Source organism: Rattus norvegicus, chromosome 1 (genome assembly GCF_036323735.1).
Source record: "Rattus norvegicus strain BN/NHsdMcwi chromosome 1, GRCr8, whole genome shotgun sequence".
NCBI classification, from domain to species: Eukaryota; Metazoa; Chordata; class Mammalia; order Rodentia; family Muridae; genus Rattus; species Rattus norvegicus.
In genome coordinates this window covers 128,818,196-129,098,898 of record NC_086019.1, presented here as the reverse complement: position 1 = coordinate 129,098,898, position 280,703 = coordinate 128,818,196, and the positions used below count along the sequence as shown (strand labels likewise).

Genomic DNA, 280,703 nt, shown 5'->3' with positions numbered 1-280,703 from the left:
GCACGCGGTTCCTCCGGAGCCATACACCTAGTTTTGTTTTGTTTTGTTTTGTTTTGTTTTGTTTTGTTTTGTTTTGTTTTGTTTTGTTTTGAAATAGGATTGATCTCTCACTGTATTAGGGGTCTCCAGATAGGCTAGGCTCGCTGAATGGATTTTTAAGTTGATACCAGTTTCCCTTACATTTGCTTGCTCTTAACTTTTATACATTTTGTTAAAAACAAAAGCACTTCAACTGGGGTGCCTACACGACAAATGTTTGTAAATACCAATTTTATTTCCTGGTCACCAATGTATTAGGACCTGAGAGGTTCTTTAAGAAAGAGCTTAATAGAACCCAGATGCTAGCTGAAACTGAAGATTACCTTGAACTACAGATCCTCTTGCTCATGGAGCTGAAGTGGCCTGAATTCCAGGCTTATGTGGTACCACCCCTGTTTTAAAGGGTGCCAGGGGTGAACCACTGGATCTCTGATATACTAAGCCAGTACTCTATGAACTACGGTCCCAGAGCCTGAGAAGTTCTCGTTTAATCAATTGAAAAGACAGGATACCGTGTTTGGGGGCCTACTCTTGTATCTCATTTCCATGATTAATAAATCAAACAACTGAAGTATTCCAGGTTAAGCAAGCCGTGGAGCTGTGTGAGGCACAATTCCTCCCTGCCGCTGAATGGCGGTTACTCCTGTTGATTCTTTAGATAGTACCACTGTCTTTGACACTTGTGATTTATTTAAAAAATAGTTCATCAACCCCCTCCCCTGACTCCCTCTGTAAGAGATGGTCCACATCTAAGAATAAAATATTCCTTGTGCAGTGAAAACCAGATTCCAGTAGTGGTCTCTGGGAAATACAGGACACCTAGCCATGAATCACAGGCTGGGAAACCATAGAGAAAGGTTCCAGTAAGACCATAACCACAAACCCAAGACATCCCCCGAGCCCCCAAATTCAGCAGCTGCCCCATAATTCACGCTCATTTACATAAAGCACAAACCTGGCAGGACACAGATGTTCAACTTTGTGACATAGTCAATGCCTTCAGTATCTTCCAGCCTGCTTCAGATGCGTCTATATTTCCTAACCTTAAGTCGAATGAAAAGGCAGGAGTGTGTGCTGGGAATAGGCTGAGAATGTTGAACATCTTGTTCCTAGTCTCCCGCTTCCTAGAAGTCCCTCAGTTACCAAGTCAACAATCCATGAATAGAGAAGCTTTGAGCTAGAGCTGCTCCTGGGAGAGTGAAAAGTGTGGCATTTACTTAGTGCGCGTTTGTACGTGCTCGTGCTCATGCTGATACACATGTGGTGGTCAGAAGACAACTTTCAGGAGTTGGTTCCCTCTTCCCACTTAAGTCATCAGGCTTGGCGGCATCTTGCTAACCCCTTCATGTAGATGTTTGATAACACACATCCCACCTGAACTGGATGCGTGTTCAGCCCGGAATGGGATGTGCGTTCTACACTGAGTCAGTGCTACTTGGCCAAACCCAGAGTCTTAGGATCTGACAGTCCCTTGGTTTCTATATGGGTGTTTCTGCAGCAGCACCCAAAGGGCTCTGTGGTAGCAGTCTAGGCTGGTGTTTCAAAATTTATTCAGAGGTGGCAGATCACCTACCCTTCTGCTCACATGAGTGCGAGTCTTTATGACATGATTAAGACTCATCTCTGCCTACGTTCCATGTTCTTACAAATTGCAGCTTTGTTCGCTCACACGGTACATTTGATTGCCTCTTTATAACAGGTATAACATCTTGTATGATTTGCTGAAATTTCTTGGAAACCTTTGGTAAATACCTCAATTGTTTGTTGGCAGCACGCCTCAAATAACTGTCAAGAGTTCCCTAAACAAGCTTCTTTAAACACAGCAACTGGCCTCAAGCCCCAAACAGAGGTCCCTGGGAAAAGGAGTCATCTTTTTTAATAAAAAAAAAAGTTTTTTAAAGTTTCAGACACGCTTCTTTTGTTCTTTCAGCAGGTTCTTTCCGCCGCTTGCAGAGAACAACTGTAATGGCCGTTCTAATATCACCACTGAACCCCGGTTAGTCCAGCAGGACTTTGCTTCATTACCAACCCTTCTATTAAACTCACAAGAAAGATCCTCATTGCCTCAGTCGTTCTTCTAACCAGGAGTGACAGCACACACTTGAACTCCTAGCTGAGGCAGGGGGACTGCTGTCAGTTTTAGGCCTGGGAAAGTTGGTGAGATCCTGTTTCAAACGTAAATAAGGAAAGGGAAGGGAAGGGAAGGGAAGGGAAGGGAAGGGAAGGGAAGGGTTGGGTTTCAGGTATAGCTCAGTGTTTGCCTATTACACACACGGCCTTGGGTTCAATTCCCAATACTGCCCAATTTTTTTCTCAATGTTTCTCAGTATTTCCCTCTATTTGGAGCATTTCCAGTCTGAGGCAGGAAACGACAATCGATTATCGATTATGTTACAGCTGCCCGACAGTAGCGGATCCAACATTTGTTGTCTAGAATGTTCTTAGTGCTGCATTAACCAGGGTTCTCTAAAGGACGAGAATGGATAGACTCTGTATGTTAGAAGGGGGTTTATCAGGGTTGCCTACGGGCTGTAATCCAGCCAGTCCAACAAAGGCTGCCTCCCAGTGGAAGGTCCAGGAATCTGGTAATTGTTCCTTCCATGAAACTGGGTGTCTCAGCTACTGTACGGTCTCTGCTGGAGTCTCAAAGAAGAAGGCTCTAATATCAGGAAAGGAATGCTTAGCAGCAGGGTAAGTGAACTTCATATAAAGAGTGAGGGCCAGCAGCAAGACTTCTCTCGGTTTATGTGGGCTGCTGCCAGAAGGTGCGGTCCAGATTTAGCATGGGTCTTCCCACCCCAAAGTGTCCAATCAAGAAAAGTCTCCCACAGGTGTTCCCCAATTCTTGGTTCTGTTGGTTCCAGATTTAGTCAAGTTGACAACCAAGATCAGCCATCACAGGCGCCTCAGGCATCTTGGTCCACTTACAAGCTCTATATACAATTTTTGTGAGGCATGGTGAGTGATTCCCATACAAGTATGCGTGCACATGCACACATGTATCTCAGAGACAGGGAGCTGAAAGACACAGCACAGCACTGTCAGACAGCTGGATGAAATAGAATAGCCAGATGAGACAGAATAACCAGTGAATGGCGATGCCTTCACGACAAGGTTTGCTCGCGTCAAGGGTTTGATCCTCCTTTAGCAAACACCTATGACTAAACATTGGTTAAATGCCATTCATCTTTAAAGCAAGGCCAGAGTTTCCACAACTGGACAGTTTGATCAATGGTTCCAGCCACAGGAGGACACCCCTCCCTTCTACCTCCCACCCCCCAGTGCTTGTCAGCTAGCTGGTGAGTCCCGCCAGCTTGGCAAGCTGACCCAGAGCATGGTCAGCTGAAGGTTCAGGTCCCAGTGGTCCACTGAGCCACTTTGGAAGAGTAGCTCAAACTCCCTTTGTCTTAGTGGCAGTCTGAGGAGCTGCAGAAGACAGCTTAAGCTACTAATAGAGGCAGAAGACATTTGGATCTACAAACATCTAGAGTATAATTTTGAAGATAAGAAAAGCGTTTACAGTGTAACCTTTGCTGCTAAATGATCCACCCACGTTACACACCCTGTTAACGGTGCCGGCTCATCTGGCCTTAGCACTTACCCCACAGGTGCTGACTGTTGTCAGCCAAGAAATGAAGGCCTTTCTGAGAAGTGTCAGGAAGAGGGCAAGACACACTTTGCTGGGGGAAAGCAAATCATATAACTCGTTTCAAGGCCGAGTTTTTCATTGTCAATAACAGAACTTACTAGTTACTTATATTGCCTGTGCTGTGAGTGCATGCGTGCGTGCCTTCAAGGGAGCGCATGTGCAGGCTTGAATCTAGAGTCCTAAAGTTGATGTTGGGTGTTTTCTTTTGGTTACTCTCCACTTTATTTATTGAGGCAGAGTTTCTCGACAGAAGCAGAGTTCTCAAATACAGCTAGTCCGAGCCAGCTTGCCACAAGGATCCTCTTTCTTTGTCTTTTCTGGGAACACAGGCAGCTGCCACGTCTGCTTGGTTTTCATGTGGTTTTGAGGGATCCTAACTGGGCCTCCCACCAGCATGGCAAGAACTTTATCTACTAGCCCACCTCCTCGGCTTCTGTGTTAGCTTCTGATCAAGCAAGCTCACTTCTAAGACTTCTCCCTCATCCACCCCAGTACAAAGTGCCTCTTAGATGGGTTATTCCTGGCTCCTTGGTGTGTAAGGGAACCCGGATGTCCGTTTATTAGACTGTGAGTGGAAGAGAGTTGCTGCTCTATTTGTGGGACTGTGTTCTGATATCCCATTGTAAGTTGGGAAGGCTGTGGGATACACCTAAGGTACTAAAATACCCCAGTGTAGCTACAGGGCCCATGGAAAGCTCATCGTCTCCCCCAAGGAATTATATGACTGATGGTGGGGGTGCAGTCCAGCATCAGGAGAGAGGACTGGATCGCAGATCACCAGCCTAGGAAAAGAACAAAACTCAAAGTGCAGTTTCTACTGAATGCATTTTACTTTTGCCCTATTCTAGAGGGGGGAAAAAGCTAGAAGCCACACTTTCCTTTTTTCCCCAATAATGTTTTATTTATTCACTTTATATCCTCATCATCACAGCCTTTCTCCCTCCTCTCCTCTCATTCCCACAATTACAAATCTCCCCCCCACACCCCATTAACCCCTCTCTTCTCCAGAGAAGGGAAAGCTCCACTTGGGTACCACCCCACCCTGGGACATCCAGTCCCAGGTGGACTAGGCACATCCCCTCCCACTGAAGCCCAACCAGGCAGTCCAGGTAGGGGAAGGGTATCCAATAGCAGACAATGGAGTCAGAGATAGCCCCGCCTCCATTCCAATTGTTAGGGGACCCACGGGAAGACCAAGTTGCACATCTGCTATAAGTGGGTAGTGGGTCTAGGTCCAACCTCCACATGCTCTTTGGTTGGTGGTTCAGTCTCTGTGAGCCCCCGTGGACCCAGGTTAGTTGCCTCTGTATGTCTTCCTGTGGTGTCCTTGACCCCTCTGGCTTGCTCACCAAAACTCAAGTTTTCTTAAATTGGGACCATCTGTGTCCTACAATTGTAAGGCAGAGAGAAGGGCTCTCTCTCCACTCGGAGTTGGAAAGAATCCGACATGATGGGGCACACACAGCAGTAACAGAAAGCATTTCCTTCGTGTCTTTATTACAAAATGCAAAAGATAAAAGGGAAGACCCCGGGGAGCCGGGGAAGCGAGTGGTCTGAAAAGCGAGTGAATTCCCAGGAGCTGCTTTTCATCTTGGTCTGACTTTTAATTATGTGAGGATTTCACAACCACAAAACGATACTCTACATACATCAGCAAATTTAATGCTTTCAAATATTGACAGTGTAGCTCGTTAAGACAATGGCTTCCGCCCCACAATTTATTCAATTCTCTATCTTTCTTGAGTGGAAACTGAGGCCCAGAGAAATGACATCATTGAGGGCCAGCACCAGCCACAGCCAGAGAGCTTAGGCTAGAAGCAGGAACTGCCAAAACACTCTTTTGCATGTCTGGTTTCTCGCCTCTCAACACTCCACTAAAGTTGAAACTGCAAACAGTAAATCGCACTTTGCTTTGTAGTTTCCTTCTACAAAGGAAGTTCTCCCAGTAGGAAAATACTACTGAGAATCTTCCTAAGTCATTAAAGGGCATACACAGGGCGGGAATCCCTAATCGGGAAAATCTCAATCCCAAATGTCCCAAAATCTGCAGCTCTTTAATTGCTGACAGATGCCGTAAGTGAAAAACTCCACAGCACGATGTTTTGTCTTGTTCAGAAATTATTTAAAATAGTGCCTAGAATTGCTTTCGGACTAAGTAAATGAAGTGTATATGAAGTATAAGTGAATTTAGTCTCACATCAAATATTTCTCGTTATACACATGCGAAAGTTCAACGACAACCACAACAAAACCATCCTGAAATCAGCATTCCTTGCCTGTGAGCATTCAGAATTCCTCTCCACTCGGTTCACACTCAGCACCTCCCTTCACTTTGTTCTTGGGATGTACATAGTACTAAAGATTTATCTTTTTACACAGGTAGAAGAAAAAGGCTTCCAAAATGTTTTTAGCTAGTACAAGGTTCATTAAAAAGAAAAGAAAAGGTTATGGGCCCAACAACGAGGGAACTTGGAGCAATAGCGCCCCCTTCTGTTATATTTAGTCCATGATAGGATTGACAGGATTTTTTTTTTTTTTTTTTTTTTTTTTTTAAATAACTGTCTATGGAATTCCACCATGTGGGTTTTGGGGATTGAACTCAGGATGTTCAGCTTTCACAGCAAGAACGTCAACCCACTGAGCCATCTGGTTCACCCAGGATTTCCTTAATCTTCAGTCTCAAAGAGAAAGATGAGCTGGGCATAGTGGGAGACAGACGAGGAGAATCTCTGAGTTCAAGGCCAATCTGATCAACGTATTGGATTCAAGGACAGCACGGATCACACAGAGAGACCCTGTGTCAAGAGAGAGACAGAGAGACAGAGACAGAGGCAGAGAGCAATGGTCACATGTTTCGTGGTCCGTTTTAGTCTGTTTCTAATTATTACCTAATCCAGTATTTAAGGTGGTGGTCTGGTTCTGGATTTGTGATGAAACTGTAAACGGAGAGAAATTTAACCTTAAAAAGCTGTAAGCCAGAATCTACCCTCAGCATCCTGAATTGAGAATTTTAGGAAGGCGGAGTTGACTTCTGCAAGTTTAGCAATTATTCCAACTGACCCTGATGCCCAGATTGATATGGGGCCATGGCCGACCTCTTTGATGAGCCTCACATCCCCCCATCCCACCCCGAGATGAATGCAAAATATCAGCCAATGCAAGTATCACATATGGGTGTAGATGCTACAGGGAAGCCTGTGTTCCTGGGAAGCACAGTGGAGAGGGTATCGGGAGTCTCCTGCAGTAGAATCTCAAAGCTCGGGCATTCACGGCTGCAGACACTGGGGAGGTTATAAATATGCCGTACTGCACGCAGGATCTCCATCGTGCACAGCCACGATGCAAACGATCATGAGAGTGCTTCCCCCAAGCCTGAGAAGTCCACGTCTCATGAAGTTTGGGTAGCAATGGAGTCATTTCATGTGCAGTCGGAGGGAAGGATGGAGCTTAGGGCAGAAGGGTGGTTTATGCCGCCAGTATTTCATCAGTAACCCCAGCAGCAATGTGAAGACATCTACGTCCCTGCTGGGTGTTGCAGCTTGGATCTGAAATGTCCTGCAAAGGTCCTTGTGTTCAAAGCTTGCCCATGAGTTCCTAGTGCTATTGAGACATGGTGGAACCTTTATGAGGTGGGATCTACTCTGTGAGTCCAGTCTTAGAGGCATGCCCTGGAGGGAAGTTGGGGCCAGGACTCTTTCTGTTTCTAATTTCCGGGCTGCCATGGGGTGAGTAGTTTCCTTTGCTGTGGGCTCCTGACACAATATGCTATGCTTCCATAGGCCCAAAGGCAATGGAGTCAAATGGCCTGGAAGGAAAAATCTCAAAAAGTAACATGTCTTCATTAGTATAAGCTGGATGTGGCCATGGTATAGAGTCCTGATTCTCCACGGCCGCTGCTGATGCTTCAACCTGTTCCATTAATGTTGAACTGTTCAAATGGGTCCAGTGCAGTGGTGTATAACTGTATTCCCAAGAGTTCTTCTGAACTAGTGTAAATTTGTTTTCTTCTAATTTTTCTGGATTGTGGGAGGGGTGTGGCATCTACATGTGGGTATGCTTGCCCATACACATGCGTGTGGGGGTCAGAAGTCAATGTACCCTCCTCAATCACTCTTCACCTCATATTTCCTGACCGAGTCCGTCAATGGACCTAGAGCTCCTGTTTCAGCTAAACTGACTGCCTAGCCCTGGAGCTACAGATATGTGCCACCATGCCCACTCTTACATGAGTACTGGTGGTCAAGACTCAGGGCCTCATGCCCGTGCAGCAAGCACATTACACACTGAGCCATCCCCTCTATTCCTTTGTGATATTTTTTCAGTCAGTGGGAGATGAGAGAGAGAGAGAGAGAGAGAGAGAGAGAGAGAGAGAGAGAGAGAGAGGACAAGAAGACAAGAGAAGAGAAGACAAGAGCAGAGAAGGAGAGGGAAGGGGAGGGGCAGGGGGAGAGGGAGGGAGAACTTGGAGTCTGTGAGATGGGTCAGTGAGTAAAGGAGCTGGCTACCAAATGGCCTGAGTTCTGCCCCAGGCCTGCATGGTGGAAGGAGAGAACTGATTCCCCCAAGTTGTCCTCTGGCCTACACACACACACACACACACACACACACACACACCCCACCCCACACACACACACACACACAGAGGGAGAGAGAGAGAGGACACTTCTATTCTTTGGCAGTTTTACATCGTGCACCTGACTGTTGGGGTCCAGGAGTTGCCCCAGAAACCACACAAACACCAATCTCAGTTAGACAAGGATAGTTTGATGAGCATTTGTCTCACGACTGACTGACCAGGGCCATAGGACAGACTCAGGAGCTGGCTGCAACCACAGCCAATATCCTGCAGTGCTTTTAAGCCTGGGAATCCACAAACATCTGTTTCACCAATCAGGGTTTAGGGATAGGGGACTCCCTTAGGTACACGCCTTTGTTGCACATTTATCCTGTTCCCATTGGTGGGGATATTCAACTGTAGTGGGGGACACGCCTTGCCTAACATTCATGCCTTAACTCACCAACCAGGATGTCAGTTACCCAGGTACCTGTCTCTGCCAAGCAGAATGTCCGTTCCCAGGAAGATCTTGGGAACTTAAACTTTACCCAGCTCCTACTCAAAATGGAGTTTTCTTATACTGGTGCAGGCTTATAAAGGCAAGAAACCACAAAAGCTCAAACATAGGTGCAGGAAGTGCTGCTGGGTGGTTGGTTCGGGTCCAAGCTCATAGTGGCTAACTATACAAAGCAGTTCTAGCTGACTTCTATGGTGATTGGTTTCCAAGAACTGCAAAGCACAGAACTTAGCAGAAAGTGCAATCAACTGGATCGTGAGAAAGCTTCTTAGGAACAGCGCATGAGAAAGTTTCCTTATAACACTATTAACAGCACAAGATGGCAGGCTAGACAGGCAACAGTTATCCAGGCCTTAACATTTTACCTGGGCCTTAAGACTGAGCAAAGTCCCTCCCAGATCTTCCATATCCACCTCCCCTTGCAACCTCCTCACCACCACCACCCCTCACACAGAAGAAATAAAAAATTAAAAATAAAGGAAACGAAATAAAAAATAGCATAAATTATTATGTGTTGTCTGTATGCTCACTGGAGTGTGGTCAAATTCTTGGTGGCCTGCCCCTTATATAGAACTGAGTCCCTGTCCTCCTCCCAACACCTCTGTGGGGTTGGGGTTGGGGTATCACAGAAGCCTTCCATGGCCCTCCTTGTCAACGGTGCACCTGCAGTCATTGATATAACAGCAAAGGCGGCCTCTTTGTTCTTCACATCAGTAGGAGGCCCTCAGAGGTTACTTGAACTATGGTCATCACCGTGGCCTTAGGTTTTCTGTCTCACCCCCATCCCCCACCTCTGCGACAGCACAGCCTGTAGACATCCATGTGACTTCAGGCAGCAGCATATACCATGGTCATCTGCACGGCCTTCGGTGATAACACAGATCATGGACATCAACACAGACCTCTGCAGGGCAGAGCTAGGCCAGTGTCTGGAGTCCTGGCTCACTCAGCTACAGGGCTCTTCTGCCTCTCGAGCGCCCTCACCTGCCCCGGGCTGGCTGCCTCTTCTGCCTCACGCCTTTGTTACTTTTTAATATTAGAAACGAACATTCATACCACTGTGATGTGTATTTAATCCTTTCTGGTTTTGTTTTTCTGAGACAGGGTTTCCCAGTGTGGCCCTGGCTGTCCTGGGACTTTATATAGACAGAACTGATCCCGAACTCAGAGATCTGTCTGCTTCTGCCTCCTGAGTGCTGGAATTAAAGGCATGTGCCACCACAGCTGGGCTAAAATGTTTTATTTAAAAGATGTGGCTTCAGGGGCAGAGTGCTTGCCTAGAATGCCTGAGGCCCTAGGTTTAATCTCCAGTACTACATCTTTTACATATGTATGTATGTGCGCATATATATGTATGTATGTGTGTGTGTATATATATACATATATATATATGTATATATGTATGACTGTATTAGTTACTTTTCTATTGCTTTGGTGAAACATAATGACCAGATGCATCTTATAGAAGGAAGCCTTTATTAGGGATTATGGTTCCAGAGCAATAAGGGTAGATCATGGCTGGGGTCAGGGGGTCAGGGGGTCAGGGTAGCAGGTTGGAACAGGTAGCATGAGAGCTGGATTCACAGGCTGAGAGAGCTCACAATTCAACGGCAAGATAGCTGAGAGTGTGCTGGAAATGGCACGAGATTGGATACGTCAGTGTCCACCAGCAGTGGCACCTCCTCCAACAAAGCCACACCTCCCAAAGCTCCCCAGACAGGGCCACCACCTGGGGACCAAGTGTTCTGAGCTGTGTGGCAGCTTATCGTGTGAACCACCACAGCGCCTCTGACGCCATTCCACAATCAGTTCAAACAGTGAACTTATTCATCAGCCCATACATTTTCTTCCACAACCTCCTATTAGGGGCGTAGGGAAGAGACTTGCACAGTGGCCCAGCCAGGCCTTGCACTTCTGACAAACTTCTGTCTCGGGCTCAGTTTTCAGAGCCATGGGATCACAGGTGTGAACAAACCACATCTCATGTTGGCGTTTTAACATTTTGCTTCATAGCTCAGGTTAGCCCGGAGATCACTATCTTCCTACTCAACTCTTGTTTCCCTTTATAATCACCCCTCTTTCTGCCCGCCTCTCTCGGGCAAGCTGATGTGTGCTCCATCTCCGTAGCTCAGTGGGCCTGCACCGGGTTTTATATGAATGGAATCATGAGTATTTCTTCTGCCTGTCTTCTTTCATAAATGTTTTGAAGTCTGTCATGCTGTTGGCATGGGTTTCATTCATTCCATTTTATTGCTAAGTGACATTTTACGCTATGAATGACCAAGTCTGTCCACTCACCTGTTCTTGAATGTCTGTGTTGATGTCGTTAGGCTGTGACTGGTACAGCTGCTGTGACCATTGGTGTCATGCGCCTGCTTCTCCAGGGACCTGTGCTTCCCTCCATGCCCCTTAGTTAATACCTGAGTACACTGGCTAGGTAGTGTTGGGTGGTATAGTAGAAATAAATTCATTTTTTCAAAGATTTTTTTTTTTTAGCCAGGTGTGGTGGCATACACCTTTAGTCCCAGCGCTCAAGAGACAGGCAGATGAATCTCTGAGTCCAAGCTTGGTCTACAGTTTCAGTTCTAAAACAGCCAGGACTACACAGAGAAACCCTGCCTTGGAAAAAAAGTTTTTAGTTCTTGTGTATATGTATCTTCCATATGTGCAAGGGTGCCTGAGGTCTGAAGAGGGTGCTGGATCCTCAGAGCTGGAGTTAATAACCTGCTGAACCTAGCCTTTGAGATGAGCAGCAAGCTGGGGTGATGACAAACTGTTCTTTTTTTCTCGTTTTACCCTCCAGTGTGGTACTGTGGATGGACCCCAGGGCCTTGCACATGTCAGCCAAGTGCTCCATCATGGAACCCACAGCCATCCTCCATTTTCTGTTTCCAGCAGAGAGAGATGCATGAGTGTTCCGGTTCATGTGTCCTCGTTGACACTTGAAAAAGCAATCTTAATTTCAGTGGTATCTCACTATGGTTTTGTTTTTGTTTTGTGTGTGTGTGTGTGTGTGTGTGTGTGTGTGTGTTTGCACGTGCACGCCTGTGTAAGGAGAACCTCAGGCCCCCTGAAGCTAAAGTTACAGATATGAGCTGTGTGGTGTGGGCACTGAGAACCTGTGGTTCTGTGTTCTGTCTCCCCACTGGCGGTGTCTGGATGTCACTGTGTGGGACAGGGAGTCCACAGTACACATCTCCCCCTTCTGGGCATACAACGTCACTGTACACCAGACAGAGGAGGATGAAGCCTCTGGGACAGGGGTTCCATGGGCCTCTGGTTTGGCCAGGAAAGATAGGAGTGTTGCAGCTCTGAGAGGGGAAATAGAGAGAGGTGGGCAGCTGTCGAGAGGCAGGTAGCCGGGGTCCAGGGCCCTGTAGCGGCTGTGGCAACAATGTCAGCAGCCAGGGCTCTGGTAAGAGCCTAGCTGGGCAGGTGGGTCCAAGATCCAACTGAGAGCTTGGGCTGGAGAGCCTTCTCTAAGTGTTACAGCTCAGTAGAGACAGCCACTCTCAGACGCTCCTTGGTGAAATAACTTGTGTGCTTTATCCCTTGTGGACAGGAATTATATGAAGCTCGGGAGTGGGTTTAGGGGCAGTGACTCCTGAAGTTAAAATGCTGGTAATGAAAAAAAAAAATGCTGGTAATGCTCTATTTGCATGAGGAGGAGCTCCAGGTGCCGTGTTACATGACTGACTTCTGGTGCTCACCTCAGTTAGGGGTTGTGGCCACATGTTGCAGAGCAGGCACAGAGGTAGGGAGGGGGCAGCTCCACTCCTACTCTCTCAGACCTCTGAGATGCCCAGGGTTTGAGCATGCCCCACCTCACCAGTTCTTTTGCCAATCTGGTGGCCAGTCCCACATGCCCTACGAGAACCAAACTCCGGTTCTTTGGGAGAAGATCACACGCTTTTCACCACAGAGCCATTTCTATTTCCAACCCACTCCCAATGTGGTTTTTAATTTGCTGCCTCCTGACTTCTGATGCTGTGGATCTGGAAAGCACACTTCTAAGGAGTAGAGAAATAGCAATATCCTCAGAAGCAGTCAGAGGGTCCCTTGGTAAAGGTCTGTGAATGTAGACATAGGTAGACGGGCCACAGGGATCACCCGACTGCAGGGTCACGGCAACCAAAGGGATTGCAGAGGCTGTGGGGTCAACTTGCTGCTTCTGATAGCTGTTACGAGTATACAGAGTATACAGAGAAAGAGAGAAGCCGCAGATGGTTGTGTAGAACACAAGGGAAACCAGAGAGCCCTGTTGGTACCCCATCCTAAGCCTAGTTACATGAAGAGCTGCGAAGAACTCTGACCCTGGGTCTCAGCACTCATCAGTACACACACCAGGAGCAACACCGCGAACCATGATGCTTACCCCCCATGCCTCACTTCACAGCTCCTCATTGAGAAGTACATGGCTGTGATGAGTAGCCATAGATATTCCTTGAGCATGGGGCAAGATCCAATCTGCATACATGGGCAAGCAGTGGGCACGATTAGGAGAGTGGCGTCTCCAAAGCAGGCAGGAGACAGGATGACTGTGGAGGCTTATGGAAAGAGTTCAGGTTCACTGTTTTGGGAAGAAGGTCCAGGAGTGGTGATCGAATCTGCTGGGTTAGAGTAGCCCATAGTCTACACCCTCAGGTGCTGGCCCAAGTGGACTATGTGGATGAGCTCCCTCAGCTCCCATAGGTCGGCCTCCTGGAGCAGAAGCAGGTAAAGAATGGATATAGAGAGGTTTGTCTCTTGTCCTCAACATTAGCCTTCATATTAGCACTGTCCAGGGGAAAGTCCCATGCAACTTTTATGCCTCCTGAGCCTTCAGACTCCATCCTTTGCAACATGGGAGGGAAATGCTCACAGTGAAACTGTCTTAGTGGCTATTATAACAAATCACCAGAAAGGAATCGACTTACAACCACAGAAAAGTAGGTGTTCTCTTGATTCTGGAGGTGGTTAGGTCCCAAATGAAGGTGCTGGGAGTACCGTGCTCCCTTGAAGCTTCTAGAGAAGGATCCTACCTTGCCCTTTCTGTTCCTGGTCAGCCCAGATGTTTGTAGCTGTATCACCCCCATGGTCACATGGCCACCTTGAACTTGATTACAACTACTAATACCCTATTTCCAAATAAGGCCACATCCATAGGTACTAGGAGTTAGAACTTCGTTTTCTTAAAAGCCTAAAAGGCAAAGGTTAACCGATTTAGCAGATATTAACACATCCACAGGGGCTCCGCTTGTTCTCAATTAGGATCAGCCAATGGAAGGCATTAGAGGTGGTAGAAGGGAGGAGTGAGGTCAGAACACACTGGATCTTTTTCCCTGGGTCCCTGCCAATTGACTGTATGGCTCTCTCCTCAGATCCCTTCCACAGACACTAGCAACTGTCTGGTTGGTTACTTGAAGGTATTGACAGCTCTCTAGTCTATAAAGTAGGCCACTGCCTGATATTGTCCTGTGCCCAAACCGTGACTTCTCGCTTGCACAGTGCTTTTGCTGAATCTCAACCAGTCTGTACATCTTGTTCTCTGCAGGCATCAATTGTGGTTGTTTTTAGCGTCTGTGAGCTGGGATGTATTAATGGGTTGGTCAGAGTGGGGCTCTGCACAGTTGCTACTCAACTGTCCATTGTAAATCGTGAGCCTTAGGTGTAAGGTGGGCTAGCCTTGGCACAGACTGGGGCAGATTTCACACTGAAAACTGTGGGTCTATGTGAGGTGTTGTAGTAATTATTTAACCTCAAATTAGGGTTTCTATGCCACCTTCATTTACCAGATTATTCAGTTCCCAGACAAAAGACACATGACTTTAATCTTTATGATAAGCCTTAATCAGCACTAGAGCTGGGTAGCCATTAAGATCTATTCCCCTATCAGTAATTCCGAATTAAAACATGCTATGTTTCACCTGGGCTGCTCTTAACTGTAATTGGCCAGCACTCATGACCATGTATTAATAACTCACTTACCTCATGGCAACCTTCTCCTCTCCTTCTCCTCCTCCTCTCCTCCTCTTCCTCTCCTCCTCCTCCGACCCCCAAACCTGGGAACCCTGGGAACCTTGGAACCCAAGAACTCTCTCTTTCTTCTGCTCAGCTTTTAGCGGTATACATCTCTGTTTACCAGTCAGGGGTAACTTGGGGGTCAAGGTTACATAGAATCACTTGAGTAACATCCCTGGGGGCAAACAGGCCTTGGGGCCAGTATTTAACACTACAAGCAAAAGACCAAACCTCAACTGTGAGGTCACCTAATAAGACCTGGCCAGAGTTAAGCTAATTCTAAATGGCAACTTTATAATTCCTCCCTGCATTATAACCTTGTTGTGTGACTTTATATTGGTCTCCTAGCTTTCGCATTCTGAACTGCCTAAGTCAATGGGATTTGTAGCAAAATGTGAAGATTTGAAAATGTGGGCCAATGAGATTGATAGCTTAGTGAGTAACCCACAAAAGACTGGATGCGGAGGCTTGCACCCACACTCCCAAATGAAAGCAGAGGTGGAGATGGGAGAATCTAATGGAAACTCATGGGCCAGCTAGAATGGGGTACACATAGTGGCAGAAACAAGGGAGACCCTGCTTCAACAGATGGAAGGAGAATTCAGTTGTACTCTTCTATACATGCACCTGATGGTAACAATTAAAATATAAAAAAATGCAAACAAAGCAAAAAAACCATCAAACTTTACACCCTGATCCTGGACTTGAGTTGCCACATGAACAAGCCCAGGCTACCCTGCTTCAGACTGAGAGGCATAAGAGCCAGTCACCAGTTGCCTAGCTGACAGCCATGAGAGATGCCATGGGGCCCAGCTAGCTTCTAGATGAGCCATGAGTGCCAGCAATCAAGATTGGAGGAGTCAAGCTCCACAGCCCCTGGGGATAAGAGCTCATTTCACTCAGTGGCTCATGACGCAGAAATGTGAATGCTAATGGGCACATCTTCCAAATCAGGCTGCTCGACAAGCCCACTGCGTTTGCACTCCATTTCATCCCTTCCGGCCCTCCGTTCCAGGGTCTGCAGGAAGTTCCGATGCTGCCAAGGAAGGTATGAAATGACCTTTTTTGGTTTCAAGTAACCAAACCTCACCAAAATAAGGAGGGGCTGTGTTCACACTTGCAGAAATTTACTTATGGTCTAAGGCTACCAAAAAAGGTAGCTATGGGCCAGTGAGTTTCCCAAGTATCACAAGGGCCACTCCCGTGTGGACCCCAAGGAGGATGCAGCTACTGAGGAATCGGCCTGCAACTGCTACACGCTGGAGCCTTCTCTTCATCTGTGAATGTCTCTGCTCCCTCCAAATTATTGCTTATTTTTACATGTTTATTTATGTGCTGGTGGCAGGGGAGGCACGCATGTAGAGTCTGAGTACAGCTTGCAGGAGTCAGTATGTGGGCATTCGAGAAAAAAGGATGATGTCCAGAGGCCTGGCCTCTACCCGCTCACCTGCCTGGTGGCCTGGGTGCAGCGGAAGCCAGTACAATGTGCAGGTTACGGTGGAGAGTTGGGAACGAAAGAGAAGGGGACCTAGTTGAGCACTGTGAAAAGGGGCAGACCTGGAGACTCAGGGGTGGAGAGGAACAGCCTGTGGAGAACTGTCTACCCTGCCCCCTGAGGCCATGGTGAAGTCCTGGCCAGTGCTGTGGCTAAGGGCCATGTCTTGGTTCATGACCATGTGATAGTGTGGGGCCTGTGTCACTGTGGCCCAAATTACCACCAAAGGCCAGGTGAAGTCTAGGATGCCACCTGGGACCCTGTTTGTCCAAGGACTGTGTAGAACTGTCCCCGTCCCTCAGCAGCCGCTCAGGCGAGCCCTGCACAAAGCCTGGGGGGCACAGTAGAGCCTGCCCTGAGGACATGAGGGAGGAGGGCTGGCCCAGCCTCCTGCCTGCTGTGGCATTGGGTGAGTTAGCCAGAGCCATGCTCCAGAGCTCACCCTGGTAGTGTGGGTGCATAAGAGCTGGTGGGCTAACCAAAGGACTTTTAGTTGGCCCGCACCAACATCTACTCCATCTATGAACTGCTTGAGCAAGTGAAGGGACTGGTCTTGCAGGATCTCCATGATACAAGGGTAACAAGATATTCCTAGTGTGGGTACCAAGAATCCCCAGTGAGGATCCTGCATTGATGGTACAGCAGAAGCCAGAGAGAGGCCTTGAATCAGACCAATGACTCATTGCAAGGAACAGCTGCAGGTAAAGAAGTGTGGACAAAAGGGTGTACAGTGAGACACACTGTGACACACTACGGTTTCCAGATGAGACTTTTCACTTGTTTGTATGTCCTTTTGCAGGGGAGGTTGCAAGGGCAGAGGGAAAACATGAAGGGATGGGGAGATGAGTGGGACTGCGGTGGATAATATGAAATTTACAAAGAATAAAAAGTTAAAAAGGAAAAAAATACTGCCCAGAGAGAAGCTTTGAGCACCCTGGTGACTGGAAGGCAGGAAGGTGAGAAAAAGCAGCATCTGAGCAGCCGCCTTTCCGTAGTTTCTGCATGTGGTCAAGGCAGAACACAGCCTGGGCTTCAAAAAGGCTTTATGACTGGCTCAGTCTTTCCTTCCACGTGAGCCTTGGGTTCTGACCTTTGTCCTCCTGCTCTCGGTTGTCTTTCTAGAGCAGGTAGACCTTTAGTGACCCCAGGCCACCCACCTGAAGTGCTACTGGCCTCAATCTGTCCCACACAATTTCCACCTTAGTTGTTTCTTTAGCTGGACTAAGCCACCCACACGTTGATTAGCTAAGGCTTTGGGGAAGGAACCCAAGTAATAGATGACTCTGACTAACGCTGAGTGAGTTACTTAACCCCTCCGCTTCCGTTCCTAAAACCAAACCTCCTGCTTCAAGGCAGGTATTAGCTGGGTTTGCAGTGAGGGCTTTTCTAAACTGTTGAACAGGCGGCATCTCAATGCGAGCCCATTAACTATCAACAGGTAACCTTGCTACTCTCCATCAGTTCTGCATGACACCTCCACCAAAACCCACCGGAACCCTAACTGTACAGGAAGACCACTCTGAGTTCTCCTGTTTCTCCTCCTTAGCACACTCAGTCCCTGTCGCCTCTAAGCCTTAATGAGCTATTTGCTTCTGATTGCAGTGCTATGTCATCCATCCCAACTCTTCCTCAAGTCCTCCCCCAAGACCTTGAGCCTCCATTCTGCCCTGCCTGTCCTTGAACCCCAAACCCCCACCCAGCCTCCTGAGTACTCGACTCCAGGAAAGCACAGCTGTGCGGGACTCCCCGCTTAAGCCCTATACACACTGCTTTCTCTTTCAGGTCAGACAGACGAGCACACACCATTGTGCCTCTGTAGACTTGTAAGTTCCGAGCCAAGTGTACTATTGTTTAATTCTTTTTACTTTCCATGACTAATTCTACAGCAGAAGTGTCCAACACCCACCATGTAAGCCAAATCGAGCACGAGTTAAGAATGGTTTTGCCATTTAAAACAATCCTTAACTGATAAAAACGTCAAAGATGGGAAAGCTGGGCATGGTGATGTGAGGCTCAGCACTTAGGTGGCAGAGGCTGGTGCATTTCTTAGTTCAAGGCCAGCCTGGTCTACAAAGTAAACTCCAGGACAGCACATAGAGAACAGGCAAACACATCAAACGGTGACATATACACACATACATCACCAACAGAGTCTTGTAGCAGTCCCCAGCTGGCCCTCTCAAGGACATAACTAATGAGCCACAATGCATAAAGAGGCCCTGGCAGTTCAAGCAGACTTTGCTGTTGGCTTTGTGTGGCAAGATGGGGCTTTGCTACACAGGCCAGACTGGCTCTCCCCTGGAGTGTGAAGTATTTACAGGCAAACTCCTACAGGCCTACCTGCTTTCTTGGAAACATGTTTTAGCAGTTTATTTCGATGTGCTTATGTTTCCTTCAGCAAGATCTCACCAAATAGCTCTAGTGAGTCTAGAACTCACCCTGTAGTCAGGACAGCCTCGAATGTGCAGGCATCCTCAGGCCCTAGCATCCAGAGTGTGGGGAGATAGGCAGGCACCACCACAGCCTGCTGTGCTGTGGCTCTATCCTACTGTGTAGCAGTTGAACCCCAAAGAGTCTGTGAACTTTTCACCAACCATCTGCCAGTAGCCGTGAGAAATAAGTAATTGGAGACTGTGACTGATAAAAAGCTGTTTACTGTCTGACAAAGTCAAGCTCACAAAGAAATTTCCTTGAGTTTAATAAAGATGCTAAAAATGTTACTTTTTAAGTAGTTAACTTTTTTTTTTTTACAAAGTTCTGTACATAAAATAAATATACAGAAGCAAACCCCATCAACTGTGTACATCAGTAATCCTCACTGGTGGGCTCACCATTTATAAGGAAGACATCATTCAACGCATCCTGTCACAGAGACCACCCTGTCTGTCATCAAGGACTTCTGCCCCAAAGGGCCATCACTGGGCCTCCTCGATGAAGTCTGAGAAACAGCAAGAAGCCTCCAACCTACTGACTAGCAAGTGGCCACAAAACCAATAGCTGTCTCGTCTAGAGTGTGGCCTAGTGGCAATGTCTATGACCAAAGCCCTTAAAATATGAGGTGTTCAGAACAGAAATCAGCCCTACCTCTCCTTGGCCAGTCACTGTGAAAGTGTGCGTAAGGCAATTGAGTTGAGGGTTAAGGGTTCACCTTGCTAATGTCAAAGCGACACTAACAAGAGTCTTAGCTTCATCCACCAGATGATGGGCCCCTGCGTCCAGGTCTCCAGGAGCAGGTTCCACCCCCTTCACCTGTCAGAGGGTTATAACCTGGAAATGAAAAGGAAACAGAACCACTTCAATGGCTGGAAATCTGGGAACATCCTATATTAAAACTGTAACCACAAATCTAGCATGTAAATTGCAAATTATAGATTCCCTCCTCACGGCCATTTCTAAGGGACTTTAGCTATTACATAAAAATAAGGTGGGTGAGGACAGTAGTGCAGCCTTCAATCCAAGTACTTGGGAGGCACGGAAAACATCAGTAGGAAATTACTCAAGATAGCTCTAAGATCCAATTATATAAAGACTCGAGTCACCCTATATCAAAAGATGTATACGTTCAAATAAAGGCTACTGACGCTGCAGAAAACTTCTGGATGTGGGTCTCACACCTGTAGGCCCACTCAGGAGGTTGAGGATAGACCATCTTGGCTGGATAAGGTCAGCCTTAACTACACAACGATTTCCAAAACAAACTGGGCTAGGTTTGAGACCTTGTCTCAAAAACAAAACATTTGAGAGGGTGTGATGGTCCAGGCCAATAGTTGAGCACTGGGAGGTGGAGGCAAGAGGAGCAGCAGGTCAAGGTCACCTTGGCTACATATGGAGCTGGAGGACAGAACAGGCCGAAGACCTTGTCTCAAAACCAAGTCAGCAACAGAAACCATACCCGACAACCAGGATGGAACTTTCTACTTCTGGGAGTCAGAACTGGGTCACCTACATCCCTTTTCCATCTCTCCCTCCCACATCAGCTCCTCAGCCAACCAAGATGGATAACTGGGTCTTTGCCAAACAGCCCCGTCTCCAGAGCCAGCCAGCCCTTCTGTGAGCTGGTTCTTTCCTCGCTCACTGTGAAACCTTGCCTTGAGCCTTAGTTTCCTCCTCTGCAAAGCCAGGCTATGTGGGTTGGCCCTAGCTCAGGGCTGCTGGACAGCACAGGGGCCATGCACGAACTTTACATGTCTGGTGTTTCCTTTTCCACAATGTCCACTGTGTATTCAGTATCTGAGAACTTTCAAGTTCCCGCCCTTCCTTCTGCAGTGTCCCTGAGCTCTGCAGGGCAGTAGGGGAGATTCCTAACACGCCAGGTTCTGCTGCCTCAAACTCAGCTCGAACCACAAAAGACTGCTGATTCCTCCTTGTGTGTATTCCATCTTCCTGAGAGATGTGAAATCCCTCAGGGACAAACAGAAGACGCGCTGCTATGGTGTCACCTGGGGAGTCCAGTCAGACACACAGAAAAAAGCTGAGTCAACGTCTGTCCACGCCCTGAGAAAGTTACACTCGCAGGAAGAGGGCAGCACCACCAGGAAGACAGCGTCTCCCCCATCATCCTAGCTGCTTAGGCACTCCGCAGCTGCTTCCCTCATACTGAGAGTCCTACACTTGGGACTCAAGTGACTTTAGAGACAGAATCTCAGTGTAGCCTAGGGTGGCCTCCACTTGAGCAATCCCTCTGCTTCAGCTTCCCAAGTGCTAGGATTCATGCATACATCACATGCTCTCTCTCAGCTGGAGAATCTTACTTTTAAAGGGAAATATAGAGCTGGGAGGATGGCTGCTCAGTGGGTAAAAGGACTTGAGCAAGCACAAGGACCTGAGTGGAAATCCCAGCACCCACGTGTAGAGTCAGGCACAGAAACACACACTCTTGCAACCCCAGTACTGTAGGGCTAGAAACAGGACTGCTGTGGCTTTCCAGATGCCACACTAGCTCCAGCATGAGGGAGACCCCGCCTCAAGGGAATACTGTGGAAACTGGTGGAACAAGAGACATTGTAATGTCCTTCTCTGGCCTCTGTGTAGAAGCATGGGCACGCACAGTGCACACACACCACACACACAGAGCACAGATAAAAAGACAATATGTTTTGTAAGTGTTGAAAATCCTAGATGTTTCTTTCACATTGCTAAGTTCTTACCACCTCCCCGTAAAGGCTTTTTGTCAGATTTTCCTTTGGGGATGACCGATGAAGTAGAAGGTCCAGGACCATCTTCTTCCTGTTTGAACAAACATAGGCTTAAGAGTCAATAAATTCTACTTGGGGCTACAATATGCTATGTTCTGGGTTCAGTTTGCAAAGCCACAAAACCACTCCAAACGCCAGTACTCTACATGACTAAGTATTGCCTCCTCCGGTTACCTGAGGCCTTCCTGAGTTTCTTTTGTAACTTCTGCCTTCTTGCATGCTGTCCCACATTTCAATCTTCTGTCTCCTTTTCTCTTCTTCAAGCTAAGAAAGAACCACACACAATGAGCCAGGCAGTGATAGTGTGCATCTTTGATCCTAGCACTTGGAGGCAGAGGCAGGAGGATCTCTGAGTTTGAGGCCAGCCTGGTCTACAGAGTGAGTTCCAGAGAGGACAACCAGGGCTGTTACACAAAGAAATCCTGTCTCAAAACACAGACGCGCGCGCGCGCACACACACACACACACACACACACACACACACACACACACACACACACACACACACACACAGGAGAGAGAGAGAGAGAGAGAGAGAGAGAGAGAGAGAGAGAGAGAAAGAGAGAACGATATACAAGAAAGCACACATAGGATGCATCCACAAGCTCCTATTATTCTCAAAAAAGTGCTCATTTTAAGAAATCTTAATTCAAACATCTTCCAAAGCAAGTCTTCACTTCCATCTCTTAAACAGCAAGCACACTGCTGCAGAAAGCTGGGCACTGTGGTATGCACCTGCAATCCTGGCCCTCGGGAAGATGAGAGATGACTAAGTTCAATGCCACCCTGGCCTACACAGTGAGACCCAGTCTCAAAAATGACCTGGAATGAGTGGGTGTGGCTGGGTTTTATCACCTGAGTGGCACCTGGCTGTGCCTCAGGCACTGGATCATAGGACAACAGATTTCTAAGTGCACTGGAAAGTTAAGCAGTGTGGAAACCTAAGGGGAGATGAATCCCAACAGAAAACCTACACTCCCTAATGAGCGCCCAAGAAAAACACATGGTCTTTGCTCTGCTCCCTGTCCCATGGACCGTAGGCCTTTTTGCAAGCAACCAAGTGTCTCAGTGGACATGGACGGCAGTGGTTTGCCTGATCCCATTTCCAGCGCCGTCCATTCTGCACTATTAAACTGTGATAGATAAGGACATGTGACAAGATTCCTTAAAAGCATATATTCTGCAGATCTCCCATAGCATGTACATCTCTTGCTAAATCTGCCCTTCAAGCTTCCATTGCTTATAAAAACAGAAAGTTAAGAAAAATAGCAAATACCTCTTAACATAATGGTTGCTTTCTATCGCTAGCTACATCAAGAAGCCGGGTGGTAGTGGTGGCAGTAGCAGCCCACACCTTTAATCCCAGCACTTGGGAGACAGAGACAGGTGATCTCTGTGGGTTTGAGGATAGCCTGGTCAACAGAGTGAGTTCTAAGACTGCCAGAACTATACAGAGAAACCCAGTCTTGAAAGAAACCAATCAACCAAACAAACAATAAAAAATACCCCAAAACAAGCAAGAAAAAGAATGTACGGTATAACTGAGTCGGGCCTGGTGATACACGCCTGTGATCCCAGAATCCCCAGCTCTAGGGAAGCACAGGCAAACTTCTAGGCTAGCCAGGGCTACATGAGACCATGCCTCAAAAAACAAAAACAAAAACAACAAACAAAACAACAACAAAACAACCAAAACATATCCAATCCATCTTAACAAAACCAAAATCAGAGGGAAGAGGGGTGTGCAGGATGGCTCAGCAGGCAGATTGCTTGCTGAATAAGCCGGATGACCTGTGTGAGCCCCAGAACTCATGGTAGAAGGAAAGAATGGCCCTGTAAGCTGTCCTCTGACCCCCCATAGCGTACCATGGCATACATGTGACTGCACTCACACAAACTTAATAAATAAATAAACATCCCAAGTAGATGTACAGCAGATAAATTCTAGCATTACCTATGAGAACTCTAAGCTAACTATGAGCCAGGCAGATAGGATAAACGTTAAAAAAAATGCACATACTATTTCCATTTCTATGGAGAGGGACTCACACAATATGCTCATAAAATATTAGATAAAATAGATCTGTGAAAATACCTAAAATAATTAGTATTACATGGGCTATTGAGGCAGCAGGTAAGAAGCAGGGACAGTGGAGACTTACTCCACAGAACGGACTTCTATACCACATGTTTCTAATTATGAACTTTAACATCAGTAGCAAACACTTCAGGCCGGTGACTGAGAGTTTGGACAATGAACTTCCACTGAAGGCTGCTACTGGAAGAAGCGTTAGGAGGGAGGGTGTATGCTTGGCTTGTGTCTTGTTATGTCCTTTCCTTCTGAGTCCCAGCCAAGCTAGGCAGACCAGATCCAAAGAGATGACCAGGCAAAAATAAGAGAAGCTGCAACCTACAGCAGAAAGGCACATGTCCTTGGACACCTCAGTAACGCAACTAAGACTATAATAAAAGGACTAAATCCTCTGGTGCCTCAAAGCTGACAGAGGGTTCTTTCTGTGGGGATGAGACAGGCTCTGGAAACTTCTGGACTGAAACTAGAAGGCAGTCATTTCAGTGAGAGATCAGCTCAATGCTGGTGTCAAGTGTGAGCTGAATGAAATGTCACCAGACTCTTGCACTTGAATGTTTGGTCTCCAGCTGGCGGCAGGCAAGGTTTGGGAACGTCGTGGAACCTTTGGGAAGGGCAGCCTTGCTGGAGAAAGCATGTGGATTTTGAGGACTTATAGCCCGGCTCTATTTCCTATCCTCTCTGCTGCTTGTATGAGGATGAAGAGCATCAGTCTGCTTCCTGCTGCCATGACAGACTGCATCCTCCCCCGGGACTGTACACCAAAATAAACCCTGTCTCCCCAGCTGCTTTTGCCATTCCATCATAGCAACAGAAAAGAGCCACCACCTGATACAACAGTCTCCTCCCATGAGAAACCTGGCTGACCTGGCAGTTCTTATTCCTTCACCTCCACCAGCACAGTCTCCATCCAGGCCCTACGCTACCCTTTCTTGGGTCTTCTGAAACCCGCTGCAGTGTGCTCGACCACCCTAAACCAGGTAATATGCGATACGAAACTGCAAACAAAACTCAATACGAAGCCTGTAATGCCAGCACTCAGCATCACAAGGTGTCCAGGCACGGGGGAGACAGGCTGGCATCTACCCTGGCTCCAGTGCCCTGTGACCCGGGCACACAGTTTTGTTGAACAAGGCTGTTATAAGAAAACACCTGAAGGCAAGACAAACAAGAGATACACTTTTCTTCAAGCGTTTCTCTCTTGACAATTCAAAACTGCACAAAGCAAGCATGCTGGCCAACAGTAAACTAAATGAAATAATTCCTGATATCCACCCAAGACAAGTACTCACTCGCTCCCATACACACACCACCCTCATGTGCCATGTGAATTTCACTGTCATAATGTATTCACACAGCTGTTCCTAACTGCATATTTTTCTCTGTATCACCAATGTAAACACAGTAGACTCTAAAATGCATCTTGAATTTAATGAGACACGACCCTGCTCTGAGCTTGCAAGTAATATCAAGGGCAAAAGTGTGGATCAGCAGTAGAGACCTTGCTTAGCATGCTCAAGGTCCTGAAAAAACAAAGACAAGACCCAACAAATTTATTAAGTCAACCCAGCTCATACCTGTCTTAGTTTTTCCTTATGTTTTTCAACTTGGGCATTCAGATCTTCCTGCATTCTCAAACGAGCAGCTGCTAAAGCCTCTTGTCGCTTAACAACAACATCAGGCTCTAAAATAGAGAAACAGTTAGGTATGAGTTCGTATGAAATAGCCTATATAGAGAGCTTCAAATGTCAGGAAAACACAACAAAGTAGCCCGTTTTTACTCATAGCAGAGCACTGAGCTCTCTGATGGCCGCCATGGTGAGATTCCACTGTACAAATGGTCATCTCATTGACACCTGATCTTTAGGTTGACCAGCATTCCACAGCAAAGCAGAAGGCTTTGTATCTTTATCTATTTATCCATCCCTGATTAGCCCAGGTCTACGAGAAGAGGTGCAAGATTCTTGTTCCTACAAAGCAAAGTCCTTTCAACCAGAATTAAGACTCTGAATGTCCCAGTTTAACTTACTTTTGGTTGAGACAAGGTCCTGTATAACTTCGACTGACCTCAAACTCACTATGTATCCCAGAATGTCCTTGAACTCCTGATCCTCCTGCATCTACCTCCCAGTGGGGGGCTATGAAAGCCTGCCACCATACCCAGTTTTATTTGGTACTGGAGATCAAATGCTATGTCTTGTGTTTGCTAGTTAAGCACTCTACAAACCGAGTCACAGTCCCAGCTTACTTTTAAAAAAATAATTAAAAAACAAAACAAAACAACAAAAACAACAACAACAACAACAACAAAAACAAAAACAAAAAAAAAACCAGGGCCTCATATGTAGCTCTGGCTGACCTGGAACTCTCTATGCAGACTGGGCTGACCCCAAATCCATACAGCTCTGTCTTCCTCGGCCCCCTGTATTAAAGGTGTGCCCCACACCCAGACCTAGTTAACTTTTCTACCTAGTTGTAAATCAAGGCTTTCCACCCCAGTCTCAGTAGTATAGAGTCAGATGAACGGTGCTCTGTATTTAAGCCCCATGCAACATAAAACAATATTTCTTTAGGACACACTCACAGGAGTGTAGCTTCTAAACAGAATGGCTGCCCTTTGAGATTTCTTTAAACCACCAAATGATAAGTGGAAATCAGGTCCGATGAGGTTGGTGAAAAATCAAAATGAAATGCATGTAAACCTAACACTGGAGTGTGTGTATGGGGGAGGCCGCACAGCTATTGGAATATGGAAGGAAGGAAGGAAGGAAGGAAGGAAGGAAGGAAGGAAGGAAGGAAGGGAGGAGGGAGGAGGGAGGGAGGAAGGGAGGGAAGAAAGGAGGAAGGAAGGAAAACACAAGAGCCACTAAATGGCACAGCCATATCCAATGAGAGCAGTTAAAAGTCATAAAGCCAATGCAACTGTTTGACAAATATCTAGCAAGGCTGAGTGATACAATGGCTGTCATGTGGCTTTCCACTTCTGGTCTTCATCTCCATGTGTTGTAATGCTGGGGGGCTTTTAATATTTGGACAGCTTGGGGATATGGATTGATGGGAAATTTATCAATCTTTTATGCTTTCCCCCAGGGGTACAGCTTCTAAGCTTTCCCAGAAAGTCCTGAGCACGCCACCCCTCCCACTCTTAGGGAGATGTCCTTATCTGACCCTACCTGAGGGTCTTCCTTATGCCTGGAGGTTGTGTCTCAAATAAAAATAACAGAAACTTCCTTGTGAGGCTCCGGCTCCAAGGTACTCTTGGGTCACCTGCCCCTGTATTTACTCAGGAACAGGATGATTAGAACAAGGTAAACTTAGGAAGATAAACAAGATTCAGTGGGCTAGAGAAGTTGGCAGATCAGGTTATAAGGCTCTTCTTCCTATCCACTTAGGCGGATACGTGGCCCATAAGACTGGGGGGCATATATAGTATACCCCACCCCCCACCCCAGAAAAAGATACAACAGCAAAGTTAAATTGGCTGGAGTTATCTCTGCCCTACACAGGGTCTTACACTGATGGACAAGGAATGAGGTATTCCGACCTCCCTTAGAAAAGTTAGCTTGTGCAGGGCCACTGTGGTGTCCTGGGACCAAGGAACAAAAGCATACCAAGATTAGACATATAAACGAATTCCACAAATATAAAAACATTGTATTATGTCCAAAATTGAATACTAACTGTAGCAGCTTTGACCTGAAGATTTTCCTTGGGCCTAATGACAGTTAGCACTCTGACCACCAAAAGTTGATAATAAACTGCTCAGGGCATGACAATTTGCCCAGGCTGGTTTGGAGATTTTTCGGTCTTGTCTAGTGCCCTGGAAACCACAAGAGCTTCCAGCCTGAGAACGAGCTGTCATGCTCTGGCAAAGTGTGCCTCTAGATTCTTAAAGAATGGGTTATGAGGTTGATGAGGGAAAATGATTGAGGGAAACGATAACTCTGTTCTGTCACAGTTTATTGATGAAGACTAAACTTATGACCATGAGGAAGTTAAAATACATGTTGGGGACAAAAATATAATCTATGTTTTTGGAACAACACGAAATCAATCCCTCCCTACTGAGTTCTATATAAATAAAGAAGCACCCCACTTCCAGTCAGTCAGGCTGCAAGATTCCGAGGATTCCGGTGCCTGAATCCCTCCTCCCTTACCACTCCTGATTTCATCCACCGGACCTGGCCATCTCCAAGAACTGGCTCCCAGCAGCTAAACATGATGTGCATCCATCGGGGAATCTTTGCATCTCAATAAAATCTTTCAAAACTCAAACTTGAAGGCATATTTTGGCACCACCCACTAAGTAAACGACAGGCGCCTTCTTTTCTATCACATGATACTAACCCAGAACAGCCTCAGCTTGGTCCAGCTGCCTCTGCCTTAAAGCCCTCAGTCGCAGGGAGAGCTTCTGGATGACAATGTAGAGAAGGACGCAGCTGAAGAGGATGTACCAGCCATAGCTGGCCAGCAGGGAGCCCACTGAAAAAAGAAACCAGTTTCAGAAACGGAAAATAGCACTTTTTCCCCCTTCATTAATACTCTACAAAAATAATCGTAGCTCCTTCCTTCAGAACCATCACGATCTAGCTGAGGAAATGGACTCCTAAAGTAGTGAATCGCTGGGTACAGAAACTTCTCAACTACAAGGGGACTAGGGAGTAGCCCAGAGGGTGCAGAGCACAGCTGCTAGGTCCTGAAGAACTAAGGGGGGTCGTGTCTATCTGATTCAGGAAAGGAAAGGCCATCCAGACTCCATGAGTTTAACTTTGTTAAGGCGTGAGACAGCAGTGTGTTGGGGCCAGGCAGAACGAAAGGCCGGGCGGAGGACTCCACTGCAAAAGGAAGATGTTAAAAGGACTCCAGTGAACCAAGCCCGTGAGCGCCGGCCCAACTAGGGCGACTTCGAGAAAGCTGAGCTCGGGCCCAGCCAGCAGGCCCGGTCAGCCCACGGCATTAACGCCAAGCTTCCTGGAGGCCGACCCACCGAGCATGGCGGCGCCCGCCACCTCTCACCTGTGACGTGCAGGAATCGCAGGCTCTCGGTCTCCAGCGCCGGCCTCGCGGACAGAGGTTCCTCCCCGCGATCCATGGCTGCGGCCGCCAACGACTAGCCCTTCACTCGGTTCTGCGCTTCCGGTTCTGCCCTATGTACACGTGGCGCCCCCGGCCGTGGCAGTACTGACCTATCGCCGCTCGACCTTCCTCGACGATCGACCAATCACAGAGGGGGTGTGACCAGAGGGTGGGGCTGGACGACGCCCAGGCGGAAGCGCGTTTGACTTGGGGGAGGAGTTTGCAGCATTTTTTTTTTCTTTACAGACCTTGTACTTGATACTGATTGGACACTGAGGCCTATGCGATTTGAAGCCTCCAGGAGATGTGATTTCGTCTCACCCTTGTCTCAAGGCCACGGAGGGGTTTGCAGCATAGACCCTCTCCAATCGTGTGTAAAGCGATCTACTTAAGGGAAGGAATTAATGTAGTAATGACTCCAACATGTTTAGAATCATGTGTCACATTACCACAGTTTTTGTAATGGTTCCCTGCAACATATTAGGGACACAATAAAGAAGATTGCTGCGATTTGAAATGGAACTGATGGAATCAAATTTCCAAGGTGAGGTCAATCAATGGGATTAAGAAAGGTGAGTACTTTATTTGTGGTGTTTAACGGTGGGACCTTTGGGAAACTATTATATGAGGTCAATGTGGAGTTCCCCAGGGAAAAGGAGACCAGATTTATATGCACCCCACCACGACACAACACAGCCAAAGGATATGATGGAATCTATATGGTGCTGCACCAAGCTTTTGAATCTCCAAAACGGAAATAAAACTCACTGTGTCATAAAAATTAGTCTGTCAAGAATCCTGTTACAGTAATACGTTTCTGAAGGACAGATGTTCATGGGACATGGGAGAGAAAAGCCTGGAACCACTTTACATTATCAACCACCTTGAAAATGGACTACTTTGATGACTGGATATTATGTTAAGGATATGAAGATAAGACATGAATTTGCTGAATTTTTAAAATTTTATGTTCTCACTGGTTTCCTCCTAGTGGTAAAAAATGATCATTCTGTTTAAAATTTTTGGGTATTGATGACTTCGACCCCACCTCTGAGCCACATCTCTGTTTGAATCTTCTCTTTGCTTAAGGTGATTTCTTTCTTTCTTTGGCTTTATCATACAAATGCAAGTGAAACATCTGGTAACCAGGGAGGAGGCTGCTCATTTTCCTGTTTATCCAGTCCCTTAACATCTGTAATCATGATGATGAAATAAGCAGTAACATTTAGTTTCATTAGAAGACAAGGTGGAGGGGAAATGTGGGGCAGTGGTGGCACATGCCTTCAAATTGGTCTCTGAGGCCAGCGTGATGCAGAGCTCAGGACAGTGAGGGCTACACAGAAAAACCTTGCCTTAAAAACCAACCAAGCTGGGAGGTGCTGGCTCATGCCTTTAATCCCAGAACACTGGTTAAGAGGGCTTAGTTTCATTAAAAGAGGAGGTGCTGGCTCATGCTTTTAATCCTAGCACTCAGGAGGCAGAGGTTGGTGGATCTCTGAGTTAGAGGCCAGGCCTGTCTACAGAGTGAGTTCCAGGACAGCCAAGGCTACACAGAGAAACCCTGTCTCAAAAAACCAAAACCAATAAAAAGGGAGGTGAGGGGATATGACCAAAGTGCATGGTACACAGATATGACAGTGTCATAATGAAATCATTATTTTACACAGTGAATGACCATAAAAAGCGATCTTTTCCATTTGGGACCTTGCCATCTAAAATGGAAACTAGCAGCAATTCAGAAAGATAACACATTAAAATATAGCAAGTAGGCGTAGGAATGTATCTCAATTGGCCAGGTGGTTCCTTGCCTAGCCTATACAAAATCTCAGGTGTAAAGCCCCTCACTGCATAACTGAGTATGTGGCAAATGCTTCTAACCCCAGCATTTGTGAGGTGGTGCTTAAAGAGCATCAGGAATTCAGGGTCTCATCTTTGGTGTCAATAGGAAGGCCACAGCCTGCCTCAAAAAACAAAATGGTGGGAGACAAAGGCAGGTGAAGCTCTGTAGTTAACCCTTCTCAAAAACAACAAAGCCAAATGTAGACACACACACACACACACACACACACACACACACACACACACACACACCCCACACTTTGTTTACAAATCCATTGTACATACGTACATACTTAGGTATACACAGTATAACATTCAACTAAAATGTAAGGTTTTTGAATTGAGTGCATGGATTTTGGGCTTTTATTTCAGTTCTACAATACTGCACCTACTTCTCGGGTGTGATCCCTTTGTCCCTTTCATCAAGTGGTAGCTGTCTACCCACACTTACTGCAGCACTTGAACAGCTCAGGTGTTACTTAGAAAACTAGGGCAAAGGTGAATAGTAACCACAACTCCCACCACTGACTACATAGACTCAATGCCTAACTCTGTCACTTACAATCACATCCTATGTGGGTCCTTCTTATAGCCATACCCTTTGGGTTAGAATTTTCCCATCCGTTGTACCCAGCCAGGTAAATTGCTTTGGTTAATGTCGAGTTAAAGCATAAGACTTATCAGTTTTGAGTATAGTTTAATTGCCCAAGGAGAGTCAGGCATAGAAAGCCTACTTTAGTCACAGATGTCACGAGATTGCACAAGACTAGGCTCCTAAACATCCTACCACCAGTGGGAGAGGAGCTAATTGGGGCCTACCCTAACCCCTAAGACCTACTAGTTGACGGAGGTGCAAGAAACATTTTCTTCAGTGGTGTAGCCATTAGTAAGGTGCCCAAGTTCCCATAAACAACCCTAATTCATTAAATCAGACACAAAAAGGGCACAGCTAATTGGAAAGAGGGAGACCATCTGAAGAACAAAGGAGGCTAGCAGGTGTGTGTGTGTGTGTGTGTGTGTGTGTGTGTGTACAATTAAAACGCATCATGTACATGAGTGGACATGTCATAAAACCCATTCTTATCCATAATTAACATGGGGTAATAAAAGCATTAAAAATAAAGAGCAGAGTCAAAACAGATGAAAACAGATGGTGTGGCCAAACCTGCTGGCAAACTCCCAGAATTGCTGTTTTCCAAGACAAAAAGCAACTACACAGATGAAGGGTGTGGGGAGCTCAAGGGCTCAGAGGAGGCAATAAAACGACAGACCTGCTCAAGTGATAAGGGCCTGCCACTTTCCAGGAATGCACCACACCCTCAGTGCCCACAGGGGCCAGAAGAGGGTGCTAGATTCCCTGAAACTTACAGAAGGTTGTGATCTGCCGTGCTGGTTCGAGAACCAAACTCAGGTCATCCTCTTGGAGACGTCCTCTGAACACTGAGCCATCTTTCCAGCTCCAACACCTGTGTGTGCACTTATATGTATGTGGACACATGTATGGAGAGAGTATTTCTATGGTGTGGATTCCAGGGATCAAGCTTCAGCTAGTCAGTTTTGTTATATTCATTAACTTAATTAGGTCAAGTCTCAAAACTAGGGCATTTACATTTTACAAACGCTAGAGAAAAAAACATCCAAGATCAGGCGTGGTGACACCCCTGTAATCTCAGCTGTTGGGATGCAGAGGCAGGATTAGGAGGTCCAGGCCAGTTTTAGCATGTGGCTAGCTCAAAGCCAGCCTGGGCTACATGAGACATCATCTCAAATCAGCATCTTCATGCAGCTCCATGGACTCATTCCTACAAGTGTTGCATGACTATCAGTTGATACAAATTTCTGCTGCTAACACGACCATTATTAGCCTGAATGAAATTCATGCCCTACAAAACAATTCAAGGAAAATGTTAGGCTCCAGGTAAAACATGGATTGAAGGTTCAAATGATTGAACCTCGTCAATTACTTAGGTCCTGGAACACAGAAGAAAGGAAGCCTCACTTGCCGCTGCCAGCTTTGCAAAGTCCGTGACACTGGGACAGTGGCATACGTGACACAATGGTGTCCTGTTTTTCTCACCTACCCCAAATACTAAACCATCTAGTGCCAACATGGTTTCAGTCCAGACTGATTCAGGGCATGCCCAGGCCAGGGTTTCAAAGTCAAGCTACTTTTAGTAAAAACTGTTCGATTAGAAAGTCATCACTAGCTTGTCATACCTGAGATTGTTGACCAAGATGTAACCTCATCCAGTAAAAGGACTCATACATGAAGCAATGGAAAACAGGAATCTGTTTTGGTGATGGGGGTCTTGTAGTCTTAGGTTTAGGCTTAGCCACACCGCTAGCCAAAAGAAGCAAGTACATGAATCTGCCTTGTCAGCAACAGGGGCTGTGCACTAATAGAAGGGCTGTGGGAGCAGAACCAGCAGCCTCACTGGAGATGCTGAAAACCAGACTCCAATCCAGCATGGGAGAGAACTGAATTTAAGCCTGGGGCTCAGCAGAAGCCACTGCTCCTCCATTCCTCCCTTCTTCTCAACCAGACTCTTGAGAGCCACAATTCCTGTGTCTTAGGCATCTGGTATTCGCCTCTACAAGAACAGTAAGTTACCAGCAATCGCAAAAAAGCATCCAGAGACTACCTGACACGCTTGTCACATTCAAAACCATCTAAGGAGTTTGAAAACTGTAACCAGGGGCTGGGAGGATGGCTTAGTGAGTAAGAGTGTTTGTATGCAGGCTTAAGTACCTGAGTCCAAATTCCTATAGCCCAGGTAAAAAACTGGGTCTGTGTACCCACACACCTACAGCCCAGTACTGTGGAGCAGAGATAAGAAGAGTGCTGGGATTCGCCTGCTGGCTGCAAGAGAGGCTCAGTGGGAGGCACTATTCTCAAGGCAACAAGGCAGAGCAGGGAAACTGAGGCACTGGTATTTAATAACAAAATCTTTCCTAGATAAGGAATACAGTAAGAAGCCCAGATGCCAAGGAAAATGTGCTTTAACCTGCCCCACGGAGAAACCATGACCTCTGTGCCTCTGTCCCACAGGCTGGAAGATTATTTTTGCTCATGCTATAGCACCAACAAGCAAATGTCTCATTTCCTATTTAAAAATTTTCAAATCATTTTAAATTGATTTGTGAGATGCTCATGTATGTTGATTAAAAAGGTCACAGAATGCCTATGTGTTTAGTCCTGAAGGCTTCCTGCCTTTACCTTCAGGAAGAATCTAATATTTCAGGAGCAGGAGTAATGTCTATTCTGGAATACCAGCTCTCCAATTTCTCACTTAACCACCGCATACCTCACGGCAAACACAGGGCACACAGTTTGGCAGCACAGTAGGTTGCCTTTATTTACCATTTGTAGAAAATTGGCATTGCCATTTCAAGGTTTCTATTAAAAAATTATCAGCAGTAGTTCTGATCATTCAGCAAAGCTGCAGATTCCACGTTGCTGACACAAGCAAGGCTGTTACTCAATGCTCAAATGCAAGACATCCCACGAGCTTATCAGAGCACCTGCCAGAGCTCAGGACCCATTTGTGACTGTGCCGTCTTCCATCTCCTCTTCACCCTCATCACTCGGCCCTAAGAAAGAACCACGGAACACGTTACGTCCATTCTGTATTACCTACTCACTCTCATGCCACACACACTGATTAAAAAAATGAACATACATGAGCATGTGCATACGTACACACACACACACACACACACACACACACACACACACACACACACACACACACGACTGTCAACTGTGTTCCACAATTTGTGGCAGATTTCTACAGATTTCTGAGTTTGAAATCCAGCTTGGTAAATTCTAGAACAGCCAGGGCTATGTAGAGAGATCCTGTCTCTAACCACACACACACATGCACACGCGCGCACACACACCAAAAAGTTTTGCCATATTCAAATGTTTGGGGAAACTACTGGCAAGTCTGCCTATTATTTGGAAGCAAACAGCAGTTTTCCAGATGGATACACGTTACCACGCGTTGTTTGGCTATACCAGCAGTTTCTTACAGACAGCTCACAAAGTGAAGTTGAATTTTTCTTGGAATCCTTCCCATTCTCACCTCCAGCCCATTACTCTACCTTGCACTCTGAGTGCACCTTGTACCCACAGCAAGCACCTGAACACTTGTACGTCTTTCAAATGCTGACTTTCATGATTCATTAGCAGCCCCACTGACGTCCCCAGAAATGTTTGTAACATTAGACCCACAGACCTACATTTTCTTTAACTGTCTTTCTAGTAACGGTGAAGCCTGTGTGTCAGGGAAGTGCTCTACCAGATTTACATCCCCAGCCCAAGTTTTCCAAATTTTAATTTTTGCTTCAAATCTTCAGTTTTATCATTGGTCAGTGCTAGGGACTGAACTCAGGGACTTAAACATGGTTTTATTACTGAGCTCTATCTTCAGTACCACAGAAAAATCACTTTTATTTCTTCATGGAGGACCATGACAGAATGGTATATATTTAATGGGAGTGGAAGTAAGGAAGAAGAGAGCAAGTAGCATCCCTTGGCCTTGCTGAGGCACCAGCAGTTTTTAACCACTGAAGATGCTACTAAATGGAAAAAGCGAACATCTTGGAGTTACTACATAAATAATTTTACCTTGCCTGTCCCCAGGGGCCTAGAGACCACACAGTACCACAGTTCTTTTTTTTTTTTCCCGGAGCTGAGGACTGAACCCAGGGCCTTGTGCTTGCTAGGCAAGAGCTCTACCACTGAGCTAAATCCCCAACCCCTTCCACAGTTCTTAAAAATATCTCATACACTCTCCCTGAGGAGCGACTGACAATTGAAAGCTGCTGAAGTAGAAGAGCCATTTTCTTCAGCAGGGTACCCACTGTAACTTGCCCTTGCTCCAGCAAGCACCCTTACCTCATACTCATGCAAGCAATCTGACTAAATCTGACTAGGGTCACAAAAACTAAAAAGAACCAAAACAGCTCAAAGATAATGATCCTTGGGAAGCTGTCATGGTAGTCGTTCCAGGGATACTCATACTCAAATTTGTACTGTGTTTACTGTACTTGAATAGTGCATCTCTAGTGCTTGACATGCGGACACAAATTGGACATTTGAACAACAGACTTGTTAACACCTAGCAAACACAGCAGTCTTCCCGAAAACCTTTAATGACAGTACCTATCTGAAACTTAAAGATGAAGATATTTACCTTTAATGATGAAACTTGCCCAAGGACAGTACTGGTCAGGCTCTTCATAAGGCCTGTGCTGACCCACTAAACTACCATTTACAGCAACACCTTGCTTCCAGAGATTATGGTCTAAACTTTTCACCACTGGAGAGTTTGTTATTCTGTGAAGATGAACCTGACACTTACACACACCTAAATGGTAGAGGCTATTAACCCACCTGGTGAAGGCAATTGTTTTCCTAAACTATGCACATAGACAACATGTCACTGCTCTCAATAACACAGAGAACTGAATGCATCTGTACATATCTAAGCACAGAAAAAACACAGTAGAATACCAGGTGGAGGAATTCTGAAGCTGTTGCCCTGTGGAATCATTACTGTATATGCAGCGCGTCAGTCCACCAACATGTCCTTTATACAGCATGTGTCTCAGAAGTTCAGTCACCTCTAGAACCTAGTTCCGTCCATATGAAATGTTTTACTACAACTTGTAAAGACCCCATACATATCCCAGTGGCTTAAATTTCTTTATTGACCCTCCCTGCCTCCTGCCTTTGTTCTTCTTTTTCCTTTTCTTTCCCTTTTTTTGATAAAGGGTCTTGTATAGCCCAAGCTGGTCTCAAACTTGTTTTGTAGCCACAAATGACCTTCAACTTCTTACCCTCTTGGCTTAACCTCCCAAATACAGGGATTATGGGCCTAATCATCACGATAGTCAGCTAGTATTGTGTAATCACTCTAGTGTGACGTTTTGCAAGTTCAGACAGAAGAGTTTCCTCACCTGATCTGCGCTCTCTGCCAGGAATCTGGCCAGACTGCAGCAAGCCCTTCAGCCTCTCAACTTCAGCCAGTGTTGACGCGTTTGCTATGGCATTCTAGAAAACACAGGAAAGGGGAGATGGTGATGACCAGTACCCGGAAAGCACCACCGAAGGCCCAAGCACTTTCCCATAGAACATCAACCACACAGTTCTGGGTCAGGGAAGGATTTCACTGGCACATTACAAATCAACCTAGAAAACAGGCTGTCAATTTTCATATTTAGGAGGAGATTCAGGCTCTTGTAAAAGAGAAGTGATCATTTCATATGCCCTTAAAAAGCTAAGTCTGTCTGGAATCCTGTTACTGGAGACTTTAGGATTTTCTACCTACATTCCAACCAGGATTGTCAGCCAGCAAATCTTGGAAAGCAAAGAAACTAAGGCAATCTCCAAGACTGCACACCCAGGTACTTAACTGCTCAAAGAAGTAAATGGATCCTGGGAAAAGGAGAAGAATACAGATGCCTTCAACTACTTTATCTATTTACTTCAAATCAAAGTCTGATCAAAGAGTAGCTTTAAGGCAGTTTTTTCCTGAACTAGAATACCAGTGTCCTTAGGACTATGGGAAGATGGGCTCTACAAGGCTCAGTACTAGGACACCACTGTCAGCCCCAACCTGGCTCTCTCCAGTCACACAACCTGAATACATCCTCACCTTGATTGCTTCCACATCCCCTGCAGATGGCCCACCTTTCTTTTTGTCAGTTGGCAAACCAGCACCTGGATTAAAACTGGGGAGGAGAATATAATTGTTATATTCTGACTGTGCAAGCTGCTTCTCTTACTTTCAAAAGCTTTTGAAAGTAATTCAACCAGTGTAGTATCTTATCTTTGTTAACAAACTGATACAAGAACTCTCTCCTTCAGAAACACCACCCAATCCATCTTCCTAGAGAAAGCATGATGTTTAACATCAAATTTAAGACCGTAAACCGAAATATATGCTCTGCTAACCGGGTAGAAATTTCCCGTGATGTGCAGACCATGAATGGTCAGTCACCATCGTTCAAAGGTAACGCCACGCTAACCGCACTTTGGATTAATTTTGCAGGAGGCCACTGTCAGACAGTGTTTCTGAAGGGGAGGAGAGTTAGGTTGGATATCCGTATCTTACGTTTTGCTTCTCCTGGCAATATCCTTTGCAAGCTGTGCACCCCGTTTGCCCTTGAACATTTTCTCTGCTTCCTGACGCTCCTACAGCAACACCACACACAGAGTTAATGGAAATAGGAATACCACATGCATTTAGATGCATTCCTCAGAAAACATGGAAGAGAATTCTCTGAAGTATTCTGGGTTGGTAAAAACACCAAAAGCCAACTTTAAATTAGACGACACATTGGCCAACATTCTTGGGCAAAGTTCTCAAAAAGCCTCCCCTCCCCCCAGTTTCAAAGAGTGGTCCCAGAGAAGAATTAGCACGTCAACATGGAAATGCCATTCTAACAGGCAGGGCTGCTCACAGCTGGATTACAGTATGCTCCCCATTGGAAATCCATCTAAGCAGACAATTCACTGTGTAGTTCAACTACAAAGTTTGGCCAACTTTGGAATGACCAACAAAGCCCTACCACAAACTGCTAAGAATAAAACAAAACCACCCCACAAAAACAGTAACAAACAACCCTGACTAAATGTTTTCTTTCCCACAGGTTAAGTTTCAAAGTAACAACAAAATTTACTTATTAATAAGCAAGTTTTAAAAAACCTGGCAATGAAAGCAAAGGCCAACTCTGTGATGCCTCACAGCAGTGAGCAATACTCACTTTTAGTTTCACTTTCTGAAAGTCCAGTACTCTGACTTGTGGAACCTTATAAATCACATAGAGTCGATAATGCTTCTTATTGGTCACAGGGTTTCTTAGGATGCTGTAAGAAAAGGGACAGTTCCAATCTCACTCACCACAGCTGATGTAAGGCGGAGTCAGCTGGAGGTGCAATGACTATAAACCAAGAGCCAGCGTGCGCTCTTCCCACTTCACTGTCAGGAGTAACACACGCCATCCAGGAGGGAGCTTTTTATTACCAAGCTAGAGGTGTTATTTCAGGACTATAGTCATATCATCACAAGTAATTTCCATACCTTAGATATGTCAGTGATTTGAGAGATGCCAATGGGTCCAGATCACCCTATAAAATAAGAGTCATAGTAAGGACCGGGCTGACAGGCACACCACTACCCTGAGAGTTTGATATGGCAAGTATCTCTGAAGCAAGTATCTACACTATTTTATTTTTTATTGCTCTGGCACCTAGTCCATTATTAATACAACACAACTGCTTAAATATTTTCTACCTAATAAACTGATAAATATACTCCAGCTTCCTTAAACTTTGGTAGTAACAACATCTGCTTCAACAGAAGACAAAAAGATTTGATTTTCTAAAGCAATCTCAACATGGCTACTAAGCAGTGATTCAAAAATGGAACCAATGCTAATACCAGTGACTTACTTGGAGCAAGCTATTTTCACAGGAACCTCAAGCCAAGATCTTGGTCTAATGTGGGGTTTTGATGTTTGAGACAGAACCTCATATAGCCTGGGGGGTCTTGAACTTGTTGTGCAGCCTAGGATGGTCTTCAATCCTGATCCTCCCAAATGCTGGAATTATGTGTATATACCGCCACACCCGGTGCAGAATGTCTTTTCTTGTTAGTGTATCCCAAGTGGCCACGATATCTGTTATCCTAGATCACCTCTGCCCCCATCTCTTCAAACATCTTCAAAGACAAGGTGAATAGTATAGTTCAAAAAATTATGAATGCCAATCATGGTGGCGCATGTCTTTATCCCAGCCCTCGGGAGGCAGAGACAGACAAATGTCAATGAGTTTGAGGCCAGCCTATTTATTCTATGTAGTGAGTTCAGGCCATCCAGGGATATTCTCAGCTTTTCCCAATTGTCCTGGAAACCACTGATGAAACAAAAATAGCAACACTAAAAACCCACCTTCAAAAGCTACAACTGAACTAGACAAGGTATTTCCTGGACATCTCAGAGTAGGAATAGTTAAGGATACCAGCTACAGGACTGGCAAAGCGTTTATGAAGGCAGGAAGGCATGTAATAAACCAGAGAATTCCATCATAACCAACAGATGTTCAGTCTGAGAAGTTACCAAGGATCTGTATGTTCCAATAGTGAGTACAGGGAGATCTGGATAGATTGTGTGATGCGGCTATAGCAAATGTGGATCCTCGTGCTTCTGGTCTCTTCTCCCATTTGGGACAAAGTTTTGCTATATATATTGTGATGGTTTGTATATGCTCAGCCCAAGAGGCACTATTAGAAGGTGTGGCCCTGTTGGAGTGTGTGTGTCACTGTGGGTGTGGGCTATAAGACCCTCACCCCAGTTTCCTGGAAGACAGTAGTATTCTGCTAGCAGCCTTCAGATGAAGATGCAAAGTTCTTAGCACCTCTGCACCAGGCCTGCCTGGGCACTGCCATGCTCCTGCCTTGATGATAATGGACTGAACCTCTGAACCTGTAAGCCAGCCCCAGTTAAATGTTGTCCTTATGAGAGTTGCCTTGAACATAGTGTCTGTTCACAGCAGTAAAACCTTAACTAAAACATATATATAGTCCTGGGTGGTCGAACTGTGTTCCTTCCAGGACAAATTCCTACACTAAATAAAAACTTGGGATAGACCTAAATTAAGTAATTCACCCCTGCACAGATGAAAGCAGGATACTCACTTCTACCGCATACACACCAAAACTGGAAGGACACAGAAGTCAGTGTGGCCTTGAAAATGGATGTGTACCTTTGTGAAATGGTTCATAATTTTAAAAAGCAATGACAGAGAGCTGAATTTTCAGAAAGCAAACAAGCCATCTTTACACAATCAGAGGGAATGCTAGAGCTTGAAAACTGGCTTACTACCATAAAAATACAAAAGGAATGAAAACGAATCACACACACACACACACACACACACACACACACACACACACACACACACACAGAGTATAGAACACAATGATAGCATGATGTCCAGTTAAGAAAAAGAATACTGTTGCTCAGTAGTGGGGGAGGGGAGCTTTCCTAGTATCTGAAAGATCCTAGATATAATTTTTGATTCTGTAATATACCACCCAGAGGCACTGAAAGACTCACTACCCCACAGCTATGTGATGGTGGAGCACTGGCTTCATAGCTGGGTGTCCTGGCTCATACCTGCAATCCCAGCAATTGGGAGGCTAAGTCAGGAAGACTATATTAAGTTAAAGCCAGCATAGGCTACATATGGAGTTGGAGGTCAACCTGGGTGACACAGTAAAGGGACTACCTCAAACACAGTGCAGGCTAATGGTTGATCGTGAACTGCCTACCAGACTTGATGGTAAGAGCCTATTGGTGAAGGCACCACACAGTTCTGTCACCGGATATGAGAAATCAAGTGGGTACTGAGCAGGAGGCTTCTCAGTGGGCTAGCTTTCATAGTACTAGAGGTGCTATGCAGGCTGCTGGGGGACGTCATCAGCAGTCTCACCCAGTTGTGAGTGCCGTTAGCTCAGTAACCACCATGTGGCAAGACATACCCATGAGTACAGTGGCGGCACAAACATTACTGTATAAACAACCATTTTCTGATTTAAGATCCAGTTCCACAGGAAGAAAATGCATGCCTCATACAATAAATCTGGCTAAGAACCCATGATTGGGGAACTCATTAGGCCTAGGGGTGAACTGTTACTATTTGGTAAGGGGACACAGCATCACACAACTCTATGTATTTATCCCCATAGATTAGTAGTACAGCTCTTGGACTACTATGGAGTGACAGAAAGAGACAGTGCACATATTATACATACAATTAAAACAACAGAATGGATGACAGAGAGAAAGTTTCCTTAAAAGACAAACTGTGATAGGCCAGTAACGCCACTTAATATAGGCAATGCAGTTAAAAACAAACTTAACAGTAGATTTAAAAACCTTACCACTGGTGCTTAGTGATGGCTTAGTAGTTAAGAATACTTCTTGTTCTTTTAAAGAGCTGCCGAGGTTTGTCTCCCAATACCCATGTGGTGACTTACAGGCATTTATAGCTCCTGATGCTCTTTGAGCTGCATTGGTGCAGGCATACATAGTACACATACATATATGCAGGCCATACACTCATACACATAAAATAAATCTAAAACTTGGGGCTAGAAAGATGGCTCAGCGGTTAAGAGCACTGCTGTTCTTTCTGAGGACTAGGGTTCAATTCCCAGCACCCACATGCCAGCTTACAATTGTCTGGGATCTGACATCCTCACACAGACCCTGCAGACAAAACACCAATGCACGTAAGATGAAATTAAGTAAGTTATTTTTAAAAAAAATTCTAAAAATTAAAAAAGAATCCTATCTACAGTTTTTATAATTTAACTCATATAAATATATATACATGTATATGTATATATGCACATTTATGTGTGTGTATATATATATATATATATATATATATATATATATATATATATATGAATGAGTTAGTTAGACTGGCTGACCAGAAAGCCCCAAGGATCTAGCTCTGCTTCCCCAGTGCTTGAATTGCACTATGCCCAACTTGCTTGCTTGTTTGTTTATAAAACATGGGTCCTATGGTTAGGTGGTAAGCACTTTAAATTATGTCATGATACTCAGGCAATTTTAGAAGTAGCTATGTTAATATAGAAAGACAGATAAAATGAAATTGAACTCCTAATCCAAAATATCAATGCATTATGATATAAAGGCCACTAAGAAAGTTAACACCTTCATTTGTTGGGGATTGGTTCTAATGCTTTGATTTAATTGGAAATCTACGTGTCTAAACACTGAAGGTTCTTGCCCACAATTGGTTTTTTTTTTTTTTCTTTTTTCTTTTTTTCGGAGCTGGGGACCGAACCCATGGCCTTGCGCTTGCTAGGCAAGCGCTCTACCACTGAGCTAAATCCCCAACCCCCACAATTGGTTTTTGATCGATCAATAAAGATGCCAGGAGCCACTGGCTGGGCAAAGGGAGAAGGGGCAGGACCCTTAGATTTGCACAGGCTAGGACACAGGAGAGAGGGGAAGAGAGGAGAATCACCAGGTTTTGAAGGGAGATGGATCAGATTTAGAGCTGCAGAAGGAAAATCATCCAAAATGTAGGTGAGAAGGAATGCAGCCCTGGAAGGGCTACCCAGAAGTGTCGTGGGCAGCTAAGACTAGGGGGCCACCCAGAAGGAACAGAGCAGCAGAGATAAATCATAGATTTAGAGGGCGCGGAGTCAGGATCACTGGAAGGACATCTAGGACAGTTGGGCGGATGATTCCGGTGCCCAGGCTTTGCGCTGGCTGAGGAATTAGCACACATGCCTCTTCCATCTGCAGACCAAAGGGATCCTGGGTGGCTGGAAGCTCGGCCTGCCCGGAGCCAAAGAGAAGTAGCAAACTCACTGCTCCAATTCCCTTTTAGACGAAGTCTGAAATCTGGCGTGTACTTTATAGTTTTGCCCAACTCACTTATGAGCTGAGATTAGAGTACCACACCGAACATTGCCACTCTGCAAAACATGAGAGTCTGTTTATCCATTGAAGGGGAAGGAGGGTTTCAACAGAACATCAGAAGCACTAATGATAGTGAGTGACAAACTAGATTGCACCTAATGGGAACTCTCCTACCAAGACACCCAGCAGAATCAAACTCAAAAGGCAGACCAGAGAGGGCAAAGAGATCAGGGACTTATAATCCAGATGCTTTGCCAATTCCTAGCACAAAAAACCAGCCAAACCAACACAACCAAAAACAAACAAACAAAGGCTTAAATAGTAAAATAATCAGGGAAAAACTCAAAGAGGAAATAGATAATTTCCTGAAGGAGAAAAGAACCCTTAACCTTGTCCTTTTACTAGTTTTCTCCATTCAACTTACCAGTTCCACTAGACTGTTGTTGGTGAGAATGAGTTCTGTCAGGCAGGGAAGAGCCTGATCGAGACCCTCACCTATACGGCTAAAAGAAAAAGAGAGGCTCTCAGTGAAAATAAAATTAAACACGCTAACACTTCAGTATTAACACTTCAATGTTAGAATGCTCTTCTCCCACATCCCATCTCAGGGAGAGTATCAGAGGGAGCCTGGCCTGAGGCACAGGGTCAGTGACAGGGATGGGATGACCCAAGGACCCCATGCCTCCTCAGCTTCTTTCCGCTGCCAAGCGGTCTAGTACAACCCAAGGGAAGGTGAGATTCTGGGGCAGAAAATAACTACCTAGCTAATTTACAGTTTCTTGTTCAGAAAACTCAAAACCCAGTAATTTTGCATGTAGAGAGCTGGTATAAGACATTTATCAGAGGAGAATGTTTAATCATGAAAATAGCTCTCCTTAAAAACACTACTCAGTGCATTTATGGGTATGGGTGTATGTCTTAGATTGCATATCTACCAACTCTGTGCTTGGCTCCTGTGGAAGCCAGAAAAGGGCCTTGAACTCTCTGGAACTAGTTTCAAGCTGCCATGCTGGTCTGGGAAAAGCAGCAGCCAGTACTCTTACCTAAGAGTCCTATCTCCAGCCCCTGGGTTCTTTTCTTAATGAAAGTTTGCCAGCAGGGTGGTGGTAGCACATGCCTTTAATCCTAGCACTTAGGAGGCGAAGGGAGGCAGATCTCTGAGTTTGAGGCCAGCCTGGTCTACAGAGTGAATAACAGCCAAAGCTCATAGAGAAACCCTGGCTCAAACAAATATGATCTTAATTTCACAGAATTATAGAAACCAACTACAAAACCAAAAACCAGCAGAATGGATGACGTATAGGGACTCAGTGAAAAGTAATTTTATTTCATAAAAAGATTTTTTTTGTGACAGGGTCTCGCTATGTAGCCCTGGCTGGAATTTGCTGTTGACAAGGCTGTCCTTGAACTCAGAGATTAGTTTGCCTTAGACTCCAGAGTGTTAGGATTAAAGGCAGACACTATTGCACATGACCTCTATAAATCGTTTTATTATGATGCTGTTGATGATGGCTCTGAATCTGAAATGTTGATATAGCACAGTGTTCCAAATTCAAAGTTTAGTATCAGTTACAAATATTAAAGATTTCTGAAGAGTGGCAAGTAAGGTCAGACCAACACCCAATCTCTTAGGCAAAGAGCTCTATTCATTTCTCCCTTTAAGAAGAGACATGGAAAGGCTGGTGCGGTGGCTCAGCAACTCAGACCTCTGGCTGATCTTCCAGAGGACCCAGACTATTCCTAACACCTGGAGCAACTCAGGACTATCTGTAAACCCAGCTCCAGAGAAGCCGATGCCCTCCTCTGACCTCCAAAAACACTAGGAGGGTGTGTGATACCTGCAGGCAAAACACTAATATACATTGGAAACCAAACCAAACCGAACGGTATCTTTGGGGTTCATTATAACACTTACTTAAGGGAAGAAAGTATTCTCACTAGCAGACACTCACCAAATTCTGTTGTTGTTCACTAATAATGTTTTCAGTCTTCTCAACAACGGAAAGCCATCCAGTTTCCTGATCTCATTGTCAGAAAAATCAATAGCATCAAACTGGTCTAAGGTGGCACCCAGATTTTCAATAACAGGAATTTTATATCCTGTAGAGGGAAAAAATACAACAAATATTAATATAAATGAAAAGTCCTGAAAGTAGTAGGAGTATTGGACAGTAATTTGGCTCAAAGCTTTCATTCAGGAAGTTAACCTGGCACTGGGGCCATGCCAAGCACTGAACAAAAATAAGATAAACAACGAACGAGTTACGGAGTCCCTAGTGCTACGAAGCTTGTAGTCCTGAAGTAAACTTGAAGAGGCTAAAGGCAAGAGAAGAACAGATGGGCATGCTTACTAGTATTGGTGCCCATGGTTTATTAAGAACGTCTATGAGGTGGTCCCACTGTTTTAAGTCCTTAGCGTCATTAGTCTCCATGACAGAATTAACACTTTAAACTGCTACTGTTGGTGCCCAAGCCTTGTTCAGGCGCTGGTGACCAGTATTCTCAATCCTCCACATAACTCATCAGTGTAGCTTCATGGTGTCCTGACTCACCCTCCTCCCCACCGGCTCCAATTCAGAGCCAAAAACGGTTTACATATATCCACAAATTACAACGAGCAGAGCATTCCCTTCATTGTCTAACGGCCATCATCATTGAGCTAGGTACTGCAGAAAGAAATGACGTACACAACCCAGTTGTGAAGGAGTGCAATAAGAAGTATGGTGCCAGATTAAGCACTCTCAAGATTGCATGGATTTCTGAAATACAGCACTGATCAAACTGTGCCAAGACAGTGAAAGGATCCAGATGCTCCTGAACTGGACTTTTTCTCTGAGAAAGTTAATTTCAACAAACAAACAAACAAACAAACAAACAAATAAACACAAAAAAAGCACTAGGATTTCCCATAGGCAGTAAAAAAAAACCTGTCGCAAATGTCGGTGCATAGTGCCCCGTGACTGTGGTTGCCTCGGGTCACAGCGTTATAACCTTAACCCTGTTCAAAGCCATCTCCTGAACAGTTAACGATTGCATTCTCAATTCTATTTTAAAAACCAAGTGCTATTACTGTCAAAACCGAACAGGTGGGTCTCACCGCCCCACACATGGAAGTACCATTAAGCCTTGGTCGAACAGCTGGAAAACACCTTTATAAAGTGAATTATCAGGGGCTGCGAATTCGGCTCAGCAACGCAAGTGCTTGCCTAACAGACATAAAACCCTGGGCTCATCCGAAGCACCATATAAATGTGCACACATTTAAACCCAACATCCACAAAATGGAGTCAAGAGGGTCCGAAGTTCGAGATAATCCTTAACTATATAACGGTTTGAAGTCAGCTCGGAATACACGAGACTCTGTCTCAAAAACTAATGAACAAGACCAAACGTGACTTATTGGGGCAATTATGGTAACTTTGGTACATATTCAACCTACCCTCGCGTGCCATATTAACGCATTTGCTAAAAACCAGTCGGCCGCCGTTCTGTACGTAGCATTTTCTATTTTCCTAGTCCTCAAACAGTTAAGGCTGCTCAGCACGCGAGGCAAAGCCTAATGAGTAAGGACCGGAGAAGGAATCGAGGCGCCGCGTTTGCTAGCAGGTAACAGTCCCAAAGGTCCCTGCGGGACCATCGATTGGAGATACCCCAGGCCCAGGTGGAGGTGGAGGCCCGCGAGCCAGGCTCCGGCCTCCGCGCACGCGGCGGGGCCGGCTTCTCGCGGCCGCGCGTCGGGGCCGGAACACAGCCCGCGCTCCGTCTAACTCACCGCGGAGGTCCAGCTCACGGTCCCGCACAGCATTGGTGTACTGTGCCGCCTGCTCGATCAGCTCCGCCGTCAGCTTCACCATTCTGTCGCCGCCCGCGTACCCTCACCTCAGACACCGGCCTGTGCCTCCCGCCAGTGCCGTGTCCCAGGGTGCACCGCGCCTCGCCGCCAGACAGCATCAATCAGAGCCCCGCGCAGCTCGACCGCCAGGCTAAAGCAATCGAAGACGTAGCCGAGTGTCTTTGCTTCTGGGTTCTGTGCTTGAGCGTGCCTGGGAGTGTGGGGAGCCCAGATTCCAGGTTTTTGTATCCAAAAGATAAGAACACGCGAGAGATACTCTATCTCACGTCAGTGCACCTCAAGGGAGGGGTAGTTGGGACTCCGCTCCCTTCTCCAGCCAACAAGGGGCGGAGACTGTGAAGTCTCCAGGGAGCCAAATTCTTAAACATTGGATTTGGGCCTCCGCACAAAAGGTGCAGGACCAGTAAGTAGACTAGATTGCCTTAAAACAGAACACATCTGACCTGGTGAGGGTGGACTTGTGGCCTATAGATATTTACGTATTCATACCAAAGGGCTGATCAGATGGCTTAGAGGTTAAGAGCACTTGCTGTTTTTATAACACACTTGAGTTGGCATTCCAGTACCCATTTGGTCACCTGACAACTGCCTTTAACTCCAGCCTTAGGGGATTCGCCATCCATTTCTAGCCTCCTCAGACCCCTGCAATAGCAAACACACACACACACACACACACACACACACACACACACACACACACACACACAAGCGCACACACACACATACATACATACAAACAAACATACAAATAAAATCATGAAGTCTAGGCATGGTTGAGAATGTCTTTAATTCCAGCAGTTTGGAGACAAAAGGAGGTGAATTTCAGAGATTGAGGCCATCCTGGTCTACAGAGCCAATTCCAGGACAACCAGGGATACACAGAGAAACCCTGTCTCAGGCAAACAACAACAACAAAAAGTTCATATGACGTGCAGGAGAATACACACATCAGAAATTGACCTTTGATGAGTGCCCCAGTGATCACAACATATCTGCAGAGCCTTGGCCTCTGCCCCCAAAGCCTTAATTTCACAAAACTGTGTGCTTATTTTTTTTATCATAGCTTATTAATTAATGTCCATGCTTGCCTGTGTATGTGTGGAGGGGAGGCTTCGGACTAAAATTCCCTGGAGCTGGCCATTGTGATCCTCTGGAAATGTGTGTTAGAATTTGAATCTGGTCCTCTGCAAGAGCTGAAAACACTCTTAAAAACACTGTAAAACTCATTTGTATAACTCTGTGGTTTTGTCCACGTGAGGACAGATACCCACAATGGTCAGAGGTGCCAGATACTCTGAAATTAGAGTTACAAGTGGTTGCTGGGATCTGAACTTGGGTCCTCTGAAAGAGTTTGTTGTTACAACAACAAGAGCTGTACGTGCTCTCTTACTTGCTGAGTCACGGAATGACTGACTGACCTGAGGGTAAACTTGAACAGCTCGCTCTCCTGTCTCCACCTCCATGTGCTAGGGTTATTGGAGTGAGTTTATGTAGCGGTAACTTTCAGCCCTGGGCCATCAACTCCAACTGAGGCTACACCTTCACCAATGACCCTCCCTGGCCTCTCACAATGCCCAGTCTCAGCTGCTTTTCATAACCAGTACCACCTGGGTAATTCTCACACGTTACCAAGTCCAGCTGCATCGTAAGGTGCAGCTTTGGCATCTCTGGAATACACTTGCCAGAAGATTTCACCTCAGTGATGCTGGTCTCTTCTTAATCACTGCTAATTTCTTACCTCCAGCTAACTAACCACTATCAATCGGACCAACCAGTGGTTCCTTCTATTCTTGACTTTAAATTTTTTTTTTTTTCGGAGCTGGGGACCGAACCCAGGGCCTTGTGCTTGCTAGGCAAGCACTCTACCACTGAGCTAAATCCCCAACCCCTATTCTTGACTTTAAAGCCAGAGCCACATGGCCAAAGCTACCAAGTTCTGCTTCTTACTGGAGCTAGAACATGGCCCCCTTCTTCTATTACATTATCGCCAACTTTCTGTTTTTCAACCCCACTGGCTAATGCTTGAATGCTGGGATTAAATGTGTGTCTCACCATGCCTGGGCCCAAGCTCTTCGTGGTGACTATGTCTCAAGATCCAGATCAAAAGCTCGTGTCATCCCATGTCAGTTTGACATACAATCCTATCTCCTTGTATCCAAATGACAGCAATAACCAGGTCATATAAGTATCTGATGTTCAACTGCAAATGTATAAACAGTAAGTTTAGCTGGGTGGGCTCTTGCCCTGAGGTCACCACTACCCTAATCTGTTGATCTTGAGCACAGGACTTAGTTCAGTTGTACCATCTGGTGCCCCTTTAATACTTGAGCTGTATATTATTATATTTTTATAACAACAATATATTTTGTGTTTTTCCTTCCTAAGCTTGCTACACTTGATTAAAACTTCTCTTCATGAGAGTAAACCAGAGGACAAAGTCTATGCTGGGCTTTTCTGAGACTTCTTTTACCTTAGCCTCTTTACTCTTTACCTTGGCCTCAGGTAGTCTCTTCAGACAATGGCAAAAAGCAGCAACATTCTTCACCAAAACATCAGAAGAACAATCTCCAGTGTTCAAATCACCCTCAGCACCAATGTCTTCCACATTTCTACTAGGATGACACATTAAGCCCCACTTAAAGTATCCCACTGTTTCCAAAATCCCCAAATCCATATTCCTCCAAACAAAATCATGGTCAGGCCTATCACAGCAATACCCAAGTCCATGGTACCAACTTCTGACTTAGTTATGGTTTCCATTGCTATGAACAGACACCATGAGCATAGTGACTCTTATAAAAGACAACTTTAATTGGGGCTGGCTTACAGGTTCAGCAGTTCAGTCCATTATCCTCACAGCAAGAAGCATGGCAGTGTCCAGGCAGATGTGGAGCTGGAGAAACTGTAAGTTCTACATCTTGTTCAAAGAGGGTCTTGAAGCCCATCCCCACAGTGACACACTTCCTCCAACAAGGCCACACCTCCTGATAGTGCCACTCCCTGGGCCAAGCATATTCAAGCCAATGTCTTCCACATTTCTACTAGGATGACACATTAAGCCCCACTTAAAGCATCCCACGGTTTCCAAAGTACCACACTACTTACCCAACACTGATATTGAGAGACCAGATCTTGGGTTTAGACTCCATCTTATAGAACCTGACCTAAGGTTGAACTCGAGTTAACAAACAAGCCAGCATCTAGCATCAGTTCCCAGGTTACTCCCAAATAAGACCAGTTTCCAGGTTACTCTCTCCAACAAGCCTGCCCCTGGCACTTTCTAACAGCTACCAATCAGGAGGAAAACAGAAATCAGGTTTATGGTTTGGCTCCCAGCACCAGCCAATTATGTTAAAGGACAACAAAATTCCATAATGGCTCCCCAGTCAGATTTGTGCCAAGCTAGAAAACCCCTCAGTTGCTTAGCATTTCCTATAAAAGCTTGTCCCGCTGAAAGCTCAGGGCCTCACCTTCCCACTCTGCTATGCCACAGGTGCCAGCGTGGCCCAAGCTTGAGCTTGTAATAAAGACCCTAGTGTGACTGCACTGGGATCGACTCTTTGGTGGTCTTTTGGGGTTCACGAAATGGGCACAACAATATAACTTTGGTTTTTGCCTTTGTGAATTCTGTACTCCTGAGCTTCCACACCAAGAAGCATGAGCTCACTCTTGGTTGCCAGGTAATAAAAGGACTCAGATACTCCTAATTGGCTCAGTTAGTGTGGTTGTCAATAACTATCTTATGTGAACCATTTCACCCATACCCAGTTTATCAGTACGCGTGCGCGCGCGTGTGTGTGTGTGTGTGTGTGTGTGTGTGTGTGTGTGTGTGTGTGGTGTAGTAAATGCTGTGGGCATCTGGAAGACAGAGGAAGAAGTAGGTGTCTCTCATTGAACCTAGAGGTAGGCTGGCAGCGAGCAAATCGCTCAGCGATTCTCCGGTGCCAGTGTCTGTTTTATCTGCCATCACTGGGGCTGTAGGCCCATACAACACCTGGCTTTTTATGTGGGTCTTAGAGACTTGAATTCAGGTCCTCATGCTTGTACACCAAGCACTCTTAACTGCTGACCCATTTCCTAGCCCTTGGTTTTTGGTGTTGATATATCATGATGTATGCTTTTTGCCTGAGGAAATCGTTTCACGGTGGGAAGGTTTACTTTGGTCTACGGTTAGGATATACACCATCATGGTGGTTAATATGTAGGAAGTCACGGCTGTAGGCATTTGATGCAGGTGTTGCACTGTATTTACAGTCTGGATGCAGAGAGAAATGAATGCTGTATCCGGCTTACTTTTTCCTTTTTCCTTTGCCCTGGATGTTAGCTCTTAGTATTGTATTTGCTTTTATTCAAGGTGGATTCATTTTTCAGTTAAACTTATCTCGAAATGCCCTCCGAGACAAAACTAAAGGAGGTCTCACTAATGCACTGTTTCTGGAATCGATATAGGAAGGAAGTGACCAAAACATACTTTCCCCCCAATTGTGGTGGTTTGAATAGATATGGTCCCCATAGACTCGGGTGTTTGAATGCTTGCTCCATATGGAGAGGCACCATTAGGAAGTGTGCCCTGGTGGGGCCCTGGCTGAAGAGGCTTCAGAAGAAATTTAGTATGTGGCCCAGAGACTGTTGTGACATTTTGGTAAAGAATGTGGCTGCTTTTTTGCCCTTAACTGAAAAATCTGCCTGAGGCTAAAGTGAAGAGTTTTTGATTAATTCTGTTGGCAGAAGGAATCTCAAAACAGCCTTGTAACAACTGTCTTGTGTGGTTATTAATGTGCACTTTAATACAAAACTATAATGAAAAAGGAGCAGGCTGAGCAAGGAAAAATAAAAAGTGTTCAATCTGAGGAGAAAGGGACACGTAGAAATGGAATGAGGCTAAGTCCTGTGATCAAGGAGATGAACAGATTAAAGAAAAGTCTGATGTTAAATGGATTAAAGGGAGTGGTGATGCAGGGCAAGACCCATGCAGCTAAGCTTCCAACCCGTGAAAAGGAATTAAAGGAAAGGGAAATAAAGCTTAGGGCCAAATGTGGGGTCTCACAACTTTGATTTCAGCACTCAGAAAGCAGAGGCTGGTGGATCTCTGAGTTTGAGGCCAGCCTGGTCTACAGAGTGAGTTTGCGGACTGCCAACCTTAAGCAGTGAAGGGAACCATCAAAAATAGAAACCTGGTGAAGATGTAATTGAACAAGGGGAAATGTTCTAGCCCCAGCAAGCAGCAGGCAAATGGTGGCACTATCAGGAGGTGTGGCCTTGTTGGAGGAGGTGTGTCACTGTAGGGCCAGGCTTTAAGATCTCCTATGCTCAAGCTATGCCCACTGTGGCACACAGTCTCCTTTCACTCCCTTCGAATCAAGATGCAGAACTCTCAGCTCCTTCTCCAGCACCGTGTCTGCCTGAACACTGCCATGCTTCCTGCCATGATGATAACGAACTAAACCTGTAGAACTATAAGCCAGCCCCAATTAAATGTTTTCCTTTATAAGAATTGCTGTGGTCATAGCAATGAAACCCTAAGACACCATCTGAAATACCGTTAACACCACATTCAAAGGCCATTCTTCTCTTATAGCTCTCCAAAGACACTCTTGTCAAAACCAAGTGTCCAAGCTCGTGAAGGTCTGCTTTGGACTAGCCGTTCTATTCTGTGGGCTTACTTGCATAATATCAGACTGTTTTTAATAATACATGCCTTATAAAAGAACGTTCAAGCTTCGCTTTTCCTCAACACTTTGGTTATTCTTGTTCTTTACGCTTTTTAATATAAATCTTAGCTAAATCTTATATCTAAAAAGATTCTTTGGAGATAAAATAGGAAGGGGAATGGGGGTGGATGGGTGGGGATGGGAGTCGGGCATAGGGAGAGCCAGGGAGAGAGGGCTGGGAGAGTGAAGGAAATGCAGGGGTGAGTGGGGTGGGGTGGAGCATTCTAGGGTGTGCCAGAGATGTGGGATGGGGAAGGCTCTAGGGAGTTTATGAGACTGACTCTAGCTGAGACTCTTAGTTGGTGAGGGATATGGAGCCTAAAGTGGCCACCTCTGGCAGCCAGCCAGAACTTCCAGTGGAGGGATAAGGACACCAAGCCTACCACAAAGTCGTCCACCCAAAATTTGTCCTGTCTACAAGAAATTCAGGGACCAAAATGGAGCAGAGACTGAGGGAATGGCCAACCAATAACTGGCCCAACTTGAGGCCCACCCCATGGGCAAGCACTAATTCCTGACACTATTAATGATTCTCTGTTATGCTTATAGACAGGAACCTAGCATAACTGTCCTCTGAGAGGCTCCACTCAGCAGCTGACCAAACATTAGACAGAGTCCAGAGAATCTTCTGGAAGAATTGGGGGAAGGATTGAGGGATACAAAGGGGATAGGGACTCCATAGAAGACCAATAGAGTCAACTAACCTGGACTCTTGGGGTCTCCCAGAGACTGAACCAAAGAGCATACATGGGCTGGACCTAGCCCCTCCCCAACATTATGTAGCAGATGTGCAGCTTGGTCTTCATGTGGGTCTGCCAACAATTGGAGCAAGGGCTGTCCTGGACTCTGTTGCTGACGGTGGTTCCTGTTTCCCTAACTAGGCTGTCTTGTTTGGCCTCAGGGAGAGAGGAAGGGCATAGTCCTGAGGTGACTTGATATGCCAGGTGGGGTTGGTACCCGGGAGGCAGAGAGGTGGTTCCTCTTCTCAGAGCAGAAGGGGAATGGGGAATGGGAGGAGGGGCTATGTGAAGGGAGGGATTGGGAGAAGGGGGACTGTGATCAGGATATAAGAATAAATAAATTAATTAATAGAAAAAAAAGAAATGCCTTCTAAAATGTTTGAGGGAATCATGGACATTATTTCAAAACATTACTCTCACATTGTTCAGGAAAATATTTTTTGTGTCATATGACTTTTCTATAATTTTGCTTTGTGATTGTTTAAAAATTACACAAAACAAATAACGCTACCCCCCCCATATCCCAAACAACCGTCGACATAATTCCAACTTTCTTTACTTCCAGAATTAACCACTAGGTGGAGTCCTTGGACAAGAGAGCTGGTCTTTAAGAGGTGGAAAGACCTTAAATAGGGGTGTGTGTGTGTGTGTGTGTGTGTGTGTGTGTGTGTGTGTGTGTGTGTGTGTGTGTGTGTGTGTGTGTGTTGGGGATATGGGGGGTGGGGAAGAGGGATCTGAGAGGAGGTGAGGGACAGGAGAGAATATGAAAATATACTGTATGGAATTCTCAAAAAGTAAATTTAAGAAAGATGCAGCAGTATTTCTCTTCTTTAAAAAGGGGAACTGTGGGGTTGGGGATTTAGCTCAGTGGTAGAGCGCTTGCCTAGCAAGCGCAAGGCCCTGGGTTCGGTCCCCAGTTCCGAAAAAAAGGAAAAAAAGAAAAAAGAAAAAAAAAGGGGGGGAACTGTGGAAGAGCAGGACATTGGACACAGAGTTATGTATGCTGTTAGAACTTGATTTGGTTTTGCTTTGCTTGTGACTGTGCCCTGGTTCTTTCTTTTCAAATAAGAAAGTATTTAATTTATTTTTGATTTTATAGGAGCCCACAGTTGAGAGTATTGAACTTTTACAATAGCTTGGGAAGCTTTATAGAGACTTTGGATTTTTAAAGAGACTGAACTTTTTAAAAAAAAGATTTATTTCTTTATTTTATGTATGTGAGTACACTGTAGCTGTCTTCAGACACAGCAAAAGAGGGCATCAGATCCCATTACAGATGGGTGTGAGCCACCATGTGGTTGCTGGGGATTGAACTCAGGACCTCTGGAAGAGCAGTCAGTGCTCTTAACTGCTGAGTCATCTCTCCAGCCCTGAGACTAAACTCTTAAAAGTGTTCAAGTTTGGAAAGACTGTGGGACTTTTAAAGTTTGCAGTGTGTTTTATACTATAATATTATGAAGTCTTGGAGATAACAAGAAAGGAAGTGTTATGAGTACTTAGCTATTGAGATGTTTGTGTGTCAAGTTGATAAGGAATCAGTTGTGCCGGCTAGTTTTGACACAAGCTAGAGTCATCTGAGAGGAGGGAACTTCAACTGAGGAAATTCTCCCATAAGATCTGGGTGTAGCTAAGTCTGTTGCATTTTCTCAATTAATGATTGATATAGAAGGGCCCAGTCCATTGTGGGTGGGGGCACCTCTGGGCTGATGGCCCTGTGTTCTATAAAAATTCAGGTTGATTAAGCAAAGAGCAAGTCAGTTGTCTTAGTCAGGGTTTCTATTCCTACACAAACATCATGACCAAGAAACAAGTTGGGGAGGAAAGGGTTTATTCAGCTTACACCTCCACATTGCTGGTTCACCACCTAAGGAAGTCAGGACTGGAACTCAACAGTTCAGGAAGCGGGAGCTGATGCAGAGACCATGGAGGGATGTTACTCACTGGCTTGCTTTCCCTGGCTTGCTCAGCTTGCTCTCTTAAAGAACCCAAGACTACCAGCCCAGGGATGGCACCACCCACAATTGGCTGGGTTCTCTCCCCTTGATCACTAGTTGAGAAAATGCCTTATGGCTGGGTCTCATGGCGGCATTTCCTTAACTGAGACTCCTTTCTCTATGATAACTTCAGCTTGTGTCAAGTTGATATAAGAAACCAGCCAGTATACCATAAATAGCAATTCTCTAGGGCCTCTGAATCAGATTCTGCTGGAGATTCATACCCCAATTGAGTTCTTGTCATGACTTCCTTAGATGATAAACAGTGATGTGTAAGTATAGGCAAAATATTTCCCAAGTTGGGTGGTCATGGTGTCTCATCTCAGTTTTCTCCTCCTAACTAAAACAGAAATTGCTACCAGGAGCAGGGTGTCTTACTCTAGCAAACAAATGGGTGACATCAAACCATAAGTGGATTTTGATATCCTTATGACTTATCAAACATTTTTCTTTTTAAGTATATTTAGTGTTGCTAAGCTTTCTCAGTCTGAGCACACTGACATAGGCTGATAGTTCTTGGTTCAAGCCTTTGTGCACACTGTAGGAAGCTTAGTAGCATCCCTGTCTTTTACCTGATAGATGGGAATGACACCCTCCAGCTATCAAAATCTTTGCAGACACTGCTGAAGATCTTCTGAAAAAGCAAACAGATCTGGTCGAGAACTTTTGGTAATAAAACATTCTTGACTCTTGTCACTTTTGTTCTTATAGGAATAGGAATTCCTATAATAATAGGCTTCATAGGAATACTAAGAGATGTCTAGTTACCCTTAGTGTAGATAGTCTATAAGGTGGTTTAAATGAGGATGACCTCTATAGGCTCAGATGTTTGAATGCATGGTCCCTGGTTAATAGAACTTTTTGGAAGGATTAGGAAGCATGGCTTTATTGAAGGAGGTATGTCACAGGTGTGGACTTTGAGGTTTCAAAAGCCCATGCCTTCTGTCCCTATATATATATATATCAAGACAGAAGCTCTTAACTGCTGCTCAAGCACCATGATGGATGCTTCCTACCATGATGATAATAGACTAACCCTCTGAAACTGTAAGCAAGATCCCAGTTAAATGCTTTATACTATAACTTGCCTTGGCCATGGTGTCTCTTCAAAGCAATAAAACAGTAACTAAGGCAGAAGTTGGTATCAGGAGTGGGGTATTGCTATGACAGGCCTGACTATGCTTTTATTTGGAGGAATGCGGAAGACTTTGGGACTTTGGACTAGAAAATTGTTGAACACTAAATGAGACTTAATGGGTCATCACAGTAGGACCACAGAAGACAGTCATGCTGAGAGCAATGTGGACTGTGGAGACTTAGCTCAAGAGGTTTCAAAAGGAAATATTAGAGACTATACTTGTGATATTTTGGCTTTCTGCCCTTATTGAGAAAAAAGATCTGCCAGAGGATACATTGAAGTGTTTTGCAATAATGTTAGAAAAGGAGATTTCAAGACAGTGGAATTCTGAGTTTGTCACATGGTTACCAGTAATTACTCTGATGCAGATTTATAATGAAAAAGAGCAAGTGGGGGCCACAAGAAATACAAAATATACAGATTGAGGAAGAAAAAATATAGTACCAAGGAAATATAATGTTGGAGCCAAGTCTTTTGCTTAAGGAGATGAGAAGTTTAAGAAAGGCTTAAGGAGAATGGAGTTCAGGGAGTGGTAACCACACCCAGGACGCTTCCAACTCATGGAAAGCAAAGCTTATTCAACAAAGAAAAGCTTCAATAAAGAAAAGCTTCAACAAATCAAAGCCTATGCAAATATAAGTCATGGAGAAAGCTAGTTTTCAGACCAGGCTGGCAAGCAGGATTTGGTAGTATCAGTCATGGTTCTGGATTTATAGTCAGGAAGGATACAGGAGTAAAGGGGTACGGAGTCTTCTTTCCTTAGGAAAAGCTGCTTCTTTTATAACTTCCCTCACAGCAATAGAACCATAGCTGAGACAACCATGATCCCATTATTTAAAATAAAATCCATAAACATCCCTGCCTAATAGTGTTTGACATCTGAGTGTGAGCATCTGTGAACAGGTACTGGATGTGGTCAGCCCTTTCCTATGGGCAGTGATAATAGTGCCAGTGACTAAAGGAACTGGGGCCTCATGATGCTAAGCAGGTGTTCTACCACTGAGCTAAACCTAGTCAATCCTTCTTTTTAAAGGTGCCATTTAGAACATTGTCAATAGGTCAACTCCTAGCCCCTGGCTAGCCCCTGGATGAGCCTGGACACTGCAATGTGGGCAGGGGCTTGGAAGGCTGCTGGTTTGCCTCTCTCTCTCTGTCTCTGTCTCTGTCTCTTATCCTCTCCTTGTCTATCTGTCTGTCTGCTCTTATCTGTCTGTCTCTCCATCTGTCTCTCATTGTCTGTCTGTCTCTCCTGGGGATTAAACACTCAAGCATTGCAAGTGAGGTCAGCATTCTTCCACTAAAAGCATATCCCAAGCTGGCTTTCTTTTTTCCCTTCCTTTCTTCCCTTCCTCCTCCTCTCTGATGCGGTGGATTTTTTGGTTTTTTTGTTTTTTGTTTTTTTTTTTGTGCCCAGGCTGGCTTCAAATTTGAGATTCTCCTGTCTACACCCCAGTAGTAGTGGGATTATAGTATCTGCTACCATGACTCAGCTCTCCGTACATCTGGACTCTGCACTTTTAGTAAACAATGAGTTGGCATTTTTAAATATTTATTTATTTATTTAATGTATATAAGTACATTGTAGTTGTATTCAGATACACAAGAAGAGGGCATGTGATCACTCTATAGATGGTTGTGAGCCACCATGTGATTGCTGGGAAGTGAACTCAGGACCTCTGGGAAAATAGTCAGTGTTCCTAACCGCTGAGCCATCTCTCCAGCTCAGAGCTGACATTTTTTAGTGCTTGGGTTCTAGGGGCTGACAGCATACTCCCTGGTTTTCATTCAGAGGTAGTTTTGATATAGATATGGGGAAAGGATTCATATTAGCGTTATGGACCTCCACTTGGCTTACTCAGACCTCCCTTTTAACAATGCACATGCCAGAGTAGGACCCTTACCCACACGTACTATGTTCCATATCCCCCTGACTATACAGTGCACCTAGTGACCTATGATCCCCACCTATGCTGGGCTGCATGCACGCCCCTCTCTGATCTGTGAAATAAGTTCTTCTTCTCATGAACGATTACCAAAGTTATATAAATCCTTTTCAAACCATATTCCAGTTTGTATAGAAGCTTGAACTGGTTTGGGGTTCATGCACAATAAGGCAGACTGAGACAATAAGGAACTTTCAGAGAGAAAGTTCCCCTACTGCCACTTTTTGCCTGTATGCATGTGTGTATGCATGTGATTAAAACCAGGCCATTATGGGAAAGAACGCATGCAGTGAGCCTATGTAATACAGCCTTGTCAATCAAAACAGAGTTGCCTCCCAGTATACCTGCTTAGCAAACAAACTCCTCTTGGGTTCCATAAAAGGAAGACCCCAAAATAACTTGGGCCCTTAAGTACTGTCTCCACTTCTGTAGCCTTTTGTGAGTGTTGACATTGTCTGACCTATTCTATTGCTTTGGTTTGGGTAAGGTTTTTCTTTTTTTTTCGGAGCTGGGGACCGAACCCAGGGCCTTGCCCTTCCTAAGCAAGCGCTCTACCACTGAGCTAAATCCCCAACCCTGGGTAAGGTTTTAATACTTCAATTCATATTTCAATTTTTTGAAAAGGCCAAGAACTTGGAAACATCCAGCCCGACCCTGACCACCTGTAACAAGTTCACGGAGGAGGTGATATCCTTAAGGATATTTCTCCACTCCAGATACAGAATTCCAGACATACCCACTTACCCCTTCACAGTCTCACTCCGACAACCCTGCCTTGTCTATGTTTGTGGTAGCCTGCTATGGGCGGTCTGCCCTCTTAAGAGCTATACATTACTCCCTTCCGGTCGCAGAGCCTCCAATGGCTATGCTGTTGTACAAGCAGTTCTTGTGGCCATCACTGTGAAAAACAGGCTCAGCGGACTCCTGTCCCAGGGAAGCAGAACCAAGAAACAGCCAGGAAATTAGTTTGGGGGCTTGACTAACACCAGCCACACTTGGGAGATAGATGGTGGTGGTCTTTTCATTTGTCCTAACATGAGACTAGCAGGTCATAGGAAAGAACACGACTTTAATGAAAAAGGGGGCCAGGTGATGGTGCTCTCATAGGGTTGCCAGACTCCGGTGCACTCAGCCCCAAAATTCTGAACCAGCTTTGGATTTCTGAAGCATTGCCCATTCCCTGCTTCCTCAGTTTTAGCTGGTGTCCTTTCTGTATGTGCAATTAAAGGATTCTACAGGCACTCTTAGGGCCTCACAGGCTACGGTGAAAATGCCGAGGCAGGTAGCCCATGAGTGCAGTTTTTCAGTAACTGTGGAAGAGGCAGGTCACACAGTTAAATGGCACTAGCCAGATATAGGTGAATAACCTCAGCGTCGCCTTTACCTTACTTAGCGTTGATGGCACAAAGAGGGCTTAAGTTTTACAACTGTGTGTTGTGTGTATGTATGTGTATGAGGGTTTGTGTAGCACACCGAACGTGTGGAGGTCAGTAGACAGCCTGTGGGAATTGATTCTTTCCTTCCACCATGAGGGTTCTGGGGATCAAACTCAGGGACTCAGGCTAGGAGGCCAAGTGCTGGCCCCCATAAAAGTCTCTGACAAATGATATCCTGGAGTGTAATCCTTGGCTTCCCTCTTTATACCATTATGCCAACATTTGCTACAGCCTTCCGTGGGATATTGTGGTGGTTAACACTGTACACTTTGTAGAATCTAGGATCACCTAAGAGACAGGTCTCTAGGTGTGTTTATGAGGGATTGTCTAAACTAAGTTAACTGAGGTGGAAAGACGTCACTCCGGGGGTTGGAGTCTCAGACTGTGTATGAATATAAAGTGAGCTAGTGTAAGGGAGCATTGTTTTCCTGACTGTGGATACGGCACGACCGGCTGCTTCAGGATTCTGTCACCATGGCCCCCCCATCACAGTGGACTAGTCTTTGGAACTGGGAGCTAGAATAAGCCTCCATCCCTTAAACTGCTGTTTAAACATTCATTTTATTCTATGTGTGTATTTTGCCTGAACTTATGCATGTGCATCACATGTGTGCCTGGTGCCCACAGAGGTATTGGATTTCTTGGAACTGCAGCTGTATACAGCTCTGAGCTGCCAAGTGGATACGAGAAATTGAACCTGGGCCCGCTGCAAGATCAACAAGGGTTTTTTTTTTTTATTGTTTTGTTTTTTGGGGGGCGGACAGGGTTTTTCCGTGTAGCCCTGGCTGTCCTGGAACTCACTTTGTATGTCAGGCTGTCCTTGAACTCACAGAGATCCACCTGCCTCTGCCTCCCAAGTGCTGGGATTGAAGGGGTGCACCAGGTGTTCTTAACCAACCCCTGAGCATCTCTCTAGCACCTTACATTGCTTCTTTGTCAGATATTTTGTTACAGCAGTGAGAAAAGCAACGGATGCAGACATCAGACAGATCAAGAACCCACAAAGTGATCTCTCCATTTCACCCACGGGCCAGCACCTAAAGTTTTATCTTGGAAAGAAATACAGTCTCCTTTGCAATGGGATGTTAACTCTTTTATTAACTCAGGGTTAACATTAGATTTGCTTCACTGATTTCTTATTTGAAGTTGTGGATTCAACAGACAACAGCTGAGTCCTTGCCACTTACAGGTGACAAGACAAAACACATTATATTCAGAGAGGAGAGCAGGACCATATGGAGAGAGACGAGGTTGGAAAAATTTAAGGCAAATGTTATTCCCACGTTAAAGGGAACTGGACCAAGCAGATCTGCGCATTTCAATGAAAATATATGAAATATTTGTCAAAATAATTAACATCGGTAAAAATTAGAACACGTAGCTTATAAAATGCCCACACAGGCTTGGCAGAAAAATCAATCCAGCTCTATCAACGTAGGCTTGTACTATACTGGGCCAGAGCAGTGTCCACCCGAGAACAGAGTCCTGAGTGTGGAGGCCAAATGCACTTGAGAAGCAGTTGTGTGCCATGGAGGGCTGGCGATTAGTGATTTGGGGCTGGCTTTGCATAAGGAGGAACTGCTTGGCCATTAGAGGTCTTTCGGCTAGCCTTAAGTAGCTCCTTTGGACCCTCCTCCACAGGCTCTGTATCTGTAGATGACTGGTGGCTCAGGCCCAGGAGGCCCCTGGGACACAGGTTGAACAGTCACTTGGACAGCTCAGCTCACTCAGAGGAGAATGCTGAGGAGAGGATGAGTAGACCTACTTCAGTCTGGTGCCGGACCTTCCAGTCAGGGGGCTGTAGTTTCGGAAGGAGCTGTGTAGACATAGGTTCTATCCCCAGTGGTCATACATCTTATGCCCTGAAACCTATTTTATTTACAGTCTCATCAAACCATCCCTCAGGCTGTTTGGTGGCCAGTGATGCATGGGGAGGAAGCGAGGCCCTTCATTATAGGTGAGGACAGCATGGGGTCCTGCCAGCCAACTCGGTGAGATCTGTCACGGTCACACGAATGTGTGGGAGGAGGACTTGATGGGATGCCAGGCATCTCTCTTTTTCTGCTTTGGTCTTGAAGTTTCAGTAAACTAGGGTCCCAGAAGCCACTCCCAAGCTGCAGGCATGAGTCTCATAATTCACTCTGTTCCTATTTCGAGTCCAGCTTTAGACTGCAGCCAGCAAGCAGAGTTCAGGGGGATTTTTGCCGATTTAGCCTTATCCTTAAGGGCCACCTCCACCTAGTTCAGGTGCTCAGAGATGCTGCAGTGGGACCCAGCTCTGGGGGGGGGAGGGCACAGCTGTCAGACTCAGGGCCACCCCAAGGAATGGGCTATGGCTGGCCATCTGTAGGAAGGTAGCTGGGCAAAAGGGCAGACAGGAGGACCCTGCCCTCTGTGGCAGCTGGCGCCCGCCCTACCCAGCCAGGAGGCAGGTGCGGCAACAAAACTGGATGAAGAGCTTCCGTTCACAGAGCCGGTTGGACTTTACCATCTCGCAGAAGGTCTCATCGGCTGGCCACGGAAAAGGGAGAGGAGGCATCAGAGTTTTGTTAAGACTCAACGGTTCTCCATTTGCCAGGCACGGATGGTGTACCAGGCAGGACATCAGTGACTCTCTTGTGAGCCATTTCAATGCAGAGTCCGGGGAGGCCCAGGTGGCACTGGGGTATGGGACTTCTGCTGAGTTTAAGTGACAAGGGGGAGGGAATTCCTGAAAGGGCTTTGGGACGTGAGATGGGAGGGTCTGCCTCAGGATCACTGTTATTCATGTGAGCCTGTTTCTGAGGGCACTGTGCTGGTGGCTGGTCAGGAAGAGGAAGGGGGTGCAGCCAGAGGCACAGGGCTGGAGCAGGAAGGAAAGTAGGCTTCAGGAATACAGGCTGGGGACATTCCCACGGGGAGGTGGCAGGAGAAGATGGGCAGGCGGGACTCAGTGATGGGGAGGGCAGTGAGGCTGGTACCCTTGCCTCTACACTGTCACTTAGGAGCAGGCTGTCAGATGGCAGCCTCACTTTCTAGGGCTGGTATGTAACCTGAGCAGGGACTTCCTAAACAGGAAGCCTCCTGGGCTTTGAAAGGACAGGATTTTCCAAATCCAAAAGGCAAACAGGTCACCTGGTAGTCTTTAGGCCATCTACAGGATGCTGTGTGGGTACTCTGCCAGGGCGGGGCCATGCCAGCTCTTTGAGCAGGGGTTAGCTATCCACCCTTGGACACATGGGGCGGGCTCCCCTCTCCTGCATATCAGGACATGGTGCCCAGCATTGGCTCTATGCAGCTCCTTCCTGCTTGCTCAGCATGAGTCCCCTGCCAAGACAACCCACTCCTGTATAAGGTCTCCAGGACATAGGCCTCTGTGGACCCTCTCCTGCCTGGCATCCCCACTGTCTGATTTCTTCTGAGTTTCTTTTTTTTTTTAATTTTTTTTTATTTTAATAACTTATCCTCCCCACCACCCACCACCTATCTGCAGAGCCAGGGCCCTCCTAGCATAGATAAAGAAGCACCTTGTAGACAGCTGGGGCTCAACTCTGTCCTCCTAGTTCCGAGGATTTGGTCTTTCAGGTCTCTCTGTGCTGACTTTTTTATGGGGAAATTATACTCAAGCTGCCTGCAGCTCATGTCAGGAGAGTGGGAACAGTATACAAATGAAGCTACTTTTAAGTCATGTGGCCAAAGAGATGGTCAGTCATGTCAGAAGTAAGTGCCCCTACTCTCTGGGCAGCCACGCCTCCGGCCTCTCCTCTTTCCACTGCCTCCTGGACAGCCCTGAGGTCACCCTGTAGTACTCACCGTTACTGCACGTGTGGTTGGTGATGCAGGAGGTCCCCAGCTGCGTGAAGCCAGCTTTACATCTGCTGCAGTTCCTGCTGGAGCCCTCGCAGCTCAGGCAGTTTTCATCACATCTGTGGGAAGACAGCAGCTCCTCCTGAGCCTTGGGGAAGAGGCCCCACTACACGGGGTTCCCAGCCCAGAACCTCCCAGCATGCACCCCCAAAGTCTCAGGAGTAATCGTGACCCTCAGGACACCCTGACATGCATGCACTTAGTGTTGGAACACCGCTCTTGTCTGACCTCTCTGTTGTCACGGGAAGGAAGAGGCTGTCGGAGTCAGTGGGCAGGAACATTCTCAGGAGGTGAGGCCAGGCCTTGCTCTCTGAGACTCAGTATGGCCCACCTGGACCCTCTAGTAGACACTGATGGCTGTAGGCTTGGGCTAGAGGACACAAACTGCCTAGGACCATGACAAACCTGTTTCTGGAGCTGACCCTAAAACTTCTGCTACCTCCCAGGCTAGCAGGCTTGACATTGGCTAGACCTGTGGGGAAGGGGTGGGCCCATCTCTATTCCTGATTCCACAGACAGTCCTGGCCCAGCCTGACTCCATGGCTCCCGCTAATGCAGAGTGCTATGACCTCAGGTTGCAAAGGTGGATGGCACTTGAAGTCCACACTCAGCATTCTCACGGGAACATAGGTTCATTTTCTCCTGGTCTGTGGGTGCTCTGTGCTGCAGCGGGAAAGCAAAGTAGCTCTAATAGGCAGGCTCCTGCGAGCCTGAATTATATGTCATATGGCTCTTGACAGAAACAGCTTGGCGTGACTCTGTGATTCTCAGAGTGTGTACTCTAGCTGCTTCTGATGCCATGTCCAGCTCCAGGTGACCAGGACTCCACAGCGGCTCCTGTTTGCTTCCAACTCCCCCACTCCCACTACTCTCAGTTAAGTATAACAGGCCCTGGCGGGAGGGGAACAAGTCCAGCTCAGCCACGCTTTGGCCTGCCCTAGGGGTGACATGTTTAAGAAAGATGCCTAGAGTTACCTGTTCGAAACCTTCGGTGACGAAATGCTCCTGGGGGGTTTAATCCAAGTTATAAGAAGCCCCAAGGCAGCATCTCCTCAGCCTGGGTGAGGTGAGTTTTTATTCCAAATGCAATGGAAGATGATGAACTAGCTAGAGTTCAGAGCCCTGGTTTCAGATCAGTGTGAAAGCTGACTTCCAGTGCAATTTTGGGAAGTCCCTGGGGTCTGTTTCTGGCCACACTGTCTGGGTTCTCATGACACAGGTTCCCTGGAGAGCTTACTGCCCTCTTTCATGGAAATGCATGCAAAGCCAGGCATTTCAAAGAATGTTAGTTGTCTGGAAGGCTCAGGGCCCCAGAGACTCGCAGGCACTGGCCGAGCCTTGCTTCAATCGCGAAGAGTTACGGTATGGAGTAGACTGCAGTGAGAACCCAGCCAGGCCCAGCTCAGTCTTCCCAGACTGCTCACTGAGCTCAGCACGATGGAGGGAGGGTGCTTCTGTTTTCTATTTCTGCAGCACAAACTGCCAATAAAATGTCACATCTGAGCAAGTCTGAGTTCAGCAGCCAGAAGGCCAGGCAGGCTCAGCTGGGGTATTCACACAGGTCTCAGGAGGCCCAGGTATGGTGCTGGCCACCCTGAGTGCTCATTCGGAGTTTTGTGGTGAAGAAGAACTGAGCAAAATGCTTTCCTGAGAAAGAGGTGATATCTCTCGTACCCACTCCCCAGATGCCCCATCTCCTGCTTTTGACTCTATTGGCACAGTACTATATGCTGGCAGTGGTCTCAAGAACAGGGTCTTTCAGGGTGCCAATTGGTTCCTCTGTAGTACCTAAGTCACTTTAAAACACCATGGCAACTTTACCCTGCCAAATTCTGGAGGTAGAGCTGTGCCCACCACAGACCTCTCTCTGTACCACAGCAGGAGACACAGCTATCAAGAAATAGTGGGACACAGACCTCCTGCTCCAAGGAGTCCAATTCAGTCTGGGTACAAACTAGGCAAGAAGCACACCCTGAGGACTTCTGTACCTACTGAGGAGTCGGGAGAATGCTGAGGGCTGGGGGAGACTATCCTCGGAGCAAGAATCCCAGAGTTGTTCTGACTTTCTGCCAAGAGGTCCTTGCTTGGGAGTAAAGGTCCCCTTACTGAGTCTTGCGTGTGGCTGGCAGTTCTGAGATACTGTCACGGACTTCAGGTTCAGGCTTCACCTTCTACATGTCTTCTTTGTATTCAGGTTAGCAACGGACAAGCTTGTGCTGTTATGGCTTCCACATCTAGCCCTCAAACAGTGATGTGTTCCCTATGGCTTCCCTGGTTCTTCTGCAGGGGAAGTATGATATCAGGTAGCATTCTGGGGCTTGCTGACTGAGTTGCAAAAGACATGCAGAACCACCATCCAGACTCTCCTCCCTTAGGGAAAGCTTCATATTTATAAAGGCTCTTTGGGGCCAGAGGCTCTGGTGTGGAATTGTGTGAATTTCTGCCACTTCCTCACTTGGGGGTGCCCTGCAAGGCTCCTGGGGGGTGCTTTCTCAGGATCTGGTATATCAGCTCCAAGCTGAGGCTGAACTCCCCTCCAGGGCATTTCCTCAGAAAGAAACTAGTACCTAGGAACTTCTGTCCAAGGGAGTATTTGTGGCTGGCTTCCCTCCTGTCTCCTCGAAGCTGGGAGACCATGGCCTCTGGATGCCACAGTCAGAATCCCTGGGAGTTTGGGGCACTTGACAAATGAAAGTGATTATCATCATTAAATTCCATGCTGTCCCTGTGCTGTCGTCCTTGGTTTAATTATCAGTAAACCAGCTGGCTTGTGAAATGAAAGGTTTACTGCAGACAGCTGTGCCTGCCATCCTGCGTGCAGGACTCAGCATGGCAGGAGGAGGTGGGGGTGAGCCCCCTGTTTCGAATCGACATGGCAGGGTGCTGACCCTTGTTCAGACATAACCCCCACGCACCCCCACCTACTGGCCCTTCTTTTCCCACTATAAAGACTGGTTCTCATCAGCTCACTGTGTACAGGTGACAATGTACCATAATTCTCAAAATAGCCCAGGGGGACAGTCCCCACTGTGGACTTTGCCACTGGGAGTGGGATCTGGGTATGGTTACCCACCCCTGTCCTGACACAAGTTTCTCAGAGTAGCTTTGCTTTTGAGTCTTTTGCAGATAGCATCCCCTATTTCCACTTCTCTCAAAGACCATGCCTCCACTGCATCAGCACCACGTGTCACCTCATACAATAGGCTGCCTTCCCTGTGCCTGGCCTGATTATGATGTCCTGACCTTGGTACAAGGCACAGCCAGCCAAGCACGGAAGAAAGCCTGTCTGCTCCATGAACAGCTCGTGTCCCACAGTACAAAAGCACACCTGTGAGTCCAGTGGCACTTGCCAAGTGTGTGAGCTCATAGGAGGAATAAGAAGAGAGCAAGACGGTTAAAACACATGTGTGCTGTCTATGCCAGGACTGGCTTTGCAATGAGGACATGACCAGGGTGGTTTTATTTCATCTAAGATACGTAACTTACTGCTGACTCCCATAAGTGTGGTTTCCTGGACCACCTACAATGTGAAAGCATCCACACCATGACTTGAATGCCAGGGCCCTGTACCATCTGCTGCTGGGGTGGGAGGGCTGTGTGACAGCACCTTGTTCATTCTGCTTCCTGTCCTAGCCCACTGCTACCCAGGGCCTGCATATGGTAAGTGCTTCACAAATAATTAGGCATTAGGAGAGGCTTGAAGGCTGCCAGCTGGCTTGTGACTTTGGCAATCACCAACTATCGGCATCCCTTCCTCAGTGAATGGTTTCCTGTCTGCCCTCTGCACCTACAGCAGTGGGTAAAGAAGCATGTCAATCCCCTAGACTCCAGGGGCACTGCCACCACACCTGGTCCTCTAGCTGCTCTTTCTGCAGTGCCCAGATGACCACTACTCTGCATCAGTCTGGGCCACAGCCCAGAAGACCATACCTTCGACACACTTTGTGGGGTAAGCCAGGCATCTCCTCCGGGTAGAAGCCCTCACCACAGGCCGGCACACATTTCCAGTCTTGGAAGTGGAAGCTTTTTGCACAGTGAATACATTCTTCTCTGCTGGGCCCTAACAGATACAGGAAAAGAAGCAGATGTCAAGGACATGTCTGGTGTTCTAGAATGTCTGTGGGAATCCTCAGATGTCCCCAGGCTGCCCACATAGCTTTCTAGGAGCCCAATGAGGGCTGCCTATGTGACTTCTGGGGGTAGTTCACCCTCTGCACTTCACAGATGGGAACATCAGAGGCCTAAGTTTAGCCCAGAGGGGAGCACTGCTAGGGCCCTGGTGACTGACTTCAACTGCATGTATTTGCTTTCCATAAGCTTTAGGTAGAATCACTACAGTAGCCACTCAATGGCTTCAGTGGCCAGACTGAGTTCTGCTGGGAGGGTAGAACACAGACAATTGAATCACATTGATATGATGGTGTCTGAAGTTCACTGGGTTAAACTGGGCATTGTAACCTTGCTGGTCTGACTGAAAATGGCCCCTATAGACTCACAGAGGGATGGTATTATTGGAGGTATGGCTTTGTCGTAGGAGATGTGGCCACAGTGGAGGAGGTATGTCCCCGAGGGGCAGGCCTAGAAGCTCACTGTTTTTCCTGCTGCTTGCAGATACAGATGTAGAACTCTCAGCTACCAGTCCAGCACTATGCCTACCTGCATGCGACCATGCTTCCTACCATGATGGACTAAACCTCTGAACTGTAAGCCAGCCCCAGTTAAATGTTTTTCTTTATAAGAATTGCTATGGTCATGGTGGCTCTTCACAACAAAAGAAACCCTAACTGAGACAGTAGCCAAGCTATTTCCGCATGGTTCTCACTTTTTCATGTGCATGAAGGCCATGTGTAGCTGTGTGCACTTACGTGTGTGTGTGTGGTGTGTGTGTGTGTGTGTGTGTGTGTGTGATCATGGCTGTCTAGGAACTCACTCTGCAGACCAAGTTCTGGCCTTGAACGCAGAGATGCACCAGCCTCTGCCTCCCAAGTGCGGGGATCAAAGGTGTGCTCCACACCGCCTGGCTTTGAGGCACTGGGTTAGTCCTCAGCACCAGAAAATAAGAAGAAATCAGAAAACATGTTGGTTGCAGGATCAGCTGAGGAGATGCGGAAACTCTGGAGGAGAATGAGGGCCATGGTCACAGACATGTTGAGCACACGTGAATATTCCTAGTGCCACTAATCTATACACCTGAAAATGGCCGTGCTAGGACGGCAGGCACAGTGAGGGTGTGAACAATGGCATCAAAACGGTCCCAGAGCGGAAGTTCTCCTAATGTGCTTGCGTGCATTTAGAACCACCTAGGAGACACACCTCTGGCTTGTCTATGAAGATGTTTCCAGTGAAGTCTGACTGCCCTCAGTGTGGGCGGCAGCACCCCATGGGCTGGGGTGCTGGACTGAATGTTGAGCACCAGCATGCACCCCTCTTCCTAGCTAGGCATGTAGTGTGGCCAGCTGGTACATACCCTTGCTACTATCTTCCTCCTCTATCACAACAGAGGACACCCTCAACCCATGAGCTAACACAAACCTGTCCTTAAGTTGCCAACCATTCTGTAGCAAGAATAGGACAACCACAGTACCTAGTCATGTTTCCTAATAGCTAGAAGGGAAGACCTTGACGGTCTTCCCGACACATAGAAATGATAATATTTGGGGAGATGGAAACACTCATGACCTTGACTTCGTCATCACACATTGAATACAGGCACTGAATGAGAACATGGAACCTCAAAAATATGTACTGGATTTTTTTGAATGGTTAAGATTGCAAATTTTATGTTATATGTATCATTACAACAAAAAATACTGGCGAGCACGCTTTCTACTTCTCTTACTTCTACTACTATTAATGGATGTCATACTCAAAACCTCCCAAGGATTCCATTCTGCCTCTATAGTCGCCAAGCATTTGGACCCCCCACAGTGCTGACAATAACAACACAGTGGGCTATGCTTATGCTAACACACCATGCTAGGTACCAATAAAAATGTTTCTTGCTGTGCTTTCCCAGGCACAAGTCAGGGTCAACCCTCCCAAGGGCCGAGGGAACTGCTCCTCGACCTGGTGGAGATATATATCTCCATTGGCTGCCACTTGGCCTGGGTGCGTATTTGCCCTGGGTGACCCTCTCCCATGGGTCAATCTATCTACACTGAGTCAAAGATCACAACCTCAATGCCAGGATGCTCTGGGCATCTGCACTGGAGGTAGTTGGGAGAGTCTCAGTCTCATAAAGTTCAGTGTACTTGGGTCATGGTAGCTAGGCCGCCATGCTGAACCAAAGATGTCACCAGGCACAGGTCCCTCAAGGGAGATAACACCTGACATGGAGCAAGGGACTCCGGATGACTCTGAGTGGGGAAGAGAAGGCTCTGGCTCCCATCACCATCGGGTTATGTGTGTTCTAGACAGGTTAAAACGAGCTTCAGGGGGAGACGTGGAAAATTCCTCTCCTCCAAGAGCTTTGGAACTGCCTGATATTGAAATGAATGCTTCAAGTGATGGAGGAAACACAGGACTGAGATAAGAAGACTTACAAGTGACTTAATACCATTGGCTGCTAGACAGTCAGTCTGTGGGCTCTGAGAGAGATAAGTGAATTGCATTATTGAAATCAAAAGAGTTAAAGGACCACAGGCCTGAATGCTATGGATTCAAGTGACTCTGACATTTAAGCAGGCAGCACTTAAACAACCTGGGTTAAACCAAGACTAAAAACAAAAAATAAAAACACAGCAAGGGCAACTCACCAGGAAAAGCCGGCAGCTACTCATGGAAAGCCTCTTGCTAAGGTTAAGCCTGGACCCTTCTGGGGTTGTCCAAGGACGAGGCATGCATGTCTCCACAGGGGACCTAGGGTCAGCACCAGCCATGGCTTGTAGATGCTGGGATCTCCAGCATGTCTACTTGGGTAGCACAGCTGATGGCTTCCCGAGGCCCCTATGGGACCATGCAGAGGACAACGGTACCTGCCTCCTGGCATTTCTAATAAATGGTTTTGTGGCAAATAAGATTTAGCTGAGACCTAATTCTTATATTGTCACTGCAGCAAAAACTCCATCTAAGGCAAGTGTCTTAGAAGGCAACAAAGTGCTGGGGGCGGGAAGAAAATGGAGGAGACTGCTTCACCTGGAACATATCTGAGCACATAACTCACGATGCATGCGGATGGCTGCAAAATGAAACCCAATAAAACGAATGAAATCCCCGCTACAACTCCGCACAAAATCTGGGCCCGGAGACATCTGCGCTATAATCTCGGTGGGGAACGATAATGCATGTAAAATTGTTTATGGCGGTCTCTCCCTCTTTGAATAAAACGTTCAGAGTAAGCAGAGATGGTTACAGAGAACTGAAATTCTGCTTCTTCATGGCGCCCAGCTCTGTCCTCACACCTCTCTGAGGCCTCTCGATCTTTACTGTGCTGCATTTTGGTTGATTCTGCAGCCTGAGTGGAGTTTTAAGGCAGGCCAGCTTACGGACTGCTGAACCTCCTCTATCTCTTGTCTAAAAGCAACTGTGGCTTTTGCTACAAAAGCTTTCGAAACCCAGGCATGGCTGTGGGTTTAAATCTGGGGAAGCTAGGGCCGTTTGCTCAGAGTGGGTCTCTGCAGCGGTGCTCTTGTTTTCAATTTAAACAAACTGTTGGTATCTGGTACATCACCAACTGTACCAGCTCAAACATCCTAAAGTGCATAGTTGGGTGGTGTTACGGAATTCACACCAGTGGGCAGCCATTACTACCCTGTCTCTGGAACATTTTTCACTCCCCCTAACTTGCACTCCTGTGCTCATTAAACAGCAGCTCCTCACTCTCCCTCTCCAGCCCTGGGAGGCTAGGAAGACCTTTGTGGTTTTTATAGTCTATTTCCCCCACAGGTCCTACACGGGAGGCAAACGCTCTAACCCCAAGTTACACGTTAAGCCCCTTGCCTTTGAATTTTACTCTGTAATAAATCCAGGAACCCACAAATGTCCAATGAGAGCAACGCCTTGGCAGCTTACCCACGCAGGTCCGGCAGGTGTGATGGCATTCCCCACATCTGATGAGCTCAGAATCGAAGTAGGTACCTGGTTCACAGTCCGGAATGCAGCTGCCCCGTGCGAGGCTGGTGAAAAGAAAAGTAGGCCGGTTTCCATGTCTGTCCTGAAATTCTAATTAAATTAGGATCTGTCCTCAAACGCTTTTCACGGGAGGAAATGAAAGCCATCGGAGCACGGCGCTTTGTGTCACCGAAGGGTCCCAGCTAATGAAGGCTGGCAAAACCATCCTGAAGCCGGCTGGAGTTCTGAAGCCTCTGGCAGGCTGCTGCAAGGGGTCAGAGCTGGAAGCTTTGTCCTACTGTACAATGGATTATCTCCTGAGCTTTGTCTGAAACCTGAATCAGAAATCCCCCTCTCCCCTGGAGACCTGGGGTGTTGAGTGGTTGCCACTGTGGCAAGCTAGTTCTAGCATACTGCTTTGAGTCCACAGAGGATCTACGTGTGTGTGTGTGTGTGTGTGTGTGTGTGTGTGTGTGTGTGTGTCGGGGGTGGTTAATAGCCACAAGGTTGACCTTTTAGTCCTGGACCTGACCTGGGTTTTTCCTTACTTAAGACTCTCCTGTTTTGGGGTTGGGGATTTAGCTCAGCGGTAGAGCACTTGCCTAGCAAGCGCAAGGCCCTGGGTTCGGTCCCCAGCTCCGAAAAAAAAGAACAAAAAAAAAAAAAAAAAAAAAAAGACTCTCCTGTTTTACATGAGCTTGAAGCAAAAGCCTCTCCTGGCATCTGGCAGCCTGCTACATCTGGCTTCTGCCTTCCTTTCTTGCCCCATCAGTGCCTATATACCTGACCTTCAGCTAGGGAGTCCGGCAAGGTATCATGGACACAAACCACCAATGTAGGACCTGGCTCCACCATTTCCCAGCTACCCCAGGCAAGCCATTAAAGGGCCAGCGAAGCCCATTTCCTCCTAGGAATTGGTTCCTATAGCTTAAAACTGCTTGGAAGACTCACTAAGCTAATACGCAGAACCGTTTGGTGTCTGGCACACAGCAGTGTAAATGAATGTCACCAACTATGATGTCTTTGGTTCCTGGGATTGTACTGTGTGTGATGCCCAATTTTAAATGGGTTTGCCGATAAACAGATTGAGCGAGGGCTCTGGAGTGCACCTGTCGGCTCCAGCGCGTCCCGCTGTGATGTGATTTATAATTAGAAATATATATTTAGTCTCCATCCTGGCACACAGCTCCAAGGCTCTCTAGAATCAATAGCGATAAGTGTCATTTTGCATGCTAATGAGATAACTGATTGCTGGGGCTCTTCCGTGGCTTCACGGTGGGGGGAACTGGTTGCCAGGTAGACGGATCATTGATCGGAGAGCAGGAGTTTCCAGCCTCAGCAACCTCAGAGTAGGTGAAAGAGACAGAAGGCGCAACTGATCACCAATGGCCAATAACGTTAACATTAACTCAGGCCTCCATAATGGAGTCTCCATGGCAACTCCAAGAGAAATGATTTGGAGTTCCCAAGTTGGTAAACAAGAACATATACATAACTCAGGAGGCTGAGGAAAGGGTACTGCCATGAGTTCAAGGACCACTTTGAACACAAAGAACACATCCATCCAGCAGCTGGGAGGGTGTTGGACCCAGCTCCATAGGAATGGGACGTCCTATGCTCTTGACCCTGCCAGTGTTGCTGTCTGTGTGATACTGCTTCATCCGCCTCCTTTTAGACACCTGTGTAATACATGGCTAAAGTAAGGGAAACGTCACCCTGTTCTGGGAGCAGGTGTAGTAGCAAAGCAGTCAGACCCAAGAAGAGGCTGAGGGAACTCCAACAGCCAGCTGGAGGCCAGGATGCTTCACTCTGGGGTCTGGGACTAGCCTCAGAAGCAGGACCAGCATTGGGGGGGGGGGGACGGACCAGCATTGAGAACCGAGTTCTCAACTTGTGGGATATGGGGCCACGTGTTAGGTTAGGGGTGAGAATTAAGTTAGAGTTATGGAATATCCAGTGGCTATTGCCCACCTGTCCATATTTTGATGATCAGAATGTAAGTGTAAATGTGCTGTGCTACATGCGGAGTAGGAGACCCCCCAGCCCCATGTTTTGCACCTCCATCCAGTGGGGTGAGGCCCACAGCGTTTCGAGCTCCTCTCCACAGATGGCAGATGCTTGCCTGGGATTCTCATTCACTGTGATGCCAGGGCCATCATGCAGGACAGTTAAATCATGTCTGTAATAACTTCCCTGTGGACCCCTCCAGTGTTTATCCCCCTGAAGAGATGGATGGCCAGGAGGCAGAGGCCGGGCTGTTCTCTCACAGCTGTGACGTGACAGCAATGATTTGAAGTCACAGCCGAAGAGGATATTGGGCCATAAAAGAAAGTTTTCTGTGGATTACAGGCTGGCATGAAAGCTCATGACTACCGCCATCACACCTGCAGGGTGACTGCTGCCCAGAGGCTCTGTACCTGACCTTGCTATTCCCAAGGACATAGAAATAGGTATCTTAGACTCCTTGGCACCTTTCCTCTGGGAAACAGTTTTCAGGGAGTTGGATCCACAGTCTTCCATCTTTTACACCTTCAGCTAGCAGCCCAGGGTTTGAGGGTTCATAGCAGGACACACCAGTGCTAGAGGGGCCCAGGATATTAAAGCTGGCCCCTCTCAGCCCCTAGCCACGGCCTCTAATAAAATGTCTCTCCTTTCTCTCAGCTGTGTTCCCTTTGGGGGAATATCTTCCTGGAGCGGTGGATTCTGGATCCTTTGCTTCTAATCTTGGTCTGTCTAGCTAACAGGTTTAAAAGAGCAGCAAGTAAGATGTGTCACTTTGGAAGGTCTTGCTTTCCCTTTCTGTCCTCCGAACTCTGATCTGAAGGGCAGGATGGAGGCAATGTCACCAAGGCAGTCACATGGAGCCCTCTGGGGCATTCGCTGATCTCCCCTGGATGAAAACTGTAACACCAACGACTACTTCATAAGTTGCTGTAAAGGTTAAACAGGGCAACATTGGTGGGAAGACTTGCTGTAAGAGCAGATGCCCTGTAAGGTCTAGTCCATTGTTGACGCTCTCTGTGTACTCATCCACCATTCCTCATTACAGAGCTTCCCCTTGGAGGTGAGGAGAGGATGAGCTACGTGAGTGGGTTATGGCCTCGAAGTGCCTCGCGGTGCACCTGCTGCCCCCTGTCTGGGCCACAGCATCCCCTCACCTGGGCATCTGCTGGAAACACAGGCGTTCAGGCTGCACTTAGCCTCCCTATCTTTTGGACAGAAAGCCCTGAGGTTCTTAAGCCCTGATGACTCTTCTTTCTTTCTTCCCATGGAGACCATGGTGCCAGTCCCCCTGCATGGGCATGCCTACACTTCCTTTTTTTAATTTTAATTTTATTTTTTTTAAATGCCTACATTTTCTTAACATATGCCTCCTAAACATTTGGATAGCAACTGGTAACATGCATTTGATGTCACTAAATGCAATTTGGCTGCAGTAAATGATTCAAACAAAAGAATTCAAAATTGTTTGAAGATCACTCCTTAACCTAGCCAAGCTGTTTCATTTTTGTTTGGTTTTGTTTGTTTTCGTTTTTCTTTCTTTCTTTTTTTTTAAATGCCAAGCTTTACAGGGCCGAGATCTGTGGAGCAGGGAGGACCAAGAAACTATGGGACATCCTCAGGGAGGCTGAGTTGACTCTCTGGATGAAGGAAGAAGCTGAGGTGGTGAGAGGGAATGGAGACAGGAGGATGGCCAGGAGGGGAACTGGAGTAGAGGGTTTTACTATTGCTGAGGAAAGACCCCTGTGCTTCCTAGAGGCCCCTCTGACCTCCCAACAGCAAACTATCGTTCTCTCATGTGTTCAACTTTGACTTTAACCAATTTTCCCAGCCTGGCCTGGAATGTGGAGGTTCTGGCCATCCTTCAATCTCTCTTTCTCAGCAGTCCCCTGACTTGACAGCCAGGGCTCTCTGGGCTCCATGCCTTTGACATGTTAGCTTTCAAGAAAAGAAGCAAACTCTCAGGAAAAAAAAGACAGCGTGGATCCTGCCCTATTGTCCGTCCATCCGCCCCTTCCCCTGTCCGTCTCCCCCCCCCCGTTTCAGGGTGGGCTCACCTGAATCCCTCCTTGCACACAGTGCACTTCTCAGGTTCATCCACACACTTCTGACAGCTCGGGTGGCACCTGAGGCAGAGTCTCTGACCTGGAGAAAGGCAGGAAGACAGCAACAGAGGATGACACAGAGGGGGCTCAGTGTGGATAATAAGCCCCCAGCATACTTGGCGGCCTTGGTAATGACAGCTGTCCCCAGCACCCTAACGACCACGGACCTGGGTGTTAGACCCCCAAGTTTTATCTGGAGTAACTCAATGCAGCCAAAGGATGAGAGGTGACTCCTTTCTACAGGAGACACTCTGGCTCTGGTTATGGCCATAGGAACCGGAGCCAATCCCTGAGTATACTTGGACCAGGTGCAGATCTTTATGAACCTTTGAGGAGCTCCGGAGGACATTGGCTCCTCTCCCAGGGAGGCAGGGCTCTCCCCGTCCTCCTCAGCAGCTTCTGGGGTACCCCCAGTCCCACCTGTGTCTCCATGCTTTATTATCAAGTTCATTTGTATTGGTGGCTCATCAAACCCCAGCTGGTGTCATCGCTGCACGCCAGGCCCGAGAGCAAAGGGGCCTGGCTTTTACCTCTGCACAGCCTCCTTGGAGCCCATGGGTGGCATCACATGCACTCTGCTGAGGCTCAGCAAGGACAGTGGCGAAGAATGGCTGACCTGGCCAGGCCAGGTGAGGAGCCTGCAAGGGCAGCTGGAAATGAACCCTGACAGGCGTCCTCAAAGCCTGGGAACTGTTCCTATGTGACTTGCCATTTCCCCTCTAAAGGGAGTCTTTTCTTGATGGCTTGATATGTCCTGGCTCCTTCTCCTTCTCCCCAGGGCTAACAGCCATGGTGTGACAGGCGCTAGGCTGGATCAGTGCGGGGGTTAAAATGGGAGGACTAAAGTCAGAGTGATACCTGTAGAGTTCCTCAAGTCCTCCGCTCACTTGAGAGCTGTCCATCACCCGTTAACTTAGCACAAACCTTCTCTTTCACCCCTTGCAGAATGAGACCAGTCAATAAGACACGTGCTGGAGTTCTTGCCCACCCAGCCCACACAGGTGGGACAGCAGGGTAGCTGGTTTCCTTGCTCTGACTTTGAGTCCCACCTCTGTCATTACTAGTTAGGGGCCTCTTATCCCATTTCAATTTCAAGATAAGGAAAGCAGTGTCCACCTCTTAGGGGTATGGTCACTACTATAAAGAGCCACCAGAGGCTACCAAGGTCTTCCACCCGTTAGCAGGGTCCTCTGTAGTTTTCAGAGGACTGCATCTAAATCCAAAGGTGAGCTCGGTAGCTCTTCTTGGAGTTTCACCCTCCCAGTTATGGAAGCCTGCACTGAAACCCATAGTGCCATCTTTCCTGGGGGAGAAATGACAAGACTGGGCAGCAGGGTGTCGTCTTCTGATGGTTCAAGTGAGGCGGAGCTGTGGATGAACTCCTTTTCCTGCACTCTGTCCTCAGTAGAGAATGAATTCCAGTGTGTGAGACTGATCTCAACCGTGCTTTCGCCATTGTGCAGCAGGCACATCCTTGCCCCCTGGCCTGGTGCAAGGTCCCATAAAAGACCACATAGGACAAGAAGCCAAGGATCTAGAAACCCTCCCTAAGTAGGGGAGCATGGTCCAGAAGGGGAGCCAACTCATCTATGCTTGTGTCTGTGGACAGCCCACTTACTTTCATCAGCATAAAGTCCGGCAGGACACAGGGTCACACATGTGTTCGTTTCCTGGTGGTGATAGAACCCACGGCGACAAGACAGGCACTGTGTTGGGCTCCTGCCCGTGCATGTCTCACATCCCTTATGGCATCGACGGCAGCGTCTTGCTGCTGTGTCCCCAAAGTAGCCCAAGGGGCACTCGCTCACACACTTCCTGTGGGGACAAGGGCAGGTGAGGATTTCTGTTTCAGTCCAACCCTATGCCCACCCTTACATGGACTGAGGCTTCAAAGCTAGGTGGGTAAAATGTCCAGGACACGGACCCAGGGGGAAGGTTAAACCATAAATAAGTTCCCCTATGTTTGCTGACTGCAGCTGGGGGTGGGGTGGGGTCCTAGGTACAAACAGGCAGGTCTGAAGAACAGGGGTCCAATCCCAGGAGCTGGGTCTGGCAGACTACAACTGTAATCCCAGCACTTGGCTGAGGCAGGCAGAGTCTGAGGTCAAAGTCAGTTTGGGCTACATAGGGAGACCTCGTCTAAACAAAACCACCAAATAAAGCAGGGATCCTCTCCATTCTAAGGAACTGTTTAGTTCTCTACAGGTACTATGACTTTGGTACTGACTTGGAATCTCTCTCTGTCTCTGTCTCTGTCTCTGTCTCTGTCTGTCTGTTTCTTTCCTTTTGATTTTGAGTCAGGGTTTCTCTGTGTAGCCCTGGCTGTCCTGGAACTCACTCCGCTGGCCTAGAACTCAGAGACCCACCCGTCTCTGCCTCCTGAGTGCTGGGATTAAAGGAGTGCACCATTATCTCCCAGGCTAGACTTGGAATTTCTGACTGGGTCAAATCCTACTTTGGTGCTTGCATAGAATAAGTTTGATGGTCAGTGAATGAAGCTATAAATGACTGCCCTTGTTCAGAGACAGGGGGTGTCCCAGGTCTGGGATGAGGACTCCAGATACAGCAATAACTGCATCTTACATTTACTGTGTATAGCACACCCCTGCCTGGCCTGCCTGGCCCTCATGGACATGCTTCAGCAGTGCTGAGGTATCTGCCACCCAGACCTTTAGTGTGTACAGCACTGTCTTGCTGTCACCTGGGCCTTCCATTCCAGGCACATGCAGCACGTGGCAGATGCTCAGGAAGGTCTGTGCATTGTAAAAACACAAAAGAAAAAAAAAGGGAAGCTTCAAGCCTATTAGAGAGTGGTATAAGGGTCTGAGGTTTGCATACTCCTCACTGAAGAGACGGTCTGAGCAGGGACAATTGGCCATAGGCTGGGTGTCTGTGGAGGTTTGAAAATGCTTGTCCAGTGGGAAGTGAGGCACTTAGGAGTGTGGCCTTGTTGGAGAAAGTATGTCACCATGGGGGTAGGTTTTGAGACCTTCCTCTTGACTGCCCGAAGAAGAGGCAGTGTCTCCTGGTTGCCTTTAGATCAAGATGTACAACTCTCAGGTCCTTCTCCAGCACCACGACTACCGGCACGCTGCCATGTTTCCTGCCGTGGTGCTAATGGACTGAACCTCTGAACCTGTAAACCAGCCCCAATTAAATGTTGTCCTTTATAAGAGTTGCCTTGGTCACGGTGTCTGTTCACAGCAGTAAAACCCTGACTTAGACAGTGTCCCAGGTCAGGTCTGTAGGAGCCCTCCTTCAGGGAATAGCAAGTTTCAGACTTTTTAGGGAGCTGCCAGGGAATCCCACAGCCAGCTGCAGCCTAAGACTCACCCTGCTGGTCCTACAGGGTTCCTGAATCTCACGTGCCCACAATCCTCCGCGAGCAGGCCTGTGTACTCAGTATGATCTACTACGGATGCAGAATGATTTCTAAGCATGGCCAGCAGAGTGTTCAACTTCTCACCGTTTCATAATGGACTTGTATTACTTGTGTGATTAAAAACAAGATACTAAACTTTTTTTTTTTAAATGCAAAGCTGTTAACCTTGATTGGCTCTCTCTTCGAGGGTTATGCAGCCCACCGTGGCCGCTTTAGTGCTTCAGCATGGGGCTCTAGGGTATGCAGACGGCTCCAGTCACTCGTTACCTGTTTGTCTTGGAGTTTCCCAGGCTGAAGTGGACGCAGTTCAAGCACTGGTCTGCACTGGGACCATCGCAGCCTTTATCACCACACTCTGGATGGCACACACCTTAAAGACACAAGCACTTCTTTTCATCCAGAGAGGCTTTCTCCATCCAATCCAGCCCCATGGGTCCCTTTGTCACTTTACCACACCCCCAGGTCTGGGCAACTTCCTTCAAGAGTGGTGCCCTGTACGGACCGCTACATCTGAGACCTATTTACAGGATGTGGTCCCCAGATGGGGCTTGAGTCTAGCCATCCTGACCCTCTAGGGAGGAAAGGCATGAGAGCGAGTGATATTTAGTCATTGGTAGTAGTGAGAGTTGAAGGGCAGTGAGGAGATGGGAACTGAGGTCTCAGTATGAGGCATTTCAGCCACCATGATGGGACCAGTCGCCTTGTTATATGCACTGTGAAAAACAAAGCAGCACGGTTGGTGTTTGGATTGTGACAGCCCAGCATGGATTATGCCAGAAGAGGGTGGAGGAGGAGTCTATTTCCACACCTGCCCAGGTTACACAGAAGGTAAGGGGACAGGGACAGTTGGGAACATGGCACTGGGTGGTGCTCATGGTGACTATGGGCTGAGGGCCCCTCCACCCCCACCCTACACTCACTTCCTTCACTCTAGCTGTCAGTATAAGTTACTATGTCTTCCCTCAAGTCTCCTCAGATGACTTCAAGTCTAACTGTGGTTTCCATGTTGTCGGGAAACCCGTCTAGAAGTGCAGGGAGCTCCACAAATTTCAGAAAGCTGTCACCTTCACGTTCTAGGTCCTTGCCCAGGGCCCTGCAGGGATGAGTCTCCTTAGCTGCCGCAGATTCTGCTTCTCAGTGCTGGAGCCAGCCTGAGGTGACTGCCTATGCTACTGTTTGATGTGCACACAGAGGGAAAGCATCCCTGGAGGTGGGAGGGGATGCAGGGAGGGGCTGGAGGAGGCACTGGAAAGGCTTCTGAGAGGTTAGAAGGCAAAAGCCTTCTGCTAAGCTTGTGTTGGCAGAAGATGGGGATGGAGTGCAGAAGCGAAGTGGGGTTGACTGATTTCGTGTAGAATGTAAATACAAAAGCCCCCATTCTCCCAGACCACAGTGGGCTTTCCTCATTCCCCGGCCCTGTCTGGAGGCCCTCGCTGCCCTCCCTAAGGTTCATCTTTGTTGACACCTCCCAGTTTGCATTGTGGATCTCCACTTGCCTTGGTTCCCACTGTGAATGACCCCCCCTGCAGAGCTGTCATCTCCCCCCCTCCCCCGGGATGTTCTAGATGGCCTTTCCAAGTGGCTGCTGGCCTGTTCTGTGCTCCAGGTGGACATGCTTTTCACTTCCACAGCTCAGCACCTGAGCCGCGTCCTAACCCTGTCTTCCAAGGCTGGTGATTACTTTGGAGCTTCTTGTTGGCCTCACCCCAGAGTCAGCTCTGGGGAAATGTCAACTCCTCATTCCATCGGACTACTGCTTGGCCACCTTCCTTCTCACACACACACAAGGCATGGCAGCATTCTCCGTGGCCCCGTGCTTTCTCTGTACAACCCAGAAGGCAGTAGGTAAAAGTGCAACCAGAATGGTGGAAAGGAAGACACTTTAAAGAGCTGTGTCTCTCAGTCTGACAGTGAGACCATTGAAATGACAGACTCCAGAGAAATAAGACATCCCCTGGAATCTCATGCTGGGAAGGAGAAAAAAATCACCTAAAGGGGGAGCTTGTCACCACAGAGTGGTTTATAACTTATCAGACCACCTTAGGGTATAGGACTGAAACCCAGACAATGATGGGACAATGGTGTGTGGAATCACAAGCTGTCCCAGGACTGCTTAGATGCGTCCCCGATCTACACTTTAATCTCACTTCAGGACCGTGAACATGGTCAACTGTGGGGTCAGAGGATGATCTCCCTGCCCCATTTTCTAATGCAGCCACATTGAATAAATCTCCCTTTCCTAATTTTTAATAATCATTTGATTGGTTTAACTGGCTTCTTAAGGACAAGTGGCCAAACTCGGCTTTTTAGAGTACAGACGATGTCCCCTGAGTTCAGTAACAATTACCTCCACCTTAGAAAGATGAAGCATGTTGTGGAGACAGGAACACAAGCCCCATTTCCTCACAGACAGAGTGGGGTCAAACAGAATGGAGTCTAGCTTGTTCCCTGCAAGTACCTAGGATGTGTCTGTGTGGAGCAGGTGTGAGGTGAATCTCTGCCTACAATGTGGCAGAGATGTGGCAGTATGGATGAAGGAGAGGAGGGGCAAGGGCAGATGTCTTTACCATCTGTAGGCAAATGTCCTAGCAAGTCCTTAAACAGACATGGCCTTCAGCATCCCTGGACTGGGCCTTCCCCAGCATTGGTCCACAGGATGCTGATATCACTTGTCATCTCTGCCTGTCCCTGCCTCTCAGGCCTTCCCACGGTGGGAAGTTTTGGCTGAGTCCACATGAGAGCTGGGGCAGCAGAACTCTGATACAGCATCAAGGACACGGGCAGCAGCCAGCCCTCAGTTGGAGAGGCTGGGATATGACGTTGTCCAGCCAAGGGCAGCTATCAAATTTGTAAACCAACCAATCAGCCAGCATGTGTCTTTCTGGGTGGCTTTAAAAGCCAAATATCAAACTTCATCTCACTCATGAAACTCGTTGAATCAGATCCACCTGGTTAGCCAGCTACCTCGCCCCAACCACCCCTTTTCTCCCAGGAATGCTGGTGTCCAGCTGTAACCCATTCTCTCAGAGAGCATCTGTTTTTGTCACCATCTGTAATTATGTCTGCTTTGCATCTCTCCTCAATTAGCTGAAAGTGACTCCGAGGCCTGGCTTCCGGAGTCAGTGTGCTGTGCAGCACATGGAGCTCCCAGCAAAAGGAGTGTTTGAGTGTTCTGAACAGCTAGGCTAATGGCAGATCACAACCCCATGGGGTTAACCAACACAGGCTAATTTGAAAAGCCAATTTCCTGTCCTTTGTGGGGCAAGTCCAGGGTTGGAAAAAGAAAAAAAAAAAAAGAAAAAAAGAAAGAAACCAAATCAATGAATCAGGAAAGCAACTTGGTGTCCTACCTCTCTCCTCCCCATCCCTTCTATCTCTCTCTCTCTCTCCTCCTGTCTTTCCAAGACTAGGGATTGAGCCTGTGGCTGCACAAACGCCATGTAAGTGCTTTACCACTGAGCAATACTGCCCACACGTACTTTTTTGAGAGAGAAACTCTGCAAGTTGACCAGGCTGGCTTGAACTCACTCTGCAGCCCTGGTAAGCCATGAACTCTCCTCAGATGAGTCCCCACCCCAAGTTCCTGGGATTGTAGGCATGCGCCGTGAGGTCCACTCATTTTCCCTTGCTCAATGGTTCTTTCCCCAAGCCAGGCTCCCCTTCACGCCAATAAGTTTGGTCACATGCTTGTAAGAACCCCACCCTATATCCTGCCTTCATCCTTTCTGAGCTCAGGTCTACTAGCTGCCTAGGTACACCCTAACTGGGGGAGTCTTATTTTACCTGCTATGGGAGTAGATTTCAGAGGCTGAGCCTGGTCTCTCAGGTGGGGCCAGCCCAGGATCTGCTCTTCAGTGGAGTATCCTGATATGTTCTGGTGGTGGTTGTGGAGGTCTGTCTCTCCTGCCACCACCAGATGGCTCGGTCACTATAGGCTGGCCCTCGCTCTGAGCGATTCACTTCTACTACCCGCTTCCTCATAGCTTCCCTGAGCTTCATCCTTCATCTTGCCTGCTGAGGTTGCTACACCCAGGCTTTCTGGTTCCCGGTCCACTTGTCCGCTGGTCCTCTACCCTACTGGCTGATGTCATTGCTCATACGCCCTTTCCCCCAGACCCCAGTGGGCTGGAATCTGGTCCTCAGTGGGATGGTGCTAAGGCTGTGGAACCCCTAGGGTGATGACTAGCTTTGTCTAATCCCGGGCTTGGGGGATGCTTAGGAGAGAAGCTCCTTACACCTGTGTGTGTGTGTCTGTAAGGATGCTTCCAGAGAGGGCTGGAACAATGACGCCTCTGACCTAGTCAAGGTTCAGCCACTGATGGATTCAAAATGCTGGCAGATTTGGGGAGGTAGTGGAACCGTGGAAGGTGGGGCCTCCCTGGGGCACTGTCTGTCTTCTCTTTCCTGTTTGCCATCAGTGTGTATCTCCACCCTGCCCACCTTCTCCATCTTGTTTCACTATTAAGCAAACATGGACTGGAGCCTCTGAAACCATGAGCCAAAATAAACTGTTCCTTCTTTTAACTATTTCCTCTTAGGTGCTTGTCCCCAAGATGAAAACCCAAGGGGCGCACAGTGCAAGGTAGTTAGAGCACTTTGAATGTTGCCCTCGGAAGGGGTTAATGCTAACGTAACACTGAGTTAGTTCCAGCAAGGGCAGGTTCTATAGAATGACCTTGCCACCCACTTGGCCCTTATACATTATCCATGGTTTTCCTGAATCTCTACTCTCTTGTGAAGCAGCCAAAAGTATGTCCTCGGAGATAAAGACAGGTAGGCTGCATTTCTAGTCCCCTGATTTTTGAGTTAAAGAAATCCTTTTTTTGTATAAGCACTCAGCTTTGCGGATTTTGTTATAGCAATAGAAAACGGGCTGCTGCAGTGCTGAGTACCCTCTGTGGAAGCCACATTTTCCTGTGGTGGGCAATCTTGTCAGCTGCTACTTGGGGTCCTTGTTATTTACAAATATTCCCTTCTGTGTCCTCTTTCACTTCCTCTATTTCTTGTCCCAGGGAGTGTTGGCCTCTCCTGTCTGTCTCTCGTCTCCTCCTGCTGGTTCCTGGGACCACTGCTCCATTGGACTCTCTCCGTCTTTCTTCATATGGCAATGGCTCTCTCATCCATAAGGTCCAGGTGAAGCCAATGACAGCCATGGCATCATTGCCGTGATGCACCACAAATGTGCAGTTTATCAATGACTAGCTTTCCCTGTTCTGAAAGCCACAGCCTGTGCCCCCTTACCCTTTCTTGGGACTCTAAAGAAGCTCGATGTTCGTCACTCCACCTGCTTGGCCATTCATGCCATGACACCCTCTGTCACTCTGCCTGCCTCTGTGACTGGGCTGCCCTTCCAGTCTCCCCCTCCCAGTCTCTCCTTCCAGTCTACTTCAGGGAGCTTTCCCAAGAGCCAGAAACACATCTTATTCCCACAGAAACCTCTCCCTTCATCCAGGTCGTGCTGGGTAGGGACCATGTGCTCTGAGAGCAAAACAGCGTAAGGGTGAGAAGCCAGTGTGCATGGCTGGAGTCAGTAGCAGGTTTTGAGGAGGGAAAATTAGCTCTTTATTAATAATTACTGAATCTCACCATGGTTTATAAATCACAAGGGAAAACAGCAGATTAGCCCATACATAATTCAATGTTTCGTTTTAAAGGAGTGGCAGAAAAAATTTAAAATGGAATCGACCCGGGTTAACGCTTGATTTGTATTGGTAGAAGTTATCCATCTAGTTATCCATATTCTGAGATATCACCCATCATTTGTCAAGTAGCTAGGACATTTAGCTAAGAAAAAATATGCCCAACCAGAAACAACCAGTACCATACAATTGCTGTGGGATGACCCAGAGGAAAATGAGCTTCTTTAAGCTCAAGTAACATCTGTGCTTTGTCCAGAGACTGGCGGTGTCCAAAGACATCTTTGGGTTACTGTGGCTTCTAGCCACCTTTCGAATGAGCCAGTGATCTAGAGACAGAGGCCATCATGCCAATGGGATAGCTGTAGAGGCCACTGCACCATGGGTCTTTACACGCGGTGAGCATTTGAAGACGTTTTTGCATAGCATTCGTCTATATTGATTCACCTCTTGACAATCTCTCCTGGGTACCAGGAGAGTGGCCCTAGAGAGTGGTCACTTCTCAATCACCAGCTCCATTTTTGGAAACAAGTTCCTGGACCCCAGGCTTCCCTCTCATTTCTGGTTGCTCAAAGTGGATGGACTTGAGAAGTCCAAATATTGGGTCTTGTGATGAGGGACTTTGAAGAAAGGGGGCAACCCTGGAGCTAAGCTAATTAACCCAGGGCAAGCCCCAGTTCTGGTTGGGCATACTGGAAGGAGCTCGGTGGCCTAGCCTGAAGGGTCAGAGAGTACTTACTGGTTTGAAGTATACTTACTGGTCTGTAAAGTGTTAGGAGAGCCTTGGATGGAAGGAGCTGTGTGAGTGCAAATTACTGTCATTATTACAACTTCCAGGCAAGGTAAGACTTACAACCAAAACCCCACCTTTGGCCTGCAAGGGCCCCATCTTTGAGAGCTACAGTGAAAAGTTTAGTTGGGAGGGTACCCATCTCCTCTCCTTCAGGTTTATTACCTGTGTACTCTTCCTCTTCTTCTGGAGTCTCTGCCTGCGGTGGTGGTCCCTCAGCCTTGAGAGGCTCCTGTTCCGGGACTGAAAGCTCCAGCATCCGTGAGCGAGACTGGTGGGAGCTGAAGGTGCGGTATGGGTGCTCTGCAGTGCCATATAAAATGAGGCTCCATTCTTTCAACTTTCCTGGAAGGCACCAAAACCATCGTTATCCCCCAAAGCTCGGGATGTGTTTGCAGATACTGAGCGTGTGCGGCAGCGTCCGTCACTCATTAAGGGAATCAGATGCTGCCTTACTTCAACCCCTATAGCCGGCTCTCTGACGTTACATCATTTCCCCCCACCCGATGACCCAGTGTGACGGCTTCTCTTGGTTGTCAACTTGACTACACCTGGAATGAACTAAAATCCACATGGCTGGGTACACCTGTGAGGGGTCTTTTCTAGACTAAATCATTTTAAATGTTCCTACCACTTCCAACTCACTTTTTATCTCAATCTTTTGAGGTAATAAAATACACCTTTAATCCAGATCTTTTGAGTTGGGAAGATCTACCTTTAATCCGGGCCATACTTTCTGCTGGTGGCCTGTATAAAAGACATGAAGGAAGGAAGCTTTCTCTCCCTGCCTGCATCACTGGCATTAGAGCCTACTACCTTGGGATTCTGGTGTATACTAAAGATCATCGGAGACATCTAGCCTTGTGGACTGAATAACTAACTACTGGATTTTTGGTCCTTCCATTGGTAGACAGCCATTGTTGAACGAGGTGAACCACAGCCTGTAAACTGTAAACCACATTTTTAATTAATCCTGTGTATGTGATATAAATAAATAGATTGGATATGTTTATTCCATATATACACACTAATTCTATAAGTTCTGTTCCTCTAAAGAACCATGACTAATACAGACTTTGGTTCCAGAAGTGGTTCTAAAGCAACAGAAGGATAAGGATGAATTTAGGTATCTGGAATGGGTTTTCAAATTTGCCAATATCTACAGCTACTGAGGCCTCTTGATATAATAATAATGATGATGATGATGATGATGATGATGATGATGATAATGATGATGATGTTAACCTTTTCTAAGTGTGCCCAGCCACATGAGTTTTAGTTCATTCCAGATATTCTAGATGTAGTCAAGGTGACAACCAAGAATAGCCACCAGAAGTCCAGTCCTTGTCAACTTTATACAATCACATCTCTTTATATCATGATTAATTTCCAAATGAAAACAATAACCATGTCATAATTACACCTAACATGATATAACAATCCCTCGTATAACCACAAATGCATTAAAAATTGGAAGAGGTGGCAATGTCCCTGGAGGGAGATTCGTAGAGTATCTCAGACTTAAATATGATAACCACTGATATTCTCTAAATTGATAATATATTAAATGATAAATTGAGGAAAGAAAACACAAATATCTGTTCAAATACATCTTCACAAAATATGGCAAACACTCATATCGGCTATATTTCTTGGTTCTGCAATGGCCACGTGGTCTTAGTTTGTATGCACTGGTAGCTTCCTCCATTACCTGTTCTGTATTTCCTCCACCCTTGATAAGCACCTCAGCAGGCCTTGTGCTTTTCCTAGAGACGTGTCCCGCACCTTCATTCCTGAAGGTTCTGTGCCCTTTGGCATCCTATCTTTGTTAGGTTGGTGTAGTTTCCCATTGACTTTAGCCAAAGGACATGGTAGCACCAAGAGATGCCCTAAAGCAGTGGTTCTCAACCTGTGGGTTAAGATCCCAACCTTTTCTTAGGGATGGCTTAAGACCCCTGGAAAACACAGGCATCCACATCATGAGTTACAGCAGTATTAAAATTATAGTAACCAAGTAGCAAAGAAAATAACTTTATGGTTGGGGTCACTACAACAAGAGGGACTGTATTAAAGGGTTTCAGCATTAGGAAGGTTGAGAACCACTGCAAAGGATCTCAGGCACCCCAGACATAATCTTCCTTTCTTCTAATGTGGAGAGGCAATCCAGTTTCCTCTTAGTAACTGGAATCAATCACTCCTCCTAACACTGTTACTCCTTTATTAGTGGCCAGAGGGATGTCTAAGTTTCCCTTACAATGGAATGTTTGCTGTTTCTCCCGGCAGGAGCACTCCCCACTCTGTAACCCAAACTTCTAGACCAGCAGAACTGAAGGCAGAAGGATCAGGAAGGAAAATTTTCCTAGTGAGTCACTATGGGTGATAATGAGTGAGTGGGACCATTTCCTTTCTATACCTTGATTCCTGGACCTGCGGGTCCTGGCTATGGGGAGAAACTGTACTGTGTGTATATTGGACACTGATTCAAAACATGTACATAACTGATGCTGTAACTGTGTCATAGTAAGGCAAGTGGATTCCAGGATCATGGGCTCATTGCTGCACTTCTCTAGCTATGAAGTTCATTCCTTGGTCAGAAGTAATACTGTGTGGAATACCATGAGGGTAAATAAGGCATTCTGTAAGTCCATAATCATGGTTTTGGCAGAAGTAATACATGCAGGAAAGGCGAAGCCATAACCAGAATGAGTATCTATTCCAGCAAGAACAAAGTGTTATCCTTTTCCCAGAGAAAACGGCCCAATGTAGTCAACTCGCTACCATCCTAGGGAATGGTGCCATGTCTGGGGCTCACTGTTGGGTCTCTGCTGTTGGCAGATCTGGCACTCAGCAGCAGCTGTAGCCAGTTCAGCCTTGGTGAGTGGCTGCCCATGTTATCAAGATCATACATACCCCCATCTCTGTCACCGCTTTGATCATAGGTCCACAGAGCAATGACAGGGATGGCGTAAGAAAAAGGCCAACTGTCCACAGAATGGAGGCCGACTGTCCACAGAATGGGTCATCTATCTACTTGATTACTGGACTCCTTCGCTTTAGTCACCTTTTGGTGAGCATTTATATGGGACACAAGTATCTCTTCACATCCTTTGCCCATCTGGAGAGATCCATCTACATACTTCTTCCCCAGATGTCTTTCTCACCAGTCTTCTAATCATGATTGTTTCAAGTCCCTGACCATTCACTTGATTGATTTGCTCTAACTCATGAAATCAGTGAACAATCTCATATCAGGTTATGTCCCTTCCAAACAAAATGTATGGCCATGCATACTGCCGAATGTTCTGCCCATTGTGAAGATTTCCCATTGCTTATGTCCAGAAAGGCATTGTAATGATGCAGCTATCCACCTCCGGGTGCTGCCTGCATCTTGTGCAGAACCATCAGCAAACTAGGCCCTAGTCTTCTCTTCCTAAGTGAACTGATCAGAGAGAACACCCCATGAGGCTATAGGTTCATGCTTGGCAGCGGATGGCATTGTAATGGAGTAGAAACTATTGGTATTCGGGAATCTTTATGCAACTTGCTTGTGCCCTCCAGACATACTCAGGGCCCATCACATATATACCATTTCCATTTGATAATGGGTTGCTGCCGTGCCCACTCTACTTAAACTTGGTGGGTCCAATAACACCCAGCTCATGATAGGCAGCTCAGGTCACATGGTAACTTGGTAGTCCATTATCAAGCATTCAGTTTCCACCAAGGCCCAATAGCAAGCCAAGACCTGTCTCTCAAATGGAGAATAGTAGTCTGCAGATGATGATAGACCTTTGCTCCAAAATCCCAAAGGGCTTTCTCTGCTGTGATCCACCTATAAGGGCATGGGAAGGCTCCAAACAGCATCTCTATCTGCCACTGATACCTCAAGCATCATGGAGTCTGCTGGATCACAGGGTCCAAGTGGTAGAGCAGCCTGCACAGTAGCCTGGACTTGATGAAGAGCCTTCTTCTATAACAGGCCCCATAAAAAGCTAGCAGCTCTCTGAGTCACTTGTTATATCGTCTGGAGTGATGTACCAAAGCCATGTGCTATCTCTAGAATCCAAATAGGTCAACTGAATGTTATGCTTCTTTCTTGTTGGGAGGGGCAGGGTGCAGTAACTTATCCTTCACCTTAGAAGGAATTTCTCTGCATGCCCCACACCACTGGACTCCTTAGAATCTCACTAAGGTAGAAAGCCCCTGAATTGAGGTTGGATTTATTTTCCATCTACTGTATGTAGTGCATGTGTGCTATCAAGGAGTCCGAAATGGGTGCCACTTCCATCTCACTTGGTCCATCTAGTATAAAGTCATCAGTATAGTGAACCAAAGTGATACTGTGTGGAAGAGACAATCAGGATCCCGCTGAACTAAGTTATGATGCAGGGCTGGGGAGTTAATGTGTCCTTGAGTTACTGTAACGGTATACTGCTGGCCTTGAAAACAGAAATCAGACTGCTTCTGGAAGCCTTTCTGGACAAGCACCAAGAAAAAGGGCATTTGCTAGATCAATAGCTGTGTACAATGAACCAGGAGACGGGCTCGTCTGCTCAGGTAAGGACACCACAGCTGGTACAGCAGCTGCTACTGCAGACACGACTGGGTTGAGGCTTTGATAACTGTCACTCTCCATGACCCACCTGCCTTCTGCACTGGCCAGTCAGGAGAGCTGAAGGGAGATGTGGTGGAACCCACACCCCTGCATCTTTCCAGTTCCTGATGGTGGCAGTAATTTCTGCAGTTCCTCCAGGGATGTGATACTGTTTTGACTCACTATTTTCCCTGGCAGAGGCAATCTAAAGGCTTCCATTTGGTCTTCCCAACCATAACAGCCCTCACTCCACAGGTCAGGGAACCATTGTGAGAATTCTGCCAATTTCTAAGAATGTCCATCCCAATTATACATTCTGGAGCTAGGGGATTTGGGGGACTCACTGGACCTACTATGAATCAGACGTCAGCCAAAACTCCATAAGCCCCTACTTTAATCGGAGGGCCCCAGTGTTTCTTGGGATTTCCCAGACGCAGTGTTAATTCAGAACCAGTATCCAATAGACCCCAGAAAGTCTGATTGTTTCCTTTCTTCTCATATGCCATTGTAAAAGGCCTTAGGTCCCTTTGGGGAAGCACTGGAGAAAAGCTAACAGTGAAACTCTTGGGTATCTTATCAAGGTCCATAGGGGAAACTGGCTATTCCTTTATTCAAGGTGTTCTAGGTCTGTAAACCAGCTCAAGTCTGGACATTGGTTCACAGGCCAAGATTCCCCTTTGCCAAGATCCAATGCCGCCTTTTTCATCTGAGAATTTTTCCACTTATACAGATCTAACAAAAATTCAATAGGCTTACCTGTTTCATTCCTGGAAATGCTATGATTGATTAGCCAGTACCATCGGCCCATACGAATCATGCCATCATAAAAATCCCTTTGCCTGTGCTGACCATTATGGGTCAGGCCATCACGGACATCGCTGTGTGTGTGCTGCTCGTTGCGATAACTACCATCACCTTGCCTTGCATTTCACTCACTCAACTGAGCAGCAGCGTCTCAGCCCCTGAGGCCTGGCACAAGGAAAAGGTCAAGAAGAAAGCTCTTCAAATGTGCTGGTGCCCCTTTGCAGCTCATAGGATTAGTAAAGGGCATGTCCTCTGGCTTTCCTATTGTGGAGGATTCGGTTTTACACGTGTACCCACGCTAGCACTGCAACTTTCCTCAGCCTTGAAATCCCTTCATCAACACTAAGCCAAGGGATTGTCAACATTTCCACCTTTTGACGAATGCTTCAGCTAACCATTCAAGCAAATGTTTGACACCATTTTAATTGACCTTCCATATTCGACCTAGAATCTCCACTCAGTGGGTCCATATCAAAAAAACTCAGACTGATCCAGGGTTTTGTTCCTTCCACCATTATCCCATACCCTTAAAATTCATTCCCACACATCCTCAGACTTCTGCTTGAATGAATTAGCAAACTTATTAAGCTCTTTAGTAGTGTAGAGTATTTCCTTATGAAATACACTTTCTACCTCCCCTCTAGGAGCCTGCTGAGCCTTGAGTCTGGTTGTAGGTCTCGAGGCAACAATTGGTGGAGACTGAGGGACATCGATAATGTCTTATCTGGCGTCTCTGTCAGGGAAAGTCATTGTTGGTTTAGCAGATGATGAAGGACTGATTCCCTTAGTCAAAAGTGGAACAGGTAATATTTCAGGGCTGAAGTGGGAGTCTATGTTCTCCTGAGAGTGGAGAGAACACTTCTTCAGGTGAGATAAGCCCTTTGGAATCTCATGGTTCAAAGTTCTCAGCTTTTCCTGGGTCTTTCCATCCATCTCCATCCCAAGTTACATGGTTCCACCCTTTACCAATCAATGTACCCTTCCTTACTTTAACAAAGAAACCCTCCTAGGCTGGGACTTGAATCTTTGCTATAATTTAGCCAACCTTATAAATGAGGGCCTTGATTTAATTTTCTATCACTTGAGCTCTGCGGAGAGAAGAGTCTCTTCCAGAGAACACTTAGAAACCTTAAGATGGTGGCTGTCTGGAGCTAGTGCATTTTATCACTGAATTCATTACTGCCCTTCACCATGTTCTGAGATGCTAGAAGCTAATTTTTATCAGGGAGCTCATTCTTTTCCTTTTCCAGTTGATCCAGAGGGGCAACCAGTCAGCAGCAACAGTTTCCTTACTTTTCCACATTGTCAAAAGTTTGATATACCAAGTCACCAAATCTGCTAACTCTCACAGTTGGTGATTCCAGCATATACTGAAGACCAGCTGGGACATCCAGTCTTGAGGACTGAACAACTACTAGATTCTTAGACCTTCTGTTGGTAGAAAGCCATTGTTGGACTAGCTGAACCACCAACTTGTAAGCTATTCCACTAAATCCCCTTTCTCTGTATCTGTAGATTTACCCTGTCAGTTCTGTTCCTCTGGAGACCCCTGACTGACTAATACACCAGGTAAGCCTATAGCCTGGGCCACATCTCCTTCCTAAAAGTGAGGGTACCTCTCTCCCTGAGCTTCCTGTATTCCCTGAGCCTGTTTTGGGGAGGCTGGCTGATTTGGACTGATTTGGCTCCCTGCCCCCCTTTCACCACAGCTGTCTTTAAAGATGCTCTGCTCTCACAAACTGGCAATAGCTAGCTATTCAAGCCTCTGGGGCAGACTTAGGTATCAGACGTAGCAAGGAGCCTTGTCTGTTGGCTTCCCATGGGACACTAGGTTGCGCTCAAGGGCCATTCTATTTGGATCCTCTGCTCTAAAGCATAAAGGATCTGGTCTCAGGCTTGTTAGTCTATAGCCAGCCCAGTTGATGGTATGGAAATAGGAGGTGAGAGAGGTCCTGGGGACAAACCCAAATGCCCACTGAAGCTGGGGCATGGAAACTATGCTTGAAAAACAGGAAGGTAAGTGGCAAGATTGGGCTCCGCCAGAGGGGCATGAAACAGGTACGGGGAAGCCAGAGTAGGACGGCAGGGCACCCTGGGGGTGGTGGGGATCCTGCTCTACCTTCCTCCTCCAAGTAGAAACAGCGGCCATGTGTCGAAGTATGCTAAGTGTGACAAGAAGCAGTGTGCTTAACCCGAGATTCCCAGGTATCTCCTGTGGGTGTGCACATGCATGTGTAATGCTGGGCGTGGCTCTTGGGGCCTTACCTGCACTAAGCAAGCGCTCTAGCATTGAGTCATCACCACGCCATCAGGTGGCTCCTGATATCATGAAAACATGCCCAAAGCCAAGTAACAGACGTCAGTGGGCTGGTTCACCCTTTCAGGGCTTCTTTCCCGAACAGCAGCCCTAGGAACCCTGTTTGTTTAGGTGGAGTAGTGCTGTGCTCATCCTCTGGGGTGAGTTTGACTGTCACCCTCGCCACCCCCCACCCATTCCTGATATCTCTTTGCTACAAAGACAGGCACCCGTCTCTAGAAAACTCTTCAGAGGTTGCTTTGCAATGGGGGCAGCTCAGCCAGGACAACTTTAGCTTTTGCTCCAATCTCTCAGGCTCAATAAATCTCCACACGGAGGACTCATGTCCATCAATGTGCCACACGCCCCTGTGACTACCTGGCTTCTAGCAGAACAGTAGACAGAGTGATAGCCAGGGTGGGTCTACAACTTGCCATGCCATGGTGTGGGAATCTGTTACACGGGCGACTCATTTGTGACTATGTTTTTTTGTTTCGGCTAGTCCTAAGGTTACAGCCCCCAAATTGCCTGCTATCCTTTAAATGTGTCCCCTCCAAAGTTCAAATGTTGTAAACATAATCCTCTAATTCATAATAGTAACATTTGGGGGTGCACTTGGAGAAATCACTAGGAGTAGATTATCTAATAAGGACCAGACCCTGTTAGGAGATGTGTAAGGAGAAGTGATCAAGAGCAGAGCCAGCACACTAGCTCTGACAGACACTAGCTGACTCACCGTGGGATACCCTCCTCCACATTTTGATGCAGCAAAATGGTTTCACCAGATGCTGGTAACATGTTCTTGGATTTCCTAGATTCTAGAACCATGAGCCAAGTAAACCTCTAATCACTGTAAATGACTAAGCCTTGAGTATTTTGTTGTAGCCACAGAAGACAGAATTAGGCCTTGCCCCGTGTCAGACCCTGCAGTACCGGTGGCTGGCCTGACCTGGGCAGCATTAGAGGAGGTGTACAGGCAGCGTCCCTGCACTTGAAGGAGAAGGTTTCCTACTGTGTGGACTTCTAAAAGGTCTGGCTCCTTTTGACACATGGTGGCTGAGACCCTTCACACGTTCCACAGGTACACACTTAACTGTGACACTGTCTCACACAGCTGCCAAATGTGGCAATGACTCTATCCATCCCAAACTCCTTAGGATCAAATTAAAGCTATATTTCAAACCGCAAAGCAGTCTGGGCTCTTTAACTACTGCGTGGTGAACGGTGATTACAGAGGGACCGTGGTTACTGAAGGACGGAGCCCAAGGGCTCAGTAATCTATAATTTAGCCAAGAGTTATTTCAGTCCTATAGGATGTCTCCAAAAAACACCCACAAAGCCAACTCTCCAAAATTAGAGTCTTATTTTAGGAAACAGTTTCGGGAGGACAAACAAAAGAAGCTGTTCTATCCCCAGGATCAATAGTGGAGGAAACAGAAAAGCCCTCCCAGGCACCACCCTGCTGGAGGGGGGGAGAAGGGAGGCTGCCACTCAGGGGTGGAAGGAAGACTTCAATTTTAATACAGGCCCTTGGATTGATTTTCTTAAAACCATACACACCGACCATATTTCCTGCCACTCTCCTACCGTGCCCCTGCCACGCCTCTGCCCTGTTTGTGTGTGAGGCAGGGTCTCTCCCTGAACTCAGAGCTCACTGACTTGGCCAGACCGACTGGCTGGCAAGCTCTAGGCACCTGCCCGCCACTGCTGTTTCAGATGCACTTGCAGCACATGGCTTTTAGGTGGGCGCTGGGGATCCTAACTCAAGCCTTTGTGCTTACACAGCAAGAATTTTTCTAACCAAGTCATCTCTTCAGCACCTCCCATGTATTTTATCGTAATTCAAGCACACGCATGAACACATATACTGACCCACTTCCATTATTAACACCCACTGCAGCGCCCCCGCTGTGCCCTTCTATTTCCATGGCTATACACCATGGGGTCATTCCCTTGCCGCCTGCAGAGGGAATGTTATTTACTTACATGGTGCCCCCATGGGTGGGCACTTAGGTTGCTTCCCAACTGGTAAGACTGCACATACACAGTGCTGTGACCTTGCAACCTATGATGGAACCTGCATCCTAAGGAGGGAAGCAGAGAGGCAGACGCAGTGTGCATCCTAGCTCTGCTTTCTACAAGCTAGGTAACATTCAGGAGAGGGGCTGCACCTCTGTTCTTTAGCTTCTGCGCCTGCAGGAGTGAAATCAATTTTACATACCAGAATACCAGCCGGTATAGGGGAACTGCCACCAAGGTACTTGATAAGTAAAATCTGACGCAATGTCTTCTTTTTCCTTTTCTTTCTTTTTTCTTTTTGAGACAGGGTTTCTCTGTATAACAGCCCTGGTTGTCCTGGAACTCACTCTGTAGCCCAGGCTGTCCTTGAACTCACAGAGATCTGTCTGCCTCTCAAGTGCCGGGATTAAAGGTGTTCACCGCCACACCTGACTGAATATGTCATTTTGGATTTTGTTTTAAGGTAGGGTCTCAGAGGCTCCTTTTATCTGGGACTTCTGCCTGCTGGGATTACAGGTACAGGCTACCATGCTCAGCTCCCCTCCTAAGTGTACTTGCAGGCTACATTCTTGGAAGCACATCACCTCACAGCCTGAGACTGTCAGTGTAAGAACCCTAAGAGGTTAACCTTGCATTATGCTACTGCGAGAAGCTGCATAGCTTTGCAAGGGATTAAGAGCCAAACACTTTTCCGATTTGGTAAAAAATTGCAAGCACTTTATAGGCTCACAAATTTACTCAAAACAAATTTGCTCAAAACAAATGGTGGGTCTTCAAAGATGCGTCAAAGCACACGGTGCAAGTCGCATCGGCAGGGAGCCAAGGGAAACAAGGAGTGCTTTGCTCACATCTGCTCTGTAGTTTTGCTCCTTAAATCTGCAAGATATTTATGAGCGCCTCTGAGGGCCCAGGCAATCTGCTACGAAATCGTGGAGCTGGGAAGTAGGAACACGGAAAATAAGTTTTCAGGAAGTAGGACCACAGGAACCAGCGTGTGCTCCCAACAGTATGGCATGAGCTTTGCAACCTGTCCTAAGGTTACCTGTCACTCCGAATGTGTTTCTCCCCCTTTTCTTATACTCTGATGCTATTTCAGTTTCCTGCCATCATAAGACATGAATACAACTGTTCCAGGGGTTGGATAGATGGATGGTCCACTGGCTAAGAGTGCTTGCTGCTCTCAGGGAGGAGTCACGCTGGCTTCCTAGCTCTGTGTCCTGTGGCTCATACCTGCCCGCATCCAGGGGAGCTGACGCCTTCTTCTGGCCTCCACAGCGCCTGTGCTCAGTGCACAAGTCTACACATAATACACATAACACAAAACAAGTCTTAAAATGCACACTATTCCATAACACGGCAAAGAGTACAGGGCTTAAAACACGAAAGGAGGGGTTGGGGATTTAGCTCAGTGGTAGAGCGCTTGCCTAGCAAGCGCAAGGCCCTGGGTTCGGTCCCCAGCTCCGAAAAAAAAAAAAAAAAAAAAAAAGAAAAAAAAAACACGAAAGGAATTTGAAGATGACTCCTTTTTAAAAAGTTATTTTCCGCTACTTATAGAAGACGGCTTATTAAATATTGAAGTACATAAAAGGGAAAATAAAAGTCATCTGTAACCACTCTGGCATGGGCTTCTCGGGTTACTTTCTACGCATGTGTGTTTCCACACACGGCTATTTCTATGCGGTGTGTCATCTCCTTCCCATTTAGTGCTACATGATATTTACTGCATTCAGGGGTTATTTATTTACTAGGTCATTCTTTGCAGGAAATGTGCTGTTCTTACATCAGCTTCGGTACCTGGTAAGTGTGCCAAAGTGTGTCAAACAATTGATGTTCGACATGTTCTCAGGATTAATAAATTAATAGCTAAAAACTTAAAAACATCAGGGTTTTTCTTTTTCTAAGGAAAATATTTCACTACATGAATAACCATTTCTCTCTCTCTCTCTCTCTCTCTCTCTCTCTCTGTATGTGTGTGTGTGTGTGTGTGTGTGTGTGTGTGTGTGTGAGAGAGAGAGAGAGAGAGAGAGAGAGAGAGAGAGAGAGAGAGAGAGGAGAGAGGGGTAGGCCGCAAGAGTTCATCACTGGGTGCTGTTTCTCAAGGGCTATCAACCTTGGTTTTTTTTTTTTGAGACAAGCTCTCACTGGCCTGGAGTTTGCCAAACAGGCTAAGCACTAGTGAGCCCCAGGGGTTCCCCTTTTTCCTTTCTCTCTGTTCTAGTGTTACAGGCCTGCATTACTCTGCTTGGCTTTTTATGTGGTCACTAAGGATCAAACACAGGTCCTTGTGCTTACATAGCAAGCACTTTATTGACTGAATTATCTTCCCGGCCCTGTAACCACTTCTTAACCAACCCCTTAGTATGGATTATATTTCTCCCACTCCCCGCCCGTCTCTTAAAGTAAGCACACTTGCTAGAACTATCACTTGCTACTGGATAGGCAACTTTCTCTCAGTGGGTTTCCTCAAGCAGAACTCACATACTGAGATGTTAATTAAAGCTTTCACTATACAATGTCAGAAGCCACCCATGCCACGCTGGATCCCAAAGCAGCCAGGCGAGTGAACAGTCACCTGGGAAATCCAGTTCCTGAAATAATCAAGCCCTGCACATGTCCCTTCTCCAGTCCCCTGTCACTGAGTCAGTCAGGCCAGACACTGGGGATTCAGCAAGCACATCAGGCAGAAAGACCCCACCCACTGCACCCCTCCCTATGTGTGAGGATGCAACTCCCCATCCATTGCACACACACACACCCCAATGTGTGAGGATGCAACTCCCTGGGGCCTTCACATTTGCCATTCCCTAGAGGCCATGCTCTGACAGGGAAGGTGAAGATGAAAAAGGATCAAGGAAGAGAAGGCTGACACACCCAGGGCCACTCCACATCAGTCAGAGCCCACACCCAATAGAACGGCTGTTACAGGCAGTTGGTTTAGGGTTTGACCCTGCTTTGAGCAAAGCATTTAACCAGAAGGGATGAGTCCTCAGGGTGTCCAGCAAGCCTGTTCAAGTCCACGGTGACAAAGACTGAACTGGGACTACGCAGCTGTTCCCAGAACGGGTCTCAAGGGATTCCCATGTTGTGTGCTTTGACTGTTTTGACGTCAGATTCATGACATCACAGAAGACAGTCCAATCCACCTGCTTACACCCTGCTTGGGGCTGGCACTGGCAGTAGGCGGTCTCCTACTGCCACAGTGGGTGACTATAATTGCCAGAGGCCAAGGATAATCCCCGGATAATGCCAGTGGAGGCTGCCAGTCAACTGCTTCATCTCTATCCATTATCTTCCCAATGCACTTCCCCTGGGTGAGTTACATTCCCAACAAGCAACTATTCCTACTTTTAAAGAAGAATCACTATTAAGAGAGGACTTGGGTTGGATTTCTGAAGCAAACCTTAAAGATCCCCGAGCCAGGAATTTATTACAAGACAACATGGGGCATGGAGAGAGGAGGTTCTGTTGGATTACATCTATGAGCTAAGAGCTTGAATTCCTCGCCTTTCTTGCCTATACGAGAAGTTATTAACAATTAGGACTCCATTAAAGCTCCCACACTCTCAGACTTAACATGCAGAAAGAAATACTTTAGTTGGAATACAATAAAAGAGGAAAGGGCTAGAAAATCAAGTATGCAAGTTCCAGTTTAATGCTTCAACAAACAGTTTTTTAACTCTGGGGTCCAGAGAACCAATTACAAAGTTTAAGCACAAAGATTTGGGTAAAAAGAATGAAAAGGCTATTCACATCTATTTATAATACATACATCTGAAGTGTGTGTGTGGGGGGGGGTAGGAGAATCATGAGTTTGAGGCCAGTCTGGGCTACACATTAGTCAGTCTGTGGTGGCGTGTGCTGTTAATTCCAGCACGTGGCAGGCAGAGGCAGGTACACCTCTGAGTTTGAGGCCAATCTGGCCTATAGAAGTTCCAGGACAGCCAGGACTACACAATACCCTGTCTCAAAAAAGGCAAAACAAAACCCAAAACAACCAAACGAAAACAGCCAAAACCCCTCAAGAACTGGAGGAGAAAGGTCACTTTTATGATGTGTGAATTACAATTCAAAAAGTCTGTTGTCCAAAAATACGGTGTATATATTATATACACGCAGTTGCGCTCGCTCTCTCTCTCTCTCTCTCTCTCTCTCTATATATATATATATATATATGAAATATATCTAGTTTAAAATGCACTTTAAATCCTCATTAAGGCAAAAAAGGAGGAAGGAAGGCAAGGGGCACCACGAAATGCTGGGAGGAGGGCACATATGGCAACACATGTGTGTACACATGCAGAGAGGTAGGAGAGGGAGAGGGAGAGGGAGAGAGCGCTCAACCAACAGACAGACTTACCCTGGACTTTGTAGTCATTAAATCCCTGAACAATGCTATTTCAAATGCCAGAAGGACCGAAAAATTCTAGACTCTAATTATTTGGGTAAGGCATCGTAGGTATATGGCCTGAAAGCCCCAGTGGATGCTGGGAACTGTAGATAGCCCTGTTCTGTGGAGGCACAGCTCTCCCTGTCCCCCAGTGGATGCTGGGAACTGCAGATAGCCCTGTTCCGTGGAGACACAGCTCCCCCTGTGCATTCATGCTCATGTTGGATGCCGTCACCATCTGAACTCAGCTTGTGCTGTGGCTGTAACTTCCAGGAGTAAAAGCTTTCCTTTTTCACAGTTTTATGGCTGGAAAAGCCATTCTTACTGTAGAAGACAGCCACGTTCGCATACCTTTTCTTGTGCAGGTGAAGAACCTTCACCTTCACACCTAGAGGAAGCACTGGATGGCTCCATTTTGGCGCACGTGAATCTCCAGCCTCACTCTGCTTATGCTTTGGGGCCTCTATTAACTAGGTAAAAGTTCACTGAACACGGACACAGTATTCAATTAGTGAGACTGTTAACTCGATAGCCTAAACCAGCTACTATGTGAGGGAGTGTAGGCAGTGTGAATTCAGAGGGCAAAGGGAAGACTCCCAGCTTCACCTGGATGGAGCAGAACTGGAGTCATCGCCCTGCTCAGAGCAGCATACGCTTGAAAGCATAGGAACTGCAAGTTTCTGGAATTCTTCCTTAAATATTTCCAGAGCAGGATTGATTAGGTATAACTGAACGCAATATAGTTTGAATGAAGAATGTTCCCCATAAGCTTGTGCATTTGAACACCTGATCTCCAGCCGGTGGTGTTGTTTGGCCTAGTTACGGAACCTTGCTGGTGATCAAATGGCACTGGGGGCAGGCTTTGGGGACGTACAGCCTAGCCTCACTTGCTGATTTTGCATTGCTTCCCATGTGCAGATGTGGCGGAATCTGTCAGCTTCCTGCATATGCCACTGCACTTTCCTTGCCAGACTTTTCTCACCAGGATGGACTGTGTCCCTCTGGAACTGTAAGCCAAGATAAAGCCTTTCTCCCTTAAATTGCTGTTGTCACAGTATTTTACCACAGCAGTAGAAATGAATATACGAAGGAAAATAAAATGGTTGCTTCGGAGACCGCTGTACGTGCTGGGTAACAAGTGTTACACCCGGGTACACCAGCACGCTTGGTGCTTTTCTTAGTGACCCTGTCAAGTTTAACAGTGAGTGCCAGCTGTTAAGTAGTTAATTAAGTCATTAACTCTGTGATGGTGCCATGGAACCCAGAGCCTCACACATGAAGTGCCCTGCCTCTCAGTGTTCACCCAGCGTTCCTTTTATTTCCTGAGGTGTGGGGTTGACATGGTGCTCTAGGTAAGCTGGCAGTACTGGTACCTTTCTGTCCTCACTTCCCAGTTCTGGGATGACCGGGCATGTGTCATTGCATCCCATGGCAAAGCTATCTGGAACAGAGTAGATTAATAGTTTGAAAAGCCAGATGATGCTCTGAGGTTTATAGCACAGAACAGCTCCTTCTTTGTTCCCGCCTCCCTCTTGATCACATTGATCACAACATACAGCTTCCGTTAATACTCCGGATGGCCTTTCCTGGCATTTACCCCAGATTCCAAATGTCCTGCACTGCTCCCCTTCCTTGACTTTAAATATTGCCCGCCTGCTTGCCCGATGCCTTCCTGCCTAGGATGTGGGAACCCAGTTCTCTCACAGGATCCTGCACAGACTCAGCCCCCCGCCCCAACACTTCCCTTCCTGTCCTAAAATAAGTCCTTTAGTCAATATTCAGCATTTCTTCTATACCCTCATCCCATTTTCTGAGGGTAATACCTCTAATTTATTGTCTGATTTAGTTACTGATTTTTTTTTCCCTTTTAAAAACAAAACCTCACTATGTTGCTCTGGCTAGTCTTGGACTTATGGGATGAAATGGTCCTCCTGCCATAGCCCCCTGAACAGCTGGGACCACAGGGGTATGCTGCCACACTCAGCTGGGCTCTAGCTTGGATTTTTTTTATTTCCTCCTCATATTTAGGTTTTAAAGGCATTTATCTTCCGGTGTTCATATAAAAACCGCAGCAGCTGGCTCCTGTTTCACTGCCGCTGTCGCCATTTTCGTAGCTCTCTAAAGTTTCCACTCGCTGCCTGAGTTGCCCTTTTCCCTTGCCAAGTTTAGTCTCTGCTAGAGCTGGTGTCTGCTCTAATATTGGATAGCTCCCTCAAATGCCTGGCGGGTTCCCGGGCATCCTCTCATATTTACTAGGGAAGCAATAAAAAGCTGATTGGTGTTCTCCTGTGTCTCTGGAATATGGAAATGTGCCTTTTATCTGTTTACTCACTTCGCATACAGCAGACTCTCGGGCTTGTATAATGTGGGCAGGGAAGTGTGTGAGCATACGAGTTGGCTCAGGCATAAGTAACATTCACATGACAAACGCAAGCACTTTCCGCCAAAAACAATGGAGGTCAAATGAAGATGTACTATCCTCAAAGTGCCGAGATTAAACAAAACGCTTTGCCAAGCCAGATCCTATATCTAATCCAAAGTGGGTTATAATAAAGGAACTTACAAAGGTATTTATCAAGCAAAGCTGAGAAAATTTACTGCCAGCCAACCGGCATGTCAAGCAATGGCGAAGGAACACACCTGTGATTCTGGCGCTCGGGAGGCCGAGGTGGGAGGAGAGTGAGTGACGGGCCAGTCATTGTCTACATTAGAGAGCTGCCTTTGGAAAGGTAAAGGGAATTCTTCAAGGGGAGAGAAAAAACGGCACCAGGTGATTTTGGATTTCCCCCACCCCATCCCACCCCCCCAAAAAAAGAAAGAAAAAAGCAGGGAATGGCAGGTGTGTGGTAAACACTGAAGAACTGGGGTTTCCCTCTCTTGGCTTCTCTCTCTCCCTCTTTCTCTCTTTCTGTGGGCAACTGTCTCTGTCTGGTGTCCTCTTCTGTTGCTCTCCGATGTGGCAAGACTAGCCAGCCAGTGTGCCTCACAGGGATCCCCCCATCTCCCCTCCCCCAAGGGCTATGGCATGTGTCACTGTGTTAGCCATTTTTCTTTTGAAGCATGAATGTTGGGAGATCTGAACTGAGGTCCCGTGCTTGGCAGGCATTTCACTGGCTGAGAGATCTCCCTAGTGCTTCTTATTTCTTTAAGGCATCTTAAAGAAAAAAACGAGACAAAAAAACAAACAAACAAAAAACCCCCAAACATTCCTGTCTCCAATACACCACTGAAAGAAGGAGTCTGTAACACACACAGAGGTACAGGGCCCCCCTCCCCCACACAGCGGAGGGAAGCTAGGATAGAAACTAGGCCTTTGCATTAGCCGTGAGCACAGCATTTTATGTCAGTCCTAACTGAACCGGAAAACATTTGCTGCATTTGCGATCCTATGGCAACGGCTCAGAGTACGGCTAAGAAGCCAACGCTGGAAATAAAACCACTTAAAAAGTATTTGAATAATCCAAAATACGGCAAGAAAAGCAGACCAGAATACGTCTCTTTAAAAATGCAATTGGATTTTGTCTATTGATACTGACTTGGATTTCTTTTATTATTTTAAAAACCCCGGCTCTGCATTCTCAGAGTGGCTTGTTGGAGTCTGCTGCCGAGGTTATGCTGGCTTTACTGAACTCCCTGGACCCGGCTCCTCTTCGCTACTGTCTGGAAGAGTTTGTGGACTGCTGCCACTATTTTTCACTTACATGTTCAGTAGAATTTGCCAGAGACTCCACCTGGCCTTGAGTTTTCTTCCAAATTACAAAACGACTAATTTCATTAATAGAACAATTTTGAAACTGAACCTAAGAACTTGCTTCACACTGGCTTCTGTGAAGCACACTGCCTTCTCACACATCAACAAGACAGGTGTTCAAACCTCCTATCAGCCTCATGAACTGTTTTATCTCCTAGCTGTATTTAGTCACTCAACAATCTCTGCCATTGTATGGAAGCTCGCTCTTCCTCCTTACAGTTTTAAAACTCTCGTTGTATGCATCTTTAAAGCTATGTTATGACTTGCATAGGAAGCGTAATTTCCTCACTGAACCGGATCCCCTGCTAGCAGTGGCACAATGCTGACACGATTGCTGGTCTAAATGCTAGTGTACCCGTATCGTCTTTGCTTCATCATTCGCCTGGTTTATCTTTCCCATCCACTTTATTTTTCATATTTTGGCTTTCTAATGTTTCCGATAACTTCCCTGTAGAGAGCTGCGACGTGCCGTGCCTCAAAGTTGGCGCTGGTTTCCACCTCCCACCCTCCCAACGGTGAGCGCTCCTTGCAGTAAACAAGTCCTTATTTGGCTATGTCTGCCTGTGACAGCCTATCTACATGACCCACGTGGCTTGCTAGGACTGGCCAGCGCTAGCTATTTAAGTGTGGTGCAGGGCGTTCCCAGAAGAGAGAGAGAGAGAGAGGACACAGGAGAGAGAGCCAGAAGAGAAGAGTCAGAAGAAAGAGAGAGAGAGAGAGAGAGAGAGAGAGAGAGAGAGAGAGAGAGAGAGTGTCAGAGGAGAGAGAGTCAGAAGAGAGAGAGGTCAGAAGATTGTATCAAGGTTCCTGAGTAAAACTGCTTGAAGAAGATCTCCTGTGGTTGTGTCTTCCTTGCTGGTCGAGGTTGGGTGCGGCACTTCCCGGTACATGGTTATACTGGTTCTAGCAGGAAGCAGACAGAACAGTTATCCTAGCCGAATGAATCCAAGGAGGCTTTAATGAAGAGACTATTCCATGAACAGAGTCCATGGACATTAGGGGGAGGATGTTGGTCCCTGGCGGGGGGGGGGTGACCTTCTACCTTGAGGGATGCTACTTCTTATAAGGAATGAGCAGCTCCCCCTTTCCTCTACTTACCTCCTAAGGTCCCATATCTCTCTGCTCTCCCCTCCACACTAATTCAATCAGGCTGCCTCTGAATAGGTCCACATCCCAAAGCAGAGTAGAGAGTGTGTGTACACTGTGCATAAATAAAACATCCCTGGCACAAAAGCAGATACGTTTTAAAAATCCAGTGTGATAGGCTGCATCTTAAATAATTAGTTCATTCAGCTTTGTTGAAATTATTGTTGCTGTTGGACACCCCGCCCCACTTTGAGGCCGGGGATAGAAGGCTAGGCCAGCCGGGTCCCTGTGAGCACACACACACCCACATCCACCTGCTGCTTGAGCTTTAGCACCTCACTTTCTAGGCTCTGTCCTGCACTCCGTGTTTCTCTTCCTTTCCTTTGGTTCCTCCGAGGTCCCAGTGTTGGCAGGTCACCTAGGATCTCCTCCCACAGGGGCATCACAGATCAGCAAAAGCCCTAAAGGAAAAACCCGCTTGGCCTCTCCGGGCCTGCCTTTGGATACCAGCTTGCTCTTCAACGGATACTTTAAAAAATTATGTTCCGTGGCAGGGAGGTCTCCAGGCTTTTGGCCTTCTGTGGTTTAGAAATGGAAGAAAATCTACACCACATATTAATGCTTTAATCGTTTGTTTTCAGGACATCTGTGAGCAGTATAGGGGAAGAATGCACAGCTAACTTATAATAAAAATATAAACAAATTAAAAAAATCATAAAGATGGGAATTTAAAACTAAACTAATTGCAAAGCCTCTATAGGAGACATTTGGGGGCCTCTTTAAAGGTTTATGTATTTTTACATATTTTTATGCCTGAATGCATGTAGTATGTAGGCTCCCCATGTGCACGTCTGGTGCCTGTGGTGGTCAGAGCTTCAGATCCCCTGGAACTCAAGTTACTTGAGGTTGTGAGCTGCCACATGGGTGCTGCAAACCGGAACCAAGCAGTCAGCTCTCATAACCAAGGGTCTCTCCAGCCAAGATGAGTTTTGAGAAAAGGATAGGCAAATGCATAAAAATCACTGGATATGCAAGTAACAGGAACGAATGCCGAGTTCCGTGTGTGACGTGGCCAGTCTCCTGTTCAATGTTAAGGAGAGCGAAGACTGGATGGAAATAGTTATTTTTGAACATGCCATGTTTCTCAAAATAAATTGTATTACTTCTGTTTAAACACTAAAAGCACCCATCAATTCTAGGGAGGGTTTGGTGTTGACACACTGACCAGTCAGAGATCTAAGTGAGCTTCACGCCTAACGGCGGCTGGACAGAGAGCCAAGAAAGTGACTCTGGGAAACTTCTCCTTTTTCTGAAGATCTCCTTTTCTTTCCTTTTTTAGAGGTTTGTTTCCTTTTTAATTACGTGTTTGTGTGGGTCTGCCTGTGTGGTCATGTGCGTGTGAGCATGGCAGTCCTCAGAAGCCAGGAAGGGGCGGGAGATCTGGAACAGGAATTATAGGTGGTTGTGGGTTCTGGGAGTTGATTGAACTCAGGTCTTCTGGAGGACCAGCAAGAGCTCTTAACCACTCAGCCACCACCTCCCCAGGCCCCAATTCCTTTGTTCCAGAATTAGGAGAGTTTGAGGAGAACACTACCTTACTGGTCCCTGGAAAAGTAGAAGCAGGTTGAAGTGGTTGGTTTTAGGATAGTGGTAAAAAAAAAAGCGGATCATGACAACAGTCTGGGGACTGGTTGGAAACGGTCCTAAGTTCTTCAGTTCTGTTTCCAAGGAAGTGAGAGAGATGATTGACAGTCAACTCTGCAGACACGAGTTTGGCGGAAAAGTTTAAAGCCAGCACAAAGGATGTGTGCATTCGGTCTGTCTTCCTCCTAGCGAAGAGAATCAGATCGATGCAGCCATCGGCCACAGACTGCAAAATTCCAAGTCTTGTTTTGGAAATGAGGATCAGCCCCAAATAGATGTCAATAAAACAGAGGCCAATAAAACCAGCCACGAAACAAGAGCAGTTAGGGAAAAGAGACAAGCACGAGTGAGCCGTGAAGGGGAAATCAAGAACCACGGAAGTTTTTAGGAAGATGGAGGAGAGAAGGGCCCTGGGAGGCTCGTTCTTTTCCCGTTAACTGATTACTGAACATTCTGCTGAGCGTGCACGCTGAAAGCAGGGTTGATTAAAACCACAGGAGCGTCTGATTTAAATAAGGCTCACACACGCTCACACACCCGCCATACAGTCACTCAATGATTACTTATTAACCATGCTCTCGGCGCTGAGCTGGAAGGGAAGAGACGGGAGCCGATTTAGCCCGGGAGGCCATTGGCGCAATCACACTGGATCAGGTCTACACACGGTGACTTTGAGATCTCTCCCTGTGGACCATTTCATAGGCCACGGAAGCTCTGACCTAGTCTGCCAAGATGGCTCCGGTGTAAAGTGAAGCTTGTGGGCTGCAGCTGTCGTCTTGGATGGCATAACCCCAAGGCAGTCTATGGTGGGGAGCATGGGAGCTGGGAGCCAGTGTGAAGTGTTGAGGTCAAAGCTAAACAAAGTACACAGGAGGGGGCTTGGCCGAGGGGAAGACGTTAAAGGTGGTCTCACCGGACTAACAAGCCTTAGACTGTTGGTAGGGACGGGCTGTGTCCTCACCTAGCATTGCATAACCTTTCTGGGTGGCGTCATCTGCTGCACCAGAGAGCTGCACCCTAGGGAGGGCAATTGCCAAGTCTTTCCTGGAAGGGCAGAGAAAAGCCAGAGCCACAGGTTGGCTGGCTTTGATTTGACCTTCTGGAGCAACCATAGCTCACCAAACTGACAGCCATCGTGCCAAAGCCCAGTCTGCACCTCAGGGGAGCCTCAGAGAAAGGAACCAAGCTGTAGGTGAGCGCTTGGGGGGCAACAGGACCTGGCGGCTCTGGGAAAGTGAATCAGAAGGTCAGTGTGACCTTAATGGAGTAAACGCCATCAGTACTTGCACTCTGAGGTATGAGTTCTGAGCTATCATGCCTGCAGGAGCCTCACGCACTAGACTCCCTTTAGCCTTCCACTCCAGTAAGCAGGACACCTCTTTGAGACTAACTGCTGAGCCATGTAGAAAAGTGGTGTAGGCTTACTATCAAGTGGTGTCTCAGGGGCTGGGGGGATGGCTCACTGAATGGAGGGCTTGCTGCATAACACAAAAGAACAGGTGCGGCAGTGCGCATCTGCCATCCCAGCACTGGGGAGCCTAGGGGCATGCTGGCCAGCCAGTCTAGTCAAACCAGTAAATTCCAGGTTCAGTGAGACCTTGCCTCAAAAAATAAGGTGGGAATTGATTGAAGAAGATACCAGGCATAGACTGCTGGCCTTCAAACCCTCGAACAGAGGCGTACTGCTACCTGCCCCCTATGCAAGTGCACATACACGTACACAGAGAATTACTTTACAGGGTCCTGGGTTCAAACGCCACTATTGTGCCAAAACTAACTAAATAAAACTTTGCTTTTTTTTTTAAATCTCTCTCTCTCTCTCTCTCTCTCTCTCTCTCTCTCTCTCTCTTTCTCTCTCTGTATTTTATTCCCAAGACAGTGCCCAGTACAGTGCTTTGCACATAGTAGGTGCTCAATAAATGTTGTTGACTGGAAAAAAAAACGTTGGAAAGCTTTTCTAAACCTACATGCAATGAGCACTTGGGAGGTCAGAGGGCAATCCTGAGGAGTTGGTTCTCTCTGTCAGTTCTATGTTCCTTCTGAGAATCAGTCTTGGTTGGCCAGGCTTGTGTGGTAACCACCTTTACTTGCTAAGTTGGTCCTCTGTTTCTCCGATTTATAACTTTTGTCTGTTTATTATTAGTGGTTTCTTTGTTTTGTTTTGTTTTGTTTTGAGACAGGGTCTCTTTTTTACCCAGCCCTGGCTGTCTTGGAACTCACTCTGTAGACCAGGTTGGCCTTGAACTTAGAGAGATCCACCTGCCTCTGAGTCCCGAGTGCTGGGAACGAAGGCATGTGTCAATACTATGCCCAGTTAAGGTTTGTTTTTATTATTTTTAATTATATGTATGTTGAGTATGTTGGGGAGAGGGTGTTTGCACCTGTTTATAGAGGCCAGAAGCAGTTGAAGCCATCCAATGCAGGTACTGGGTGAAGGGCTCTGGGACAGGCCCAAGCACGGCAAACATTATGCCAGCAAGTTTTGCCCTCTACCCACTTCCCTTTCCCTTGCTAAATGGTTAGATTATGTTCCTAAAGCTAGACCCAAGGTCTATACCCTATAGGCTGCAAACTCATTCCTGAGACTAAATACCACAGTCCAGCAACCAAAATTCAAATTTGGCTACACTAACAGGTCTAATCAGGACTTGACAACTTACCCTAGCATAGACTTTTCCTTTTCTCCTCAAAAAAACCATTCCTGCAGAGGCACCTACTGTCTGTCCCTGTGCAATCTAGAGGTGTACCCATGCCCCCACTTGTAATAAATCTCCTTTGTACTGAGAACCTGCTGTCTGGGTGTGTTTTGGATGACTTGCGGGGCAGGTGCTTACCCTGGGGACAACCTAAGCTCTTAACACCGAGCCGTTCTTCAGCTTTAATTTTAAAACTTAAAAAGGAAAAAAGGAAAAAAAATTCAGATTATCACAGGCACTATGCACAGAGACAGATTACTTTTCAAGTTCCTCACAGAGGACTTCACCTAAGGCCTGCCTGCGTTCGAAAGCCCATGCAGGCCCCAGGAAATCACAGATAATTATTCCTCCCAGAAGTATGCAGAAGCTGGGACAGACAGAGGGTCCATGACTAGGCCAGCAAGTGGCTAGTTGGAATCCAGACTGAGTCTGCACACAAACACAACCTGGAGGACAGGTTGCTCTGCAGCAAGCCCAGTGCCCGTCCTGAGCAGTGGGGCCGGCCGGGCGGCTGACTCCACCCTTGTGCTTTTCTCAGGAGGCTGGGTGTGCAGGGGTCAGCCTGCCTGGCTTAGCTATGCTTCTAGAACTCACTGTGAACATTTTGACAAAAGCATTCCTGTTCGCACTGGGCCTTTCTGATGCTGTCCCGGTCTTAACTTTTCACGTGGGAAGGAGGGAACCAAAGATGGGATTCCTCTCTTCGGAACCATGCAGGTAGAGTCAGGTGTGCCAGGCTGAGCTCCAAAGAAAGCCAAGATGTGTGGGAACTGCTCTAATGTTCCGACCCTGGGGAACGCAGCCAAGCGCACAGGAAGGCACCAGAAGCTGGGTCCCAGCTGATTGCCTGCTCACAGCAGTTCTGAAGCTAAGCTGTTGATTAGCACATTGCTGCTTGCTTTGATTAGAAATCAAGGCAAAAACAGAAACAAAAACTGTCGCTTGTGGAGGAAAAAAAAAAAAAGAAAAGAAAGGGGTGTGTGTGTGTGTGTGTGTGTGTGTGTGTGTGTGTGCGTGCGCGCGCGCGTGCATACGTACCTGTTGGGTTTTGAGAGATTTTCTGTGGGGTCAGTTATCTGGAATACAGTTTGCCTTCAGAGTGGCATCCTGGATTCTACCTCTAAACTCCTGACTTTTTCAGAAACATAGCCTGTTTAGTCTTTCTCCCGGGCATGGGGGCAGGTGTCATCTAGAAGATACCTCTGGGCTTTTTTATAGTCTAGGCAAATGGGACCGTTCCTAAAGTTTGTGCTAAAACCCACTGTAGTTGGTATGTGGGAAGAGGGGAGAAAGAGGACCTTGGTTTCCACAGCAACCAGTTTAGGTTGCACTCAAAACTTGATCCCTCAAAGTGGTGCTCAACGCATGTTAACAAGGAAGCTATGGCTCTTTGCACACCCTCTCCATCTGGTGCAGAGAGTCACATCCATCCTGCCATCCCTAGAACTCTTCAAGGACCTCCTGTGTTGTAATTTATATTTTCCAGTGATTAATAAAAAGCTAAATGTCTTTCATTCCTTAGCTATTTGTATTTTTCTTTGTAAATTAATTTCAGACTTTTCTTTTTTTTTAAATTCATGTAAAGGTGTATGTGTTCACATGTACACACATGAGCGTGTGTACTTGTCTGCATGTGCAACATGTGCATGCAGAGCCTGTAGAAGCCAGAAGAGCACAGGAACTGCTCTTAACCACTGAGCATCTCTCCAGCCCTCAGGCTCTTTTTATACCCTTCTACTTAAGTGTTCTGTGTATACTTAGTGATTTCTAAACACTCTTTATATGTAAAAGTAAAAAAATTACCAAGTTCCATTTGTAATCAACTAAACACTGTACTCTGAGATATCAGAGATAAAGAAAATACCAACCTCTGCATTAGATGCTTGTTTGTTTGGTTTGTTTTTTTTTGAGACAAGATTTCTCTTTGTAGCCCTGGCTATCCTAGAACCCACTCTACAGACCAGGCTGGCCTTGAACACAGAGATCCACCTGCTTCTGCCTTTCGAGTGCTGGAACAAAAGGCTGTGTACTGTAGATGTCTTTATGCTGTATCAATTTTTGTCTTTGACTTTTTGGCATATTGGGAATTCAAAGGGTGGTTAATTAGTAAGATTTAGCCAGGTAAGTTGTTTGATTTACATAATAGACAATTAAACCCATGGCAAATAGCCCTGTGAGTTGGCCTTGAGGAGAGGTAAGCCAATAGACTGAGAGCTCCTGGTTGTGTATACAGTCCTAGGAAGAGGACTAAGAGGTTAAGGTGCAAAATGACAGGGCTCTCTATATTCAGAAAATGAGGGCTTGAGTGGCAGGTCCAGAGTGGCGACAAGATCTGAGTCTAAGTCACATGCTTAACAGGGCAGGGGCAGAGCATTGAGAAGGTCTGAGGCTGGGTTGTATACTGAACACTTTTCCCATACAGGATATTTACCCTCAAAGAGAAACAGTCTTGTACCTAATTCTTTTTTTTTTTTAAAGATTTATTTATTTATTATATATAAGTACACTGTAGCTGTCTTCAGATACACCAGAAGAGGGCATCAGATCTCTTTACAGATGGTTGTGAGCCACCATGTGGTTGCTGGGAATTGAACTCATGACCTCTGAAAGAGCAGTCGGGTGCTCTTAACCGCTGAGCCATCTCTCCAGCCCGTACCTAATTCTTTATATGCATCACCTTGTTGGGTATCAAAACACGGCCTTCATTTAAAATTAACACGAGGCTGGAGAGATGGTTAAGAGCACTTGTTGCTCTCACAGAGGACCTAGGTTCAGTTTCTAGCACCCACATAGTGTATCGTGGCAATCTGTAAGTTCAGTTCTAGGCAACTTGATGCCCTCCTCTGACTTCCTTGATTTACCAGGCATGCATATATATATGCACAGACAATATACACATGTAAAGCACTCATACACATAAAATAAAATAAGTAATAAATACTTTTTTAAAAAATTAAGATCTGTAGAATTCAGTCATGATGCCACCTGGGCTTGGGTTATTTTTGCTAGGAAACTTTTTATTATTGCTTCCATTTTTAGGTGGTGTGGGGGTGCATTCCTTTAATCCCAGTACTTGGAAGGCAGAGGTAAAATGATCCTTGAGTTTGAAGCTAGCATGGTTTACATAGTGAGTTCTTGCACAGATTCTTCTGAGCAGCCAGTGGAACTTTCTCTATAACACACCATGCTTCAGGACATAAAATTGCTTCAACAAATAAAAGAAAATGGAAAAGATTTCTTATACTCTATGGTACCACGATGAACCAAATTATAACCACAGTAAGATAACTTCTGGAACATAAAATCATGAAGAATGAATAATACACCATTGAAAGATGGATGGGCCATCAAAGAAAGTGTAAGAGAACGAGAAAAATCCCTTATAGTCAAAAGAAAAGGAAGACACAACCACACCAGAACCCGAGGCACACAATGAAAACAGCTTGAAAAGGGAAGCCTGCGGCTAAGAAGGCCTCCATTAAAAAATCCAGAGAGAGTTCAAAAAATAACAATAACTTAATGATGCACCTCGGGTTCGAGTAGAACAAGAACCAGCCCAACCCTAAGTCAGTAGATGGAAAGAGATAATCAATGTCAAGATAGATGGTAATGGAAATTTAAAAAAAAAAAAAAGGAGAAGAATGAAACAAAGAGTTTGTTCTTGGAAAAGATAACTAAGATTGACAGATTCTTAGCTAAATGATGCCAAAGAGAAGGAAGACCCAAATTAACACTAGTGACGAGAAGGCAGATGCTGCAACAGAAATGCAGACAGAGACAATCATTAGGGCACACTTTGCAAACACACATTCCATTAAACCAGAAGGCATATGTCTCAGTTAGGGTTTTACAGCTGTGAAGAGACATCATGACCAAGGCAACTCTTAAAAGGACAACATTTAATTAGGGCTGGCTTACAGTTTCAGAGGTTCAGTCCATTATCATCATGGGGGGAAGGATGGCAGCACTTAGGCAGGCATGGCTCTAAAGGAGCTGAGAGTTCAACATCTTGTTCCAAAGCCAGCCAGGAGAAGACTGGCTCTTCAGGAAGCTTGGAGGAGGGTCTCAAAGCCCACCCCACAGTGACACAATTCCTCCAACGAGTCCACACCTACTCCAACAAGGCCCACCTCCTAATAGTGCCACTCCCTGGGACAAGCATATTCAAACCACCGCAGGCTAAGAGAAATGGATGAATTTCTAAACACAACCAGTCTACAAAATTACTCCATGAGAAAACCTTTAGAGAGAACCATGACAAGTAAAGAAAGAATGAAAGACTCCCAGTTGAAAAATCCCAAACCCAGATGGAGTCCCACTGGATTCTACAGCTCCTTGAAGAAGAGCTAAAAGCAAGCTTCATACACTATTCCAAGTAGACAGGGAGGGTCACTACTACTAAAGTGTCCTTACAAAGCCAGAATCACACCAAGACCTGAACCCAGGTAAAAAAAACAATGATGGAAAAATTATAATCTAACATTTCTGAAAAAATATATGTAAAATATTCAGTAAAATAGCTGCAAGCACAACTCAACAGACATAAAACAATTACTCACTGTGATCCAATTGGCTTCATCCCATGTAGGCAAGGAGAGTTCAACATACAGAAACCAATTAATGCAACCAACAAACGGACTTAAAGACAGAAGTTACAGCAGCGGCAGATATAGAAAAGGCCTTAGAAGAGACTGCACTCTGTGCACATCCAGGCGCCAGAGGAAAACACCAAACGCCATCTGGAACCCTGGTGCACGGAGGCTCCCGGAAAGAGCGGCGCAGATCTTCCCGGTTGCTGCCACAGCGGAGAGGACTTAGGCAGTACCCCACGAGCAAACTTGAGCCTTGGAACCGCAGGTAGGACCAACTTTTCCCCTGCAAGAAACCTGCCTGGTGAACTCAAGACACAGGCCCACAGGAACAGCTGAAGACCTGTAGAGAGGAAAAACTACACGCCCGAAAGCAGAACACTCTGTCCCCATAACTGGCTGAAAGAAAACAGGAAAACAGGTCTACAGCACTCCTGACACACAGGTTATAGGACAGTCTAGCCACTGTCAGAAATAGCAGAACAAAGTAACACTAGAGATAATCTGATGGCGAGAGGCAAGCACAGGAACCCAAGCAACAGAAACCAAGACTACATGGCATCATCGGAGCCCAATTCTCCCACCAAAGCAAACACGGAATATCCAAACACACCAGAAAAGCAAGACCTAGTTTCAAAATCATATTTGATCATGATGCTGGAGGACTTCAAGAAAGACATAAAGAACTCCCTTAGAGAACAAGTAGAAGCCTACAGAGAGGAATCGCAAAAATCCCTGAAAGAATTCCAGGAAAACACAATCAAACAGTTGAAGGAATTAAAAATGGAAATAGAAGCAATCAAGAAAGAACACATGGAAACAACCCTGGACATAGAAAATCAAAAGAAAAGACAAGGAGCTGTAGATACAAGCTTCACCAACAGAATTCAAGAGATGGAAGAGAGAATCTCAGGAGCAGAAGATTCCATAGAAATCATTGATTCAACTGTCAAAGATAATGTAAAGCGGAAAAAGCTACTGGTCCAAAACATACAGGAAATCCAGGACTCAATGAGAAGATCAAACCTAAGGATAATAGGTATAGAAGAGAGTGAAGACTCCCAAAGGACCAGTAAATATCTTCAACAAAATCATAGAAGAAAACTTCCCTAACCTAAAAAAAGAGATACCCATAGGCATACAAGAAGCCTACAGAACTCCAAAAAGATTGGACCAGAAAAGAAACACCTCCCGTCACATAATTGTCAAAACACCAAACGCACAAAATAAAGAAAGAATATTAAAAGCAGTAAGGGAAAAAGGTCAAGTAACATATAAAGGCAGACCTATCAGAATCACACCAGACTTTTCGCCAGAAACTATGAAGGCCAGAAGATCCTGGACAGATGTCATACAGACCCTAAGAGAACACAAATGCCAGCCCAGGTTACTGTATCCTGCAAAACTCTCAATTAACATAGATGGAGAAACCAAGATATTCCATGACAAAACCAAATTTACACAATATCTTTCTACAAGTCCAACACTACAAAGGATAATAAAGGGTAAAGCCCAACATAAGGAGGCAAGCTATACCCTAGAAGCAAGAAACTAATCATCTTGGCAACAAAACAAAGAGAATGAAAGCACACAAACATAACCTCACTTCCAAATATGAATATAACGGGAAGCAATAATCACTATTCCTTAATATCTCTCAATATCAATGGCCTCAACTCCCCAATAAAAAGACATAGATTAACAAACTGGATACGCAACGAGGACCCTGCATTCTGCTGCCTACAGGAAACACACCTCAGAGACAAAGACAGACATTACCTCAGAGTGAAAGGCTGGAAAACAATTTTCCAAGCAAATGGTCAGAAGAAGCAAGCTGGAGTAGCCATTCTAATATCAAATAAAATCAATTTTCAACTAAAAGTCATCAAAAAAGATAAGGAAGGACACTTCATATTCATCAAAGGAAAAATCCACCAAGATGAACTCTCAATCCTAAATATCTATGCCCCAAATACAAGGGCACCTACATATGTAAAAGAAACCTTACTAAAGCTCAAAACACACATTGCACCTCACACAATAATAGTGGGAAATTTCAACACCCCACTCTCATCAATGGACAGATCATGGAAACAGAAATTAAACAGAGATGTAGACAGACTAAGAGAAGTCATGAGCCAAATGGACTTAACGGATATTTATAGAACATTCTATCCTAAAGCAAAAGGATATACCTTCTTCTCAGCTCCTCATGGTACTTTCTCCAAAATTGACCATATAATTGGTCAAAAAACGGGCCTCAACAGGTACAGAAAGATAGAAATAATCCCATGCGTGCTATCGGACCACCACGGCCTAAAACTGGTCTTCAATAACAATAAGGGAAGAATGCCCACATATACGTGGAAATTGACCAATGCTCTACTCAATGATAACCTGGTCAAGGAAGAAATAAAGAAAGAAATTAAAAACTTTTTAGAATTTAATGAAAATGAAGGTACAACATACCCAAACTTATGGGACACAATGAAAGCTGTGCTAAGAGGAAAACTCATAGCGCTGAGTGCCTGCAGAAAGAAACAGGAAAGAGCATATGTCAGCAGCTTGACAGCACACCTAAAAGCTCTAGAACAAAAAGAAGCAAATACACCCAGGAGGAGTAGAAGGCAGGAAATAATCAAACTCAGAGCTGAAATCAACCAAGTAGAAACAAAAAGGACCATAGAAAGAATCAACAGAACCAAAAGTTGGTTCTTTGAGAAAATCAACAAGATAGATAAACCCTTAGCCAGACTAACGAGAGGACACAGAGAGTGCGTCCAAATTAACAAAATCAGAAATGAAAAGGGAGACATAACTACAGATTCAGAGGAAATTCAAAAAATCATCAGATCTTACTATAAAAACCTATATTCAACAAAACTTGAAAATCTTCAGGAAATGGACAATTTCCTAGACAGATACCAGGTATCGAAGTTAAATCAGGAACAGATAAACCAGTTAAACAACCCCATAACTCCTAAGGAAATAGAAGCAGTCATTAAAGGTCTCCCAACCAAAAAGAGCCCAGGTCCAGACGGGTTTAGTGCAGAATTCTATCAAACCTTCATAGAAGACCTTATACCAATATTATCCAAACTATTCCACAAAATTGAAACAGATGGAGCCCTACCGAATTCCTTCTATGAAGCCACAATTACTCTTATACCTAAACCACACAAAGACCCAACAAAGAAAGAGAACTTCAGACCAATTTCCCTTATGAATATCGACGCAAAAATACTCAATAAAATTCTGGCAAACCGAATTCAAGAGCACATCAAAACAATCATCCACCATGATCAAGTAGGCTTCATCCCAGGCATGCAGGGATGGTTTAATATAAGGAAAACCATCAACGTGATCCATCATATAAACAAACTGAAAGAACAGAACCACATGATCATTTCATTAGAGGCTGAGAAAGCATTTGACAAAATTCAACACCCCTTCATGATAAAAGTCCTGGAAAGAATAGGTATTCAAGGCCCATACCTAAACATAGTAAAAGCCATATACAGCAAACCAGTTGCTAACATTAAACTAAATGGAGAGAAACTTGAAGCAATCCCACTAAAATCAGGGACTAGACAAGGCTGCCCACTCTCTCCCTACTTATTCAATATAGTTCTTGAAGTTCTAGCCAGAGCAATCAGACAACAAAAGGAGATCAAGGGGATACAGATCGGAAAAGAAGAGGTCAAAATATCACTATTTGCAGACGACATGATAGTATATTTAAGTGATCCCAAAAGTTCCACCAGAGAACTACTAAAGCTGATAAACAACTTCAGCAAAGTGGCTGGGTATAAAATTAACTCAAATAAATCAGTTGCCTTCCTCTATACAAAAGAGAAACAAGCCGAGAAAGAAATTAGGGAAACGACACCCTTCATAATAGACCCAAATAATATAAAGTACCTCGGTGTGACTTTAACCAAGCAAGTAAAAGATCTGTACAATAAGAACTTCAAGACACTGAGGAAAGAAATTGAAGAAGACCTCAGAAGATGGAAAGATCTCCCATGCTCATGGATTGGCAGGATTAATATAGTAAAAATGGCCATTTTACCAAAAGCAATCTACAGATTCAATGCAATCCCCATCAAAATACCAATCCAATTCTTCAAAGAGTTAGACAGAACAATTTGCAAATTCATCTGGAATAACAAAAAACCCAGGATAGCTAAAGCTATCCTCAACAATAAGAGGACTTCAGGGGGAATCACTATCCCTGAACTCAAGCAGTATTACAGAGCAATAGTGATAAAAACTGCATGGTATTGGTACAGAGACAGACAGACAGACCAATGGAATAGAATTGAAGACCCAGAAATGAACCCACACACCTATGGTCACTTGATTTTTGACAAAGGAGCCAAAACCATCCAATGGAAAAAAGATAGCATTTTCAGCAAATGGTGCTGGTTCAACTGGAGGGCAACATGTAGAAGAATGCAGATCGATCCATGCTTATCACCCTGTACAAAGCTTAAGTCCAAGTGGATCAAGGACCTCCACATCAAACCAGACACACTCAAACTAATAGAAGAAAAACTAGGGAAGCATCTGGAACACATGGGCACTGGAAAACATTTCCTGAACAAAACACCAATGGCTTATGCTCTAAGATCAAGAATCGACAAATGGGATCTCATAAAACTGCAAAGCTTCTGTAAGGCAAAGGACACGGTGGTTAGGACAAAACGGCAACCAACAGATTGGGAAAAGATCTTTACCAATCCTACAACAGATAGAGGCCTTATATCCAAAATATACAAAGAACTCAAGAAGTTAGACCGCAGGGAAACAAATAACCCTATTAAAAAATGGGGTTCAGAGCTAAACAAAGAATTCACAGCTGAGGAATGCCGAATGGCTGAGAAACACCTAAAGAAATGTTCAACATCTTTAGTCATAAGGGAAATGCAAATCAAAACAACCCTGAGATTTCACCTCACACCAGTGAGAATGGCTAAGATCAAAAACTCAGGTGACAGCAGATGCTGGCGAGGATGTGGAGAAAGAGGAACACTCCTCCATTGTTGGTGGGATTGCAGACTGGTAAAACCATTCTGGAAATCAGTCTGGAGGTTCCTCAGAAAATTGGACATTGAACTGCCTGAGGATCCAGCCATACCTCTCTTGGGCATATACCCAAAAGATGCCTCAACATATAAAAGAGACACGTGCTCCACTATGTTCATCGCAGCCTTATTTATAATAGCCAGAAACTGGAAAGAACCCAGATGCCCTTCAACAGAGGAATGGATACAGAAAATGTGGTACATCTACACAATGGAATATTACTCAGCTATCAAAAACAACGAGTTTATGAAATTCGTAGGCAAATGGTTGGAACTGGAAAATATCATCCTGAGTGAGCTAACCCAATCACAGAAAGACATACATGGTATGCACTCATTGATAAGTGGCCATTAGCCCAAATGCTTGAATTACCCTAGATCCCTAGAACAAACGAAACTCAAGACGGATGATCAAAATGTGAATGCTTCACTCCTTCTTTAAATGAGGAAAAAGAATACCCTTGGCAGGGAAGGGAGAGGCAAAGATTAAAACAGAGACTGAAGGAACACTCATTCAGAGCCTGCCCCACAGGTGGCCCATACATATACAGCCACCCAATTAGACAAGATGGATGAAGCAAAGAAGTGCAGACCGACAGGAGCCGGATGTAGATCGCTCCTGAGAGACACAGCCAGAATACAGCAAATACAGAGGCGAATGCCAGCAGCAAACCACTGAACTGAGAATAAGTCCCCCGTTGAAGGAATCAGAGAAAGAACTGGAAGAGCTTGAAGGTGCTCGAGACCCCAAAAGTACAACAATGTCAAGCAACCAGAGCTTCCAGGGACTAAGCCACTACCTAAAGACTATACATGGACTGACCCTGGACTCTGTCCCCATAGGTAGCAATGAATATCCTAGTAAGAGCACCAGTGGAAGGGGAAGCCCTGGGTCCTGCTAAGACTGAACCCCCAGTGAACTAGACTATGCGGGGAGGGTGGCAATGGGGGGAGGTTTGGGAGGGGAACACCCACAAGGAAGGGGAGGGGGGAGGGTGATGTTTGTCCGGAAACCGGGAAAGGGAATAACACTTGAAATGTATATAAGAAATACTCAAGTTAATAAAAAAAAATAAAATAAAATAAAAAAAAAAAAAAGAAAAGGCCTTGTACTGAGTTTCATGTCCTTTCATGATAAAAAGCAAACCTCTGAAGAAACTGGTAATGTGGCAACACATCTAAACATAGTAACAGTGACACACAACACGGCTGTAGACAGCACTATGCTAAATGGGGAAAAATTCAGAGCCCTTCCGGTAAAGTCGGGAATAAGACAAGGTGGTGTGTGTATGCGTGAGTGTATGTGTGTGTGTATGTGTGTGTGTGTGTGTGTGTGTGTGTGTGTGTGTGAGTGTGTGCATGTATGTGTGCATGTGTATGTGAGTGTGAGCATGTATGCATGTATGTGTGCATGAGTGTGTGTGTGTGTGTGTGAGTGTGTGTCCACTCTCCATTCTCACTCAATATAGTTCTTGAAGTCTTATCTGAAGCAATATGAAGATAAGAAAATAATACGAATAGGAAAAGGTCAAAGTGTCATTCTTTGCAGATGATATGCTCCTGTACATAAGAACCTTACAGATTCCACCAGAATGCTCTTAAAATTGATGGACAAGTTCATCTGGGGAGCAGCATAGAGTCAATACGTAAAAACCTAAGTCCTCGTCTATGCCAGCAACGAACACATTAAAAAGGAACCATAAAATACCATTCAGAATAGCCTAGCAATAATTGGAAAAGACCCAACCAAGGGAAGTGAAGGACTTCTAAAATGAAACAAATTTATTAAGTGTTAAATTTTTATACATGACAATTATATTTAAACCATCTCCCCTCAAACTTCTCACACGACCCATCCCCCTCAAATTGTTGATCTCTTCTTTATTTTTGTTAGACACCACACACACACATGCACACACACACACAGACACACACCCACACACACCCATGCACACTTCATGAGTCATGAAGAGTGAAGGAGACACTAGAAGATAAACCCCATACTCATGAATTGACAGAATAGTGTGAAAACAACTATATTATCAAAAGCAATTTATAGACTCAATACAATCCTCATCAAAATTTTAATGCTGTTCTTTTACATAAATAGAAAACACCTTAAAATTAATGTGGAAGAACAAAGACCCCAAACAGCGAAAACCTTCCTGAGCAAAAAGAACAAAGGTGTTGCACCACCACACCCAATTTCAAGTACTCACAGGAGCTCTAAGAAGAGAGCCAGCATGGTGGAGTAGAAGCAGAAACGCAGACCAACGGACTGAAGCTGGGGACCCATATCAAAGATGGCCTCTTCTGGTGATGCTGAGACAACTGGATAGCCACACGTATAGGAATAAAACTAGATCCCTCTTACCCTAAATAAAAATCAGTCATGGTGGAGGGGAGGCCTTAAACTGGAAACTCCACAGCCATTGGCAGGAAACAGGGAAGCCAGGTCACAACAGAAGCAGAAGCAAACACTTTTCTGAAAAGGACTCAAGTGGCTCAGAAAACCAAGAACTGACAAATGGGACTGTGTAAACATTCAAGTCTGCACAGTGGTGGAGTAATTGATTGCTCTATGGAAATTCTCAAAGAAACACGATGTGGGGAGGAAATGTTCAACAGGCACCCACACCCCAAACCATGGCCACTGCAACCGCCTGTACTGTGTGAAGTCCGCATTGACCTTCCTGCTTTCCCATGCTATGCCCCCTGGTATATAGTTTTAAAAAATCTAAGACACAGAAACATTCCACTTATGAATATTTTGGATATTCACACCAGCAACAAAAATATTCATTATTCATTTTGGTGGCTGTGGGGACTAAACCTAGTGCCTAGGGCTTCATACACTAGGCAAATGTCCTGTCACAGAGACGTATTCCAAGTTTGTTTTTTTGTTTTTTTTTAACTGACAGGATGGCTGTGAATTTGCCCTGTAGTAATTATAGGCCCATACATCTATGACTTTAAGGCCCTCTGATTCTACACGGATTTTAATAATGAGATCAAATGTCCCAGTGCCAAGTGAAAAACACACACATATGAATTATAGCCTAATAATGCTGTTGAGTACATGAAAAATAGCATTGTGTGTGTGTGTGTGTGTGTGTGTGTGTGTGTGTGTGTGTGTGTTGAAGGTCTATTGGAAACAGGGAAGAAGAGAGAAAAGAGAAATCTTAGGTAGAAAAAGTGAATGCCAACATTCAACATTCAAGGGAAAAACAGGAATTTTTTTTTAAAGCTTCCTGTCTATTTGTTACCATGTGAGTACCAAGCCTTCAGCTAAGAGAGTCATGGAGTGAGATGCATGGGCCTGGCTTCATTTGTTCCTCCTAAATGCTGATCCTCATAGCTCCCAGGGCAAGGCAAATACTAGGAGACTCGCAATACAGTGGGAGTTTTGCACAGACAGAACCACACCCCTGCCAGGCACTAAGCTGGGGCGTTTGTACTGGAGAGAGTGTGGAAGCAAAGAATGAGGGTGCATGCATGTCCCTGCCCTGTACCTATCCCTGGAATGTGGGAGGCTTGTATTCAAGGTGTATGCCAAAGACGTGGGAGACACACCAAGCCAAGACTACCCTAGGTCTTATTGAAGCCAAGCCTAGCATCTGGGTAGGAAGATTCACATTTCACGTGTACAGGGAGCCCTTGAGCCCCAGTTATATGGAGGTGCAGGCCCCTTTCTTAGGGTGTGAATGGGATATGCATCTGGGGAGGCAGCTCAGCTTGGTATAGGCTGATGCAGGGCTCTACCTTGTGACCTAGGTGTGACCTCCACTTGGGGCTTTAAGGTGAGAAGGCTGAAAAAGGACTACACTTCCTTCTAGTGGCAGCCTGGGCCACCACCTCTTGCATAGCCCCAGCTTACGAGAGAGGCCCAGTGTTTAGGCTGGAGAGCTAGCCACAGGTGTTTGTGTCCTGGAGGGTGAAACATCCTCTCAGAGAACTGAAGCCTCCCTACACTTGGTGCCTGGCCTTCACTTGCGACCATTCTGGATAGGAACAGTTGAAAATGAAGCCAGATGCTCTGAGAGACGTCTATGCATGAGGAGAAGCTCACCCCTGCTCTGGCTTGCAGCTCTGTGTCTCTGGGCTCACAGGCTCTGTATGGAAGCAAGGCCTCTTCTTACAGAAGCCCTGCCCTCAGGGGTGTGGTCCTAGAGTCCTAACCAAAGCTGTGGTGGACTGGAGAGAGACTGGAGTGTGAACTTACATCGTGAGACAGCCTCCTGCAGGACAGCCTTCCTGGGAGAGGCAACGCCCCTTCCTGGTTTTAGGAACTGAAGTGGAAGCGGATGGCTCATCTCCACTGGCGTTTAGAATCTAGTTTTAAAGCTAGTTACATAAGCCGAGTAAGTTCACTATAACAGAAAGTACTCCACCTAGATCGACGCAGATGACTTAATTACTTAATAAACCCCAGTTCTTAGCTGAGATTTCTCAAGTACTTCTACCCAGCATGTCATTAAACCTGATCTCTTTTCCCCCCACTCACATTTCCTTCTCTCCCTGTCTCCCTCCCTCCCTTCTTTCCTTCCCTCTTCATTAGGAGACTTCATTGCAGAGACTCACACACAGGAGGCACCTTGCCCTCAGAAGTCTCTCAGGATCCCTTGTGAAGAGCTGAGTGCTTCCTTCCTGGGTTTGCTGAATCATGCCCTGAAGCCGGCAGCTGGGGGAGACCTCAGCTCACAAGCCACACCACCCATCTTCCATTTGGGACTAATTCACACCACACACAAATACCGCCAACAGGGCATCAGACCCTGACAATGTCAATGGGCTTCGACCCTCCTGGGCTCTAAATCCTAGAGCCATATTATCACCTTCTCAGACTGTGCTCATAGCAGACACCATCAAAGCGACCTGAACTTTCCAGTGCTGAAAATCCTGCGTTACACAGCACACCAGATGTAAGAAGGCACCTCTCTCTGTGTCCCTACTATGCGTCATCCATGCACCCTAAGTAGCATCCTAACATACACAGTGCTGGAGTACAGCAATGGGGCACATCATGTGCATGCAAGCCGTAGAATGGGCCCTCCCTCGTTCCCTCAGCCACTACTCACTGCATGTTCTGCTAAATTCCAGGGCTCCCCTCCGACTCTGGGTGGCCCTTGGGGCCTTACATGTGGTATTGCTCAAAAATGAACCCTTCCTGATTAGCCTGCTCCTCAGAGGCAGGGATGGTGTGTCAGGGTCCCTGAACATCTGTGAGGCAGCTGTCAAGTGCGGGAACTGCCTTAGTCAATCATGGGATGACGACTAAATAACAGAACACACAGAACGTCCTCATTTGGCAGCGGAAGGGGACTTATCCTAGATGGATTTCAGATGTGTCTGGCACCCATGCCAGCCAAGGAGAGGTTCACCTTGCTTCTATCAGAGTCCCTCTGTCCCAGGCTTTTGCCTGACCCACCATGCACCCCGGAAGGCTATAGCACTCAGTTCAGAGGGCCTCCCTTGAGCAGGTGAGTGCAGCAAGGCCAATGGGACTTCAGGGAGGCTCAGCTACCATTGCAATCCATTATTGGTTTTGTCCTGTGGAGAGATGAGGAGACACTAGACTAGAGGCTGACTAGAGCTGGATGGAGGGCTGGCTGGTGACAGGACCTACTGAGTGACTCAAGAAAGCCCAGAAGGAAGTGCTTGCAGGCCTCCCTTGCCAGCACTTGTCTTCTCCAGCAAAGACCACACTGAGCAGCTGGAAAACCTGTGCAGAGCAAAACCCAAACCAGAAGCTGCTACAGGGGCATTCAGGTGCTCTGTGACAACGGATGCGTTACCACCTGCCACGTTCTAGCAAATCACAGGACAGTGCTAGAAGCACTCATGAGCTTTTACTCTGCTCCCATGCAATCTACGTGCAAAGGCCTGGAAGCTAGCCATGCCTAAGCTTTGAGACCAGCTCACTTCAAGACAGAACTTGGGGCCATCCTGGGGACTGTTTATGCCAACAAATCCCATGTTCTCCGTAGCTTGCAGGGCATCTGGCCACATTGTGATTGTGGACAGCTTTAACTGTCTGTACTGATTAAACTGCCAGCATCTATGGTGTACCCAGCCCAGGGGACAGGGGCACAGCAGGGTTCAGCCTGCAGGCAGCATTGACAGGGAAGTGTTGGTTGATGGCATGTGACTGCTACCTGTGTTGTGTACCTGTGCCATCAGAACACTGAAGCCTACAGCACACTAGTGCCCACTCAGCACAGTACCCACTTCCAAAGTATGTTAATGCTTGTTGTGTAAACCCTAGAGAGCTGACATGCTTTACAGGGAATGTGCAACCTCCAGCATGCCCTGCCCTGCCCTGCCCTGCAGGTCTGCATCTCTACCTGGACTTATGGGTGTCTACAACTTGACCCACCCCAAAGGAGCCCTTGACCTCTGAAACACCTGTTCCTCTACCCGGTTCCAGCTTTAGGAACTGACAATACCACTCCTTTTCAAAGCAGGACAAAACCAATAATCATCACTCCACTTTCCCCTCTGATCGGCAAATCCCTCACCTGTCCAAATCAGATTGCTTTGCTAACCTCCAGGGCTACTGCTGGGTCTGAGTTACTGTCACCTCCTATGGCAGTGACCTCCTAACTGAACTCCCTTTTCTTGTTTCTCTCCTAGTCCCTTTTCAGTTTATTCAAACTGAGCTGACAGCCTATTAATATAGAGGTTCAGATCTGAGCTCTTTTGATTTAAAACAACTGTGGCTTCCCACTGAGGTCAGTACCGGCCTATATAGCAGTTCAGACTTGCTCTATGTCCATTCTGCAGCTTTACACCCTCTCTGTTGTATGCTGTATGGGGCTGGGGATGCCCTGGCAAATGCCCCAGGGCCTTTGCATTTGACAACACCTTTGCCTGTCATGTCTTTTCCCTAAGACTGTTTACGCAGCTCACTCCCTCATCTTCTTCAACTACTCAAACATCTCTTTCACGAGGCTTTCCATAGCTACCCTGCCCTGCCTTGATTCTTATGCATTGCTGGTGGTGTGTGAAGTGGGTTCAGTCAGAGTGAACAGTTTGGCTAGCCCTTGACATATTCAATTCAGTTACCTATGACTTATCAACTCTACTCCCTGGTTTCTAATGAAGAGAAGTAAAAATACACATTCATATAAAAACCTGTCCCCAAGTGCTCCTACAAGCAATTCACAATGGCCAAAGTCATCTCCCTCATCCATTTGTCTCCTCTGAACTCTCTACTCTAATGGACAGCAGCCTCCTGCGTGGAGATCCTGCTCAATGGCTGGGCGCCCTCAGGAAATGAGCTCAGGTCTGCTCTGACCACCATTCTCTCCCAGTGTCTGTGTACTGCGTGTGTAGGAAAGAGGTTGTGCTCTCAGAGGGAGCATGGTTCTCCAGACAACCTGACGGAGTTTGCTCAGTAATGTCTGAGGGTTTTTTTTTCCCTCACCCATTCAAATCGGCCTGCAGTTTGTTTCCCACACTGGTCAGTTTTCCTTCGCTCTGGCTTTCTTCTAGTAAACTGAAAGGCCGGTGTCCACTTTTGAAATTTGATTATCTGTATATTATATAAAGGCATTTCATTTTGTACGTGTCTGTCAGTGCTAAAAAAAAAATATCAAATGTGGTCTCTTGGCTGGTGTGTGTAAGAATCTGAGTGGACTTTTAGTCCTCCTGATTTTTGTCCTCAACCTGCTTTCCTGGGAGCACTGGACAGGACCATGATGAGAGCTCTGCAGGAGGCTATGTCTGAGCTGCAGCTATAGGCAGCTCTGAGTGGATCAAGCATCCCCTGAGCCTGTGGTGGGCTGGACCAATCAAGTCAGGGGATAGCAAAGAGGTCAGAGGAAACAGAAAGGGCAGAGAAGGGCTGCAGGCTGGGAGTTCGGGTATTGCTCTGAGAGCTGTTGAAGGCCAAGAGACGGGAGTCAGCAGGAGTGTGATCTGCAAGGTCTCCATCACTTCTGTGTAAGTGGCTGTGCCGCGACTACACGCAGGGGAAGGTCCAAGGGAGGCGAGCGTGCACGAGCTGGGTGGGAAGGGGTTACGCGGATGCTTGTAGATCTGTGGTTCTCAACCTTCCTGATGCTGGGGCCCTTTAATGCAGTTCCTCGTGCTGTATTATTTCTGTTCCTACTTCATAACTGTAATGTTGCTACTGTTATGGATTGAACTATAAATATCTGTGTTGTCTGATGGTCTTAGACAACTCCTGTAAAAGGGCAGGTAGTTCAGGCCCCCATTAAAGGGGCTGTGATCCACAGGTTGAGAATTACTGCTTTGATAGCAGATGAGAGAGGATAGAAAAAAAAACAAAGGTGAATTCTGGGGCTTGGGCAGAATAAGCGTGCTGATAGAGAAGTTGCTGATGCTCTGGGGGATACAAGAAGCAGCTGCTTAGGAGTTTTGTCTGAGATGCTTGGAGCACAGGGCCCAATTACTCCAGATGCTACTGCAGAGCCCGGGATTCGGAGGGGCTGGGGGAGTCGGGCTTGGGCAGCTGGAACGGAGCTGAGAGGCACTAGATGAAGTCCCTGGGCAGAATTGACCATCGGGGAACTTGGTAGCGTGCTGGAGGATGTGAAGGAGAGGGAGCATCGAGAGAGACTCACAGGAGTTGCCCCTGAGCCTCTGAGGTAGGGCTTCACAGCAGCCTTCCAGAAGACATGAGCCTAGCCCTGCTCTTAGCATCCTGTTTATATTGATGGACGTCACCGTATAACAACCTCGTGGACATCATCATCATCCTATTTCCTTTTTCTTTCTTATATGTGTGTGGTATGTATACACGGTTACAAGTGGGGATATGTCTGTGTTCAAAGGCCGGAGATTAATGGTGGGTGTCTTCCAGGATCACTATATTTTCGGCTAGGGCCTCTCACTGAACCCAGAGCTCACCAAGTCAGCCAGGATGGCTGGCCAGCAAGCCTCACAGGCCTTCCTGTTAAGTCTCCCCAACAATGGGATCATGGATGTGTGTCACAGTGCTTGGCTTTGATGTGGGTGCTAGGGTTCCGCATGCTTCTCCTCAGTCTCTGTCACCCCACTTTCTAAAGGAGGAAACTGAAGCCCAGGGAGGCTAGTGCTTTGCCCAAGGATTCTAACCACTGAACCATGTGATCACTACAGAGGGTGGGTGACCTCGTGGCTGAGGATGGCTGTGCAGTTCTTATGTCAACCTGACACAAACCTAGACATATCGGGGAAACCTCAGTTAAGAAAATGCCTCTCACTTTGCCTGTAGGTAGGTCTGTAGTGCATTTCCTTGATTGACATAGATCTGGGAGGAAACAGCTCGCTGTGGGCGAGGCCATCCCTGGGCAGGTGGTTCTGTGTTATATAAGAAAGCAGGGTGGGTGAGCCATGGAGAACAGCCAGTGAGCAGGGCTCCTCCACAGACGGCTCTGCATTAGCTCCTGCCTTCAGCTCCTGGCCTTACTTCCCTCAGTGACGGAGTGTGATCTGAAACTCTAAGATGAAATAAGCCCTTTCCCTCTCATGCTTTTGATTACGGGTTTTTATCACAGCGATAGAAACTTAACTAAGACAGTGGGCGCCCTGTTACAGAAGCCCAGACTCGTTTTGAAAATGAGGACAGAGCCAGAAACATTAACTTAGGAGACAGTGCCACAGGGGCCAGCAAAGGCCTTCTTATCTGCCCCAGATCACTGCCATGACACAGAGCAGTGACTGTGGCCCAGCGAGGTGAAGAGAGATGCCATCGGCCTCCATGTGCTTCTGCTTATAGCGCCAGCCTCACAGGCGAGTGGCTGGTACAGGGCCGGGAACTGAGGTACCCAGAGTGATGTATGCTTGACCAGGTGGCTGGCATGGAAAAGCCACCTCAGGTTTTAATGCTACGTCCATAAACATTGGGGGTTATAAAAGAAACAATTTAAGAGCCTCTGCTATGAAAATGGGAAAATCATTAAAATTTTATGCTTTCATATTTTTAGAATTTATCAATATTTTCTTATAATAGTTAAAGTCAGGAGGTGAATTTGAGAGAATTCTTATAGATGACTTGTTCATTTAAAGCAAGCCTTTTGTATAAAACAAACCACTGTCCCCACTCTCATAAAATAACAATACAACACCCTAGAAAATCTACTCTCTAAGAACTGGAAGTGAATTGAGGCAAGAGGGCACTAGACATTCATAAGCCGACTGAGGTAAGGTGTGGTTATTTGAATAAGCTTGGCCCAAGGGAAGTGGCACTATTAGGTGGTATGGCCTTGTTGGAGGAAGTATATCATGGTGTAGGTGGCCTTTAAGAACTCTTAGTGCTCCAGCTCCACCCAGTGTAGAGTTCAGTCTCCTCCTGGCTGCCTTCAGATAAAGGTGCAGCACTCTCGGCTCCTCTAGCACCTTGTTTGCCTGCCCACCACAGCCATGCTTCCCACCATCATGATGATGGACTGAACCTCTGAGACTGTAAGCCAGTCCCAATTAAATGTTTGCCTTTATAAGAATTACCTTGGCCGGGGGAGTCTCTTCACAGCCATGAAACCAAAACTAAGACAGAAGGTATGTTTCTTCATAGGAAGAAGACAGCAGTGTACCTTAACAACAGTGAAAGCAAACCTCAGGGGAGGAGGAGCTGTTCCACACGGCACTAAGAAGGACCCCAGCCTAGTCTCTGAATCTGGGGAAGTTTACTGGCCTCTGTGGGTAACTACGAGATGTGATGATTACCCTAGCTTCCTTTCTTGGCCTAACTCCATTGCCTAGATCAATATCTGGTCCATAGTAGTTACTCAATAAATATTTGTCAGATAAATTATTTACTAGAGGGAGTTACAGAAAGGTATAAAAATAATCAGAGATATAAACCATCCAAAACAAATATTAAGAAAAAAATTCTAGGGGCCAGAAGGAAAGCCCAGTAATTAAAAGCACTTGCTGCTTTTTCAAAGATACTCAGCTCTTAGCATCCATGCCAGGTGCTTACAGAGGCCTGCAACTCCTGATCCAGAGGATCTGACACCCTCTTCTGGCCTCGGTGGGTACCTCAGTACACATGGCAAAAAACTCACATTAGACATAAATTCATATGCACATATGCATAAATAGGAGTAAATCTTAACAAAGAAAAGAAAGAAAGAGAGAGAGGAAGAAAGAAAGAGAGAAAGGAAGGAAGATAGACAGACAGACAAGGTCTGGAGAGAGAGAGAATACGGTGGTTCGGATCACTAGCTGCTCGTCCAGAGGACCTAGGTTCAATCCCTATCACCCACACAGTGGCTTACGACCATCTGTAACTGCAGTTTCAGGGACTCTGATGCCTTCTTTTGGCCTCTACAGCCACCAAGCATGCAAGTGTGGCACACGCTAAACACCCATAGATGTAAAGTAAAACTTTAAATTTAAATAAGAAAATCGACAGAACAAAATATTAGTAAGTAATAAGTGTTGGCAAGGCAGAAGCACAAGGCCAGCATACTGAAAACCGAATGCAAAGCCTTGCTGAGCAGAGAAATAAAGCCAACAAAACGGAACGTAGCCATGTCGATGGGCTAGGAGAGTTACTGTTCAGATGGCCATATGCCTCCAAATGATTTAACTGCTCTGAGAGTTAAAAAAGAAAGAACTTCACAGGGTCACCCTGAAAGCCACATAAATTTACAAGAAATTCAAAATAGCCAAAATTTTAAAAATTAACAAAGTTGGAAGATGGGATTTATAAAGCCGTGCCATACAACAGAATTGAGAGCCCAGAACTAAATCCTTGTACCTGTCACCAGTGGGTTCTGACAGCAGTGCCTGGGTCACGTGATGGAGAAAGAATATTGCCTTCAATAAATGGTACTTGGAAAAAGAAATAGCCTTTGTGCAGAAGAATGAATTTGGCTCCTCTTCTCAAGACATATATTAGTATATTAGTTATAGCTTATTGCTATGATAAGACGCCCTGACCAAGGCAGCTTATAAAGGAAAACATTTAAATATGGGGGGGTGTTACAGTTTCAGAAGGTTAGACCATCATGGTGGGGAGTATGACAGCAGGCAGGCAGGCAGGCATGATGCTGGAACAGCCACAGAGAGCTTACATCCTGATTCACAGGCATAAAGCAGAGTGAAAGTTAGCTGAGAATGGTATGGGCTTTTGAAACCTCGAGGCCCCCGCCCCATGACACACCTTCTTACAACAAGGTCACACCTCAGAATCCTTTTCAAATAGTTCCACCAGCCAGGGCCCAGGTATTTAAACACATGAACTTACAGGGGGCATTCTCAATCAAACTGCCACAATTAGCTAAAATGATTCCAGTATCTAAATTAAAGAGAACATAGGAACACATTTCTGTGACACTGTGCCTTAGGGCTTTATGGCTGTGAAGAGACGCCATGACCAAGGCAACTCTTATGAAGGAGAACATTTAACCGGGACTGGCTTAGAGTTTCAGAGGTTTGGTCCGTTATTGTCATGGCAGGAAGCATGGTGGTATGAAGGTAAGCATGGTTCTGGAGAGGTCGCTGAGAGTTCTACATCTTGATCCACAGGCAGCAGAAGGAGACTGTGTACCACAGTGGGCATTGCTTGAGCACGTGAGACCTCAAAGCCTACTATCAAAGTGACACAGTTGTCCAGCAAGGCCACACCTACTCTAAACAAGGGCACACCTACTAATAATGCCCCTCCCTAAGGATCTAAGGGGACCAATCACATTCAAACCGCCATGCACTATGCTAGAGTACTGGTTTCAACTTGATAAGGAGAGTTATCCAGGAAGAGCGAGCCTCAGTGGAGTAATAGCCTCCCATGAGACTGGCCTGTGGGTATCATGTGGAGAGTTTTCTTGACTGTTAATTGATATGAGTGGGCCCAGCCCTGTACAGACTGTCCTGTCCTTGGTGGGCCCATGGCCCTGAGCTGTATAAGAAAGGTAACTGAGGAAGCCATCAGGAACAAGCCAGTAAGCAGCCCTCCTCCATGGCTTCTCTTTTCGTTCCTGCCTCTTCCTGCCTTGAGTTCTGCCCAGGCCTCCCTCGATGATGGGCTCTGTAAGCCAAATAAACCCTTTCTTTCTCTAAGCTGCGTTTGATCATACATGGTGTTTACCACAGCAACGGAAAGCAAGCTAGGAGAGTTAGTCATTTAAAAAAAAATGATACCAAAAACCCTCACAAAAAAAAAAACCAAAACCCCAGAGAAACAAGATAACTGGGCCTCATCACAAAGTTCTGTGTACTCACCTGAGCACAACCCACAGGAAGAGAAAACTATTTTCAAATCATGTATGCGATAAAAACTCTTACAAAAGCAAGGAAACCAATTTAAATAAAAAGGCAAGTACTCCAACAAACATCTCCCCGAAGGATATACACAAAGTAACAAGAAGAACATGAAAAGCTATTTAACTCCCTTAGTCATCGGGGAATCGCAAATCCAAACCACAGATACCACGATATACCCACGGGATGCATTTTAGCGCAAAGAAAAGTGAATAACAAGTGCTAGGGGGGACGCCCCACACCCCTGACACTGGCAAACGCAGAGCTGTGCAAAGGGTCTGAGCCAGCAATTCCAGTCCGAGGTATAAAACTTGGAGAAATGAAACCCATGCCCATGTACACTGGTGTTCTCGAAAGCCTAACTCAGACAGGAACAACTGTGGAAATAATTTGTGTTTCCGTCAGCCAATGACTGAGTAGCATGCTTGTCCAGTGGAGTATTATTTGGTCAAGAAAGCAGTGTCCTCTGATGTGTACTATGCCATACTCTGACCTTGAAAATAACGCTGAATGAAAGAACCCCCATAGCATGCCTGTATTTACAGAAAATGCCCAGAATATAAAAATGCAGGAACGGGAGGTAAACTGGTGGAAGGCAGGGGGTGGAGTGGAGGACGGGATGGCAGCATTTGCCTCCAAAGGACTGAGGTGTTCTGGAGATAGATAGGATGGCTGTACGCCATCATGAATATACAAAAGTTTGTGACCTTGAAAGGGTTTATGGTGGTGAATTTTATCCCCACAAGACAAAGACTGACCAGCAGCATTGCCTCTTAACAAAGCATTGACACAAAAAGGTTGTGAGATGCCGAGGGCCACTGACCTTGTTTCTCTGGGTTGCGGACCTGCGATGGTATATCCTGGACTTCCAGGGTCCATTCACCTTCAGCCTTTTCTCCCCAGCAGTGGACAGTCATGAACTCCCAGTTCGTGAACCCCTCATTGGAAAAATCCAGCAATCTGCAATTGGAAATGCTGGGTTAGAAAGCGAAGGCCCAGCCTGGGGAGCCAGGCCAGGGGTGGGGCGGAGCACCTCAAAGAGGACTCTGACCTACCCACCGGGGTACAGGTCGGTTCTCTCCTTCTACCATTCGGGCCCCAAGGAGTTCGGGCAGGCTTGTAGGCAAGTGCCCTTGCCACACGGCTGTCTTGCTGTTTGCTTTCCGAACTCTTACAGCTGAGTCCCATCTCCATTAGTTCATAGAACCACCCTAGCATCTGGAAGGCAGGGCCAACTCCAGTCCCCAATAACAGACTGGACTGGTCCATGTGCTTCCCTGAGAGAGGCCTGGGGAAGCGACAGGACATTTTCTGAACACATTCAGGGGCAGCTCCCCCACTCTTTGGAGATTTGATGAGCCTCCCTTTCCCTTCCAGACTAGAAGGTTGTATTGGCTGGTTTCCTTTGTCAGTTTGGCACAAACAAGTCATCAGAGAGAAAGGAGCCTCAGTTGAGGAAATGCACCCATGAAATTCAACTGTAAGGCATTTTCTCAGTTAGTGATCAATAAGGAAGGGCCCAGCCCATTGTGGGTGGTGCCATTCATAAACTGGAGGTCCTGGGCTCTATAAGAAAGCAGGCTGAGCAAGCCATGAGGAACAAATCAGTAAGTGGCACCTCTTTATGGCTTCTGCATCAGCTCCCGCCTCCAGATTGTGCCCTCTTCCAGTTCCTGCCCTGACTTCCTCTGATGAATAGCAATATGGAAGTGTAAGCCAAATAAACACGTTGCTTTTTGAACATGGTGTTTCACAGCGTTAGAAACCCTAACTAAGACAAAGGTCTTCCCTCAGCTGTCTCCACAAACCCCTGGACCTTCAGGCTCCATTTTTCATAGTTCAAAGAGAAACAGAAAGGAGCTGCTACTGATTTCTTCTTCCTTTCTGGCAGCGTTGAGGGAGTGAACCCCAGACCTTATGCATGCTAGGCAAACACCCTACTACTGGGCTGCGTCCCCAGCCCTCTTAAATTAGGCATTTCTATTTGGGGATAAGAACTTGCATTCAGGACTGGACTCTTACACTGGTCATCAGGAGTTCAAATATGGAAGTTCTATTCCGCTCTGGTTTGGGGGCTCCCTGGACACTGGAAATGATGTGTTGTTGTTCAAGCAAACTTTCTCTCCAGGGGAATATCGCTAAGAAACTGCCAAGGTCAAGGTTGACTTACACACAAAGCTGAGTAGAACCTGACACACTGGAGCTAAAACAAGGACAGCCTTGTAGATGCCAGGGCCCTTAGGAATGGCAGCTCTCAGTGTGAACACTGGCAGGTTGAAATGCCAGTGGAGCCCAGGAAGATGTGGAGTGAAGTAGACGGTAACAGATCCCCAAACCACAATCTTGATATCATGACTTGATATCAGACTCTTGGCAAAACACCAAATTCCCAAGTCTGGAGTGACTGCCAGGTGGCCCCCGGGCTGTGCTTTCAAGCAGGCACTGCTAGCAACCGTGGCATTCCTAACAGACCCACAGGGCCAGCCTTCCTAACCCACAGGGCCACTCTGGGTCGCAGGGAGCTCAAGCACCTAGACTGAGACGGAAGGATGAATGACAGATTGGAGGGAAGGAAATCAGAGCGGGCAGTGAGCATGTTAAGTGCTGAAAGGTTCTTACAGTCCAGAGGGCTGGGCCGATTTCAGCAGGACATGAGCAGTGGCCAAGCATATTAATCAATATTATTATATTTGATTCTTATAATATTCTTAATGTTTGTGGATGAGTGGAATGACATATCCAGATAAGGAATAAAGAGAGGCCGAGTGCCTAGGTCCCAGAAGGAGCCTGTATGGGATATGCAGAGGCTGGGATAAAAGCTTGCCTCTCCAGGCTAAAGCACAGGCTGGTATCCCCTGGATCACTCTGTCTATACTGCCCCCGCCCCCAGCCACTAAGCCTCCTTATGACTTTGAATAGCTTCACCAGGTCCTCTCTGGCAAGCTCTGCCTCTGTGGAGGTCAGAAAGTCTAATCCTCAAGTCAGGCCCTAGCATGAAGCAGGCAGAACAAATACCCGGGGACAAGCTTGCCCTCTCCGTGGCTCTAGCCAGGCTAGAAAAGTGGACCCAGGGAGGGTGAACTTCCATGTTTTCAACAAATGCTAGGAATGTAGATCTTTTAGACATTTTTTTTTTAATGCGGAAGCAAAACGTCATTGAGCTTCAGCTTGCTGGCTGGTTCCCTCAAAATGCAGATGCCCCTTGGGGCCTCCTCCCATGTGGAGGTTGAACAAGACTGAGTGTGGCTGAGCATGGCTGATGTGGCCTTCAGGAGATGCCTCCGTGTTGGTCTTCTGCTAGGAAGGAGGGAGCTGGTAGGGAGACCTGGAACCCACATACTACGATTGCTCTATGGTTGACTTGAAGGACAAAGCTGATGTCAGCCCCGTCGTCTGCTGCTTGCTGCCCATCTGAGGGCTGCTGATCCTGGAGGCCACATAGAGGGTTGGAAGGCACAGCCCAGATCCCATCTTCTTGGGACAAGGACACTGACAACATTTCATTGCTCTCTGACAGCTCTGCCTTACCCAGTAGGAGCCATCAGCATGGTTAAGAAAAATGGCGGATCCTGTCTGACCTTGTGAGAACATTTCCTACATACCTTGTCTCCCAGGCTTCCGACATCCCAGGAGAAGGGCTACAACAGACAGGGTACACCTAGTCCCAGGTGCTTCCTCAAGGGCTGAGGGACACATGCAAATTCTGGAAAATACTGGGTTGTCTGTGAAACTTTTCACTCTGCTTCTTGGCTGGAAGGAGGCAATATATAGCCTAACTCTCCCTGGGTTCCTTCTGGTTCCCTCAAATGTCTCTGCTCTACTTACCTGAAAGCCATTTAAGTCCAAGCACTTGCCATTCACAAGCCCTGCAGGAAGCTGAGGAAGCTCCCACAGTCCCAAATCTCAGCTTAAGCCACTGTGGGGAGGGCTTTGGAGAACAGCCTGGAACGAACGTTTCCTGTACCTCACCAGCCACACCTGGCCCTCAAGAGCAGCCTAGAACTGAATGGGGAGAAGTGTCCCAAAGAAAAACAAACATTGGGGTACCTCAGCTTAAGTGACAACGGAATAGGATGGTCACAACCTTCACTGCCCTTCTAAGAGCAATGGGGATGGAACGCGAACTCCACCCCACTAACAAGCACAAACTCCCATTACTTCTTCTTGAAGATTAAAGTTTCATAGGTGTGTTTCAAAGGCCCTGGCCTGCCCTTTGGAGTTGTGGGTCCTGCCCGTATATACCCAGAAAGAACCCCCACTTCCCTGTGCAGGGGATCTTACCAGGATTCAGAGGAAATAGGGCCTTCATGAGGAAACACTGGGGAGAGTAGCCTTACCTCTTTGCCAAAAGTTGAGACTTGGTTCCAGAGGGAGAAATCAGGTGGATCTGGAGGTCACCCCGTCGTGGATGTGAGATAGAGATTCGGACTACCACATGCTCCAGGTACACCACACGCTGGTCAGAGTGGTCTGCACAGGCATTGGTCAGGGCTGTGGTCCGCAGCACCTGCACTACGGGGATGCTCCTGGGGAGGGAAAACAAGCACAGTGCGGACACCCAAGTCTTAATCTCACACAGGGAGGTTATGGCTTCAATGCTGCAGTCTGTCCTTTACCTGATGTGGCCTCTGGCTTCTGGGAGGCCCTAGGGAGTCACAGTGGTCTCTTAGGTGCCCCATTCTGACCACTGCTGGGAAATCTTTATGGTTCTAGAATTTTTTTTAAATGTCTCTTTATGCACACTTGGGGCCAATGTACCTGGGGGCCTTCCCTTTGGAGCCCAGGAACTACCTGTCTTTATATAGCATTGTGGCCGGCTCACTTTCTCAAGAACTTTAGCCTTAGAGACAGCATTGTGAATGCTGACCAGCCAGCACAAGGCACTGGTGGGAAAGCTTACAAGGATTATGTCATCCATCTGGGAGAAGGAAGGCAACGTCACACAGCTTCAGTCTCTAGGCCATGTCTCGTTGGGTTAACCTGCACTCGAGGGACCGATCTGCTGTGGATGAATTTGCTGCAGTTGGTCTGCCTTCGGTCATCCTGCTGGAACACTGCCAACCCATTGCCCCATGAAGGAAATGAACGATGGCACTTCCGTGACTTTTCATAAGGGCCCAGAGGCTCTTCTGCCACCTGGGACGGAAGCTGACGACAAGCCCATCTTCAATCACTCAAAAATCATTCCCACCAGTCTTTGGAAGCACAAAACAGACACAGACCCGTTTCTACAGGCTGCTTTGAGAGTTCACATCTCTAAAAGCTTAGCCCCTTCCCACCAATTTGTAAACTGAATAAAGATGGCATTCTTCGGTGGAAACCTGATTGCCACCCAGCAGCACATTAGTAATTCCCTGCCACATGGCCTGAACTGGGAATGCTTTTCCCTCTGTGCAGGGCTTCCCTCTAGAGAGGCCCGGAACAAACATGTGCTTGGAGTCTCTTAGGAATGGATTCTCTGGGCTCTAGTGGGCCTGAGTCATAAGAAAACATTCAAAACAGCTAGAAATAGTGATGTAATGCCCCAGAGACTCTGTAAATATTTGAAAAACACGCTTTGCGTGTACCATAAATTGACTTAGAGGCTGGCTTCTTTCATTGCTTTCTCTGGGCTTTACTGTCTGGGTTAACTCGTCAGACGCCCCACCACTGTGGCAGATCCAGAATAAGGCAGAAAGTTCCAGAGAGGCCCAGGTCCACAGGACCCACAGAACCCACAGGGCCCACAGGACCCACATACCCTTTCAGGTAAAGTGTTCACCTATAGTATCCTGACTATATACTCAAAAGAGAAACTGAGCATGATGGACAAACAGCTCTTTAGTGATGGGGGAGGGGGCGGAAAGGGGGGGAGTGTTACTGATTCCCTGCCCCAGGGTTTCGAAATGTGATGCCCCAAGACCCAGGAGTGAGGTCACTTTTAATCTTCTAGCACTTTCACAGGTAGAATACCAGCATCAAGGCAAACAAAGTTCTAACCAGGATTAAACTGTTTTCTCCCTCTGCCTTTTACTAAGTGTCAAGAGAATCAATCACCACACTAGAATTAGATCTAAACTCCAACTAGGGAAACCTGGAACCCATGGATAAGCACACAAGACTTAAGCGAACAGGTGAAGACAAGACAGCCAAACCTTTGTGGCCTGGCCAGTACCTCAGGACTGTCCAGTTTAGGGCTCAATGCACCCAGACCTAGAGGAAAAACTCATTTCGCTTAACTTCACTTGTCTCAGTGTGACTGGCTCCTGCTAAGAGACCTCAGTTGCTGGGAGAGGACTCTGGCCTGGTCTCCCCCACAGAGAGCCAGTCTGCTGCACTGCCAGGATTGTGGGCCGGTGGGCAGTTCGGCCCCCCGCAGGAATTAACAGGTCTCCTGTCTTGGTTTTCACAGCCATGATATTAAGCTTCTTTGGGGCTGGGAACCAGGCTGCCTGGGGCACAAAGCTAACTGTAACAATTAGTTTTTATGTGAAATCTCTTGAACTGGGAAATCACTCAGCCACCAGGGTTCCTCATTCCTGCAAGTTCGAGGGGAGGGCTGGTAGCCTAGACGCTCCTCACTGCAAGGGCAAGATATTACCCTACATCCTGCACTTTCCCTCCACTTCTGCTGCTGAAGCAAACAAATAAGGGACTTTTAAGTTTCTTAATGAAAAGCAAAAGGAAAGAGGTTTTGAGATGGTCAAAATAGCCAAGCTGTAAATGTCCTTGCTTTCAACAGAAACTCCAAGAAGGCATGATGAAGCCAAGTGCCAAAAGCCACTTAACTCCAAGAAGAATGCGAAAGAGTGCTTGAAAAGGATACCCTATTCTGCAGCCATTGCAAAGACAATGCAGAGAACTCAGCTGTAAATTCATGTTTGTTGTCTGTTTAAGAATTCACAGGGACTGTTTGTCGTATGAACGCTGTTCTTTAATCAGGAAAATTGGTTTAGAAAGATCTTAAAGTTCCTGACTGCAAACACTTCTCTGCAGTTAAATCCGAAAGCTGCTGTCTTGTGTGGAGTCGGCATCCAAGAGTCCTAGTGGGACTGGATGAGTCAAAGGTCAGCCTCTGCTCAAGTGAAGGGCACTGTGGATTTAGATGAGATTGTAAGGACACAGAGATCCACTTCCACCAAGCCACACTTTAGGACTCATTATCGTCTCTAGATGCTCTCCTTACATCTGAGTCTCTGCTCCCAGCCCACTGAGAGGAGGCAGAGGGCTACCAGTGTAGCCAGCCTAACAACAGCCCAGTAAACCCACCCATGCTACTACTATGGTGGCCTCCTAGTTCCCCCCAATATGTAAGAATATCCTAGTTTTCTGACACTTGCGACAGAGTAATACTCAAAGATAAATGTTCTCAAGTAAATGAGTAGTTGGGAAGAGCAGGGGAAGGCAGACCCCAGTCGGAAAATGCATCCTAGAATTAATGCTATCATCTCAAGTAAAGACCAGTTTGTTAATGATCTATGATATACCACATGAGTGTGCTTATATTTGGGGCTGGGGAAAGGTTGGGACAGAGTCATGTGAACCAACCTGTACATAGCTTGAACCAACTATGTACATGAGGATGACCTTGAACTCCGATTTTCCTGCCTCTACCTCCTGGGCATTGAGATTACATGCCCAGCTAGATGACATTACTTTTGATTATTAAACCGTAGCATAATGTTTAGGCTATAAATAAAATGTAGCAACAAAAACAAACCCCATCAACACTAATTTACCCATAATTAATTGGTCTATAGAATACACAATGTTTACACTTGCAGCATGCCCTTTTCTTCTATGCCCCATGCTAACAAACAGCCTGAGACTCAGTCTGATAGAAAGTTAAAGCAGACATTAAATTCAAACCCAGTCAGTTCTTACTGTTCGGATTCTGAGTTTGCATTTTTTTGCTGGCTCACTATAAGTTATTTATATACTGAAGTTCACCTTTGCGGTCATTGGTGAACATACATAGAGTAGCGAAGTCACCCGACATGCACACATGTCCCAGCTGAGGTCAGGCCAAGCCATGATCTGCTTCTTGTTTCAGATCTCAGACTGTAAACAGGCTCCCATTTCACACTCTCCATAGTGGTACCCTTTGCATTTTTATGCTTTTTTGTTGGAGTTTTGCAGCTGTCCTCAAACATCCCAAGCACTGGATGAGGTGCTGTCTAAGCTCTCGGACCCCAAGAGGCTACAATGTGTTGTATAGGAAAATAGATGTGTGGCAAGTGGCTCAGGTAGGAGTGAAGGTGCTAGAGGCTGAGTTCAAAGTCAATGAGTCACCAACAGTCAGTACAAAAAGGCATTTCTAGCTAGCAATCCATACAGTGAAACTGTCACCATTATCTGTCATTCACATATGAACATATCACATGTGATATAGAGTATCATAAGCAGGGCAGAAATCTCAGAAATAAAGGAACAGAGAAAAGATAGGATGCAATTAACCTAGAGCCAATTCTAGACAGGCATTGATGAGTAGATCATCTACTGTATAGACCATCCTCAATATTCATAGGACGAAGGCAGGAGAGGGGAAGGAGAGTGGGGAGAGAATAAGGAGCTTGAAATTCTCTTGCTTTCTGCTGACTTAGCTGATTCTTCTTCTCATAGTCTCTCCACCATCAAGCTGGGAGCCCTGGATTGTAGTGGGTTGGCCTAATGGTGCTTGTATTCTAATGCTAATTTGCATCCTCCAAAATTGTTGAGAGAGTCTACAAGTAAGACACTGAGGAACCATGCCCCCAGTTAATTCTGATTGGTAAATAAAGATGCCAGCAGCCAACAGCTGGGGAGAAGAGACATAGGTGGGGTTTAGACTCCCTGGGCTAGGGAAAGAGGAGGAGAGAAAGGGAGCCACCATGGGCTAGAGGCCAAGAGAACATGGCCCAGAGGGCTGCCTGGCTGGAGCTAAGAGCAGCCCAGATGGACCACAGTAAGGAATAACTTGGGTTATGGATAAGGAGGTAGATTCTAGCAGCATGGAGGGTAGGCAGCTGCCCAGCTACTGTGCTGCTTAGGGTGTATTAAAATATAAAGGCTGTGTGTGCCTTTTATAGAGAAACATAGACGGACAAAGGTGGGAAGAAACCCCAAGTCCAGGTATTTTTTTAAAATATTTTCTACTACAATGGGTGTCACAGACTGCTTCACAGAGTCTGGAGTTTTTAAAATGCAGGGAAGTACTGGCCAGGAAACCCAATGGGTCAACTGTGATTTTAATAATTCAAAGGAATTAGACTAGGTTTGGCTTTTTTTTTTTTCTCACTTGAATAAAAGCTATGAAAGGATTCACTTTGCCCTTCTCTTCAGAGATTCAAAAGCCATTCTGTGCAGGTAGAAGTCACAGCTTATGATCCCATTTACCAACCTTTCATGGAAGAAAGGCACTAAATCAGAGGTTGTCAACCTGTGGGTTTCAACCCCTTTGGAGATGAATGACCCCTTGGAAAACATAGATATTTGAAAATGCGGATACATTTACATTAAGATTTATGACAGTAGCAAAATTAGTTACAAAGTAGCAATAAAAAATAATCTTATGGTTGGGGGTCACTACAACATGAGGAACTGTATCAAAGGGTTGTAGCAATAGGAAGGTTGAGAACCATGGCTCTAAATAGATTAAAGTTACTTGTGACCCAAAGCAGGTAAAGATATCTTTAACCTACATGTACTTGGCTATTGCAGGAACAGTGATCCTGAACACTAATACCCACAGGACCCTAATAAGGCAACCTCTGCTGTCCTTGGGGTCACATGACTGTCCCTCCTTTCATTTAGAGTTAGTGCCTGTTTGAAAACTGTCCACAGCAGCCTTGTGCTATGCCCCCTATGGAGGAAGCTTTGGTTCTAGTCCCATGGGGTTTCGGGGTAGGGGACAACAGCCTATGGAGTCTACTCAGTAAGGTTCAGTAAGAGCAGAGGCTCTGCTCCTTCAGTTGTCACCTAAGACACTCTTGCAGTGGTCCTCTTTCCTAATGGGTTCTTGACCTTACCCTAAGGAATGTCTACCTAAAGCCAAGTGTCTCTAGACATTCAGTGTCCAGATTAGAAACGCCCTGAGCCCCACTTGGCTAGTCCTTTTCTATACCAGGGAAACCTTTTCTCCAGATTACAAAGAGCCAACGTTAGCCTTCTCCTGAGGGCACATCCATGTGTGCGTGCGTGCGTGCATGCGAGCGATCCTGCATCGGTTGTGACAGTCATCATAGGTGGAGCCACATGCTCTAGCCCTCCCCACTCCTTGCTGTCTGCCTCTGTCGTTCAACAGAGGGGTGCCAGGGGTGACTGAGTGCCAGTACCATGTGGTCTCTTGGGGCACAGTGGCTCGATGCTAGTTTCTAAGCAAGGCAGGGTGAGGAGGAAGGCCCAGCAGCAAGGGGAGTCCTTGTCAGTTACTGTACTTGTTAGTGAGGCTCTGTTCTCCGGACCTACCCTGTTCAGAAGGAGGTATCCCACTCAGGACTGGGACAGAGGGATGAACGCCCCAATAACACCCTAACTACTCTAACGACATTACCCTAGAGATAGTAGGTACAGTCATAATGCCTTCCAGATGCTGAACTTAAAGTCTGGTGCATAGAATGCTCTGACCTTTGGTCACAGCGGGGTAGCACTTCCTTCCATCAAGAGGAAAAAAAGAAGGTCAGTATGTCCCATTCAATTCAGTCATACACACAGATGTTCTTGCTCTCTTGCCCTTTCCTCCTCCTCTTCCTCCTCCTCCTCCTCCTCCTCCTCCTCCTCCTCCTCCTCCTCTTCCTCCTCCTCCTTCTTTTTCTTCTTCTCCCCCTCTCTCTCCCTAGCGCTCTCTCTCTTTCTCCAGTTCTCTCTCTCTCCAGTTCTCTCTCTCCAGTTCTCTCTCTCCAGTTCTCTCTCTCTCTCTCTCTCTCTCTCTCTCTCTCTCTCTCTCTCTCTCTCTCGTTCTCTCTCAGAGAGCTCACTCTCACAGGCTGAGGCCATATTTAAAGCCTAAAAGCCTAGGTTCTATCAAGAGCAGAACTCAGAATGAGGCTAAGAGCAGTCAATGGGGTCCGAGTGGTGGCGTTGGCAGTGGCAATAAAAGCGTGCATCTGTATGGGAAACTTCCTGTCCATTTAAAGCCAGGTGATCCCAGCTGAGGAAAGCTGGGTATGGGCGGCTTGCCACTAAGAGATGGAGGGTAAAGGTGAGTGTGGGAGGTGTGACGGGTATCAGCATCCCAGGTAGAGATGCCCAAACACCTCTTCTGTAGCCTGATTGCAGGAGAGCTATATCTCTGTAGGAGGTGACACAGTGGTAGAGAGGGGCTATCTCCAGGTGATACTGTCCCCTCTGAAGGCCCTTATGTCCTTAGGAACAATCAAGTGCTGGAGTCGGGTGGGCAGGCGGTCTGAGACAGGAGGTTGGCTGAAAATTCCAGACAGAGTCAGAAACAGCGGAGGGGAAAGAGGATTTTCCTTTTAGAAACAGAAGTCCGATTCTTGTTCCCTTTTGGAGTTTGTAGGGTCCTTACTTTCCTCAAAGGACAGGAACAATGTCATACTGTATGTTACGGTAGGTTCCCTCAACCTATGCTGTCTAGACTCTGTGTGCTTTCACTCAGAAAACAAAATAAAATAAAAATAAAAACAACCACTAGCCACCTAGGCACCACTTGATCATCTTAAACAGATTTCTGGCAGGAAAAGAATGCTTCATTCAGGAGCCGCCCTGGCTGGGGAGCCGGTGGGAGGGAGGTGGGCACTGCAGGTCAGGGAGGACAGCAAGAGCCAGGCTCCCCTGAGTGGCTGCTCCCGGCAGCAGACGAAGTCAGCCTGGGCAAAGGCCTCCTTTATCCCACCACAGCTTTATCCTTCTCGAGCTTAGCACAAATGCTTCTGAGAGGAAATGAAGCCTGAAGAAGCCCACAGTGAGACCTGCTGGCTTGCTGGCTGATAGACCTGGTCTTAGAGTGATGGCCCCAGTAGTGGTGGGTCCAATTAGGCACAAGCTGGAAACATCATGTTTTGAAAGGTCATTCAGTGGCTATTCATCCAGCAAATGTTCTCTGAACCTCCAGAGTTTTCAAGGCATGCTCAAGAAACAAAACTCTCAACATTTCGTGTCAAAAGAGCTTAATATAAGAGGTGTACGTGTTCATGGAAGAGGTGAGCTCGAAGAAGTGGTCTGCATTTATAGATAAAACAACGTATCTTGCCCTCCACATCTCCACGTGGCAGTCAGCGGTTGACAAGGGTATCTTCCACTATTGTTCACCCCTCATCTTTTGAGCAGAGTCTCTCATTAAACTCAGAGCTCACTGATTGCCTTGACGAGCTGGCCAGCCGCTTCTGGGGATGCTTTTGTCTCTCCCTCGCAGTGCCAAGGCTATAGATGTGTGCTGTGCTGACAAGATTCATGTGGGTTCTGGTTATCCCAAGTCAGGTGCAGAGCTTCAACTGTCTTACTGACTGACTGAACCATCCCTGGCCCCCGGCTTTCAGTTTTTAATTTCTTTCAGGCTGGGCATGGAACCAAGGGCTTTACACAGGCTAGGCAGGTGTTCAGCTAGGGCAACATCTCCAGCCCTGCTGATTACCCCATCAAGTCTCATTCAAGTATACATTTCAAAGGTAACAAAACATCATGTTCACATCCTTAGAAAGCACAGCTGCAATGACACGGTTCGGGAATAGTTTGACTTCTGAACGGAGTAGGCTTCTCCCCATCAGGTTTATGTCACAGTCTGTTTGTTGTTATTTTGTCTCAACCAACACATGTAACTGGTTTAGAAACCTTCCTCCAAAGGGTAGCACAGGAAAGGAGGTAAAGCCAGGGCCCTGCAGCCCCCTGCTCAGGGCCTGCTTAAGCGTTCCAGTGCTTAAGCCTTCAGGTCTGTGGGGCTGGAAAAGAGCAATGTAGAGAACTCTTGTATCCCTGTGGGCAAAGCAGATCTCTGGTCTGGTTGGCTATGCTAAACCCATGGATGACACTTTCCAATACAAGGCTGAGGGATTCATGCAGAGGAGCAGACCCTCTGCACTGGCAAAGTCTGCTACAACAGGACAGGAGGCCTCTAAATGGCCAATCTAGAAGGGCATCTTCTCCTAGCTGCACAATATGTCAAGAGAAAACTCAGGCACGTCTAGCTGGAAACCGCCCGAGTGATCCTTTCTACCTATGTGTATAGAGATGAAGGTTCAAACCACCCCCACTAACCCTCCTTCACAGCCAGGTCTCATGGGAAGTCACTAGTGTCAGAGCAGAGCCTTACCTGGGCCTTTTGTCTGCGGTGGCCACGCACATGTGCTGGGATGGCACTGCCGTCCACTTCCTTGCCTCTAGGACGAGCGCTTCAGCATCCACCAAGCCAAATCCATAGAGATGGCTAACTGAAAAAACAGGGCCTTCAGATCCAGCTTCTCCTGCCTCCCCCAGGGAGGGTACTGCTCCCCAACTCTAAGGATCTCAGGTGTATACAGCAGCTGTCACCTCAAGGTCCCCCCAAGGTGACAATAGGTCTACCACGCCCCCCCCCCCCCCCCCGAGAGCTGATGACAGGTCGAGTTTCATTCCCCTTTGAGGGCTGGCTGGGACATGTATCCCACTCTGGCCCACTCTGGGAGGGAGCCCAGAACTTTCCTTTGGGAGGATTAGGTTGGGTTTCTTTATGACAGGAGAACCTGCCACCATGCGTGCCCCTGAAACTTAGACCAGATCAGAGAAACAAACCCGGAAGCTTGAGAGACCCGTGTGTTGGTACTGGGTTTGGCTTGCACAGGCCCTGGGTATAATCTCCAACAACAACCCTTAGAAATTCAGGACTATGATGTGCAACAAATATAATTAAAGCAAGGAGAACTGTTGTTTTTAAAATAACTTCCTTCTGCTACTGACTCTCAGGGTCCTCGAGACGACAGCACACAGTCAGGGGTGCTTGTGGGGCTGGATTGGTTTAGGATTTGACTTGGGCAAGAGAGGTTTCAAAGCTTAATTTCAGGGCAAGGTCAAGACCCAGTGTAATCTGTTTTCCTTTTTAATTAGACCAAGATGGAGATGGAGGGCAATGCTACAGTGCACCACCAGCTGCAAAGGAAGAGAGATGAGGCTCAGCCAGTGACCTCATTATTCAAAGGAGTGTCCCCCGCTACTCACAGTGGCAGTGGTTGACCTAAATGCACAGAGAGCGGGGGTATCAGGCTTGGCAGCATAAGAGTGAGACCTGAGCTTCAGAAAAGGGGACATGTTCTTTCTGACACATCATGGCGGACAGAAATGTTTCCCAAGTACTCCCTGCCAACTTCCTCCTCAGAGACCCCCAAATCATGTCCTGATCATGGAGGTATGTCACCCTACTGAGCTGATGGAGGCCCTGTCACAAAGGGGCTGGTTGGCAGCAGGTTTGGAGATTATGAAGAAATTGCACAGCCATCTCAACGGCTTTGTTTGCATAGGTAGGAAAAGTGAAGGTGAGCACCAAATGTCTTTGAACTCATGGTCCCCCACACTGCAATGTCCCAAGTGCGAGCATTGCAGGCACAGTCACATTTCTTTGTGGAAAACGGAAATCAGCTAGCAAATGGAAACAAGACTATTAAGCAAACCATGGGAATGGCAGACCTGGCATTTAGGGACCAGGACTCTGGGACACTGAGGTTGTCCCTTCATGCCAGTGTGTGCTCTGGGAAAACTGCCCTAAAATCATTGCAAAACAGTTTAAATTCCTGCAACACAGAGTCTATGATAACAGTGACTGTTACTTGGGCTTCCTCAAGGGTCACCAGAGAGCCTCTCCCAGCCCACCAGGAGCACCCGCACCTTTATGCCCAGCTCCGTTGACTTTCCAGTCACTCGCCTTCAGATGAGCCGGCCGTGACGTCTTTACTAACAGGTGCTGCACGTCCCTCCAGGTCAACTGGTTGCTGCAATGACATAGCAGAGACCACTGAAGTCACTGGTGTTGACTGGGCAGGACATTCCAAGGAGGTATGAGAGGCAGCCCAAGGCTCAGTTTGCATATCTCAACAAGAGTTTGCTTTGCAACAATGGTTTCCAGCAACTGAACCCTTAGCTGAAAGAGTTCAAAGGGTCTAAAACTCTAGAGCCCTGAGAAACCCGGTCTGACCACCGAGCCTGCCTGAGTTTTGTAACAGTCATTTTAGAAGCGGAGAAGAGAAAACTTTCGATGTCACTCAAAATGCTTATCAAGTGCATGGAGCAATTCTGTCATCACACAAGGGCTCCAAAGCTGGGCTCTGTTCTAAGGGCAACCCGGGCTGCAGGCTGCAGGGATTCTAAATTTACAGCGCACATAGAAACATGCCATCCAAGAACGCATGGCCCCCAGTGTCCACCACGTTCCGTATTTCTTGGATTTCAAACACTCCTGAAATCAGGCTCCATCATTCTGCCCATCTAATTGCTCGTCCCCCAGCAAGGAGCCCATATTACACTGTCTGGGAGGGGTAAGCTTGGTCCTTGCTATTCTTATTGTCACTTCCACATTGAAATAGCAAAAGTAAATAGTAAGAGACCACCACACTATCTGTGCAATACCTAAGGAATAAAACGTGTTAGTATGGTAGCACTCGGGGTCTTTCAGGGACTGTTTTACACTCCACAGAGTCCGGGATTTGATGAAAACAATGCTTTTCACACTATCACCAAGTAGAGAAAAACAGAAAACGAAACCCCTATTCCTGTCTTCTCATCTGCATTAGTTGTCATGGAATCTGGATATCTGAAGGCAGAAGCCTTCTGCAAGGGATGCTTTAAATAGAGTTCATGCAGCAGCTACATCAGATTCATCACGAGTAGGAACGTAGTTTTTCGCAATGTGAGACTAACAGCTGGGTGAAAAGCCTGACTTACATGTTCACGGCTCTACCCACAGTTGAGCTGGGAAACACTTGTAAACATTTCATTAAATGGGTGTGTATCTAAAGTATCTTCTGATCAGAATATTAGCCCAGGACAGATGAGCATCCTTTGTGTCCCCCTGAAAAAAATAGGATTCCTTCCTGTTCTATATTTTCAGCACCGTTGAAAAGAGAATGACCAGGACAGCCCTCAGGACAGTCCCCAGAGCTTACTCTCTGTCCACATCTGTCTGTTACGGAGGCTTGTTTGTGCCACATGTGCTCCTGAAGCAGAGGCAACCCCACGACTGGGGGACTCAAGTGCCACCTGGAGGAGCAGCTGCCAGTAGAATGGCTTTGTGTGAGGAAGTCCACGTGACCCTGGCCACTTCCTTAGGACCATGCCTGCTTAGGCCCACAGTAATTTCCCAATGCCCCAAGTGTGTGTGCTATGCAAGCCACAGAGTTTAATTTACCATTTTCAACATTAAATACAGTTCAGGGGCATTAGGTGCATTCACACGGTTGGACAACCATCATCACTATCTGTGATGGTTTGCATATGCTTGGCTCAGGGAGTGGCACTATTAGAAGGTGTAGCCTTGTTGGAGGAAGTGTCACTGTGGGGGTGGGCTTGGAGACCCTCCTCCTTGCTGCCTGGGGATGCTCAGTCTGTTCCTGGCTTCCTTCGGATGAAGATGTAGAACTCAGCTCCCCCTGCACCCTGCCTGCCTGGATGCTGCCATGCTCCGCCTTGATGATAATGGACTGAACCTCCGAACCTGTAAGCCAGCCCCAATTAAATATCGTCCTTTATAAAACTTCCATTGGCCATCGTGTCTGTTCACAGCAATAAAACTCTAACTAAAACATCATCTAAAACCACCCCAGACCTTTTCATCTCCCCAAACTGAAACCCCATCAAACACCAACTCTCCATGCAGACTTTACCTATCCCTTCCAACCACCCACAACCACTCTGCTTTCTAGTCCTATGAACATGACTTTTACGAGGATCTATTAGAAAGGCCTCTATTGTTGCTGTCAAGGTTCATCCCTACTATAACTTGTACTAGTTCCCCCCACCCCCTGCCCCACCCCTCTCTCTCTCTGTTGTTGGTTTTTTTTTTTTTTTTCAGACATGGTTTCTTTGTGTAGCCTTGGTTGTCCTGGAATTTACTCTGTAGACCAGGCTGGCCTCGAACTCGCAGAGATAGGCCTGCCTCTACCTCCAAAGTGCTGGGATGAAAGGCACGAGCCACCACTGCCCAGTGAGTTCCTCCCTTTGATGGTGAGTGATATTCTGCTTCATGGATTGCTCATCCACGGTTTGCTTATTCAGTCACCTCCCACGGACACCTGAGTTGCTGTGAATGCTGCTGCTGTGAGCGTAGGTGTCTGTCTGGGGTCCCTTCACTCTGTTCTTCTGAGCATGTACTCAAAAGTATCCCACTATGTCACATGGCAATTCTGCGTTTACTCTGGTGGGTGGCTGGCACTCTTTTTCCATAGTGGCTGCTCCAGTCATCTTTGCGCCATTAACTCCCATGCTGCTGGACTTCCTACCAGGAGCATAGCTGATATGTGAGTCTTAGGCACATTTTCCCTCAGGAACACTCTTACCAGTTCCATATCTAGTCTCGCTGGGTTCTTCTCCTATGTTCTAGTTATCTTGCCTGCCCCCCTCCCACTGCTGTCTAACCACATCCATCTACCCAGTTTCCAGGTTCCTGTCCGGCCATAGGCTGATCAAATGTCTTCTCCTAATCCTCTGCCTATTCCCTCATGAGACCTTAGGCTTGGAGAATGATTCTGAGGCCCCAAGGAGCCCCAGGCCACATCCTCTGGCAGAATGATCAAGGGTTCAGGCTTTGAACCCTTTGAACACTGTGGCTGTGGTCCTTGTTGGCTGTATGATGTGGTAAATTATTTGGGCGTGTCAGTGAGGCCAATCCAAGGATGTTGAAGTCAGTCATCCTGGAAGTTTAGCACCAAGCTCCCAGAGAGTACAAGTCTCCAAATAGGGAGCACGCTGTGTCCAAGAGATAATAGGGAAACCAGTTTTCCCTTCATCCCTTATTTACATTTATTTTATGCTGATTTTCTTTCCATGCCATGACTGTTTACTTCTTCAGGGATATCTTTTCCTCCGTACATCCTCCTCTTCTAGCTTAGGCACTGTTCCCTTATTGTGAGGATCTTCGCCGTATGCCCCAGGAGTGGCTGGTGCTACCATGAGCTCTGTGCATGTGGTCTACAGAGCACTGTGGGTACTCTGCTCACCTGGGGGCGCTATATCTGAAGCTCTAAGGTCGGCACTGTTGCATGCATTGTTACGTATGTGTGCAAAACCTCGGCGTGCTTTCTGGAGCCACCAATCTTGTCACCAGCCTCCCTGGCTAGCCCAGTCATACTTATGAAGTCCACTGTCAACAGCATGAAGACACATGCTGCTTCTGCAAAAGGACATCTTTCAGATACGTGGGGGCTTTTAAAGGGTGGATATCCTTGAAGACCTAGGCACTCAGTGTGTTTTTTCTCAGGTGAACCCCTCAACGTGTATGATTCTTGGGGGTCTTCTGGGTCACATGAGTTGCAAAACATTTCCATGGATCACTCAGGCCACTCCCAGGAAGAAGCTAGAAACTGTCTCATTAGGATGAAATAATTTTTCCTCCTCTAGGAGAGATGTCTGAGAAATATTGAGTGTCTAAAGTGGATTTCGCCTTCCTCCTTTCTGTACAGGGATTGAGCTTGGGGTTTGACTCATTCCAGAGAAGGACTCTATAGCTCTAGTCCAAAGACACTTTTCAACAACAACAACAACAACAACAACAACAACAACAACAACGACAACGACAACGACAACAACAAACAAGAAGGTCCATAGGATATCTGCAGTCTGCACTGAACTAGGGGGAATTCTTAGACTGCCTGCTGGCCTCATTCTTATCCCCTGTGGTCCACAGATCCCATCTCCTGGTAATGTCTTCCTCTGGGTCAGTGCTTCTCAACCTTCCTAAGGCTGTGACCCTCACTCAACACAAGCGCCTCATGTTATGGCGACCCCAACCGTAAAGTTATTTCATTGCTACTTCAGAACTGCAATTTTGCTACTGTTGTGAATTACAATGTAAATACCTGATGTGTGACTCCTGTAGGGCAGGCAACCCACAGGAGAACCACTTGCCCTAGGACCATCATTTATGACCCTGAGAGAATGGGAGAAAGCAATGACGAGACAGTGCTGCCTGGACCTGCTGGACACTGGGGTCTCCAAGATGTCCTAAACTCAGCCTGAGTCCCTAGGCACCATTTGCTCCACCCATAGACCAATACTAACTCCAGAAATTTCTCAGTAAATTCTCCCTTAAGTGAGGTTTGCTTGAATTATACCTGCAAATCTCCAACCTGTCGTTAGTTTCTACTGGTCCACGGGCAAGTTTCCTGGGGCAAACTGGTCATGAAGCTGGGTGTGTTTTCTATTTAGGTCTGACTAACAAAATTCCTTGCATGTTTTCAATAAGGAATGGAGGAAAATAAAGAGTGATGAATTGCTAAGTATGAGAATACAACTTTCCACACAAGTAACTAATTATTGCAGAGCCCCAGGATACAGAAGCTAACATTTGGGAGGTGGGGGTGGCTGGAAATTGAAAATATTTAGCTGTTTTTGCTAAATTGGTAGCATTTGAGTATTTTGGTCTTTAGCTGAGTGGAAATCAGCATGCAGGCACGCATAATTACAAGGATTTACACATCTCAAATATTCTCTCTGAATCTCTTAAAAACTCATCCAGAACAAAGGATCACTGCAAATGTTGGGTTGCTAAGTGACGGTTGATGTCTAAACTGTTTCTGACTCCACAATTGCACACAAGGTGTTTTTATTTGGGTGGGGAACGTCACCCACAGGCTTACAAGTTTGAATACTTGGTCTCTGGCTTATGGCATTGATTTTTGAGTGGAACCACTCACAGAGTAAGCCTGCCAGCAAGAAAGAGGTTCACTGGAGGTTGTTGGTTTAGATCTTAAAGGTTATGACTTAGGCCTGGTCTAAAAGTATTCCTTAATCTGTGAAGAAGTGAAAAGCTGTGTCAGAGGGGCTGAGGATTTAGCTCAGTGGTAGAGCGCTTACCTAGGAAGCGCAAGGCCCTGGGTTCGGTCCCCAGCTCCGAAAAAAAAAGAACAAAAAAAAAAAAAAAAAAAAAAAAGGCTGTGTCAGAGGCCACAGTCACCACAGACAGAGCCCAGGCCTCCATGACTTCTACACCTTCAAACTGTGAGCACCTTGTCACACTAATGAAAAGTGACTTATACATGAAGTTAACCCTTTTCTGTCTGACTCATTCATACACTTATAACTGTAGGTTTCATGAGACTTAGGCAAATTGGTCCCTTGTCACTGTCAGTTTAGAAAGCAAGATTGGGGGAAAAGAAGACAGCCTAGGGCACAGTCTGGGTGCATGGTTATGAATGGAGAGCCCAGACCCACAAGTACAGTTTGGGTGCATGGTTATGAATGGAGAGCTCTCCTGAGGTCCAACAAAGAGGAACAGACAATGAGTTTTATGAAGAGAATAAACCACTTCAAAAACGACCTAAAAAGGTAGGAAATTCAGACTTGGACCGCAACACACTTAAACACCCACGACATCGTGTTAAATGAAATATATCAACCACAAAGCACAGAATAGGCAGGGCATCCTCATCCAAAGTGCTAAAAGGTATTACAGATTTTTGAACACATTTTGAGTTTCTGCATAGACTTCATGAGTCGAATGCCTTTAATCTGAAAATCCAAAATCGAAAACTCCAGACCTGAAACTTTCTGGGCATCATGTCAGCGCTAAGAAACGTTCAGATTTTGAATCATTTTGGATTTGGGGTTTTAGGATTAGGGGTGTGTGGTGTGTATGGTTTTGTTACATGAGGCACTTTTAAGAGTCATCAAGTTCATAGACAGGAAGCAGCATGGTGGATGTCAGTGGCCGAAATATACTACTATTTATAGTATTATGGGCTAGATTCTGGATTGTAGCATGTGAGCCGTAAGCCCCGTTCCTCAGAATGTGACTTGTATTTCAAAATAGAGCTTACAAAAAGAGGTTATCAGCATGTTTCAATTCAAGGTGGCCAACTGCAAGCCAAGGAGATACTTTGAAGTCACACATTCCTAGTGTATAAACAACTTCTATGGCAGCCAAAGCAGACCAATACAGAGAGCTAATGTTTTTTTTTTTTTTTTTTTTTTTTTTTTGGTTCTTTTTTTTTTTTTTTTCGGAGCTGGGGACCGAACCCAGGGCCTTGCGCTTCCTAGGCAAGCGCTCTACCACAGAGAGCTAATGTTTAATGGTAACAAAACTTCAGTTGGGGAAGGTGACAAAATTCTGGTGATTGTTGGTTGTGGGTACACGGCAATGGAACTGGGCTTCGTGTGGCTGAGGTTGTCATTTAGAACACCCAGGGATTTACAAGGTCTCACGTTAGTTGCATGCCGCCAGTGTAGAGACAGCTTTTCAAAGGAAAAGAAGGAAGGTTGAAACTTACTTTGCTTCTAGAGCCAGGGCAATGATGCCAGCCACCATGGGAGCTGAGACAGATGTCCCAGTGTGGCCGTCGGTGCAGCGCTGACGCAGGTCCGTGGTGACCTGCATGGAAGAGAGACACATGAAGGAGGACACTGACTGGAAAGGCCAGTTCTCTCTGAGAGGACTGAGGCCCCTGGCATGCTGCCAATGGGAGAGAATGACTGTGGGTGCTAGTGGCAGAAAAGCCATGAGACAATCGTGTGGTCTGGCTCCCCCAGGCTTTGCACTTAGGTGCAAAGCTGCAGCCATGCTCCAGAACAGGCTAATCCCAGGCTGAGAACAGAGAGGCACAGCAGGGCAGACACGCATCTAGAAGCACGGGGTATGCTTTTTATAAGGGGTCAGCTCAGCTGGCTCCTGAAGACCACTGAAGCCTGTGCAGACGAATGGGCAAGGCCCTCTGCCGGCCCTTCTTCCTGCATGGCATCGTGATCTTGCCACTGAAATGCATGAAATCTGATCCCACACAAAGAGCAAGCTCAGTGACCCAAGACCTCAGGGGAGCTGAAAACCTGTGTCACAGACTGCTCAGGAGTCCAGATGGCGTTTCTACTTTTAGCTGGAAGGTAAGGATCGGGACTGGAGACAGACAACCCTCCTGGGGTAATCTGAAGTGCTCTGGCCAGCACATGACCCCCTGAGCTGTGCATCAGGCCGCTGGTCTTTTGGGGAAGCAAGGCTGGGACTCTGCCTATCTTTATCTGAGTGATGGCTCCGGGAGGATTGGACGCTGCCTCAGGACCTTGTAATGGCTCAACCTGACTTGTACCTCCCCTGGGAGGTCGAAGTGGGCAGAGGTCATGGGATCAACACATGGGTTCAGTTGTGTTGGGTGGGACCATGGTCCCTGTGACTTTTGCTCCTGGTTTTAATTCTAGGTAATCTATACATGGAGTCAAGGTTGCTAACCTTAAATCAGAAAGATTATTCTGGATTATCCAGCTGGGCTCGAGAGAATCAGAAGGCTTTAAAGGTCAAAGGGGAAAGCAGAAAAATCTGCTGGAGAGGCGAGGCATGTGAAGACTTCAGCTATCATGGCTGGCTTTAAGGAACTGGGGAGACCCAGACCAAGGATGCAGGGAGAGAGGCTCTAAAAACAAGAATGCTCTCTTCATCCAACACAAGAGAATTGGGACCTGAGTCCTGCATGGTCAGGAGCTGAATCGTGTTTAGTTTACATAAGCATGGACCTCCCCAGAGCTGCCAGAATGCCAGAGGGCCCTCCTGACACCTTTCCCTCAGCCTGTACATCTGGAGCTCAGAGCCAAGAGAAGCTGCTGGGTTTCTGAACCACAAGCTGGGGAGATGTCTGTTTGTACAGCCTTAGGATACTAAGTTCCTGGTGACCTCTTAGGGGCAGCAACAGTAAGTTAGGTCACCCACTCGCCTGCTGGGAAGCTCCTGTAACCATTTTATGGGTCCCTTGAGGATGAATTCCTCCAGTAGTAACAGTGAGATCCTTCCACACAGAGAGTGTTTCTGTTATGCCGTACTTAGGCAGGAGAGGGGTATCTAGTCTGAGCCATACATTTATGGGAAGATCTGACTGGTATTTTTACAGAAACCAGTTTCCTCACTGTACACAGTGGGACTGAACCACCTCAAGGGAAGGAGAAAGGCAGCCTGGGAGGGACTTCAGTCTCCCCAGCACTCCTGTTGTATCACGGCAAGGCCCAAGACTGATTCTGCAGCTTCATAGGAAAGTGTTTAGGGAAGGTATGGAGACTACCCCTGTGAGGGAGCTGAATCAAGGCGGGCAGAGTCCTCCCAAGTCTCAGGGTCCTGCCCGGAACTCTGCTCATAGTTACCCCTAGGCTTCTAGACCCCAAGGCTGTAGGTGAAGGTGTTATCTCTGACCAGGAGCCATGCCTTTTCCTGAGGAGTCACTCATTTCAGGCGAATGCTGCAGGGAAGAAACACTCAAGGGGCTGGGCTTTGACTGACATTAGAGCTCACCGAACTTGACTAGATGCACCCACTTCTCGTGTGCTTGCTCAGCCCCTTGCAGAACATCTCTGGGGCCTCAAGCGAAAATTAGGCTTCAGTAATCAGACGAAAATAGTCATCACACTCAGGGCAGATTCCCAGGACGGCAGCTCTGACACTCAAGCTTGTCTTCCCCGTCTTCTATGTCTTCCCTATCCATAAATATTACTCAGAGGAGGGATTTTCTTTTTTTAAAAGAAGGAATTAAAGCAAGATGTGGTGGTGCATGACTCTAATGACAGATTTGGGAGGTGAAGGCAGGAAGAAGCCTCTACTATACAGTTAGTAAGTTCAAATCCAGTCTGGACTCCATGGGATCATCTTTTAAAAAATGGGGGGGGGGGCGGTCGGAGGGGGTGGGTGGGATTAAAGTATTTCTGATGTGCGTACATTGAAGCATAACAGGTAAGTAAAATAAAGCCACCGGCCCATTTCCAGAGCTGAGCACCATCACAGAGAATGCAGCTGAGGACACAGTCCCCAGTACACCGTGTCCAGCTGTGCCTACTTCCGCTTGTATCCATTTAGCCAGTAGGCCTTTGTTGGGTTTTAGCCTAAGCATCTGTTTAACAAAGCTTCAACAAGCCCATGCTCAAAAGAGGAGGAAATGAACGGGACATGGTACAGAGTCTCAGCTGCCCACCCCAGGGCTGGGTGACCCTGCAGGATGGGGAAAAAACACTCAAATTAACACCTTTGTGAACCAGCCTGGGCCACTGCCAGGTCTTCAACAGGATGGTGCAGCTGACCTTCGATGTGTGCATAGCAAGTAGGGGGTACAGGAAGCCTGTGTGCTCCCCAGGAAAAAAATGTAAAAATAAAATTGAAAATAATTTCTAAAGACGTGTCTAAGCAGCAAGAGAAATGAAAGGATGCTGGTGAGTGTTAAAACGAAACCACGCCTGGTCAGCTCCACAGGCTTATGTTAAAAACATCTACACGCTAGCCTAATGACTATGCATGTGAATTCTACATTAATTTAAACTAGAAACCTCCCTCCCTCCCCCAGTTTTTTTAAACATAGGAAAGTATGTCTAGAAGGAAGAAGCATAAATCCCAGTCAGATACTAAAACAGTTACCATTTGAAAGATAAATCAGTGGTTCAGTGGTGGAGTTCCTACCCACCATGGGTTTAACCACCACAAAGGAGAATAAGAGAAAAACTGCTCACTGCAGTGAACAGAGCTGGCCAAACCCTGTGGCTTTGCTTCCAAGAGTCTAGGGCATGTCCCCTGGCAGAGGAGAAGCCTAGAATGCTCGGCTTTCCAGAATGCTTCGGCGTAAAACCAAAGCTTTCTTTCATGTGCATCAGAGTAAGACTGGTCAACTGGACTCTGGGATGTGACCACAGAACTCCAGAGAGCTAAAAGGAGACAGGATGAAGATGAACCCCATTCTTAAATGACATTTTTAGGTCTCTAAAGTCAGGGAGGGTTTAATTGTCATTTCTGGGCACAGATGAGTCAGACATCTTATAAAATAGTAAAGCCTGAGGCGGGCTGCCAAGGCACTGGGGTTGACGTCCATCATAGAGGGATAGGCTGGGACCTGAGATCCAACAGAATCTGGTCTTGGCCAAACCGGCTTTTGGGAAGAGGAAGCCTTAGACCTCACACGAGAACTTACGATCTTCCGTTCATAGAAGGCCCCGCTGCTGTAGGTGGTAGCCAAGGTGGAAGCACATTCCTCCAGGTACCAGGGTTTGTGGCCGTTCTCAGTGGTGCTGCTCACAGAGATGGTGTAGATGCTGTTGGTGTAGCCATCACAGGAGCAGTGGTCCCCTTCTCTCCCACCATTCCCAGAGGCCCAGACAAAAATGGAGCCCAGACCTTGGCGGCCCTACATGGAAGCAAGAGCAGATGTTAGCAACTGTAGTAGGACACTGTGGAAGCATCTCACACCAGTCTGCAATTCCACCCTCAGCCGGTCCCTCCACAGGGCTGTGAAGGCTGCCCTGAGACTCTGTGGGTCCTGCCCAAGGGTTCTGTTGGCTTTAAGTGGAGCTGTTGTGCCTGTGTTAACAGCGCTGGGACCACAGATGCTCATGATCCTGGCAAGGATGGGCCAAAAGATCCCTCTGACCTTCACAGGACAATCTAGACCCTAGAGCAAAAGTCTCTAATTCCCATTACGATAGCTGATGACCAAGGGGACTCAGAGTAAGACCAAGGTTAGAAACACACTATGGCAGAATTTGGAACTGTTTAAGTTTTATGGGTCAAAGGAGCTGGTTTTGAGAGAGAAGTGCGCTGATTTTCTGAAACAGTTTCGGAGATCAGCGTCTTGCAGGGCCAGCTCACTTTCAAAGAAGGGTGAAGGGGGAGGGGAGAGATTGTGCCTTCTGGATGAGACTGAATAGATAAACACAATCCTGTTCTAGAACACTGTTTGCCCATAGATGTCCCACTAGAGTTCCCTGAGGTGCTACCCTGGATAAGTGGATGAATGCTAAAGCAGTCCAGTCAGATGTCAGCAGTGCCAACCCAGGTTGGTGACTTCACTTGTTCATCAGGAACACGAACCAGAGAAGTCTCATGACAGTGGCAGATCAGACAGCTTCCTGCAGCTCTGTTCTATACTACACCCATGGAATCAGCAGTTTCTGACCGAACTTCATGCCACCCCAGCCACAAATACTAGTTAATGATTAGCTCATGGAAGACTAGATTAAGTCAGTCCTAACAGCTGGACCCCAGGATGGCACACAGCAAAAATTAGACCATCCGGGCTCTTAACATAGGGAGGGGACTGACACTGTATCTCAGCACGGCTCAGTTTAAAGACATCATTCAAGCAGACTCTATGACCCAATCCATCTATCCGTTCTGAGTCCAGGCCTTCCCTTGGGGAAGATGGACCACCTGCTCTGGAAGCCCCAGGACACTCTCTTTAGCATCCTAAAGAGACAAGCTCTAGGCTAAGACTCCCAGAAACACTCACAGGAAGGTTCCTGATGCTCATTTGCTCTGCTTTGTGCATCTCCACAAACGGGCCTGTCTGAATGCCCTAGCGCTTACCACAAAGGTTACCTAGACCATGACAAAGGTTAACTTCTGGGCCTGGAGAAATAGCTCAGTCTACAGCACTGGTTGTTCTTACAGAGGACCTAGGTTCAATTCCCAGCACCCACTGGGTGACTCACAATCATCTATAACTCTTGTTCCAGTGGATCTGATGCCCTCCTGACTTCTACAGGTACCAGGCAGGCATGTGGTGTGTATACATGCATGGAGGAAAAACATTAATACACACACACACACACACAGTCTTAAAAGAAGAAATTCTAAAAAAAAAAATAGATTAACTTTTAAAAGAAAGGCACAAGGGGGCTGGAGAGATGGCTCAGTGGTTAAGAGCACCCGACTGCTCTTCCAGAGGTCGTGAGTTCAAATCCCAGCAACCACATGGTGGCTCACAACCATCTGTAAAGAGATCTGATGCCCTCTTCTGGTGTGTCTGAAGACAGCTACAGTGTACTTATATATAATAAATGAATAAATCTTTAAAAAAAAAAAAGAAAGGCACAAAACAAGAAAGCAGGTGTGTCTGAATTAGGTCATGCCCCGTGTCACGACAGTGGATCACACAGGTGCTGAGAAGCTAGGTGTGGGGAGGGCTTTTGTGCTCTCAGAGTTTGTGTAAGTACTCTCTCGTGAGGTTACACCATGATGCAATGACCTAATGATGGCATTCTCAGAGGATGTCCTCAGCATGAAGCAAAGCAAGTCTATAACTACCTGTTGGAAAAGATTAATCAGAGGCAGTTGAAAGTGACTGAAATCCAAATAAGAAGTCTTTAGCAGGTTGGGGATTTAGCTCAGTGGTAGAGCGCTTGCCTAGCAAGTACAAGGCCCTGGGTTCGGTCCCCAGCTCCGAAAAAAAGAAAAGAAAAAAAAAAGTCATTTAGCCCATCAGAGTCTATCTATTTCTTAGAAGAATCATCCACAAGATAATGTCCCCCCCCTCCACCCTGTACCCAACACAAACCAGTTTATAAAATGTTATTTCACAAAGTTCAATGATCATATTACCCGGAAAATACACAGAAGAGCTTAAAACAGTGCTCCAGACTCAATGTCTGGGCACTGAACCACAAAAGAAATGTTAGCAAATGTCTTTGGGCCTAGCAGGTGGGTGGTCTGTCAGTTAACTGTCTATCACTATAACAAACACATGAGGTAAATCAAGTTACAATGGAAGGAAGGAAGGAAGGAAGGAAGGAAGGAAGGAAGGAAGGAAGGAAGGAAGGAAGGGAGGGAGGGAGGGAGGGAGGAATGAGTTAAGTTTATCTGGCTCATAGTTTTGTAGGTTTTAACCCATGACTGGCAGTACCCATTGATTTGGCCTTTGGTGACACATCACAGTAGAGGCTCATGGAAGAGGAAGTCTATTTACCACATGCAGATTCAGGGCTCAGTCCCACAATTCAAGGTGTGGTGGCACTGACTAGTAGTGCTCCCAGTAGGCCCCGCCTCCTCCAGTTTCCTGCCTCCACCTCCCAGCAGCACCTGATAGGCCTGCAATCTGCATGTCTAAGAACTCTCAGCCCATATCTCACTGCTTATCCTAGCCTTTCCATCTGACAGAGGGCAGCTATGGCCTCACCATTTATTTAGCTTCCCAAAGGCACCACAGTATCAATGGCCTCTTTCTCGTCTTACTGTGGTTTTCTAGAGAGAATTTGGAGGGAGGCAGGGAGCATCGGTAGGTTTGGGCCATAAGAGAGGCCTTTGCTGTCCCTGGGGGATCTCAGGTTTACTTTCTACATCTTGTATCTGCAGACGCTGGAGGGGATGTTCCGACTTGAGCCATGGACTTGAGTTTCTGTTCAGAAGAGTCACAAATTGAACACCATCAAACTGCACTGGTATCCTCCCCGGGGGCAGAGACTGTGGGATCAGCCTCCTGAGGGCTGCTGAGCCCTGGTTGTCTGGACAAGGCCAGCTGTTCTTTATCACAGTGTTTAATCCCCTATCTGAGAGAAAATTCGGGGGAGGAGTGAGGCTTCATAAGGACTGGCATTAAATAGATCCCTATGCCCAGTAATGGCTTCTAAAGCCACCTGCCACCCCATCACATCACCTACTGAAGACAAAGCCACATTTTACAGAGAAAGCTAACGGGTCACAAATGGGATGGCATGGAAGAGTAACAGATGGGGCCGTGCGCTTTGGTTGGAGGTGATCCCGTTCTTCCAGAAGCATTCTCCCTGGCATCTTTAGATAGCTGTGATTTAAGAGGCCTATAACATACTTCACTTCAGAATGACTAAGATTTGAATGGCCTCTGAATTTTAAGAAGGCAAGACAAGAACCAGGAGGCCCGAGTAGCTCCCTTTACACACCCCTGTTGCCCTGACAACCTGCTGCCCCAGGTTCAGAATGCAAACTTCCCTTCTTTGTAGCTCCATCTTGCGTAAGCTGTGTCTATATGCTAGGCACACTGCGGTGACCCCTCGAAAACAAGCCGCTCCTCTTTTGGACGCAGAGCTCCGAGCCACATCTTTAGAAAAGCGTCCCATAGAAATGCCAGGTGTCCAGCATTAACACCATCCCCGTCAATGCCTTTTGTGCAGAGAAACATGACCTCCACCTTAAGTCAGCCCCGCGGAGCTGCGGCTCAGCTTCATGTTTAGGATGCTTCCCTTGTCATCGGGTCTGAGAGCTGAGTGATCTAACAGTGGGAGTGGGGGTTGAGTCATGGAAACAAGTGATTTATTTGTTCAGCCATCCTTTGTGGGCGGTGGCTTACTTGGTCACGCCTGAGTCTGCCAGCATTCCCCTAGCCCAGCACGTGGCCCGGCACGTGGCTTGGCTCAGGTGGTTTCAGCAGCATAATGGAAGCTGCCCCCTATCCTGCTGGAGTGGTGGGGTAGAGCAGTCCGTGTTCTGTGAGCGAGCACAGGCCTTGTGCAGTCTATGTCTGTACGCTGAGCCTCTCTTATTTATTTTCCTTTCTCCAACAGTTGGGACAGCTCCCTGCTTTCGGTTGCTTGTTTCTTAGGCATGGGGGTGGCTATCGAAAAAGGTTGGCTTTCCTTGTACTGTAGGGGTGCAGACAAGATGTATCTAGCAGGGAGTGAAGATGTAGTATACCCCTTAGTTTGATAATGAAGGCACTCCAGGGATGCAGTGTGACCGGAGGTGGCAGGATGCTCTAGCAAAAACTCTTGTTGCCACAGAAAAGGTAACACACAGCGTCCAACTCAGTCCATCCAAGAAAGAAATCAAATGGCAATCAGAAAAAGAGTCCTGAAGAAGACTGGGAAGGGGAAGATGACTCAGTCAGGGAGATGTCTGCCGCCATCAGCAAGAGGGCCCAAGTTTGAGCCCCAGAAACCACTCGAGAAAAGAAAGAAAAAGCAAAAGCTGGTGCAGTGGCCCGGATGTGTGATCCCAGTACTGGGGAGACAGAGATAGGCTTGCTGGCCAGCCAGACTAGCCAGTTAGCAAACTCCAAGTTCAGTGAGCCCACTGAGAGACTCTATCTCAGAAAACAACGTGGTGCCACGTGCCTTTAATGCCAGCTTTGGGAGGCAGCATGGGTTAAGCAGAGCTCTGTGAGTTTGAGGGGAGCTTAGTCAATATAATGAGATCCTAGCCAATCAGAAGTGACACAGTAAGACTGTGTCTCAAAGATAAATAAATAGGGGCCTGGAGAGACGCTGGTTCAGCAGCTAAGAGTACTTTCTGCTTTTGCAGAGGACCCAGGTTCAGTTCCAGCACCCACCCACACTGAGGCTCACAACTGTCAATAACTCCATGGGATACAATGCCTTCTTTAGACCTCTGTGGTACTAAGCATACATGTAGATAGCATGGTAAAATATAAACTTACAGGCAAACCATTTATACTTATATAAAATCTTTAAACCAAGTAAAGAACAATTGAAAAAACTTGCATGTGCACGCACACACGTGCGCGCGCGCGCGCGCACACACACACACACACACACACGAGAGAGAGAGAGACACACACACACACACACACACACACACACACACACACGAGAGAGAGAGAGACACACACACACACACACACACGAGAGAGAGAGAGAGAGAGAGAGAGAGAGAGAGAGAGAGAGAGAGAGAGAGAGAGAGAGAGAGAGATCTTTTGGGGCAGAATTGCAGGGCAGAGGGAGACAGACAAGCTACTTGCAGTACAATCTTTGGTACTTTTGGATGTACTTATTAACTATTAACTGCATCTGAATAGCTGTGCATGGGTCACAGTATGACAAATACTTTTAAAATGTTTTAAATTATATAAACAATAAAGTGGGCTCAATCTCCCCACCCTTCCCTTTCCCACAGGAATCAGAAACACCTGGATCTCCTGATAGACCCCCCCCCCCCCGCCTCCCCACACCCCAGCCCCTGCCAGCATTTGTTAGCCACACCTATACTGTGGGCTGGGGCTCAGGGGGCAACCCACAGCCTCCTGGATACTGACCACACCTGTACCTGACTGTTCTAAGAAAGTGTCCTCACCTGACAATCTGTTTTGCCACCTGGCTTGCAAGAACTGGTTTTGGTTCATCTACTGCTACCCCTTCCTGACCTCATCCTCCCCAAGTTCCTACCCCGCCTCCACACTGACAGTCGGTGAAATAGCTGGAGGGTAGGCCTCCTGAGACGAGCCTTCCAGTCTCCTCAGATCAGAAGGTAGTCAATCTCTTGGATGTTCTCTATGGTTTGCCTCTGAAACTGTAACTGTGTTTGTTGGGCAGTGTGCTGGTAAGGGTGCGGGTGTCTAGGTGACAGCTCCCTGGCCCAATGAGGCTTTAGATTAGGCACACCCCATGATAGACAGAAAAAGCATTTCACCTACATAGTTTAAGGAGCAGGCCAGGAGATCTGACCAAGCTGTCGCCCACCACCTACAGAGGCCTCTTCAGCCTCCAGTGGAGTAGGCAGGGATGGCTGAGTGCTAAGCTGGCTCTCCCTGGACCGGCTATGCTCTTCCAGCTGACCTGGTATATACCACTCCCCAGAGCTCTAAGAGCCTTCTCCTTCATTCTGGCACTGCAGGGCTTTCCTGCCAGTCTTGTTTCAGGCCATGGCTGGTGCCACCGATATTTAAATGTTCAAAGCATGCAGTCACCCCCGCCCTGGGTGCTCCCCGGTAGCCCTGGGTTACTCACACCTTTTTAATGCCATACTCGAAAGCCTGTTTAGCCAGACGGCCGGGCCCATCCACGGTCTTCCCATCATCATCTGGCCCCCAACTAGCGCTGTAAATGTCAATGTAGTTGGGTCTGATGCCCAGAGACTTGGCCTCAACCACGTCGGTCACGTCACCGTCCAGCATCCGGATGCCTGCAAGCATAGGGGGAAGCTCATTGTCAGGACTGGGAATTCTGAGCAAGCAGTGAAGCTACCCAAGGACTGGAAACCTGCAAGGCCCAAGAGCCTCAAGGAAGCCTTTGCCACGACACCAGGACGCCAGGACACTAGGACACTTGGACGGACGCCAGGACACCATGGCACCACAAGGTTCTTTTATTGGCAAGTTTGGTTTTTGTTGTTGTTGTTGTTTTGTTTTTATATTTTGTTTTATTTTAGAGATGGGGCTTCTCGGTGTAGCCCTGGCTGTCCTGGAATTCACAATGTAGGCCAGGCTGGCCTCAGACTCAAAGATCCGCCTGCCTCTGCCTCCTGAGTACTGGGATTAAAGGTGTGCACCGCCACCACCCAGTGGTTCTGGATAGTTTTATGTAAATTGGACAGAAGCTATAGTTTTTTGGGTTTTGTTTGTTTGTTTGTTTGGAAGAAGAAACCTTGATTAAGAAGTCTCCATCAGAATGGCCTATGGACAAACCTGTCAGGAATTTTCTTGACTGAAGATTAGTAGAGGGCCCAGCCCCACTGTTGAAGATGCCACTCTGGGCTGGTGGTCCTGGGGTGTATAAGAAAGCAGGCTGAGCAAGCCATGGTGAGCAAGTCAGTAAGCAGCACCCCTCCATGGCCTCTGCTTGAGTTCCTGTCCTGACTTCCCTCAGTGATGGGCATTCCTGAGGAATAAACCCTTTCCTCCCCAAATCACTTTTGGTTATAGTATTTTAATGACCATCAAACTGTACAGTTCCTCTTCCAACATATTCCCAACACATTCTGGTCTGAGGGTAGAAGGGCTGATCTGATCTGAACTTGTTTGGAGTATATATGCAGTCAGAAAAAAGTATTTCCTTAAGTGAACTTTTAGGGAGAATTTTCTATTTGCCATCATATACCTGTGCATACTCAAGAATGTCTATGACTAATACACAGAGAACAAAGACCTGGGGGAACTAAGCCGTCAACCCAAATAAATAAGCACTCATTACACCCTTAGTAATGAACGCCTTCCCTTGAACCTCATAAAAGGTGGACCCCCATATAATAAGAGCCCTTGAGGACCCCACACTGCCAGGACCAATCTCTATACGGTATCCTTTCTAATCTGTACTACAGCTTAATTCTTGAATAATGCTTCCTTGAAATGTTACAATCCGTCTGGGCTTTTATTTTTCTCTTGAAGAAGAGACCAAGAAACACCAGATCCAGACCCCAACCACCAGGACCACTTCCTGAGTGTCTCCAGAGCGTCTTGGACCCAGGTCTGTGTGTACCATGGCCATGCCTGACAGGGAAACAAACTCCACATCTTAGAGCTACTGAAGACTTAATAGAAAAGTAGACCTCGGGCTGGAGAGATGGCTCAGCGGTTAAGAGCGCCCGACCGCTCTTCCAGAGGTCATGAGTTCAATTCCCAGCAACCACATGGTGGCTCACAACCATCTGTAAAGAGATCTGATGCCCTCTTCTGGTGTATCTGAAGACAGCTACAGTGTACTTATATATAATAAATAAATAAATCTTTAAAAAAAAAAAAAAAAAAAAGAAAAGTAGACCTCACGCTCATTGTGGGAAGCTTAACAAACACAGAAGTAACCTCTCCTGGCTCTTTGGTCCCCTCTAATACTTTCCTTTGCCTGAAACATACACTTTTACCCAATTTTTTTCTATTTTAAAAACTGAACTTTCTGTGGAGTGAGAACCCTCTGTGAGAGTTGTGCACTCTGTCCCTACACACACCAGGCCTAGGTACCCCTTCCTCTGGGGCTCACCTCATCATGGAAGGGTACCTCACCTGTACCAGACCCACACAGGAGATCTTCAAGAACTGAAACTGACTATAACAGACATTTATTCACAGACAGAGAGATAGACGAGGCCGCTCTCTATGTCTGTGAGTTCTGCACCCACAGATTGAAGTCAACTCAAGCAGGAGCAGAGACCTTCCCCCTGTCCCAGGGAGACATACCTCATGTGAACTGAAGACCTACTTCACTGTCATGGGTCTCATTGCTTCCGATGACTGGCCACTGAGCCCAGAACCTTACTTGCTATGTGCCTCCAATTTTCTTGTCTTATATCTTCTTGCTCAGTAGCACGTGAATTACAAATAATAGGTTACTAGATAAACCTTATTATTTACCAAGTTGAGACTTTCTTCCCTATGGGGAATTGGAAGATTGAGCAATTCCTTTCTTTAACCAGTGTTTAGGGTTCAGGTTCCTCTAACACCAGGAGAGCACAGCCCACAGAATCAACTAAACAGGGCTCATCTGGGCTCACAGAGACTGAAGCAGTAGCTACAGAACATGCATGGGTCTGCGCCAGGCTCTCTACATACCTGCTGCGGTTTTGTAGCTTGGGAGTTTCGTGGGATTCCTAACAGTAGGAGTGGGTGTTGCCCGCTCATGGGATTTTTCCTCCCACTGGGTTGCCTCATCCAGCTTGGATGTGAGGGTGTGTGCCTAACTTGTCATGCTATGCTCATGACCTGCTTTTTTCTAAAGACAGAGGGGCAGTAGATCTGGGAGAGAGGAGAGAGGAGCAGGGGATTGGGAGGAGAAGGGGGAAGGGAGGTTATGGTTGGGATGTATTGCATGAGAGAAGAATAAATTAGTTTTTAAAAAAGTGCAAGTTCCTCTAATGTAGTGTTTCTCAGCCTGTGAGTCGAGACCCCCAGGGTTGATCGACGCTTTCACAGGGGTTACCTAACACCACCAAAAAACACAGATATTTACATGTGATTCCTAACAGTAGAAATGAAATCATTTTACGGTCTCTACACAGTAATTTTGGGGTCACCACAACATGAAGAAGTGTACTGAAGGGTCATAGCATTAGGAAGGCTGAGAACCACTGCTCTAAGGTTTTCTCTATTCCATTTACTTCGAAGTTCCCATGCCATGAGCAGGAGGGTCAGCACAGGCATCATTGTGGGGGATCCGTGGGAGGCTGTAGAGGGTAGCTAGCAATGCAGTTGGGGTAGGAGGGCTCTCTGGGGTATAGTAACCTGCCCTTATGCTGAAGTGGGACCCCAGGCTTAACTGGAAACAACTGCTTTGAGGGTGTGGGAATTCTATTCGAAATCACTGTCCGAGAGATTTACTGAAGAAAAAAAAAATAGTAAGACTCAGGTGTTGAGGACATCAGAAGTCTGACAGTGGTACCCAGAGCCATGCCGGATGCAGCTAGGTGGGCAGAGGCGACTGTGGAGGACCAGGACGGAGCTACGGGAGTGACCATCCACACATAGCAACTAGAAGGAGAGGTCCTCATCACAGCAGGCCTCCCTCTGGCTAGCAGACAGACAGATGTGCTAGGGGACCTGCACAGGTTGTACTGTGACCAGACAGGGACCCTGGAAGTTCTGTCACAGTACAACCTGCTCTACAAGTTGCCAAATGGACGGAAAATACCTAGCACACAGTGCTTGGTTCCGCCGAACCTCGGTTTCCCTATCTGTAAAATGTGGGCATAATTTTAGTAACTAATTTCTTCCTTCCACATTAACTAAAGATATACTGTTTGTTTATCTATGAAGGAAGACATTTTGCATACCTGCCAGTTATAAAGTCTCACAAAACGACGGATCCTAAATGCTGTCCGTGTAATGCAAGCAAGAAGATGAAAGGGGTGGTCTCTACACATGTCTAGGTCTTGTTACCCTGCTTCTTGAAGGAAACTGCTTGGGTTATCCATTTCCCTGTCTTTTAAACATGATAGTCTTATTCTTTTTTTTTAAAGATTTATTCATTTATTATATGTAAGTACACTGTAGCTGTTTTCAGACACACCAGAGGGCATCAGATCTCATTACAGATGGTCATGAGCCACCATGTGGTTGCTGGGATTTGAACTCAGGACCTCTGGAAGAACAGTCAGTGCTCTTAACTGCTGAGCCATCTCTCCAGCCCGACGGTCTTATTCTTGTGTGTATATTTAAATAGCAAAGGATTTACTTTTGCCTGTCCTGGGGATTAATCCTTTGCTGACAATATAGATTATAAAGTTTCCCATCTTATATTCATAATACTTTTTAAATTCACTGGTCACATGGGTGGCCAGAGCCTATTCTGTGGTTCTGGTGCTGAAATTGAACCTGCTATTCCAAGGCGTTTTATACTAGTTATAGGTGGTGAGGTGCCTATTTCTAAATGAGAAGAACAGGATGCCAGGAGACATCCAAAAATATATAAAAGCAGACAAGAAGAGAGGGACTCCCCCAATGGCTCTCACAACATTCTCCATCTTGTAGAGGACTGAATGGAGTGTGAGAATTTAGTACTGAGCTCTGAGGAACTATTTTCAGTAGAAACCTGCGGTTCAACATTGGCTTCAAGTGTGAATGGCTCTCTGCAAGTACCAAGGGGGGTGGGGGGGAGCCATCGTTTCTCTAATAAAAAAAGAAAGGCTCATTTACTATAAATTGCAGGGAACAAAAATAATCTGGACAAATCATTTGGACAGCCAATTAGCTCCTGTTGTCAGCTTGCCGCTGGGTTGCTTTCCCACGGATGGGATCGGGGTGAGTGGCAGCATGGTAAACACGGTTGACCTATCCACTCTGGCGGCTAGTCTGTGGGTCCCAGGTGGAGGAGTAGACAGACAGGTAAGGTGTTGAACCTGGAGTGTTGTGTCTGAGTGGGAAAGCAGATGCACTCTCCACAGGATAATTCTAGGTGCTCCTTCCTGTAAGCCCGTCCTGGGGAGAGCTCTTCTTCTTTCCGGTAATGTATACAATCCCATTAGGTTGACTACACCTAATAGTTGAAGTGCCCCAGGGAAACCTGGCTGAAACCATGATTTCAGGAGTTTCTTATTAAAGTTAAAAGAAAACACCAGCTTTCTCATAGTGATCCATCCTTCTACCCTGTTTCTGATTTATTTCTGAACAACAGACTTGCGTAAAGGAAGGCAAACACAGACACACGCAGCTGGCTCTGTGAAGAGCACAAGATGTAGCACTTGCCCTTCAAACTATTTTCTGATGGAGCTCAACATGAAAAGGAAGACAAAGAACACACACACGCACACACACACACACACACACACACAGACTTACACACACACAAACACATATGTGAACACACAAAAACACACGTGTGCACATACACACACACTCGAAAGACACACATGGACACACACACACACACACACACACACACACACACTGGTCTTAAAGGAGAAGTCGGCCATCTTGCATGCCTGTTACCATCTGGAGGAAGGCAGGGGAGCCGCCATGCGGGCCACTTATGTTTATTGAGCAGTAATGTGTTTTGCCTTTAGCAAGTGAGTGGCGACGCAAGAGCAATGAACAGCGGCAAGGAAAATGAGATTGCCGCTTCCTGCGTGTGACAAATAGTTCTCCTCAACAAATCCAACTCATTAATCCTCAGTTTGTTCAGCAAATCCACAGAGAAATAAATGCTTGTTTGTTCATCCGTTTCCCAGCAGAACCACAGTTCCTTCTATTCCATGGGTAGCCATCCAGGGAAAGTTTCAACGGTTGTTTAAAAGGCCACAGATGGGACAGGAGAAATGCTCTACAGTTAAGAGCACTGGCTGCCCTCTCAGACAGCCTAGGTTTGGTTCCTAGGAGCCACATGCTGGCCCACAACTGCCTGTAATTCTACTCACAAAAGATCCATTGCCCACTTTTCGTTCCCCCATGGGCACTAGGTACACACATGGTGCACGTACACACATGCATGCAAAGCACTCACACACATAAAATAAAAATAGTTTCTTAATGTCCACAGACCTGCAAAACTGTCAAGTCTCATATTCTCCTTAGGGCCCATTAATCTCTAAATAGGCCCCACCTGATAGCCTTTTTCCAGGTCCGTGGGAGCTGAGGTCAAGACAACCCTTCAGCCTGCTATTATCCCAATATACGGAGACTATGGTGGATCGACATAAAGCCAGGTCTCTCTTAGCCTCCCATGCTATTCTTGATCTCATAACACAGCATTCTATGTCTTCCCAGAGAGGGACAGCTACAGCCATGTGCATGTACCCATGGGCTTTATAATCTCACTAACAAGATTGGCTCAGACAGAGCAGGTCCTCATGTTAAGTCTGTCTTGTAATGCGCTGACACTTGGGGGGGGTGGGGGTCCTAACCCGGAAGAGACTTTCCTCTTCAGCCTTGACTGACTTCTAGGCAGAGTAAACGACTTGCATAGAAAGTGTATCTCTCACATGGAAACCAAGCAATCCAGTCTCCTCTTGCAACTTCGTTTACTTGGTCCTCACAACCTGACCAGGGGAGGGCAGTTAGCAAATGACCAAGGACTATCCTGCTGAAGTCATCCAGAGTAGCCTGTTCTGCTACTTGCAGTAGGGAGCCTGCTCTCCGGGCCTCACCTTGTCTTCCTACAGAAACAACAATGACTCCTCTGCTTCCTTTGCTTGTCTGACTCCTGACCAACCTTGGAGCTTCCCCAGGGGGGCCTATGGTGTGATGTGGACAGTCCTCTTGGGAGCTGTGAGTCACAAGCTACCTTTTCAATTAGTGGCAGTCATCTGCTCATCAGATGGCCTTGCCAAACCTAAGTGGTAATGAAAACCAGACTCCCTTTTGACAACCGGGTCCTGTTGATGTCTCAAAGAAAAAGAGAAGGGAAAAAGAGAAAAGCCATAGCTATTGTCTAGAGCCGTGGTTCTCAACCTTCCCAAAGCTGCAACCCCTTAATACAGTTATTCCTCGTGTTGTGGTGACCCCCCCAACCAGAAGATTATTTCGCTGCCCCTTCCTAACTGCAATTTTGCTACTGTTATGAACCGTAATATAAACATCTAATATACAACCCTCAAAGGGGCATGGCCCACAGGTTGAGAAACACTGGTCCAGGGAACTGCTGCCCACACTGACTCTTGCACAGTCCCCTGCCATGGCGAACAGGACATGGATCACAAGTGAGTTTTCTAGAGACTTTGCAACTTAGCAAGAGCTGGGCGCTTGGGACACAGGGCAGACGTCTAGCTTCAGAGCCACACAGGACACCCACATGTCTATCTATACCACAGGCAAGGACAGGCATGAAGAGCAAGGAGCCCCCAGGAGGGTGTGCAGCTGAGAGAGAGAAAGGCAACTCAGGCACTGAGCTGGCCTCTGAAGAAGGCAAGGGGGCAGTGAATGTAAGACATTGAACAGCCATGACAGAGGTTCACCTGGCGCTGGTCAGAATCCTGAGGGGCTGCTAGCCGCTTTGTTTTAGTCTGTCCTTGGGGCCATCAGGGATGAAGAAGGGTCTCCTCAGTGTTTGGGGGATTACCTCAGGAACTCTGACCTGGGCAGCCCTAGTTGTCAGGAGCCCGCCTGCCTCTCCTCCTGGAGAGGGTGTGGCCGCCAGGGTGTGTCTAACTCCTCCTTCCCAGGAGCCTCAGACTACAGGAATTCTCAGGCCGAGCAGCTGAGCACTTTAGACAAGAATGAGTGTGCGCTGGGGAGGGGTATGGGTGTGTGAGAGACAGGGAAGCAGGACCCCTCTTCCTCCATAACACTGCCTCTCACAGTCCCCAAATCTCCCAAGCCTCCTGTGCATTTTAAATCCTTCTGCTTTGAAGATTAATCTGGAGCTTAAACGGTTGCCTTAAAATGTTCACGAGCCTAAACTGCTTAATGGAAGCGCTAACAAGACTGAGTTCTGTGACTTGAAATTAACATAATTAACCAATTTATGGGCACAGATTAATTTAGTTGTTAATGTACTTAACATCTTTGTGTTTATGAAAGGGAAAAAAAAAAAACCCTAAAACATAATTTAGTTACCCAATCAAAACACAGGGTGAAAACATCAACAGAAATATGTGTCTGTTGCTGTTTGCTTTTTCTTCCTGGATGACAAGTAAAGGCAGAAGAAGCTGCACACAGTCGTGGAAGCTGAGCAGGGGACACTGCTTCAAAGTGACCATCAAACTCAGGGTCCTGGGGTCCTCTCCGTTCCACACCCTTGAGCCACCAGTTCCCGATCAGCCTACGGGACCCAGTCCCTGCAGATAATTATGTTTCTTAAAAGCGGGGGACCCCGATCTCTGTACTGAGGTGATTCTCTTTCCTCTGGAGAGATCTGAGTCCTGTTAAGCAAGAGCACAGGCTAGGTACTAGTCAGAGGCAGCCCCACACTGCTGAGCAATCCTGACAGCAAGGTCAGCTTAGGCCTCCTCTGCTTCTGTATCCCCCAGAGAGCTTCTGTCAGACCCACAGTTTTCAACCTGCGGTTCGTGATCCCTTTAGGGGACAGGGATCACCAAAGGCCATCAGAAAACACAGATACTTACATTACAATCCATAACAGTAGCAAAATAACAGTTATGAAGTAGCAGCAAAATGATTTTATAGTTAGGGAGTCACCACCACACGCGGGACTGTATGCTATGTATTAAAGGGTTGCAGCATCAGGAAGGAGGAGAAGCACTGTGTTGCAGGACGTTGACTGCAGTGTGCAGCCAGGAGCATCTGGCATGCCGAACAGGCTCACCTCCTCAGAGCTACAGGCTGAGTGAGGCCTTTGCATTCTGCATGCACCTACCTGCAGGATGGGCATCCCCTGGGATCTCAACTGGCAGGCAAACTGTGCTAGAAAGAAGGGTACGGCCAAGTCCCCTAGACATATGCCAGCAGGTGCAACGGGAGAGGCGCAGCATCGCAAAACAAGAAAGACAACAGAACCCCAAACAAACAAAGAGCCGAGAAGGGGGCCTCTGAGTATGCCAGATTATTTTAAAATTAAATGAACAATTTGCAAAAATGGAACTTAAAAGACTGAAAGAAGGCTCGCCAGCAAGAGAGAAGAGAGACGTTGAGTGGCTCAGTGTGTCACTACCGTGCCCTGGCATCAGAGAGCTAGGCTGGAAAAGGCACAACCCAGCCTTCAGGTCATCAGGCCTGTGCTCACCTCTGTTCTGCAACCGCCTGACCCTGGGGGTGGCAAGTCACCTCCCTCCCTGCTCGGTTCGGTCTTTGGCACGATTCCTGCTGAGGATCAGATGTAGAGACAGAAGGCCGTGCTCAGTGCAGCATCCACAGCTACCTGCAGTCGGCAATGGCTGCTACTGCTGTACCAATAAAAAATATCCTAAGGGGGCTGGAGCAAGGAAGTGAACACACATCCTATCTACCTCTCCTTGGGGTTCAAATCCCCAGGACTTAACACACAGAAAAGAAGAAAAAGAACAACTCTGGAATAGTCACACAAGATGTTCGGAGGAACTGAGCAGAAACGAGATGTGGGCAGCAGGAGAAAGCACGCTGGAACAAGTCTGCTTCCACAGGCTCAAACCCCTGAAGCCTGGGTGCTTGGTCAGCAGGGACCCTGCCAAGCATCCCGTGGACCGTTGTCTACCTGCAGGCTGAGCGGCGAGAACATGGGAATTATTCGGAGATGGATCAAGTGAGAGATGGTGGTTGGTCAGAGAGAAGGGACGGTGTCCTGAGATTAGGCAGCTCACCCAGTCAGTAACCTTCCAAAAGGACAGGTCTAGTCCCTGCCAGGAGACTGTTAATCACTCACAGCCCAGAAATCTGTGAGCATAACTGTGAGTGTGTAACCAAACCCAGCAAATATCTGGAGAAATCCAAACAGCAAATTGAAAAGTAGCAACGGTTAGATATCACGGCTCACGCCTGCAAGCCAAGCTTTGCTGAGCCCAGCCACCAAGGATGCAGCAGGGCAGCACAGCAGGATTCTGTCTCCAAAGAGGGAATAAGAGTGAATGCAGGCAGCAGGGGGTTTCCAACGTTAGTGTCAGTGTGCACAAAACGATGCAGGATGCCGTAGTATCTGTTAAAAATCATCTAGGGCTCTCCCATTTCCAGGAAGACGGGAAAGACATAATTCACTCCATTCTTACTGCTTCAAAAAGCCAAACCCTGAAGATGGTACTGGAAACAAACAAGAGGGGGAACTCGGAAAGGCAGAGAGGCGGGCAGGCTGGTTCTGATCTTGTTCTGTTAAGAATGACATGGTCGTGAGATCTTGTGTCTTTTTATCTCTTTTCCCTTTTAACTCATCTGTATGGTGTTTTGCCTGCATGCCCACCTGTGCGCCATGTGCATGTGCATTGCTTCCAGAAGTGAGAAGAGGGCTTCGTACCCCAGTGGGACTGGAATTACAGATGGCTGTGAGCCACCATGTGGGTGCCGGGAATCAAACCCTAGTCCTCTGGAAGAGCAGCCAGTGCTCTTACCCCCTGAGCCACTGCTCGAGCCCCACCGTATCTTTTGTGTGTGTGGTCCGTGGTTTATTTTTGCTTCGTTGGTTTGTGAGAGAGTCTGGCTGAGGCAGGATAGAATGATGGAAACCCGTGGGCATGTGATGGCAAGAGCAGGGAGGGGCGGGGCTTGCAGTGCCCTTACACACTCCTTGCCCCTGGAATCCGGATGAAGCTTTCACCAGCTGAGAAGTAAGAATTCCAACACAGTTCACAGGATTTGTTTAAAGCTTTCTTCCTTCCCAACTGTAAAACCCACAATTTTATAGGAATCCCAGTAGAAACCTCCTTTGAGTAGAAGGACACATCCTCACCTAGTATTTCTCGTTTTATTAGGCTGTAACCCCGTCTGAGGGCATCGCCATAGCTGTCCTATAATCACATTAATCCAAAAAGAACAGGGAAAAAAATCTTAGCAATCCTCCAAGATGCAACATGGGAGCCACCAAAAATAGTGCACGACTCTCCTGCTCAGTCAGCCGTGTAAAGGCAGCTCTCCCTCGAGGAGCAACAACCAGGTTCCCACAGGACAACCCTTCCCTGAGAAGCTCACACCTGCTTTCAGGTTTGCGGATTCTTTCCCCAGGAGCCTTTCTTTCTATTTTTAATAAACTTTTTTCCCCCACACTAGCTTGTCCTGAAATTCCTTCCTTCAGCACGGCCATCCATGCAGAAGTCGAAGTTGTACGTGACAGCTTTGGAGACACTGGCGGCCATATGTTCCCTGGCTTCAGGACAGCATAATCTCACATTTGTCTCCCTGTGCTATGCAAAAGGACTCCCCTGCCTGCTTGGGTGACAGTGTGGAACAGTGTCTCTATCCCTGCTGCCCCTGGCATTGCTATCTAGGAGTCTCAGGCTGGCCTTGAACGCTCCAGCCTCCAGCCTCAGCTTCTCGGGTGAGAGGCACACGTCACCACACTCAGTTCGCCATCTTCTTTTTTAAATCTCATTTATTCCAGAGCCAGAGATGAAGATGATGGCAACTCAGAAGCATCACGGGAAATAGAAGGAAGAATAAGGGAACACAAACTTCATTTATCCAGCATTAAGCACCAGGAAAAGGCCAGCCTAGGAATCCAACAGGAAATGTTTATAAACAACTGCCCAACCACAGCCAACAGCACAGAGAAGCTGCAGTACCAGCCCGCAAAAGTGAGTGGTTAGCCTGGACCTCCACCCCTGTGAAGAAGTAACAGGCCCCTCCCATGCAAGTCCAGTGGTGTCACAAAGTGGTAAGAAGAAAGCAGGGCTTCCATCATTCCAGTCACAAGAAGAGCTCTTCTCCTGAAGTCATGCAGCCATGAAAAGTCCAGTCCTAACCTCCTGCCAGGCAGCATCCAGGAGATCCTCTGCTCTTCCCTGGAGTTGTTTTAGGAGATCTGGTGAGGAGTGGCCACACTAGTGAGATAACCCCCATGGTGATGTAACTGAATACACATCAGAGATGTGTATTCACATCCCCAGGATGGATGGGGAGACTCGTTGATGCTCACACAAATCTGCTCTAATGAGGCAGTAGCCCTCCCTGCGGGAGCCATGTCATGCAGAAAGCTAAGATGGGAGGCTTAAGCAAGACTAGGGTCTCAACCCCAAATGCACGACTTTCTAATGAAAATCACACATCACCCCAAGTACAGGTTCACAAAGGCAATGATGCCGCTATAAAGGAATGCTACAGTGGAGTAACAGGCTGAGAGGAGGCCATGGTAAGAGTGTATCAGCAATCTGGACACAAGCATGCTTGACACAAAAGACAACACATTAACAAAAGATGTGGAAATTATCAGCAGAGAGATAGAAGATGTATCATCAAAATGACAGGCTCAGTAAATGCAAGGCAGGAAGGCGGGGAAGCATGGACTGTGAGACGGACCCATAGGGAAAGGAAAAGAACTTAAACAAAGATCTAATATCAATGTCACCAGAGTCCATAAAAGGGAGGCCGGAATAGTACTCGAAGAAGTAAAAGCTAAGGTCTCGATGCAAATATTTTCAAGAGATACAAAATTACAGACTCGCTGGGCATTGCTTCTCCTCTTGAGTTTTCTGTGTCATATTTGATTGCTGAGGCAAAACGTTGTCTGGTGGTTCTAATATGTGTCTGTTATGGCAATTATAAATATTAAAACGGGGGAGAATAGTGAGGTGTAAAGGAAGGGAAAGCAGCCTGCACCTCACCCAAGCTGCAGGATAATTAATTGTTCATAGTCTGATCTGTAATTTTAAACCGTAAAACAGACCATAGATAAATCAGACTGGAATATAAGCAGTAATTAATCACCCTTCAGCGAGACAATGGAAAAAGACAAATAGAACTACAGGAAGCAAAATATTACATGTCAGGCATGGAGGGATCAGCTGTTAAGAGCAAGTACTGCTCTTGTAGACAAGCTGAGTTCAGTTCCCAGCACCCACATTAGGAGGCTTACAACAGTCTGTAACTTCAGCTCCAAGAAATTTGACAACTTTTTTTAAACCACAGGGGCATTGTATCACATGTACAAACCCACATGCAGACATATACATATCCGCATAGTTTAAAAAAATTAAAGAAAAAAGTTCTAGACTTAAACCCTAACATATCAATAGTGACATTAAATATAAAGTGCTCAAAATAAAGTAATTCTGTACATTGGTAGTGTGGGTTTAAATATTCACGCTTGGATATATATTCTTTCTCTATATATATGAATATAACCAATCCAGGCAGGTTTGAAATGAAATGATGGGAAAAAAATAGACCATACAAGTAATCCTGAAAAGAGAGCCTGAACAACTGTACTAATGTCATGGAAAGTAACATTCAAAATGGAGGAAGGGACAAAGATAGAGAAATACCCTATCAGCAACACTGAATGGTAAAGACCACGGGATAATGTTTTGAGACTTGGGTTTGAATTTCAAATCCCTGCGTGAGGCAGCCATTGTAGTAATCAGAACTCACAGTGGATAGTGGTACCACCACTGAGTCAGCACGAGACTGGCCTGGCCAGTTGCCATGGATATGGGAGGAGCTCATGGGATCCTACCCGCACCTGCTGAGCTACTGGCTACTGAAACATTCTGGACAAGGGAGTCATTGTTGTCAGTGGAGAGCTCCGAACTCATGATCACATAGATGTCCCTGGTTCAATTCAATAAACCACAGAACAAAAGCAAAAGATACAAATGTAGGGAAGGGACTTGTAGGGAGGAGTGTGAGGGAGATGGAGGGTTGGAGGGTGAGATTAACCAGAAGGCACTGGGTATAATTTGTCACCACTCTGCTTGATCCATCTAATGAAACATTTCAGAGACTTTCCTATGTTTTTGTTAATATATATATAAAAATATATATATATGCGTATGAAACTGTCAAAGAACAAATTTTAGTCTGTAGAATCATTAGATGGATCAAACACATTGGTTACAGATGTAGATGTCTACAGGCACCTGGAAAGCAAGATAAAGGGACAATGTATCCATTTTATTAAAAGACCACGGCATAGGTTGAGGAACATTCCCTTGGGTTAGGAAGGGCCACCAGGCAGCTGCGAGTGTCTGTGGCCATGAGGGATGAGACACTGAGTGGCCAAAGCTTCAAGTTTTTCAAGAGTAACCCCAATCAACATATCCTTTCTTACATAAGATCCTTTAATTTGTGAATTAAGTTGGAAACCAAATACAAGACTCTTTCCACCAAAGGAAGCTGGTGGGCAGTCACACCTGTTGCTCTGAGAGGTTTGTGTCCCCTAATGCAAGAGCAAAAGACCAGAAACAAAGAACCAGAAAGACTTATTCAGTTAGAAGGTTTTCAAAGTCTCTTCTAAACAACTCCAGGATTAAAGAGAAAAATCAAGCTGAAAGAAGTATTCAGAAATGGGGTGGTAGGATGGCTCAGTGGAAGCCGAGTAGAAGCCCCTGCTGCCAAGTCTGAAGACCTGAGTTCAATCCCAGGACCTCACAGCAGAGAGATAACTGACTCTTGAGCGTCAGTCCTTTGTACCTGACAAGTGTGCTATAGCACTCCCATCCCTCCACAATATCACACATGCACACACACACACACAAAATAAATAAATAAAAATAATAAGTAAAAAGTATTCAGAGATAAATAGCAATAACAACACAGTATAATTAAGCTAGTGACAGGGATCAGGGAGACCATGTGGATGACATTCATTCATTCATTAGGACATAGAAAAGCACACAGTTAAATAGTTAACAAGTATTCCTCCAGAAGCTAGGAACAAACAATTATAAAGGAGAGATAAAGTAATTACCAAACAAGAAGAGGCAGAAATTGATGAAATAATAAAAAATGTATTTACGAACAATTAAAAATTTTAATAAAAATGTAATTCTCTAAAGAAACCCTCTTTAAAGGAGAAAAAATTTTTTTTCACGATCCAGGGGGGAAAAAGATGCCATAAATAAAATTGGGAAGAACAACTATAAATATAAAAAGTATGAGTTTGAATTATGAGAATATGGCATTAAGTTTACGTCAGACTTGAACCTGTCAGAAACGTTTATGTCAGAAATGAGTGATTTGGTAGAAAAATCTAATTACCAAGCTTTTTTCGAAGAGAACAAAAAGCCCACACAGACAGTGACCATGAAGAATGACTAGTCAGACCTAGAGCTATGCCCAGACCAGGCCAGGGCCCCGCGAGGGCAACTGCTGCAGGGCTCTACAGCCCTGAGTGACACCACAACAGGAACAGTGGTCTAATCTGCCCCATGAACCGATGCGAGCACACACACACAAGCTCTCAACAACTGAGTGGAGCAGTATACTGAGGGAGTGACTCTGGGGACCCAACAGAATTCAACTCCAAGAAGGAAAGAAAGAAATGCATGAATGCGATTGATTACATTACACAGACCGGATGGCACATGAGGAACATAACCGTCTGCAGGTGCACGTCCAAGGAACAGCTGACAAAACCCAGTATCCGCTCCTCATCGAAACGCTCAGGAATCCAGGAGTAAGCTACAACTGCTTCAACGTGATGAGGACCAGCAGCAGGAAAGGAACAGAGAGAGAGCCACAAATGGTTTAATACTATTCCTGCGTGTATCGAACACAACAACAGAGCCCATAAACCACGGCCACTCGGTAATTATCAGGAGACCGTGTAGATCGACGAGGTGTGCGAAAGGTGAGTTACCCATGTTAGAGACAGCCCGGCACTGTCCTCACAGCTGGCTGCTATTCACACCCAGGAAAGCCATAAGACCACACACATAGCACCGACAGCATCCAAACAAGGCAGCCCAGGAACACACAATGCCTTCCCTGTGTCCGTTTCAGTAATGACTGATTATAAAGATACACTAAATATCAACCTAGACGTAGATTTATTAAATGTGAACACTTGATATGGAGAGAGCAATAAAGCTCAAGTGAAGCTTTGAAAAAATAGCCTAAAAAAACTGTGATGCTCCCAGGTGGTGAGGCTCATTATTATCAGGATGTCTACTCTCCCCCAAATTAATCTACACTTTCACGCACAATGCCAACCACAACCCCAACGGGAACTTTCATGGAACTGGGCAAGAAAACTCTCCAGTTCATCTGAAAGAGTAGTCGGGACATTTTTGAAAAAGAGCTCTAAGAGAAAAGTCATCCTGTTAGTTATCAGAGAAACCCAAAACTATCCAAACAATGATGGTGCTGATAGAACTTAGAAATAATGAAGTATCGGGGAGGAGCCCGTGTACACGGGGGATACACGGGGGTGGGAAAAGGCCATGCGCATGCTTCAGCCGAACAATCTGAGAGGGGCTGGCGGCAGGTTCTCCATTGTACTCAGTATTCACAGAAGAAAAATTCCACAGGAATCGGGAAGTAAAAATAAAAGGTAAACTCCATTAAAGCTCTTGGATAAATTATTGTCCTAAAACTACGTTTTCAGAGGAGACACAAGAGACACAATTATATTTTCCATGGGCTTTTCCTAAGCTACATCCCAAACTCCCGCATCATAAAAAGAGGATAAACAAATTTGACATTATAAAAATTTCATCAGGTTTTTATTGAAATGTTACACACAGAAGAAGAACATAAGTCATCCACGTGTACCTCAAGACCTTAATAAAAAATTAAAATCTTCTAAAATGAAATACATCAGAGACTACTGGTTAAACGCACCAGGTGCTCTCCACTCTGAAAATAATGTCTCTATTGGTCCCTGGGCACATTCATCTCTCCTGGACATAGGTGGGAGATCTAAGGGGAGAATGGCCAGGGTGCCGGTGACTGGAGAATTTGTTTCCTAAGATCTAATTTGGGTGGATCCACTGTTTCCTTTAGTTATTTTTATGTGATATAGCTTACAAAAATCTTACAACTCTAACAAAGTTGTTAAAATTTACTTCATTTGAATAAACTGCCAGGACTTTTTAATTTTGTTTTTTTGTTGTTGTTGTTTTTGGAAGCCCATCTGTAGTGATTTTAAACTATGTCATTTTTCTCTTCAAAAGGTGCAACCAAATTCCTCTCCTTTTGGGGATGTGGTGTTGCACTTCAGGATAATGAAATATGGTTGCAGAGATGGTGTAACCTCTGGGACTAGACCATAAAAGACACTGTAACCTCTTGATGTAAAACTCACAAAGAATGGATTAAAAGTTGTTTTTTAAAAAGACCCTCTAGTAAGACTGATATTTCTCTCTTGAATCATGGCACTTGGAGGACTAGCTCCCATGTCATAGGGACACTCAAACCACCCTGAAGAAAGACAGGGATTTTGAGAAGCCAGTGACCCCAACCCACAGCTGCCAAGGTGTTAAGGCCTCTCACCAGCAGCCCCTCTTGAGAGGGGATCCCCAGTAAAGCGGTCAGATCTCAAACACAGCCAACCACCTAGCTTCACCTTGAAGAATGACTCTGGTGTAGCCATGCTCCGTTAAACGAGAGAGAGTTGCTGTTTACGAAATCTCAGTTTAAGATGGTTGCCGTGTGGCAAAGGCTAACAAATGTGAACTCTACTAGTTTAAAAATATGATACACACACACACACACACACACACATATGTACATATGCATATGTGTATGTGCGTATGCATGCATGCCTGTGCGTATGTATGTATGTATGTATGTATGTGCGAGTTCTAAGTTTTAAGGGTAGAGAAGCTCACAGCCGGCCACCTCTTCACAGATAATTATCACAGACCCTGGGAAACGTACATTTCTAAGGGCAACAGAAAGCAACCAGAAGAGGGCAGAGATAGATAGGGATTTGGTGGTTTACAGGGAAGAATTATCTTGTGTGTCCAAGTTTAGATGGATTTCCACAACCAGGCTCTCTGCTGGAATCAATTGTGCCTGGACACAGATTCTGAGAAACTGAGAGAAGGAATCTCAGAAAGGACCCAAGAAAAGACATAATGCTCGCTCACTCCTTTGACAGATCCCTGGACATGTGTCTAAGCAATGTTCTTTAAAAACAATCTAGGAGGAAGAGAACAGGCACAAGCCTGAACAGGCCATGCCGATGTCCCAAGCATGCTGCACCCCAGGACTGCAGGTTTCCACCGAAATACCAGAAGTTACGCTACAAGAGCAAAAGCTACGTTCCTGGCAAAGAAGTCTGTGAGATGATGAATAAGTCTTTCAAAATCCAAATTTATATTATCGCTGTAACAACATTTTACAGTATTCAGGAAAAAAAATCAGCAGGCTCCAAATTCTACAATATAGATTATTTTTATTGTGCAATAAATTTTATTATATAATGATACAATAAAAATAACTAGACGTGCAAAATAGAAGAATATGTGAGCCTCTGTAAAGAGCAGAATTAATCACTAGGGACATAAAAACGACTGGGCTACTGGACTTCGAACAAAAGACTGCAGTAACTCTGGCTACCACACCAGGGAGTTTAAGACAGAAGACACTTGAGAGTGAAGTTACAGGGGCTGCAGGGAAGGCTTAGAGATGGTTACCAACAAGATAAAGCAAACCGAAAACTTAAGGCAGAAAACACACTAACCAACACATTGTAATGGCATGGAGTTAAGAACGGACTGGATGCAACAGAAGGACGGTCTAGCACTAACTGTCTAACCAGAGCAAATGGAGAAACGTCATATTATATGGAAGCGCCTCCCTGAGCTATGAGGTGTGTGGAGCAGCCAGGTGATTACAACGGAAACACGTTTAAACACTGATTTTTTTCTTTAAATTGTGTGATGTGTGTGTGTGTGTGTGTATGTGTGTGTGTGTGTGTGTTTCTATGTGCGCATGCACACAGTTCTCAACCTGAGGGTCATGACCCCTTGGGGTCAAATGACCCTTTTCACAGATCCTTATTTATTTTCGAATTCTAGATTTATAAATTCTAGGAGAATTTCTCACCAGAATATCTGAACTTAAAAAAAAAAAAATCACAAGAGAGATTCTCTGGGTACACTGACATTCGTCCCAGTACTTGTAAGGCTAAACTGGGATCACGGCCATGAGTTTGAAGCCAGCCTGGGCTACGTACAGAGCTCCAGGCTGGTTTAGGCTATTTCAGAAAATATATTCTCCAAGTTGGAAATAGGGAAACCACAAAGCTCAAGAAACACTCACTGACAGGCAGGTATATCTTTCTGTGAGCTGACTTGCGTATTTAGAACAAGAAGAAGACAAATAGCCCAGTCAGGTTATACACACCCGTGACCTCAGTATTCAGGGGGCAGATTGCTGTGAGTTCAAGGTCAGCCTGGGCTACATAGCCAGATGTGTGTTAACATAACAACTAAGAGGGAACGGAGCCATAGCAGCGCACACATATCAAATACTCGAAACCTCCAGGACAAAGCACGAGGGTGTGTGAACTGAAAAGATCTGTTTCGATTCATTCTTTACACATGATTTATTGTGGCTTATTCCAGACAGACTGGGGCAGGTTAAGCTATACATTTTACTTTCCTGAGCAATGACCAGGGGGAGGAAAGAAACCCAGACATAAAAAGGTTTAGCCCTATGATCAGCCTAGAGGCACTACAGAGAAATTCCCAGCCGTGTGTATGAAAACTCAGAGAGAGGGGGGCTGCCCTATGTCTGGGGTGTTCCAAAATTACCCTGCCCAATGGCGGGTGTCAGGAGATGGGAAGGAGGAAGAGGTGGCCATATATGTAGAACTAGAAGTATGTATGGCAGCTTTGGAGACTCTGGTGGCCATATGTTCCTTGGCTTAAGGATAGCACGATCTCCATGTGTCTCCTGTATTCAGCCCACTCCTTGGCCTGTCCCCTAAGTAGTATACATCCCCCCCTAGCTTTACACTACCGATTCCTTTGCCTCCTTGAAAGGCCCTCTGTTTGTCACCAAGCCTCCAGGTCAGGCTTCAGCCATGCCTCTTGCTTCTACCCCTCCAAGCTCTGGCTGCCTGTCTCATGTCAGTACCTGGTCCCGTACTGACTTCGATGCAGGACTATTCACCCCAAAGGTATGCTGAGCTTCTGGAGCCTCCTAATTATGTCTGGCATCTTCTTCTCCCCCTTGGAGGCTGCCCAGAGTTATACATGCAGTACGTGCTTGAAGATGTTCAAAGAATTAATTTTTTAAAACATTCTTGCTCCTGGCCCTACTCAGGAGATACTCTCTCTCTCTCTCCAAGACTCTGGGAAGCTCGGAGCCACAATTTGGCAGTGAAGTTAGAGGAGAACCATCCAAGGACAGCAAAGCTGTTCTTGTGCAGCTCCTCTGGGCGGGTCTCTGTAAGCATTGCTTCCACTGACCTCGCCCACCTGCATGACCCCAGAGAGTCTCGGAGGCCCGTGCTCTCAAATGACCCTGTCCGGCCAGACGGACTCCCTGGGAATCTGCAGCTCTGGTTGGTGGGTCTGGGGTGAAGCAAGGAATCTGCATCTCTAGTAGATACCAGATGCCGCCAGACCGAGGATCTGGAGGAGCAAGGCTTAAACAACCAAAACAGTGGGGTCTATCTGCTCACTCAAGCCAGTCCTAGCTCGAGGACCCCCTGTGAGGGTGGTTGCCTGGGTTGTGGCACAGCTGGCGTTGCTGCTTCAGGGCAGGTCTATGCCTGGGTCAAAGACACAAGGCTGCTGAACCCCTCAGAAAGGGTGGTCTCTACCTGACCCTTGGCCCCTCCCCCCCTCCGCGTCTCACCTTACCTCCTATCTTTGCATTATATGCTATGCCCACGATGCAGTAGGAGTTGTTGGCTGAAGCAGCGACTTCTCCCGCACAGCGAGTACCATGTCTGAAGCAGAGGAAAACAGAAACAAAGAAAGTGAGGTCCTGGCAATTATTAATTCATGGATCCTGTGCACCAGTCATTATTTCTGCAGCCAAGGTCAGCTCTCCCTCCCTATACCCGAGATGCCAGCCAAGCCCCTCCCCCCCCCTTTTATCAGCATATATACTCAGTCGGACTTTGCCTTCAATCTGCCTTCTGGAGCTGGCAAACACTGGTTCCCAGGATGTCCCTTCTAGGATGCCTCCCATAGATCCCCAGTCAGAGTTGCAGCACCTGCTACCAGTGTCCATGGCCCTGGGCACCTTGGCACTTGTTACTGCTGTTCACAGACCTGCCTCAGGCCTGTGCCTGCTGTGACTAAAGACGTGTCAGTTGGTACATACAGGTGCGGTGGCGTCAGAGCTTGCCTCACCAATGCAATACAAAGGAACGCCTGCACTTCTGCCTTGGTCCCCTGTGTCCTGACAAGCTTGCTAGCCTGAACAGACCTCTGTCATTTCCACAGCTGTTTAACCGGAGCTGAGAAGGGATGCTTTTTTTTTGAATGCTCAGCGGAGGCTGGGGGCAATGAGGAAATGAACAGAGAAACAAATGGCTTTCCCCAGGAACGAGCCTCTCTTCTGTGTCATTCCCTCTAGTGGATGCCAAACATGGGCTAGTCTACATAGTACATCTGTGAGGAGAGACCACCGGGGACTTGGAATCATCCATTCAAATTTGTAGCGAACTTTAAAAGTGGCCCAGGGCCTGTATGCTAGACCCTTTGGAAAAGAGTCATTTGTCATCCTCTGGAAATCTCACAGCCCCAAGGCCGGGCCTGCTCTCAGGTCACACAATGGGATTTGATTCTGTCCTTCAAGGGTCACTGCATGGAATACAGATCACGCTTCTCCACCCCTTGATGTGTGACCAGGAAGCGGGTCCTGTGCCCCAGGCCTCCCCATTGCCTGACAGAAGGGCACCTTGGGACGTGAGGCAGGAAGCAGTCCGGGAGCCTGGGAGGCCAGCATCTGGCATGTGGCACACAGCATCAAGCAGCCCTGCACAGCACTGAGTGGAACCCACAGCATACTAGCATATTGCTGGAGTCTGGATGTAGAACACCTTGCCCCCAATCTCATGGGTTAAAGGCTTAGTCCCATGGTGGCATTACTTTGAGGAGCAGTACCTTTTAGCAGATGGAGCCTTAGGTCACTTAACACATGGCCTGAGTGGGGCTGTGACATTCAGACACTTCTCCCACATCCCCCTCCCCTCCTTCCTTTCCCGCTGTCTTGGAGATGCACCCTTCTGTACTGTCCAGGCTGGCCGCTAACGCCTAGGTTCAGAAGCACCTCCTGCCTTCCCCTTGAGTAGGAGGACAAGAGAGAGGTGCAGGCCATTGCGTGCCCCTTCACCATTACTTTCTAAGCCAGGCACTTCCTCATAGTGACAGGAAGTTGACTAACAGAATCAGCTTGGGAGGACAGACGCAGGCTGGTGCTGGGTCAACACAGGGAAGGACAAAAGAGCGCTCGTTACTTTCCTCTAAATATTTCTGGAAGATTCATAAGAGTAAAGGGAGTTGGACATGCCGACAGAGAAAGGACAGGCAGGCACCGTGAAGGAAATGCACGGACAACCCCAGGACTGCCGTTTAGCTTGCATAGGTCACTTGATCTTTCCAGGCTACCTAAGGGGGTGACTTACAGTGTAACCGATCCCTGCCTGTCAGCTCACTTACCTATCCCAATAGCCCCTGAGCTGGGGACATCATCTGTGTGGGGCAGCCTCCATGACAGAAGGATTGTGTCAGCAAGGTTTCTCAAATGTACATAAACAGCCACAGTCAGTGGGTGGGAGAGCAGGGATTTGAACTCTTCATTTGTCCAGCATCATTCATGCCTTTCTACCTTGCTGAGGCACGTGACTTGTGTGTTCATACAGACCAGACTGATATTTGAATATAGTCTAGTCACAGAGAGACCAGACAAAGGCATTCTTTTGACTATCCCTCAAGGCTGGAAACATTGGTGTCAAACCCCATTCCTGGCTGGCCAGCAGAGGAGACGATGCTAAAAGTGGAGACTAACTCCACGGAAGCCACCTGTGCCCCAACAGCTGTGGTGGAGGGACTTCTGAGGACTTCTGCTGGCCCCAGACAGCACCCAGGCAGGTGAAGCACCCAGAGCCTAGAACCTCTGCAGGGCCCCTCTTTGCAAAGAAAGGAAGTTACCCAGTACAGCAGCCACAAAAACGACATACTTGTTCTCGTTGCTGGCATCATATCTCGGTGATGGGTCATAATCGTTTCCGTTGACATCGTAGCTTGCATAGGAATCCTAGAAATTAATTCTTGGTTAGTGAGAATTGGAGATGCAATGTACGATAATGCTACTTTCACCAGTCCCTGCGCCAAGCTTGGAAAATGAAGAAAATAGCACCTAGGATTGCTCTGACTGAAACTACTGCCCTATATTCTTTTCATTGTGGTAAAATATACAGGACATAAAACCTTACCATCTCAACTATTTTTAGATGTATGGTTCAGTGTCGTTAAACCCACATACATTTTTGTGAAGCTACCATCAGCATTTATCACTAGGACTTTTTCACTGTGCTAAACTAAAGGTCTGTACTGACAGACAGTAACTCCCGACCCCTCCCCAAGTCCCGGCAAACCGCCGTGCTTTTCTTTGTCTCTCAGTGTGGCTCCAGATGTGCCTCTGAAGAGAAATCACTCAGTATTTGTGTTCTGTGACAGGTAATTTCACCCAGCATAAAGCCCTCCGGTTTTCACGTGTATCAGAATTTCCTCAATTTCATATGTTAATGTGAGTGGTTCTCTTTACACATTTGTAGAAATGGTATTCATACAAAGTTTCATCCTCCTTAGGAAATGTATCACCAAGCTTCCCAGAATTAATGCAGTCTTCACAACTCGTCCCTAAAGGCCGCATGATGACCTCAGAAGTGGATTCTGTGGGGTTTACTTAGCTACTTTTGGCATTGGGGTGTCTTAGAGAATTTAGCACATTTCCCATATTTACTGCCCACTGGGTTCTCATCTTTATATATACCAGTTCATCCAGTCCTTATGATAGCCCTCTAAGAACAGTCCTCTTAGTAGCCCTATTTCACAGGTGTAATACTGAGGAATAGAGGGAAATTAGGCAGCACGCCTGGGATTTCAGGCAAGTCAGGAGAGGACCTAGGGTTCTCTGGGCCCAGAACCTGTGTTTTAAACGTGCGTTATAACCTGAGTTTTAACCCACAGCTAATATGCATATGGTGACCCCCTCCACACCCGTGAGTCTACTCTCTAGGCTACATTCTGGGAAGCATGTGACTCAAACACATGGACATGTTCCTCTGCAACGCCCTCTCTGGTGTGAGGGAGGGATAGCAGAATGCTCGCATCCCCAACCCTTCCCAGCGTGACTTTCATTAGTCCCTGATTTAATGCGTTTGGGGAGGAGGAAAAGCAGTCTGTATGCATTCAATAACTGGTGTAGTTAAATACTGTGTGTGTCTGTTCTGAGGCTGGACTTACGTAGTTGGGGGCCAGGTCTGGGTGATTCCTTTCTATGCCGTCATCGAGGATGGTGACAACCACGTTCTTTCCTGTGTAGCCGCGCTTCCATGCCGCCTGGACGTTCATCTCTGACCGACAGCGACTGTTCTTATCAGCACAATGCTGCAAACACAGAGGACGTGAAGCCCAGGACAGACACCTCTGAGGCCGAGCGGCCACACAACACCAACCCAGACACGCCTGATGCCAACAGGGCACAGCGTGGCAACCCAGACAGGGACAACTGTCTTAAGAAGCAATGAAGGACAGTGGGATCCACCTTAGTAAAGACTTTCTTGTATGTGGAGGCTTCCTGGCTGCCTCTGCACCTGACAGTGTGAGTCCTTATGTCACTGTCTCCTGCTAGGGACACCGTCCAAGGACAGGTCTTCCCTTAATCCATTCTATAGCCTGCATCAAAGCTCCTTCCCCCACACAGAGCCCTCTCTGATTCTCACACAGTTATAGTCAGGCCTTCAGGTAGAGCAGTGGTTCTCAACCTGTGAGTCACCTCCCACAGGGGTTGAGTATCAGATATTTACATTACGATTGATAACAGTAGCAAAAGTACAGTTATGAAGCAGCAATGAAAATTAGCCCACTTCAGTGGCCCAGTGTACTAATGTCCCAGAGAAGACAGAGGCCCCAACACCTCACTTACCATATACCACATGTTGGACCAAATGGGATCATTGAAATAAAGAGAGTCGCTTCGCGCCTGTCTCTTGACCCTGCGTTTCACTTCCTGTTGCTGGAGCCATTTTACCTATCAGAAAGAAAGGTAGATGTTCTTTATTTACAGGTGCAATGTTTCCATGGCTAAAGTACTTGCTATCCAAGCCTGACAACCTGAGTTTAAGCCCAGGAACCCACATGAAAAAACAAAAACAAACCCATGAATCAACTCTTGTCTGTCATCTAGCACCTGCAGCAAGCTGGGGAAATCAAGACAAGTGACTTGCCCAGAAGCTCGAGGGCCGGCTAGCCTGGAGTACACAGTGTGGCAACAACAAGGAGAGCCGAAACAATGTGGAAAAAGAGAACCAACTTTGAAAGCCATCCCCCTGGCCTCCACATGCATACTGTAGTGCAAACTCGAGTGTGTGGGGGTGGGGGTGGGGTGTGAGCATTTGCTTAGTGGGTAAAGGCACTTAGCACACGAACCTGAGGAACTCACAAAGAGGTCTGGAGTTACCCTCCATAGCGATCCTTTAGTCTCCATACATGCACTGTGGGTGACACTCGTGTGTGGGGTGCATGCAAACTAAGCACAGAAGATGCCTGTGACTGATAACAGCTAGAGAGACATGAGAGATCGGTGATGGACAGAGAGAGCATTTAGTGACCTCTCCACTTCAGCTTCTTACAGGCCCTACAGGTTTCCTTTAACAAGATCCTAGGTTGTGGTAGGTGATCTGGATGGCATGCGCCAAGAGATGCTTTGGACATTTGAAAGCCACTGGCTTATTGTGAATGGTGGTGAGGGTGGGGATCACACCACACGGACAGATTTTGAAGTCACTCTGCTAAAAACAATAGACCATGACAGTGCCAAAACAAAAGTGGACAAGAAGCTGCTGTTCCAAAGAAGAGAACACAGGCACGGAGAGTATGAATGAGAGAGCGAAGAACTGGTACCGGAGACGCTCATCTAGTGAGGACATGAGTAAGCCAACGACCATAATCAACGTATTAGAGACTGGGGCAGCAACTACAAAACAGGTGCAGAGAAAGATCTAGAAAGGGAAACAGCAAAGCACTAACCACGGCAATTTTTGGATCATGACATTATTGCTAATTTACGATTGGGGGTTTTATAAATTTTCCTCACACAGTATGACCTGCCTTCTTGATCAAGCAACAGTTTTGAAAGACAGAATAAACAGCGCAGAAGGCCAGAGATCCAGGACCCAGAATGCCTGGAATAAAACTGGGCCCCACAACTCGTGGTGCCTCCTGAGCCTCAGTTTGCCTGTTCATAGAAAGCCCATCACTGTGAATTCTAGGGCCCACCTTGGGCACAGTGTGTACAAAACATTCATACCAGCATACAGCATACAGCATACATGCATTGCTTGTGCACATTGCTTTCCAACTGCAGAAACCTAGTCAAGAAGAACCCAAGGCAGTGGATGTGTTTTCTTTGGCCTTGCTGGGTTGGTTGGCCCCTCAACAATGCTTGCAGCTAGGGTTCAAGCCAGTGCTGTGGGCCAAGACCGGAAAGAAGAGAATGTGCTTCTTCAGAGCATGGAAACCCTGCTCTCGGGAAGGCTGGATCCTATTCTGGGGCTCCCACCAAGCAGTGAGGTCACTCTACACCTGGCAGGCTTGCCTATAAGAGCTGGCAGAGACTTGGGAGGAAAGAATGAAGGACGAGGGAACTCACAGTTCCTTAAAGGTTGCTGGGGACTGAAGGCTGGTCCTGGAAGTTAGAATGGCTGTCCCAGAGAAAGAGTGAGATCCCTTAGGATGGAAGGTAAGATTCCCCTCCCCCTTCTCGAAGCATCAGCTTCTCCATTTCCTGAAGGAGGGAGCACAGCACCCTGACCGGTAGTCTCATAGGCAGACATGGATGTCAAAGCCTCCCTGGTGTACAGGACAAAACACCTAGGAAGGAGTACCACAGCCTGTCCCATTACTGATACGATCGGGCTATAAATCATCTATGAACTAGGTTTATTAGAAACCCTGCAAGAAAGCTGGATGTGGGGACACATAACCAGTCCTAACCTGGGATGCAGGAAGTTCATTTGATGCAAATCCCAGCCTAGCCAGAGCTATACAGCAAGTCACCGGCTCAAAACAACAACAAAGAAACCCTGAAAAGAGCTTGAAATCCGTTTCAGATTAGACATTTTCTAAAAGCTTCAGTCCCAAGACCTAGGTAATTTATAAGCACCATAGAGACTCCTGCAGAAAGTAAAAGAAGAAAGTGAGATGTTGTGCTCATAACAACCACTGATAGCATTTTACAGCTTCCTCACACGCATTACCTGAACAAGACAGCTCTACTTGGTATGAAAGCTGTAAGACAGTGTGCTTCACTATCTGCTAAACACCTGCTATAAAACACGGAGGACTCCTGAGGCTCTGCACTCCCAGGGTGATTCCATCTCTCCTGCCATGCAGACAGCCCAGAGCCGCAGTGCCACCAGGCCTCATTTCTACTCTGAGGAGATCTCTGTGCTGTCCCAAGCCTGGATATATTCTGTGAGGGAAGCAAACACCCAGTATGGAGTTGCCATCTGGAGGAGTTGAGCATCCCAGCTCTTTGCTGTTGCTGGGTTCAGGGAAACAGCTCCATGATGACACAGTTCTGAGGGTAGGTGTGACAAGACTGGATCCACAGCAAGATTGGGAGCCCTCCCTTGGTATGGTAGCTCTCCCTGCCTTCCAGTCATAGGCCTGCTCATTAGAAGTGTCTGCTTGTAACCAAGATGGTATCAGGGCAATGAAACCAAACAGCATGGGTTATGTGCCCATTGTAGGAGTTGTCTAGGGTCCAACTCTGTTGACAGGGACTCAGAAGGTCAGCCTAGGTACAATGGCTAATATGGCTAGCTGTCACTCAGTCCTCTACTCAGGCTTTGGTTACTGCCTAACTCCTCATCCATCTCTGGAAAAGTGCAACAGGATTTCTCACTTCTTGACCATCATAAAGAATAAGTTATTTTTATCCCGATTTCTCTGCATAGTTGACATCCTGGAGTCAGGCAGTCACCTGCTCACAATCATTTCATGGGTCCAGTACTAGGTTCTGGGGAAGATGAAGGTAAATACATTTGGTTCCTAACCAAGGCCAACACACCAATGCTCTACCTCAGCCAGGCTCTGTTTGGGCCACCTCAGGTTGGAGCCCAAGAGCTACCTGGATACTCTAAGAAGGCCAGATATGCTCATGTCCCAAAATCAAGTAAGTGGCTGAAACTTCATCTTTCCCATCAGACAGAATGCTCACCCATGCACACAGAAGGGTCCTTTTTACAATGACATGTTCATGGACCATCACTATGTACATGGCCATGTGATTTACAGCAGAGGACCATGTCACTGGGGTCTCTAACATATCACTCATGGAACTGATGCTTCTGTAGAACTTGAAAGCAACTGGTGAGAGTCAATGGTGGGCAACTTGTCTTTGGGACTATTTCCCCTGCATATGTAACTATCTGCATTAGAAAAAAGGAACATGAGAATCTCTGTAAGATTACCTCTGGTCCCTCGTGGTGGTTTGAATGCAAATGTCCCCATGGGTACAGATATTGATGTTTATTTTTGGGAGGGTAGGGAGGGGGGCTCTACTACTTCCAGTTAGCTCTCTCTGCTTCCTACTTGTAGCTTCCAATTATAGCCCTCATGCCTCCCCCATTTTGGATTCTCAAAAGGTGTAAGCCCAAAAAGACCCTCCTTCTGTAAGCTGTGTTAGCTGTGGTATTTTATCTCAGCAACAGAAAGGTAACTAAAAGAGACATGGGTACCAGAGAGTGGACTGCTGCTGTAAAGAGCCTGATTATGCTGCTGCCATTTTGAAGGAACATGGAAGACTTTGGAACTTGGGCGAGTGTGGGGAGGAATAGAAAAGAGGGTAAATGCTGTGAGCAGAGATCAATGGGCCATTCCACTAGGAGCGTGGAAGGCAGCAGTGCTGAGAGCAGTGGGGACTGTGAAAATGTTTCAGAGGGAAACAGTACCAGGAACCGGGCTAGGGTCCATTCCTATGATACCTGGCAAAGAATCAGACTGCTTTCTGTCCCTGTCCTAAGAACTTGTCTGAGGCTAAATTTTAAAAAAACAATGGACTAATGTCTCTGGTAGAGAGGATTTCAAAGCATCATATGAAACCTGTGGCTTAGTTATTATTCATGACTCTTCTGCAAGTCTACAGTTAAAAAAGAACAATTGGAGCAGAAAATATACAAAATGAAAACGGACAGTTGAGAGAGAGAGAAAGAGAGAGAGAGAGAGAACTAAAAAGCTTAATGTTACCTCTAAAGCCTTTGCTGGAAGAGGGGCTGTAGGTGTTAAGGAGAAGTATATCATTAAGGAGAGGGCTGATCTAAACTGGAACACAGGGAAGGACATCCTCAGCGGAGAGAACCCATCCTGCCAAGCTTCCAGCTGGTGACAGAGAGCCCATGGTGTCTCCTATTCCTAGGAAGCAACTGAATCAAAAAGTGAATGTGATTCAAGGTGCCCAGGAGCCATTGAAGCTGGCAGCCAAATTTGACAGTATCCTCCCTTTGCTATTGACTTCAAAGTCATGAAGGACTCAGGGAGAGAGTGTCATGGATTCCTCCCTCGTGGCTTCAGGGAGCTACTGAGTCACTGTGTGGCAGGGGAGTCTCTCTATGAGCACTGAGAGGGCAAGAGGCTATGAAAGGCCATTTTATAAATCTGTGAAAATGAAGCTGGGGTTGCAGCGAAGATCTCAAGATCCTGGAGATGGCGTACCTGTTAGACATCTGCCAAAGGTAGCTGCAGACGGGATGGGACCAGCCAAGAGGGAAGCATATGTCGGTGGCAGAAGAGCATGAAGGAAAGAGCCTTGTAAGCCTTTTGATATCAGGAGAACTACAAGGTGGTGTTTGCTTTGCTGGGATCTGGCTTTGCCTGAGCCCAGTATTCTTCACTGTGCTCCCACTCCTCCCTATGGGATGGTAATATATATTCTGTGCTATTGTATGTTGGAAGTATGTGATGTGATTTTTGATTTTATAGGGGGTTGTAGTTAAAAGATTGCCTTGATTCTCAGGAGAGACTCTAGACTTTTAAACTGTGTTAAGACTGAGACAGACTATGGAGGCTTTAAAAGTTGAACAAAGTCTCTGCTCCCAGACCCCGAGAGAGAGAAAGACCTCACCGCCTGGTCAGGTGGGCACTCCTGAGGCTGCAGAGCGGAAGAGACCACCAACACTGCCCACCCCTGCTCACATCCCTGGCCCAAGAGGAAACTGTATAAGGCCTCTGGGCTCCCGTGGGGGAGGGCCCAGGAGCGGCAGGACCCCTGCCTGAGACACCGCCGGAACCTGAAGGAAACAGACCAGATAAACAGTTCTCTGCACCCAAATCCCGTGGGAGGGAGAGCTAAACCTTCAGAGAGGCAGACAAGCCTGGGAAACCAGAAGAGACTGCTCTCTGCACACACATCTCGGATGCCAGAGGAAAACACCAAAGGCCATCTGGAACCCTGGTGCACCGAAGCTCCCGGAAAGGGCAGCGCAGATCTTCCTGGTTGCTGCCAGCGCAGAGAGCCCGTGGGCAGCACCCTGTGAGCAAACTTGAGCCTCAGAACCACAGGTAAGACCAACTTGTCTGCTGCAAGAAAGCTGCCTGGTGAGCTCGGGACACACGGAGGCAGAATTCCTCTAGGACCGGGCACGTCCTGTGTTTACAGGAAGTCCCACACCCGCGGATCCCGGCCTGCAGCAGCTCTCTGCTCCCAGATCCCGTGAGAGAGAGAGACCTCACCGCCTGGTCAGGTGGGCACTCCTGAGGCTGCAGAGCAGAAGAGACCACCAATACTGCCCACCCCTGCCCACATCCCTGGCCCAAGAGGAAACTGTATAAGGCCTCTGGGCTCCCGTGGGGGAGGGCCCAGGAGCGGCAGGACCCCTGCCTGAGACACCACCGGAACCTGAAGGAAACAGACCGGATAAACAGTTCTCTGCACCCAAATCCCTGGGAGGGAGAGCTAAACCTTCAGAGAGGCAGACAAGCCTGGGAAACCAGAAGAGACTGCTCTCTGCACATACATCTCGGACGCCAGAGGAAAACAGCAAAGGGCATCTGGAACTCTGATGCACTGAAGCTCCCGGAAAGGGCGGCGCAGATCTTCCTGGTTGCTGCCGCTGCAGAGAGCCCCTGGGCAGCACCCCGCGAACGAACGTGAGCCTCAGGACCACAGGTAAGACCAACTTTTCTGCTGCAAGTGACCTGCCTGGTGAACTCAAGACACAGGCCCACAGGAACAGCTGAAGACCTGTAGAGAGGAAAAACTACACGCCCGAAAGCAGAACACTCTGTCCCCATAACTGACTGAAAGAGAGGAAAACAGGTCTACAGCACTCCTGACACACAGGCTTATAGGACAGTCTAGCCACTGTCAGAAATAGCAGAACAAAGTAACACTAGAGATAATCTGATGGCGAGAGGCAAGAGCAGGAACCCAAGCAACAGAAACCAAGACTACATGGCATCATCAGAGCCCAATTCTCCCACCAAAACAAACATGGAATATCCAAACACACCAGAAAAGCAAGATCTAGTTTCAAAATCATATTTGATCATGATGCTGGAGGACTTCAAGAAAGACGTGAAGAACTCCCTTAGAGAAACACAGGAAAACATTAATAAACAAGTAGAAGCCTACAGAAAGGAATCGCAAAAATCCCTGAAAGAATTCCAGGAAAACATAAATAAACAAGTAGAAGCCCATAGAGAGGAGACACAAAAATCCCTGAAAGAATTCCAGGAAAACACAATCAAACAGTTGAAGGAATTAAAAATGGAAATAGAAGCAATCAAGAAAGAACACATGGAAACAACCCTGGATATAGAAAACCAAAAGAAGAGACAAGGAGCTGTAGATACAAGCTTCACCAACAGAATACAAGAGATGGAAGAGAGAATCTCAGGAGCAGAAGATTCCATAGAAATCATTGACTCAACTGTCAAAGATAATGTAAAGCGGAAAAAGCTACTGGTCCAAAACATACAGGAAATCCAGGACTCAATGAGAAGATCAAACCTAAGGATAATAGGTATAGAAGAGAGTGAAGACTCCCAGCTCAAAGGACCAGTAAATATCTTCAACAAAATCATAGAAGAAAACTTCCCTAACCTAAAAAAAGAGATACCCATAGGCATAAAAGAAGCCTACAGAACTCCAAATAGATTGGACCAGAAAAGAAACACCTCCCGTCACATAATTGTCAAAACACCAAACGCACAAAATAAAGAAAGAATATTAAAAGCAGTAAGGGAAAAAGGTCAAGTAACATATAAAGGCAGACCTATCAGAATTACACCAGACTTCTCACCAGAAACTATGAAGGCCAGAAGATCCTGGACGGATGTCACACAGACCCTAAGAGAACACAAATGCCAGCACAGGTTACTGTATCCTGCAAAACTCTCAATTAACATAGATGGAGAAACCAAGATATTCCATGACAAAACCAAATTTACACAATATCTTTCTACAAATCCAGCACTACAAAGGATAATAAATGGTAAAGCCCAACATAAGGAGGCAAGCTATACCCTAGAAGAAGCAAGAAACTAATCATCTTGGCAACAAAACAAAGAGAATGAAAGCACACAAACATAACCTCACATCCAAATATGAATATAACGGGAAGCAATAATCACTATTCCTTAATATCTCTCAACATCAATGGCCTCAACTCCCCAATAAAAAGAAATAGATTAACAAACTGGATACGCAACGAGGACCCTGCATTCTGCTGCCTACAGAAAACACACCTCAGAGACAAAGACAGACACTACCTCAGAGTGAAAGGCTGGAAAACAACTTTCCAAGCAAATGGTCAGAAGAAGCAAGCTGGAGTAGCCATTCTAATATCAAATAAAATCAATTTTCAACTAAAAGTCATCAAAAAAGATAAGGAAGGACACTTCATATTCATCAAAGGAAAAATCCACCAAGATGAACTCTCAATCCTAAATATCTATGCCCCAAATACAAGGGCACCTACATATGTAAAAGAAACCTTACTAAAGCTCAAAAGACACATTGCACCTCACACAATAATAGTGGGAGATTTCAACACCCCACTCTCATCAATGGACAGATCATGGAAACAGAAATTAAACAGTGATGTCGACAGACTAAGAGAAGTCATGAGCCAAATGGACTTAACGGATATTTATAGAACATTCTATCCTAAAGCAAAAGGATATACCTTCTTCTCAGCTCCTCATGGTACTTTCTCCAAAATTGACCATATAATTGGTCAAAAAACGGGCCTCAACAGGTACAGAAAGATAGAAATAATCCCATGCGTGCTATCGGACCACCACGGCCTAAAACTGGTCTTCAATAACAATAAGGGAAGAATGCCCACATATACGTGGAAATTGAACAATGCTCTACTCAATGATAACCTGGTCAAGGAAGAAATAAAGAAAGAAATTAAAAACTTTTTAGAATTTAATGAAAATGAAGATACAACATACCCAAACTTATGGGACACAATGAAAGCTGTGCTAAGAGGAAAACTCATAGCGCTGAGTGCCTGCAGAAAGAAACAGGAAAGAGCATATGTCAGCAGCTTGACAGCACACCTAAAAGCTCTAGAACAAAAAGAAGCAAATACTCCCAGGAGGAGTAGAAGACAGGAAATAATCAAACTCAGAGCTGAAATCAACCAAGTAGAAACAAAAAGGACCATAGAAAGAATCAACAGAACCAAAAGTTGGTTCTTTGAGAAAATCAACAAGATAGATAAACCCTTAGCCAGACTAACGAGAGGACACAGAGAGTGCGTCCAAATTAACAAAATCAGAAATGAAAAGGGAGACATAACTACAGATTCGGAGGAAATTCAAAAAATCATCAGATCTTACTATAAAAACCTATATTCAACAAAATTTGAAAATCTTCAGGAAATGGACAATTTCCTAGACAGATACCAGGTATCGAAGTTAAATCAGGAACAGATAAACCAGTTAAACAACCCCATAACTCCTAAGGAAATAGAAGCAGTCATTAAAGGTCTCCCAACCAAAAAGAGCCCAGGTCCAGACGGGTTTAGTGCAGAATTCTATCAAACCTTCATAGAAGACCTCATACCAATATTATCCAAACTATTCCACAAAATTGAAACAGATGGATCACGACCGAATACCTTCTACGAAGCCACAATTACTCTTATACCTAAACCACACAAAGACACAACAAAGAAAGAGAACTTCAGACCAATTTCCCTTATGAATATCGACGCAAAAATACTCAATAAAATTCTGGCAAACTGAATTCAAGAGCACATCAAAACAATCATCCACCATGATCAAGTAGGCTTCATCCCAGGCATGCAGAGATGGTTTAATATACGGAAAACCATCAATGTGATCCATTATATAAACAAACTGAACGAACAAAACCACGTGATCATTTCATTAGATGCTGAGAAAGCATTTGACAAAATTCAACACCCCTTCATGATAAAAGTCCTGGAAAGAATAGGAATTCAAGGCCCATACCTAAACATAGCAAAAGCCATATACAGCAAACCAGTTGCTAACATTAAACTAAATGGAGAGAAACTTGAAGCAATCCCACTAAAACCAGGGACTAGACAAGGCTGCCCACTCTCTCCCTACTTATTCAATATAGTTCTTGAAGTTCTAGCCAGAGCAATCAGACAACAAAAGGAGATCAAGGGGATACAGATCGGAAAAGAAGAGGTCAAAATATCACTATTTGCAGATGACATGATAGTATATTTAAGTGATCCCAAAAGTTCCACCAGAGAACTACTAAAGCTGATAAACAACTTCAGCAAAGTGGCTGGGTATAAAATTAACTCAAATAAATCAGTTGCCTTCCTCTATACAAAAGAGAATCAAGCCGAGAAAGAAATTAGGGAAACGACACCCTTCATAATGGACCCAAATAATATAAAGTACCTCGGTGTGACTTTAACCAAGCAAGTAAAAGATCTGTACAATAAGAACTTCAAGACACTGAGGAAAGAAATTGAAGAAGACCTCAGAAGATGGAAAGATCTCCCATGCTCATGGATTGGCAGGATTAATATAGTAAAAATGGCCATTTTACCAAAAGCAATCTACAGATTCAATGCAATCCCCATCAAAATATCAATCCAATTCTTCAAAGAGTTAGACAGAACAATTTGCAAATTCATCTGGAATAACAAAAAACCCAGGATAGCTAAAGCTATCCTCAACAATAAAAGGACTTCAGGGGGAATCACTATCCCTGAACTCAAGCAGTATTACAGAGCAATAGTGATAAAAACTGCATGGTATTGGTACAGAGACAGACAGATAGACCAATGGAATAGAATTGAAGACCCAGAAATGAACCCATACACCTATGGTCACTTGATTTTTGACAAAGGAGCCAAAACTATCCAATGGAAAAAAGATAGCATTTTCAGCAAATGGTGCTGGTTCAACTGGAGGTCAACATGTAGAAGAATGCAGATCGATCCATGTACAATGCTTAAGTCCAAGTGGATTAAGGACCTCCACATCAAACCAGACACACTCAAACTAATAGAAGAAAAACTAGGGAAGCATCTGGAACACATGGGCACTGGAAAAAATTTCCTGAACAAAACACCAATGGCTTACGCTAAGATCAAGAATCGAAAAATGGGATCTCATAAAACTGCAAAGCTTCTGTAAGGCAAAGGACACTGTGGTTAGGACAAAACGGCAACCAACAGATTGGGAAAAGATCTTTACCAATCCTACAACAGATAGAGGCCTTATATCCAAAATATACAAAGAACTCAAGAAGTTAGACCGCAGGGAAACAAATAACCCTATTAAAAAATGGGGTTCAGAGCTAAACAAAGAATTCACAGCTGAGGAATGCCGAATGGCTGAGAAACACCTAAAGAAATGTTCAACATCTTTAGTCATAAGGGAAATGGAAATCAAAACAACCCTGAGATTTCACCTCACACCAGTGCGATTGGCTAAGATCAAAAACTCAGGTGACAGCAGATGCTGGTGAGGATGTGGAGAAAGAGGAACACTCCTCCATTGTTGGTGGGATTGCAGACTGGTAAAACCATTCTGGAAATCAGTCTGGAGGTTCCTCAGAAAATTGGACATTGAACTGCCTGAGGATCCAGCTATACCTCTCTTGGGCATATACCCAAAAGATGCCTCAACATATAAAAGAGACACGTGCTCCACTATGTTCATTGCAGCCTTATTTATAATAGGCAGAAACTGGAAAGAACCCAGATGCCCTTCAACAGAGGAATGGATACAGAAAATGTGGTACATCTACACAATGGAATATTACTCAGCTATCAAAAACAACGAGTTTATGAAATTCATAGGCAAATGGTTGGAACCGGAAAATATCATCCTGAGTGAGCTAACCCAATCACAGAAAGACATACATGGTATGCACTCATTGATAAGTGGCTATTAGCCCAAATGCTTGAATTACCCTAGATCCCTAGAACAAACGAAACTCAAGACGGATGATCAAAATGTGAATGCTTCACTCCTTCTTTAAATGAGGAAAAAGAATACCCTTGGCAGGGAAGGGAGAGGCAAAGATTAAAACAGAGACTGAAGGAACACCCATTCAGAGCCTGCCCCACATGTGGCCCATACATATACAGCCACCCAATTAGACAAGATGGATGAAGCAAAGAAGTGCAGACTGACAGGAGCCGGATGTAGATCGCTCCTGAGAGACACAGCCAGAATACAGCAAATACAGAGGCGAATGCCAGCAGCAAACCACTGAACTGAGAATAGGACCCCCGTTGAAGGAATCAGAGAAAGAACTGGAAGAGCTTGAAGGGGCTCGAGACCCCATATGTACAACAATGCCAAGCAACCAGAGCTTCCAGGGACTAAGCCACTACCTAAAGACTATACATGGACTGACCCTGGACTCTAACCTCATAGGTAGCAATGAATATCCTAGTAAGAGCACCAGTGGAAGGGGAAGCCCTGGGTCCTGCTAAGACTGAACCCCCAGTGAACTAGACTGTGGGGGGGAGGGCGGCAATGGGGGAGGGTTGGGAGGGGAACACCCATAAGGAAGGGGAGGGGGGACGGGGATGTTTGCCCGGAAACTGGGAAAGGGCATAACACTCGAAATGTATATAAGAAATACTCAAGTTAATAAAAAAAAAAAAAAGTTGAACAAAAAAAATTAACTTTGCATCATGATAAGGCTGCGAGTCTAATATATACCTGTCCTAAGAGAACCAGTATACACAGGAAGTCTTCATGGCAGTAGTCTTGGCCATCACTTCCCTCTAAAGCTTCACTGTGTGGTCTTTACACAAGATGCCATACAGTGTCTGTGTGAGAGCCAAACCTTTCTCCCTGTGAGAAAAGTATGACAAGAGATAACCTGTACATATTGACTCATCTTTTACATTCACAGGAAAGAGACTGGGAAAATAAGTCCTAAACTCAAGTAAGTGTATATCTAAGTGACCGTGGCCTCTATGTTTGACTGCATAGATTTAGGGCTGCTGTGGTTTGCAAGTATGGTAAAAGCTTGGTGGCCAGCCTGAGAGATAACATAACCTTTAAGAGGTAGGGTCTTAACTGGATTGTATCTTAGAGGTAGATTGCTTGCTTAGCATGTCCAGGGTTTCATCCATAGCACTGGGTGGGGTCTCACTGAAGTTATGTCCTTCATAACTTCTGTGGGGATCTTCTGTGTTTTGAGGGAATATTGCCCTGGACCTTCCCTCCATGTCTTTGTTTTCCAGCTGTGGAGAATGTGCCTTCTCTGCCCTGTTTCCTTTTATGATGTGTGTTGCCGTCACATACACCAATAGGACAGTGGTTTTCAACCTGTGGGTTGCGACCCCTTTGGGGGGGGGGTCAAACAACTCTTTTACAGGGCTCACCTAAGACCACTCAAAACTATAGATATTCCACATCACAGTTCATACCAGTAGTAAAATTTCAATGAAGAAATAGCAACAAAAATTATTTTCTGACTGGGGGTCAGCACGGCATAAGGAACTGTATTAAAGGGTCACAGCTTTAGGAAGGTTGAGAACCACTGCAATAGGACCAGGCAGCTACAAGCGACAACCTCCAAAGTTGAGCCAAAGCGAACTCTCCTCTTTAAAAATCAAACTAAGTTACTAAAGCAATGGCTTCCGGCATTCTCATAAACAAACCATTAGGCTTTGCTCCCGTTCATCCCTCATCCATATTTCCTCTGTAAGCTGATTCATCTCAGGTAGTTGTCATAGTGATGTAAAGATGAACAAACTTCAAACAGTGGTCCAATTATCCTACGCTGCCCTACAGCTACCTGGACAGGGCTACCTGCCCTGTCTCCCTTGTGTTTCCCTGTGCTAGGCAATGCCTGGAAATCAGGTGGAGCTCATTAACATTTCCAGGCTGAATAAATGAAGCCATAACTCAGATTCTGAATATGAATTTGCTTCAGGCTGTATATAAGGAACAATCACAAACAGACTTTTTAAAACCATACTTCTGAATTGAAAATATGATTTAGAGATATGTCTATTGAGATGAGGTCTTACTATGTTGTATTTGCTAGTCTGGAACTCACTCTGTAGTTTAGGCTGGCCTTGAACTCACAATGTTCTACCCAGTCTGCTAATGCTAGAACCCAGGCATGCTCGGGCATGCCCACACTCAGCTTGGGTATTGACTACTGCATGGCATTTGTCTAGGGTTTGTTTGTTTGTTTGTTTGTTTGTTTGTTTGTTTGTGGAACATCAATAGTAAGTGATTTGGGATGGGAGCAAGGCTACTGAACGTCACATCTACCATGCACCAATCCTGCAACCACAAACTGGTACAAAGTATCTGGATGTCTTTGAACTTGATTTAGACCTTTTTCCTTCTCTCCGACTCTGTTTGTTTCCTGCTAAGCCTATACCAGAATTACCCTACAAAGTTCTTTGCTCTGGGAAAGAATTCTAGGTATAGAGAAGGTTCCATATTCTCCCCAGGACTACACGAACAGTGGTCCTTGCACAGAGCCTTGCCCCAGCTCTGTGCCTTGCTTTCCAGCACATATCTAACTTCATTCTAGAAGTCATGTTAAAATCCAGCCTCTCTGGACCGTCCTCCTGCGTGTAAGATGAGATGAAAGTAGACACAGTCAGAGGAGCCCACACAAACAAGCAGAGACCTAGAGACAGAGGACAGGGTGGGGAGGGTGGGGGACCCTGAAGGGATTGCAGTAAACACCCTGCAGGTGTCAAGTGTCACTGATGCTTCCTCCTTGTTCATATAGTGCCAGAGGCAGCTTGAGCTGTTTCCTCTTCTGTGAGCCAGGGGCACACTGCCAGACTAGAAGCCTAGTTGACACACTGGTCCTGGGTGTCATAAGCAACGAAGGGCTGTTTTGAAAAACCCTCCCATGCGATGGTGTTGACAAAGAGAGCATGAAACTCCGCTTGCTTTGCTGTTGAGCCCTTTCCTGCCCAGAGGGGGTTTTGCCATGTCCTCAGAAACCCCAGCAAACTTCCTCAGGGAGCCCCCTTTCTGTAAGGGAACTTAGGGTCCATCCATGGTGTGGATAGAGCTAAGGTGACAAAGGACATTCCCAGAGTCCTCTGTACTGAAGGCTCCTACACAGAGTATCAGGGAAGGGCATGCATCCGAGCCAAGCTGATAAACCTTTTAAAGCACTCAGAGGAGGCTCTCTATTGAATCCTGAATGGATTCTGTGCTCCGTTCAAGATGTTCCTCGCATCTCTCCCTTCCCTGTAACGTTTGGCTTTCAGAAAAGTATGCTCTAGTCTGTAAATGTAAAGGGACAAGAGGGACTGCTGTATGGTAAGGTAGCCTGATTAAACACCATTGCAAATCGGTAGAGGAAGTCAGAGGCTATGTTCCCAGAGTCTAGGAACCATCAAATCCCAAAGCCTTCCAACAGTGGGGGACAGCTGTAGGAAATAAACCTGGGTAGACAGTCTGACACCCTGCCGGGGCTTTAGTTTCTAAACCATAAATGTGGATGGGCTTGGTCAGAGGCTATCCGGAGAGATAGATGGGGACAATGCTCACCAATGGCTGCACAGCCTGAGGGGAAGTGAAGCTGGGCTCCTGTCCCTAAAGGAGTAGGAGTCCTGGGACTTCTGGGAACCTTAGGGACATGCTTCAGGAATGGGCATGTCTTTTTGTTCTCCACAACCTTGACTGGTTTGTCAAAGGGACCTCGTGCCCACTGTGATTAGGATCATGGAGCAAACCCTGAAGAGACAGACCTCAGCCCCCCCACTTCCTCTTCTGTCATATACATCACTAAGACACAGAAGGAGAAGCAAACATTCTTACTAGAGAAAATCTTAAACATTAGAGAAACTGTGCTTGGTTTGCACCTCTATTCCGCTTCTCATTCTCAGATGCTATACACATTTCCCAGGAGACTCAAGGCCCCTTTGTTAATTGGAGTTCCATGGCTCTCTCTAGGTAAGGCTTTGGTGTTCCCTGTAGTATTGCTCCCATCTACCTGTCCCTACCTGGTCCCCTCAGTGTTGGAATATCCTGAGAAGACAGAGATGTGCCACCACCTCTAGCTTCTCCCTATCTCTTGACTCTTTCCCCTCTGCCCTTCTCTGTTTGCCTCTAAAGGAAAAAAAAAATGTTGTCTGGTCACTTTGACAATTTAAACTAAGTTTAAACTACAATAATATGCTACGTTAGATCAAGGAAATGGATTAAATGAAACAGTTGCAGGTAAAAACAAGGCTCAGGGAGATGAAAGGGCTTTCTATGCATGTGCAAGGCATGGGAGTGACAGCTGTCACCTCCTTAGAGGACAGGAGAATTGTTGCCATAGGTTACTGGCTTCATTTGAGCTGGTCTTAGCAGGATGCCTGAGCCCACCTGCAGTGCTACACTTCCTTTGCTAGGGCTTTGCAGGGAGGGGATGCCAGGTTGCTATGCCAATTGTACAGCCACAACAGGAAAGCATGACAGTAGACAGTGGGAAAAAGTTAGAACATAAAAAGTATTCTAACTCAGCCTAGAATTCTACCATCATCACCCTCTCATGTCACCAAGGAGACAGGGAAGCAACCCTCCCCTCTACACACACACACACACACACACACACACACACACACACACACACACACACCCTGCTTCACCTGCAGCCACAAAAAAGCACTATAGAAGCCATTTCTTGAATTCCGTTTGGAAGATCCTGGCTTCACTGAGTGGCTGTATGAGCAGTATGTCTGTGGGCACTTTGGGAAATTGAAGCTGTCCATCCATTCCTAAGTTACTTCTCTCTCTGCTAAAGGACACAGACAGTAGTTTACCTGTGGCCGGTCACTGGGGAAACGGTCACTAAAAACAGCCTGCAGCCACATCCCAGTTGGGTTGATTGTTATGGCTGAATTGTGTCTCCCTCTAGACCAGTGGTTCTCAACCTTCCTGATGCTGCAACCCTTTAATACAGTTCCTCATGCTGTGGTGACTCCTCAACCATAAAATTATTTTCGATTTTAATTCACAACTGCAGTTTTGCTACTGCTATGAATCATAATACAAATATCTGTGTTTTCCGATGGTCTTGGGTGAGCCCTGTGAAGGGGTTGTTCTACCCTCTGGTTGAGACCCCACTGTTCTATCTACTTGATGTTAAAGTCCTGACCCCTGGTATCTCAGAATGAGACCGTAGGCGCCCAAACCCTCGGCCTCACACGTGTTAAGCAAGTGTTCTGCCACTGAGACACACCCCAACCTCTGGAGACATTCTTTAAAGAGACAAATTGAGTTATGGTGAGGTCATTAGGGTAGGCCTTCATCCATTATTACCAATGTCCTCATATGAGATTAGCACACAGATGTGCAGCGGGAGTCCATGCAAGGACACGGCAAGAACACAGCCATGTGCAAGAGACCTCACAGAAACACCCAGCCAAAACCTTCCCCCTCACCTCCAGGCCTCTGTGATTGTGAGACGTAGGTAGGTGTCTGTTATTCCAGCCACCTAGTCTGTGACCCTTTGTCACAACAACTCTAGCAGACACTGGTCCACACTCCCCTAGTCTATCTATCATTTTGGATTCAGCAACATTCGATGAGGCTTTCCTAACTCAGGCTTTCACATGGGTTTTATGATCACCGGATTGGGCAGGGGGGTGTGAACCACAATTTGTATCTAAAACATTTAGCTAGGAAGCAGTTGATATGCAAACGAAGATAGGTAGCCATTGTATGCAGGAGCCTGGTCTGGGAAAACTGAGAGACATTTCAATAAACATTTATTCCGCATCTGTTAGCTTTTACTGGGCGACTGCTGGGCTTGTAAGGGGACAAAAAAACAAAGGAGATGGAGCCTTAGCTCTCAGCTGCTTTGCCTTGTGTTGGCAAGGAATTGTGTTTCAGTGACCAAGCTCCTCTCCCCAGGAGAATCCATCAATCTGGCTGGTTTGCCTTCCCACTACTCTCCATTGGTTCTAGCAGTCGTAGCACACACCAGATGTGCTCCCCAGCCCGTTCTAGAACTCAGAGATACCCTATGCAGCTCCCTGCCACTCCTGTTTCTGTCACCAACCTGCTCCTACGCAAACTACTGCTGCTCTCAGACACTGTGGTGCACATCCACTCCAGGCTAAATCTAGAACACAAACACACAACTGGTAGGGAGAGCAGACTATGCCCTGGGGATTTTGATTGAATGACTGACTGGCTTCCTGGTAGCATGGGCATTTAGTGAACCAGTGCAAAGGCTCAACAGGAGTGAAGTCATCAGGGGTGGGGCAGAGGCGGGGGGAGGGGGAGGGCTGACTACAAAGGCTGGTGTAGTTGGGCTCAGGGGCCATAGGAAGCCAAGAGGTGGGAGTACAGCCCATCTGGGACAGTGGCAACAAGGTGCTTCATAGGATCCCTTGGGAGTGGAGAGGTTAGCTGTAGGGGAGAGGCAACAAGGAGGCTCACTGGAGGATACCCAGGAGGACACTGCTGTATTCCAGGTGAGAGAAATCAGGATGGGGACTTGGCAGTACAGGAAGAGGGCTGCCCCCAACCAAGTGGGGGAGGGGCAGCTGCCAACTCAAGCCAGAGAACACAAACGAGTACCTCAGTACCTCAGTACCTCAGTACCTCGCTCTGAGGCTGTGAGGCCTTTGATGTCACTGGGAAGTGCCAAATACGCAGGTAAAACGATAAAAGACTGTCTTTTGAGGTGCGTTTTAAAATTCAAACCCTTTGCCAATTGCCGACAGCCGTGCACCTGAAATCAGTTGTGCCATTCTGAAATATGGAGAGACAGCCACGAGCTTGCGGCAGTTGGACTACAGTACTGCCTGGGAAGGGTGGTGGTCTGTGAGACCTCCAGTCAGGGTGCTAGAGTGTTGTCCCCACCCATGTGGGCAGATCCATCCTGGGCGGGAGCAGCCGACCCATTACATAGTCCGTTGGCCCTGGAGACCACTGTGGTCACTCACTGTCCATGTACTGCTATCTGCCAGGAACTCTCTGTTTGTTTGCTATCCGAACGGCTCTCACACACAAACCGTCAGATAAAATTCCATCTGTGGTTAATGGAAAGAGCTGTTTAAATGTTGCATCACTGCTGGAAAGAAACCCGAGCGCTGATTAGACTCTGGGGCAAAGTCCCATCGGGCTGAGCAGAATGCCCCCGAAATCACGCTGCAACTGGGAAGCATTAAAGCCCCAGCAGGAGGCACCAACTAGAAGGTCCCCACAGCCCGGAAGCAGGCACTGAAGCTCTCCCCAATAACATCTCCATCTTTCCACTTCCATCATCCAACTGGCCTGGGACCAAAGGAAAGGAAAGGGCTGAACTAGAGTCATCAGGCTAAAATGTAAGGTTTGGAAGACACGGGCAGCAGCGTCTAAACTATACGCCAGTTTGGAACAGAATCAGAACGCGTAATTTTTAAAAAATTTGCGAGCCTTTTCAGCTCTGTAACATCTGCCCTTCTGCAGACGCTCAGCAGTGGGACAAGTTAAAAACAAATGGTTTCCTTTTGCTTAGACGACAGCCTTTAGAGAAACCCCGGCGACCAATACCGCACACTGGGAACGTGTAGGTTGTCCTCCCTGTGATAGGGCTGACCAGTAAAGCAAAGCAAAATGGCCCCCTCAAGCAAAGGTGAATTAAGAACATACAGAAGGGAATAGCTCTGCAGTTAAGAACACCGACTGTTCTTCCAGAGGACCTGAGTTCAGTTCCCAGCACCCACACGTCGGCTAACAACTCCAGTTTCCGGGGATCCCATGCTCCTCTAGTTTCCACAGGAACTGCATGCATGTGGTTCAGGCAAAACATCCATGTACATAAAATAATACATATTTTATGTGCCAAGACAGTGATGACTAGAGAGCCAGTAGAGGACGAGTGTCCCTGCCTGGCAGGGAAGACACCAGTGTATGTGTCTGTGTGTAAACAAAGACAAGCATCTCTCCTTCGCTGCTTTGTTTAGACAAATGTACACTCCATCCGTTTTATACGATGTTGGGGGGGACTGTAAATTCCATCACTCATCAAACTGCTTTGAGACAACAGAAACCGAAGGTAACTGATATAAAATACCATCTGTATTCGATTGGACTTTATCCTAAGCCCTATAACATCCATTTCTGGTTCGGTCATTCCAGCACATGGGCAACTACATCCCAATGTCTCTGAATTACATCAAATCATCTTTTCCTTTCGTTAATAATATTAATTATGGACCTTCCCAAGTGTAAGGGCGTCATAAAAGGCTAATGGAAGGAAATGGTTCTGACAAGGGACAATACTAAACAATTCCGTGAAACAGCCAATTTCATCAAACTGGAAATGACTAGGTGAAGTAAAAATTCATCAGGCGGACAGCGGACTCATTTGGCCTGCCAACCAGACTATGTAAACAGAGGTATTTCATTTGCGGCTCAGAATTCCTAATTGGTCTATATGCTTTCCCTGGGGTTGAAGCTTTAATTAGAACTGAGGGAGAGGATAGGCCAATGGCTGGCATGTCTCAGGCAGGGCTGGGACGGTCAGGCTTTTCACCTTTTTCCTCTTTCCTTTTATTGGCAAGATGCTTTGATGGCAGCCCTGCCAGGAACCAAGAAACTAGGTAAAAGGGGTTTTTATTTGGAAAAAGTTAACTGCCAGAGCCTTGCCCTAGGAAATCTGTTCTTCCTTCTTCTTACTTCAGGATACAACTGCAGGGTATGATGGCTCATGCCTGTAACGCCAGCATTTGGGAAGCTGGGGCAGGAGGCTTGCCATAAATTCTAACTCACCATGGGCTACAAGGTGGGTCTAGGGCCAGCCTGTGATATGGAATGAGTCCCTGCCTCAAGTAAAATGGCACAATGAATCCCTGGGGAGCACTGTGGGGAGATCCAAACTGCACACACCCAACTTGAATCAACAGACCAGCTCAGCTGCTGGATTCAGGCAGGACTACGGCACCCAGCCACGGGAACCTCTTGGAGTATGTCCCTGCCACCCTGCCTTGTATGGCCCATGCATGAGCCTTCTGCCCCAGCATCACCCAGGCCTCACCAGTACGAGAACTACTGAGCAGTTTTGCACCTCACAATCATACAGTTAATGTTTCTGAAAAAGACATGTCCAGCTAAGTACCTTAGGAAGCTTTAAAGCTCCCAGGGCTGGTGGGTCTGGTCAGTAATCTCAGCTGTTCAAAAAGCTGGGTTGGGAGGACCAAAAGTTCTGCCAAGGCAAGTTATCTAGACTTTGTTTCCTAATAAAAAGTACAAAAGGGGGCTGAGAACATAGCTCAAGCAGTAGAATCACTTGCTTATTATGTAGGAGGCCCTAGGTTCAAGGCCCACTACCTGGAACCCAAACAAGACACCACTAAGGTTTAAAACCGAAGCAAAAGCATTCTCTGTATGTCTCCTAATTTGACTCTATTTGTCTGAATATCAAGAAGCAGTTTTAATTCATGGAAGACCCTTTGAAAGGGATTGGGGCCAACTCTCTTATAAAAGATACCCCATGTCAGAGCATTCTCCACACAGATACTTGTCCCAATGTTTAACTCCCTGAGAGGTAGGAATTTGAAGATGCCGGGCATTTCAGATGAAGAGAAAGCATGCTGTCTTTACAGGACACATGAACTGCTCCCTCAGAGTGAAACTGTAGCTGGGTGATGTGGTGCTAACTTCTTTCTTAGCTTAGCCTTTCCCCTCAGACAGGCAATGGCTCACTTTCAACTCACAGAAGCCACCACAGCTCTTCCATGTTCCGGCTGTGCACTGGCCCCCTGCTGCCCTTCTCTAGGCCCTGAGGATCAGCTCTGCTCACTCTTTACTGATCACTCCCATTCTTTAGTGTGAGCAGCTACGCTTATGACTCAGCTTCCTAAGGGAAGGGAATGCCCTCGTTCCTCTGAAAAAACGTTTCTTCATGATCTGTGTTGTGACCACAAGTAGATATAATTATAACCCCATGTAATTAGGTGAGTTGGCATGCTTTAAAATGCCCAGACACATAAAAATCTACTAATAAACATTAGGTTCCTTTCCCTTGTGGAGGGAATAACAGAATTAGCAGAATGTCCTTTATCTGTATCTTTATTTATTCATCTATTCTTGTGTTTATCCATCTGTTCCTCTATCTGCCCGCTAACCCACCTATTCATCTACCCAAGCATCCATCAGTCATGTATCCAATCCATCCATCCATCCATCCATCCATCCATCCATCCATCCATCCATCTACCCACCCACCCATCCATCCTCTAACCCATCAACCAATAAAATGAATTCACAAATACATTCAGATCTCTGCCTTCCACGGTCCACTTATATGAGTCAGGGCCACTTCAACTACATTCAAACCAGAATGCCCACAGAGCGATGGCCCAGAGTAATTCAACCCTGTGTCCAGGGATGGACTGATTCTCTCCCTTCCCCCCAGCTCTGATGAGCTGGGTCAGTGAAGCCATGATGGTCAGTGGAGTGGTTTGTGGCAACATCAAAAGCCTGCTCTTCCACAGAAACTATTGTAAACGTTCTCTGGAAATGGCTGAAATAATTTTGTGCGCCAGACAGGCAGTGAGTTCAGACTGGCATTTCGAGCATTGCTTTTAAGATGAGATGACTACTATGTTTAAAACCATAGCGGCCATCAATGGCCACACCTCCTTGTGGTCAGCACTGTTTCTCACACACACGTCCTTTCCCTTACAGCTCGCACTGTGACCGAATTCGTTGCTTCATCTTTGGCCAGCCCCGTTGCCCACTTCACTGTCCTTGCTGGAGGCAGAATAGGCCACACAGCAGGCATTTAAAAAGCACCTCCTGAATAAATGAACCTGTGAAAGGCCCACCAGCCTGTTGTGCAGTTGTAATCGTACCAAGTATCTGCTGACTGAAGTTTGCCAACATTAATTTCAAATATAGGTAGAAAGGAAGTATAATTTACTGACCCAGTCAACATGGGTTAGATGAAAACTTCGAACTAATTTACTTAAATCTGAAAGAGATCACATACATTTTTTTAAGAAAAGAATCATACTTTACTGCTCCAGTATTTCAGTCAGTGGCAACCATTAAGATATGAATCATAAGAACCAGAAAACTTTCTCTCTGCCTGATCACTTATTTCATTATTAAAGATTTGTTTTAAAGGTTTGGTTTACTGGTAAGAATCATACATAGAGGGGCTGGAGAGATGGCCCAGTGGTTAAGAGCACTGGCTGCTCTTCCAGAGATCCTGAGTTCAATTCCCAGCAACCACATGGTGGCTTGCAACCATCTATAACGAGATCTGGTGCCCTCTTCTGGTGTGTCTGAAAACAGCTGCAGTGTACTCACATACATAAAATAAATAAAATTGAAAAAAAAAGAATCGTACATACATATAACATATATATACATATATATGATGTGTATATATATATAAATATAATAATGATTGCATATTTTTATTTTTAAAATTAAATAAACTTTTATAGTCTTGGGGGGCAACCCAAGGTCTTGTGCATGCTTGGCAAGGGCTCTCTACCACTGAGATATCCCCCAAGCCCTACTGATTTTTAAGATATTGATAGATTTCAACATTTTAACTAAAGTCAAGACTGTTAAAGATACAAGAGTTGAGAGCATTTAGTGGATCTGACATGTTGTTCTATCTCTGTTGCCTTTTATCCAATGTAAATACAGAAATTAATTTTTGAGAATAGAAACCCATTACAGTCCACTCTGAGGAGGGCAGAGCCAGATGCTTGAATCCTCGGAAAGGAACCTGCCTGGAGGTGTGTACCTGTGGGTCCATTCTGAGGAAGGTGTGGGGGCCCCTGCTACTCAAGGTTGATCTCTTGAAGGTCTTGCTGTGGTAAAAATGATAGTAATCGTCCAGATTTCCAATCTGCAAAACAAGAAGCAGGTTACCATTCTCTAAGATGCCTTAAAGATACTTCAAAAGCCCTCCTCCCCATGATTCAGCTTCCAGAGGAGACTCCCTCCCCGGCCTCCTGCCCACCTGTGCCTCTGGCAAACATTCAGTGTTTAGGGACCGGAAGGACAGCTTGGATAGTTCTTTTCAGATAAACAACCCAAGGTAATGTTTCTGAGGAAGCATACACATCTCGCTGGTTAATATTGTCTAAGTTTATACTATTGTGGCCAAGTTTTTTTGGACACGAGATAGTATTTATTTTGGGTCAAGTATCACTGAGATAGTGAAGTTACTGTCAAGTCAGGTCCACACCAAAACATTCATTGTAAACACTCCCCTTCCTCTCCACACCATGAGTAAACCAAAGTCTCTAGAATAGACACTCACTCTCAAGTGAGTGCATGGAGGAAGCCAAAGAAAACACATGGGTCCATCTGCCCCTGGGGACTGTAAGAGGTCAGACGAGAACACGCAGCCCCCTAAGGCGTTCCAATTTTCCATTACGTTGAGAGAGGTGCTGATTGTGCTCATGGCCCCCCTGTCCTGTGGACTTGCCCAGTGTCAAATGACTCTTGAGTGCAAGGACATAACTTTCAGAGGCCTGTATCCTAGCTGTCACTGGCTGCGTTACATCACTGGTTAGCCCCTGGCCTCAAAAGCAGTGTTCGAAAATGCAGGTGGACTGAAGTTACCAGAGACACCTCTCAGCCACCCAAGCGTCTGACTCAAGGGGGACTGTGGAATAAGTGGGCCACCTCTGTACCCACCCATGCTTTCGATTACAGAGTTATGTGAGGACAACTGAGGTTGAAACTGTTTAACGGAAAATGCCATCATATGTAACCCATGTCTTATCGTTGCTCTATTCAGTTGGAGCTGTTATATCCTACCGTGCCTAACTTCCAAGCTAAACTTTATCACAGACAGATACGTGCGTATGGGGGAAAGTACTGTGAGCACATCTGTGTCAATGCATACACATGGTTCATAAGTACATACAACATATACTCTAGTACTATCTATCTGTACACAGCATGTATATACACTACTGCAGTTCTCCTCAGAGCGATTTTAGATGTGATGATTTCACACACAGAGTTTCATCAGATTAAGTCTCATCCAAACCCTTGCCACCATTAGCCATGTGGCTGGGAGTAAGGATGCTCCACCCCTGGTCACCTCAATCCCTTGTGAGCAAAATGGGGATAGAACGACTTACCCTTGGACTCTTTGGTTTTATTGATTCCTCTTCAATTTAACTAGGACTAAAGTTTACCCAGTAAAACACTGCTGACCGCCCCATCCTCACAACCACTCTGTCAGCTGTAACCTGTGCATGCCCAATAGAGATGACAGTGCAGAGGAGAGACCTGGGGGGACTTAGAGTGGACGCTTTCCCATCTTTGGTTAGGATGGTAGACAGAGCATACAAACAAGGATCTGCCGGGTGCTTTGCTGGCCTCAGCTTCTTTCTTTCTTTCTTTCTTTTTTTTTTTTTTGCTAGTCAGCCTGGCAGTACTACTGCTTCCTGTTCTTGCGTTCAGGAGACAGCCTGCTGTTTTTTAAAATAAAGCCCCTCACTCATAGGGACTCCACAAGAAGACCAACAGAATCAACTAATCTGGATCCCTAGGGGCTCCCTGAGACTGAACCACCAACCAAAGAGCATACATGGGCTGGACCTAACACCCCCACACCACACACACACACACACACACACACACACACACACACACACACACACACACCACACACACACACCACACACACACCACACACACACCACACACACACACACACACCACACACACACACACACACACACACACACACACACACACACACACATATACACACGCGTAGCAGATGTGCAGATTAAGCAGGTCCCCCAATAACTGGAGCTGGGCTGTCCCTGACTCTGTTGCCTGCCTGTGGATCCTTTTCCCTGACTGGGCTGCCTTGTCGGACCTCAGTGGGAGAGGTTGTGTCTAGTCCTGCAGTGACTTGATGTACCTGGGTGGGTTACTAAGGGGAGGGTTTCCCCTTCTCAGAGGGGAAGGGGAGGGGAGGAGGATGTGAAAAGGGCTGTGTGAGAAAGGGACAGGGGAGGAGAAGGGGTGCTGTGATCGGAATAAAAAGCGAATAAATAAATGAATTAATGGGGAAAGATAAACAAAGCCCCTCCACTTAAATTTGTTCTGGCATATTCTGTTCTTACACACAAAGAACTTCAACCACAGTGACAGTCAAATGTCACCTTCTTGGTGCCAGGACACTTGGGTGGTGCTAACAAATGACAGCTCTTACTGGGTACTGGGATTGGCCCTCTGGCTCCTCCTCTTCAAGGCCCCTCCATGTCCCTTCAGGTCTGGGATGCTGTGGATTGGGACAAATCTGGCTGTGCACAGATCTTAATTCCTTCCTGTTGGAAAGCCTGGACTTATCCCTCTGGGTTTTCATCTCCTATAAGACTCCAAGCACCACTTTGCAGGACTGACTGCTTCCGGACCTGAAGGGGATACCTATGCCTGTGAGGGGCTCCGGAAGGTGGTAAGTAAGTACTCAGTTGCAGCTAGTGATCCGCAATTCTGGTTCTCTGCTCATTTTCTGTTTCAAGACACATTTTTTTTGGCCATGGCAAACTTCACTGTTTCTGTCTTGTACACAGGCACTTTTCATGCAGGTAAATCTCATTGCTCACTTCCTCAAACAAGTGAACCAAAGACTGCTAGGGCGAGCATGGTAGAGCTGTTTCTACCAGAGAGTTGTGGAGACTTACTAGACAGCAGCAGTTAGTAAGTTTGCTAATAAGCAGTCGCTATCCCTGGTGGGTGTCACATAACTATTGGTCTTTTAAGTCTATGCATTTAAGCCAGTTCCCTCTTAGGGAAATAGGTAAATGGGTGAATGAAATTTGCTGGCAAAGGAAAGGACTCAATGCTGAACCACCAGCCATTGAACGGAGACCCTGTAGGCCATTCAGGGAAGTACTGGCTTCCACATAGCTGAGCCAAGCCAAAGGAACCATCCCTTCCCTTGATACAAGTCCCAAGGCCACCCAGTCCCCTTGTCTCTGGGCCACTGAGCTCATCCTTAGAAATGGCCTTAGAAATGGTCTCCAATGATGAGCTGTTCTCTTGGAAGAAGGAAAGGAACAACTGGTCCCCATAATACTAAGTAGGCAAGTGGCCCCGGGGGTCAGCAGTGTCCAACACTGCACCTGTTTGGATGCATGTCTAACTCAGCAGGGGGGTTGGGTTCTACTGCAGATGAGGAGGGAGGACCAGCCAAGGCATCCTCCTGCCCTTGAAAAGCTGGCCTAACGACTACTTTAGTGGAGCCATGTAGTGTCTGTCCTTTTGTGCCTGGCTCATTTTGATTAGCATCATGACTTCAAGGTTCTCCATGTTGTAATATGTGTCAAGATTTCCTTCCTCTTGGTGAACATTGCATTGAATGGATATATCCATCTACATGTAGACGGACACTGGTTACTCCTTCATTTGGCTATTGTGAATGTCACCACTATGAACAGGGTGTGCCAATATTTGTGCATGTCCCTGCTTCACTTCCTTTGGGTACATTCCCAGGTCCCACTTCTAGCATTACTGGCACACCCACTTGTTTGCTAATGTAGCCACTTCCTGTTGCTTCTCCTTTGCTGTCTCAGCTCCTCTTGGATTCTCACCTGACCTGCCCCTGCAGCACTGACTCTAGGATGCACTTCCTAGGCTTGGAAACTCTTCTTACTGACCTCCTCAGGCTGTCTTCATGAGGAGAGAAGATAGGACACCAGAGTGACAGGTCCACACTTGGACAGAGTCCCTCTCAGGGATGGGTGCACTCTCTTAGTTCAACCAGATGATATCTGATTGGGCTCTGACCCTGACTCAGATAGTCAGAGGGACTCATTGCTCTGTGACTCTGACTCTCTCAGCCTCAGTCTTCCCATTTATAAGATGAGACCATTGTATGAGGAGACTGAGGCCCCAGTGTTATATGGGAGGGGGAACTCCAAATTTCTGAATTAGCAACACCACCACTCTGTCTAAAGACAAGCAAAGACAGCTAACAATAAAGAACGTATCTACACCCAAATACGACCTAAGATACTTGTCTTTCTTTTGGCATATCTTCAGGGTCAAAATGGCAGACGTTGACATGTAAGAACATAGGAGTCTCCTTCCCAAGAACATGGGTGGTTACTTGAAGCTACTAATAGCACCAAACCCCAAAGATAATTATGATTTTTCCTATACATACATACTCACAATACATTAACTAATATAATTAGGCATAGCGTTTAATAACAAAATAGAACAGCCACAACAAATATAACTATATCTACTATAATATATATACATACATATATATACATATATATATAAATGGCAAGTTACATATGAAATGTATAAAGTGCTTTGCAATTCTTTATCTTTAGGCTGTGGTGTACTGTGGGTAACTACAACTATGAAATGTAAGTCCTCAGACAATGAGGGGCTCCTACAGACAGAAGAGGCAGGAAGCACAAAGCCTTTTCTGGAAGAAAATGGGTGCTGGGGACTAAGCACTGAGCCTCACATAAGCAAAGTGTGTCCCACTGAGCTACACGTCCAGCACAGAAACATCTTATCCTTGTTTGACACTCACATTCATATCAACACAGTTCCTCGGCTATCTGTCTGTCCGCTTCTCTGTGTGTGTATCCTGGGTTGTCTCTGGGTCATGGGCTGGGACAGTTTATGCCAGACACTGACTCTGCTGCTATGGCCCCTGGGCACGATCCTGCATACCACCTCTCAAGCCCGTCTCTGAACAGTCCATCATTACAGAGATGCAGAGATGCACTGGATGCTACAAACATGTCTATGCACAAGCAGAGGGCAGCTCCTCTCCCCTCCCCTGTGTGGGAACAGGAGAAGCCAGTCCCACCAGACCTATGTCCTTTCTGTTCTGTTCCACTCTACCCTTCCCAGGACCCCATCTACTCTTCATCAGCAAAGCTGCCTGCTGCAGCAGGAGGCACTGTACCTTAAATCCTAACATAAAAAAAATTCAATATGTTCTTTTCTCCTTTCTTGCCCATGGTATTTTCACAATGTGTTCATTAGAATCAGTCTCTCAGAGCACTATCCAATAAAACAATCTGCTGAATATCAAATGCTCATGTCTCGCTACTCAACATCAATATGTAACTATATACATTAGTTGATAAAATTGGTAATATCATTAAAACATCATTAAAGGCCTTGCTAAACGATCTCAACCGGAACACTGGAAGAAATGAGATCAAATACTCCTCACAGAGAGATGAGTGCAGTGTAGTTTAATTCTCCCTGCCAGGAGGCTCTATTAGACATTTCAAGATGCTAGGTAATATAGGTATACGGGTCAGACAAGGGAGGTGCAAAGGGAGAAAGGAATTGGGAGCAACTGCCCTATTCAGTTCCTCTCTGGAGCTCAACTTGCTCTGAGTGAACCTAGGTCAGCAGGTAAGCATCAGATGGCCACGCCCATCCCAGGCAGCAAGCTCCAAAGTTCAGATGAATTCACACCAAGCAGGCTAGCTGTTAAGTCTAATGTCATCTTGCAGATAGGGGAACTGAGGCATAGGGTAGTGAAGGAGTATCTTCAAGACCATGCATCATGTTAATAACACAGCTAGGGTTCTTAGGCATCAAACCTCTATCTCTTGCTGCAATTAAAGACCAACAGCTGCCACAGAGACTCCAAAAACCCGACGTCCGTTCTCCTCCATTCTCCGTAGGAGGTTCTCCATGTGGGGCCCAGATCTCAGCAAGTGATGAGCGTGTGTTTCCAGGTATAGGGTCAGGCATTAAGCTCAATGGTATATTTCCAGTTTATGCCTCTGTGTGCATGTGGGAGTGGATGGATGGATGTTCAAGTTGTACGAAGACCTGTTTGTTCTGCCATGTGTGAGATATACTAGTATTAAAATACATACATGCATATATGTTTATTATATACATTCAGATGTGTGGATTTATAAAATGTGTGTATGTATTTAGATATACATGTGTTTGAGACTATGTATATATGTATATATGAGTGTTTTACATATGTATATGAATGTATAGGAATATGTATACATAAATACGTAAGTATTCAGGTGTGTGGGTGTGTGTGTGTGTGTGTGTGTGTGTGTGTGTGTGTATTTATTATGCAGGGCTTATGACCAAAGCCCAGCAAACTTTGACTATCCCATAACCATCATATCAAATGGGCTGCTGGGCCCTGGGTCTATGGCTCCCCGCCGTAGTATACTTCAAAAGCAGGCAAGAGCTCCAGTAAATCTGCTGGGAGTTGGGTCCAACCTCAGATGGAGTTTCTGGGTACACAGGCCTGGGTGGTGATGGGGCTTCTGGGTTTTGGAGCAAGACAGAAGCTGAGCCTTGCTCAGGAGGCTGCTAGCTGGTTGCCCTTCCTCTTCCACCTCTATCCCCAGGGCACAAGTCAGGACTCCTTAGAGCCTCCTCTCCCTCCACCTGGGTGGGTCCCGAGTACCCTGCATCCTCATGGGGGACGTGTTGGGAGGCTGGGTCACCATACTCTCAGCACCTCTGTCCTCAGGCTTGGCACAGCACAGGAGTCAGCAGACGACTCTCACAGAACCAGAGTCACCACTATTGCTTTGCTCCCCTCCCCCAAGTCTGCCGGTCTCCTGAGGTGCTCCACAGCGTGGTAGAAGGTACCCCCCAACCTTCTCAAAGCAACCCCTTAAATAGCCCACAACCTCATCCCACCGGGCAAGCCTTGGACGGGAACTAGGCCCCAAGGTGCTGTGCTGGCCCCTTCAGCTCTTCCACATCACCACACTGCCATTCCACCCAGCTCCTCACCTATACCGAGCCAGCTCTCTTGTTACACATACTGGCCTGTGCAGTTCTCATTGCACTTATACACAGACCAGGGAAAGTTGTTGTCCAGAGGGAGGACTGACAGTTGCTTCCCTTCAGGACATAGCTGTCCTTTTACCCTCTCCCAGACTGTCCCCATCCCAGGACAGCTGTGAAGCTGGAAACCACTGTGCTATGGAGTTGAGGGACCAATTGACTGCTGGTGGCCTGGACAGACATAGCTTCTGTGCTACCCAGAAGGCGCGGGTCCTCCTCCACTCAGGAGGCTGGAGTTTACTCATGGGGAGCACACCTCACAGATGGGAGCACGAAGACCTTCCACAGCCACGCAGGGGAGGACCTGAAGGAGACCGTGAGAAAAGCATCTGAGCAGACAGACTCCAAACAGGGTCAGGGTGGAGTCTTGAGTCTTTATTTTAAGCACAGCACTTACTCTCCTGTTTACAGAGCCCGGGGTGGGCTGCCAGCAGGAGCTCACCCCGTATTCTTCAAGACAGGGTTACTTGAAGGGATAAACGGGGAGTGACAGTCTGATCGATCCCCGTCTGACACACAGCAGCCGAGCCACTGCTGAAGACCAACATCCACCCCAGACGAACGGAGTCTTCCAAAGTTCCGCCAGCCCCGGGGCCAGAAATCGGGCTCGGCAGAGAGTTGCCGAAGTGAATATTTTGGACAGTGTGGGAAAACATCATCCCACCTCCCTAGGCTTGAGCAGCTAAATCTCGCCTGAAGGGACCAGCTGATAAGCAGCCATGGGAATGTCCGCTTTCAAGGTCTCCACATGAATGGGGAGTAGAGTTGTAGCTTCTGACTGCAAAACCTTCCCTCTATCTCTCCTGCAGCCTGCCCTTGGCTGGACACAGATGTCTCCAGCCCTCTCTGCAGCAGCACACTAGCTTCTGGAGCTGCTGGGCTTTCTTGGGGCTGACATCTTCCAAAGGCCTTAGCTTTCTGGAAGAGTCCATGTCTCCGTCATGGTCCCCTGGGTTCAGTTATATAACGCTATTGATCCCAGTTGGCCTGCTTAAGAAAAACACAACTAATTAGAGCCCGTAAAAGCCTACACACCAAATTAATTCTGAATTGCTCTGGTGACTTCCTCCTAAAAGTGTTATAAATAGAGATGGCCACCGGGCCTATATTTAGCCCACGCTGGGCTACCTGGTATTTATAATTAAGGAAGTCCAGAGGGACAGAATGGACATTTTGTTGGTTTTTTTAAAGCACTTTTTAACAAACTGCTTCCTATTTCAGTCACATATACACACAGCCACATTCTGTTATTGCAATAATTACAGTCCCACCCGAGTTAAGATACTGCACGATTTCTCAGTCCTCTAAAATTATGTTCTTCAACACGTACACACCCAAACAGTGCAATTAAGCTGGTCAACTTCCTGAAAATCCCTTAAAAAAATAACATTAATTTTGATTTTGTAGATTTCAATTTCTTTCCCTTGAGTGGCTGAAGCAAACAGCCTCGTTTCTGATGAGGAAGCCTGACTTACGCTCTTGGCCGGGGCTCACAGGGCTCACGGCCACAAGCATTCTGCAGCCTTTATTTTGAAGACCTCCTCTCTAAAGACCTTACCAGTTAAAGGATTCTTACTGGTTGTGTGAAGTTCCTTATTGTTCTTCACTCCTAATGCCCCCTGTGCATTCACTTCTGTTTTGTTTTTATTTGATTTTAAAAGTAATACATGCAAACCCTTCCTCTCCTGAAGTCTTCTAACAAGTGTCACGAGAGTAGGGGCATGGCTTATGTGGGGACGGGACAAAGGGAAGGCCTGGGGTAGCCCAGGGCAAAGCACTACTGCTGGAGCTCAGCAAGTGAGGAAGGCATCCCTACTGGTAATGGAAACCCTGGAGAGTCTGTCTATAGGCAGAGCAGCCCACTCTAGGCATCTAAATATGAGCAGGTACCCAGCGTGGGGATGGAAATCAAAGAATACATCAGATGGGTAAGCCACAGGGGCACGGACTAATGCATCGGTACTTTAGGAAGCCAGATTCCCAGCACCAGGGAAGGTCGTACATGCAAGGCAGAGCTCTGAGAATCCTTTGGTTTAGGACTGGAACTAGCTGTCCTTGTAAACTGTTTTCAGTGCAGATAGAGAAGTAAACGCACGTGGGCTATGGTTTGGAAAAGTGTCATACAAAGGCCCATATGCTAAAAGCTTGGTGGCCAGCTTTGGGGAGATGAAAGAACCATTGAAAGAGGTGGGGCCTAGTGGGAGGAAGTCATTGAAGGACAGCCCCTGAAGGGACCCAGAGTAAGACCCAGTGCCTTCCCTGTCTTGCTTCTTGACTGCCACAAGGCAGGTAGTTTTGCCCCATTGTACACTCTCAGCAGGACCTACTGCTTCGCTTCAGCAGCAGGGCTCTGGGCTGAAACCCTACACTCAGTAAGACAAAACGAGACTTGCCTACTTTTGTCACAGGGTCAGAGCACCGTACGTGAGGTGTATGTAGACACAGGTGGATAGTCCCAACCAGTCCCCCCAGCCTGAGAGCAACAGTACTCCAAAGCTACAAGGCCACCAAGAGTACAGCCCCCAGAGCTCATGCATACTTTACCCTAACTGAAAAGAACAGGGCTCTGTGGGCAGTGGCTGGTTCTGGGCTCATAGATTGGCAGGAAGCAAAGGCTCAAAGAATCCCAGGGCCATTTGAGGAGGATACAGAGGCCAGATTGAAGGGCACCCCCACTGACCAAGCTGGGCACAAGGCATTCTAATGAGCTGCTTCTAAAACAAGAAACCACGAGCCCCTATAGACAGGGATAACTCAATAATAAAGTCAAGCTTTCTGAGGAATAGCGGCTATGTTTCATACAGTTTCAAAGTAATATTACACAAAATACAATTATGAAGGCAAAAAGAGACATTTTACAGTGTACATTCTGATGAAAACTACCTGGGCCAAGTGACCGACATAAGTATCACCAGAGAAGTGATAAAATGTGAGCCAGTGGCCGTGGATGGATGTCTCCTCCACACTGGCGTTTAGCCCCCAACTGTGAGAATTTAAGATGGTGGAAACCCAAGCTGATCTTCCAAGGGTGACTACAGTTAAATAGCACTCATGTGGGGGACGCCCCATGACTTGCTTCTTGATAGCTTTATAAGAGGAGGGGGAGACACCTCAACATATGAACATACTCTTCCTGTTTCCTGCCGTGTTAGGGCAGCCCGAGCTAGCTTGGGACCCTGCCAGCAGGGAAGTAATCATTAGTATGGGCCCTTGACTTTGGACCCCGAGAACCATGAGCCAAAATAAACATCTTTTTCTTTATAACGTACCCACTCTGTACTATTGTTATTAGCAACAGAAAACAGGCTAAGATGTGGTCAGGGGTCATGGCACAACCAATGCCTCTTCTGTAATACTTCCATCAAGACCTGGAAACCCAACTGGAAGGATGTTTCTCGAAACAACTGCTGGCCTAATATGTAGAAACCTAACAAATGCTCAAGTGAAAGAGATTGTGAAAGGGATTGAACAATCATGTCACAGCCTCCCTGTAGGCCACACTGGAACCTCAGGCAAAGGAGAGATCAGCTGCAACTGAGCTGAGCTGCAAACTTTAATATTTTGTTCGTGAGTTTTCATGCTTTAATTGTTATTATTTGTCTTCTCGCTGGAGTCCTTTGGTACCCCCTCACATTGTGCCCTTCAGCCACATGCCAATCTCATCCTGCCCTCCAGCCCACCCTGCTAATGAGACCTGCTCAGCAAACGTAACCCTGGATCTAAACAGACTCCTTCTTTACATGGTGTCGGCTTTCTGTCACTACAACAAAATGTCCCAGGCAGTTAAATCTGCGATGAGAAAACGTTTGTTCTGCCTGACAGTTCTGGAGGTCATCATCCACAATTATGTGGTCCTGGCTGCCTGTGATGATGGGGGACACACGTGGCAGAGCAAAAGCACTCATCTATGGGCAGAAAGAAAAAACCCAGAGGAAGGGATTTGGCCTTCCGTGGGCCCTGGGAGGGTATGCGCCCACATCCAGACCCACCCCTCGAAGGCTCTACCTCTTCCCAATCAGATCAAGCTTTGGAATCCAAGCTTCATTCATCCTCAGTGAGGGCCACCGTTGGATACCTGAGGACAGCCAGGCTCACACATGGGGACAGCCCTGCAGGTATCTATTGCAGTTCTATAGAAACCGCCCTTGTTTTTGTGACAGATGCCAGAGTGTTGGGGTTGATGAGACCAAGCCAGCCACAGTCTTCCCAAGAGCATGCATTATAGGATTCTATCTCTACCTCTCCTGGGAAGCTTGTGATTGGTTTCAATTTTGTTTTTACATTTTATTCTTTCACCGCAATAAAACAAAGCACCTAACTTCCCAGTTCCCTTTCCCAGTGAACACTGTGGTAGTTTGAATGAAAATGGCACCCATAAACCTAATAGTGGCAGTGCCACTATTAGGAGGTGCGGCCTTGTTGGAGGAAGTGTGTCACCGGGGATGGGCTTTGAGGTTTCAGAAGTTCAAGCCAGGCCCAGTGTCTCTCCCTTCATGCTGCCTGCTGGTCAGGATGTCAAACTCTTAGCTAGCTACCTCTCAAGCACCATATCGTGCTGGCCATGCTTCCTACCATGACAATAATGGAAAACCTGAACTGTAAGCCAGCCCAATTGTTTTTTTTTTTTTAATGAGTTGCAATGGTCATGGTGTCTTTTCACATAAGACCCTGACTGAGACAAACAGTGAAAATGTAGACTAGCCAGGCATGTTAGTATTGAATAGCCTTTGCCACATGGTGAGTTCAGAGCCAGCCTGGTCTACTGGATGCCCTGTCCCAATAAACAAACAAACAAATAGAATTCATGGTCTAGAAGACAAAAGCTGAAAAGCTTCAACTCCTGTAACATGTCTCTGAGCCCCTCTCCAGCTCCATGTTGTAAATGGCAGATGGGTTATTTGAATTGCATCACCATTCCCTCCTCTAACCAAAGCGGAACCTGAAAGGCCCTGGAGTGTTGTAGAAGAAAGAGAAAGGAAATGAGACTTGTTCCAAAGGAGATCTTGAGGCAGGGAGGCTGCAGGAGGTATGGACCTGCCCATGTCCCCAGGTCTGACCACCTCACCCTTTGTTAGGACTTCCATAGGACATCCACCCCACAGCTGACCTACTACTAAGGATAGGGTCATACCGTGTTGTCCCTGTCGCCTGCTCACATCCACGTCTAACCACATCAGGTCTCTACAGTTAGGGGAGGCAACCTAAAACACAAAGGGCCCATGCAGGGATGCTGTGACAGGAGCAGGGTTCTCAAACTCTCCCCCAAGAAGCCAACATTCAGACTGTATGTGAATTGTACACCAAGTTTCTAACATTAGTGCCTTACTACACGTTACCGTGACGGTAGAACCTGCCCCTGACATGTCTGCAGGTTGTCAGTGGCCTGTGATCTTGGCAGCTAGCACTCTGGACACAGGTTCACACTTTCCTGCTTCTAAAAGGCCCCTGTCTACTTTTGTTTCCCCGAGGGAAGAAGAAGCAGGGTGACGATGGCCTTATCCTCAGAAAGTCCTAGCTGAAGTTGCTCATAGAGATGAGCGCCTCTGACTGCTCAGGTGATGAAGCTCACGGGATCCTGGGTACAAAATGCTCTGCACAGCACATAGTAAACAGAGGCGTAGCGCCAGGATGCTGTTTCGTCTACTTCATGGAAGAAGGCCGTGTTGGAGGAGATTGTCAGGCCACAAAAGTGGGGGTGGGGAGAAGAATGATTTCACTTTATTAGAGAAATGACCTAAACTTTAATATCTAAAACCCTCGCTGGAGACTAGTGATGCGAAGGGAAGCTAAAAGATATCCAGAGGAAGGAACCTTCAAACCTTTCACTTTAAAATGAAGACTCTCCTGTATAGAAGCAAACGCCGGAACTGTCAGCAACAGGTGCATACCCACGCTCACAGAAACAATGCTCGAAACAGTCAAGCAGGGAGCAGCCCAAGTGTCCCTCAGTGGCTGAGGAGGTGATTGTGGGATGTACCAGTGTGCAGTGGAAGCTGGTTCAGCCTTGGTAAGGAAGGAGGCGCAGATGTACAATGCAACGGGGAATGAACCTAGAGGACACCATGTTAAGTGAAACCGACGAGGATTAATAGGAAAGTTCACTGCTAAGAACATGGTAGCACTGATGCACACACAGACAGGAAGTGGGATATTGGTGTCGGCTGGGAATGAGTTCTTAACACATAGTTTAAGCTTGGAAATGGTCATTAGTGACTGCTGAACATGAGCATGGATGGACGCAGGGACACTCAACCGTGCACAGGAAAATGGCTCAGAGGGCATGATCACCCATTAGTATACATCTGCTATGGTCTGTCCTGAAGTTGACTTGTCTCTGTGTCACTCTGGCACGTTGGAAGCTGTGGCTCCAGGGATTAGAGAGGAAGCAGGCACAGCGGATGCAGGGAGGCTGCCAGTTCTCATGACTAGCTGCCGTGGCACCAGGCAGCTCTTTCCCCCTCCGCTGGCCATTCCTGTCACGTGGTGTCCTTTAAAGGTAAAAAGGACACAGGACGAGAAGGAGGTAACAGTCTCATCAGAGATGGACACAGTGCTCTAGCCCACCCTAGGTCTTCAGCCCTGGGCTAACATATAAGAGGGCATCACACACAGAGCAAGCTCAGCTCCCTTTCCCCGACCCCCTATCTTGAGAGGCAGCCTTGGGGCCTGCAGGGCAGGTATACCAGTGACCATGTTTCTGGGCTGACCCATAGCAGCTTGTTTTATGGGCACCTCAGGGTTCAGGAAGACAGGAAAGACTTCAAAAACTTATGTTTATGGATGTTTTGCCTGCATCTGTATCTGTATACCGTGCACATACACCAGGTGTCTGCAAAGGCCAGAGAGGCGTTGGAGTCTCTGGGACTGAAGTTACAGACCAGGCTGTGGGTGCTGGGAAACGAACCCAGGTCTTCTGGAAAAGTGTTCCTCTCTTAATGGCTGAGCCATCTCTTCTGAGCCCTGTATAGGGGGTGGGGGGGAACCTTAAATTCGATCTGTTCGTTTTTATATTCCACACATGGGTGGGTGTTTTGCCTATGTACCTCATTTATGCTGATACCCTTGGAGGTCAGAAGAGGGCATCGAAAGCCCTAGAACTGGGAATTCTGTGGTCTTTTACCAGCCTCAGCTTCTTCTCTTTTAAAGGAAGAGAAGCATTGGCTCACTCTCCAGCCACTTCATGCTAACCCCTGTGGTCCCTGCAATATTTGTTGATAAATAACGTTGGCAGAGCTTTCATATTCAAAGTCAAACCTCCAGATCACTGAGCAAGTCAAGTAATTGCTAAGGAAAACAGGAAAAAGCAGTCCGTCCACTGTGCCCTCCCACCTGGGACGTGCTGGCACAGTAGTGTCTTGCACACCAAGGACCCAAGGAAGATCCGCGCAGCCTTCTGTATCTCCTCGCGTGCTTACTGACAGCAAGGCTGGGTGGCCCTGTCCCTGCCTCCCTCTCTTCCTCCGACTGATGCTTTCATTTTATTCAGCTACCACAGGTCTCCATGGACACCCATCCATTCCCTCATAGGTCGCTTCATCATGGACGTGAGCAGCCATTAGAGCAGAGCACAGTCCTAAATTTGGGAGGCCTGGCAGGACCTGGGGCAGCCAGAGCGTGATTCAGAAGAGGCGCCAATAAGAATGGATAGAGCAAGATGGGGGAGACACCAGAAGCCGTCCTGGCCACCAGGGGTTCAGAGGGCATCACCAAGCTCTATCATCTACCAAAATGTGTCCTAAGACAAAAACGGGGTCCTGAATTCTCAGAGGCTTACACTGGAGAGAGCACATCTACTGTTCTCTTCTAATGAAAGAATGGGTGGGGGTGGGGACACAAAGGAAACGAATTCACCTTCCAGTTATCACCTTGCACACCCTACAGAGGAAGTCCATTAGGACCTAACTCGGCAGCTGAGTGAGGTCTTGGCTCCGAAGGTGGGCTGTTCATGCTAGCTCTGTTTAATTGAAAAGGGACTTTGGGCAAAGCTCCTTCATTTCTCTTTGCCTTCATTTCCCTTTCCAAGTAAGGAGAACAGTAATATTCCTCTGCCCAAGGCTGTGGGAAGGAAAATGGTGACAGGCAGGGCATGGGAATGCTGTAGAGGGGCCCAGTGGCTTCTTGTATACTGCTTCTTGAAGAAAGGAACAAGGGTACAGCCCACTTTAGGAGGACAAATAGACCACATGAAACTGGTTGGAAGGTCAGATAAACAAACTCCATTTGCCCTCCCGTTTCTTTTCTCTTTCAACTCTATAGGAAGCCCTCTGGATCCATGAGTTCTGCGTCTCTGAATTCAACCAGCTTCTCTGAAAATGTTCAGAAAAAAAGGGAGTGGGTTGTTATCACTGACTCACGAGCCAGTTACACCTTAGGCCTACGAGGCTGGCTAGCACATCTGTACGGACAACACGTACAAACCGCATACAGACTTTTCCGTGGGACTTTATTCCCTAAGCAATACAACACAACAATGACTTATATCATGCTCACACCGTGTTGAGCATGATCCGTCATCTAGAGGTGATTTAGGGTTCGCAGGAGGATGCGTATAGGCTCTCCATAAATACTACTCCATTTTATAAGCGGAAACTGAGCACCCACAGACCCGCATACCCTCGGGGATCTTTGGCACCAATCTTTCACAGATACCTAGAGAAGAAAGACTTTATTGGTGGTTCCGTAGGGAAAATAATCCTACTTTGAAAGAATTCCAAAAGGTCAATGTGAACATAATAGCACCTTGCTGGCTAAGCCTCCACCCAAAGGAGTAGCAGGAGTGGAGGAGGGTGCCAGAGTGGCGAGCCCCCCCCCCACACATACACACACACACACACACATACACACACACATACACATACACAAACACACACACATACATACATACACACACACACACACACACACGAGGGTGCCAGAGTGGCGAGCCCCCCCCCACATACACACACACACACACATACACACACACATACACACACACACACACACATACACACGAGGGTGCCAGAGTGGCGAGCCACACACACACACACACACACACAAACACATACACACACACACACACACACACACACACACACACACACACACACACGAATGCGCGCCCTAGATTCCTACCTGCCAGGCGTGCGACAACCTGTGTCTAGCAACCCACCGTCTTTTCCAGTTCCCCAAAGCTGATGGTCTTATTCACTCACTCTTACACACTCCTCTGAGTTTACAATATATGGCTGACTCTAGCCTGAGACATTTTTTAAGTCCCAGAGTTCTGATTCTACAAAACAGATTCATGCCGTATGTCATCTCGTATGTTCACGAGTCTGCGAAGACAAATTCACTCTGAGCTCGGGAGCTGCTCATCTGGATCTGTGAAATCCTGTCTGATGCATGTGCGCTGCCTGCTGGAGCTGACAGCTAGTGTCTCTGATACCCTCATCACCTGACGCTGGTGACAACTCTTCTCCAGAGATGTTGACTCGCTAGAGAGAGGCTTTCAATGACTCATAGTGTGGGAGTCTTACTCTCATGTGATCAGACATCAATCACACAGGGAGGATTTGATGTAGCTGCTGGGTGCCTTCTCTCTCAAAGAGTGACAGGCAAATCCAACCCATTACCCCAGGATGGGAACAGGTTGTGAGGACTAGAATGACCACGGTGGATCCCACCTCCAGTGGTGTGCGGTCAATTTATCCCTCGTGTAGATTTGAGATGCTTCGGTGAGCAGTAGGAGTGTTTGGTGGGTTTTCTACATAGCTTTGACCTTAGGCACAAGCCCAAACTCTCTAAAGGAGCTAGATAGGCAATATAGCCCAGGTTTTGCAGTCCCTTGTCCCCATGTGGTGGCTTCCTGGGCAAACCCTCAGCACGAACTCAAGCAAGGTCCTGGCTGGGTTTGTTTGCCTGTCCACAGACATCTTCCACATCCGTCCAAGGCCTGACCATGCCCTGTCTTCTGCAGGCTCTCAGTGGTTCTTCCTAATGTTGCCACCTTTTAATACACTTCCTCATGCTATGGAGACCCCACCCCATCATAAAATTATTTCGTTCCTACTGCAGAACTGTAACTTTGCTGTTACAAATATAATATAGATATCTGATAAGCAGGATATATAATATGTGACCCCAAATCCGGTCACCACGTATAAGTTGAGAACCATTGCCTTAGATGGACTGCAGTATCTCAGAAAACAGCCTGGCAATGCTGAAGCCTTCAGAGCTCCCTGCAGAGAGTCAGGGCAGACAGGCTCTTTTATTTATTTATTTTTTTTCCGGAGCTGGGGACAGAACCCAGGGCCTTGCACTTGCTAGGCAAGCGCTCTACCACTGAGCTAAATCCCCAACCCCGACAGGCTCTTTTCAAAGATGCACTCATTCTGTTATGTTTTTCCCTGATGCCAATGAAAGACACAGACTTTGAGAAACATCATTGGGTCCTCAGGAGCAGGGCTAATTACTTGTTACACTACTCTGTAACTGCACCCCTGAATGTGGGCTAAATTTAGTAGCTTTTGGTCTGTCTCTGTCAGCTTCTACATAAGCCCTCCATATCTGCCTCACTTGAAAGAAATCGACCCCCAGCCCATTGCGTTTGACCACCCGGCACCATCTGCTTGTCTTCTCCACCAGAGCTGAATGTGCCTGAAGGTTAATGCAGAGTAGCACCCCACCATTCTGCAGAGCTGAGGACAACAGTGTGTGGCACCTCTCCTCTCGGCTGATAGGGAGGCTTTCAGAGACCAGGATCAGATGAGGAAATGAAAACACAGCTTGTCTAACAGGCAATCGCAGCCCTAAAGCATCTGGAAATCACAGGCTGGAGTGGCCAGGAAGTCAGGAGGGAGGGAGTGGGACCCCCACACACACACAGGTCAGCTTCTTATGCTTCCTGACACAGCCAGCCAAGACGGTTGGCTGTCCTTCAATGTCACAGCCGCCTCCTCCCCAACACCTGCCATGTGTCCCTGACACCACAGCCAACTGTTTCTCACTCTGTGCACCAGACCTTTTCAGACTACTTCTTCCTGAGTCTCATGGCTCCTCCTCTTCCTCCTCCTCCTCCTCCTCTTCCTCCTAAGCCCCTGGGAACCATATTAAAGGAAAAAAAAGTCCTTAAACAAATAAACTACTCACTCCCCCCTTCCTATTCCCCTGTGTCCTCTTAGCTGCTTGAGAACCCTTTCTAAAAAGTAGTGTGTGATCTGTTTTCTCAGCCCTGTTACCCTAGCTTAAGCAACTCTCGCTCTCCCTTGCACTCTCAGAAATGTTATGGGGTACTCGATCACTTCTATAGCCAAGGTCATGACTCCAGGGAAGCGGCATACAGGAGTCAACACACAGTCATCATGGCTCACCCTGAGGACCCACTTCCCAAGTCACACATTATCGCTCCTCCCTTCTGATTGACTGCCACAACTCATGGGCTCACTTTCCTCCTCAGCCACCTTCCTGCCACTGGTGTGGGCTCTGATAGCCAGGTAAATGACTATTATGATTCCCTGATTCTTTCTCTGACCCCTCATGGCAGCAGCCATGAACACAGCCCCAAACAGGCCCCACACCAGTGCCCCTCCATTACCACAACTCATCACAACATTGATCACCCCTGGTTCCATTGTGACCTGGTTCTCCAATCCTGTAGGCAGTTATGTCAGCCACGCTCTCTTAGAAGCCAAATGGCCTGACTTCTCTCTGTGAGAATTCTGCTCTCATGGTCCTCACACAGCCGAGGGTGTCCTTGCTACATGTCCAGTCACACTATCATCTTTGCCTTTTAAAACTCACCATACAAGTATGACCCTGCCCTATAGCCCAGGTCTACCCAAGTCCAATCACTTGGCATTCTCCCTGAAGATGCTTCCCCTGAACCTCAGGAGATAACTCTCTCCCTTCCCTGGGGAGTCCAGGCCTGATCCACTCCTCGTCTTCTTCCTGGTCTTCTCTGCAGAGGTTAAACTATGCCCTGGCATTCCCTCAACAGTGTTCATGTTACTCTCTAAGCTCAGGCCTTCTTGGCCTCACGGATCTAAAGCCTACTCACCTACTAGGTCTTCTGACATCAGAGGCCACACACACAAGGCTGGGTCTCAAGCCAGGTCAGAGAGACACAGGTCACTGAAGTAGACAAGTATGAGTCAAATTGCCAAGAGGCATGCTCCAGTAGATGTAACTCTACCCAACAAGAGGACAGCATTCTTCTCCAGAGACCGATGAAGTCTCTAAAATACATCTCTTCAGTATCAAAGAATTAATTTCCAAGACTATATCTGATTTGACAACAACTGTTAGATATTGGTAACAGGAAGAGATGAAAAGTCCCGCACATGTGAAAATACATTAGCATACATGCTTGACCCATGTGGACATCAGATATGCATAATGCAATGACGTGGAAATCCTGACGGGAGAACTTATGGGCATCACTGACTATGACACCTGAAGGGGCGCTGCAGCCCCTCCCACACCGGTTCACGGTACCAAGCATCCAGCCTCAAGGATATTTTTAAGTTCAAGAAAACAGACAGGAAGAGAGTTAAAGTTAGAAGAACTCTGTAAAGCAGAAAATAAATTAGTAACAGAGGAAAGTTAAGCAGCTGGAAAGACTTCTTTCAAGACCCAGCAGGAGTGATAAATCTACCTCAGTACAGACACTGTGAAAATAAAATCACTCAGAGAAGTGGAATTACAAATGAAAAGGAAGATGCAGCCACAGATAGAGCTGAGGATTAACGGATAAGGCAAGACACTCACCGGGACGTTAAGCTAATACATTTGAAAACTTAAGGCAACAAGAGCGAATGACTAGAAAATTATGATTTATGAAACTATCCAAAAAGGAATAGTCGGACCTTCTGGTAGAGCCCCTGAAGCAGCGGGAAGCCACCCATCTCTCACATAGAACCCACGTGGTCAGAGTGAGTGCTATAGAGCGTTAAGGAACAGACCATCTCAGTCTTGCACAAACTGGCCCAGAAAGCAGAAAGAGTAAAATTTTATGAGCCGGGATAATATTAGAGTCAGACAAGAGCTGTGTCGGAAGGCTTTGGCCATGAGTGTAGACTCTGAACTCCCAACCAGCTTAGAAAACCAGATTCAGTGGTGAGTAGGAACCATGAGCCGCCGGGACCACGATGGATTTAGTCCATAAACGCAAGAGTGTTTAAAAGTCAGTACATTTAACTCTTTCTAATTGAAAGTGTTTTTTAAATTCAAAATCCCCATGATTAAAAATTCTTAAAATTTAAAGGGCCAGGAAGCTACTTTTGCAGTATTGAAGACTGCGGACTCAACAGCTGAGAAAGGGACACAGGCTTCTGTGACAACTCTACCCCACCCCTGAACACACACCCTGTCCCCAAAAGGTAACAGCCTAGACAGGAAGCCAGCAAAGAGAACTCTTAAAACCTGTGATAAGAACGCTGAAATGTGGGGCTGGAGAGATGGCCCGATGGCTCAGCAGTTAAGAGCACTGGGTGCTATTCCAGAAGACCCAAGTTCAATCCCAGCTCCACATGGTAACTCACAACCATCTGTAACTCAGCTCCAAGCGATTTGACTCCCCCTTCCCCTTCTCTCACAGGCATACACACACGCACACACACACACACACACATACATGCATAAATGCATACATGTGGGCAAACCACCAATGCTCATAAAATAAAAACAAGTAAATTACTTAACAACAACAACAACAACAAAAGCGTGCTGAAGTGTAGCTCTCCAGAATTGATGGCTTCCAGAGGGGCCATCTGGGAGGTGAAGAACTCAGTTTTCTTTCAGGGGCTGATCACTGGGAGTCTGACCATGTTCCAGTGAGTATATGGACAGCATACAACACAAATTGGAGTTGTAGGGGTTTTTTCTTTTTCAGGGAGGCAGGAGGGAAGGAGGACTTGAGAGGACTGGGAAATGGGTCTGATCGGGGTATATGATACAGAACTCCCCAAAAAACAACTTAAAACATGGTTACATGCACCTGCTGCTCCTCCACAGGACCCGGGTTCAATGCCCAGCACCCACACAGCAGCTCAAAACTATCTGCAACTCCTGTTTTGGGGATCCGACACCCTCACACAGATATACACTCGGGCAAAACACCAAGCCATATAAAATAAAAATAAACAAGTGTTAAAAACTCAAAAAAAAATACTATTAAAAAATGTCGGGGGGGGGGATGCTTAAATTTGGTAAAAGAAAGAACTCTTTCAGCCAGTTATAAGATGATCTACTAAAAAAAACCAGCAGACAGCTCACCTGTGATCCTAACGCATGGGAGATAGAAGCAGAAGATCAGGAGTTCCAAGCATCCTGAGCTATATGTGTTCTATGCTAGTCAGGCTTCCTCTGACTCAGAAGAAGATAAAACAAACCCCACACCAACAACAAACAGAAAACATTGCTCTTCTTGGGGTGGGGGGCATATTTGAAATGTCCTCTTCAAAATTACAAAGTTAAGAACTCTCACTGGCGGGGCTGGGGATTTAGCTCAGAGGTAGAGCACTTACCTAGGAAGCGCAAGGCCCTGGGTTCGGTCCCCAGCTCCGGAAAAAAAAGAACCAAAAAAAAAAAAAAAAAAGAACTCTCACTGGCAGGCTGGAGAGATGGCTCAGTGGTTAAGAGCACCAACTGCTCTTCCAGAGGTCCTGAGTTCAATTCCCAGCAACTACATGGTGGCCCACAGTCATCTGTAATAAGATGTGATGCCCTCTTCTGGTGTGTCTGAAGACAGCTACAGTGTACTTGTATATAATAAATAAATAAATCTTTTTTAAAAAAAGAACTCTCACTGGCAATTGGACAGGGTGCACATAAATGCCTGTTAGCCCAGCACTCTGAGCCTGAGGTGAGATACTAAGGCCAAACTGGGAGCACACAGGGAGACTCTGCCTCCAAAACCAGAACCTCGGTGAAAGGAGAAACTGCTCAAGTGGCGACTCTGAGAGAGACGCACGTTCCTACGAGGGGAAAAAAATATCAAATCAAATCATTTTCTGCAGTGAACACAAAAACAAATTTGAGTAAACAGAGACCTAGGTGTGACACGTAAAAGGGAAGCCTATAGACAGATGCCTGTGAGTGGGCTGTAGGCCTCGTGCACCCCTCAATCCACTCCCCACTCTCACCTTGCACTGAGTGGGCTGGAGGCCTCTCGTGCACCCCTCAATCCACTCTCCACTCTAACCCCGCGCTCTATGCACACTAACGTTTTAGGGTTTTTTCTTTTTGGTTTGGTGTTTTGTTTTATTTGTTTGTTTGCTTTTGGGTTTTGTAACGTCGACTCAGTGTAGAGTCACTGGAAAGACGGGACATCAGTTAAGGGGCCTGCCTCCATCAGACCAGCCTGTGGACATGTCTGCAGGACACTTTCTTGATTTGTGATTGGTGGGAGGGCCCAGGCCATGGTAGATGTGTTGACCCCCCCGGGAAGTTCTAGGGTGTACAAGGAAACAGGCAGAGTAAGGCATGCGGAGCAAGCCAGTCAGCACAGGCCCAGTCTCACCTCTGGGTTCCTGCCTTGAGCCCCTGCCCTAACTTTCCTTGATGGACTGTAAGCTGTAGGATGAAATGAAAAACCCTTTCTCCCACAAGTTGCTTTTGGTCACGGTGTTTCTCATAGCGATAAGGAACCAAACTAGGACAGAAAGTGGTACCAGAGAGTGGGGTAGTGCTGACCGTGTTGTTTTGGGGGAGACTGTGGAAGGAATTTAGAACTGTAGTCCAGAAAAAAACCATTAAGTGCGGCAAGCTATTATAATGGGTGCAGTGGAGACCCCCGTAGATTACAGATGCCAGGACCATGAGCTGACGGGGCGGGCGTAATGTGGAGCTGGCGTGTGCCTAGGAGTTAAGCTGCATGGACTGAGGGTAGCAGAGCTGAAGCCTCGGATCTGCCCCGCCTTTGGAAGCAGAGGACTGTGAGTCCCAGATGTCGGCCAACAAATATTTTATGCTGCTAAATTTTGGGGTTCACTTTGATTCAACTATAACTGTGCCCTGGTTCTTCCCTCTGGGTAAAAAGCTGTAACTTGCTTTTTATTTTATAGAAGGAAGCCCATAGTTGAGAGACTTTAGATTTTAAAGAGATATTAGATATTTTAAAGAGGCTTTGAACTTAAAAAAAGGATATTTGAATCTTTTAAAGACTCTGGAGCTTTTAAAGCTGTACTACATTTTATAGTGTGATATTAACGTGAGATCTTCGGGGTAAACAAGAAAGGCGAGGTCGCGATCTAACAGTGATATATTTGTGTGTCAAGTTGACAGGGGTTTTCTGTGCTGGTTAATTTTTTTTTAATCAATTTGATACAGGTTACAGTCATCTGGGAAGGACTGTCAACTGAGGAAAACTGCCTTCAATAGACTGGAATATGTTAGTGGGGCGCTTTCTGGATTAATGATTGATGTGAGAGAGGGCCCAGGTGAGTGTGTGTGTATGCGTGTGTCACTCCTGGCCAAGGCTCTTAAGTTACACTTAAGAAGCAAGCTGAGAAAGCACAAACAGTGTTCCTCCATGGCACTTGCTTCAGTTCCTGCCTGGAGTTCCTACCCTCGCTTCCCTTCACGATGGACTGTTAGCTGAAATAAACCTTTTCTTCCCCAAGTTGTTTTTGGTCCTGGTGTTCCTCACAGCAACAGACACTCCTTCTCAGGGATGGGAACCACGTTGGTGGCTCCTCTGCCCTCCAGCAGAGGGTGAGCTCAGTGAGCCCAGAGGCATACGAGGAGGAAGGCAAGGCTGGCTTTCCCGCTCCCCTGGCCTCTGCCTACAGACCTGCTTCAACATGGCTTCCTCTCCCAGAGCCCTGCTCCCTCAAAAGTGCTGATCTACCTTCTCCTTCCTTCTGGCTTCCACCAACAGCCCCTCTTTACTTCCTTCAGGGCCAAGGAATAGAAAGAACCTATGTGCTAGCAGTGTTAACGGTCCCTGTGTTCTGAGCTCTCTTTTCACCTTTGGGAAAGGTCTGCTAACCTTCCTCAAAAGCACTCCAGTAGAACATACGCCCTCTTTCCAATCGAGCTACATGCTGACATAACTGTTGTAAACTGAAGATAAATAAATAGGTCCCCACAGCGGGCTTCACGCACTCCAGAGCCTGAGGTAAATACCTGGCTGGGTACAATAAGGGCATCCAAAGCCATTTTGGATTACATGCAAACCCACAGTGTTCCTGCTCATACACGATGACACACGTGCTCACATGGAATGCCCAGTTGCAGGACACAGCATAGCAATAATAGTGACGGCCATGGCTGAAAGGTCAGGTAGACTCTCTTGGCGACACCAGAGAACATCTATAAAGGGGAACACGTTCAAAGCTAAGAACACGCAAGGAGATTCTGAGAGCCCCACGTGGCCCCAGCGCATGATGTACACTTTCCGAGTCAAGAAATCACTAAAATGGCAAGCTTCCATAGGTGTCTCAAGGTTAGGAAGGTGAGGGAGAGCGGGCTGGGGACATACTGCAGACACTGGCTGTGGCAACCATCTCTGGCCTGCTCTTCAGATGACCTCTCACTAACTAAATCACAGGTAACAAACAGCCTTCTCCACAAAGCACCTTCCCACAGCCACAGCTGGGGCGGCTGCCTCCCAAGGCTGAGACTCATCTCTCAGGACTCGCCCATCTCTTTCCTGCCTAAGCCCATATGACAGATCAGGTCCCCAGGTACAGAGACAGAGCAAGTGCCTTGCTTCGTGCATAGGGGTCTGGAAAGTGGGGGAGATTGTTTTTTTTTCTTCTTTTCAACCTGAGAATCATCTATATTAATAGGGCCTCATGCCAGCCAGCAGGCAGATGTGGCCGTCCTCCTCACGTGTGGCTACTGAAGCACATGGAGGTGTGCAGCGTCTACAAGATCAGCCGGCCTAAGCCTAGAAGGAGTAAAAAGCAGTATCGGCGGCCAAGATGCCGGAAGCCCAAACGCCCCGTGACGCTCAGAGCATCCAGCTACGGCACAACTTATATCCATTTAAAGCCATGAGCTGGAGCAGCACCCAGAGTCTCTGATGGAGCAGTGGAGCCTGAGGAGTTTTATTTCTAGCAATGTCCTAAATGCTGCTGCTGCTGCTGCTGCTGCTGCTGCTGCTGCTGCTGCTGCTGCTGGTGGGAACATGGAGAAAAGGGAGTTGTGGAGGGATTCACCAACAGGCCATCTGTTAAGTCGCCCTGCCCTATGTTCCCATGAGAAGATGGGAGGCTGCCCCCTCCCCCACAGACTTAGGTAAGTGCCCTGGAGAGGGGAAGCAGATATCCAAGGGGTGTTTCAGCAATACTAGAGCCCCCACATTCCGTGGGTACCACAGAACTCTGAAGGGCAGAGGCCAGCGGCAAAGGAACCTGAATGACTGCCCTACACACAGGAGTTCGGTGCTGCTCACGGCCCCTGACTTACAGGACTGGAATAAGGCTCAGGGATGAAAAAGAAAGGCAACCTTTTTCCTCCTTGGGCATCTGAAGGCAAGATGGGTCACCAGCAGCTCTACTAGAGTCACCCTCGGAAGTTCGGCCAGGGTTCTCGCTCTTGCCGTGTCTGCTCTAACCGCCACGGTCTGATCCTTAAATATGGGCTGAACATGTGCCGACAGTGCTTCTGTCAGTACTCGAAGGACATAGGCTTCATTAAGTTGGACTAAGCAACCTGAATGGATGATTCAACTGTCTACCCAGTGAAACCAGCTGTCTACCCTGTGATACCAATCATGCTAGTCTTTGTGCACACAGAATAAAAAACTGAAGGCAAAAAAAAAAAAAAGACAGGCAGATCAGTGAGATGCTACTTGGCACTATTGCCTCGGTTCCCTTATCTGTTACATGGAGGTGGGAAGAAGTGATGGTGGCTTTGGAGCCATTCCTCACAGGGTAAGAGCTCATCACCCTTGCCTGCCATCATGTTCACCTTCAGGATGTCTTTATCTCCTTTTCCTGGAGGTGACTGCCCTCGTCTTCTGGAACTGCTTGCACTTTTTCCCAGGTGGTTTCCCACACTCTACTGTGTTGGACTCCTGATACAGCATCTGCAACAGAGTCTACCCCTCCCTGGACAGGAAGTGAACCCAACCCTAAGAGGCACCTTCCTCTTGGGAATTGGGAATGCACAGGACCCTCCCCGCCCACTTTGTTCCCTTTTAGTGTTTCCAATCACTCACGAGACAATGCAGAGGAAACACCACAGACACAAACCCCACCTGTACTTCCAACCCATTCTTTACCTCCCCCTCTTTTATAAAGGCTGTAGAATTCAAAACTCTTGATTTCCCAGACTCCCCTGGAGCCAGCGTGGCCATAGGACAAAGCTGTAACCCCTGCGATGGATACAGGCACAAGTCCCTGGGCAGGGCGACTCTTCTTGATTGAAAAGGAAAAGGCCTTTGCTCTAGTCTCTCATCCCCAAACCCTGCAGCCTGCCTTGCATGGATATTAAACTTCAAAATGTATGTGTGTTATTAACCCACACTGCCACGAGGCATTGCCCACGTTAAGAGTGGGTGGGGTAGAAAAACGGTGGTGCCATTTGGTACACACAAAAGAAAACAAGATAACCTCCCACAATGTTTAAGTTGTTACCTCTATGTTTTTGCCTCTAAACACATACCTAATACCTAGCTACAATTTCTCAGTTCTCTGAAACTAGGACACATGGCCTATGCACTTGGTTATTATTTCCCAACGGTATGCAGACTACCCATGGCCGCTGCTGGACGACTGGTTAAATCAAACAGGGTGACCCCAGTACTGCAACACTCGGAACTCTACGCTCTTTCAAAATCGAATGCTCAATCGACCCAGAAAATATACAAGGGAGTGGCAGAAGGAACAAATAAACAGAAGGCACCTATAGCCTCGATGGGGACTGCTTAGGTATCCACTGGGGACAATGCTACTCTCCTTGAGGTCAGTGCAGAGTGAGGCTGTCAGTCAGGAGGACCATGGTTCTATCCACACTAAGAACAAGGCAAGGGCTCCTTTCCTAGAGGACAGCGTTCGCCCTCCAGTCTCCCACAGCCAACTCCAGGACTCTGTTTTACAATGGTGACAGCAACCCACAGGCCACCCCCCATCAGCTGTTCTGTAGATTCCAAGGGGTTAACCCGGGCCAACTGGTCGGGCCCATTACTTTATCTTCCCTTAGTTTTAAGAGAGAATGTCTCCTTAGTCCTAAGGAGCGGGGCCTCTCTTGTATCCGTAGGTAGGAACCTTACAAAACATGCTAGGCAGGCAGAGGGGTGGGGAGGAAGGTCCCACCTGCTGCTAACGGGAGGGCAACAGCCAGGCAAATCAGTAAGAGCCTGTGGTCAGCTCTGCAGTCAGGGCATGGGCTAGCTCTGTAAGTCACAGTCCATGAGTTCTTTCTTAGTCTGCCATAGCTTCTGCCTGCTCTGTCCCAGCTACAATTTTACTCAACAACAACAACAAAAAAAGACAAAGACACAACAATATTCCAACGTTCCCTCTACAGTATTGCCAGGGCTGGAGAGGGAAACCATGGTGCTGGACACATTAGGCAGGTGCGCTGCCTCTCTGGTAGCCCCAGCTCTCAGCCTCCCCAGCTTTAAATGCAATGCTTTCCTAGGGCAATTCCAGTATGCCTAACACTGGGCAGACTGGTATGTCAAACTAGGTGGACTGGTATGTCTGGCTCCACTGACAGAGATAACCATTTCGATGTCAATGATGATGATGATGGTGGTGGTGGTGGTGATGGTGGTGATGATGATGGTGGTGGTGATGATGATGGTGATGATGTGGTGGTGGTGGTGATGGTGATGGTGATGATGTGGTGGTGGTGGTGGTGGTGGTGGTGATGGTGGTGATGATGATGGTGGTGGTGGTGATGGTGATGATGGTGATGGTGGTGATAATGATGGTGGTGGTGGTGATGATGATGGTGATGATGATGTGGTGGTGGTGGTGGTGGTGGTGGTGGTGGTGGTGGTGGTGGTGGTGGTGATGGTGGTGGTGGTGGTAATGATGGTGGTGGTGGTGGTGATGATGATGGTGATGGTGGTGATGATGATGGTGATGGTGGTGATGATGATGGTGATGATGTGGTGATGATGATGGTGGTGGTGATGATGATGATGGTGATGGTGTTGATGATGATGGTGATGGTGGTGATGATGTGGTGGTGGTGGTGATGGTGGTGATGATGATGGTGGTAGTGGTGGTGGTGGTGGTGATGGTGGTGATGATGATGGTGGTAGTGGTGGTGGTGGTGGTGATGGTGGTGATGATGATGGTGGTGATGATGATGGTGGTGATGATGATGGTGATGGTGGTGATGATGATGGTGATGATGTGGTGGTGGTGGTGATGGTGGTGATGATGTGGTGGTGGTGGTGGTGGTGGTGGTGATGGTGGTGATGATGATGGTGGTGATGATGATGGTGATGGTGGTAATGATGATGGTGATGATGTGGTGGTGGTGGTGGTGGTGGTGGTGATGGTGGTAATGATGATGGTGGTGATGATGATGGTGGGGGTGGTGATGATGATGGTGATGATGTGGTGGTGGTGGTGGTGGTGATGGTGATAATGATGCTATTAGCAGCAGAATGGTCACCTGGGGACAGGCACTATACCAAGCATGTACTTACTGGAAGTGTCGCTAACTTCCAGTTTTCAGATGAAAGAACTGAGGTACAGGAAGGGACAGTCACTGTCAGAAGAGCGATTTTATCACTCATGCCTTCATATATTAGATTTTTAAAAAATTATTACATGATGGCACACGCCTTTAATCCCAGCACTCGGGAGACAGAGGCAAGTGGATATCTATGGGTTTGAGGCCAGTCTGGACTACGTAGAGAGTTCCAGGCTAGTCACAACTACATAGAGAGACTCTGTCTCAAACTAAACAACACAATAAAATCACATTTATCTGTGCAGTGTCTGCACATGCACAAGCACCTACCTACGCGTGAAAGTCAGAGAACGAATGACTTGAAGAAGTTAGTTCTCTCCTGGAACTTGAACGCAGGTTCCAAGGCTCGGCAGCCAGTGGCTTTACACTAAACCATCTGGCTGGGCCTACTCATTAAACTTGATTCTGAGAAGTGTCCCCCCTAAATACATGTTCTTCAAACTCTACCTCATTCATCGTCTGACCTCAGCTTGCCTAACACAAGTGGCTGTTTACTTTGTATTAGAGCCTATCAATGCCTTTTGTCAGTGGTCAAAACCCCCTCATTGTGTATGCAGAACAGGAGCCACTCTATTGGCTACTGGGGGAAAAATAGCCGCCAATAGCTATTTGCATATTTTATATTTAATACACTTTACTTTGCAAACGACTCTTAGAACACATTAAGTAGTTAATTGGCTTTATTTCCTTTTCAACATTTTATTTGTCTCTATAATGTAATTAGTGTAAACTCTGTATTTGTTTTCCCCTTGGGTCAGCCTACCACTTTCTCCTTTTCATTATGAAATATTTTATGCTTCCTTCCAAGTTCTCTCCTCACCGAGTCCTGATTTTAATTCGCTTTCCTGGTACAAAGTGCTCTAAAAGATGATTTTATTTCAGGGGGAAAAATAATGCCTCATCTTGCCTTCGGTGCGGAGTCTCTTCCCATTTTACCGCATTCCCTAGTTTAGTTTAACGTCCCTTCATTTCTATTATGTGTTATGTGTTCCAACTTTTATATCCCTCCGGCGTTCGTTCTAATAGAATTAGGAGAATCTATAAATAAAAGCGGCTCCTTAGAATAATGCTTTCATTCTTCTCCTGTGTCCCCGCCCCCACTTCGGAATTTACCAGCAGACCCTCGCCGGCAGAGGCTCTGCCCAAGAGGACTAGAGTTGTCTTTGCTGCATCTGGTCTGGGGCGCCCCTGGGGAAACTGGCAGGGGTCCAAATTAGGACTCCCATTCAGGACTCGGGCTGCACCGAGGCGAGGCGCGGCGGCTGCGGCTGCTGCTGGTCCTGCCCCTTGATTTCAAAAGGCTGAGAAGTCTTCAGGAAGTCACTAAGTCAGATCCTGGAATTAGTGAAAACATGGCAGGGCGGGCGGAGAAGATAATTAGCAGAGAACGAGCCAAACTGACACTGCCAGGGGTGTCTGCGGCAGGCTTATCGCTCTCTGACAGCAAGTTCCTATAACTGTGCTACTGGGCTCATTTACATTTCCCGAGACTCTGCAAGTGAGGGCCTCCAGGAGCTACGCTTGGCTTGTCCCTTCGGGTGCCAAAGTGGCCTATACCCTACAGAAGTAAGTGTCCCAAAGTCAGATTCCACTGCTACTGCCTCAATGACATCACTGGCTCTATTAAATCCCTAGAAGGCTTCTAATCTTCCTCCGTAAACATAACTTCACAATTAGGACAGCACCGGCTTCCTCCTCAGGGGGCCCCATCCCACCACACCCTAACTATCTTTTTCTCCTAACATCTTATTATGAAAATTTGCAAACACAGAGCAAAGTTTTGAGAGATAACTGTGCAGCGAACGCCCCCGCCCCCACCACACCATTCTACCACTAAAGTCCCCTCAGGGTTCTCTCCTGAATCCACCCCACCATTAGCACACTTATCCTTGGCGTGCTCACTCTAAAGTAAACTGCCATTATCAGTACACTTCCCCCTTAAACACTTCCACATACACATCCTTATCAAGAGTTCAATATTTACTTAGGGCTTTTTCTTCTCACAGGCAAAATTCACCTGTGAGGAACTGAGCAAATGTGTGTGAGATTGACACATTCTATACCTGTGCTCTGAAAACTGCCAAGAGTTTACCCCCACCAAGACATCACCCGGGAGTATCTGGGCCTTCCCATCCCCCCAACCCTAAGGCAGAGTCCCTCCTCTCTGTTAGTTTTGCCTATTCTAGAGCTTTCTACAAAGGGAATCATCTAGTTGTGGTACAAGGCCTCTTTAATTCAGTGTGATGTTTGCGAGGTCTTTCCTATTATGCACACCCATTGTCCGCTTCTTTTTTTTTTTTTTTTTGGTTCTTTTTTTTTCGGAGCTGGGGACCGAACCCAGGGCCTTGCGCTTCCTAGGTGAGCGCTCTACCACTGAGCTAAATCCCCAGCCCCCCATTGTCCGCTTCTTTATACTTGTTCTACGTCCCATTTCTCTCTGTCTACTTGCCATGGATGGTGCCAGCAAATTCACATCTGGGATAAAAGTTAAATGGCCCAGGAAACCCGTAATCCTCTAGAGGAGGGGTAAAAAACAGTACCCCAACATGCTGAGAACCTAGCATTGCCAGAGGCAGATTGGTGACCCACTCTGACCAGCTTCCTGGGCTGTCTTCTCTCAGGTGGGAAAAGCACAGCACTACTCCCCTGGCCACTAGGAAGCCTGGTCATGTCCTTCATATTGCTGACATAGCCTCTGTTGCTATGAGAGGCTGATGCGGAAACTACACTGGGATCAAGGCTACCACACCTCCATGAAAGGGCTCAGGACAAAGACAGGGCATTTAAAATGGAATAGGTAGGTTTGGCAGAGGAGTGTACTCCTGTTAGCTCTGTCCATTGTGCCTAACGACCCATATGGCATCAGCTTCACGCCCACGATGCATGCAGCAACATGGCCCGGCCTCAAGACTCCCAACCTAATTCATGCAGCCTGACAGAGTGATTCAAATAAAACAAACAAGGCGGCTGGGGGTGGGAGGAAGGTTGGCAGCAGCAGGCAGACAGGCGGGGCTCCATAGCCTCTCGGTGGTGGGAGGGGTTGGGGGGGGAGTCTCCTAGCCACAGGAAATCTGCACAGAGTGCTCAGAGTTCAGGATGGCCCTTAAGGATGCTGTGAGACTGTCTGGCATGGAGAGAGGCCAGGGTCTGACACAGCCATTGGCACAGATGAAGTACAAAGGCACGTAAGTGACTAACTTCAGGAAACAGTTGCTGGAAAGTAAGACCGGCTTTGAGCCATTGGCTTTAGGATAGGATTTTCAACAGCCCTTCCCAGCTGAACTTCTGACACAAGAAGAAGCAGAAAACCCAGCCCGGGCTTCTTGAGAAGGAAGGGTCCATGCTCAGGACTTAAGAACAGCAGGGCACAACAACGGTGTGGTTTTGTGACCCCCCGCCCCCCTAGCTCCCCAGCAGAAGGGACACAGTGACTTCAGTGTGTCAGTATCTACTCTAAAAACTCACCTGGATTTGAAGTCGATTTCCCAGGGGACAGAATCGGTTTGGTTTTCTGAGGCTCCTGTCATGACCAGCTATCAAAAAGTAGAGAGCTACATCCCTAAGAAGTGGGGTGGGAGTAGGTGCTTAGAAAGTTACGACAGCATTGTGTACAAGGACACAAGCCTTTCTGGAAGGAGAGAGCAGTCATTCCCAAGCAGGCTGGTGGTGTGGCTGAATGTCAGGGAGCTTGCCTAGACTGTATGAGGTGAGGTCCTGGACTCCACCCACAGCACTGCCAAAGAAAAACAATGGTTTAAATGAGGGGCTGAGGGGGTCTTGAACTGGCCGAGTCACGGGACAGAACCTAGTTTAAGCCACTGAAATGAACCCAGATTTCTTGTTTGAGCTAATAGTATCACATTCCTACCAATGACACATTAGAGGCTGTAAAGAGAGTGTGTTAATGAGCTCTTGACAGCAAGACAGAAATAGTTTCTTTTCTATTCCAGAAAAACCGGGCTTTATCATGAGGAACATAAACTGAGGGTTTTGTTTAACTTTAAAAAAAAAATCAACAGCCTAAGATGGAGATGTGTATGAGACCAAAAACTGTTCTCAGACAGACACACCTAAATAAACTCCAACTGAGACACAGGCAGGGATCCAAGGACGTGGGGTCTGACAGGCAGGGAACCACAGGCTTCTTCTGTGACCCTCAGAGAGGACATGCATAAAGCTAAAACTGTCATAGGAGGGGGACTGCTGGGATGCACGGCCTGCCTGCCCCAGTTCATCTCTGTAGCTCAGAACCAGTGAGGCACCATGCCAGGCTTGGATGCACTGCACAACTTTACTGAATAAAAGCAGTAGCTAATAAATACCCCTGCTGTCTAAGGCCATCAGAGGTGCAGCAAAGTCTCCACAGATCTATCTATGGATCTATCTAGGTGCCTGTCTGTCTCTCTGTCTGTCTGTCTATCCATCTATCTATCTATCCATCCATCCATCCATCATCCATCTTCCTTCCTCCCTCTTTCTTTCCTTCCTTTCTTTCTAGTTGAGACAGGGTCTCACTGGGCAGTCCTGGCTAACTGGCCTGGATTTCACTGGGTGGACTAAGTTCATAGAGATCCATTTGCCTCTGACTCCTGAGTACTAGGATTAAAGTTACACACTCCATACCAGCTGTCAGAACTTTAAAAGTGTGTGTGTGTGTGTGTGTGTGTGTGTGTGTGTGTGTGTGTGTGTGTTGGGGATGAGTTCATGGAGGCCAAAATTGGGTGTCAGATCCCTTAGAGCTAAAATTACAGGTGTTTACAGGATGACTGGCTGGATGATTGGCTGGTGTACACAGGTACTGGGATCTGAACTCTGGTCCTCATAATTGCACAGTAAGTACAAATTATTTTATTTTATATGCATGAGTGTTTTGCCTGTATGTACGACTGTACATACCACTGTGTCCCTGGTGCCTGTGGAGGCTGAAAAAGGGTACTGGATTCCATGGCACTGGAGTTATAGATAATTGTGAGCTGTCACGTGGGTGCTAGGAATTGAACCCAATTCCTCTAGAAGAGTAGCCAGTGCTCTGAATTTCTGAGCCATCTCTCCAACCTCCACTAAACCCTTATCCCCCTCCAGAACTTTTCTCTCTCCAACCTTGCTCTAACCTAGCTGATCTTTCCCTCTTATCCCTCCTATAGCCCATTCCCCACCTACTCTGCTCTGTGCTAGTGATGAGCCCTCCAGACAGCATCATCTGGACACCAGGAGACACCACCAAGTGCGAAAGGCTCTATTAACGGCATGCCTAACCCAGCCACCCCTTGCCTCAGGACTCCCTACCCTCACCCACCACCACTCCCTCTGGTTACTCCCTAAGAGCCCTCCCCTGAGATTTCCTACTTTAAAATGGATTGTTCACAAATGAGACGCTGAGTAAGATTCGGCCCAAACACCACCCCCTGCCTATTCCTCTGTCCAAGAAAACCCCTGTGAGGCCCTCAGATTGGGTCATAAAGCCTCCTCTGAACCCCCAGGGAACAAGTTCCTGCTCCCTGCTGTTGCCCAAAGCAGCACCTGGAAGTTCCCCTTCAGTGGTTGAATTCCTGCTGGCTGTAGACAGGGTTCTAGACCAGTTCATCCAGGAAATAAACAAAGGGCAGGCCCAACCCCTTGCAAACAAACAACATTCCGGGTTCTGCTTCAAAACTCCACAGGGAAACAAACAAACCCACTGAACTAGGTTCAAAGAAATTGCTGCTGTGTTCAGTAAAAAAGCAAAACAAAACAAACAAACAGGGATGAATCCTTAAGATACAGATTATACCTACAAATTATTCAGACAAAACAGGGCAAAGAATGTAAGTAAGCAATTCAGAGAAGAATGGAATGACTTAAGTAGATATGGAAAGGGATATTTGACTTTAGCTGTAATTACAAAGAAAGCCAATGACCTTCACCTTGTACAGTAGAGTTGGTATGAAAAACAAGAAACCACCTTCACCCCAAATTGGTTAACAATGACCCCCTCACACTCTTCAGGAGAGTGTCAACCATTATGCACCTCCCTGGGGAACTATCTAATGCCCAACGGACTATAACACGGACACACACCATGACACATGCCCTCACTCTCTGGAGCCAGGCCACGTTGGTCCAAATCTTGGCTCTGACATTTACAAGCTGTGAAGCCATGGACCGACCTTCTCATGTGGAAGATGGGGACAATGGCACCCCCCTCCTACTATTTCTAAGAAGATCAGTGAAATCAGTACAAGGAAAAACAGGTAGAAAAACCACCTGAGGCATAGCCAGGACCCGATTGGTGTTTGACTCTCATTCACTGTTACATTTGTTCTTGCTATTCTGTACCCCATGAGAAATTCTCATGCATGCACTCAGAGAAGAATGAATCAGAAGGATCAGGGTAGCATGGAGGTAAGGCAAACAAACACCCACAGGTAAATAAGGCAACAAGGTACATATCACAGCCATAAAGATGACATAAAGCTACTTACACTACCAAGAAAGTGGGCAGCTCTATGTACGCACTTGCAGGGTGGTTAAGAAAGCTAGGTATTAAAAAACTGTTGAGCTGGATCCAAGTTTACTGTTGTGTATGTGCACACGTTCCTATTTGTCTTTTAAGGATACAGACAGAAACACAGACTGAGGGGTGAGCAGTGGTGATATCAGGAGGTAGGAACAATCGAGATGAGTTCTGCAAAGACATTTGTGATTTTTTTTTCCTCTTTATACAAATGCACTATTTGAACTCTGTGGTGGAAAAGTCACTATAGAAGACATAACTGAGGGTTTTTTTCAGTGTTGAGAATTGAACCCAGGGCCTAGTACATGGTAGGCAAGTGCTCTGCCATCGAGCTATCTCCGGTCCTGTGATTTTTCAAAATAAACCTTTATATTCATTTCTTTTTTTATATATATGGGTGTTTTTCCTGCACATATGGCTGTGGGCCACATGCATGCCTAGAGCCTGTAAAGAACAGAAGAGGGCACCAGACTTCCTGGAACTAGAGCTACAGATGGTCGTCACCGCCTCATGTGAGCTAGGGATCAAACCTGAGTCCTCCAGACCAGCCTCCCGTGCTTCTAACCCGAGTCACCTCTCTAGCTCCCAGCAATTTTTTAAAAATAATAAAAAACAAATTCTCACAATATCCTCAGAGATTAAATTAAACAAATATTTCTAAGCTCTACAAGGACAAGAAAGTAGGACAGCTCACACCTGTCATCAGAGGTGTGAGCAGGTCAATGGGGACAGGTAAGCCATGGCGCCACCTCCCCACAAGGTCCTGCCATTCCAAAGCAAGCACATCCCCCAACACGAAGAATCCCTTGACCTAAATGTCATGGAAATGCTACATATAGATTATCTGCCAGCTACACAATGGCGCACCAGACATTAAAAATTACAACAGAGAATAGTTATTAACTTAGAGGGATAGGTTTTTGAAACTACAGTCTATTCATATAAGTCATTTGTGCAATATGAGTATGTATGCACATATATTAGCACGAGTATGTGTGCACATGCACACACAGTTATAAAGATAACAAAAAGTGGGCGGGAAGCATTTGCTGTGTAAATTTGTAAATGTGGGGACATGAGTTTGGGTCCTCAGGTCCAACCTAAGGCTGGACACAGTGGCACTCAATATTAGCAGTCCTACAGAGAGGTGGGAGTTGGAGACAGGAGAATACTGAACGCTCGTGGACCAGCTCTTCCAGCATTCATAATGGAGAATGAGAGATCGGGTCCCAAACAAGGTGGAAGTTGAAAACTGACAGCTGAGGTTGTCCTCTGACCTCACATGTCCCATGGCATGCACATCCATATCCATACACATACCCACACGCAAAGATTAAAAAACAAAGAGAAGACAAAAGGACATGGTCCAAATATTAGCCATCATCATCTTGGGAGAGTGGAATTCTGAACGGCTACTATGTTCTCTGTCTTCAATCTTTTCCTGTATTTAAATGTTTATTTTATTGACTGCATTGGATTGCTGCAACAGATCAAGACCACAAGGCTTTGTAGGGTGAAGGTGGTGTCCCCGTGCCACCCTCATTGCAGCCCTGGGTCCCATAAGGCTTTTCTTCATCTCTTATTAGGTTCAACTTTCTGACTCTGATACCTAGTGTCACCTTGGTGGGAACACAGCGGGGTCCGCTAGGCTGAGGAGAGTATACAATAGGCTAGGGAAGGTATGCACTGCAGAGTATACACTCAGAAGAGGAGGTATACACCAGGCTGGGGGAGAGTATACAAGAAACCTTCCCTGCCCTTGAAATTCTTGGATCCAGTGTAAAAACTGCGGTTCCAGGGCTGGGGCGTGGCTCAGTGGTAGAGTGCTTGCCTAGCATGTGTAAGGCCCAGGGGTTTGATCCTAGGCAGTGCTGGTCTGCCTTCATTCCTGCATAGATAAGCCTTTGATGCAAGCTCTGGGCTAGAGGCCTGATAAGAAGGGAGGATCCTGAGTACAAGGCGCCCTCACTTAGCAGGGCCACAAAGGTATACCTTCCCAGGGCACCGCCCTTCCTCCCAAACCTTCCGGCCTGGACTGCAACCCTCTGCACTCAGCTGGTCGGAAACCTTGACTCAAGCCCCCGCTGGCTCGTAGATTTTCTCTGTACCTCTCCTAACAAGGCCAGGGTAAGGCCTACACATCAGGCTGGCAAGCTGTGAAGTTGGCACCCACTAATATGTGGTAATTTACTCAACATCTCTGGAGGTCAGTTAGATCATCTGTCTAGTGAAGTTAATGCCAGGAAGTCTAGGACCGGCTAGAAGCTAGACGGTGGAGACAGTCAAGGTGGGAGTGGCATCCACTGACTAAGTTGCCATACAATTAAAAGCAGTCACACCTGAGACGCAGTGCAGTCAGGACCCAGACTGTCACTTCTAAGCCTGACTTTCACTAAAATCTAGAGCTGAGGCTTGGGGCAAGCCAGACTCCTCCTATGCTATCCTTCCTGCTCTCTGTTCATTATTCCTTCCGCCTCCACTTCCTGGTCCTGCTGCATTCTTCCTGTTCTTTGTCCACTTAGGAGCAAAGGGGTCACCACTTTAAGACATGGACTCTGGACACTTCCAGATATATCGGCTCGGTCCTTTGGCCTTGATGTTTAAGTTCCTGCAGGTAATCCTGAAGTTGTGGAGCAAGACCCAGTGCTAGAGAACAAGCCACCCGCCAGCAAGGTACCAAGAGATGTCACCGGCTAGAAACCCTTACATGTCCTCGACAGTGATAAACCTGGAAGCCAATAGAAGCTGTGAAAATAAAAGTTTGCATTTGCACTCATTCACGCCCAGTGAGCAGAAGAATCAAGAAAACACTGATCCTATGTCAAAATTTTTTATTTGAAAAAGTAATTAAAAATTATTTTTAACTCAATTGATTAATTAAATTAAATTTAAAAAAATGTAAAGGTATCATCTTAACTGAGCCTTCTATGTGCCAGGAAGCAGGCTAGGTCCTGAGGAGGCACAGGTGTGATCAAGATACCACTTCACCATGCTGCTGTCCAGGAGAAGATGGAGCTCTGGGTGGACAGTGCTCAACCCTGCTAGCCGTAGGCAGGGTGATGCGGTTCTCTGGGTAGATCACAGGGAGATGGGTTGTGAGCAGTAACAAACTGCAGAGGTAAGGAAGGAGAACGGGTAAGGTTTCCAGGACATCAAAGTTCTGGGACTGCCGGAGCAAAGGTCTAGGCTTGAGGATGCGCAGGAAGCAGACGGGCCCTCCCTGGGGCTGTGTGCTATGCTGCATGGGAGCCTCTGAAGCTTTGAAAGTGGGCAAGGGAGAATGTGAGGCTCGTGGCACTAAGGAACCTTCTGGTTGGTGGTGGAGGTCAAGGCTGAGAGGGGAGTCAGGGAAGGCAACCAGGGGGATACTGGATGCTAGCAGAGCTTAAGCATGGAGCTGGTCTGTCTGGGCTGTGGCTGCTGGCTTGTGGGTAGGTAAGGCATGAGAGGCAACTAAAGGCAGGCTGGCAGGGATTGTACCTAGTGGCTGCCAATACCAGGGAAGAGAAAAATCTAAGGAGATACCCTGGCTTCTGTCCTGAAGGGCAGGAAAAGAGACATGGTAGACAAAGGGGCAGACTTGGGATGTAGGGAATCCCAGGGAGCTCTGGAGTGGGCCCTGAATTATACACACACACACACACACACACACACACACACACACACACACACACACACAGACTGCTGGTAACCTGTGCCTCATCACGATGACTGGAATCCAAAGGGAGAAAGTTTGGAAATCCGGGTTCCTTCAGAAACACAGGGGACTTGTTTATCCTGTGGCAGGAGTGGCCTGGCTGGCCATTGAGAAGTTGGCCCCAGTCAACAAGGGCTCTATGACTACTGCTGCTGATGGCCGGTGGCAGAGATTCAAGAGTCCCCATGAGGGTCCAAGGCTGACAGTGATGGTCCCTTCCTGGCCCAGTTCAGAAGGGGACATGTGTAGCACACCACTGCAGGGCAGCAAATCTGGCCAGACCCCAGGGCACTGCAGGGCCCTGCGGGGTGCGGCTTGTTTGTGCCCAAGCGGCCAAAGGGGAGACAATGAGACTATTTCTTCCCCTCTGCGGTGCCACCATCTCGACACTGAGGGCATTGATGGACTGGTTACTATGGGAACCCGAAGCGGCTGATCCCATCCCACGGAGTGAGAGGCTCCCAACAGCTGATGGCTATTCATCCCGGTTCCCTGCAGGACCAGACAGAGGCCTTGCACCCATCACTCTCTTCAGAATCCTCGAAGCAGAGGCACTAGGACACCAGGAAAATGCAGGATTCTGTGGAATGATGAGATGGGAGGCAGGCATGGCAGGACCTCAGGCACTGCCAGGGCACATGGGGGCTCTCAGTTCAGAGTGGGAACTGACCTGACCCAGAAGCAATGGGCAGGCAGTGTCACAGGAGGGTGTCCTCATACATATGCACACAATGGGCTTAGTGAGTTTGAAAAACAAGGGATTAAAATTTAAAAAGCAGTGAGAAAGATGTTCAATAGCATAAGGGCTGGGGCCTGACCTCCTCCAGCCTAGAAGGCTCACAACCTGTACAGAAACGCCTTAAATGAGCACACATCCATGCTCTACCCTGGTGAAGCTTCTCCGTCACAGACTCCGAGGTGACCTCGGAGGAAGAACAGCCAGGGGACCAACTCCAGACTTACCAGGAAGTCCGGAGTCTAAGTGGCAGACAAGCCAGCAAGCCATAAATACCAGAGACGATGACAGTACTACTGAGGAGTCCAGAAGACAGACATGTTCTCCAGGCAGGGGAACTCAGGGGAGGGCTGCTGACAGTGGAGCAGAGCTGGGAAAGATGAGGGCTAAGCAGGAGGGTGAGGTCCACTCTAGGCTGACCAGGGTAACATAAGGAAGCCCAAGGGGAAGCATGAGAAGGAAGGAAAGGGTTTGGAGGTACACAGCTGGAACTGGGGCAGAGGCATTGCAGTAACCTGGTGGGCGGGCTAGGGGGGGCTGACCTGTGCTGCACAGCGGCCTGAGGAGCAGGGGACCTCAGAGCCAGTCAGTGGGTGATGAGAGGGGCTGGTGAGAGAACTGGTGTGAGCCACTGGAGTCAGAAATAGCTCCCAGGCCTTTAGTTCAGGCACTGGAGTGGACAGTCCCTGTATGAGACCGGGAACACAAGAGGGTAAGTTTTATAGCTATGTGTGTCCACGTGATAAGCCCCACTGTCATAGAGAGAACAGCATGCCACGAAGCACAGTGCGTATGTGGTACGGGAGTGCCAGGTGGAAGGGAGGGGAAACGCTGACTGTGGCTTCATTAGTCAGTCAATTGTTTATTTCATCAGGACCCGGAAGAGGGTGACTTGCCCTTGATGGAAAAGCAGGGACAGGGTCACCTGCCAAAGGTGATGAAAGTAGAAAGTCAGCCACTGAGTATGGGTTTGGGTCCTGGTCAATCAAGGGTTTGTCAGACTCTAATTGGACCAAATACCTCATGGCCAGTGGTGACATCTCCCTACAGAGCTGGCGTTAGGTTCCCTGAGCAAGGGCACACACGTGAGAAACATCAGTCAGTGTGAAGACAAGCCAGGGCTTCTTGTTACCCAAGGTCACAGCACAGCCTTGACAGTGAGGAGGAAGACAGCCACTGGGAACAGGCGCATAGGAGCTCTGTGTACAGGTCCTGGGAGGGCCTGGGCTAAGCTGAGGAGGGCTCAAAAATTAGTATAAACAAAAAGGTCTGCACAGAGGCTCCAAGACCCAAACAAATGTGGGATGTTCCCAGAACAGCAGGGGATTGGGAGACACAGGAAAGCAGTATCTGACCAGCCGCTGTGTGGCCCACTATGGCCACCCAAAATGCAAGGCACACTGAGGTCTCAGCGTCTGCGGGCTCCCTCACCCTGAGTCAACTGCTGTGTTTCTGATGTGCTCCTGGACGTCTACCCGGGAAACCCTTGAACAGTTCCAGTGGGCTGGTTGCTGGCTAGCTGTTCAGGTCCCCATTCCATGTCTGCCATGCGGGGCCTTCCTGTTCCACACACTCAAGGCAGATCAGCTCTGGTCCCTGCGTTCCACCTCAGTCCCAGCGAGTCACAAGGGCAAGCAAAAAAGGTCAACCAAAGCCCTGTCCACCTTGACCACTGAGTACAGATAGATGCCACGGAGACAGCTCGACCCAAGCCTCAAATGCCAATCTTGTCTGGGTCCCCCCGTGTACATCCAGGACCTCTACCGGGCCAGCTGTACCTAACAGCGAGACAGCCTCTGACCAAAAAGTAGTCCTTAAGAACTAAGTCACAGAGGATTGGCCCTTTGCGTTTCACCTTGTCCCATGCAGCCCCCAGAGCTTCAGGCTCAGGCTCGCTCTTCTAATACCTGGTTAAGACCTCAGCTGGTTCTTCCTTGTGAGAACAAGCCATCCACCGTGCGACAGTTTTCCTCTGCTGACAAACGGAGTTCACGGGCTTACCTGAAATTCTAGGCCAGGATGGCCTGCTTGCCAGCTATTTTAAGGACAACTATTCAGGGCAAGTTCAAAATCATTTAAGGCTCTTAGATCTTTTAGGGCCCTGGCAGTCAGCCCGCTCTTTTATGTCCAAACTTAGAACTAACAAATTAGCTCAATACCCCAGGCAAAGCAAAAACACAAGGGAAGTATGGTTGGTGTCAGAGTGCCATCCTCCAGATAAACATCACCTCCTTGCCGCGGCAGCTTGGAGTGAGCGCAGGACTGTGTTTCATGCCCAGACCATAAACAACTTGTCCTGTCTAGGAATAATCAGTATCAAAGGTAACCGTGTACCCAGGCTGGAACGAGGGACCTTCCGCCAAGAGAGAGAATGAAGAAAAGAATGTGGTAGCGGGGACTGGCGATGGCCGAGAGTCAGAGTGCTCGGTGCTGCTCTGGACAAACAGCCTGTGATCTATGGCCAGACCTTCTGTTCACCAAGTCACTATTTCCCTGACAAGGGCATGGCCCCTTCTGGGAGGTTTTAAAGCAGGGTGCTTCTTAACCCTGGCCCAAAGTCACCTTGGGTGCCCATGGATGTGTTCTGTGAACACTGTGGCAAGTGTTCCCTCCCCTTAGACGTTTTTTATGTGTAGATGTATATGTGGACACAGATGCATGTATGCATGCCTGCTACAGGCACACATGCAGAATCCTATGCAATGTGATGTATTCTGACTAGGAGAAAAATGTGACATGCCTGAATATAAGACAAGCATGAGCTGGATAGGTTTCTTTTAGTACAGTGGTTATTCATCACCCACAGAAGGTTCTAGAATCCCCACAGATACCACAAACAAGGATGCTCACCTCCCTATACCAATAATAGATAGGGTGTTCGTAAAGAACATCCCCCCTCACACTTTAGATCATCAGTAGATTACCATGACACCTAATCCCATGTGGGCCCGAGCACAGAGTTGTTCCACATTGCTTAGGGAAGAACAAAGATACCAGAGGTGATTTTATATATCTGTGTACCTTGAGAATTGCTAAAGGCGTCTGGAGAGATCCCTCCACAATTAGGAGTTCTGCTTGCTTTTTCAGAGGACAGGGTTCAGGTCCCAGCACCCACAAGGTGGCTCAAACACCTGTAACTCCAGTTCCAGGGGATCAGACTTTCTCTTTCTGACCTCCGTGGGCACCATGCACACATGTGTTACACACGCAGGAAAAACACTCACAGACATAAAGTAAAACAAATAAATCTTTAGAAACTAAGGACGCTGTTAAGTCTTCCCTTCCTAGGAGCTACGACAAACTAAAATTTGGAGGAGATCCTTGTAACCTAGGCTGCTAAACTTTTGCTGTAGTGTGCTCACCCATCGGTAATATGGTATGCTTTGTTTTTGAAAGCTCACAAGAATACTGTGCCTCTGAAACTGCCTTTGTAAACTCAGTGCTTATTGAACTACGCACATACAAATCTTCTTCACATCTGTAGCCACTGTCTGGTGTTCCATGGTGTGAGTCTTCTGGTTCACCTTTTCACTCTTCCTCTGGTGGACGTCTAGGCTGCTTTTCCCTTCGTTTATGAACTAAGTCTCAGTGAGCATTCTCCTCTTGGCCTCCTAGCCTTGCCATACAAGTAGCTGGTACAGCATGTCTCACCATAGCACCAAGATGCTCTCTAAAGTAGGTGCCAATTTCAACCAGTAATGACAAGAGGTCTCCGGGCTCCACATCCCTGCCAACACTTGACACTGACACTGCCCGGGGTTTGCCAATCAGATAGGTGTGAAATGGTGTCCCGCTGTCGCCTTAGGACAGCTCCCAGCCAGGCTAAGCATCCTCTCTTTATTGGCCATCCAGTGTCCTCTGCTCACACTTGTCTCTGCTTCTCTACTGAGCATTTATCTGTTTCCTCATTAATTTGTTTAATTTTTTATTATCTTCCCTAACTACTTCTCCGAGTTTACTGCCTTCTTAATATTCTTTGAGGACTGTCCTTTGCACAGAATTTCTATCTTCATAATCTCTTCTTTTTGCACCAGTTTGTTACTTAGGAGCCCTACTAGTTACTAAAAATTTTAATTTCAAAAATAAAGAGTCAGACTAAGAGGAACCTTGGACTACCAGAATGAGGAGTAAAACCTATGGGCAGATATGGCGTGGCGTGAGAGCCGGATTGCTGGAGTGGAGGCTGGAGGCTGCCTCTTTAGCTGTCTAGACCAAGAACGTTAAAATAGTTACCGCTGTCCCACTTTTAAATCCCAAACTCCAATCTGTTTGGTTTAAGACATCCCCTCCTTTCCTGGCGCCTTAAGGGCAGGCCATTACGCTTTTCTAAGGGTCTTACATGCACTCGGATCTTGAATCCTGTCTAGAATTTAACGTATGTACAGTGTGGACTAAGAGTCTGATTGTTTCTCCATGTGGACAGTCAGGTCTTCCAGAACCACTTATTAACTAAATGGTCCATCTTTCCTCATCCATCTGTAGCTCTTTCAGTTGGCACGCACTGGCTCCCACGTACCCTAGGCTTTGAGTCCATTCCACGGATGGGTGGAACCATCCCTGGGCCACTGCCAGCCTGCTGGGATCCCAACACCCCTCTTTGCTCTCCTTTCCCAGACTTGTCTGAGGGATTCTTGGACCTCGCTAAATCATATGAACTCTATAGCTCTTTTGTGGAGTCCACACATAGTTCAATCCCATGGGGACTTACAAGATTACAGTGGATTAATGGATTCATGGGGGGGGGGGGAGAATAGTTTTTCAGGGACTGTGGTCCAGGGGTTGAACACCAGCCTAGCACCATTTGTTCCTCGGATCCCCCAAATGAAAACACTTTACCATTTTTCCATCCATTCTCCTCCGTAAATAATTCATCCCTATGTACCGTACAGCTTGATGCTGAAATGAACCACAGTCACTCTTGTCTTCTGTCTGCTGAGGTACACACAGGTGGTGCCCGCTCAACTCTCTTTTGAGTTCTCAGGACTAATCTCTAGGTTTTCTTCCTTAACCATATAGTTATACCAAGTTCCAATGACAGCAGTTGACCCTTCCTAATCTTTACTTTTTAAAAACTATTATTTCATTTACTTACTTCATGTTTGTTCAGATGTGCACACAAAAGTGTATGCCACAGCATACACATGGGAATCAGAGGACAACTTTGGGAGTTGGTCCTCTCCTTGCACCAAATGGGTCCCATGAATTGAGTTCAGGTCACGGGACTCGGCAGCAACCCCTTTACTGCCTGAGCCATCTCACTGGCCCATGATTTTTACTTCTTGCTTAAAAAAAAAAAAAAAAACAAAAAAAACCAAACTTGTTGCATTATCTGGAATGACGCCTAGGAGCGGGAAATGGCAGCTAGCCTGTCTCTATTAGATGTGTATTTGTTAACGGAAAAGGACAGGACCTGTGTCAGACTGAAAGAGATCCATAACCTGGAAAAGGTCAATAATTGCTGCCCTGAGTTAACCTGCGTGTGGATCGTGATAAATGAATCAAATCGGGTTATCAGCTGTATAAAAATAAAACAGCCAAGCTAGAACGTCAGAGCACAGCCAGAAGGACGGACAAGAGAACCAAGGCTGTGTGACTCAGGCAGGTACAGAGCGGAGCTCTAATTGCCCATTAAGAGTTTAGAAGAGTCACACAGAGGCGGCCTCAGAGAAGGCAGCAAGAGACAGAGCAGTTATCATAATGGCAGGGGTGACACATGGTTGCCCTGTGAACACAAACAACTCCCTCCCTTGACCCCCACCCCACCCCATTTACTCATCCACAAAGCAAAAAAAAAAAAAAAAAAAAAAAAAAAAAAGTTAAAAACATGTACATCTTATTTAGAGTCACAAATTCTCCTGCTTGGAAATGGCGGTAAGATTTTTAAAGAGTTCCTCCTGAGTAGGTACAGGTTGGAAAGCTCCGGGCCTTTTCCACATTAGCGAGCACTTCGAGGCGGGGAAAGAGAAGCTGGTTTGGGATTAAAGAGTAATAAGGCTTTCCTTGGAGACAGCTCCAACCCCCAAACCAGTCATCTCTCAGCTCCGAAACGTCCCCGGCTATGCCCGCCAGAACATGGCCTACAAGCTAAGTGACAAGCTAAGTCCGCTTGTACTGTTCAGAGAGACCTCTGGGGCCACCCAAGAACATCACAACATTCCTAAAAAAAAAAAAACCCTTCTCACCCCACAGGCAAAATCGGGAGCACAGACCTTGCTCAGTGAGATGCAGCAGATTCAAAGGCTAGCGTGTTCAGGAGGTGGGCAAGGTTATCCCTGCAGGCAAAAATGTCAAAGGGACAGCTAACTATGCCTCTCCACCTTGCACTGTGGAGCACAGAGTCCTTCTTCACCTCCTCTCTCCTCATCTAATTACAGGGCCCCGGATCCCAGGCCCTTTGTAATTTAGCATTCAGTTTAAGAATTAGTTGAGACAAATTGCTGGACCGCCTGGACAGAGCAAGGAAGAGTGGTAGGAGCCGGGATTCCTAATCAAACAGGAGAGCTCTCTTCAGCACACACAGTCAGCCCTGGAGATTTGAGGGCTACGAGGAGCAACGAAGCCAGGGCCACCAAAAGGCAAGATCTTAGCTCTTTGGATGTTTGAAGACACAGGAGTGGATTCTTTCCTTTTGGATAAACTCTGACCTGGAACTTCATTTCACAGAGCAGAAGTCCCCCTTCCAGAAGGCCTTCTACCTCACATTAAGCTCAGAAGAAATGTCATTCTGATCATGGCCAAGCACAAGTGATGTGGCTGGCTTCCGTCGCGGATAATGATGAAACTAAGTTCAACACCGCCTGCTACAGCAGTTTAAGTTATAAGGCCACACTCTCCTTCATTGCACTTGATTCTCCAGAGCGTGTAGTTTGTAGATCTGTTAAGGTGTGGAGGGCTTTCCTGGTGGGACTGCACATTTGAGTCTGTGAAGCCCCTCCACCAGCCATAAACTCGAATCAACCCGACCAATTGCCCCTCGGCAGGGCTGAAATAGGGAGGGGAAAACCTGTGTTGGCAGTCCTTGTGAGCTGCGCGGACTTACTGCTCTATCTTGGCTCCTCTTATAAATGACAGCCAGCTTACACCACGAGGGGTGAGAGAAAGGGCATTCCACGACTAGCGCCTTGCTTCTGAACACTACCGGGGTGATCTCAACCTCAGGCAGTACAAAGTCACTACCCCTAGGGATGAGCTAGTCAAGAAGTGACATGTCCAAGGTCATACAGCTAGTGGGCAGACAGCTGCCTTTCCAGCTGCGTCCAGAGCCCAAAGCAAAGCAATTGGTGTTTTTACCTAGAGGTTTTAAGTGCAGAGTCCGGACTACAACCAACACGCAGCTTCTGGGTCCTGCTTGCTCCCTGACCCAAACCTAACCTCTGGGCACAGGCACCGCCAGTCCCTGAATTGCCGGGTCACAAGTCGCCCATCCGGCATCTGACTGCCTTGACGCGCACACCAGAGCCCAGAGCCCCTGGCGACCGTCGGGGGCTGAGTGGCCCGAGGGAAGCAGCTATGACTCGGAGGCTACGGGGAATTAGGTGGACTCTGAGGATGGCGCGGGTGGGCACAGTGCAGCGACCCCTTAGGCGTCCACTTGAACGCGGCTGGGCAGGTGTAGGCGCCGGACCCGGGCATCCGAGGCCACACTTCCGAGTGTGAAAGCTCGGCGACGCCTCCTGGGGACCCACGGCCTCAGGCCATCCCGCGTGACCGTCCACACAGGCCAACACGTCCTCCCCGCCCAGTGTCCCACAGCACTCGAGCGTGTCCCCGCAGGGACCCCCGCCGTCCCCAGTGGTGCGGGCCGCCTTCCCACGCGGCGCCGCTGGCCGCGGGCTTGGCAAGGCGCCCCCTCGCGCGTGGCCGCCGGCGGCCGGGAAAGTTTGGGGCGCGCGGGGCCGGCCGTACTCACCTGGCCCAAGTTGAGGTAGCCGTGAGCCGCAGCCACGCGGTCCGCCGCGCCGGGGCCGCCCAGCACTTGCACTGCCCAGTGGTTGGTGTAGACGGGGCGCGGCGGCGGCAGCGCGGAGCAGACGGCGGGCAGAGCGAGCAGAAGCAGCCAACGCCAGGGGCGCGGCGCCAGCGGCGAGAGCCCGTGCCGGCCGGCGGCCCGGGGCGGCGGCCGGGGCCCGGGCGCTGGCGGCGCGCGCGGAGGCATGGCAGCGGCAGGCTCGCGCGGCGCCCGAGCGGCGAGTGCGCCGGGGGGTGGGGAGCCGCCTTTTAAAGCCGCTCCGCGCCGGGGAAGCGCCGCCGCCGCGGGCGGGAGCCGGGGAGGAGGAGGCCGCCGCGGCGCGTTCCCGCCCGCGCGGCCCGGTGGCGCCCCTGGGCCCGCGCTCGTGCGGCAGTCTCCCGGCCCGCCAGCAGCCGGGGGCCGGCGCAGGGGAGGCTCGAGACTTCGGGTCTCTCGGGACGCGGCACTGCCTAGAGTAGCAGCCTCCGCTCCGCGCGTTCTGCTAGAAGCCGGGAAGGCTCTGGGCATCCCACGTGAGTTCCCCATATCCCGGAGGAGTTGACTTAGAACGGCACCTTTCTACCGGTTGCGCCCCTGGAGGCTGAACTCACCTGCTGGGGTCCCCAAGGCTAGACAGACTTGCTCAACTTAGCTATAGTGGTGAGCGTGCAAATGTGCAGGATCTTCTGGGGGAAACGATGCCAAGAAAACACCGTGGTGTACCAGGACCTGGCCTGACCTCAAGACCACATTGAATGGGCAAAGGGCATGTGGCGAACTTAGCTGGAGTCCACGAGAGTATTGGGAACACAGCGTCCATACAGGGCTGATGCTTAGCTAGGACGGCTGTGCAGGTGAACTCCTTAACTGACCACTTAGCATCTGTGTGATCTGGGGCACCTTTCTGTTCTTGCTGGGCCTGTAAGATGGGGATAACAATAGCATCCATCTATCCATCGGGCTGTTTTTAGGATGTAAGCTCTTCCCTTGCAATCAGCTGACAGTAATGTTTGTTTTGATGAGCCCTGGACCTGCCACGTGCTTGGTATTCAGTAGATTGTGTTCACCCTTAAAAGTACCCACTGAGCTAGGACCAGTCAGTGCAAATGTGAGCTGACTCATCCTTACCCTCCCTCCCATAACAGCCTGGAGAAACTGGGGACACGTCCACGCTGTGACGAGAGGCTGGGATAGATGCAAGCCTCAGAGGACCCATTGGTCCCAACTGGCTCCGCACAGAAAGCAAACCTTCAGCCTGATTAATACAGGAGGGGAACCGGGAAACAAAATAGGGCAAAATAGGACAGAGAGGGCCTTGAGTCAGGAAGGAAGTCACTTCACCAAAGCTCAAGTTCCAAGAGCACCTGGTTCCCAGACTGGTGCTGTGGGGAATTCCTTTGCCTGAGTCTATAGCCAGGCAGATCAAACAGACAGGCCAGGGAATACAGGAGAGAGAGGGCAGGATCTGCAGAGACCCACCTGAAGTCCTTTCCAACATCTCTCTGAGGAGTCCTTGGGTTTTGTACCTCACATGATCCATCCTTTCTACAAGTAGGAGTCATCCTAATGAAGATGGAGGACTAGGAGGATTGGGGGGGGGGGGGGGCACAGCCAGGAGGAGCCAAACTCATGTTAACAGGGCTCCTATCACAAGTGTCTTTTGGTACCTGAGACCTTTCCTCTTCTTCCCCAGATCACGACTGCCCCTGTTGTTACACCTGGCCAAGGGGAGTCAGCTCTCTAGGCAGTAACTCTAGAACCACCCTTTGTTGCAGAATATAAGGCCCTGGGACAAGGCCTGGGTGCTCCCTGATCTCCTGCCTGACAGAAAGATCTGAGGCCATCACACAAAGTGGCCAGCCCTAGAGAACAGCACTGCATATATGTTGGACAAAGACAGCATCTAGACCCTTGAGCCTGCCTCTGTTCAGTCAGGCAGAGAAGCCAATGGACAGAGGAGAGTGGAGACAGAGGATTCAGTCTGTTCTGTTCCTTTCCAGCAATCCATCTGGACAACCTGAGTCCCTTCTCTGGCCTTCGTGGGCCAACCTGTCTTTGACTCATCCCAGATCCTGTACTGTGCTTCAAGAGCCTGGCCCTGCACAACACACATATTCTAGATGATGTGGAGTGCCTTATAACTCCCAAGAGGGTACCCCTGTTACAGCAGTTACCTTGACAGGCAGAGATGCAGGTTTTCTATAATAATTTGGTAGACAAAGGGATTCAGCATACTGAACTGAAGGAGACTAAAATGCATCTGAATTTTGTACCTGGAGAAGTCGGAATGTATTTTGCTAACAAGGTGATCCACTGAGACTAAACCCCCTGCTTGTCATAGAAGTACCTGGGCCACGGCATGGCTGTAGGAAGACCAGCTTGCCAAAATGAACACCCTAAATCAAATCGCCGGCTGTGAGTTTCCAATTGATTTACGAGGTGACGGGATTAACTCAATCACAAAAGTCCCAGCCCTTTGAGTTGAGATAGGATCTGTAATAAAACTTGCCTCTTCTTCCTGCAGGGAGGGGATTCCATTACTCACTCATTCCTGATCTCCAGATGTCCAGATGGCCCTGAGGTGCACACAGCTCCCAGGCTGGGAGTGACTGGGGGGATTGGAGGGGGGTGCTTCTTCCCTGGATTGAGGTTGGCCAGGCTGGGCAGGGACAGGACAGGGACTGGAAAGGTGGTTGAAGATAGCTATGTCTCAGAAGTTAGAAAATGTCGGGGACTGGAGAGATGGCTCTGTGGTTAAGAGCACTGGCTTCTCTTCCAGAGGTCCTGAGTTCAAATCCCAGCAACCATTCCAGAGGTCCTGAGTTCAAATCCCAGCAACCACGTGGTGGCTCACGACCAAGATCTGATGCTCTCTTCTGGCGTGTCTGAACAGCTACAGTGTACTTATAGAGAATAAATAAATAAATCTTTTTAAAAAGAAAACATCATACAGAGATGCTTCCCAAACAGAAGAAAAGAGGAGCCACTAGGATGTGTTAATGGAATTATATTCTTATGCTTACCTCTGGCCCTGGTGCAACAAGAGCGTGGCTGCCTAGCCGTGCCTCAGTGAGCCCTTAAGTCAAGGCTTCTATTGCAGTTATTCCTGCGTTTGTCCCATGTGGTCCTCGAAAACAGGACACGTGCCCCTCCACTGTCACATCTCCTACCATGGTAATAGTTTATCGTCAATGTTATGTACTCTAAATATATATATATATATATATATATTTTTTTTTTTTTTTCCCGGAGCTGGGGACCGAACCCAGGGCCTTGTGCTTCCTAGGTAAGCGCTCTACCATGAGCTAAATCCCCAGCCCCTTAAATATATATTTCTTGAATGAACTTTTTCACTTCTGTAAAAGAAATTATAACAACTGGAGCTCGGTGGTGATTTACTGATCACAGATATCGAATCATGTTATGCATGCATGCGGGTGTGTACCTCACAGCCTCTTGGGACTAAGAATTATCTCCATTTAAGTGGTAGAAACTTGATTGCAGAATTGTACCTTTGCGAGTGTGCTAGGTCCTAATGGACAGGATGATAGTTCTGGGTCACATGGGCAGAGCCTTCAGGGGACTGGAGAAGGTGAGCACTCAGCCCACAGGTCACAGCACTCACTTGGGTGTGGCCTCAGACAACTTGCTTCAGCGTCCTCTGCTGTAAATGGCAGTGACACTGCTGTCCTGTGGAGGGCGCTGTGGGGAGGACAGGAGCTGGTTGATGTGAAACCCTGTATGGAGCACCCAGCATGCAGCGAGTGCTTTATTCTTGACTGCTCTGATGACTATGCTCTGCTGGGTGCCAGACACTCCACAGTGGGGCACAGCAGTTGGTGTTACTGTGTTTCCCTGTGCGAGGCTCTGGGCAAGGACATGAACCATCCGTATCAAAGCCCAGTTTGCATTATCTTCCTTTGCAACCAGGAAAACAGCTCATAATTGAGGCTGTGCTGTCACCACTGGTTGGGACTGAAACTGAGTTTCTCCAGAGAGGGTTTGTGTTGACCTGGGGCCACTAGCTCTGGAGGCCCCTTGAGGACCTTCTTTGTAGTGTGATCTCAGACCAAAAACCAGCATAGGGTTAACCCAGCGCAATTCTCCCTATATTTCTCTCTGTCAGGACCAATGTGGAGGATCCAGGGTTTCTTATTATCCCTCTCTGCATAGTGGTTTTCCCCTCCATTTTCTTCCATACCAACAATGTGACTTTTGTATTGTTTTCTGGAATATTCCACCTGGGACATTTTTAAAAGAATATTTTATTTAAATCATGTGGGTTCCTGTGGAGGTCAGAGATGGGCCATGGACTCCTTGGGGCTGGAGTTACAGGTGGCTCTGAGCCTCCCAACACGAGTGCTGGGAATCAAACTCCTATAAGAGCAGGAAGCTCTCTGACCATTGAGCCATCTTCCCAGCTCCTGACATTTCTGATACCTCAGAGCCAGGGAGATGGCTTAATCAGTGAAGTGCTTGCTCTGCAAGTGTGAAGGCCTGAGTTTGGATCTTTGGCAGCACTCACCTGTTATTCCTGAAATGGGAGGCCCCCTGGGGCATCCTCTGGTTCTTGTCATCTGGTCAATTTAGCTGAATTGGTGAGCTCCTGGTTCAGTAGAGACCCTGTCTCAAAACATCAGGTGGAGTGGAAAACAGTGTCAACTCTGGCGCGCGCGCGCACACACACACACACACACACACACACACACACACACACAGACACACACACACACACACACACACATTGAGTCATGCTGTGTCTTCTGATGGAGAACATGTAAGATTGAGGATATATAATGTCAGTACCTTTAAGACAGAGCTCAGTAGAGAGATCTATTGGACTGCTGTAAATGCACTTGCCTTTTCCTCCTCCTTGTGGCTCCTGTCCACATCCACAGAGCTTTGATCTCTCTTCTTGCTCGTTTTGTTTTCCATCAAAATTGATTGTGATTATTCTGCAAAGTGAAGGCTCCCTTTGAACTGGTTTTAATTGCCAAATGCTGCCTATTATGTCTCTATTAGGAGATCACCGGGTTGTTTCAGGCTGCTCCGTGTTCCAAGATGAACTAGATACCTGGTGGGGCCTTAAAACATCCTAACAAACCATACTTCCTTGAGACCAGATAAACATCGAAGGTCTCCACTGTGGAGCACTGATGTGACTTCAGGAAGGGACCTGAGACAGGGAATGAGTCTCTGCTCCTCATACCTCCAAAAACCTTTGCCTTGGCCCAAGGCCCAAAGTTTTGCCTAGCCCCATCCACTTTCCCAGTTTGCATTTCTTCTCTCTCCCTTTCATTCCCAGAGAATCCCACCCACAGTTCCCCCTTGCTGGATGGGGTTAAAGTTCTTCCCCTCACAGTTCTACCTCCTCTGCCTGGCCCTCTAGACTCTGTTTCCCTCATCCATAGACCTCTCTTGGTTGATTCTCCCTCTGTCTCTGCATGCTAACTTTCTTAAGGAAGAGCCTCCTCTGAACTTTTTTTGTTTTTCAAAGCTGAGGACTGAACCCAGGGCCTTGCGCTTGCTAGGCAAGCGCTCTACCACTGAGTTATATCCCCAACCCAAGGAAGAGCCTCCTGAAAACAGCCTTCCCCATACACAGGGTTATCCTGGACCCCGCAGCTAGTATCTGGGTCTTCTTTTATAATCTCGCATAGAAGTGGAGTGTCCAAAACAAAACAAACATAAACAAAAAACAAACAAGCAAACAAAAAGCAAATCCGTAAAGTCTATGAAGCCCTTCCTGAAGGGCTTTGCAATGTGTTCTGTTTTTTTGCTTTGAGTTCCTAGTCTCTGAGCGACAAGTGACAGAATGTTACAATGTTATATTCCTGTGTCTGTAGCAATCAGGATGCCTTTGGCTACAAAACTCTTGAATGAACAAGGGAAGAAGGTATCTCACTCTTTCACCAGCAGGCAACTCTGAGCCTCTGTGATACGGAAGCTGACAACGACTTTTCTATACTTAGCCTGTCTTTGTCCTTTGGTACCTAAATGACTGCCACGGATTGGCTCACCCTTTCCTCTCACAGCCTGCAAGGGAAGAAGGCAGGCAGGGCCTTCTGCCTCTTGAAGCCTTCTCCTCCTGGAGCTGAGCTCCCAGCCCATTCCCCCCTTGGGTGCCACTGGGTAGACCTGGGTTTCGAACTCTCCTCCTGCAGCATGGTTTCTTAGGTTGCTGTGACTGATTGATGGTCTTGGGTTTTCTCTTGGAGGGGCACCCTGCAGCATGTTGCTGCCCTAGATTGAGCAAAAGAAAATTTAAGCCAGCAAGAGGTAACAGCAGGGGGTTGGGGATTTAGCTCAGTGGTAGAGCGCTTGCCTAGCAAGCCCAAGGCCCTGGGTTCAGTCCCCAGCTCCGGAAAAAAAAGAAAAAAGAAAAAAAGAGGTAACAGCAGCCTGAAGGTGGCTGGGGACCCAGCCTGTCTTCCATTTCCCCTCTTTGTTTCTTTCTTCTAGATTCTGCTCAGCTAACAGCAGACGCCAACAAATGTTTATTAAAAGGAAGAGAGGGAAAGAAGGAGTCTGTAGAAAGAGAACAAGGGGGCGGGGGAGATTTAAAAGAAAAAAAAAAAAAAAGAGGGAGCCAGGCTTAAAATGTTATTAAAATGAAACACTGGCTGAATGCACCACAGATCCAGAGTAAGCAGCTCTGACCTCCGAGTGTCCCAACCGTACCTTCGCAAAATGAGGATCTAGCTGTATTTACGCAAGTCCAGCTTCGGGATGTGCCCCTGTTCCTCTGTAGAGTAGTCCTCGATTCCAGAACGGGCTCCCAGTTATTGCCTGTGTATTTCCCTGGGTGAATGTAACTTCAGAACTCATTCTCCCTCTCAAGGCAAGACAAACTGAGCCAAGCAGAAGACTGGGGGGGGGGGGAGTCATGAGTCTGCAGTCATTGGAAGAACCGGAAGCTTAGTTCTGTCTACAAAGACCAGTATTCAAGCTTAGTGTATCGGTAGCTGTCAGAGAGGTGCTGGGTGCAGACTTGGAGGGATGCAATGGCAGTCAGGTGTTCCATGGGGTTCTGTCAGACTTGTTCTTACAGACTCTATAGCTTCTCTCTTCCCCAAGGGAATCACAAACCAGGGAACCTCTTTGTCTCCTGCTCTGTCCTTCCTCAAAGCTGTCCTGATCCCCAGAGAACCACACTTGGTGTAGGCTGGTACAGCCCTTACTTACCCTTCCTGTTCCTTGATTGTTTTTTCTTCCCTTTAGCAGAAGGGCCTTCACCCTATGAAGGATGCCTCCCCTCCCTGCCCTGCAGCCCCTTCAGCGTCTGCTCTTTTTCTTCTGGTGTAGCTTCCAGGCTTCTGGAAATAGAAGCATCCATTTGTTCTCCACTTGCCTGCAACCCTGTGACAGCCTTGCACCCATCCAGGAGCTGTATCGGTGCTGCTAAAAGGCAAGTGGGGAAGAATCAAAACCACCCCGACTGGTCTCACCTGCCATTCATCCTTACACACCTACAGTGACACCCAGATCTTCTGGCTCCCCTGCTGCTGATTCAGTTCCTCCAGCAACACACCTCCACTCCCAACTGAACACCTTACTTCCATCTTTCTCAGAAGGCAATCCCCTGCCTCAGGCTCTGGCTTCCTAACAATGTTATAGGGGTTTGTGGGTCCCCCCAACCCCGGTGCTGCTTGGGATTCCAATCCCATCCCTGTCAAGGACATACCTTCATTATTGTCAAAACTTCTGCTAGATTATTTTATACGCTTGCAGACATCTATTGAAAACAGCTCTTCTCGGCTACCTCCTATTCTCTCTCTTTATATAAACAATCCCAAAGAAAGCACCTTGCTCACTGGTCAGTACCTCCCCTGCTCTACTTAAACCTGCTTGTATCAAGCCCCACCCTCACAGCCAAGCTGTCAACACCTTCCACCAGCAGCCTCTGTGGTAATAAAACCAGTGTGTGTGTGTGTGTGTGTGTGTGTGTGAAGGTCAAAGGACAAGTTACTGGAGTTCTTCCTTCCTTCCTTCTTTCTTCCTTCCTTCCTTCCTTTCTTTCTTTCTTTCTTTCTTTCTTTCTTTCTTTCTTCTCCTTTTACCGTGTGGTTTCTGAGGATTGAACTCAGGTCATCAGGCTTGGTGGCAAGCACCTTCAGAGGCTGGGCCACCTCACTGGCTCCCTCCCTCGTCTTTGAAGCCTGGTCCTCACAGGACTTTCTGGCATCCTCATCAGCTCAGCCCCATCTCCTGACTCTCCTTCTACCTTAGGACTGCAAGGCCAGGTCCTTCCTGGCACGGGCTGGCCCCACGTCCTGGTTCTGGGTCTCCTTTCTGAATTGTCACACCTCCAGGGATCTCTCTTTCTGTTGACTTTAGGTATCCATTTTATGCAAGTGACTCCAGGCGAGAGATACTTTCTCCATTTGGATGTTGGAGACTTGTCAGGAACCTTCCCCTCAACACTCCACTTCAGCTTGGGTGTGGCTGACTGGGATCCGAGATTCCTGTGTTGAAATTTAATCCTCACCATGAGGCATCAGGAGGGTGGGAGCCTCTGGAGCTCAGAGGAGGGGCCTCTGGGAACTGATGAGGATTAATAAGGTCATCAGGGTGGAGACTTTGATTGAATCTGGTGGCTTTATTAGAGAGAAAAAAAAAAACAAACAAACAGAAAAGGCAAGGACCCATATGTGTAACTTCCCTTGCAGAATGATACCCTACACCACTTTGGAACTTTTTCAGATGCACCTGGAGGACCATAAACCAAAGCAAATCTCTTTTCTTTATAAGGCATCCCAGACTGAGGAAGTTCATTACAGTAATGCAGCCTCCACTCAGACACACCTCTGCTCCAGTTACAGCAAATGCCAGCTCTGTCCTTTCGCTCAGACCTAAGACTGGGATTCACTTTCACCCTTCCCCTTACTCCCATGTCTTCAATATCAGTAAGCCTGGTTGGTTCCACACTGATCACCTCCTGGCATCTGGCTGGTTCTCACCAAGCCCTCTGCTATCCTTTTGGTCAAGTCACCTCCCCTCCCAGTGGCCTCCTAAATGGCTCTCCTATCTCACTTTCTTCAATGTGGAGAATCATGTGGAATGGAACTCTTCCCATAGCTTTCAGACTCATGTAGAGAGAAATCTAGTCCCCAAAGGGTCCATATGCCTCCTCCACCCCAATTCAGAGTGGAGCCTGTCAATTAACAGAGAGCACTGAACTGGATGAGTCAAGGTTCTCAGAGGAAATAATTCTTAAGCAGTGCTTGAAGAAATTAACAGTAATTATGCACCTAAGTGGCCCACCAGTTAGGTCTCAGCAAGGCAACAAAAATCACAGTAAACATTTCTGTGGGGGATCTGACTTGGGTAACAGAGGAGCAGTCGAGAGACAGCAGTCTCTCCAGCCCCTGGCAGTGGCCAGGGGGATCCCTCCAAAGTGGACTAGCATATGCAAAGGCCCTGGAGTAGAGGAAGCTTAGTGTGCTAGCAGCTAGAGGAGAGGGAGGGAGGGGGCGCGAACACTGATAGTTCAAGGAGGATCATGAGAGAGGAAATAAAGACAGGTCAGGTGAAGACAGCTTCATCAGCTTTGGGAAGAACTTGGACTTGAGAAGAGAAAGCCAAGGAGAGACAAGCCTGTGCTCCAAACAGCCTGGTCGCAGTGGCTCCCACACCTGCACTAATCCATTCTCTCTGACATCTGGAGGCCATGCCTCTGTCCCTACACTGTCAGTTCCTTATTCAATATCTGACACTGTCCCCTCAAAATTGGAAGCCACCTGTGCCAGCCTCCTTACCTAATCCAGACTCCATGGGGTCTGAGTGTTCCCTGTGGCATTTACTGCAGTGTCCTCTATCCCAGGACCCAGGGTAGTCTCTGCTAGGCTGCTCTTCCCTCGTCAACCTGCCCTATCCCACCCAACTCCTCTCCAAACAGATTTAGTTAACTCCATAGCTTGCAGTGTCTCACTGTTGAGGGTAAAACTTAAGCTTCCTGCATACTAAAGAAGGGTTCAACTATTGGCCAGCGGATGCTCCAAAGGGGTTTGCTCTTGATTTCTTTGATCAGGAAGACTGCTCTAACCACTGTCCATCAGTCCCCATACCCAGCTGTTCCCCAGGGTCTCAGTTCTCAGGGCCTCTATCTGGACTTCCTGGCCAGCAGGGCAGAGCTCAGACTCAAGTATTTTAGCGCCACCTTTCTTGGAGTTCCTACTCCATCACACGGGATCCATGGCTGTTCCAAAGGCATTGGCCATTCAGGCCTAGATACCCTGACCTTCATTCCATACCACATACCTTTCTCTGTGTGTCTCCATACACTGTAGGGACTCTCTGACTCATAGCAGGGGGCCCAGCTGCTACTCCCCATCTCAAGGTTCTCTCTGTACCACCCCCACACCCCCATATTCTCACTGGCAAACCTCAGATATGGCAATCTTAATCCATCCCTGTTCAGTAAGGCAAATTCTCTGAGCTAGTATGTTCTGACACAGTGGCCTCAATTAGGGCCACTGGGCAAATGGGTCAAGGTGGAGCACCCAACGGTGGGAGCACCTGGCAGTGGGAGCATCTGACAGTGGGAACACCATGGGCAGAGGTCCTGGGGCAGCAGGAAGCTGGGTATGGTGAAGCAGAAGGTCAGAGGCACTGATAGGGAAAGGCCAGTAGTGTGGAGAGGTGTGGAAAGAGTTCAACAGCCTCTCACAAGATCTGTTAGTGCTCTGGGTGGTCCATACACTGTGACCACCATCTTTAATCCTAAATGCCATTCCTTCTATGTGTTCTTGGGCTTCCTGATCAAAGAAATCAAGAGCAAGCCTGTTTGGAGCATCCACTGGTCAACAGTCGAGCCCTTCTTTGGCATGCAGGAGGCTTGAGATTTCCCCTCATCTGTGAGAAAAGGAAGGAAGGGAGGGAGGGAAGGTTGAAGATGGCTCAGTGGTTAAGAGCACCCACCACTCTTGCTGAGGGCCCAAGTTTGGTTCCTGAAACCCATGTTTCATCACTGCCTGTAACTCCAGCTCCAGGGGGTCTGATACCTTCTTTTGACCTTTACAGGCACCTTAATTCCCCCCCCCCCCCATGCCTGCCTGTCTGCTGCCGTGCTCTCCACCATGATGGTCATAGATTCTAACTAACTCTCTGAAACACTAAGTCCAAAGAACTCTGCCTTCTGTGAGCTGCCTTCTCACAGCAATAGAGAGATAACTAAGACATTACAGAAGAGCGCCACTCCCCTTAGCTGATTAAAGGGGATTGCTAAGTTTCTGGTGATGAGGAGCTGGTGAAGAGGCCATGAAGTCACATAAAAGAGGGAGAGGGTGAGCGCCCCCAGACACAATGGGTCCTGTCTCTTTGCGGCAAACAGCCAGAATAACACTTAGATGAAGACTCAGGCTTTGCTCAAGAGGAGGCGGAACTGTCCAGCTGGTCTGTCTGTGTGTCAGTGTAGATCTGGCTGTTAGTGACTGTTAGCCATAGACACCATCTAGAACTATGCCCTACCCCCACAGGCTCACTGGAACTCTGCACGCTGCTCCCTGGAGGACACAGAGGGGAGAGATCAGCTTCCTCCATCTCAGCCAAAGGAAGCTGGGAATGGCTGGAGATGATTGTAGATCTTTGATTGTCACACGCCCAGCCTCTACCCTGAAGGTGCTCTAGGTAAGAGTCCCTGGGTGTGGCTACACAGTCCTTTGAGATGGGAGTTCAGGATACACCAAAGACTGCAGCATACTGTCCCCTCCCTCTTTCCCCCCTTCTATCTCCTACACCACTGGGCTCTCTAGGATCTCTCTGTAATGTATCCTTTTCTTGCCTCTCTGCTGAGCAAGTCACTCTGTCTATCAGGGCTCCAGAGAGTCCCCAGGACAGGTTTAAAAGTCAAGTCTACTTCTAACAGTGACATTTGGGAGTTGAATGACACCTTTAAAACAATCTTTCCAGGGCAGATTTCGGACACCCAGGAGCCCCGCTGTCAGATATGAATATTCGCTTAAAAATAAAAATTATAGTGCACTTAAAAAGGAACATGTTTTGTCAGCACCCTGTGATAGGACAATTTATTACTGTCTACAAAAAGAAAGCCCCAACGATGCACTGGAAGCCAGCTCTACTGGCTGTGAATTACAAGGCATTGTCTCTCTGATAGGAATAAATCCTGATTGTCACTCACAGTGTGACGGGTGGCACACATCTAGGAGTGGGCACAGCTTGAACAACACGTCCATTACCTGGGAGCCAGTCAGTCTTACTGCCTAGAGAGGCTCAGATTCACGCTGTCACAGGCCTCTCAGATCGCCTCTCAGGACAGCTGCCCTTTCAGACATGAGAAGGGTCGGTGGACTTCCAACAGGTCAAAAAGCAGAGTTCAGTGGGAAAGAGGGGTCAAGACAAAAGCTCTTATTGGGTTGCCCTGACTTGAGAGAAGCACCCTACACTTCCCTGAGTGTTTTCTCTTCACCAGAAGAGGGAAACTTGAGCCTGGAATTGAGGGGACCTGGGGGTGGTGCTGATTTGTAGAACCACTGTGTTGGCACATGCTGCTTAGTACTCCATGCATTTCCCCGGCTGAGGAGTCTTGGATGCTGAAGGTACCCACGCTGGGCTGGGGTCGCTATCCTAACAGCCTCTTCCATGCTTCAGGAAGCCGAGTTCAGATCTCAGGGACACCCACAGTTCTCTAACTCAGTAAAAAAGAGTAGCTTATCCCATACCCACCTGCCTCTGGCCGCCTGCCTCTGGTTAAGACGGTAATTACCCAGCCTATACTACCCAGGCAACCATCCAGCTGTTAAGTCTCAAACCCGGGGACAAATGGCTGAGGTGCCTATTTACCATATGAAAGTAGACCAGGTTCTCCCAGCATCCCTCAGTCCCCACCTGTTACAGGGTACGGCTGGCATATCCCGTTCTTAACCCCACCCCACTCCCACCCCAACTCTCCAGCCCAGGGGCTGGGCTGCCCTTTCCCCAGAAGTTCCTATATAATCCAGCCATTTTGGTTACCTCCCCCTTTGTGTACCTTTGCCCTCTTGGCAGCTGTACCTCCTCGGTCCTCCATCTCCTCTCTCTCTTCCCCTCTCCTCTCCCCACACAGCCTAATTCAGTCCTGTCAGGTCCACTCTGGACTCTCCAAGATGTCCCTGCCTCTGGTCGTGCTCTCCCTTTTATCCACAATATACCTTCTCCAGCCTTTTAAGGGCCAGCCACCGTCTTTCTTTTCCTTCTATTTCCTTTTTTTCATTTGCTGGCCAAGCTAGTCCAGCTTGTTTGGTTCCCTCTGAGGGCATCCATCTATCTAAAGCTGTAACCAAACTCATGCGAGCGCCTGTGTGCCCCCCCCACAGATGCACACACATACACACACACACACAGATGCACATACATACACACACACATACATGCACAAACACACATACACAGATGCACACACACATACATACACACACACATACACAAACACACACATACCCACACACATACACGCACGCACATACACAGGTGCGCGCACACACACAGCAGTAAACAGCCTGGGTAATCACTATGGTGTGTCCGTTGTCCATTGTATATCCCTGTGGGATTAAACGCTTTCATAGAAGGCTGGGGAGGGGGATGCCAAGTAGAGACTGGATATGCAGTGAAATCTGGATTTCAGATAACCATGAAAACCATTTAGTGTGAGTGTGTACCTATCTTAGTTACTGTTCTGTTGCTGTGAAGAGATACCATGACCAAGATACTTCCTATTGAAAAAAAAAAATGGTGGCTTGCTTACAGTTTCAGAGGCTTAGCCCATAATCATCATGGCAGGAAGCAGGTGGAGCTGGAGCAGTAGCTGAGAGCTTTATTTGCATTCTGATCCACAGGCAACAGGTAGAGAGACAGAGACTGACTGACTGACTGACTGAGACTGGCACCTTTGAGTGAAACCTCAAAGCACACCTCCATCAACATACTTCCTCTAACAAGGCTACACTTCCTAATTGTTTGAATCCTTCTCAAACAGTTCCACTCCCTGAATATTAAGCATACAAACATATGAGCCTGTGTGTGCTATTCTCATTCAAACCACTAAATTCTATTGCTTGGCCCTCATGGTCATGTATGAAAGCATACATGAAAAGTACACCAGTTCAACTTTAAAAATCCCTATAGTCTTTCAAAGTCTCAGCATTGTTTCAAAGTCCAAAGTCTTTTCTGAGACTCAAGGTTATCTTAATGGTAAGCACTTGTAAAATCAAAATAAAAAAGGCCATAACATACTTCCAACATACAATGACACAGAATATAAATTACCATTCCAAAAGGGAGCATAGTATGGAAACACTGGACCAAAGCGAGACCAAAGGTCAACAGGGCAAACTCAAAATTCTGCATCTCCATGTCTAATGTCAGAGTTACCTCTTCAGACCTCCAACTCCTTCCAGCTCTGTTGACTGCAACATACTTCTCTCTCCTGGCCTGCTTCCACAACCTGTTAGCAGAACTCCTTGGTAGGTGTCTGGCATCCCAACATCTTGGAATTTCAAACATGACCCAGGCTTTACCTTGACAGCTCATGCAATGCCCTCTCCAGGGAGACTGCCCTGCCTGACCTCAGCTGCTTTCCTTAACTATGGAAGAAGATCCCACAACCCCTTTCATATCCTTCAATATAAAGGCAGAGCCAGAAGCTGAAGATGCCAACGTCTTCTGCCTGCTTGGACTGAAACTTGGCCTCTCCAAGACTTACATGTGTATAACTTCGACTTGGGAATGGTTTCTAGCTCAAGGAAATCCCTCAGGTTTATTCCATTCACAGGCTACAGGATTATCTGGGTGGTGTCTTGCCTTTTATTCTTCTTCAAATTAGGCCTTTCTTTAAACTTTTTGTCTTCTCAAGCACAGGCCTTGGCTCCAGCTCCACCTTTCCTGGCTTTTTTCTCCTCATACTGTGAGGGAAAACTCTGCTATTTAAGGTCAAAGTCTACCTTTGTCCAGAGAGCCTTCTGGAACTTGGCACTATATGGAGGACTCCCTTCATTGGCAGGTCTTCCTCTCTCTGACCTTGTGTGGGGAGTTCAATACCCCCCACACCTCGACCTGCAGCATGTCACGTAGCCTTAGTTGGTTAGATTACCAGTTTGACTTCCTCTCCCTTGACTTCCATTTATCTAGCACTTGAGATTCCTGAAATGCTTCCCCATGCTAATGAGGCATTTCGGTACGTTTCTATCCCCTGTCCCTTAAAACAGTATAAGCCTTTAATAACCACCAAGTAAAGTAGATCTGGCTCCTGGCAGCTGGACCCAGAGTGTCTTTACTGTGCATAATCACAGGTCTTCCGAACCCCTGACTGTCCTCTCTGCTCCCTTTGCCAGCATGGACCGATATGGGCATATGACCCCCGAGGGCAGGGAGAGTCACAACACTGAGCATTTTGTATTTCTTCTTTCCCCCTTTGCTCCTTCTCATTGCATATCTGCACAAGAGTGACCACTAATGACTGTGTGACACGGTCAACACTAGATTGTCTTGCAGTCTCTTCTGCCATCCTGAAAGTAGCAGGAGTCCAAAGATCTTTAATTCAGGCTCAAGCAGATTTCTATGTCAAAGGCGAAAAAGCAGCCATGTTCTTTGCCAAAATATTGCAAGAACGGTCTCTAGGCTTGCTGGTAATATTCTTTCCCTCTTATCCGGGCACAGTGACACATGCCTTAATCCTAGCATTCCAGAAGCAGAGGCAGGAGGATTTCTGTGAGTTCAAGGCCATCCTGGTCTACATAGGGAGTTCATGGACAGTCAAGGGTTCTGTAGAGAGACCTGTCTCAGGAACAAAGATCATTAGAAAATTATTCCTTCTCTTGAGCTTGGCCCCCATAGTTATCACCGCCCTCAGCACTCACCTCAGTATTCCACACCCTTACCAGGATGGCCCATGAAGCCCCACATACGCATTCAACCGCTTTTCTAGTCCAAAGTCATCCATATTCCTTCAACAAACAGCACAGTCGCCAGGCCTCTCACAGCAATACCCCAGTCCCTGGTACCAACTTCTGTACTTCTGTCTTAGTTACTCTGTCTTATGGCAATGAAGAGATGCCATGGCTGAGACAACTCTTATAAAATAAAGCATTTAAGTGGGGGCTTGCTTACAGTTTTAGAGGGTTAGTCCATGATCATCATGACTAAGACACACTTCCTAATCCTTCTCAAACAGTTCAGCTCCTGGTGACTAAACATTCAAATTATGAGCCTATGTGGTCCATTCTCCTTCAAACTACCACAGTACCTCACAAGATATTTGGGACATATTAGCTCCAATAAAATTATAAAGGCTTTTTGCACTTCAACTTCAAACCGACCTGGGTAGATCTTTGGTCTCCTTACTTACTTTTATGTTTGGAGACAGATTCTTGCATGTAGCTTAAGTTTGGATTTCCTTTCTTCCCGCTTTATCCCCTGCCCAAGTAGATGATATAGATATGAGACAGTACTCCCACCTCCTTCTGAGTTTGTATTTACTAAACTGGTAGCACCAGAGGAAGGTGTCACATGCTCAAGTTGGAATTAGGTAGGGAAATGTTTGCCATTAAAAAATAATAATAATAAATGACAAGCTTGGGTGTTCACACCTTTAAAACCAGCACTCAGGAGGTAAAGGCAAACATATCTCTGTGAGTTCAAGGCCAGCCTGGTCTACAGAACTACTTCCTGGACAGCCAGGGCTACACAGAGAAACCCTGTCTTAAGAAACCAAACCAAACAAACGAACAAATAAAAAATAAACAGTAAGCTAAAGTCTTGGTTAAAACTATAAAGCCCCGTGGCTGGAGAGATGAGGCATCAGTTAAGAGTGCCTACTGATCTTGCAGCCATGGTTCCCTTCCCAGCATCTACCACCAGCAGCTCACAAACACCTATAGTTTTAGTTCCAGGGGATCCAGTGCCCTCTTCTGGTCTCTGACGGCACTACATGCATATGGTGCACATAAATTCCCACAGGTGCACATGCTAAAATACAAAATCAATAAATCATCTTTAAAAATGCAAAATTATGAAACATTTTCTGTTGGGAATGGAAGCGACTCGAATTATTTTGTTTCTCGCTGAGCACAAATGTCACCCGTTAGGCATCCAGACATATCAAAGCAAAGTAAAACGGAATAACAACAAAGAGAGAAGAGAGAGCCCTCAAGACTAAATGCAGTATCTGCAAGAAACCTTATGCTTGGGATGGGTGGTGGCTCAGAAACTGGCACATTAGGGACGTTCTGTCAGCTGACATTTCAGGAAAGGTTGAGGTAGTAGAGCCCCATTGACTGCCCATCTCCCTAACCCTGGTCTCACTGGGCTCTGTGATAGGGAAGAGGAGAAGAGGCAAGCTGTGCCCATTGTCCTGGACCAGAGAAAGCCCAGGTAGCTTCCCAGCCCACACTGTCCACCCCAGACTCCTTCAGAATAGACAGTTATCCAAGATGGCACCAACCTTTCCCAACTATTCTCATTTTGTCTATGTCATCATTTTCTTTCTTTCTTTTTTGTTTTCTTCTTTGACATTTTAAACTAGTGTTTTCTTCATTTTCTAGTTACCTATTCCCTCAACCCTTCTGATGATCAGGAAGACAGTTGTCTCCTGTGGAGAGACCACATGATCTCAGTGTGGACCAGTGTGGATTGGATGCCCATTCTGTCTTCAGCTCCTCCCTAGGAGACTGGGTTCTGGTGAATTTCCAGCTTGATGGCTTAATCAGATATGAACACAACAGCCCTTTGTTGGTTTCCAGTGTCTGAGTATCTGAGAAATAAATATATCCTTTACATGTTTGTGTTGCTTATAACCCACACAGGCACACACGTACACATAAAAATAAATATCTTTTCTAAAGAAAATATTTATTTTATAGTCACCCTTTTCTGGGTCCTCTGAATCACGTGCTTCAAAAACAACTTAGTAATCTTAATGGAAACCTCAGACAAGTTCACTTCCCCCATAACCCTCTACACACATGTGTCACACCCACTGGAAGTTTGTCCTGTGTTTGGGTGTGGAGGTAATGAGGAAGATGCTGCTCTCAGCTCTGTCAGAGAACCAACCTGGAACCTCATGACAAGTGGATTTCAAGTGTCGAAGGCTTTTCTGCCCTGAAACTGCTGTCCAGAATCAATGTTTTTAATATTGAATTTTCAGAACCTGCAATTCTAGATTTTGTTTTATTAATTTGAAGCATTTCAATGGTCACTAGAATATATGCCACAGAAAAGAACACATTATGAAAAGTGAAACCACCCAACCAGTCCCCTTCTCCACCTTTATTTCCAGAAGCCACCACCACTAGCCAGTTCTGTATTTAGTTTCTCTGGGACATGAAATCTAGAATCTGTCTTTGTTTCCACACTATGTTGGGATGCAGTCTGTAGAATTCCTGAGATGAAACCCAGGCATTAGCTTTAGTAGACTTACACTGCTCCTTCTCCAAGAATCTTTATAATTTTATTATTGTTAGTTTTTTTTAAGATGGCTACCTTTTAACTCAATCTTATGCCTAAATATCATTTCTTGTTCTATTATTTTGGCTAATATATCATTTTCTCTCAGGTATTCCTAACTTAGTCATCAGAGTTGATAATCTTATATACTTTTTGTAAACACAAGTGTTATTGTGTTTCTAAAACCCGAAAAAAAAAAAAAACAAATAAACCGTGATCATCATTATAACTTTGTAGACATTATTCCTTATAATTCAATCATGGGGCCGGTGGGATAACTCAGTCAGCACTGGTCCTACTTCAATCCCAAGCACCTAAGTTGGATCCTGCACTCAGGAAAAAATGATGTGGATAAAAAAAGATCCTCAGGACTTGCTGGCCAGCCAAACATCCATACATCCATAACTGGTAAGCCCTAGGTCGCAGTGAGAGACCCTGTCCCAAAATCAATGTGAATATCTCTTGAGGAACAACACCAAGGGTTGACCTCTGGCCTCCAAATGCATATACTCAATTCAACGTATAGAAACACACACACGGGGCTGGAGAGATGGCTCAGTGGTTAAGAGCACCGACTGCTCTTCCTGAGGTCCTGAGTTCAAATCCCAGCAACCACATGGTGGCTCACAACCATCTGTAATGGGATCTGATGCCCTCTTCTGGTGTGTCTGAAGGCAGCTACAGTGTACTCATATACAATAAAATAAAATCTTTAAAAAAAAAAGAAACACACACACACACATACACAGAGAGAGAGAGAGAGACAGAGAGACAGAGAGAGAGAGAGAGACAGAGAGAGAGAGACAGAGAGAGAGAGAGAGAGAGAGAGAGAGAGAGAGAGAGATCACTATCCTAGGACTTCTTTTCTTTTTCTGTGTATCCATTGTCACTAACTGTAAGCAGCATCAGCATGGTGGGCTAGTCATTGAATTTATGACACATTGTTGTCTAGTTTTTATTGAGATGCAGACCTGAGTCTCTTATGTGACTTTGTTTTTCATAAAAATCTAATCGCCTCATTTGTTCCTTACTAATAAAGCAACATTTGCAGGCTCTCCCTAATTGCCAGGATCCTCATAATTCTCAAACCTCTTAAACATCCCTCTTCTTGAAGTTTTATATTCTGTAGGAAAGGTGCCCTTTTAAGTCAAAAATCATTCTGTTCACATCTTTAAGAAGCCTCTGAGTTCAGGATTCGGGGATTTCAATGATGCTTCCAGAACTTTCTCTTTGACTAATGCAATATCTGAAGCCAGTATTATTTTTGTTCCTTTGAGGCTTTTTCTTTCATTTCTAGAAGCTGTTAGGAATTTCTTTTTGTGTCTGATGTGCTAAAATATCTTGAGTCTGTATCAGAGCATGACTCTTTCACTTTCTACCTCCTGCAAATTGAAGGGTCTTTTAAGTGAGAGAACTAAGAACTAAGTTCCCCAGGTCTGCTTGCTTTAATTCAGGGAAACTTTCTCCTCCCCAGCCATTACTCTTACTGTATTTTTTGGAAGCAAAGTTGAAGTTTATTAAGAAGCAATTTTAATACTAAAATACAAAGATTGAAGCTTAGGCTTTAAAGGGTAGAGGGAGCAGGTGCTTTAGGAGAGCAGCGTATACCTAAGACATGTGTCTTAGGGTTTTATTGCTGTGAAAAGACACCATGACCACAGTGATTCTTATAAAGGAAAACATGTAATTGGGGCTGGGTCACAGTTTCAGAGTTTAGTCTATCACAGTCATGGTGAGAATCATGGCAGTGTGCAGGCTGACAGAGTGCTGGAGAAGGAGCTGAGAGTTCTACACCATGGTCCACAGGCAGCAGGAAATGAATGCCACACTAGACCTGCCGAGCATCTGAGACCTCATAGGTGAGACCTCATCACCCACCACTAGTAATGTGTGTCCTCCAACAAGCCACGCCCATTTCAGCAAGACCACGCCTCCTAACAGCGCCCCTCCCAATGAGTCTATGGGGGCCATTTTCTTTCAAACCACCACAGCATGGGTGAGGGCTTCTTGAGAGACAGAGATACACAGAAGTCTTCAGAACAGCCAAGCACGATTTGGGTGCGTTTAAAGTCATAAGGTTTAAAGGGTTTTAAGGAATTTCTACCTCCTTTGTAAAAGCTTGGGTGTTTCCTGAGGTGTGTAAAATAAACCCAGTGGCCGAAAGGGTGAAAGGAATCCTCATTATTCTAGTTTATTAGAGAGTTAAGATACATGCTTTGACTGTATCAGAGTTTATGATCTCATTTGTGAGTTGGGTGGGTGAAGAGGAACTGGGGTGGGGGGGGAAGTATGATTAGAATATATTGTATGAGTTTCTTCTCAATAAAATAAATCTAGGTTTACACTGCAAAGGAGTGATCTTAAACTCTGAGACCATACGCAGTTTGACTGTAAGCATAGCTCATTGTTATTTTAACGCTCTTCTTTGAAATCTCCATAAAAACGAACACAGTTTCTATGCCAGTGAACTTCATGGTGTATTTTGTTAGTTGTGCTGAAAATTCTTGATTCCCAGCTGACAAAGACATCAAGGGTAAGGGCTCCTTCCCTTTCCTACATCCCCTTAATGTTCTCTGTCTTGGAATCCTGCCTCATCTTCCACTAGGAGATGTTGATCCTTTAGTCTTAAGGTTGGTAATGGCCAAAGATCTATTTTCTGAGGCCTCTTTGCAGTCAAATAGGGATGAGGACCCTGCCTATTCAGGCACTGACAGGCTTGTCTTGTCTGATCTAAGAAGGAAATCAGAAGGTCCTAACCTGGAGATTAAAGGGTCATCATTTGACAGGGATTGGGAAAAATCATAAAAACATATATGGTGTCAAATCATATAAGCAAATCATATAGCAGTCTGATGTGCCCAAACCCAATGTTATCACCGAAACCAGCAGCCTTTTTCTCATGAGGTGCCTGATAACCTTTCTGCTGCTAAGTCATTAACTGTAGGTTAATTGCATAGAGATTTCATTGAGGTATGTAGACTTTAGGGGATGAGGATGCAGCACCTCAATTGTTGGGTACATATATATATATAGCATTTACTTAAAAAAAAGAAAAACTCCCAGCCATGATGGGTCCAGAGAAATAGCTCAGCAGTTAAGAGCACTACCTGAACTTCCAGAGGACCCAAGTTCAATTCCCAGCACCCATGCTGCAGCTCACAACTGTCTGTAACTCCGGTTTCAAGCTACACAGCACACTCGCAGGCACACACGCAGGCAGAATGCCAATCAGTGCTAAATAAAGAAATAATCATTAAAGAAAAAAAAAACTGCACGGGCTCCTCTTGCAATGCTCTCAGAATCCAAGGGCCGTTCAGGTTGCAAGGCAGCATCGTCTTAACTTCTG

The 280,703-nt window shown here is 46.9% G+C and overlaps 3 protein-coding genes and 1 pseudogene across 7 annotated transcripts; 1 reads left to right on the top strand and 3 right to left on the bottom strand.

The window, feature by feature from the left end:
* Nucleotides 1-18,891: 18,891 nt before the first annotated feature.
* On the bottom strand, nucleotides 18,892-28,659 carry Selenos (selenoprotein S). The gene is made up of 6 exons (NM_173120.2): nucleotides 28,556-28,659; nucleotides 27,887-28,021; nucleotides 25,117-25,223; nucleotides 21,625-21,714; nucleotides 21,403-21,481; nucleotides 18,892-19,522 (listed from the first exon to the last, which is right to left on the bottom strand). The coding sequence occupies exons 1-6, from the start codon at nucleotides 28,629-28,631 to the stop codon at nucleotides 19,437-19,439; spliced, it is 573 nt and encodes a 190-aa protein (NP_775143.2). The 5' UTR covers nucleotides 28,632-28,659; the 3' UTR covers nucleotides 18,892-19,436.
* Nucleotides 28,660-33,784: 5,125 nt separating this feature from the next.
* Nucleotides 33,785-47,407, bottom strand: Snrpa1 (small nuclear ribonucleoprotein polypeptide A'). Of its 3 annotated transcripts, none has more exons than NM_001271323.1 (9): nucleotides 46,698-46,849; nucleotides 44,878-45,025; nucleotides 43,350-43,428; nucleotides 38,545-38,591; nucleotides 38,228-38,330; nucleotides 37,576-37,655; nucleotides 37,117-37,192; nucleotides 36,419-36,512; nucleotides 33,785-34,045 (listed from the first exon to the last, which is right to left on the bottom strand). In NM_001271323.1, exons 1-9 carry the CDS (start codon nucleotides 46,777-46,779, stop codon nucleotides 33,987-33,989), a joined length of 768 nt encoding a protein of 255 aa, NP_001258252.1. In that variant the 5' UTR covers nucleotides 46,780-46,849; the 3' UTR covers nucleotides 33,785-33,986. The 3 variants fall into 3 exon arrangements, with proteins under 3 accessions (NP_001258252.1, XP_006229385.1, XP_063138075.1); XM_006229323.5 differs by lacking the exon at nucleotides 46,698-46,849 and adding an exon at nucleotides 46,365-46,643; XM_063282005.1 differs by lacking the exons at nucleotides 33,785-34,045; nucleotides 36,419-36,512; nucleotides 37,576-37,655 and having other exon boundaries at nucleotides 37,153-37,192; nucleotides 46,698-47,407.
* Nucleotides 47,408-60,811: 13,404 nt separating this feature from the next.
* On the bottom strand, nucleotides 60,812-259,157 carry Pcsk6 (proprotein convertase subtilisin/kexin type 6). Of its 3 annotated transcripts, XM_039101796.2 has the most exons (22): nucleotides 258,884-259,129; nucleotides 211,358-211,462; nucleotides 188,069-188,173; nucleotides 187,387-187,530; nucleotides 186,099-186,175; nucleotides 183,769-183,857; nucleotides 163,247-163,419; nucleotides 156,728-156,940; nucleotides 153,074-153,174; nucleotides 146,484-146,587; nucleotides 144,940-145,057; nucleotides 136,052-136,240; nucleotides 132,538-132,674; nucleotides 85,715-85,894; nucleotides 85,518-85,556; nucleotides 79,391-79,493; nucleotides 77,360-77,556; nucleotides 75,694-75,781; nucleotides 71,597-71,700; nucleotides 67,517-67,646; nucleotides 63,533-63,645; nucleotides 60,812-62,251 (listed from the first exon to the last, which is right to left on the bottom strand). In XM_039101796.2, exons 1-22 carry the CDS (start codon nucleotides 259,127-259,129, stop codon nucleotides 62,154-62,156), a joined length of 2,853 nt encoding a protein of 950 aa, XP_038957724.1. In that variant the 3' UTR covers nucleotides 60,812-62,153. The 3 variants fall into 3 exon arrangements, with proteins under 3 accessions (XP_038957724.1, XP_038957726.1, NP_037131.2); NM_012999.2 differs by lacking the exon at nucleotides 85,518-85,556 and having other exon boundaries at nucleotides 60,842-62,251; nucleotides 258,884-259,157; XM_039101798.2 differs by lacking the exons at nucleotides 186,099-186,175; nucleotides 187,387-187,530; nucleotides 188,069-188,173; nucleotides 211,358-211,462; nucleotides 258,884-259,129 and adding an exon at nucleotides 184,128-184,185.
* Nucleotides 236,861-237,140, top strand: Rps29-ps9 (ribosomal protein S29, pseudogene 9; annotated as a pseudogene).
* Nucleotides 259,158-280,703: the final 21,546 nt, after the last annotated feature.

Excerpts from the sequence above, each read along its gene's own strand:
- Snrpa1 (NM_001271323.1), bottom strand. The coding sequence starts at position 46,779 with ATGGTGAAGCTGACGGCGGAGCTGATCGAGCAGGCGGCACAGTACACC. Across the intron at positions 37,656-38,227 it reads TTCAGAAAGTGAAACTAAAA|GAGCGTCAGGAAGCAGAGAA; the intron begins GTGAGTATTGCT and ends GTGTTGCTGTAG. Across the intron at positions 34,046-36,418 it reads TGGCAGAGAGCGCAGATCAG|GGCCGAGTGATGAGGGTGAA; the intron begins GTGAGGAAACTC and ends GTTCTTTCTTAG.
- Pcsk6 (XM_039101796.2), bottom strand. The coding sequence starts at position 259,129 with ATGCCTCCGCGCGCGCCGCCAGCGCCCGGGCCCCGGCCGCCGCCCCGG. Across the intron at positions 211,463-258,883 it reads GCTACCTCAACTTGGGCCAG|ATTGGAAATCTGGACGATTA; the intron begins GTGAGTACGGCC and ends CTTGTTTTGCAG. Across the intron at positions 156,941-163,246 it reads TCGAGTATGGCATTAAAAAG|GGCCGCCAAGGTCTGGGCTC; the intron begins GTGTGAGTAACC and ends GCTTCCATGTAG.